The sequence below is a fragment of the Stenella coeruleoalba genome, assembly GCF_951394435.1.
Source record: "Stenella coeruleoalba genome assembly, chromosome: 9".
NCBI lineage: Eukaryota > Metazoa > Chordata > Mammalia > Artiodactyla > Delphinidae > Stenella > Stenella coeruleoalba.
In genome coordinates this window covers 20,028,153-20,316,510 of record NC_137155.1, presented here as the reverse complement: position 1 = coordinate 20,316,510, position 288,358 = coordinate 20,028,153, and the positions used below count along the sequence as shown (strand labels likewise).

Below are 288,358 nucleotides of genomic sequence, written 5' to 3'. Positions count from 1 at the left end.
ATAATGAGAAAGCTTCAAAGAAATCCAAATTGGAGGATATTCTATAAAAACAAATGGACTGTATTTTTCTTTTGTTGTTGTTGTTGAAGTATAGTTGATTTACAAAGCTGTGCCAATCTCTGCTGTACAGCAAAGTGACTCAGTTATACACATAGAGACCTTCTTTTATTTAACATTCTTTTCCATTATGGTTTATTCCAGGAGGTTGGATATAGTTCCCTGTGCTATACATTAGGACTCTGTTGTTTATCCATTTTAAATGTAATAGTTTGCATCTGCCAACCCCAAACTCCCAGTCCATCCCTCTCCCTCTTTTGGCAACCACAAGTCTGTTCTCTATGTCTATGAGTCTATTTCTGTTTTGTAGATAGGTTCATTTGTGCCATATTTTAGATTCCACATATAAGTGATATCATATTTAATGGACTGTATTCTTAAAAAAATTTCAGTGTCATGAAAAATAGAGGAAGGCTGGGAAACTTTCCAGATTAAAGGAGATTAAAAGATACACAACTAAGTGCAATGAGTAACCCTGGATTAGATTCTGGATTAGGGGGAAATTTGCCATAAAGATCATTATTAGTGCAGTTTGAATATGGACAGTATATTAGATATAATATTTCATTAATGTTAAAATTCCTGATATGTAAAAGAATATCTATAAATGTAAATACATACATAGAGACACAGATAGGCAGAGAGAGACAGAGACAGCAAGTACTAAAGCAAATGTGACAAACTTAAATATTGGTGAATCTGGTTGAAAAATGTCAGTAATTCTGTGTCCTATTCTTGCATTTCTTTTGTAAGTTTAAAATTATTTAATAATAAAAAGTTCAGGGCTTCACTGGTGGTGCAGTGGTTGAGAGTCCTCCTGCCGATGCAGGGAACACGGGTTCGTGCCCCGGCCCGGGAGGATCCCACATGCTGCGGAGCGGCTGGGCCCGTGAGCCATGGCCGCTGAGCCTGCGCGTCCGGAGCCTGTGCTCCGCAACAGGAGAGGCCACAACAGTGAGAGACCCGTGTACCGCAAAAAAAAAACAACAAAAACAAACAAACAAACAAAAAAATAATAATAAAAAGTTCAAAAATAGTTTATCTTTTATAGAAAGTAATTGATTTCTTGATGCAGCTAGTTGACTTTTTAAAAAGAACTTCTTTAGAAAAGGCTTACAAGCCCAAATCACAGGCGTAAGTCTGCCCTTAGCAACCTATTAAGATTAATTTATCATAATTGATGCATTATTCCCATGAAAGTGCTTAAAAGAAGTAATGAGGGTGATGAATTCTCTCTCATCCTTTTAATGGGTGGTTCCTCCAGGCAAGTATAATGTCATAGAGAGATCTGCATGTAAAAGGTTGCATTATTAATATGAATTGAATTGATGATTAAGTAGGAAGCGACAGTTACAATGAACAATTTTGAACTTCCCTAGGCAAAAGTTGGACCCAGCCAAAAAAAAAAAAAAAGAATTAAACCTCTTTTGGGAAAAATAAATCTCAATTTAGCACATCGATCTTCAGAGAAAACTATTAATATATACATTTCAAAAATCATTTTTAATATTTTAGCTTTGTTTTCTTTGAGATTTTAAGAAGACGTCTCTCATATAACTTTCTCTTGAAATCTGGAAGCAGATTAAATCTTACATTTTGGGATTTGGTATTTCAGAAGATAAAAGGGAGTCTTGGATGTTTCATCATTTCCCTCTTTATTAGAAATGTGAAATTCTTTGTATGTAACAATCAAAATATGCCGTTTTCAAACAACATAAAAATGGTACTGTTATTTGGCTTAGAATCATTTCTATATTCTCAACTTGTGTGCATGCATTCACTTTAGGCTGTAATTTTGGATTCTATGTTTCTTTAAAAAAACAGATTTCCTTTATAAAACTAGCAAAAAGCAAGTGCTAATTTATTTTGTGTATTCTCCAATTGAGAGTGGCCACAGGATCCAAGAGGCCATGTGTCATGAGGTCAGTGGTGCGGGAGCAAAGAGCTTTTGTAAGGCCCTGGGTGGTCTGGCCAGATTTCCGGGTTGAGTTAGAATAGTCTTTTATATCATGGGATGCCTTGCCCAGGTTGTGCAATGTAACCTTTAAAACTAAGCAAACCTGTTGCTCAGCTACTTCAGTCCTGTTTCTTCTGTATCCAAATCAGGTTATTTCCATACAGACATGGTTCAGCAGGACATTTACCACCTGACAAGAAGGATTGTAAAAATTTCTGTAGACTTACTGGATTTTCTTAAAAAATTGGTTTGAAAATATGCTATGAGCCAACTGGGGCCCAGAAAGCAGTCTGAAAAAAAGGCTTTATTGTCTGGGTAAGATTCAGGTTCAACCAAGAACAGGTGACATCAGATGTAATTGTTCTTTATGGGTGGCTCTCCCCTTGCTCCTTTCTATCCACCTGGGCTGCCCAGAAACTCCTTTATTTCTCATCCTAGGACTATGCCACAGGTGTGGCATTGCCACTGGCATAATGCTGGAAGAGTTGCTTCTGCTTCCCACCAAGGCCCAAGACCAGGTCATTGGAGTAGGAATGGATGGACTGTTGTTGCTCTGGGGCAGAAGGTGGGAGAGAAAGTGAGAGGATGAATCGTCCTGACAGGAGAGCATACTTAATAGTTTCAATCATTACAAATTTCTTTAGTTTTTACAGTGACCTTAAGAGTCAGTCATCTATTCTCTTTGAAGTAGATGATTCATTTCTTATGCTTTGTGTCTGCCTTCCAAATTTATTTTGAGAAAAATGTGCATCAACTAAGTTTGATCTGAGTTTTTACTGGTACTTAATTTGTTAACTCCTCAAGTATCAGTCCCTCAAAGAAAAATAAAACAATTATGATCCTAAAAAATGGGTTTGCAAATTTTATTTTTAAAAAGAAGAAAAGAAATTGCTGACATTTCTCTGGATAGTTCTATGCTGTAACTTTCCACTGACAACATCTGAAACTTCCAGGGTTTCTGTTACAAAAACTGCTCTTGCATATAAGGTTTTTCTTCTTTGCTTTATTCTATAATATTTCAAGCCTGCAATTACTTTGCTGCATTCTGAGGACATTTCAAGGTCTACCCCATGTAAAAATACATAGATTATTAATTTTATCTGTGTGCTAAACAAATGATTACTGAAGGCCTACTATGTGCCAATCACTGTCATGTGCCAAAGACACAAAAATGAAGCTCCCAGTCTAATTGGGGAAATATATACATATCTGAATAATTATAAAGTAGTCACAGAGATGTTAGAAGAGATACCTACAAAGTACAACTAGGACCAGACGATGAAACAACTAATTTTTCCAGAGAGAGTCAAGGAATGTAGTAATATTTGATCAAGGTCTTAAAGGATGACTAGCAATTCGCCCAGTGAGTCCACCCAGTGGGAGTAGGCATTCCAATCACAGGGAACATTGTTTGCAAAAGCACAGAAGCCTGAAATGCAAGATAAATCCTGAAAGTGGCCTGGAATCACTGGAATTTAGGGTACAAAGATTAAGCATAACTTCCTTTCACCAGTTGGCTGGCTCTCTAGCAGCTGCCTGTCACATTCTCCTCTTAGTTTCACTCCAGCTTCTGCTCCCAATACAACAGAGCTCTTTTTCTCACTCAGCATCTCTGGTCATTGAGGGTAATTTCTGAGCTAGTTTATGAGCATCAGACTCCTTTCATGAAAGGGCGACACACCTTGTGCCTCTGTGTATATTACTCTCTTTAACAGAACCAGTCCTACCCAGTCTCATTACTCCCCCTATTTATTGGGGTTTATTCCCAAAGACTTTTGACTGTTTTCAAGTCAAGTCTACCCTTGAAGAGTAAAGATTTGTCATCACTTGGGCTTATTAAGGAATACATTGCAAATCCTGAAAATAATCCTGAGAAGTATTCCAAAATACTTCTAAAAAGTATTTAGAAATGCTAGCATTTAGCATCATTAGAGCCTTTTAAGATGATTCTTTGAAGAAAGTAATCCTGTGGATGTGCAAATTCCTATGCATTTAAAAATAGCCAGGTATTGTTAACTTTTAGGTATCAATGGTATTGTGTTTTTGTGTGTTTTAAAAAGTCATTTTGGGGAGATATGCCCTGAAATAATATGGTAAAACAGTGTGGAATTTGCTTTAAAATAATCCAGTGGTGGGAGGGGAGGGTAGTATGGGGAGTATAGATGAAATAATATTAGTGGATAGACATTTGAGGTCCATTGTAATAATCCATTTTTACATATGTTTGAAACTTTCAACAATAAAAAGTAAAAGAAAGTCACCTTACATTGTAGTCACACTTTGTCTTGTATTTATAGGCTGGAAAGGAATAAACATTTTCACAAACATCAAGGTATGTGGTACACTTTGTCACCAGTTCCTTACCACCTCCCACCTAAGTGTAGAGAACCTGAGTTCTCTATAAGTACCTCTGATACCTTTTACTATAAAGATTTTTAATATATATTCATATAAAAATAATCTTTTATTAATTCCAAAGACAGCTAAGTAGGCAACTAAACGTATACTGCAAATCAAACAAATTAATGTACACTAAAAATTTGACCTTTTACCCCAAAGAGTGTATTACTTCTTATTTTAGCTTGTCATTGTTTTTTTAATTTTACAGCACAACTGCACTGTGAACACTAATGAATAAATATTATCAAATGCAAAAGTAGAGATATTTTCCCCTCTCTTATAATGTATCAAGTTATATTGATTTATTTGCCCTCTTTATAGTGTCCTCCTCCACCTATTTTATTATTTATTTTATTTTATTTTTTTGCGGTGCGCGAGCCTCTCACTGTTGTGGCCTCTCCCGTTGCGGAGCACAGGCTCCGGACGCGCAGGCTCAGCGGCCATGGCTCACAGGACCAGCCGCTCTGCGGCATGTGGGATCTTCCCGGACCGGGGCACGAACCTGTGTCGCCTGCATCGGCAGGCAGACTCTCAACCACTGCGCCACCAGGGAAGCCCGCACCACCTATTTTAATAAAATTATTTAAGAACTCCAGGACGGGGCTCCAGTGCACATTAATGACCGACAGGTCACTGCTGGAGGAAGTTTTCATTTGGCTGTGGAATGGCAGGACCGAGAACAGTAAACCACCTCTCTGCTCCTGCCCACCTCCTTCTTTAGAAGTGTATTTCCTCAAGTTATACAATGCACTGTTGATTAAACAACAGCTTCTTATGCAAAAGAAACCCTACATTTTGGGTAAAATTTTAGAAATAACTGCAAAAATATCCCTCAGTTCTAGAAACGGTGACATTACACATATATTTACCACTTGTCAAGTCACTTAATAGTGAGCTCTTTTAAAATACATGTTTAAGTGATTAATCACTCTCAACTTAAAAAATTTTTTCAAATTGTGAATATTTTATGCCAATAAGGAGATACTACTTAGGCAAGTTGTGCTGTTTGGGGGTAGCAGTCTTCAAACTGTACCTATACCTATACTATGGTACAGGTACTTTACAAGAGATACGAAGGCCAAAAACAGTTTTAAGGGAATTAGGATTCTGGATATTTAGTTTCTCTTTGCACTCCTTAAAAGTGATCTGAAAAAATAATTCCTGGAGAGAGGACCAAAATGGCAACCTGAGAGGCTCCTGAGCTACCCTTCTCCCATGGACGCACAGAAAGTACAGCTGCATATGGAGCAATTCCCACTGAAAGAGATCCAGAAACTAGCCAAGCAACTCCTACACATTTGACAAATAAGAAAATTCCCACATCAAAACAGGCAGGAGAGACTGAGACATTCTCTCACCATAAACCTCGCCCCTGGCACAGAGCCATACAATAAGGACTAATCCACTGATTGCCAGCTTTTCCCTGAGGAGTGAAAGGTTTGGACCCCACATTCAGCACCCCAGCTTTTACCACTTCCATTTGACTAGCTCCCAAAACACCTAGCTCTGAAAGCCAATGGGGCTTGCATCCACAGGACCCAGAAGACCATAGCAAACAAAGATAATATTAATAAATGGTGTTGGAAAACTGGACCTTTATCTTACATCATACACAAAAATCAACTCAAAGTGGATTAAAGACTTAAATATAAGACCTGATTCTTCAAAATTTCTAGAGGAAATCATAAGGGGGTAAGCTCTTTCACATTGGTCTTGACAGTGATTTTTTGGAATTAACCCCAAAAGTAAAGGCAACAAAAGCGAAAATAAAGAAATGAGACTACATCAAACTAAAAAGCTGCACAGCAAAGGAAACCATCAATAAGATGAAAAGGCAATCTATGGAGTGGGTTATTTCACTTAGCATAATGCCCTCCAGCTTCACCCAAGTTGTTGCAAATGATGGGATTTCCTTCCTTCTTAAGGCTGAATAATATTCCATTATATATATACTACCACATTTTCTGTATCCCTTCACTTGAGGACAGGAATAGGAGAAAATATTTGCAAACCACATATTTATAAGGGGTTAATATGCACAATATACACGGAACACATCCAACCCAATAGCAAAAAAGGAAATAACTCAATTAAAAAATAGGCAAAGGATCTGAATAGACATTTTTCCAAGGAAGACATACAAATGGCCAACAGGTGCATGAAAAAGTGATCAGCAGGTAAATGCAAATCAAAACCATTATAAGAGGGGCTTCCCTGTTGGCACAGTGGTTAAGAATCCACCTGCCAATGCAGGGGACACGGGTTCGAGCCCTGGTTTGGGAAGATCCCACATGCCACGGAGCAACTAAGCCTGTGCACCACAACTACTGAGCCTGCATGCCACAACTACTGAAGCCTGCCCACCTAGAGCCCATGCTCTGCAACAAGAGAAGCTACCGCAACGAAGAGTAGCCCCCGCTCGCCGCAACTAGAGAAAGCCTGCGTGCAGCCACGAAGACCCAACGCAGCCAAAACAAAAAAGAACAACATGATATCACTTCACATCTTTTAGAATGGCTGTCCTCTAAAAGACCAGAGATAGGAAGTATTGTCAAGGGTGTGGAGAAAAGGGAACCCTTGTGCACTGCTGGTGGAAATGTAAATTAGTGCAGCCACTATGGAAAACAGTATGGAGTTTCCTCAGAAAATGAAAAATAAAACTATCATATGATCCAATAATCCCACTTTTGGGTGCATATCTGGAGGAAACTAAATGACTATCTTGAAGAGACATCTGTACTCCCATGTTCATAGCAGCATTATTCACAATAGCCAAGGTGTAGAAACAACCTAAGTGCCTGTCCTCAGGTGAAGGGATAAAGAAAATGTGGTAGTATATATATAAAATGGAATATTATTCAGGCTTAAGAAGGAAGGAAATCCCATCATTTGCAACAACTTGGGTGAAGCTGGAGGGTATTATGCTAAGTGAAATAACCCAGACAGAGAAAGACAGATGCTGCATGGTATCACGATATGTGGAATCTGGAAAAAAAAAAAAAAAAGTCAAACTCACAGAAACACAGAGTAGGAAAGTAGTTTCCTTGTGTGGGGTGGGGTGCAGTGAGGGAAATAGGGAGAGATTGGTAACAGGGTACAAAAACAGATGAATAAAGTCTGAGGTTCTAATGTATAGCATGATTGTTGTTGATAACGCTGTATTGTATAACTGAAATTTGCTAAGAGAGTAGAACTTAAATGTTCTCACCAAAAAAAAAAAAAGAAGGTAAATATGTGCAGTGCTTGATATGTTAATTAACTCAACGGGACAAATCCTTTTATGGTGTATGCATATATCAAATCATCACATTATACACTTTAGATACCTTACGATTTTATTTGTCAATTATACATCAGTAAAGCTGAAAAATATTTTTTTAGCTGATCTGCCTGAGGATACAACATTTCCACCTCTTCTTTCACACACCCCTTCCCCACTATCTCATATTTTAAAGAAGAAAGGTCTTCTCTCACCCTAATCTTTCCATCGTGTATTACCCTACAGTAGAAAAACCTCTGTAACCCACTGGTGTAATACAGTATAGGTATTGGTATTGGTGTTGAGAAGGGGAGTCCCACTAAAGAATGAATAATAAATCCTTTTGCAATTATATGGCTTCCTAGTTTGCTTTTAGTAAAATCACAGGAAGATCTACAATCAAGTTGTCAATTGATAGATCATTAAAAACAAATTTTTGGTGCTAGGTTTCCCCTGAGTTTTGGCATATGTTTCTGACAGAGTGCAAAGAATTGAGGGCATTGCTGTAACAAAATTCCCTCTATTCCTACCTATTTATTTACATGAACAAATTTTTCTCAACATCTGCATTAATAATAAAACACAAAAAGTTGTGGAGATAATACTGGGGTTGAACCCTATCTCAATTTAGTCATAAGTAATAAGTAATTATGGCTAAATCGATACCTGACCTAATTTTAGCAAAAATTAGATACTTGACCTAACTTTAGCAAAGCTGGCCAGTCCTCATCCAGCTCATTAAAAGATAGATTTAAAATAAAATTTTGATTTTTCTGTTTAATAATTACTTATCAAAATTTATAATATATTTATATGGTTTTTATCAGTACTATACTAATATTAATAAACTGATAACTCAATCTAGAATAATTTTTAAACACAGCTTCATGGTCACTGATATAAAAAATATAATTTCAACATTTATGCCTTTCGTTGTGATAATTAGACAATTGACAAAAGACAATAATAAAAATATGTCATATTAGGATGAAATGTTTTGATAGAAGCAGAATGGAAATAAATTCAAGTTCAAGGAGAAAAAGGAAAGATGCCAAATTTCATTATTAAAGAACAGCTTGTTCATGTATTTTTTTAAAAATAGACGATGTGGTATTTAGATACTATTGGATATATTTTTTAAAGTACTGTAATTTTTTTTTTAGAGACAATATTTACAATACACTGGAAGTTACATCCTTTGCAACTGATTTAGCTTGGGATGAAAAGTTTTAGATGTCAACTTCATAATGTGCAAGAGGATACAAAGCTTTACAAGATTTTTTTGGAAATGTTTGCAAGTAAAAAGTTTGAAGACCACTATTTTAGGAAACTCAGTCAGAGATCAGTGTGTAGAATGGATAGAAGGGGGAAAAATTGGGCAGGACACTAGTTAGGGGACAATTGATTTTTTCCAGACGTAAGGAATTTGAACTGTATTAAGTTTATAGTCATGGAAATGATGACAAACAGACTGAAACCAAAGCTACTAAAAAATAAGAATTATTAGTGTCAATCCCTGCTTCATTTCATCTTAAGTTTTAAATACGGTCGAAACTGAATTTCCCAGTGTTTTCCACCTTTAGCTTCTATCCGACTTGGTCCTGAGCTCCTTCCTGTCTTCCATCCCTCCCTCCCTCCCTCCCTTCCTTCTCTCCTCCCTTCCTTTCTTCCTTCCCCCACTATTCATCAGACACTCTGCAAAGTGCTGGGACTTCTGAAACAGTTAAAATCAGGTCCCTTCCCTATAGTAGGGAAGCTTACAGCTGAGCATGGCGGTGAGAGAGATATCATATATGGCTCACACAGCTCCATCTCCCTCCCATTTGTAACACGATAGAGGAGAGGGAGCTGAAGCCTCCATTTCCCAAACTTCCTCAGATTCCATGTGTGGCCCAGCCTCTGCCCAAGCAAACATATGAATGTCATATTTGGGAGACGGAAGTGAGACAGAGGTGTCACACCTGCTGCTTCCACTAGCAAGCAGGGACGTTGAGGATCTGGTTTTTCTATGGCAGTGTAGCAGAGGCCCCAGCGTCTGATACCTACTTTTGTGTGTGCCGGGGACATCCGCTTTGATGGCATGGATCTGGACTGAGGCAGTGTGCCTGGAACCAGCAGTTGAGACTCCCATTTCCTTATTCCCCAGCTTTCTGATCATTCCCCAGTTTTCTGACCATGACACAGGCAATAGCTACCTTGGTTGGCATGTCTGACAGTCATTCCTGGAAGCTCAGACTGGAGCTTGTTTCCCCAGACTTTCTAACAATTTTGTAAGCACCTGATTTGTTATATTAAGTCCCTTTAAGTTTAAATGAGCTAGAATGGCTTCTTTTATTAGCAGCCAAATTCTGGCTGACACAAATGAAGCCCATCGTTACTCCCAGCCTCCTACCAGCCTCTTGTATTGTTCCCTAGGTCTCTTTGTGGTCAAACAGAGCTGTTATCCTACAGGTCAATGATAACTCTGGAATGGGTACATTGTTACGTGAGTTGCCACTGTTCCTCTCCTGTGTATTTTAATCCTCAGAACTAGTCTCTGACAGGACTTGTTGTTGATGCTCTTTGTGGTGAACTAGAGTCTCTCCTGCCCTATCCCGGTGAAGGGTATTCATGAACAGATCTAAAAGGCGACTTCAGAAGTATTGAACTCTTACAGACTGTTTACTCTATTTCTCTGCCTCTATGTTCCATCCACCTGCTTGGGACTCCTTTACGTCCTCTTGTGCCCTTTGGACAGGATGCCTTACTCACCTAGCTGCTCCTCCACAGTGTGTCTTTCTGTAATTGGGTCATTTCTTTTAGAGCACTGATTCTGTTTAGTTGACCTAAGAAGTTCCCTGGAGAGCTAATTTAAAATGCAGATTCCCCAACCCAACCCTGATTCAGTAGGTCTGAGGTGTGTCTGGTAGTCCGCATTTTTTTAAAAAAAAACAGGAACTTTTTTCTTTTTTAAAAAATGTATTTATTTATTTATTTTATTTTGTTTATTTATTTTTGGCTGCGTTGGGTCTTCATTGCTATGTGTGGACTTTCTCTAGTTGCGGCGAGTGGGGGCTACTCTTCATTGTGGTGCACAGGCTTCTCATTGTGGTGGCTTCTCTTGTTGTGGAGCACGGGCTCTAGGGTGGACGGGCTTCAGTAATTGTGGCTTACGGGCTTAGTTGCTCTGCGACATGTGGGATCTTCCCAGACCAGGGCTCGAACCCGTGTCTCCTGCATTGGCAGGCGGATTCTTAACCACTGCACCACCAGGGAAGCCCCGCAGGGGCTACTCTTCGTTGTGGTGTGTGGGCTTCTCATTGCGGTACTTCTCTTGTTGCAGTTGCAGAGCACGGGCTCCAGTAGTTGTGGCACGTGGGTTCAGAAGTTGTGGCTCGTGGGCTCTAGAGTGCAGGCTCAGTAGTTGTGGCGCATGGGCTTAGTTGTTCCGCGGCATGTGGGATCTTCCTGGATCAGGGCTCGAACCCGTGTCCCCTGCATTGGCAAGCTGATTCTTAACCACTGTGTTACCAGGGAAGCCCATAGCAGTCCACATTTTAAACAAATGCAACAGGGCTCTCTGACCCACCCTGGCCTTGTATTACACCTTGACAACTCTCTGATGGGATTAGGACAGAGAGTAGGTCCTAGCGCCTTCCCTCTTCCCTGTACTGTGGAGGGGAGGAAAGAGAGAGGTTAAAGGTAGCCCCTAGGTTGTAAATTTAGATGAGTAGGATTATGATTGGAGCACTGGTTCAAACAGCGAAATTAGGAAGGGAAGCCAGTTTGTGGAGGAACTAATGAGTTCCATTTGAGACATGTTGGTTTTGACGTCCAAGTGAAGATGATGTATTGTTGGCAGCTTGTCGTGGATTGATGACTCAGGTCTTGAGGTTAATTAGTGAGATGGATTCTCTGATGAATGGACTTCAGAGAATTGCTGCTGTAGCTAAATTATTTCTTTAATGTGGTGCAACCATGATTGTCCTGAAGATGACATACATCTATTGGTGTCATTCCCAATATGACATGGAGTCAGATATATTTTGTGTTTTCTATTGGGTTGTATAATAGGAAAAGTGAGAAGATTCATGGTGGGATAATCAGTGTTCTATGTAGCTTAGGAGATGCATAAGGCCCACCTCTTTCCCTTAGAGCTCTCCTCCTCTCCCTCAATTCTTTCTCCCCAGGCGACTGACAAACATACCTCTATTATGTAAACTGGGGAAGGAAAAATTATGTAGGATAATTGTAAGAGAAGGGAATAAAACCTCAAACTACAAGTATTATTGTAAATGTTTCAATTGGCCACAAAGTAGGTAGGATGAAATAATACTTTTCCTACAGATGTCTCACAGGTCTTTGTCTAGGCTTCATCCAACCTATTGTAGAAATTCTGTTTCGTCTCTAGGACTGAAACCCATTGTTTAAAAGTGGCTTTCAAGCTCTCTTTTCAAGTGAAATCTTACGCAGAAATAGTATTTCAGAAGTGTAACTGTACTTGATCGAGTTCAAATATATACCATTTATTCATTCTAAAGTTGTTGCCTAGGTTTCATGAGAATGGTGAGGTTATTTTGATGGAGATAAAATTTTTAAACTAGGATATATGGATGATGGTTGTATGTGAGCAAACAAATTTCTTTCCAACTGTATATTGATAAAATCCTGATTCATTCAGAAAAGTAGTTGCAAATGGAACTTAAAAAAACCCAGCATGTTTTGCAATTGTAGGATACTATAGATAAACAGATATGGTACTAGAATCCTAATTCTGAACTCTACCCTAAAATGATATGACTTTGACAGTGAGTCAGTCGTAAATATTCATTGAACACTTTGTATGTTCTAGATACTGAGACTGCATTAGAAAAAACAGACACATGGAATTTATAACCTAACCAGGAGGATAGACACTAAACAAATAATTGTAAGTAATTATAAGTGTATAAATTGCAAGGTGAAAGAAATTCTAAGTATACTGGGAATGTATGACAGGAGACCTAACCTTGTATAAAAGTGGGCAGAGACGTTCTTCCTAAGGAAATCATGTTTAAATTGAGACATGAGGGCTTCCCTGGTGGCGCAGTGGTTGAGGGTCCGCCTGCCGATGCAGGGGATGCGGGTTCGTGCCCCGGTCCGGGAAGATCCCACATGCTGCGGAGCAGCTGGGCCCGTGAGCCATGGCCGCTGGGCCTGCGCGTCCAGAGCCTGTGCTTCGCAACGGGAGAGGCCACAACAGTGAGAGGCCCGCGTACCACAAAAAAAAAAAAAAAAAAAAAAACCGAAACATGAAAGGTGAATAGGCAAAGGGAAGAGCAATAAAAGTATTCCAGGTAGATGGGCCACTATGTGCAAAGGCCCAAAGGTGGGAGAATCATGGTTTACTTGAGAAACTAAAAGTCAGCATGGCTCTTCCCCAACAAAGCTAGAGAGACTAGTGAGCTGTTCATAGAGGCTGAAGAGTACAAGACTTTCTAGCCAATGCAATGCAATGGGGTAATTTATAAATAATTAATGTGTTTTTAATGTCAGTACTGTATTAACCTTCAACCCTCCACCACTTGGGCTGTAGGCAAAGAGGTATTCCCCCAAGATGTGAAGAGAGTACCACAAAGAAAACCAATAACAGAAACTTCAAATTTTTGACTTTTAGGTCTAAACCAAAAAAAAAAGAGTCCAGGAATTAGAAAATTTGGGGCACTGTAGTTGCTGGGTAAGGATAGAGTACAGGGCCTGCATAAGGTGCCACAGAGAAGGGCCTGGCACAGCCTCACAGATAAACATGATCCCTAGTGGGCCGGTGGGAACAGCCAGATGCTTTCCCACATGGCCAGAAATTGACACATAAGAACAGACTGACCGTGAGGTTGCTGGCGAGGCAATGCAAGCACTGAGGGAGCAAGTGTCTAGAGGAGGAAAGACAAGGGATCAGTATATTGGGGTGGGGTTGGAGTCCATCAGTTAATATCTCTTATATCATCCTGACATGTCTCTGTTAAGTATTTGGGCATTATTTGAACGACAACGGAAAGCCACTGAAGGATTTTAAATAAAAACCTGACTTGATGATACCCCTCTCTAACTGGGTAAAGAAAGTGGTTTGAAGGAGGTGAGACTCTTCTAGAAGGATGTTGCAGTAGCCTAGGCAAGAGATGTTGGTAGTCTGTACAAGGATGTTAGCAGTGGGGATAAAAGGAAAGACATCTGTTTTAGTTGGCTCAGGCTACCATAATAAAATATATAATAAATACTGGGTGGCTTAAACAATAGAAACTTATTTTCTCACAGTTGTGGAGGCTGGAAGTCCCAGATCAAGGTCCACCAGGTTGGTTTCTGGTGAGAGCGCTCTTCCTGGCTTTCAGATGGCCACCTTCTCACTGTGTCCTCACATGGAAGAGAGAGATCTCTATTCTCTCTCTCTCTCTCTCTCTCTGTCTCTTCCTCCTCTTATAAAACCACAGTCTTAGGTAGAAGAGAGTGGGAGGAGTCAAAGATGACACTTGGGTTTCTTGAGTAGAAGTGATAGTGCTGTTTATGGAGATTGGGATCACTGGAGGTAGAGAATATTTGGGGAAGAAATATCTGAACCGAATGTTAAACCTGTTTATTTTGAAGTATCTATGAGATATCAGAAAGCAAATGCCAAGTGAGTTGTTGGTTTGGAATTCAGAAAAGACATCTGGGGTACAGGTGTCGTTTTAGGTCTCATCCCTCTACACATGGTCAGTAAGCAATGGGAGTGGGTGAGAGCCCATATGGCAGTGGTTCTCGATCTTAAATGTGCATCAGAATCGCTTGGATAGCTTGTTGAGACACAGATCGCTTTGCCCCACCCCCAGGTTTCTGGTACCACTGTGCTTGCAGAGGCATATGAACATTTTAAGGCTTTTGAAATTTTGACTTTCAAGAGAGCGCCTAGCAATTTATATTTTTATCAGCTGAGTATGAGAAAGCCCATCCCACTGTACCCTTTATTGCATTCAATATTGTAATTTTTAATATTAGAGGCAAAAAATGTGAACTAATTGCAATTTTATTTTACACATCTTGGGTTTTGTGGGGTTTTTTTACTTTTTTAAAAAAAAATTCTGTCAGTTTTACCCCCAAAAAAACAAGTTCTTGCTAACTCCATCAGCTGGGATTGTAGGATGCCTCTGTGATAGTGAACATTGTTTTCCCCACATTTTAAAATGCTGTTTGCACGTCCTTCAGTTTTTGGTAAAAACCTTTCTGTTTTAACGTATTTATCTTTTACCACGTTTATTCTTTGGCCCCTTCAGTACATTTTGCGATCGGCATATTTGGGAGACAACTCACATTGATAAAATGTACCCTAATGTGTGTGAATTGTCACAATTAGGAAGGTCTTTAATATTCACCTCTGTGAATACGATGAAAACACTCTGCTACCGATAATAGCAGAGTATTTTCCAAGTTGTATAATGTAAAAATGTGACCTAGGTAGTGCTAGAGACAGTTTCCACGTAGGGTAAGTAAAACCACGACATTGTGATTCTGATTGACCCTAGGTTGTCCTATGGCTTATTAAGGGGAAAGGGCCCAGAAATTCTTCCTCTTCTTCTAAATGTAGATCACACTTGACTGGCTCTGGCAAACTGGCCATGACCTTATGTTCCGTCTTACACGATCCCACTGCCTGTGAAAGCCAGCCCACATGCTTAGCTAGACAGCAGCGAAGCTACTAATGGCAAAACCAGATCCTGCTGAGAACTCAGCTGTCTTGTCTCTGTGGCTCTTTCAGTCAAAACTGGGTTACTTTTCTGACAACCTCTTTCAGTCAACGATGTTAGATAACTTGAAATTATACTTCAACATATGCTTCAAACACTTTATTACTCTTTCCTGGCCTGCATCCTCCCTTGTTAATTTGTCATAACATCTGCCTGGGCCCCCTGTCATCACTTCTCTTGGCACCTGACAATCTCAGTTCAATGAAGCTGGGATTAGGTCTGGCTTGATGGCTGTGAAGCAGATGTTCCCACAGTCATCATCAAATTGCATTTCTTAAAGCCCCACCCTAGAGTTAGTTAATCATAGAGATACTTTCTGGCTCTTTGAAGTGAAGGGTAGCCAGCAGATTTTGCAGATAAAGTGAGCAGAGACATAATATGGCATCATAGCAAGGCCAACTCTCTCCATATCCAAAGGACATTGGATTTTACAATATACTTTTATTCGGAATGGAGATTTGGGGATCCTCTACCTCTTGTTAGATTAGGGAAAGAGCAGAGAATGGTGGAATGGACTTTAATTTTGAGTTTAGACAGACCAGTGTTTGGGCTGTATGATCTTGAGCAACTTTGCTCATTTTTCGGAACTTGTCCCTTCATTTGTGAAGTGGGGTAATACATTTCTTACAGGGCCATTGTGAAAATGTGGAAACATGTAAAACACATTGCAGGTGCTCAGATGTCACTTCCCTTCCCTTATTGACTAGGAGTAGCCATTACTTTGTGAAAGGGGTTGTCAGTACATGACTAGGACTCAGAAGGTTAGTTCTTCAGTGAATAGCCTGATTCTTTGATACTAATGTCTCAGCTTCAAGGGCTTGAGTAATCGTTTTATTGCCTTGAACTTCCTTTGGCACAGGGTCCCACCCACCCCATATGAAAATGAAAACCACTGAGCAGCCAAGTGTTCCTCAATTGTAAGCACTCTCAGCACAAATGTGTGAAAAGGAATTTAATGGCCAGAAAGCAAGTAACTCCAACTGAATATTGCATATGAATACCAAGGTTCCCAATAAATCCAAGGACTCTTATATGTCATGTCATTAACATGACTATCTCCCCTTCTCTTTTTACAGTCCGTGGTGATAGCGGGAGACAAGGAGTTAGATTGAGAATGTTCCTGTTTTGGGCTCCGTTGAAAGCCTCTGATGCAGTTTCCTGCCAGACCTCCACTTTCTCTTTGCTGGAGATTTTTCACAATTACAGTAACACCATAATTAGAACTTCTGAAAATCACAAACTAGATAGAAGCTGGATGTGCTTTAGAGCCCTTCTATGTAGAGAGAGATGGAACAACTCAGCTTAGACTTGTGATATGCTGATTACCTATCATCCATACCAGTTATTAAATCAGAATCTCTAATCTTTATGAGCAAGACATGGTCAGCTCATAGTCTCATTACTGTGTTTACTCCAAAGAACAAATTCTTCTAAATTTTAAAAAATTTCACTCTTTTGAATAATTCAGGCTGTATCTCCACACAATCTCTAATCTCTTCTAGTCCAAATTCAACAGGTGTGATTGTTTGAATGTATTTTCCTTTAAGCATACTGAATAGAGAGATGAAAATCAGGATTTCATAAAATATAATGTAATTTAGAGGCGGGTTATTAACTTTATGAAAAAGAGTTCCTTTTCTAGTTGAAACTTCTTTGGCCAAACTAAGGTGGTGATAAGTTCATGGAAAAGACAGGCAGGGATGCTTGAGAAGAGCTCTGGTCTAGATTCTGGGGCCATTACCGACTAGTTTTCTCTTGTTAGTTATATCAGATAATTCTTTGGCCCTCAGTTTCTTCATATTAGAGCGCTGAGCAAGATAATCTCCATGGTTTCTTCTATAAATTCAAGTTACAGGAACTAATCTATTGTTTAAAACAAGGCCCAAATTTCTGTCTTGGACATTGAGTCACTTATGGAATTGTTAGTGAAGTCAGGAATTTCCCAAACTCTATTTCCCTTTATTCCTGAGTTCTACCATTAAGCACCACTGGTAATAGAATTCTAAATATTTTATTATAACGACAGCAATTTAACATTAAATTTAAGGGCATATGGAGAAAAAAATGGTTCAAGTTAAAAGCATGCTAATATGTTTCATGTGATAATGAGCTTGCAAATGAGCTTGTATTCAATAGGCTTGCAAAGTTTCTAACTAATGCAATATTTTGTTTTACAACTTATATCTGTATCTATTAGTTTCTAACTAATGCAGTATTATGTTTTACAGTTGGTATCTATAAAGTCCATTGAGCAGTGCCTTTCCCAGTTGATTGAAATGTGTGCAGGTTGACATTAGCAAGAACACTTTCCTTCAGATCACACCTGTCATAATACGTGATTTGAGTCCTAAATTTAAATTCATATTGTATGGCAATTCCCTTGCGTTTCTCTGGTACATTTAAGAAGGTTGATGATATTACTTAACCAAAGTTTTAAACATTAGGATAAATCATTATTTAAAACAAATTTGAGAACTGAAACTCCACCAATCATTAGAATGACTTTAAAAGTGACTCACCGAGTTTGGTGGTCAGCCTATTTTTTAAAAACTTGGTTTGAATGGAAAATTGAAAAACCAAAGGACTATTAATAATGGCAGGAGGTGGGTGTATAAACAAGTTTAGTAGACTGTGGTGACAGAGATGTGAAATTGCTGCATTTCTAAAGAACCACATCCCCATTTTTTTTTTTTGTCACCTTCTCAACAAATAGTGGTTTTATGATTCGGAAAAATATGTACTGAATGTTGAGACTAGACCATCAAAATCATTTTTATTCAAGAGGGTGAAAAGATTTCAATAAAGAATTTTAGGACTCAAAAGTAAGAATGAGTATTATTTGTTTTAATCTGAACTTCACACCATGAAGGAGATCAAACATTTTCACAAGTGTTTATAATGACCATGACCAGAAAGTCCTTCATTTCTCACATCCAGGAAGTTATCAGGTCTTACTGACTCTATGTCCTAAACATCTTCAGTTGCATCCTCTTTTCTCTGTCTTCACTGTCACCACCTAGGCTTACGCCATTATCATTTCTTACCTGGATGACTGCACCAGCTCCCACCTGTTCTATTTCCAATATCGATTCTCCATTCTGCCAACAAACTGACCTAAAATAAAAGTCTGATTGTGGCTCTCTTCTGTTAAAGACTTCAATGAATTCCCATTGCCTTGGAAATAAAATTCAAACCTTCAGCATGACATAAAAGATTCTTTATGACCTGACCTCCATCCTTCTGTTCAACCTTATCTGCCAGCCCCCTCTTCCACACTCCAAATTAACTTCTTGGTTATGCTGAACCAGATTTTAGCTCCCTAAATGCACCTTGCTTTCTCGCCATATTTCTCTGCATGTACTGCTCCTCTTGCTTGGAATGACTTTCCTCACTTTTTCATCTGGGAAACTGTTACTCATCCTTTAAGAGTCAGCCACCATCTCCTTTTTTCACCTCTAACCACTCTTCCAGTTTGCTGTTCTGCTGGTACGTTCCCATGCGTGTCCTATTGCATGCTTCATCCTACTCTGAATTGCACCTCATCGCTGCACTGCAGTGCAATTGTCCACTTTCTCTACACTGAGAGCTCTTAGAGGGAGAGGACTGTATCTTGTTCATCCTTCTCTCAGCACCTTGCATAATGCCTGGCACAGAGTAGGCATTCTGTAAATGTATGTTATGATAACCAATGTATAAATAACCCAAGAAAGAAAAGTTCAACATGGAGCAGCTTTAAAATGGGATTAATTATAAGAGTTGTTGATTCAAATTGTTTTTAACACTATTGAAACTGCTACAACCTACAATAGAAAGGCTCAAAAAATACAAAAAACTCACAGTAAACATTATTTTTACTTGACTAGAAAGAACCACATTAAAACAACCTTTCTTTCTTTTTTTTTTTTTTTGCGGTACGCGGGCCTCTCACTGCTGTGGCCTCTCCCGTTACAGAGCACCGGCTCCGGACGCGCAGGCTCAGCGGCCATGGCTCACGGGCCCAGCCGCTCCGCGGCATGTGGGATCTTCCCGGACCGGGGCACGAACCCGTGTCCCCTGCATCGGCAGGCGGACTCTCAACCACTGCGCCACCAGGGAAGCCCACAACAACCTTTCTTGATACTCTTTTATTTTACTTGGAAAGAAAAGGAAGCTTTTTTTCCCCTCCATAATCTTATAAATTCATAATTTCCCTTCTCTCAAACTGCAGTTGTCACTGGCATCTTAAATCTGTGAAACCTTATCAAACCTAGTTAAAGCAGAAGACGTAACTACTGTTTACACTTCTTCAACCACTCTCTAAAGTTATTAGACATTTTACTTACATGTTCACAATGTAATTCTCAGAAAAATGCAAATCCCGAAACAGTATGCTTTCATAGGGAGAAACAACAGGCACAACAAGGATGAATCTTCATAAACTTGGGCATCCAGGAGATATTATCTTATTTTTTTATAGGGTGGTCATTCTATGAACTTAATTTCAATATAAGCCCTAGTTGGAAGGCAACTAGAATGAGAGGTGACAGAAACTTAATCTTAGAATGAGAGGTGACAGAAACTTAATCTAAGTCAATTTGGACTTCTCTTTCCTTCTTGAAGTCTAGGGGCTGATGTAGTTCCTGGGTGTCAGAGGTGGGGGGGGGAAGGCGTGTTTAGCCCTTACTCTAATCACCTAACTAGCTATCTCAAGTATTTTTGTAATACGCACATGGACACGGTACAGCTACAGGCCACACACAGTTGACGATGATCTCAAACTGGCTATTACAGACATCTAAGATACTGAAAGCGAAAGTGACAGCATACAGCTTTCTACTAGAACCAAGTGATGGATATTATGATCTAAGCTCCAAAGTACGTAATATGCCCTCTGGGGAGCTCAAACCAATTTCAAATAAGTTTAAAATGTCATACAAGGTTAATGCATGTAATGAGTTCTACGGAAATTAAAATATTATATAAGGTTCAAAGTATGTAATATTGTATTGAACAATAAAGGTTTTTTTTATGTCAAAAACAAATTATTTGGGCATCCCTGGTGGCGCAGTGGTTGAGAGTCCGCCTGCCGATGCAGGGGACGCGGGTTCGTGCCCCGGTCCGGGAAGATCCCACGTGCCGCGGAGCGGCTGGGCCCGTGAGCCATGGCCGCTGAGCCTGCGCGTCCGGAGCCTGTGCTCCGCAACAGAAGAGGCCACAACAGTGAGAGGCCCGCGTACCGCAAAAAACAAACAAACAAACAAAAACCAAATTATATTTAAGTTGTCAACACTGTATCTGCCAAACCAAGGATGTCTGCAGGCCACATGTAGCTCCCAGGCAGTACATTTGCACTTCTGCTCAGACCTGTTGATTCATACTTTGATAAATTAGTTTACAATGCTTCCCAACACATTTGACACCAGGGCACACATAAAATTATGATAATATTTGTACAGCACACTGAAAAAAGCTTCTTGTTGCCTAGAGGTATCTGAACTGTGGCCTCCTAATGCCTAGGTCTCAACCCTCCCCCCTGAATTATTGAGGGCCTGAAGAGCTATGATGGGCAACCCTGTAACCCATCTACTTGCAGTCCCCCCTGTGGCATGACCCAGTCTGCATTAGAAAGCACTGAACAGTGTCTGGAGGAAATGAGATAATATAGCTTTTGGTGGTAGTAGAATAGTGAAGGGAGGGGGTGGGGAGAAATCGGAGGATGTGGAGAAGTATTTGCTGGGAAGCAGGGAGGGTGGCTGGCTAGAGCACTTCAGTGAAGACCCTGAGTCCTGAGCAGCTGGTATAATTTCCTTGAAGACAAGGAGTGTAAAGGTCTTTGTACCCTGGGGCCTGGCACAGAGGCTGACATTGCAAGTGCCTTCAAAATGTTTGTTGAATAAATGAAATGCAATACCAGGGTGCTGATTACAGAAGAGACCTTATCTCAAGGCTCTACCTTTGTGGGGTGGGGGGTAGGAGTAGTCCCTTGTCTGCCCCCGCCATGGGCACCTACCACTCCTTCCTCCTCCTCCCCACCCAACCCCCTTCCCTGAAGAATTTTCCTGATCCCTAGGGATCAGACTCTTCTTTTTCTACAACCCTCAAAAAATATTCTCAGGTTTATATTTTCTTTCCTACCTCTTTTTTATTTCCCCCCACGATGGGGTAAGATGAAAGAAAGGAAATGCTAGTTGGTTTAAAACAACTAAGGCTGCATAATAGCTTCTAAGGGGCAAGATAGATTTACAGGATGGATTCAGCTTCTGGATTTCAACTTCCTTCATTCTCCTTAAAACTGATCTGCTTGAGGACACCCTTTCACTGTGCTGCTTCCTCCTTTCTCATGTCCCCTTGCATAATCCCATCCCCTCCAGCTCCCACATTAAGAAAGAAAGGCCTCCGTTCCTCTGAGATGTTACAGCACATCGTCCTGTGGGTGCAAGAACCTCTGAAGTGCCAGAGAATTCAAATTATTGGTGTCGACAGTGAGCAGGAGGAATAATTATAATAATGTTTTTGAAACTCAGGAGGTTTTCACTTCTTTACTTTCCACAAAATTAAAGGAGGGATGAATTTAATAATCGCCAGTTGGTGACTCATTAAAAATACTTTTAATTATCCATTACTATGTGATTTTAGTTCTATAACTCTTAAGAGGTTCAAATAATTGTAGGCTATTGCTATAATAAAACTCCTTTCAGTTCCATCTTCTCATTTATGTGAATAAGTTTTTTTCAGAGCTTACATTAAAACAAAACAAAACAAAACAAAATGTATATCTAAATTCTGGCAGTAAGTAATATTAACCTATAGATACATAAACTAATTGAAAAAAGGCCCCTTCAGAGTGTGTGAGGGGTGGCAAAATAGGTGAAGAAGTTTAAGAGGTACAAACCTCCAGTTATAAAACCAATAAGCCACAGGGATGTAATATACAGAATAAGGTATATTGTCAATAATATTGTAATAGCTTTGTATGGAGATAGATAATTACTAGGTTTATCATGGTGATCATTTCATGACATACACAAATGTCAAATCGCTATGTAGTACACCTGAAGCTAACATAATATTGTACATCAACTATATTTCAATTTATTTCTTTTCTGGTGTTAATTTATTTATAATCATGAAGCCTTGAAGAATCTTCAAAAAAAAAAAAATCAAAACCATTCCTGTACAAAACCATTCCTGTACAAGAAGGGCTATAGTTCCTCACCCCTCCCCCTTTGCAATATAGTGATGATGCAATACCAAGAAACAGAATGAACACAGTGTATAGCTCAACCTACCCAAAGAACAGAGATAATGAACTATATTTCAGTTTCAAAAAGTGAAACCTCATCTGCTTTAGGGGAGTGTCAATAAATAATGACTAAAACTTTTCAAAATCAAGAAATTGCAATATAAGTATGTTATTTGGATATATGGAGTTAAAAATAGAAGTCGTTGCCTGTTGGAAATGGGAAATAGGGGGAAGCGTATGATACTTTTTTTTGTTATATGTCTTCTAGGACAGTTTGATTCTTTAAACCATATGGATGCATAACTTTAATATTAGAGAAGCTAATAAAGTAACACATATTTATAATACCATTATTGAATTGAATTCACACACAAAAAAGGCCCCATTATCTTATTAAAGATATATTTACAATAAAATTTTAACTTTCCATATTTAACATTTATTTAAATATGTCATTTATGTTCTTTGATCATCTTTATCTATTTAATAACTGTAATGGTAACTAAATACAGAAGAAAAAAATAACACAGCATTATAGAACCAAAGAATATTTCAATTTGTATGCATATTTTTATTGCAAAAAATTATGATAGCGTGATCAATCAAAGATTTTCAAGCATCAAAACATGGCATATTAAGTTAAAATTTTGTGGGGAAAACGGAATGAAAGTATGAGTTCAAGGAGAAAAAGAAATGAAGTTTCTGACAATTAGAAAAGTTTGTTCATATATATTTTTGAAATGTAAAAGATGGTGGGAATGAAATCTCTATGGTATTTACATTCCTTGATTGTTTTTAAGAGTGATGTAATAGTTTAATTTTAAACATGTCAGTAGTTACAAGACACCCGAAATCACATATTTTGCCATTATTTAAATTTGATGAAAAAATTCAGATGCAAATTTTAAAATATGTGAGGGAATATAAAGTTTTTTAAAGTTATTTTAGGGAGATTGCAAGCAGAGTCTAAGCACTGCTGGTTTAGGAGCCAGGCCCCAGATCTTGGGACCAAATAAAATCCTGTGTACTTTATAGACTCCATCTTTAGCATTGTAATAAATGGTCTTATCTTATACTTTGGCAGTGGAGCAGATACTAAAGAATGCTGCAAGAAAATCTCAGTATAAGCTGTTAGTAATAGGAGAAAACATCTAGAGTTAGCTTTAAATAACTTATAAATGCAGATGATTCAAACTTATAATTCCAGCCCAGACCTCTTTTCTGAGAACTAGATTTACATTTCCAGTTACCTGTGACAGGTTCACATCATATCTTCTTACAGGCAGTTTGCCAATATCATGTCCACTGTCCAGTTCTGGTACCGTGATTACCCTCCCTGAAACCCCAAACTGGCTTCTCTTCTCAATAAAGATCCTCTCCCTCAGAGTTTTAGGCATTGTGGCCCCTTGCTTCTGCCACAGTGGCAGCTGTGGAAACCCCTAGATTGCCTGGAGGCTGAAACAGAAAAAAAAAAAAGAAATGGGAAAAAAAAGATTTAAAAAACTAGGTAATTTCTTCTGCTTTCTTTGAGCATTAGGGTTCCTCTTTCTGTTTCTTGGGCCAGAACTAGAGCCTTCTCCTGGAGCTCTCTCTGTCCAGGACCGGTTCCCACTTCTGGTTTCAGGCTGCCCTGAGTCCAGGCTAGGAAATACTGGAGGGAAAAGAAAATAGGAAACTCACTGCTGATTTAGCAGGACTTGACATTCTCATCTTCTTTTCCAACCTGACTACTGCTGTTTCATTTTAGAGCAGTCATGCATTCTGTCCATTTTATATCTCCATTCAGTGGGAAAGACAGGAGGGAGTCAGCTTACCCTGAACTGGAACCTCTGTATTCTGCATCTTCAACAAGCATTTTCCATTTTTGTTAAATAGTTAATAGACACCTACCACACTCTCGATTGGACATTTAGGTTGCTTTCCGTTTTTCCTTATTGTAACCTGTGATGAGTGTATACTTAGGAGAACTCAGGAAAATCACTCTTTTTGTGGTACCTAGGCCTTCCAAGCAGATTTCTATTATTAATATAATAAGACTCCTTCTCCTTTTCACCATCAGGCTATCTCTTAAATTAGCTCAATCTAGTAGGTGTTAAGTTATAAGCAAGATCAAGCAACTCTGTTATAGTACAATAGTTTGCATTTAGGGGCAAATGTTGTACTTGACCTTTAAGACCATAACTGTGACAGCAATGTAATTCGAGGGTGCAGGAGTGGTCCAGTCCATGCATGTCTGGCCATTGTTGACAAGACCCTCAAATGTATCTGGATAGTCCCATAAAAATCAGACCCCTGGGCTCGCTCTCTCTCCAGGACAGCCTTGCACAATAGGATGCAGGTCAGTATGATGTGTTACAACTTCTGAAACCTAGAGAAAGCACCGCTTTCCTCTCCTGTGGATCTGAGGCAGACCCTGTGATCTTGGGAGACCCACAGACATCCAGATGCTCCCAATTCTCTCCACTGTCAGTATGCTCTGCCTCTGTTCCTGGAGTGGTGAGAGTTATAACCCTTACTCTGTCTTGGGGTAGGGACCCTCATCTTTCCATCCCACTGAGTCAGCAGAGGGCTGGAGGTGGCATGAAGCTTGCTTTTCATTTTATCATGTATCGTGAGTTTGTATTCTCCATGTAAGGGCTCACTTGATTAGAGGAAAAAGAACCAGATTTTAGTTCCAACTTGAGTAGTAGGAAATTACTCCGATTTTCTTCTGTCAGGATTAATCTCTCTATATGGTTAGATTTCTTTCCAGAAAGATGGTACCAATTTATATCTCCACTAATCATATATGAAAATGCCTGTCTCCCTACACCCTTATGAATAATTCTCATTTTTAATATTCATTAATTTCACAGATGAAAGGTGGCAGTTTCTTATTTTAAATGTGTATTTCTTTAATTGCCTGTGAAATGGAACATATTTCCATGTTCACTGCCAGTTGAATTTCTTTTGTGAATTTTCTATTCTTGTTCATTGCCCATCTATTTCCCTACATGTTTTTTTAATTTATTTATTTATTTATTTATTTTTGGCTGTGTTGGGTCTTTGCTACTGCACGCGGGCTTTCTCTAGTTGCGGTAAGCAGGGGCTACTCTTTCTTGCAGTGTGCGGGCTTCTCATTGCGGTGGCTTCTCTTCTTGTGGAGCACGGGCTCTAGGCACACGGGCTTCAGTAATTGTGGCTCACGGGCTCTAGAGTGCAGGCTCAGTAGTTGTAGCTCACAGGTTTAGTTGCTCTGCAGCATGTGGGATCTTCCCGGACCAGGGCTCGAACCCGTGTCCCCTGCATTGACAGGCAGATTCTCAACCACTGGGCCACCAGGGAAGTCCCTCCCTACATGTTTTTAAGTGTTATATATATTTTTAAAGATTATATTTTATTTATTTATTTGGTTGCTCTGGGTCTTTGTTGTGGTAGGAGGGCTCCTTAGTTGCTTCTCACTGACTCCTTAGTTGTGGCTCGCAGCCTTCTTAGTTATGGCACGCGAACTCTTAGTTTTGGCACGCACGTGGGATCTAGTTCCCTTACCAGAGATCGAACCTGGGCCCCCCGCATTGGGAGCGTGGAGTCTTAACCAGTGTGCCACCAGGAAGGTCCCAAGTGTTATATTTTTAAAGATTCAACATTTTATATTGATCATTTAGAAAAATCAGAGTGGAAGTATAGAGCGGTATAATGAAACTCTAGTCTCCAGTTCTGATCATTTTGCTACATTATTTATTCTGTGGTGGCAAAGTTTTCATTCATAACTGAAATCTAGAAAGACTGCAAAAGCTTAAATTAAGGTAGTGATCTAAGTTTTCTTCTTCCAACGTTTTGATCAAACAGGTCACCAATGCTCTTCTTCCTGCCCTGCCTGCCCTCTGGTGGAGGTGCCAAAGAGCAGGCCAGGAGAGCAAGCCAGACATAAAGCCCGGGGCTGGGGGTGGGGGTGGGGGTGGGGGTGGGGGGTTGGAGAGGGCGCGGGAACAGGGGGTGGGGAGGGGAGGACCAAGGTAGCCTAAATGGCAAACCAACCCCTGAATAATTAAAGAGCCAGTGTTTGACTTAACAAACCTCTGTTCCTTGGTTTCTCTGACCTTAAATAGGGATGACAGAATTTACTACAAGGCAATTATTCCCAAGCTGGCCCTTCTCAATAGGTACTGCTTACCACCTTTGGGTTTGCTGACCTGATAATTCCTGCACAGGAAAAACGTTTTTTCCCACAATTCTATATCTGGCAAAAAACACAAGTTGGTAAAGTATAAAGACCTAGGAAGTAAGGGTTCCGTTCCTGGCTCTAGCACTTGCTAATTAGTTGGGTGCCATTGGATAGTCTGGGTTTCTTTATCTGTAAATTAAGAACAATGATGCTAATGGGTCTATTGTGAGGCTCAAATGAGATAATGGTAGTGAAAGTGATTTGTAAATAATAACCACTCTACAGATCTAGGGTAATATTAATAGTGTTGACAGCTCTTCTCTCTCTGAATCAATGTTTAACTTGACTTAGTTGCCTTTGTATGTTAAAATAAGAAATAATCAGTTTATCCTTTTAATCTTAGCAAATTGATGGAGCCTTTGGTCTTAGATCCATAGAAGAGGCAAATTACATGTCCTGATGTGACCCAGGTCTCTGTGGGTACTCTCTAGATCTTGCTTTCATTTTGCTTTTAATTACAGCATTAAGGAGTGGAATGTTTAAAATGACATTTTTCAGAACTAGTCATTATTTAGTGACTCTATATTTCAAAAATATTGCGCATGTCTTTAAAATAAATTATCAGTTTCTTTTATTGTTACCTTGGCCTAAATATATTGACAGGGTGATGATAATGGTTTTTAGTTTTGTTTTTTTAAAACATTTCCTTGAATCTGTAATAATTTAGAAGATTTAATTATTTAAACATATTAAATGTTTAAATGTTTAAATTAAGTTGCATATACATTTTGTTCTGTGTGACTGAAGATAAATGTGAAAATATATAAAATTATGTAACTAGAAGATTTGAGAGTTCTACACTCCTTTCTCTGCTATGTACACAATCTTTCTGCCCTCCTGCATCCCACTGTAGTGCGATATACTAGAAGGAAAAAAAAGGTAGCTATTTGAAAAGAGAGAAAACTGTCAAAGGTACCTGGTCTGAGTCACCATTATTCTTGCCTTGGTATTCACAGTAGCCACCTATCTGGTTTTCCTATATTGGTCTGTTCTTAGAATAGCAGCCCCAATGATTCTGTTAAAATCCAAGTCACGGGCTTCCCTGGTGGCGCAGTGGTTGAGAGTCCGCCTGCCGATGCAGGAGACGCGGGTTCGTGCCCCTGTCTGGGAGGATCCCACATGCCGCGGAGCGGCTGGGCCCGTGAGCCATGGCCGCTGGGCCTGCGCGTCTGGAGCCTGTGCTCCGCAACGGGAGAGGCCACGACAGTGAGAGGCCCGCCTACCGCAAAAAAAAAAAAAAAAAAAAAAAAAAAAAAAAAAATCCACGTTAGATAATGTCACTTACATGCTCAAAAACCTTCGATGGCCTTTACTCCTCAGTCTTCTTTTCCTGCCCACTCCTACACTCCCTCAGTTCAGCCACACTGGCCTTCTTGACCCTCAGGTCCACTTCAGCCTTGCCCTGGAAAGTGCTTCCCTCAGGTATCTGCAAGAGTGGCTTCCTTACCTCCTTCAGGTCTATTCGTCTTCTCAGTGGTGACTTCCCTGTCACCTCTTTTAAAATTGCAACTGTCACCCCACCCCTATATTCCTTCCTTCTATAACACTTATTACCATCTAACATACAATCTGTTTACTTATTTCTTTTGTTTATTATCTATAATACCTTCTTCTTTCCCCTCTAGAATGTAAGCCCCAGGAGTGCAAATGGTTATGTCTGTTTTGTTAACTGCTATATCCTCAAAACCCAGAAGAATGCCTGGTTCATAGTAAGTGTTCAATAAATGTTTGCTGAATGAATGGATGAATAAAACAAAGATAAGTCATGGTCTTATTTAATTTGCAACCCTGTGAAAATTACAAAATTTTCATCAAAAACTTTTTAAAAAGTCACAGAAACTTTGGATATCTTCTGAGGATGAGACCTATTACTATAACATCCAAAGCATCAGTGTTCTCTTATATTTTGGGCATTCTGTGTCTCAAGAATTAAGATCTTCTTTAATACATCACTGTCAAGTTTAATGTAAATATAACTGTGTAAACCACTCCTAATTTGTTATGAAAGGAGGGAAGAATTGAATAATAATGAAACATCTGTCCTTTGCTTTCTTTGACACTGTAATCTGCTGACCTTAGTTTTGGCCATCCATTTTCTGACTTCCTTTTCTCTCCTGTTTCCAAAATATAGGTATTGACAAAGGATCTTGCTTGGATTTCTTCTCTTGCTTTGCATGCTCTTATCCAGTTTTATGCCGTCTATTTCCTCCGTTTTTAGATTGTTCTCAAATGTGCAAGCCCAATCTTGACGTTTCTTATTGGCTCCCAATTCTACATGTACCAGGCTGGTTATATCTACCTGGCCATCTTTCAAGTTCTCAAACCTCACACATCTAAAACTACATGTATCTTTTTCCTTTAAAACTGGTTCCTGTTCCAGTGACCCATTTGTGTTAATGACTCTGCCTTCTTCCAAGTTTGGAAATACTTCCAAGGTCTGTAATTGTTCATGACTTTTTTCACACTGTCACTTGTCAAGCCTTGCTGGTTATACTCGTAGAATATCTCTTGAATCATCTTCTCCTTTGCTTTCAGTAGATCAGGGATGGAGTCTGAAATTCTGCATTTCTAATATGCTTCTGAATCAAGCTGATAGTGCTGGTCTAGGCTTTGATAAGCAAGGACCTGCTCTAGGCTGACAGTGGCTACCTGACCTAGTTGCCTACTTCCCAGTCCATGGCTAAATCTAAGAAAGACTCAATTCTCCTTCAAAAATAGAGATTGGATATTACCTAGTCTTGTTTGAAAAGAGAAAAGGTCTTTTCTATGTCATAGAAGATTTGGAAAGTTACAGAGACAGAAGATAAAAAATTCAAATCGGCCACATTGGTCAATTAAAAATTAATCATGAACACTTTGAGATAGATATATATATATATATATATATATATATATATATATCTCCTTTTAGTTGTTTCTTTCTAAACAAGTAAATATATGTTCAGGTTATATCTGTATTTTTCAAACATCAAAGGGATCATTTATATCTTTCTTTTGTTGCCCAATGTGTAAATTGAATCCCCTGACTTACAAAGTAGAATCTGCCTTTTCTATATGATAAAAACACTCAATGCTCCTTTGCTCAATCTCCCTTATATCTGGGAACTGGGGACTTGGTACAACCAAGCAGATGCATCCTCTCTAGGCTCTGATTCAGGACCTGGTGACTCAAAGCCGCAGGGATGACGCAGAATCCATTCTGACCACGGCCCAGCAGTGATGGCAGCTGCATCCGGTCTCCAGTGGCAGCAGAGACAGCTGTTCTGGGGCAGTGTGCAGTGTCCAACATCTGAGGACTTGGCAGTGCAAGCCATGGAGTCAGTCAGTGCTTGGCAGCTGTGGTGATGACCTCACAGGACCAGCTCTGCAGAGTGCTTTGGGTGTGGTTCTTGCCCTGTGGTTTGTCTTCCCACCTTTACTTCTTAAATTAGCTTAAAAGTTGAATTAATTGACTGGCAACAAGTGCTAATGATGTTAACAATAACTAACTCTTAGATAGGTATTAACAGTAACTAACTTTAGATAGTACTTATTATGTGCCAAGCAAATTTCAAGTGCTTTATGTATATTAATTCATTTAATTTTTACAACAACCCTATGACGTATATACTGGTATTATTCCCATTTTACAGATGATGAAACTGAGTTGCAGAGAGGATAGGTTACGTGTTCAATGTCACACGACTGTAAATGGCGGCTCTGAAACTCAAACCCAGTGAGTCTGACCTCGTTCTTAAGAGCTCTGATACATGTACTGTTCTATAACCTAATTTTTTTTGTATAACAGAAATTTTGTAGGCATTTCCATGTTATTAAATATTCCTCTAAATATTTAAAGTAGCTGCATAGTGTTCAGTTATAAGGGTGATTCATGATTTATTTAACCAACTTGCTATTGTTAGACATTCAGTATATTCTGGTAGCTAAACTTGTTTCTTTTTTTTTTTTTTTTTTTTTTCGGTTAATATCCATGGCCGTTTCCCTAGGATACAGTTCTAGGAATGAAACGCTTGGTCAAAGGGTATTTTGCTTGCCTTCCAGAAATATTATTCCAGTTTACACATGCAGCAGTGTATGGGAGCATCCTGTTTCCCTTGGTCCTTATTAGCATATATAGTTTTCTTTTCTTTTTTTTTTTTTTTTGCGGTACGCGGGCCTCTCACTGTTGTGGCCTCTCCCGTTGAAGAGCACAGGCTCTGGACGCACAGACTCAGCAGCCATGGCTCACAGGCCCAGCCGCTCCACGGCATGTGGGATCTTCCCGGACCGGGGCACGAACCTGTGTCCCCTGCATTGGCAGGCGGACTCTCAACCACTGCGCCACCAGGGAAGCCCCACAGTTTTCTTTTAAACCCAAAATTCTTTAAACATTTAAAAACACATTTATTGGTATTTGTTTAAAGTTCCTTTTGTGAATTGACTGCCTTCATCACCTATGGGATAAAGTTGAAACTTAGAAGGCAATTCAAGGCCTTTTGTACTCTGACCCTAACTACTTTTCTAACTAATTCTCCGAAACATTCACCCAACACACCAGTGGAGATTATTTTGTATTAGTTGGAGCCATATGAATATGCTATTTTTGTAGGCCAAAAAGTGGTTGACTATTGACAGTTTTATATGGTTAAACCTTATAAATTTCCAAAACATTTACCCTCCCACTAGAGTGTTTTCACAAATGGCCTTTGCCTTTCTCTGCTTGGTGAAATCCTTCAGGTTCTTTATGAGGCTGAGTTCACTGGTCACGTTCCCTATTCCTTTGCCGTCCATATCCTGTTCTTTCACTCTGGCTGAGGTTACTGTAAATCACCCCTCTTCATTATTTCCACTCTGCTCCTTTACTATCAAAGCTGTAGAATGGTCCCAGGGTATTGCAGCTGGATAATATGTTTGCATCTGCCTGGCAGAGGCCAAGGCCTCTGCTGCTTTTTGCCAGCAGAGACTCTGTCTTATTTATTTTGGCAGCCACAAAGCTACCAAAGTTTCAGGCTCATAGCGGATGCACAACAAATATCTGTCGACTTGAAGAACCAGTAACTTTAGGGCCCAGGAATTGCCTTACTAGCCACATATTAATTGCAATTTCCTTCTGTGCTAAGTAAGGAAGAGCGTGTGTAACACCCTCTAACATCTTCTAATATGGTTGGTTGGTATTGTGTATGGAATTGGTCCTCCTTAGTTTGAATCCTCCATCCTTATAATTTTTTCCTATATTTTCAGATGTGGTCATTATATCGCAAATCAATGCAATTAATTTATTCCACGGCACAATTCTCAAGGATGAAAGAACACATACTAGCTAAACAAGTAATCAGTGTGCTTCCAAGGAATAAATTTTATTTTTTCTTTTTTAACCATATTCACCTTTTTTCTTGGGTGAACTTTTAGGAACTTTTAGTGACTTCCAGGAAATACTAATGCTAATGCTTAAGTTATAATATTATGACAAGATTCAGGAATCATTAAAAGTAAAAATGTTTTTAAATAAACATTAAACATCTTTAAACTGAATCTTATCAAGACAAAGTCTTCTTTTTATAAAAGAGATACATAGCACAGTCAATTTAAATTGCACTTACAGGGAGAAAATCACGGAATCATAGAACTTTAAAGGTAGAGAAGATCCCCAAGGTTCTCAGTATGTACTCTTTGGTGGAAAAATACCAAGTGAGAGTGGAGGAGAGAAGGTAGGGTTCAGCTTTGACTCCATATTCCCCCACCCAGTTAACTTTCAAATGATGTTTCAACCTTTGCTCATCTTCTCACATCTACGTGTCCTGCCCTCACCATGGCTTGAATAAGTTCAAGTAGAAACAGTGTCGGGATTTCCCTGGTGATCCAGTGGGTAAGACTCCGTGCTTCCAATGCAGGGCGCCAGGGGTCGATCCCTGGTCGGGGAACTAGATCCCGCATGCATGTTGTAACTAAGAAGTCCACGTGCCACAACTAAGAAGTCCACATGCTGCAACTAAAAAAGATCCTGCATGCCACAACAAAGATCCTGCGTGCCGCAAGAAAGACCCAGTACAGCCAAATTAAATAAATAAATATTTAAAAAAAAAAGAAGAAGAAGAAGCAGTGTCAATGTCAGGCCTCCTTTGTGTTTATAGTCAGAAGGGACTGGGTGCCCTGGCTCTGACCTTTTCTTCCCCGCTTGGTCATTAGGCATGTGTGTACTCAGTTTTGCCTTTTGTAAGTGGGTTCCTCTAACCAGGGAGCTGGTTCAATTACCAGGCCCAAAGATCCAGAAGATGTTTGAGATTTTAAACCAGGGTGTAGAATGTTATAATAAAAAAGACAGATAATAACTATTGGCAAGAGTATGGAGAAATTGGAACCCTCCTACACTGCTGGTGGGAATAGAAAATGGTACAGCTGCTTTGGAAAATAGTCTGGCAGTTCTTCAAATAGTTAAACATAGAGTTACCATATGATTTAACAATTCCACTTCTAGGTATAGAGAAGAGAAATGAAAATATATGTCCACACTAGAGCTTGTGCTTATACATGAGTGTTCTTTGCAGTATTATTCAGAATAGCCAAAGAGTGGAAAAAACCTAAATGCCCATTAGCTGATGAATGGATAAATAAAATGTGGAATGCTATTCAGCAATTAATAGGAATGAAGTAACTGATACATGCTACAGCACGGGTGAACCTTGAAAACATGCTAAGTGAAAGAAACCAGTCATAAAGGACCATATATTGTACGATTCTATGTGAAATTTCCAGATAGGCAAATCTATACAGACAGGAAGTAGATTAGTGGTTGCCCAGAGTGCTGGCTAAGCGGGTGGGGTTTCTTTTTGGGGTAATGAAAATGTTCTAAAATTGATTGTGGTGTTAGATGTACAAGTCTGTAAATATATTAAAAGCGATTAAATTATATACTTTAAATGGGTGGATTGTATAGTATGTGAATTATATGTTAATAAAATTGTAAGAAAGAAAAAAAGGGGTGTGTGTTCTTTTCATTTAATTTTGTCTCCTAACACTTCTCTGACTAGCTGGATATTCTCAGCCTAATTTCACCTTTGCTTCGTCCTTTAATTCTGCTTAAAGTCCAGCCAATCGCTAATGTAACAGGGTAGAAGTTTAATTCACACTACAACTCAGACACAAAGAGAAAATGTAAGTTCTTTCTTTAGTCTATAATGAGTCTAGCTTTCCTCCTGAAGCCCAACTGATGGATAGTGGGAAAAATGAATGGCATGTTTCATCCTCAGTCTCTGGGAGGCCACTATGGTGGAAGGAATGGCTGGGAATGATCTACCTGCAGCTAACGCATACTATTCTTGCTGCAACTAGATCCACTCAAATGACCAATGAATCAATGGACAGTGTGGTGCTACATATGTATGATTCTGAATTGTTGTCTTGATTCTTGAATCTGTGCCTTACTTTGGCCTCAGTTTTTTTATGTGATTCAAGACTTGCTTTGAACTCTGGATGTGTGTGCTCCATAACTCACAGTGGCTCTTCTGACTTCTAACTACTGGCTCTGTTTCGAGCACTGGCTCCCAAGCAATGCCTAATGATCTGGGTTTGCTGTATTCCTGTACTTGGTCAAAAGGTTCATTGTTTCATTCTCCTAGTCATGGCTTCTTATGCCATTTCTATGATCAGTAGCTAGCTAGGGTGATAAAATGATCATTTTGTGGTTTCCTGAAGCATTAGAGTTTAATAGAATACACACACATATTCCCTTCTTCTGAAACTATATTTAAAAGCACTCTAAAGTGTTTTCAATAAATTTGCCGTGTTTTTATAATTTTGTATTAATGATGCTATGAGTACTTATTTTACTAAGCTCTATTTTTTTTTCTTTTTTTTGGAGGGCAAGAGGGCTATTGGTGCTTTGAATGGAGGGAGGTACAGAATAGTATTGTATAATATTAGCTGAATATAGAATAGTACTGTATAATATTAGCTGTATAATATTAGTTTATCTCCAGGAGGGAGATAAAGTGCAATGTATGTGTGTGCTTTTAAAATTGTTTTATCTTGGCTAAACGAAGTCAGTGATGTGACGGTTTGGAAAGGAATTTGGAGTACTATATTAATTGAAAAATAATCTGTGTATAAGTAGACCTAAGCAGTTCAAACCTGTGTTGTTCCAAGGTTAACTGTATTTACTGGCTATTTTGAGCAATTTTTGCTCTGAAAATTATATTCTATAAACCAAAAATATTTCAAAATTGATATTCATTCAGGACTGAATAGTGTCCTACATTCTGAGAGCCAATGCCTGGGCAGTCTTTTTCTTCTTAACATAATACATTATTTTGGAAAGCACAACCCAAATTTTAAAATATTTAACACTATATGAATGCATGTTGAGTTTACAAAGAGACAACCTTGATTAAAGTATTTGACTACTAAATGAATAGGGATTTGAGAATGTATTTTTTTTTGAGAACGTATTTTATAGGATCTTTTATTCACTAGAAGCTATCTTTGTGTTTATTATATACATACATGTAAATTTGAAATTCGGGGATATATATGTAAATATGTAAAAATAAATATGCATATATAAGTAAATAATAAATACATGTATACATTCTTAGGTATGTTTCCCCAAGATTCAACTAGATGTAATTTTCACATTATCACCTTAATCAAAATCATACCTGTTAATTCATAAATTATACCTGTTACTTCACAAAGAAGTGAAAGGTTGGTAATGACAATTTAAAACAAGTGTACTCTTTTGAGTATTTATTTACTTATTCAGATATTCAAAAGTATTAAGAGGTATAAAAAATGCCTGAGCCATTGCTAACAACTCTAAAGCAGCTAGAAGAAATACTAATAAAACATGTGGTGAAATTGCATAGATCACTAGACCTGAAAAAATGTGATAATGGTAGACAAAAAACATCCAAGAAAGAAAAGAAAAATTGGAAATGAGAAGAAGAGTGAAACACTGAAGGACTTATCTAACCAAAGCCTTGGACGGATCATTGGCCAGTCAGTGTGGAAGGGTGTAACATAGGAAAAATGTGTTTATACAACTTAATCACTCACTGCAAGGACTTTATGTATTATTCTCACACGACTCATAACTCTCATTTCATTTGTATCAATTGGGATGCAGATTAGACAGACTGCTGTATCAAATGGGCCCAACATATAATGACAGGTAAAATCCAGGTCTGTCAGGTGGCTTGACAGTGTCTGGGACTGAAGCTCCTTCTGTTTTGTGGCTTTGCCATTCTTGAAGATGTTGCCTTTATCATTCACACCCCTGAAGTTGGCTCACTACCATACCAACTGGGTCCACATTCCAGCCAGTGGGAAAAGGAAAAGGGGACGCAGAAGGCCATATGAAACCTGGCATGGTTATTAGAAAGGGAAATGAAAGAGAAAGGAACCTGACAGTGTGTCCAATATAGTTTAAGAATAGTTAGATTTGGGAATTTAAACAGTCCCTTAGGCAATGCTATGTCTTTCTAGGAAAAAACAGTCAAACTCTGAGCTATCCCCATCCTGTTTCTCTCCTTAAACCAATGGGGACACATGTGGTTTATGTGTCCCCATTGATGTGGGATGAATTGAGGAGATTTGACTGTTTACCAGGTTTCAGCAGGGGTCAGTCATTGAAATGGTCTCTTTCCAGGGCTCTACATAAAAATCAAGGACAAACTCCCCTGCCCTTGGTTTGACTTTCACTTTTTCAACACAGTAGTCCCCAGACCAGCAGCCTTAGCATCACCTGGGAACTTATGAGAAATGCAAATTCTCGAGTCCTACCCTAGACCTACTGAATCAGAAACTCTGGGGGTGGAGCCCAGCAACTGTGCTTTAACAGGTACTCTAGGTGATTTGAGACACATTAAAGTTTGAGAACCATGGATTTAACGCAATTCCTTGAAAGGAGAACTCAGAATGCATGCTCAACTGACTGACTCTCTTTTTCTCTTGGTCTCTCTCTTCTTTTTACAATTCCCTGGGACTAAAAAAAGTAAGCTTTCTGTTTACTTCCCCTGATGTAATATCCTGCTACCAGCATTTCAGAGCAACATCCCATAATAAACAAGCAAACAAACAAACAAAACTTGTGAGAATGGGCTCTTTGAGTTTGGTTGGAATAAGGTACTTGGAAGATAACCTGGATTGCTGCATGATTCTATTTTGAATGCCAGAAGCTATTACTTTTGCTTTTGCATTCCTTCTTTAAGATATGCTAATTTCCCACCCCCTCCCCTGTTGGATACCAGGAGCTGACCATGCCAATGGTCCTGTTCTCAGAGCAGTAAGAGAAGCGCATATTATTTTTTATTATTATTTTAAAAATTTGTGGTAAGTTTTTATTTTTTTAAAAAATTTATTTATTATTTTATTTATTTTTGGCTGCTTTGGTTCTTTGTTGCTGTGCACGGCTTTCTCTAGTTGCGGCAAGCGGGGGCTACTCTTAGTTGCAGTGCACGGGCTTCTCATTGTCGTGGCCTCTCCTGTTGTGGAGCACGGGCTCTAGGGTGCATGGGCTCAGTAGCTGTGGGATGCAGGCTCAGTAGTTGTGGCTCACGGGCTCTAGAGCACAGGCCCAGTAGTTGTGGCGCACGGGCCTAGTTACTCCGTGGCATGTGGGATCTTCCCGGACCAGGGCTCGAACCTGTGCCCCCGGCATTGGCAGGCAGATTCTTAACCACTGCGCCATCAGGGAAGCCCCGAGAAGAGCATATTATTTTTCCAAGTATTAACCAGTTACATATACTCACTTTTGCCCGAAGTCTACACTTAAATTTGATGAGAATGATGAAGAGGACTGGCTACCTGCTCCTATATGCTCCACAGAAAGAAATAGTATAGGGCAACAAAAACAGAGAAATGGCCAAGACAGAGAATGTCTAATTCTGGCTCTGTTTCTGTCCCAGCATCCTCAGTGAAGTGCATAGTTTCCCCAGATTATGAAATAGAGATAACATTCTGAACATTACATAAAAAGGCAATTATTTTTACTCCTTCTTCTGCATAGAAATAGTCATTTGTCTTCCTTCTCAGTGTGAGTGAGAATTTATACTGCCTGAACAGAAAATATTTCAGTTTCCTTGGGAGAGAATCGCCTAGTAAACAAAAAATGTGTGGGATGTTGAACTCATAATTATTTAAAAGGAATAACTAAATATGCTACATTAATATGGGTGTAAATTGGATGTTGTCATTTTCTGTGACTAGAAGATTGAGAAAGAGGTATGATTCTTGTCTGCACCTAATCTATTCTCTATGTCTAACCTTTTGAATAATCATTTTAAAAATGTAAATTGCATACTCCCCTATTTTGGGGCTTCCCATTGCATTCAGAGTCCCCTTCAATCTCCAAGGCTCCACAGGTTCTGCCCTTGTGTTCTTCCACAGTGTCATATCAAGGCTTCTCTCCCCAGCTCCCCACCCCCGGCCCTTGCTTATATTGGCTTTCTTTCCATTTCTTGGAAGAACCAAATTCTTTCCCACCCCAGAGCTTTGGGATATGCCCTTTGCCAGGAATGTCCTTTCCCTAACCCTTCACAAGGTTAGTTCTCACTTACTCTTAATTTCTCAGAGAAATGTCTCTTCCTCATCTCCTACTGACCATTTGCTTTCATATGGATTGTCACAATCTGTAGTTATGTATTAATTTGGTGCTTTTTTTGGTCTATATTAGATTATAAACCCTGTAACATCAGAGGTCATGTCCATTTTGCTTCCCTCCCTATAACCAGCATAGTGCCTTGCATATAGGAGGTGTTAAGTAAATATTTGATGATTGGATTACCAAATAACATAGAGCAAAATGGACACTGTAGTTTGAAATATAAGTGATAAATTATCCTGAAATTTTAACAACATTACAATGTATTGAACTTGATTATTCAACAAATGGGTTGAATTCCAAAATTTGCAAACTGGTTATTTGACACTCAGATTACGTTTCTCTAACAGAAAAACTCACTGTCGGTTCAGGCTTGCGTCCACTGAAAATAATAGTTACAGATCTTCTGCAAGATCAAGACCTTGGTTTCCAATCAGGATTCCTAGTTTTCGGCCTGCTCATAATTTTTAAGTCCTTTATTTTTGTGAAATTAAGATAGAAATGATGGATTCAAAAGGTGATTTTTAATTTTCTTCTCTCTCGATGTCTCTTTCATGATTTGAATGTTTGCATGAGGAGAAACATTGCTGTCAAGCTGTGCTCAGGATAAGGGATAGCCTTAAGAAGCTGGGAAAAAGGATAGCTTCCAAAAGTAGTTTGGAAGGAGATCTGTCAGCACACCACTGTAGCTCCTGTTGTAGAAATATGTTTGTGTGTAATTGGACTGGGGGTAGGGGGTTGGGGAAGAAGAGGACGACTGCTCCAAGGAAAGGGAGTGACCCTGGAATTGGTCCCTTGTACGCTGCAGTAGTCAACTGTTTAGTCACAGTGGCAGCTGCACAGCCCTAACTGCCACTGGAATGCTGGCTCTCAAAGACCTCATCAGTGGCATGAAGTGGCCACCCACAAGTGCAGATGTATTACTTAAAGGGCCTAATATTGTTGCTCTCTCCCCTAGAGGTCAGTTCAAATCAAACTCAGTTTTGCTTTCAAGTCTGTCCCAGAACTATAGAAGCACATTAGGCTCGCAAAGGCCTAAGTGGCTTAAAAATTTCCTGACCAAAACAGGAATTTCCACTACAACACCCCTGACAGGTGTTCCTCCAGCCTTTGTTTGAATACTCACCTCTTAACAGTCAGTCCACTTCATATTTGGACAGCTCTCATTGTTACATCTTTCACTTCCTTATGCAGTAATGAAATCTGGCTCCCTGGACTTTCACCCCATTTGTCTTTGTTCTGCCCTTTGGAGGTATGCAGAATATGTCTAATCCATCTTCAACATGATAGTTCTTTAGACATTTGAAGACAGCTCTCAGATCCTCTCCCCTAAATTCTCTCTTTCCCAGGTAAAATAGCTTCAGATCTTTCTGTTGTACCTTTTATAAATAGTGTTATTAATGTGGAAAGTATATGAGCAACAGCCCTAGGCAGACCTGAGTTCTGTTAATTTGTTTATTCAATTATTTTTTCTCTTTGCATTTATTCCCACTAATAAGTAGAATAAGTATGATAAATCCTATAAAGGAGAGGCACACTAGGTAGGAGTTTGACTAAGGTAAGGGAATTCAGCTAAGACTCTCTTAGGAGGTCAAGATTGAACTGACCTGATGGATTGGTAGTCATTAACAAGGTGAAGAGGAGAGGAAGTGCTTTCCAGGTAGAAGGAGCGGTACGTGAAAAGGCCCTGTGGCGGGCATGGCATGTGATGGAGGCATCACTTATCCTCTTGATTTAAGTTGATTTAAGTTCTGTATATAGGCAAAGATGGATTATAATAACTTCTTCCCTATGGAAGAATTTGTTCCTATGATATTATTCATAATAAGATAATCCATTAACCCAGTCAGGCTTTTCCTTCACTGTTTCACCAACAGACATTGCCACTTCTGTCCTTTTGCTTCTGCTTTTCCCTTTCTAGAAAGGTCTCTCCTTTTCTGTTTATCTAATCCTTGCAATCTTTACTGTCTATCTCCAGTTCTAACTCCTCTGGGAAGCTTCCCTTCGCACTCAGCCTCAGGTCCTTTCTGTGGTATAATGGTTAAACGCAGGATTTTGTAGTCCTGGGACTTGAGTCCAGGCTTGATTATTGACTACATGGTGGCCTTAGGCAAATTACTTAATTTCTCTGATATTCAATTTCCTTATCTGGACAAAAGAGGTAATAACAGTAACTACTTCATTAAAGTGGTAGTGAGGATTAAGTGAGATTATATATAGAGATATATAATAAGCCCTTCATAGTGGTTCTTGCTTCCTTGTTCTGTACCTCCTCTGTGGCCCACACCAAACTGGCTCAGTAATTTTTTCTAAGACTGACTGTAAGGATAGAGGAGCAGTGAGGAAGCCATTTACTTTGGTCCCAGGTATTTGAAATCTCCAGCTCCCTAGCTATCTATCGCTACTGCATACCCAGTGGAAGTGCTCTTGCAGTAAGGCTTGGTGCGCCTGCACACGGAGCCTCTGAGCTACTCACTGACCGATCCAGTTACCTTACAGCTCCCCAGGTTGTGTCACCATGTACAACCAAACAAGCCCAGGAAGTTGTAGAAGGCAAGTTATATTCATGCTTTAAATGGCAAGTAAAATTATTTTTCAGAATGTCACATCCAAGACTTTTTTGAATTAATGATTCTTTTGCAGAATCCTATTTCATGAATATAGCTTGATTATTTTTAATAACAGAAAAACAAATTATTTAATTAATAAACAAACAGGTTTTAAAAGAACTTACATTCAAATGAGATTAACTGTGAAATTCTAGTATTATCTTTAAAAAGATTGCAACCTATATGTCAAGACTGCTGTCAAGGTTGTAGTGGAAGGATATTGAATTTCTATCTCAAAAAAAGGAATGGAAATGTGCTAAATCAAGTCCATTGATATAAGATTTTTTATGTTTACAGACTGCAGACAATTGTGGTTCAATATTGCAAGTGATTTTCTTCTTTGTAGAATTAAAAGAATCTGCAAAATAGAAACTAAATCAATGCTGCACTTGCAATTTAAAATACAACCCCTTACCAGTACCACTTTGCATTTATTTCATACTTCAGATACTTCTCATACCCTGCTGAAGTCAGGGACTATAAAAGACATTTTAATGCATGTCTAGTTCTGCAATCAATAAAGCTAATTTAAACTATCCTCTAACAAGTGAGGTAAAGATTAGTATTTAGGTCTGGGATTAACAAGTGGAAATAGGTCATTCTGTGATATCCTGAGGGACACAGCACAGTTCAGTGTTTAAGGCTCAAAGAAAATCTATTTTGAGTCAAAAACTCCATCGTGGACAGGCTTGTATCCCATTAATGATGATATCTTTATCTTCTGTTCCTGAAGTATCATCTCTCTATTGTGATATAACACATCTTTCCCCCACCAGCCTCAATACTATTAACTGAACTTTTCTGCCCTTTCCTTTATTTTTGAAACAGAGCCTCCAGTCACATTTACTTTGATTACTGTTTTGACAGATACTAAAACCAAGATCAGTGTGCCTGTTTTTCTGTTGCAACCATTTTGACTATAAGTATTCAAATAGTACATAAAATCTTACTGAAGCACTTAATTCAGAATTTGAAAATTTGTGTACAAAAACACCACTACCGTGACTCCGTAGAGTTCAAAACGGGCCATTTTGCTCCTTTATAAAATTGGTCAAAATGAAAATGTACATTTTGTTCTATTCATTCACTTTTCCCTGTTCTCTTTAACTTAGTTTCATTCCCTCTGTTCTTTGTAATCCGCCTGTCCCCACACTGGTTTTCTTTCTACAAATCCCTTAAATAATGGTTACTGACATCAGTGTCCATAGTTTTAACACCTTTATTAAATATAATAACTTTCATAAAGGGCCTCACACACCTTAGGGAATCATGGGCTTATTAAAGATTAACTAACCTCATTTTATGACCAAATCTCTCTTTTCCTGTTGCTCTAATATTTATTTTATCAATTGTTATTATCTTTTTTTTAACAGCTTTATTGGAGTATAATTGCTTGACAATGGTGTGTTAGTTTCTGCTTTATAACAAAGTGAATCAGCTGTACATAAACATATATCCCCACATCTCCTCCCTCTTGCATCTCACTCCCACACTCCCTATCCCACCACTCTAGATGGTCACAAAGCACCGAGCTGATCTCCCTGTGCTATGCGGCTGATTCCCACTAGCTATCTATTTTACATTTGGTAGTGTATATATGTCCATGCCACTCTCTCACTTCGTCCCAGCTTACCCTTCCCCCTCCCCATATCCTCAAGTCCATTTTCTACGTCTGCGTCTTTATTCCTGTCCTGCCCCTAGGTTCTTCAGAACCATTTTTTTTAGATTCCATATATGTGTTAGCATATGGTATTTGTTTTTCTCTTTCTGACTGACTTCACTCTGTATGACAATCTCTAGGTCCGTCCACCTCACTACAAATAACTCAATTTTGTTCCTTTTTATGGCAGAGTAATATTCCATTGTATATGTGCGCCACATCTTCTTTATCCATTCATCTGTCGATGGACATTTCGGTTGCTTCCATGTCCTGGCTATTGTAAATAGGGCAGCAATGAACATTGTGATACATGACTCTTTTTGAATTATGGTTTTCTCAGGGTATATGCCCAGTAGTGGGATTGCTGGGTCACGTGGTAGTTCTATTTTTAGTTTTTTAAGGAACCTCCATACTGTTCTCCATAATGGCTGTATCAATTTACATTCCCACCAACAGTGCAAGAGGGTTCCCTTTTCTCCACACCCTCTCCAGCATTTACTGTTTGTAGATTTTTTGATGATGGCCATTCTGACTGGTATCAGGTGATACCTCATTGTAGTTTTTTTTTTTTTTTCGGTACGCAGGCCTCTCACTGCTGTGGCCTCTCTTGTTGCGGAGCAGAGGCTCCAGACGCACAGGCTCAGCGGCCCTGGCTCACTGGCCCAACCGCTCCGCGGCATGTGGGATCCTCCTGGACCAGGGCACGAACCCAGATCCCCTTCATTGGCAGGCAGACTCCCAACCACTGCGCTACCAGGGAAGCCCCCTCATTGTAGTTTTGATTTGCATTTCTCTAATGATTAGTGATGTTGAGCATCCTTTCATGTGTTTGTCGGCAGTCTGTATATCTTCTTTGGAGAAATGTCTATTTAGGTCTTCTGCCCATTTTTGGATTGGATTGCTTGTTTTTTCGATATTGAGCTGCATGCGCTGCTTGTAAATTTTGGAGATTAACCTTTTGTCAGTTGCTTCATTTGCAAATATTTTCTCCCATTCTGAGGGTTGTCTTTTCGTCTTGTTTATGCTTTCCTTTGCTGTGCAAAAGCTTTTAAGTTTCATTAGGTCCCATGTGTTTATTTTTGGTTTTATTTCCATTTCTGTAGGAGGTGGGTCAAAAAGGATCTTGCTGTGATTTGTGTCATGGAGTGTTCTGCCTATGTTTTCCTCTAAGAGTTTTGTAGTGTCTGGCCTTACATTTAGGTCTTTAATCCAGTTTGAATTTATTTTTGTGTATGGTGTTAGGAAGTGTTCTAATTTCATTCTTTTACATGTACCTGTCCAGTTTTCCCAGCACCACTTACTGTAGAGGCTGTCTTTTCTCCATTGTATATTCTTGCCTCCTTTATCAAAGATAAGGTGACCATATGTGTGTGGGTTTATATCTGGGCTTTCTATCCTGTTCCATTGATCTATATTTCTGTTTTTGTGCCAGTCCCATACTGTCTTGATTACAGTAGCTTTGTAGTATAGTCTGAAGTCTGGGAGCCTGATTCCTCCAGCTCCATTTTTCTTTCTCAAGATTGCTTTGGCTATTCGGGGTCTTTTGTGTTTCCATACAAATTGTGAAATTTTTTGTTCTAGTTCTGTGAAAAATGCCATTGGTAGTTTGATAGGGATTGCATTGAATCTGTAGATTGCTTGGGGTAGTATAGTCATTTTCACAGTGTTGAATCTTCCAATCCAAGAACATGGTATATCTCTCCACCTGTTGGTATCATCTTGAATTTCTTTCGTCAGTGTCTTACAGTTTTCTGCATACAGGTCTTTTGTCTCCTTAGGTAGGTTTATTTCTACGTATTTTATTCTTTTTGTTGCAATGGTAAATGGGAGTGTTTCCTTAATTTCTCTTTCAGATTTTTCATCATAGTGTATAGGAATGCAAGAGATTTCTGTGCATTGACATTGTATCCTGCTACTTTACCATATTCATTGATTACCTCTAGCTAGTAGTGTTCTGGTGGCATCTTTAGGATTCTCTATGTATAGTATCACGTCATCTGCAAACAGTGACAACTTTACTTCTTCTTTTCCAATTTGGATTCCTTTTTATTTCTTCTTCTTCTCTGATTCCTGTGGCTAAAACTTCCAAAACTATGTTGAATAATAGTGGTAAGAGTGGGCAACCTTGTTTTTTCCTGATGTTAGTGTAAATGGTTTCAGTTTTTCACCATTGAGAATGATGTTGGCTGTGGGTTTGTCATATATGGCCTTTATATGTTGAGGTACATTCCCTCTTTGCCTACTTTCTGGAGGGTTTTTGTCATAAGTGGGTGTTGAATTTTGTTGAAAGCTTTTTCAGCATCTATTGAGATGATCATATGGTTTTTCTCCTTCAATTTGTTAATTTGGTGTATCACATTGATTGATTTGCATATATTGAAGAATCCTTGCATTCCTGGGAGAAACCCCACTTGATCATGGTGTATGATCCTTTTAATGTGCTGTTGGATTCTGTTTGCTAGTATCTTGTTGAGGATGGTTGCATGTATGTTCATCAGTGATACTGGTCTGTAGTTTTCTTTTTTTGTGACATCTTTGGTGTCAGCGTGATGGTGGCCTCGTAGAATGAGTTTGGGAGTGTTCCTCCCTCTGCTATATTTTGGAAGAGTTAGATGATGATACGTGTTAGCTCTCCTCTAAATGTTTGATAGAATTTGCCTGTGAAGCCATCTGGTCCTGGGCTTTTGTTTGTTGGAAAATTTTCAATCACAGTCTCAATTTCAGTGCTTGTGATTAGTCTGTTTATATTTTCTATTTCTTCCTGGTTCAGTCTCGGAAGGTTGTGCTTTTCTAAGAATTTGTCCATTTCTTTAGGTTGTCCATTTTATTAGCCTATCGTTGCTTGTAGTAATCTCTCATGATCCTTTGTATTTCTGCAGTGTCAGTTGTTACTTCTCCTTTTTCATTTCCAGTTCTATTGATTTGAGTCTTTTCCCTTTTTTTCTTGATGAGTCTGGCTAATGGTTTATCAATTTTTTTTATCTTCACAAAGAACCAGCTTTTAGTTTTATTGATTTTTACTATCGTTTCCTTCATTTCTTTTTCATTGATTTCTGATCTGATCTTTATTATTTCTTTCCTTCTGCTAACTTTGGGGTTTTTTTGTTCTTCTTTCTCTAATTGCTTTAGGTGTAAGGTTAGGTTGTTTATTTGAGATGTTTCTTGTTTCTTGAGGTAAGATTGTATTGCTATAAACTTCCCTTATAACTGCTTTGGCTACATCCCATAGGTTTTGGGTCGTCGTGTTTTCATTGTCATTGGTTTCTAGGTCTTTTTTTATTTCTTCTTTGATTTCTTCAGTCCATTGGTGAAAGTGGGTTGTTAAAGTCCCCTACTATGATTGTGTTACTGTCGATTTCCCCTTTTATGGCTGTTAGCATTTGCCTTATGTACTGCGGTGCTCCTATGTTGGGTACATAAATATTTACAATTGTTATATCTTCTTCTTGGATTGATCCCTTGATCATTATGTACTGTCCGTCTTTATCTCTTGTAATAGCCTTTATTTTAAAGTCTATTTTGTCTGATATGAGAATTGCTACTCCAGCTTTTTTTTTTTTAATGATGAACGTAAAGTGTTTTTTTTTTATTTTTTTAATTAGTCATCCATTTTATACCCATCAATGTATACATGTCAATTCCAATCTCCCAGTTCATCACCCCACCCCCCCACCCCCCACCGCATTCCCCCCTTGGTGTCCATACGTTTGTTCTCTATATCTGTGTCTCAATTTCTGCCCTGCAAACCAGTTCATCTGTACCATTTTTCTAGGTTCCACATATATGTGTTAATATACGATATTTGTTTGTCTCTTTCTGACTTACTTCAGTCTGTATGACAGTCTCTAGATTACTCCAGCTTTCTTTTGTTTTTGTTTTTGTTTTTTTGCGATACGCGGGCCTCTCGCTGTTGTGGCCTCTCCCGCTGCGGAGCACAGGCTCCAGACGTGCAGGCTCAGCGGCCATGGCTCATGAGCCCAGCCGCTCCATGGCATGTGGGACCTTCCTGGACCGGGGCACAAACCCGTGTGCCCTGCATCAGCAGGCAGACTCTCAACCACTGCGCCACCAGGCAAGCCCTCCAGCTTTCTTTTGATTTCCATGTGCATGGAGTATCTTTTTCCATCCCCTCACTCTCAGTCTGTATGTGTCCCTAGATCTGAAGTGGGTCTCTTGTAGACAGCATATATATGGGTCTTGTTTTTGTATCCATTCAGCCAGTCTATGTCTTTTGGTGGGAGCATTTAATCCACTTACATTTAATGTAGTTATCAATATGTATGTTCCTATCACCATTTTCTTAATTGTTTGGGGTTTATTATTGTAGGTCTTTTCCTTCTCTTCTGTTTCCTGCCTAGAGAAGTTCCTTTAGCATTTGTTGTAAAGCTGGTTTGGTGGTGCTGAATTCTCTTAGCTTTTGCTTGTCTGTAAAGGTTTTAATTCCTCTGTTGAATCTGAATGAGATCTTTGCTGGGTAGAGTAATCTTGGTTGTAGGTTTTTCCCTTTCATTACTTTAAATATGTCCTGCCACTCCCTTCTGGCTTGCAGAGTTTCTGCTGAAAGATCAGCTATTAACCTTATGGGGATTCCCTTTTATGTTATTTGTTGCTTTTCCCTCGCTGCTTTTATTTATATTTTTTCTTTGTATTTAATTTTTGATAGCTTGATTAATATGTGTCTTTGTGTGTTTCTCCTTGGATTTATCCTGTATGGGACTCTCTGTGCTTCCTGGACTTGATTAACTATTTCCTTTCCCATATTAGGGAAGTTTTCACCTATAATCTCTTCAAATATTTTCTCAGTCCCTTTCTTTTTCTCTTCTTCTTCTGGGACCCCTATAATTCGGATGCCGGTGTGTTTATTGTTGTCCCAGAGGTCTCTGAGACTGCCCTCAATTCTTTTTATTCTTTTTTCTTTATTCTACTCTGCAGTAGTTATTTCAACTCTTTTATCTTCCAGGGCACTTATCCGTTCTTCTGCCTCAGTTATTCTGCTATTGATTCCTTCAGGAGAATACTTAATTTCATTTACTGTGTTGTTCATCATTGTTTGTTTGCTCTTTAGTTCTTCTAGGTCGTGGTTAAACGTTTCTTGTATTTTCTCCATTCTATTTCCAAGATTTTGGATCAACTTTTTTTTTTTTTAATTATTTATTTAATTTTATTTTTGCTGCATTGGGTCTTCTTTGGTGTGCACAGGCTTTCTCTAGTTGAGGTGAGCGGGGGCTACTCTTCGTTGGGGTGCACAAGCTTCTCATTACGGTCGCTTCTCTTGTTGCAGAGCATGGGCTCTAGGGTGTGCAGGCTTCAGTAGTTGTGGCACACAGGCTTCGTTGCTCTGCGGCATGTGGGATCTTCCTGGACCAGGGCCTGAACCCGTGTCTCCTGCATTGGCAGGCAGATTCTTAACCACTGTGCCACTAGGGAAGCCCTGGATCATCTTTTCTATCATTACTCTGAATTCTTTTTCAGGTAGACTGCCAATTTCCTCTTCATTTGTTTGGTCTGGTGGGTTTTTACCTTGCTCCTTTATCTGTTGTGTATTTCTCTGTCTTCTCATTTTCCTTAACTTACTGTATCTGGGGTCTTCTTTTCGCAGGCTGTAGGTTCGTTGTTCCCATTGTTTTTGGTGTCTGTCCCCAGTGGCTAAGGTTGGTTCAGTGGGTTGTGTAGGCTTCCTGGTGGAGGGAGACTGGTGCCTGTGTTCTGGTTGGTGAGGCTGGATCTTGTCTTTCTGGTGGGCAGAACCATGTCTGGTAGTGTGTTTTGGGGTGTCTGTGACCTTACTGTGATTTTAGGCAGCCTCTCTACTAATGGGTGGGGTTGTGTTCCTGTCTTGCTAGTTGTTTGGCATCGGGCGTCCAGCACTGTAGCTTGCTGGTCGTTGAGTTGAGCTGGGTCTTAGTGTTGTGATGGAGATCTGTGGGAGAGCTTTCGCTGTTTGATATTACGTGGAGCCGGGAGGTCTCTGGTGGGCCAATGTCCTGAACTTGGCTCTCCCACCTCAGAGGCACAGACCTGACACCCGGCCGGAACACCAAGACCCTGTCAGCAACACAGCTTAGAAGAAAATGGAGGAGGGAAGGAAGGAAGGAAGGAAGGAAGGAAGGAAGAAAGGAAGGAGAGAGAAAGAAAGAAGTAAAATAAAATAAAGTTATTAAAATAAAAAAAATTTTAAGTTATTAAAAATAAAAAAGTAATAAGAAAAAGGAAAGAAAGAAGAGAGCAACCAAACCAAAAAACAAAACCACCAATGATAACAAGCAGTAAAAGCTGTACAAAAAAAAACAAAAACAGAAAAAATGGACAGACAGAACCCTAGGACAAATGGTAAAAGCAAAGCTATACAGACAAAATAACACAAAGAAGCATACACACCCACAAAAAGAGAAAAAGGAAAAAAAAGAATGTATATAATATAAAAAAAAAAAATGAGGCTTCCCTGGTGGCGCAATGGTTGAGAGTCCGCCTGCCGATGCAGGGGACACTGGTTCGTGCCCCGGTCCGGGAAGATCCCACATGCCGCGGAGCGGCTGGGCCCGTGAGCAATGGCCTCTGAGCCTGCGCGTCTGGAGCCTGTGCTCCGCAACGGGAGAGGCCAAAACAGTGAGAGGCCCGTGTACGGCAAAAAAAAAAAAAAAAAAAAAATTGAAGAGAGCAACCAAATCAATAAACAAATCTACCAACGATAATAAGCTCTAAATACTAAACTATGATAAATGTAAAACCAGAAACAAGTTAGATGCAGAAAGCAAACCCTAAGTCTACAGTTGCTCCCACAGTCCACTGCCTCAATTTTGGGATGATTTGTTGTCTATGCAGGTATTCCACAGATGCAGGGTACATCAAGTCGACTGTAGAGATTTAATCCACTGCTCCTGAGGCTACTGAGGCTACTGGGAGAAATTTCCCTTTCTCTTCTTTGTTCGCACAGCTCCTGGGGTTCAGTTTTGGATTTGGCCACGCATCTGCATGTAGGTCACCTGAGGGCATCTCTTCCCCACCCAGACAGGACAGGGTTAAAGTAGCAGCTGATTAGGGGGCTGTGGCTCACTCAGGCCGTGGGGAGGGAGGGGTACGGAATGCGGGGCAAGCGTGTGGCGGCAGAGGCCAGTGTGACGTTACACAGCCTGAGGCGTGCTGTGTGTTCTCCTGGGGAAGTTGTCCCTGGATCACGGGACCCTGGCAGTGGCCAGCTGCACAGGCTCCCGGGAGGGGATGTGCGGGTAGTGACCTGTGCTTGCACACAGGCTTCTTGGTGGGTGGAGCAGCAGCCTTAGTGTCTCATGCCCGTCTCTGGGGTCCGCGCTGATAGCCGCGGCTCGCACCTGTCTCTGGAGCTCGTTTAGGCAGTATTCTGAATCCCCTGTCCTCGTGCACCCTGAAACAATGTTCTCTTGCCTCAGGCAGTTACAGGCTTTTTCCTGGACTCCCTCTTGGCTAGCTGTGGCGCACTAGCCCCTTTCAGGCTGTGTTCACGCAGCCAACCCCAGTCCTCTCCCTGGGCTGTGACCTCTGAAGCCCGAGCCTCAGCTCCCAGCCCCTACCCACCCCGGCTGGTAAGCAGACAAGCCTCTCGGGCTAGTGAGTGCTGGTCGGCACTGATCCTCTGTGTGGGAATCTCTCCGCTTTGCCCTCCGCACCCCTGTTGCTGCGCTCTCCTCCGTGGCTCTGAAGCTTCCCCCCTCCGCCACCCGCAGTCTCCGGCCGCGAAGGGGCTTCCTAGTGTGTGGAAACTTTTCCTCCTCCTTCACAGCTCCCTCCTCGGGGTACAGGTCCCGTCCCTATTCTTTTTTTTTTTTTTTTTTTTTGCGGTACGCGGGCTTGTCACTGTTGTGGCCTCTCCCGTTGCAGAGCACAGGCTCTGGACGCGCAGGCTCAGCGGCTATGGCTCATGAGCCTAGACACTCCACGGCATGTAGGATCTTCCCAGACCAGGGCACGAACCCGTGTGCCCTGCATCGGCAGGGGGACTCTCAACCACTGTGCCAGCAGGGAAACCCCCCGTTCCTATTCTTTTGTCTCTGTTTTTTCTTTTTTATTTTACCCTACCCAGGTATGTGGGGAGTTTCTTGCGTTTTGAGAAGTCCGAGGTCTTCTGCCAGCGTTCAGTAGGTGTTCTGTAGGAGTTGTTCCACATGTAGATGTATTTCTGATGCATTTGTGGGGAGGAAGGTGATCTCCACGTCTTACTCCTCCGCTATCTTGAAGGTTCCCCCTGAGGCTTCCATTTTTAAAGCAATTTAAGTTTTCTCAATGCTGTTCTTGGCATAGCTGCCTTCTGGGAACTGACTGTTGATAGATATAAGGCAGGATGTCCTCTTTTACCTAGCTATATATGGGTGCTGGACCATACTGGTTGTACACACGCCCTGGGCTTCCCTGAGTCCAGGACAGTGAGTTGGAGTCCTCACACTGGCTTAGCTGCATTTTCCAGCCCCACTGGTTCTGGGATGGAGCCGCAACCCTGGGCAAGAGGCAGTGCCCTTGAAGCTCAGCGGGAAGGCTGGCCACTGGGTCAGGGAGAGCGGGTGCCTGACAGGGAGCAGGGACCCAGGCGGGCACGCTGGACCGCTCTGAACCCTGTTATTATCTTTTGATCAAGCATCCTGATAAGAAATAGAATTGGAGTCTTCTTTTTTTCTTTCACCACCCAACATTTTATTTTGATAAATTTCAAACATACAGAAAGGTTGAAATAATTATATAGTGACTATCCATATACCCATTCATACATATTCTACTACGAACATTTTATTATATATGCTTTATTACGTAACTGTGTATTTATCCATTTCTTCATCCGTCCATCAATCCACCTTAATTTTTTGATGCAGTACGTTGCAGGTATCAGTATACTTCATCTGTAAAGGCTTCAGCATGCATATCATTAAATGGAGTTTTATATTAGTTTACAGTTTTTTTTTTCTTTCAAGTAATATGTACATATAATGACCTATACACATCTTAACCTTATCATTTGCTGTATTTTGACAAATATATCACTTGTGTAACCTAAACCCCTATCAAGACAGAGAATATTACTATCACTACAGAAAGTTTCCTTGTGCCTCTTTTCAGCCAAGCCTCACCCACTCTCCTCCCACCCCAGGCAACCAGTGTTCTAATATTTTTTTCCACCACAGATTAGTTTTGCCTGTTCTAGAACTTCATGCAGATGGATTCAAAGAATAGGCTCTATGGGCAAGGTTTCTTTCATTCAACATAATATTAAGATTCATCCATGTGTGCACCAACAGTTAGTTCCTTTTTCCTTCTGAGTGGTATTCTGTTATATGACTATACCACAGTTGGTCTATCCATTCTCCTATTCATGAAGAGCTGAGTGGTTTCCAGATTTGGGCCATGTTGACGAAAGCTGCTATGAGCATTTGCGTATGAGTGTTTTTGTGAACATGTGTTTTCCTTTCTCTTGTGTAAGTACTTAGAAATGTAATTGGTGGGTCATAGGGTAGGTGTATACCTAGTATTATAAGAAACTACCACCAGTTTTGTTTCTAAAATAGCTGTGCCATTTTACACTTCTATCAGCAATGTGTGATTTTGGTTGTTCCACATTCTTGCCAACATTGTGTTGTCAGTCTTTTGAATTTTAGCCATTTTGGTGGGTATATAATGATATCTCATATAGGTGCTCACTGGCATTTCCTAATAACTGATGATGTTCAGTACTTTTCATATGCTTCTTGGCCATTCGTAGGCCTTTATTTGTGAAATTTCTGTTTAAATCTTTGTCCACTTATTTTTATTAGGTGGTTTATGTTTTTGTTATGGAGTTGTAGTTCTTTATGTATCCTGGATACCAGTCCTTTGTCAGATATATGTCTGTGAACCATGTCTTCATTGATTTCATCCATCTTGGCCTCCATTCTGTAGTGTAATTGAACCAGTGTCAAATATTGTCTGCATATCTTGTTCAAAGACACTTATAGGTTTGTAAAATAAATACCTGCTAGGTGGTATCTTTCTTTAATGCTGTAGGAAGGCAATCGCGTAGTTCCAGAAAACTGTTGAATGTCAAGGACTGTTCTTCCTATTTGTCCTTCTATAATATCAGGGGTTATTTTCAGAATGGAAATTAACGTTTTTAGTTTTCTTTCAAAAAAATAGTTTCATCTAGGTTTTTTTTTCTATTTATAAAGTAATACAAAGTAAAAGAAATCTAAGAGTAATTGTAAAAAAAAAAAAGAAAACCAAACAATATTTTAATGTTACTTTATTCATAGTTATCTAGGGGGAAAAGTAGCTAGTGCTATCTGTGATTTCATGGTAATAAAGTTGATAATGACATTGCAAGTTTGTGAAGACATCATTTTTTTTTTCCCAAAGTACTTTTCACATTTTTTAAATCTTTGAAATCAGGAAATAAACTTTAGAGTTGGCTTCAACTCTAAGAGAGGAATTGATACCACAGCCAGTGTAACTATTGTGACAAAGTTAATGTAGTCAGGATTTGTTCTTAAAACCAAGATCCAAGTGACAATCTGGAAGCGTTAAAGGCCTTTTGCACCATGCGTTACTACACTGATTGTAATACAAAAGATTAAAAACATTTCAAGCATCCCCCTAGAGGAGACCAATTCAAATAAACTGTTTCAGTCATGCAATGGAACACTTCCCTTCTCTGTCTCCTCCTACTGAATGTATCACTTACGTTGTTTTATTTTTTTCTTCATGATTTCATAATCATAGAATTTTACAGATGGAAAGAACTTTGGGGTCATCTGGTTCTATCCTCTCATTTTACAGAGGAAGAAAAAAACACACAGATACTAAAAAATATGCCCCAAACAATAGAACTCACAATTTGGGGAGTTGGGACTAGACATAGACCTCCTGATTGAATAATCTTTTGATTTCATATTTTTCCTCTGTTGTCATATTTACTCTTTTCTTTCTACTGCATTTGCCAATATGGTCTCTAATTGTATCTAAACTGAACTGTCACTCAGACTGATCTTTTCCCCTTAGGTCCGTCTTGTACTTTTGTCTCAGTGAGTTTCCTAATATAGGCCTTTCATCAGGCATCCTTTTACTTCAGAAACTTTAGTAGTTGCGGTTGAATCACGTCCTAAATTCTCAGGGACCTCCATACTCTAATCCCATCCTGCCTCTGCATCCTTGTTTCCCACTCTCCCCAAACCCCCACCTGCCCGTCAGGATGGTCTCACTGTGACCTTGCTGTATGTGAACTCCTTTTGTGGTTCCTCTGTTGGTTCCTTACTCTGGTAAACCTCCCACCCTTCTCTCCATTTAGCCACTTACGTACAGCTCATAGTTCAAAATACAGCTCAAGCTCCACCTTCTCCAATTTTCTAAATTATCTCCACTGCAGTGATTTCTCACCCCTAAATATACACTACAACATCCCACTTAGCAATTGATGTGTGTACTAGCTTTATAACAGCTAAACCCCCAAATCTCAGTGGCTTAACCTCATAGATGTACACTTGTTGTTCAGTGAAGATAGTGTAAGTGTTCTTGTATTGCTGATGGTGGGGGTGGGGCTGCTGTGCTTTTTGCAGCTCTTGAGGGGTTCAGGGTGATGGAGGCTCTGCCATCTTTAACACAAAACTCCCAGAGTTGCCCAGGCATTGGAAGTTGGAGAAAGAGTGGAGAAGGCATACCTGCTTCTTAGGCACCTCAGTCAAATAGGGACATGTCATTACTTTTGCTGGTGAAAACTAATCACAGGGCTGCACCTTTGCTGGCAAATGTACCCTCTGACTGGGTGACTGCACCCCTGGAACTGCTCTACTCTTACTCTAGTCTTTGGAGGGAAGCATAAATCTTGGGGTGGGCGTGGTGGTGGTGACTGTCTAGCTTTGTTACAGCGTTGTCCTGTACTGATTTTAATTGCTTGGTGTCTTTGTATCCCCAGCTGGATTTTACACTGTGACTAAAATTCCACAAATGTATACAACAGAAGGAGAGTCTGGCACTTAGCTATGCTCAGTGAATGCCTGTTAAATAACAGAACAATTTATGTAGTGGTTTTTTTGGTTGTTGTTTTGTTTTTGTTCTTAATTCCTAAATTAAACCAGAAAGAGAAACAAAAAATAACAAATCACTAGGGGTTTTGTCTTTGTCTTTTTAAAGGGCACATTTGCAGTGTATTCTTCACACACAGAGTGGAATTTAGCTGGATTATCTTCACTTTAAGAATAATGAGATTCTTTCTAGCTTCAAAAACTATTTTCAACTGGTGCATCATGTTTCCCTTTCTTTTCCTAAACCTTTTCTTTTATAGAAAAATTGACACATATACAAAATAGAGTGAATATTATAACTAAACCCCATGTACACATCACCTGGCTTAGTGATGATTGACTCATGACTAGTGTCATTTCATCTGCATACCTCACTCCCATCCCACACTACATTTATTATTATTTTTTTTTGCGGTATGCGGGCCTCTCACTGTTGTGGCCTCTCCTGTTGCCGAGCACAGGCTCCGGACGCGCAGGCTCAGCGGCCATGGCTCACGGGCCCAGCCGCTCCGCGGCATGTGGGATCTTCCCGGACCAGGGCACGAACCCCTATCCCCTGCATCGGCAGGCGGACTCTCGACCACTGCGCCACCAGGGAAGCCTCCACACTACATTTTTGAAACTAAACATAAATAGCATATTGTTTCATGTGTAAATATTTCCACTTGTATTGCTAGTAGATAAGGCCTAAAAGAAAACCCCACAATATACTATATCTCATTTCAATAATAATAATTCCTTTTTATCACCAAATAATCCAGTTAGTAATCAAATTTCCCCCATTTAAAAAAAAATTGGTTTGTTCAAATCAAAATCCAAACGCTACAGTTTAGACATACCTCTTAAATATTTTTTAAAAATATAGTTCTCTCTCTTGCCCACTTTTTTCTTGGAATTTACTTATTGAAGAAACAAGTCATTTGTCCTCTAATGGTTCTCACATTCTGGATATGGCTGAATGCATCCTTACGGTTTCTTTCACAGTTTAGTGTACCTCTGTCCCCAGCATTTCCTGTAGGCTAGAGTTAGGTCTAGAATCTTGATCAGATTCTGGTTTGATTTTTCATCATAAATGGGGTTATGTATATCCATCACAAAGCACAGAATGTCTCATTATGTCTCTTTTTTGCTGGTAACATTTATCAGTGGATTTAAGAGTTGTCACCCTGATCCATCCATTATAAAGTTCTCCCTCAGTTTTCACCTGTGGTCTTGGCTGCCACTGACGATCATTACCTAGATCCGTTATTTCATCATGCACATTGTCTTTTTACAATAAGATCTTCCAGAATTCTGAAGTATTTTATTATTCCTTTTCATCTTGTATTATTAAATCTATTTTAGACATTTAAACTTTCCCCCCAGTCATAAAAATGGTAATTAACACCTGTTTGACACAAAGTATTTTTACACACACTGTTGCGCAAATACAGTCTGATCCTCTCAAAACACCTTACAGTTAAGCTGGCTCTGTGACCTTGGGCAAAGGGCCTCATCTTAGAGATGAGGAAAATAATAATAACCACCTCTAGGATTGTTATGAAAATTAAACAAGTTAAATACTGCTTAGAACAATGCTCACCATATTATAGTAAGAGAGAAATAAACATTTGCTACTGTTGTTATTATATTGTTATGTTGCTATCATCCAAATTTTTTTTCAATTTTAGTCTACTATGTTGCAACTTTAACTAATGTTTCTGTGATTTTTTTAAATTTTAGTTTTTATGGAGATTAATAGGAACAATTTAATTATATTTCCATATAATTTCATAGTCTCTGACCCCCCCCGTCATAACCTTGATTAGCTTACATGTGATATGAACTTAGCTTTTACTGTTGCTTACTGTTAAATATTATTTAAATACTCTGTTTTCTTTATTTATAGAAGACCAACGAAAAATCATTTTCTACCCCCTAACCCCACCCCTACCCCCCCCAAAAAAAAACAATTAAAAGAAGATAATATTTAACTTGCACTGTTTAGGCTATCTATACCATATTCTCCTTTATGATATGAAAAAAACAACATGCTTTCACATATTTTATATGATAAGCTTTTAATATATTTTAGAATAAGCCTTAATAGAATCATAGAGTCCTAGAGCTTAGAGGACTGTGGAGAGCAGTATCAGCACTTCATTTGCAGGTGAAGAAACTGAGGACTAACTAGGTTAAAGGACTCATCCAAGTTGTCCAACTTCACATGACCAACCAGTGGCAGAGCCAGGACTAATACCCAGATCTTAAGTCAAAAGCAGCCCAGGTCTCCAAACTCTTTCCATTATACTGCATAATGCTAAACTATTTTCACTGTGCCTCCATCAGTGCTCACAACACCACGCTACAAGCAACAATATCACTATTTGGAGCTAAAAGTGAGAAACATGAGCTGCAGGTTTGACGACACACAAATGTCAGTGGAACTTAGCAACGTGGAACCCAGGAACCCATCCCTGTTTCATGACACTTTAATGACAACAGACAATGTATGTAAGTAAATGTATGTAAGACTAAATGAGTATAATGTGTATGTACATTAATACCTAGACGTAAAGAGAAAGGACAGCTCCTTTCCACTGACACCGTGGAAAGGTGACACACTTGTGACACACAGTCATATATGAGGGTAGAATTGCAAGGCAGATTTTAGGTAATTTTTGACTTTTTTGTTTGTTTTTACTTTTAATTGTGGAGAATTTTAAATATGCACAAAAATAGACATAATAGTATAATGAATTCTTATGTTCCCATCACTTAGCCCCAATCTCCATTAACCTAAGGCCAATCTTATCCCATTCCTCCCCTCATCCACTCCCTGCTTTTGTATTATTTTGAAGCATATTTCTCTAGAAGACAAAAAGTTTTGAAATAATTACAAACATGACCAATTTTCATGCCTAAAATTTATTAATATAATCAAACAGGCAGTTAGTATTCAATTTTCCCATTGTTTTATAAACATCAACTTTCTTAGTTTCTTTTTTTGAATCAGGATCTAACCTCTCACGTTGTGACTATTTCTCTTTAATCTATGTTGCTTCTCTCTTTACTCCTTGCAATTTACTTGTTGAAGAAAACAGAATATTTGACCTGTAGCTTTCCCCAGAGTCTGGATTTTACTTGCTTACATGCCTGCACTGTAGTTACAAGGCAGCTTTAAACATTAAAGAAAATGTTTGTGCATATTATTAACAGGTTTCACCAATTTGGTGGTATTATTTGGGGCACTGATGATAACAGCTAGAGGTCTGGGTGGTGATCCCAGCTAGCTGTGAGTGCTCTGTGATGGAGTTACGTGTGCTTGTCCATGTGAGCAGCTGCTATCAGTCTGAGAAAACTTGTCTAGCGCCCCAGTCCCTTCCTGCTCTCTAATCTAAATTAGGCCTCTTGTTATATAGTGTCAGAGCACCCTTTACTTTTTCTTCACAGCAGTTGGCACAATTTGTAATTATAGAGGTCTTGGAAGATTTATAGTCAGAAAAGTCAGGAGTACATGAATGTAACAGTGTATAACTAAATTCTTTATAACACACAAACCATGGTTTCCAGCTGGGAATGGGAAAACATAAACTTGACAATCCAGGATAATCATTTCCACTTTGGAACTTTTTCTCTTGTGATTAAGAACCAAGTCAAATTCCATTCTTCCTTCCTCTTCTCTTCTCCCTGGGGACAACTACATTCCTGGTCAGGTCATCTTGTGTACATGCTGTTCTTTACTTGGTTCTTACCTTTAACTGAGTTTGAGGCTATTTCTTCAGCCTTCGTTTGTCCCAATTTCATAGGTTTGTTGTAAAAATTCTATGGTCAGGGAGTCTTCCAGACAAGAAGAGGAGATTCAGAGGAGGTAATAGTATAGATGCTAATTGGTGCTGAGAAGGGTGCTGGCAACCTGTCCCCTACCAGGGCAAAACCGAGGGAGGTAATTGCAATACCCAGATTTACTTAGGTGAATCTCAAGTTTGGAATAGCACCCAACCAATAGACACCTGGCCAGCAAGGGCTGAGTGAGTCCTGGCAGGTGGACTGAGGGCAGCTTTATAGAACCTGCATATGCCTGGGTGGAGGGAGGAAATTGCTGAGAGGTTTTAAGCCTCTGAAGGATTTGAGGGTGGTGGCAAAATGCCAAGAGGCTCGGGGAACCAGGAGACACTGAGTATGTAGACCTTGAGGCTGGAAGCAATGGCAGGGACCGTGGCCACCAGCAGTGGTTGCCAAATACCACTTGTGGTAAACTGTACCTCAGCTGGTGCATGTCTGTGACCCCCCCCCCCAAGGATCATGTAGACAGTGACACTACAGATGTCCCCAGTGGTGGAAGTTAGTTAAGATTTCTTGGGGAAGTTGGCTCATCCTCAAGAAAAAGGGAAACAGAAGAAGGAGGAAGAAAACTTTGAATCATAATGAATATTTAGTAGTTTTAAACAGAAAGGGACTGAACTATCTTCAAGTGGCAAGGTTGAGTTAATTTTCCTTCCATCAGCAGAAAGGGGACTCAAGAGCTAAGTTTGAATTCCATGAGAAAAAGATAAAGGCAAATTCCAACACATGTGGGTGACTATAAATTTTAAACCCACTATACAACTCACATTTATGTGTTTATTTTTAAATGTCTATCTTCACTACAATGTAAGTTTCATGAGGGCACAAACCATCCCTTTTTTTCTTCTGTATTCTTAGCACCTAACCCAGTGTTCAGCACTTGACAGACACTGAAGAAGAATTTACTGTATGAATATTAGACCCACACATCAGAGCTCCTTCAGAAGTACTTGATACAGAGCAAGTGCACAATAAATGATCTTTTCTCTTCCTTCCTGGAAGAATATATATTTCTTTGGGCACAGTCCATCTTGCTGTTGAAAGCCAATTCTGCCTTGGGTGGCTCTGAAGGTAAATCTGCTTTGGTATTTTTTATGGGAGCTACTTAAGAAACTGAAGACATAGTGTTTGTCTTCTCTAACCTTTTTCTGTATCCAAAGGGTGTACTGGTTGCAGCAGGAGCCATAGCTGCAGGTACCAAGGGTCTATTCTGTGGAAGATGCTGAATACTCAGTAGTGATTGCCCCATCACCAACATCGTCCTGGCCCCTTAATTCCAAAACTTTCTCTCCTTTTCCCTCTCAGTCTGGGATCCAATCTGTTCTCATTCTCCTCTTCTTTTTCTGTGCCACTGCTCTTGTCTGCCCTTCCCCATTGACACCCCTAACCTTCACCCCCTTTCAGAGTAGAACTCCCAGCCAGACAAGTTGTCCTGGATGATTCTCATTTCAGGTAGAGGTATCTTCTTCTTTGGAAAAACCAACAAGGGATTTTATAAAGTATGTCAATATGCAATTTAATACCTAAATTTTAAACCATTAATTCATATTCCACCTCATTTATAAAAGTATTTAAGGCAAGTATATCTTAGTAAAACATTTGTTGTAAATAAATTCACTAACCAGTAAAAAAAAAAAAATCTATGAGCTCTGATTTAGACTTGGAAAATATGGACCCCATTGTACAGTATTTCCTGAACTTGCCTGCAAAGAATTACCTGTGCTCCTTGTTAAATACACAGATTTCCTCAGCAGTTCCCCTGGAGATCAAGTGGGTGGGCCTGAAACCTTTTTTTTTTCTTTCTGTAGGTAATTCTTTGCATCTGATAAGTTTAAGAAAAATTGCCAATGTACATAACAAGGACTAGGAAGGTGAAGACACATGAGGAGTAGGGACATAAGTGGTGGAGAGCGGTGACAAAGAAATTTCTGAGTGAAAAGGAATTTGATCCAGCACTTTTCTTCTCTTTTACCAGTACTAACATACCTGTGTGAATGCTGATTTAAAAAAAAAAAAAACCACCTAGACTTCCCTGATGGCGCAGTGGTTAAGAATCCACCTGCCAATGCCTGGACACAGGTTCAAGCCCTGGTCCGGGAAGATCCCACATGTCGTGGAGCAACTAAGCCCGTGCGCCACAACTACTGAGCCTGTGCTCTAGAGCCCGAGAGCCACAACTACTGAGCCCACATGCCACAACTCCTGAAGCCCGTGCACCTAGAGCCCATGCTCTGCAACAAGAGAAGCCACTGCAATGAGAAGCCCACGCACCGCAATGAGGAGTAAGTAGCCCGTGCTCACTGCAGCTAGAGAAAGCCTGCGTGCAGCAACGAAGACCCAACAGCCAAAAAAAAAAAAAAACCTCATGGCATTGTGGAAAACTGATAATATTGATTGTGGTAAAAGATACTGAACTATCAAAGTAAAAAAAAAAATGAAAATGTTAGTCAAGCTATATCAAAAAATACTCATTACAGTCATTTCAGTGACCTCCTTCCTGTCGTATCTTATTGCCATGCAGCACAAACAATGAAGTGTAACGTCAAATGTGCGTGATTAACTAAGCTGTAAGCTTTATTTGATTAGAACAGTAAACTGTCTCCCTCTGAATACCTGTTTGTATCTTTATATAGTCAGTCTTTATAGGTAGTTGTACATGAGCATGTTACCTTCTCAATTGTAAAATATTAAAAGGAACACGGCATAGATAAGGCCATCGTTTATTCTCATTTTTGGAAATTTAAGGCAAACACCTGTTACAATGGCAGATTACTCATGTTATAATCTCTGCCTTTTCTGAAAATTTTGTTTCTTTTTGCCCCATCCCACCTTGAATAGGAGAATTTCACACTTCAGACTTACTCCACTTGGTAAAGAACAGTACTTACAGAAAGGAAAACCCTGGAGCTTTATACCTGAGACCTCCACCCACTGAGAGCATAGCCAGTCGCCTTTCATTCTCTGCAGTCTCAGGTTCACTGGGGAGGAGAGCTTTCAGGAGACGGGTAGGGAGACCTGGAGAACTGGAATGGGCTGTTGCTGCTGGAAGACCTCAGCGCTGGGGGTGTGCGTGGCCTTGCGGAAGCTGGAGCCTTCCAGGCCTTCTGGTTCGTGATCCTGCCATTGTGTCCACTGCTTAAAAGGTTAGTGTATTAAGACTAATAATTCCTAAAGGACACGGTTTTGTAGTATGAATCTCTTCTTAACAAAATACGGCACAACATGAAAGAGGGTTCATAGTGCAGGCTTTCAGGCTGCTGTATTCTCCTCTCCCCAGTGTCTGTGGCTCTGCTGTTTCATATCAGGAATCTGGCTTCTGGCCAGAGACAGCATATTTTCCAAGCCTGTTGCTCTGAAAACTATTGTCATTCAGAAAAATCCCCAGTTGCTACTCAAATTAGTACTTACCAAATGCTGGATACTTTTAGAGATTTGCAGCCTTGTAATCATGTCTGTTAGTTTTATATTACCTCCTCTTTGTGTGGCTCTATGCAAATAAAAGCATGGTGCTGGCTGATCAGGTACTGATGGAATTCAGCATTGAAGGACCTTGATCATATTACCCAGGAAAATTAAACTTTGGTTTCCATAGTCTTGTACTTGTGCTCATCATTTCCTGTTTTTGGATGTCCCTACAGAGTTGGGGACATCACTGAAGGATGAAAAAACAGTGCCTTCGGAGTTTCCTACAACACATTTTCGTGAATCAAAGGAAAATGGCATTGATAGGAGAGGCAGATCGCATTTGAATTATTTGGGTCCTTAACTGAATCTCCTTCCTGGCTGATTCAGTCCCTTCCTTTGTGTCTGCCGATCCATCTATGAGGAGGGAATAATTACACCTGTTCCTCGGAGGGATGTTACAGAGATTCGTTTGAAAAGTCTATAAAGCTTTTTGAGCATGGAGAAATATAATTACAAGAAAATATATTGTTGTTGCAGTGGTCCTGGCAAATCTTAATTCCAGTTATCAATGTATTGATGAATATGCATTATTCATTTTCATTACATAGAGGTTAGCTCTTCATGCTCTGTTTTTCCCGATGTGTGTATGTCTAAGAGGAGGTGGCTGGGAGCCACAAACGTGGGTTTTAAATGATCCATTTTCTTTGCCTGAACTCCCTCGTGTTCAGGCTTTGAGGTAAAGGAGATGAGTTAAAGAAATGGCATGAAGGAAGCAGCAATGCTGAATGCCACTGTGCAGACTCTAATATTTTTCTGGCTTATGATCAAAAGTGATCACTTGAGTCAGAAAAGATTTCTTCAGGTCAGAAATGCTTGTTTCTGAAAAAAAAAAATTTCCTGTGTAAATCTTGGCAAATCACCTGAAACTTTTTAATTGCTAAGTTTCCCTAAAGATCTGAAAGAAAATCAAAGTCAATGGACATAATGCCTATAATGTCAATTGTCAATTATGTCAGAGGCCAGGCTATCACAGATATATAGGAAACACTAGTTTCTTCCAAAACATCATTTAACCCATTATTAAATTTCCATTGTCTTTCAAGGAGGAAAGCAACTGCTGTTTCCCAAAAATTGTTAAAATTGCAGTAACCATGCTAAAATTGTGTCAACAACGTGGGAAACTGAGGAAAAGTACAAACAAATCCATATTAACTCAGAAATCCAGAATGAAATGACTACTGTTTTCTTCTATTCCACAGTACTCATCCCTCACCTCTCATTATGAAAATACACAACAGATGTCTGTTAAATGCCTGCTATGTGCTGGGATGGTGGTTCCCAAGGGTGGCTCCCCCGTCCACCAGCATCTCCCAGAGCTTGTTAGAAATGCGAATCAGAAGCTCTGGATGTGGAGCCCAGCAATCCTTATTTTAACAAGCCCTGCAGGAGATTCCCATTCGTATTAGATGTGCCTCTGAGAACTGGGATTTCACAGGGTAATAGCGAGGTGGCGACTGGGCTGGGCATCCTATGGGCGGTGTAGGTAGTGGTTGATCGCCAAGAGCAGAGCTCATCCCTCTGACTCCTTATAGGCTGATCCTCTGAGCCAGCTCAGAACTTATATTTTGGGAGGGGAATTATTCCGCTCTGGGATTCCGGTCTCATTCCAGGTAAAATGCTCAAATGGGAGCTCTTCCAACTTGTGGTTAATACCGTATGCCATGAAAACAAAGCATTTCTCTATTGCTCTCGTGATGTTCGCTTACAGAGATGGAGGAGGGGCCCACAATGGAGAAGAAAGGAACACGAAGGCCTGAAAAGGATTTGATCCTTACCATTCCCATCTCTTGTCTCTACTACCCTCTCCCACAACTCTTTTCCCCCTTTTCCTCTTGACCTCCCTGTGTCCAGCCTACTGTCCAGTGAACATTGGGAGAGGTGAAAAAGTGAGGGTGAGAAATGTGCTAGAGATGGCTCAGAGAGGGAGATGCCCAGGCCAGTCGCCCACCTCACCCGTTCACCCGCAAGGGTCTCATTCCAAGGGGCCAGGTGCACGTTAGCTAACCATAGCTATCTAGTATCCAACCCCGCTTCCTTCTCCCTCTCCTCAGACAAAAAGCAATTTCTGGAAATAGAACTTGTCTTTCACTTAAACAGGATGTAACTCTGATGTATGTTCCAAGTTCAGCTCTTGGTGACCCAGCTCCCAATAGGAAGCCCCATCCCCACCCCAGGCTGTGGTGGAGAGTGCCTGGCAGTGTGGCCAACTTCCTGAGGCCCACAGAGCGCTTCAGTCTCACACAGTCTTAGCAGTCAGATTCCGGGGACCAATCATACTTGGCATCAGTATTCCTTTCAAGAAACCTTCCTTAGGAAGCCTTTCATCTTTGCAACATCAAAGAGAGACTGGGAGAGAGCAGGCTTTAATTTTCACCTATGGCTTAAAATTAATATGGAAATATATGAAAGAGAAAGAGGAAACTGAGTGGACTCAGCCATCTGAGGCATCTGTGTTTTTATTTACTCCAATATATATTTTTTAATGAGATGATTATTCACAGAATACACTGCAGACTTCTGACTGAAGGACAGGACAGCAGGGTTGGATTCCACATCATCAGTCCACAGGGAGTTAAGATTTTTCTAAAACAGAAAGGAACCTTGACAAAGACTTTCTTTTTTCTTTATTCTTTTTTTTTTTCTTTTAGACAAAAGCATTTTAAAGCAAAAATTAGCAACAGTGCTTGCATCTTAGAAGGGATTAACTACCCCCAAAGAACTCTCAGGCACTTATCCGATAGTCTGTGGGTAAACCTACAGTTTGCCTTTTCAGGGGGAATTGGGGGTGGAAGTGAACTGTTTTTTAAAACTCTCTATATTCATTAGTCCTCAATTCCGTTTTCCTGACTGGCTTTGTAGGATGTGTCTTATCTGACTATACAGGGTATATTTCACTGTTAAAATTTTCGTGTTTCCTTGGTTACTAGAGTTGCACTATTTCTCCTAACCCTCTCTCCACGTATGTACTTGGTGACAGAGGTTGGTGTGTGGATATCTGTTTTAGATTATCTTATTGCTACTACGGTTAATAATCATAGAACTGTTTATAAAAAGGGACATTGGGAATCATCGTCCAACTTCTTTTATTTTACAAATAAGAGAACCAAGTCCAGGAAATTTGAGTGACTTGCCCAAGGTCACAGAGCCACCTGATGCTAGGGCTGTAACAAGAATTTAGGCTTCTTAACTCTCAGTCGAGTACTGAGTAGGTCACCCTTTTGCTTTGCTTTTTTTTTTTTTTGAATACCTGAAATTCTTCACCCTCTTGAGACTCAGCTGTGCGTTTGGCCAACCTGGTGTAGTTATCAAGCTTTTTCTTAAGCTGCGAGGTTTTGATACTATCAGAGAACGCCCTGACTGGGAACTGTACTATCTGCTCCCAGGGGTGGACACAGATTAGATGGACGTTTGGAAAGTTGGACACAGATTAGGAGGCCCTAAGGGGAAAGGTGGCACATTACAGGCTTCAGGCTGCCATTAGTACCAAGCATTCTGATGGTGTTCTGATTCCACACAGGACAGAGAGATACCTCTTTCCCATTGGCATATATTTGTCTCTAGTCTCTCTTCCAGTCAAGGCCTAGAGACCAGCCTTGACTATAACAACATAGATACAGATCATCTTTTTAAAGAAAAATTCTGCATCAGAGGAGGTAAGCTCAAAATTTGGAAAAAGTTTGGATTTTTGAGAATGAAGAGGGTCTAAATTAAATATTTCAAAAAATTAAGTGAACATAAGGGGGAACGTTCATGGAACCCTCAATAAACATCTTTGAAAAATTACCTACAAATCTTACTACTTCCACCTATTAAATTATTTTCAGTAAATAACACGGATTTTTTTTTTTTTTTTTTTTTTGAGATACGCGGGCCTCTCACTGTTGTGGCCTCTCCCGTTGCAGAGCACAGGCTCTGGACGAGCACGCTCAGCGGCCATGGCTCACGGGCCCAGCCGCTCCGCGCCATGTGGGGTCTTCCCGGACCGGGGCATGAACCCGTGTCCTCTGCATCAGCAGGCCGACTCTCAACCACTGCGCCACCAGGGAAGCCCAACAGGGATCTTTAAGAGGACTGAGGCATAGTCATTTTGGTGATTAACTGCTTGGATCCTCTTGAAAGTGCTGGGCTTGTTTCTATTTCTCTGGAGTAGTCTGTATTATTGGCATCTATGCAGAGAATGGTTCAGAGGCTTCCTTTTTTTCTTCTTTTTTTTTTTGGTACAGTAAAATCTTTTTCAGAAAGATTTTCTATGATATGGATTTTTTTCTATGCCTCAAGTCATGTTTCCTTTGTCTATTGCGATTCATGGTAAGATAAATAAAAAATAAACCATCACCAAAATTTAAAAAGAAGCTACTTAGGGACTTCCCTGGTGGCGCAGTGGTTAAGAATCCGCCTGCCAATGTAGGGGACGTGGGTTTGATCCCTGGTCCAGGAAGATCCCACGTGTCACAGAGCAACTAAGCCTGTGTGCCACAACTACTGAGCCTGCGCTCTAGAGCCCTCTTGCCGCAGCTACTGAAGCCCACGCTCTAGGGCCCGCATGCCACAGCTACTGAGCCCGCGTGCTGCAACTACTGAAGCCCGCGCACCTACATCCGGTGCTCTGTAATAAGGGAAGTCACTGCAATTAGAAGCCCACTCACCGCAACAAAGAGTAGCCCCTGCTCACCGCAACTAGAGAAAGCCCTCATCGGCAATGAAGACCCAACACAGCCAAGAAAGTAAAAAAAAAAAGAAGCTACTTAAATGAAGAAGATCTTCAAGTAGTTAATGGGTCAGTGTGTATTCATAAAACTTTGATCAATGCTTGCAGGGACTATTTTGTTCTGAGAACAAAGACACCAAAGAGATAGGCCACTGGGAGGAAACTGGAGGGAGGGAAAAGGCTACTGTGGAACACTGGAATCAGGAAATCCCCAGCCCTAATTACCAAAGCCCAGTGGAGGGGAGAGTAACTAAAAAAAAAAAAAAAACAACCAGAACCACAAACAGGTGAAAAAGGCAGAAAATGCGAAGTTCTCGGCAACGAGAAATTCTTTCATTTTAGATCACCTACAACATATTTTCACTGTAAAATCTTGTCCAAGAAAAGAGGTTCGTCTGATTCAACAGCTGAGGGACAGCCTGTCATTTCCCTTCCCCATACAACTGACACTGGAGAGACATCAGAATCCACTGAATTGGAGCATCACATTGTACAGCAAAAATATTTCATTTTAATCAAATTTATTTTCCCAGGAACATTCTAAAGAGCACACTAATCCACCGCTTTCGAGACGGCAATTCATTTACATAGTTTTGTTTATTCAAGACTCTAGATTGGCTGAAGTGGTTTCTCTAGGAATTGCCCCTCCGAAGGCAGTGACAATAGTCTTCTGTGGAGGGAATTTCAGCTTCGGTAAAGGCAGCTTTCAGTGAAGCAGAAGCTGCGGGTGCGGCTGCCAAGATTTTAATGAATTGCTTCAGATATTCTCTCTCATGGTTTCCACTGTTTTCAAAAATCTGAAAGGAAAACAAAAACCTATGTATAGAACACATGGCAGTGGGACATTAAAAATCTGCTGCACACACAGATATCTGTTATACATTTCTTTTTAAATGGATAAGTGCTGTTCATTAAATTCAATGTGTGCATTTTTTAATGAAAATGTATCTGTAGTATATATTATTTACTCCTTTTATGTATTTATTTATGACATCAATTTCCCTATGAAATAGTCATCTGATTGCTCTGAAAAAAAATGTTTTATTTTGGCAATTTTTTTTTTTTCCTAAGAGCAGTTAATGGAAGATTCCTATAAAGGAAAAAAGATAGTCATGTAAGAGGTGAAAATATAATTTTCCATCATACTTCTCCTATTATTTGACTATGGTTTCTTTTTAGCCGGTTTTGGAGAATTCACTTCACAGAGCACAAGACTACTTAGTAATTTTCTTTGCATTTCTGTAAATGCAATCTAATTAAAAACCTGTGCATCTTCTGATAATTCACTGTTTTAAATCAAATCTACTCATGTCACTATTTAAATTTCGCTCCTAAGACAACAGGAGATGGTATTTCCTTCTATGGAAAAAACATTAAGAAGACTTTAGAAAAACCAATCATTCTGATAACATTTATGCTTTTAAAAATATTTTTCATCTTGAAACAATCACAAACTTACAGAAAAGTTGGGAGTTTCACCAAAATAATTATTTTTCTGAACCATTTGAGAGTAATTGCTGATATGATGTCCCATTATTTCCAAATACTTTAGTATGTATTTTCTACAAACAAGAACATTCTCCTACATAACTATCGTACAACAATCAAAATTAGGAAATTAACCTTGAAATGTCACTACTGCCTAATTCTCAGACCTGTTCAAGTTTATTCTGTTGACCCAATAATGAACTTTATTATTATTATTTTTTTATTGAAGTATAGTTGATTTACAATGTTGTGTTAGTTGCAGGTGTACAGCAAAGTGAGTCAGTTATACTTACATGTATTTATATCTATAGTTTTTCAGATTCTTTTCCATCATAGCTTGTTACAAAATATTGATTATACTTCCCTATGCTATTCAGTAGGTCCTTGCTGTTTATCTATTGTATATATAGTAGTGTGTATCTGTTAATCCCAAACTCCTAATTTATCCCTCCCCCTACTTCCCCTTTGGTAACCATAAGTTTGTTTTCTGTGAGTCTATTTCTGTTTTGTAGATAAGTTCATTTGTATCACTTTATTTATTTATTTATTTTAAAAGATTTATTTAATATTTATTTGTTTATTTTTGGCTGCACTGAGTCTTAGTTGCAGCACGCAGGATCTTCTTTGTAGCATGTGGACTTCTTAGTTGTGGCATGCATGCGGGATCTAGTTCCCTGACCAGGGATCGAACTGGGCCTCCTGAATTGGGAGTGGGGAGTCTTAACTGCTGGACCACCAGGGTAGTCTCTGTATCACTTTTTTTAGATTCTACATATAAGTGATATCATATGGTATTTGTCTTTCTATGTCTGACTTACTTATTATGAAAATCTCTAGGTCCATGAATGTTGCTGCAAATGGCATTATTTCATTTCTTTTTTATGGCTGAGTGATATTCCATTGTATATATGTACCACATCTTCTTTAATCCATTCATATGTCCATGAACTCTTAGGTTACTTTCATGTCTTGGCCATTGTAAATAGTGCTGCTATGAACGTTGGGGTACATGTATCTTTTCAAATTAAAGTTTTCATCTTTTCCAAATATATGCCCAGGAGTGGGATTGCTGGATCATATAATAACTCTATATTTAGTTTTTTGAAGAACCTCCAGACTTTTCCGTAGTGGCTGCACCAATTTACATTCCCACCAACAGTGTAGGAGGGTTCCCTTTTCTCCACACCCTCTCCAGCATTTAGACCCAATAATAAATTTTATAGCAAAGTATCCAGGTCATGATCATATGCAGCATTTAGCTGTCATGGTTCGTCAGCCTCCTTCTGTCTGGAACAGTTTCTCAGTCTTCCAGTGTTTTTCATGACCTTGACACTTTCAAAGATAACAGTCCAGTTATTTTGTAGACCGTTCTTCAATTGGGTTTGTCTAATGTTTCCTCATGATTAGATTAAGGTTGTCATTTTGTTTAACTTTTTGTTTTATATTGGAGTAGAGCTGATTAACAATGTTGTGATAGTTTCAGGTGCACAGCATAGGGACTCAGCCATCTATATACACGTATCAATTCTTCCCCAAACTCCCCTCCCATTCAGGCTGCCACATAACATTGAGCAGAATTTTCTGTGCTATACAGTAAGTCCTTGTTGGTTATCCATTTTAAATATAGCGGTGGTTACATGTTGATCCCAAACTCTGCAACTATCCATTCCCCCTACCCTTCCCCCCGGTAACCATAAGTTCGTTCTCTAAGTCTATGAGGTTATCATTTTTGGGTAGTGATTTTATCCTATAATTTCTGTTTGTGTCATTACTGATGTTGTTTAGTTTGATCCCTTGATTTAAGTGATATATTTGAGGCTTAATCTGTATTTTGTGGGGTGGTACTTGGAAACTAGCTAGACATCCTGTTCTGCATCAAACTTTCTATATGTATATTATATGTGTGTGTATTCCCATGGTTTTCTGTTTTATTTAATAGATTTGTTATATTAATTAAACAGAGAGGCCATTAGACTGAGACGGATCTAATGCTGTGGCAGCCTATGTAAGCAAACCAGAATCTAAGCCCGTAAATGCCTCAAGATTATGAAATCAAAACCTAAGAACAACCAATCACAAATAGCCAACGAGGTTCGAAGCTAGAGCCAATCAATAATTTCCTTATGTTACTTCTGCTTCTTCTCTATAAACTTTTTTCCCTAGTGGAGTGCCCTTAACCACTTTTAGTTTGGCGTTGCCCAATTTCAAATGGATTTTTGTTCAGATAAACTCTTAAAATTTTAATGTGCCTTTTATCTTTTAACAATCTTTTATCTTTTCACAATCCTTTATTACAATTGCTCATTTTGACGCTCAAATTGTCCCAGACGTGGCCAGTGGGGACCCCCTTCACACTGGCAGCTATGACCTGACATGTCGCCATTATTCTTGAAGCACATTCTGGCTTTCCGGCACTAGGAGATGTTTCAGCCTCATCTTGTTCTTTCTCATGCCAGGCAGTTTAACTGATATCGGGGGTATTGCTGCTCCCAGGCTTTCAATGGACAGAACTTGTGTATATGCATATACACATACATCCATTTACGTTACATCTACATTTCTATCTATCATCATCTCTCTATCTAATGAAAACTATAAGTTTACACCAATACTTCCAAGGCCAATCCAACACTATAGAGTTCACTTTAGCCTTTTTCTCTTTTCTTGTGATACCCTAGCCTGCCAGTGAGAAACATGACTCACATTATTCTTAATATATTTACTTAACTGATCAGCCCACATGTAAATAGGCAATTTCCCATCTCTGTTCCCACCTCTGTGCAGATGCCCTCCCCAAGCCACTTGCAATCTGATACCCCATACTGAACAACCACCCTGCCTACCTGCCCAGCTCTCCTTGATTGGATTCCGACACCTCATGCTAGGTGACCCCCCCACCCCCCACCCCTGCTGAACACCTTCTTCACCCTGCTTGGGCTCTGAAGTACAAATTTTGGCCAACATCCTGCCCTCAACCCTAGCTGTACAGATGTTGTGCCCCACCTGATGGTTTCAGGATGGAATTGTTTGGGAACAGAAAGGGAAAGGGCAGTGAAGGAGGAAGGGAAGAGAATAAGGGGAGAAAAGGAGGAAGAAGAAGAAAGGGGAAAACAACATCTATGTTTAAGTAAATCACAAGTAAGCCGATTGTTTCTGTTAAGATGATAGTTGACATAAGAACAGAAAACTCTAAGAAGCCACTTCAAAATGGAGTGCTTTCTGACTGAGATAGAATATAACAACATTGTTCGTTTCTGGTCATTACAAGTAATACCAAAATCCAGGTATTAGAGATGGCCACCCAACTTTCACATGATTATAAACTTTTTCGATGATCTTTTCATATTTTTTTTATAAATGTATGTATGTATGTATTTATTTTTGGCTGTGTTGGGTCTTCGTTGCTGTGTGCGGGCTTCTCACTAGAGTGGCTTCTCTTTGTTGCGGAGCATAGGCTCTAGGCACACAGGCTTCAGTAGTTGTGGCTCTCGGGCTCTAGAGCCCAGGCTCAGTAGTTGTGGCGCACAGGCTTAGTTGCTCCGCGGCATGTGGGATCTTCCCAGACCAGGGATCGAGCACATGTCCCCTGCATTGGCAGGTGGATTCTTAACCACTGAGCCACCAGGGAAGTCCCTCTTTTCATGTTTTGTACATCCCATTATTCTTCCTATTTGAGATAGAGTAATTCAACACAGTTAATATTTACTCATCTGCTAAACTTTAAAAGGAACTTGGGGAAGCATTCTTGGTGTCAGAAATGTTTAGCACCTTTCTGAACGTTTCACCCCAATTCTTCCCTATGCCCTGATTAAATCAGGTATAATTCCTTTAGAATGGATTCAAAATGTTGTCTAGCCCGTCTTGTTAAATGTCAGCCCTTTATCTCCCTTCTAATCATAGGGCTATTATTCTCTAGAACATTTCCTTAAAAGATCTATGTCAGTCTTTTCAACAAACTGCAGGGAGAGCGCTCTCACACTAACATTGTAAATGATAAGAAAGCATATTTATACAGTTATGCTATCAATCACTACTGCTAAATGGTGTCAGCTCTCCAAGGAAACATGTAAAAACAATATACGACGTCCCTAAGCATAAAGCCAACTACAACTACACAGGACAAAAATCGCCACAAATTGTCATCAAGATGTTCCTTAAAGCTTGAACAATAATTTTATTACCAAAATCAGAGTGAAGATAAAAAATTTCTAAAAATTTAAGCTAGTTTTTAAAATTAAAAAAATTAATATGTGGGGCTTCCCTGGTGGCGCAGAGAGTTGAGAGTCCGCCTGCCGAGGCAGGGGACATGGGTTCGTGCCCCGGTCTGGGAAGATCCCACGTGCCGTGGAGTGGCTGGGCCCGTGAGCCATGGCCACTGAGCCTGCGCGTCCGGAGCCTGTGCTCTGCGGCGGGATAGGCCACAACAGTGAGAAGCCTGCGTACTGCAAAAAATAAATAAATAAAAAATTAATGTGTGGCTAAGGTTTTAAAACAAAAACTTCATCTAGTTGCATTTCCCAGAGATAACTATTGTTAACAGTTGAGACAGTCTTTAGAATTCCATTTGTAACTGGTAAGAAATAGGACTATATCTTTTGTCTATTTTTAAACATATCTAAATAAGATTCCTTTCTTAGATGAAGAAAGTGTGTTGGATGTCAATGTGCTTCACTTTCATTTTTAGGACAGAATTTCAAAATGACTGCAAAAACATCCTATCATAACAGAACTTGGAAATGATGATTTAGGGACATATGAATTATCCGCCTTGAACATCTTGTGTATTTTTTAAAATTCTCCAGAAAGGCCACATCTTTTTTCATTTCCTATTGTGTGTATCTCTAATATTATTGCTGAAGCCGCCTTAAGTAAAACAGTGAAAAGTTTGAACACAGATAAAGAAGGAAACCCCTGTATTTTTAGGGTCACTGTGTTGTGATGTGCACAGAGTAGGTGTATTTTGGAAGACTCTTGTACTCTCCCGTTGTCTCCTGCATCTTGGAGTGAAATCTCTACTCTACACCAAATCAACACAGGCTTGGGACTCAATAACTCAGTCACAAAGAAAGAAAGAAAACAACTCTTATTTAAAGCATATGGTAGCTAGCACATTGCTTCTCAAACTTTAACATGCACATGGATCACTCAGGGGTCTTGTTAAAATGCAGATTATGATTCACTGTCTTGCTTTACTTCTCTTCTTGCCTGTGTTTGCATTCCTCTTTATAAAGTGTGAGCACTTTAATCTTTGTCCAGGCTCTGCTTTCTAGAAGTCCTGGGCTAAGATCCTTTTCATTTTCCTAAAATCTCCTCCCTTCAGTTTCTGATTTTCTGTGGTCTGCTACTAGAACTTGTGGCCCATGGTCTTGTTCTAACTTATGGACTCAGTACTCACCCCCATTTTAGACTTCTCTCTGGACCTAGACCTTCAGTTCTGGGGTATCTCCACAGCTAACCCATCCAAGCCTACCCCACCTGGCCCTCTCTGTGGTGAAAGTAAGGTAGCAATATACAGGTGGAAAGATCCTTGCATGAGGTAGCAGAACTTTGCTATTCAAAGTGACAGCTGTGGACCACCAGCATTGGCATCACCTGGGAGCCTGTTAAAATGTATACCCCAGCCTGCTGAATCAGAATCTTCAGTTTAACAAGATCTTCAGGTGATCTGTGTGCTCATTAAAGTTTGAGAATCCCCAACTTGGGGTGCTTTTAGCAGAAATAACTGAGAATCCAATCCAAACTGGCTTACATAATAAAGGAAATTTGTTGGCTCATGTAATTAAAAAGTCTGCTGATAGAATGAGTTTCAAGTGTGATCTGATCCAAAGGTTAAGTTATCAGAGATCTGGAATTAACTTTTTGCTCATCTGGGTTTTTTCCCCCAAGCCTACTCCTTTAACATTATTTCATTTTATGTTAATAACAACAATACAAAAATATAGGGCAATGTGCCCTAATGTGTTCAAAACCTATTATGATCGGAGCACTCTGGTGGAAGTTACCAAAATTCTGAAATGATAGGCCTTTAAAATTGAGAGCCTTGGCCTCAAGTAAAATAAAAGTCTGACTCAATTTTGTTTAAACAGCAGGGAAGTTTTTTATCGCTAATATCAAAAAGGCCAGAGGTAGGGCTGGCTTCAAGAATGACAGGCCACAGCCCTCTTTCTCTGCAGTTCTCTGGGCTCTGCCCACTTCCATCTGTTGACTCCCTCTTCAGACTGGTAGCAGGTTTGGTGAAGTTCCAGGAATCATATCCAGGCCTTGAAATATATAAAGGCTGAAAAGGACCTTCTTTTCCCATGTCTCCTTTTTTTAGGAATAGAGAAATCTTTCCCAGAAATACCGTAGTAGAGGTTTCCTTACAACCCATTGTCCAGAATTGGACTTCATGCCATGATAGAGGCCTCTAGCATCGGTTCTCCCCACTTTTTTTAGTAATATTATCCCGATTTTTATCTGGGCATATGACTAGTCATTTAAAAGACTCCTTGTAAATTTAAGTAAAAATGTTATGTAGAGCCTGTGGGAAGTATTCTTAAAAGGAAGGCAGCATCCTCTTTTATCTCCCTTCTTCCATTTTGACTTTTGTAATGCAGACAAGATGGCTGAAGCTTTCACAGTCACCTTAGACCATGAGGACAAGGATACACCCAAAGAGCTGATAGAAGAAAAATCTGGAAGAAGCCTGGATGCCTGATTTCAGAGACGTGCCCTCACAAGCACTGGACTACCTACCTCCAGATAGGTGAGAAAATAAGACCTGTGTGTTCAATTCATTGTTAATTTGGGTTTTCAATAACTTCTGGTGCGCCTAATCCTGACTGATGCACATGCCCATTCCCAGTCAGTCACTGGCAAGACGAAATGTTAACACCTGACTGGGGGCAAATGGATGGGGGGGGTGTCATAATGATCACCACCTTAGATATTTACTTAAAAACATATTAAATATATCTGCTAGAAATAGATTACTGTAGGGAAGCAGCATTCTTAATACCTACATAAGACGTCACCTCATTGTAAGTGCTTTAGCATCTTAGTTACAAAACTTCAATTATTATTTCCTAGAAAGTTCAGAGGAACCTTACTCATGCATTATTTAGAGTCTAATGGGTTTTCTGGTAACCTCTATTAATTTTAAGGAAAACATTCTCAGCTGTGCTTTCAAAGGATTAGCCTCCAAAATGCAAGGTTTGGTTTTTAGTTGATTCACTTCTACTTAATTTCAACCACATGAGTTTATTAACAAAAATGTTCTTTTAGCATATTTATTGCTCCACTGAATGCCAATTTCAAACCTAGTATTGATTTCGTTAGTCCTTTCCTTAGATTCCTTGTAGTTTTAGAATTTTGGACTAGATTTGTTAAATAGGCCATTTTCTAACTCCTTCAGAATCCACTTGTATTGTTTCTCTCTTCCAGACGTTCTTTCTGGTTAGGAGAACAGAGTGGAACTCTTCATTTTAACGTCTCTATTAGATTAACTATTTTCATTTACAAATGATTCATTCAACCCACATTTCCAATTCCTTTAGTTTCCTTCAACTCTAAAACTCAAGATGAAATTACAAAGAACTTAGACTATTTTGAGGAAACCATGTGATTCAAGTTCTGTGATTTCTCACTGCGGTCACAGAATTCTACTCGAGTCGGGGTGTGGTATTTGGATAACTCGGAATCCTCAGGCTGTAAGGTAATTTGAGTCTTCTAAGTCAGTTCACTGGACATAATCAACACAAACACCAATAGCAGGAGACCTGTGTTCTGATCCCAACATCGTGGTTTACTAGCTTTGCTACTTTAGACCAGACATTCATTTCACCATTTTGAGCCTGTGCCCTCATCTCTAAAATAAAGGTCTTGATTATAAAATCTTTAGGTCTCCAACTCTATGCTATGCTATGATTTTAAGGAAGATGATGGTTAATTCTTAAAATCCCCAAGAAATAGAAATATTCCTATTCTATTCAAAAGCCAGTTCCAGGCTTCCCTGGTGGCGCAGTGGTTGAGAGTCCGCCTGCCGATGCAGGGTACACGGGTTCGTGCCCCAGTCCGGGAAGATCCCACATGCCGTGGAGCGGCTGGGCCTGTGAGCCATGGCCGCTGAGCCTGCGTGTCCAGAGCCTGTGCTCTGCAACGGGATAGGCCACAACAGTGAGAGGCCCGCGTACCGGAAGAAAAAAAAAAAAAAAAAAAGCCAGTTCCAGTGCTTAATGATTCTGAGGCAGCTTTCTTTTCTTTTCCCTTTTTTTAGGCAAATATTTAAAGTGTATAATGTGATGATTTGATATAAATATACATGGTGAAATGATTACCACAATCAAGTTAACACATCCATCAATGAAGCAGCTTTTTAACTAAGGAAGATAGGACAGTTTCCAGTTCTGCCTTCTTTAGAGTTCAAGGATAATCCATCAGCATTCTTTTTCTGTTAATCTTTCACAAATTGTAAACCAGTAAGTCACCATTCACTAGTCTTTTCCTTAGCGAATTATCTCCAAAGCTCAGCCATTCATATACTACCTTCATGGCTTTGGCCATGTCTCCCTGGTATCTTAGTTATTATTTCTCACCTTCTCTATGTTCTTTTTTACTTAAATTTATTTGGAAGGGAATTTTTATATAATCACTGCTTGATGAAGACTATAAAATCAGTTTTACTTGATAAAAATAGAGGTTAACTGAGAAAAAAATCGACAGAAACTTAATTTTTAAAATAGGAAAGTGAAGACGTTTCTATATGACAAAGGCAACCAGCTCCATTTGGTATGCAACATTCGTTGTCGTATTTCCCCATTATTTCAGTGGTCACCCTTCTTTGCACTAGCAATATCAGCAGCCTCAGTAAGCATTTCTGTTAAAGCTTCATGCACTTTACAGGTAGGATGACTTTCCTACGAATGTGGTGGTGAGTAGTGGAGAGCTACCTGAAATCATCCACCACCGCAGCCGGAGAAACGTGTCAGTAGGGCGAAATCAAGAGTTTCTTTTACCTTTATTTAGAGAAATTTTCAAATCTTAGCGAGCCTAAGAATCACCTGAGGCTCTGACTGAAATGCACATTTCTGTGCCTTGCCCAGGTCTAGACTAGAGCCTAGGAGTCTGCACTGTGAAACAGAGGGTAGTTTTCAGACCCTCACTTTGTGAGACATGTGACAAAGCACCCCTTAGTCCATTACTGACTCACTCTTCAGTAACAGTGGAGCACCTTCTGGCTGCTCTGTTAGCCGCTGCAGAGGGGTGTGCAAGACTCAAGATTCAATTCACGGCTCCATGCAGCATTTGATTGTCAAATGAGGTGTACTAGCAACATCTGTCTAGAAGTTCAGGGTTAGGAAGGTCGCTAGGGGCTGAAGCTGTGAGAAAGCTTTGTGCATCCAGATTGTAAGGGTCTGGTGATTTTTTTCGGAGGCAAGTGGGTGGAATCAGAGGGTTCTGGAATCAGGCCAACCTGGAGCTGAAAGTAAGTCTAGGTGAAAAGGCTGGAAGGGTCAGGTAAAGTATAGGCACTTTATCCTGCAGTCAGCTGTTACTCAAAGTCTTCTGCACGGGGCCATGAGGACAGCTTTGTTTTAGGGACAGTAATAACTTGGCATTGATGTTCAGGATGGATTGGATCTGCAGTGCCAAAGGTGCAGCAAGCAATACTGATGGTACACTCTCTAATGAAAAGAAACCTGAGTGGCAAGATTAAGAAAACACTGGACTTATTTATAGGTATGGGGATGAGACGGTGCCCCACACCACAGGTGCCCCTGGAAGGAGAGCACTTTTAAAAGAGTAAGTGCAGAGGAAATCTTCAACAATTCAGCTTCGTTGCAGCCAGTGTAGGGAGCCCCGTAAATAGGCAGAAGACCTGTTTGTGTTGAGCTGATTGACCCCTTCCAGTGTCTCCGAACCTCTGTTAAAATAGAATCATCTCACATACACCTCGCTGCTACTTTCTACTTAAGTACTACTAATAAAATACCACCACCCTGAAATTGGGCTGAATAGGCCCAAGCCACTGCCTGCTTCTGCCCCGGTGATGACCTTGAACCTTCTCAGGTGACCCAGCTAGTAATACCTCTCTCTAGCCAACTGGTTTCTAAAGTTTACTGCACAGTGGACTCACCTGGGGATTAACAAACAAACAAACAAACAAAAGAAACCCCAAACGCCTAGCACGCACATGTCATATGCAGCATAGTTTGGAAACCATTGGTCCAGCAACATCTCCACGCCTCTTTAAAAAACAAATCCTCCCTCCCTCTCTGTCTTCCGCCGCGAGGGTGCAAGTCGAGGGCTCGCGGCCCGGCTGGGTCTGGTCCCCGCGCCCTCGTCGCTCCCCCTCCCCCCATCCCCCCGCCGGCCCAACGTGCGCAGCTCGAGGCTCACGTGCGCGGCGCGGGCCGGGCCGGGAGGAGGCGGTGCTGGGGCTTCTCCCGCTCGGCCGCGGCGGAACCGAAAGCGGCGGGCGGGGGAGAGGAAGGAAGGGCGGGCGCGGGGTGCGGTGGCGCGCGGAGGGCCGGGAATGCCCGCGGCGCAGGGCTCCAGAGCTGCCCGGTGGCCGCGTCCGGGCAATGGCCCTCCGTCTGGTCTCCGACTTCGATCTCGGGAAGGACGTGCTCCCGTGGCTGCGGGCACAGCGGGCGGCGTTAGTGGCCGCTGGGGCCGGAGGCGGAGGCCCAGGTGCTGTAGGCGTGCGTCGGGGAGGGGTGGGGCGTGGATGTGGGGGGGGGGTTAGGCAGGGGCAGTGGAGGCGGGGGAGTTGGAGTCCTTCATACCTAGGTGTTCCCGGGCTGGGCCGGGGTGGTTGGTGGGCACCGCCAGACGCGCAGCCTGTGCCCCCTGCTAGCCTGTGAAGGTTGGTGCTGAAGGGGTGACCTTCCCCTCTTCGGAGTCTGGGCTTTGCCACCCTCAACCGGGGCCACTGGCTGAAGGGCGGAGGGACAGCCCCCGGGGCAAGGTGGGCAAGGTCTCGGTGGCGGAGTTGTACTGCTTTTTTTTTAAACATCTTTATTGGAGTATAATTGCCGTACAATGGTGTGTTAGTTTCTGCTGTATAACAAAGTGAATCAGCTCTACGTGTACATATATACCAATATCCCCTCGCACCCTCCCTATCCCACCCCTCTAGGTGGTCACTGCTTCTTCTAGCTAGTTCCAGCTAGAACTCCTCCAGCTTCTGGCTTAAGGGTTGCGCACAGTAAGTCACCTTCAGTAGAAAGGCTGGGTACCTTGGCATCATCTCATCAGAGCAGGGCGTGGAGGAGCAGCTGCCCAGACTCTGCAACTCCTCCGGCACAAGGCTGCAGGGGGTGGGGGAGGGTCGTTCTCTATGCTTTATTCATATCTCACCTGCCTAAAAAGATTCATCACCTGGGTAGGGGTTCCACCAAGACTGGAGGCTACTGGAAGTTCTCGCGTTATGAGAAAGAAAAGATGAATCATGGCCGCCAGGAAAACCACCGTATAAATACTTAACAGCTGCACGGTTTGTCCCCACGTTTGTGAGACGTGTTTCTGGGTGAACAGTATCCGTGATTTAGGGGACATGCCACTTCGGATGTGAAGTGCGAGAGGGTAGGGGTCTGCTTTCAGGTTGTGAGCAATGAACTGAGAGCCCACTGTTTTCCAAAGCATCAAGCCCGTCACCACCAACCCAGAGACCACCTGTGCCGGCCAGCAAGAGGCGTGAGACCAAGTGATCCTCGGGTGTCCTGCCCAACTTCCTCAGGGTGAATTGGAATACATTCTGGGCAGTTGAGCCTTTGATTTTCATCTGTCTCAAAAATCCTTTGTTTTGATTTTGATAAGAGAGTGGAAAGTCACTTTCGAGCCTTCCCAGCATTGATCAACCAAAACTTTAAAGAAGGGGAACTCTGTGATTTCCCAGGTTGTTTTTCAAGAAGAAACGTTTGCTGGAAATAATGTTGCATCTTCAGGGCTTAGGTTCAGGTTCAAAGAAACGATACCCTGGATCCCAGTTGTGCACAGGAGCTAGCCACTTCAGTGTGTTTACCTCTTTTTTTCCCCATCTGGTTTTCCTTAAACACTTAGACTTGCTGGAGGGCATTTTTTGGAGAGGTCCATCAAATTACCCATATCTACAACTCCTTTCCCCTTATCGCTGGAGAAAATTTTCTGTCCTATGGCTTTAGCAGAATATTTGTAGGGTTCCTTGTCTTGGCATGTTAGTTGTTGGTTCCAAACAGGGAGTCATGTTTGTGTAGCTCAAGGCTCCAGTTTGACTAGTGAGTTTGACAAACGACTAGTGTCATTATTAGTAAAGCTTCACTTTGGGGGATTTTTTAAAAGTCTCCTGAATGTCTAAAGAGCTTTTGAAGATTTATGGTTTCTACCACAAAGTGGTCCTTCCTCTGGACCTCCACCTTATAGAGCTAAGTGGCAAGTGTCTGAAAATGAGAAGTTAGATGAAGTGTGAAATGCCACAGTCTTATGTTTCAGTAATGTGTGTTGTGATTGAAAAGCTGTGTGTGAGCCAGTTAGATTTTGGCTTCCTTGTGTCTTTCACACATCTGTGAAGACATAGAAACTTGTGTGTTGACATTTCACCAAACAGCAGATACCCCTGGGTCCTCAGAAACTAAACTTACTAGAAATACCAGATTTTTCTGATATTGGTAGTATTTTGCTCCTGCAGAGCACCTTGGCAAGATATTAGCCCTATTATACTAAAAGAAATTGTTATTTCTGAAACTCACCAGTGGGTGGTAGCTCAAAAAAACCACAAGTTAATTATTCTGCTGCTGTAATTTGTAGCACTGGCAGGGGAATGTGGGATTCTATTTTATTCCTAGCACAGCTATTACTCCACACATTTGTGCAAATTATTTTCCTTTCAAAGTCTCGGCTTTTCAAATGTAAATTATGAATAATTATACCATTGTAAAGTCTCCTCTCTGCACACTTGCTCTCTAAATTTGAAGCCTTAATATTTTTACATCAACAAATACAACTGAAGATTTCTTAGGGGTGTTAAGTAGTACTCCTGATGTATGACATATTTCTGGCAAAATAGCCACAGAGCTGGGCTAAGTCAGCCAGGACAGAAATTCAGTGCATATATGATAGCATTTTAGTCAAAAAGGGGTTAAGAAGTAAGGAGACCAGATTTGGTTACTGCATGTGTTTCTTGTTCTAGGTTGAACTTTGGGAAAATTATTTCTCCTGAAATAAAGGAAGAAAATATTTGTTCTTTAAAAATTAAAATTTATACAAAAGAATATTTTTAACACATCTAAGCTATAAAAATAAAAAAAAGCAAAACTGTGTACCCACCTTAAAAATAGAATAATATCAAGACTTTTGTAGGCTCTTTGTCTCCCTATTTGATCCTGTTGCTCTCCGTATCCCTCATCTGTAAGTTGTTACCTACAACCACTTAAACTTTTATATTTTAACATTTCTTTGATTCTATTTGTAGTTTTAACCCATATGTATATCTCCCTAAGCAAAATATCATTTCATTTTGCTTGTTTGTGAACTTTAAGTAAATGAAAGAACACTATATGTATTCTTTTCATTTTTTTTCTTCTCAGTAGTGTAAGATTTATCCATGTTGACTGCTGTAGGTCGTTAATTTTCACTGCTGTATAGTATTCCATTTGTGTGACTATACAACACTATGGTGGACATGGAGATGCAGTGCTTAGATCTTCCTATCAAGAAAGGGCTTGTCCCAGGTGCTGTACGTGTGGGCAGCAGATAGCCCTCAGCTGTCAGCGCCTTCAGGGATGGCCTCGGCAGAGGGTTGTGTCACCCAACTTTATGCCCCTTTAGTTTAGGTATGGCCTCCTTTAATGAGAGGGTGAGGTGGGGTATAAAGGCCTGGGCATTTTGACTCACATGGGACAACTCTGACAATTCATTTCAGTTCTAGAGCTTCCCCAGTGGAGGACCCCAAGGTCACCTGAGGCCACTGGGCCTTCATTGTAACTTGACTTCTTCCCCAGCCTGGTCCTGCTTCCTTCTCCTTCCTGCTACAGGTGTTAATCCCACTTTAGTAAGCACTCCCTAGTAAATACCCTGCATACGAAACTATCTCAGGATGTTTCCTAGGAAACCCAACTTACTTATCTTCATCCCAACAGTGACATTTGGGAGGTTTCTGGGGTTTGCTGTTACAGTCTATGCTTTTACTAACCTGGTGCGTACTTTACATGTTTCTCTAGGATGGATGTCTGACTTTAGAGTTGCTGAGTCACAGGCTATGCACGTCTTCACTTTTCCTGGGTAGTGCCAAATTGTTTTCTAAAGTACTTGTACTTATTAACTACCCCATTTGTGGTATAGAAATGTTTTTGGTACTCTGTATCTTCACAAGCTCTTAATTTTTCCAGATTTTAAATTTCTTGTCAAACTGGTGGGTCTAAACGTTACTTCATTGTGGTTTGAGGTTGAACATCTCTATATATTTACTGGCTATTTGAGTTTCCCCTTCTATGGGATGTTGGTTCATCCTTTTGTCTATTTGTCTGTTGTGGCTTTTTTTAATATTGATTTTAAGGCATTCTTCATTGTGGATTCTAGTCCCTTGTTCATCATATATGTTGCAGATATCTTCCCTCAATCTCTTGGTTTTTTCAGTTTGTGATTACCTTTGATAAACAAGAGTTCTTGATTATAATGTAGTCTAATTTATGAGTCTTTTCCTTTACGGTTTGTGGGTTTTGGATATTTTAAAGAAATTTAGAAGTCATGAAGACATTTTTATGTTAACTTCTAAAAGCTTTAAAGCTTTTTTCTTTGAATTTTGTTATCTTTTTATCCATCTGGAATTTATTTTTGTAATATGATGTAGGAATCAAATAAGGGGACACCAGAACCTTCAAAAGTAGCCCTGATATTTGCTATTTTTAAGCTGGGTGGTGGTTATATGATTTTGTTTTGTTATTTATAGCTTACAGGTGTTAATATATTCTTTTGTAAATTGCATTGTTTTTCTGTGTTAATAGCTAGTAGTTCTAGTGTCACTAACCAAGTAGCCCTACCTTTTCTCACTGACAGCAAAACCACTTCCTTCACACATCAAGTTTCCATATGTGTGTGAGTCTTCTTTTCTGGGCTTTTAATTTTGTTCCATTGGCCAATGTTAGACGAAGACATCTTAGTAACTATCTTTCTGTTAAGTCTTGATAACTGGTAGAGTAAGTCTTCTCACATCAGTCATCTTCAGGATCATCTCTGGCTATTCTATGCTCCTTGTTCTTACATATATATTTTGGAATCAGCCAGTTAGATTTCACCAAAATCTGTTGGATTTTTGATTTGAGTTGCATTGAATCTGTGGATCAGCTTGGGGAGAATTGGCATCTTTACAATATTAAATCTTCCCAACTATGAATAAAGTATAGCTTGTTGTTTATTTAGAGCTCCTTTATGATTCTTAAGAAGTCTTAGAATTTTCTCCATGAAGGTTTTTGCCAGATTTATTCCTGGGTTGTTATTATTTTTTGTTGCTCTCATAAATAGCACATTTAAAAACATTATAAGTTCTAACTATTACTGGTATGTAGCAATATAATAGATTTTATATATTAATTTTTCTGTCTAATGCTTAATCCCCTCTTGGAATGTATCATATCTTCAGAAAATTAAGAAAAAGTCTCCAGTATGTAAATTTTCTAAGGTTTAAATGTCACGTATATTTAAGACCAGAAATAATGTAGGTTTTCTTGCCTATATCTCCTTGCCTGCTTCAATTAGTATTAGATTGATGAATTTATTAGAATTTATTAATGTTCCAGATTGATTAATCTTTCAAATACTGTAGTTATTCATTTTTTCCAGGGAAGTGATATATTTTACCAGTTATCTGACTCAAGAGTAATGCTTTTATTGTTGCCTCCTAGATACCCCCAGACAGATTTGGGGGCCAGAGGATTGGCTTAGTCACATTGTTTTTGTTTATTGTTTTACTCTTCTCTCACCACTGTCCTTCCTTTTCACTTTTCCTTCCCCTACCTTCCTAGTCTCCTTTTCTAATTCTTTTCTGTCTTTATTGCTTAACTAATCACCCCATCCTTGATTTTTCTCATTTTATTCAGAATATGAAATATAAATCATATAATAATGTTTACTTCATACGTTTAGAAATTATAATATCTGGTCCTGTTGAGCAGGAGGTTTTATGTGAATTATTTACAGAATAGAAATGTCATAGGATAATTATATCTTAGCACTCTTTGATCTCTGTTTTAGGAACTAGTTCAAATTTTTGTATAGGGCTGTGAGACTCCCTCCACCCCCATAGTCATTGGAAAGAAAAGAAATACTTTTATTTGATTTTTGTCTCATAGCAGTTGGAAACCAAATTTACATATTTGACAGACATATTCTTTTAAAGTGAAATCACTCGTGTTTGGCAAAGAATACATTGAAGTGGACGAGACTTATCTGGCAAACCAGCCTTTTTTTTTTTTTTTTTACAAATTTACCCTAAAGTTTATTTGAAAAGATAAAAGGATGAGAATAGCCATGAAAGGAGAGTGATCACAGAGGACTTGACCACCAAATATTAAAAAGCATTATAAAGCTGTAATCAAAGCAATGTGGCATTGACTTAATAATATGTAGACGGGTCAATGGAACAAGAATAAATAGTTCAGAAATATACATAGGGGTTTACTACATTATAAGTGTGGCATTTCAGAAAAAACATAATTCAATAAATGGCATTTGAACAACTGGGTAACCATTTGTAAACAAAGTATAATGACAATTGTTATCTCATACTGTATACGTATGAGTATAAATACATAAATAAATTTTAGTTGGATCAAATATATAATTAAAAAATAAAAACACAAAAATTGTAGAAAAAAATATACCAAGCATTTATATAATCTCAGGGTAGGAAAGACAATTCTGTGTATAACATCAAAGATAGAAACTATAAATGAAAATATAGGGTTTTTTTGAATTTTATTATTTTTTTTAATACAGCAGGTTCTTATTATCTGTTTTATACATATTAGTGTATACATGTCAATCCCCATCTCCCAGTTCATCCCACCACCAGCTCCCCACCCCCACTGCTGCTTTCCCCCCTTGGTGTCCATAGGTTTTTTTCTCTACATCTGTGTCTCTATTTCTGCCTTGTGAACTGGTTCATCTGTACCATTTTTCTAGATTCCACATATATGCGTTAATATATATTTGGTTTTTTCTTTCTGACTTACTTCACTCTCTATGACAGCCTCTAGGTCCATCCATATCTCTACGAATGACCCAATTCTGTTCCTTTTTATGGCTGAGTAATAGTCCATTGTATATATGTACCACATCTTCTTTTTTTTTTAAATAAATTTATTTATTTTATTTATTTTATGGCTGTGTTGGGTCTTCGTTGCTGTGCGTGGGCTTCTCATTGTCGTGGCTTCTCTTGTTGTGGAGCACGGGCTTTAGGCGCCCAGGCTTCAGTAGTTGTGGCACTTGGGCTCAGTAGTTGTGGCTCGTGGGCTCTAGAGCGCAGGCTCAGTAGTTGTGGCACACAGGCTTAGTTGCTCCGCGGCATGTGGGATCTTCCCGGACCAGGGCTCGAACCCGTGTCCCCTGCATTGGCAGGCAGACTCCCAACTACTGCGCCACCAGGGAAGCCCTGTACCACATCTTCTTTATCCATTCATCTGTCGATGGGCATTTAGGTTGCTTCCATGACCTGGCTCTTGTAAATAGGGCTTCAGTGGACACTGGGGTGGCAAACCAGCTTTAATTTTACATGAGCTGTGACTCACCAACACCTTTAATATCTAGATACTCTCCGTTTTTTTAGTAGGTTTACTTATGCAAGTATTTATCAGAATGCTACATTTTTCCTTCATGAACTCTGATTTCACTGAACTGGAAAATTAAACCACATTTCCTCATTTGAAATTGCTAAACTTCCTCTTCTGGACTTTCCAGAGTTGAACTAGTGGGAGAAGAGTCAGAATGAATAAGCAAAGAGGTTATTGAATAAGTCTTTTAAAAGGGTGTGTCTAAAACATGAGCAACTAATCCGGGGAGGAAGGGCCAATGGGTTTATAGTGTGTGGTGAGACCCTGGTCTCTGGCTTAACAACATTGCTAAATTTATCGAATGCAAATATCCTTCAGATGAGAACCATGTACTTAACTGCAGGATTATTTAAGACTGCAATTCTTACTCCCTAACAGACCCATGAAGGCATTATTTTTATTATGTCTTTCTACTCTGGTTACATTATAAGCAGGTCCTAGTTATGCTATCTAATGAATATTGTTTAATGTATATTATTTATAAATATGTAGTTCACTGGTTCTCAGCCCTGGCTGCACATTAGAATGACAAGGGAAACTTAAAAATACAGACACCAGGGAGTAGGGCCCTCACCAGCTCAAAAAAATTAGGATATTTGGGACAGGGCTTGGACATCCATGTTCTTTTAAAATCTCCCCTGATGATTCTAACACGACACAAGCATTGAGAACCATTGATTTAATGGAATAAGCATATATCATGTGTTGCAATCTGCACTTGTTGGAGAATTTTTTTCTCTTAGTATTTTCGTGATTTGGAAATAGATGTGCTTTTGCAAGGAAATTGGATTTTCTTAGCAAGATTCTTGTAAAGAAGTTTCTTATCTTAGTTGAAACCTTTTAAGTGTACTTTTGAGACGGTCTCTTCCAGCATCCTTATAATCTTGAAAGAAAAAAAAAAATGCTTCTCAAAATATTGACACATTGCATTCCAGGAGTTTTGAGTCATGTGCAGGATGAAAAGAAACTCACTGAAATCCTCTTTAGGTGTCTGCAAAATCCACCTTAAAGGATTTTTCAGTAATTATCCGTGTTCCCATTGTGAGTATGATACTGTGATGATACTTAACTAAGGAAACTTAGTTCATTCTGTTTACCTTTTCCTAGGCTTGAAATTAGTCTGTGCCACTTTTTCAATATATGGTATTGGCCAAATATCTTAACTTCATTGAAACTCAGTTGTTTTACCCATACAATGGGCCTGTAGTACCTTATACAGTATGATTGAGATAGCAATGAGAACTCTGTAAATTATGAAGTGCTGTTCAGCAGTAAGCTAATTGAATCATACTGTTATCCTAAGAGACCAAGTGATTATTCTTATTTTTTTTAATATTGAGAATAATGTGTCTGATACCTCAATATACATTGAAAAGTGTATATACCCATATATAAGCAACACTTACCCCCTTCTTTGCCCTGCCCCCTGAAGAGCCAGGCAGCTTCTTCTTGTGAGGAGTTGGCAAGAGAGATCTCAGGATGATTCCTAAGTTCTCACTGAACCATCTCTAAAGGTTTTCCACTCCCAGCTCCAGTGCAGGGGTTGAGCTCACCAATTATCCTGATTTTGTGTCTTGATTTTTCCTTTTTAATCAGGAATACAAACTGAAATTTGCTCTGATTTATAGGATATTTTGCATATGTTTTGTCTGAATATTGGAATTTGTCATAATCAACATAATATTTTAACATCTAATAACACTATTCTTGTGTGGGGAAAATGAGTCAAGTTGAAGCAATTTAATTTTGAGGAAATTGGGGATATATACTTTTCTTCCCCATTAATGATGATAATTATCAATGCTGTTTCTAACCAGTGTTTAAATCCTTTAACTGTAGAAATCGGAGGAATATCCAAAAATTTTAGAAGAAAAATGATGGTCCATTAACTTACAAGTTAAATGTTTTGTGTAAAAAATCTTTATATCCTTTGTCAAATATGGCCTTCATACAGAAAAGTACACAAATCACAAGTGCCACTCAGTTAATTTTCACAAAGTGAGGCACACCCATGGAACTGGCACTCAGAGCCGGAAGGAGAAAATTAATAGAACCCCAAAGGTCCCCTTCATACTCCTTTCCAGCAATCACTCATCTAGCGCAATAGATTCTTTTTGCCAGATTTTGAAACTTGTGTGTAAATTAAATCATACAGTTTGTACCTTTTTTGGGAGGGGTGAGTATGTGGGCTTCTTGTACTCATTTATGGTGTATGTTATAGCAAGTTAATTCATTTTTATTGTTGTATAATACTCCATTGTTTGAATATACCACAATTTATTCATTCTTTGCTTGATGGATATTTTGGGTTTCCAGTTTTGACTATTATGAACCATAGTGCTATATTTATTTACTTATTTATTTTTGGCTGCTTTGGGTCTTTGTTGCCATGTGCAGGCTTTCTGTAGTTGCAGCGAGCGGGGGCTACTCTTCGTTGCGGTGCGTGGGCTTCTCATTGCGGTGGCTTCTGTTGTTGCGGAGCACAGGCTTTAGGCACGTGGGCTTCAGTAGTTGTGGATCGTGGGCTCTAGAGCTCAGGCTTAGTAGCTGTGGCTCACGGAGTTAGTTGCTCCGCGGTATGTGGGATCTTCCCGGACCAGGGCTTGAACCCGTGTCCCCTACATTGGCAGGCGGATTCTTAACCATTGCGCCACCAGGGAAGTCTCTGAACCATAGTGCTATAGATGTCATATGTGTTATTTGCCACAATATGTGTATACTTCTTATGAGATATATGTACAAGGGCAATTTTTGAGCCATATATATTCAGCTTCAGTAGATTCTGCTGGTTTTTTCCAATGTGTACACTTCCATTAGCAAGGCTCCCTTGAGGTACTTCCTAATCACTGCTCCTTTCCTCTTCCCTAAAGGTCATTACTAGTCTGATCTCTAATAAAATAGATTAGCTTTGCTTGTTTTTAAACTCTATGTAATGGTATGATCAGTATTCTTTTGTATTTGGCTTTTCACTAATATTGTATTTGTTAGATATGTTTGTAAACATCTACTAAGTATTAACTTGCTATTATTGTTTCAGGTGTTTTAGAAAACAATTATGAGAGCTTACGTGTACTAAATGTTGAAAGAAATGGAAATATTATTTACACCTATAAGGTATGCCTATATTCTTTTTTTAAATTGTGGTAAAATATACATAACATAAAATTTACCATTTTAACCATTTCTTTTTTTACAGAGTTTTATGCTGTATCTTACTGAGGGGTAGTGAATAAGACCTGTTGGTATTTAATCTTTAACATATGACATTTTTTATTTTGTGAGATTGAGTAGGGTAATTGAAATTCAGTCTTATGAAATATTTTCTCTTTTTTAAATAAAAAACTACACAGTGTCTGACACAGTGCTCAAATGTTTTGAATAGGTAAACAGTTTCATTTTCTACAGGAAAAATGCCAAGTAAGAGATGTTTAAACCTAATTAATGTTAAATTTTTATCTTTGAGAAAATATTAAATATTATTACTATACATCATCTTTTCAAACTTATATATGCTCAGACTTTTGAGGTATTAATATTTGACAGTGTGTTTTCAATATTAATTGTTCTAAGGAAAGAAAATTTAACTTTACAGATAACTTTACCGTAGTAGTGAAAAGTGGAAGAATGATAACAGTGGTCAGTTTGCTTTGCACAGTTGTATTACTGTACTTTTTTTTTTTTGCTTAAAAAAAGTTATTTTAAGTTGTATCTATGAGGATGCTGCGTTAAAGGAGTTGTACGATTCAAAAAGTTTTACTTATAAGAATATCAGGGACTTGTTCTGGCCACTTTCAGTGACCGTCATTTATATTCTCTTACAGAAATAAATGGAAGTACAAAAAGATTCGCTCCTTCACCATGCTCAGTCCTAGGAGACAGGGTCCCCCAGACTCACTGAGCTGTACATTCTTATTGCCTTTCACTCTTTGATCCATATGACCAGCAGAAACAGGTTCAGTCCCTCTCTGACATGCACAGCAGGCTACCTTTAGAGTGCTTGTTGCTAATACTGGTTGAATTATTGCAGGTTTCTTTTAAAACTAGTAACTTCCTAAACAATGACATTTAATAAACATCTAGTTAATTTTTTCTTTTCAGGATGATAAGGGAAATGTCTTCTTTGGATTGTATGATTACCAGACCAAACAAAATGAGGTAAAAATCACCATAGATTATAGTTACTTATTGGTTACTTTCCTGCTATTCAAGTTTTCCCTTCTTTCTAGATACAACTTCTTATTTCATTTTATTTTCTAAAAATTTAGTTTATATTTCTTTGCTTCCTTCTCTTCTCCCTTTACCATTATCTTAAAAAAAAAAAAATGTGTAAGGAGTCCTGGAACAAAATGTCACCTGGTCTCTTAGTCCTTTGAGATTTAAGCCAAGTTGGCGCAAACCAATTATCCAATGTTCTGTAGGAATGTAGGAAGTCCAACGCCTTCCCCGGATTTGTGTGCTCCCAGAAGCTTAGGATCTCATAATGACCTCTGGCTCTGACTTCTGATTCTGCGTAATCTTCACTGTTCTTGCTTTTCATTACTTCTCAAAGCTCCAGGTTTAGAACCAGCCTCCTTTTCTTAATCTTTCCTCAAACTACTCACGTAAGACATTGATTAACGTGACAGGCTTGTCTAATTCTTGGGGCAAATGGGAGGGAGTCACTTTGTGCCTACATAAAAACAATTTACCAGTATTGAGGGACTCAGAAGTCTATAAATGTACACTGGCACAGAAGGCGCTCCAAAACACATTATTACATGAAAAAAGCAAGTTGCCAGAATAATACATTCCGTTTATGTTTAAAAAACTTGCAAGACAAATATGTACGTGCATAAATATATATTAAAAACTCATTTTGAATGATCTGGAAGGCTACGGAGCAAATTACAAACATGTTTCCTTTTCAGAGGAAATTGGAATTGGGTGAATGTAATGGAGAACATAGACTTTTTATTTGGTAGTGTTCGCATGTCTTAAATGCTGAGACTCTCCTTGTGTGTTATTTATTAATTAAAAGGATAAAACACTGAAAACTTAAGTGTATACATTCATGACTCTTCTTACTTATAAATAAGAATCCCTCAGTTAGAGCAAGAGTCAAAGGAAACCAAAATTTCTCACATGAATTCAGAGCCTTCTTATTAACTCAAAGTTCCCTTTTCCTGACTTTTCAACATTTTCTATCAACTTCTGGCCACTGGATTCTAGTATGTTCTCAGTGGTTCTTTAGTCTGCAGGTACTAATTACCTTCGTAATAGTTCTGCAGTCACTGTTTCTCTTAGCCTGCTCTCTCCTGAAGTCTAAGGCTCTATCTTTCCTTATCCTCTAAGTGTATTTTAAGAGACTTTACTTAATATGACTGTGATTGGCTCCAGTTCCTCAATCTGCACCTCACATCCTCCTTCTGCATGAACATTTTAGTTTTCTTTACTATTCCAGGAAATGGAATCTTGCAACAATCAAACAGCAAGAAAATAAAAATAAAGATTAAATAAAAAAGAAGACTGCTTTGCCAGTATTCTAAATACAGAGTCCTTTAGGGGATGCACTTGTGACAGTCTGTTAGACATAGTTAATGATGTCATAGTCATGTAAATTGATTAGTTACTTGCCTCAATAATCATAATAGCTAACACTTGAGTACTTATAATGTGTGGCAGACATTGTAGTAAGTACTTTCACATGGATTATCTAACTCACCACTTCTAACGATCTCCTGAGATAGGTTGTATTATGATTTCAGTTTTACTGATGGGAGGATAGAGAGGTTGAATAACTCATCTAAAGTCACACAGCTAGCAAGTGGCAGAGTTAGGATTTGAACCTGGGTCTAGCTTGGCTCCAAGTTCTATGCTCTTAACCACTATACTATATTGTCTCATGGTTAAGTTTCAGTGCCAAGATGGCCTACAATAGCAAACTTTTTTCTTAAAAAATAATCTGAAACTTCTCAGTATGGATGAACTGGTTCACTGGTGGTTCTTTAATAAAATGCTTTACCACAGTGATACTTGCTAGAGAGCTGAATGGGAATTGCATTCATGAAATTGTTGTTTAACATGAAACTCCACATTAAAAAATACTTCTGTTTTAATAGCATCTCTATACATTTGAGAAAGACTTGCAAGTTGTCAGTTGCTCAGTCAACAGGGAGAGAACTTTGCTGGGTAAGTTGAACTCTTTCATTGCTACAATTCAAGAACTAAACTACATTTTTTTAGTTTCAAAGTATTGAATTTTTGCAATATTTGATCATTCTATAACAATGGTTTTCTGGGAGAAGATGCACTTGGGAGATTAGATTTGAAATAAAGAATCTGTAGAGTGTATCTACAAAAAAGAATACTTTGTATTTCACCTTAATCATCCACTGACAGCTTTGAGCCCTCACTTATTTTGGGTATAAAATGGTAAACTGTTAAAGCCGCTGTATGGATCATTTGCTACTGGATTATTTTTTTCTTTTTCCATTAGCTGCAAGTTTAGTTCAAGCTGCTAAAGAGGGAAGAAGGAATGAGCTTCAACCAGGTAATGAAATTACAGTTTTTAGTACTTATTGAGAGATGAAGATTTATTGAACTACTGTCAAATTGCAAGCATTTTTATAAATAGCTTTATCTCAGAATAAAAAGGCAAAGGTCATGTCAAGCATGAAAAAGAGGTTTCTTTACATTTTTTCCAAGTAAACAAGAAAGTACAGAAAATAATATAACAGTGAATAACAGAAATATTAAAAAGGCAATTAGCATCTGCAGACTGAACATGGAGAACACACTAGAAACCCTACAGGCAGAAGCTGGTACAAAAGGTTGGGAAGACGTTAGTATTGCTTGGAGAATGCCATTTTATCCTGATATCTGGTGAACTTCTAACCAGCACATATTGCATTATGAATAGTCCACGAATTCTAAATAAAAATCAGTTCTACTCATTTGCCGAGGCCCACTGCACAGTTGATTACTTATATGATTCCCACCCTCACTTCCTTTTAACATTTTTTATCATCCATCTGTTCAGAACTCAACAAATATGGAGTGTCTGCAGTGGGTCAGGCTCAATGCACAGCGCTGGGGATACAATGGATGCAAGAGAGGAGTGGCGATTGCCCACACGGCGAGCTATAGGGTCTAGTGGTAGGCGGGGTGCCCCATGAGATATGTGTCCCGTCTCAGAAGTTAGGCAATAAGCCTAGTGGGACCAGCTTTTCAATTTATCAAGAGAAGTATGGACTATTATGTAAAATTTTAATTTTTAAATGTTGGCCCAGATATATATTTTTTAAGTAAATAAACTTATTTATTTATTTATTTTTGGCTGCGTTAGGTCTTTGTTGCTATGCATGGGCTTTCTGTAGTTGCGGCGAGCGGGGGCTACTCTTTGTTGCGGTGCATGGGCTTCTCACTGAGGTGGCTTCTCTTGTTGCGGAGCACGGGCTCTAGCCTTGTGGGCGCCAGAGCGCAGGCTCAGTAGTTGTGGCACACGGGCTTAGTTGCTCCGTGGCATGTGGAATCTTCCCGGACCAGGGCTCGAACGCGTGTCCCTTGCATTGACAGGTGGATTGTTAACCACTGTGCCACCAGGGAAGTACCAGCCCAGATATTTAAAAAAAAGTTCTCTTCAGGCAATGATAACCGCCTGTGGCTGGATCCAGCCTGTGGACTACCATTTTTCAACCTCTGGTCAGGTAGATCGCATGTCAGTCTCTTTCTATTCCTATCCTGCAGTGGTTTCCGTCTCTTCTGTTTGTTTGGCACTTAAGCTCCTTCTTTTGTTAGCAGACTTCCCACTCGGATGTATTTTCCTGCAGTGATGTGTGATGGAAAACCCTTTATAAATACTTTCCAGTGAGGCTTATGAGGCAGTCCTGGGCTCCCACAGAGCCAGCTTAGAGTGTCAAGGGAACCAGAGCTGAGTCTGGATGGGACCTTCTCAGGGACCTCAGCAGAACAGTTTATGAGAGACGTTGGTGGGCAGAAGGCTTTCCCTGAAGTCTCATCATTGTTTTACTCATCCTAACCTTCCCTCCTGCCATGTTATACTGAGAACCTCCGCAGTCCTCTTCCCTCTTCTGTGTCATGTCTTCCTCTGTTTTTTTTTTTTTTTTTTGGCTGTGTTGGGTCTTCGTTGTTGCATGCGGGCTTTCTCTAGTTGTGGCGAGCAGGGGCTACTGTTCATTGCAGTGACTTGTCTTTCTTGCGGAGCCCGGGCTCTAGGCTCACAGGCTTCAGTAGTTGTGGCTCTCGGGCTCTAGAGCGCAGGCTCAGTAGCTGTGGCGCACGGGCTTAGTTGCTCCGTGGCACGTGGGATCTTCCCAGACCAGGGCTCAGACCCGTGTCCCTTGCATTGGCAGGCGGATTCTTAACCACTGTGTCACCAGAGAAGTACTTCATGTCCTCCTTTTAGCATCCTCTGCTCCTCTTAGAATTAGGTGCAATGCTTAATTCAGAGATGATGGAAATGGACTAGCTGAAGCAAGATAGGTTCTAAAACATTGGTGTTCTGACTCCTAAAACAAGGGAATAGATGTGAGCCTGATCTCCTGGGCTAATAGCTGCTTGTGTTCATCCCAGTTATGAGGCTAGGCATCTGTACAGAACCTTGGATTAGGTCCCTGTGCCTCCCAGTTCTTTTTGAAACCTTATTCGTTTGAGCCTTAGAAGTTCCTTACTATGTTGGTAAACCCAGTAGAAACTATAATCTTTACATGATATTTACCATCTATGCGTAATCGTCATGCAGAAGAGTGGCGATTATGTATATCATAGAATGTACTTTCAGGCCAACTTTATTGTAAGTTTGATTTAGTTACAACATTAAATCCTATTCAGGTAATGTTACTAAGCTTTGAAAATTTGATGTACCTCTTGTGAAATTATCTGATCACATCTTTTAAAATAGTAGAATGAATAGTGTTAATTTTTGTATTGGAAACCCCATACTTTATCTTAGCTCACCTTTTATACCAGCCACCACACTGAGAACCAGCTCTGCCCAAATGTAATTTGACAGGCAGTGCCTCACCTCAGCTGCTCTACCTACTTCTCGCTTTTTGCCCAGAGCCCTTGGGAAAATCTGCTTACCAGCTGCATGTGTACCACCTGGAAGTATGTTTAGAAAGGATTTCCAATAGGATAAGCCATGACCAAACGGGGGACAAGGAGCTGAAGGATGAATACTCCCCCTTTCCAGCCCTCAAGTGGGTGATTCTGAGGTGCACTCCATGCAAGGTGGTCAGTCAATTGACAGTGCCCGTACACTGCATACCCTTCTTCCCTATTTCACTCTCCCCACTCCCTCGTGCCAGCACCTCGTGGCTAAAGTGATCCTGTGCCCTGAGATGACTTCTTGTTTTAGTTTGGGTTTCCCCCGTAAGTAGAGTCTGAGGCAAGTATTTGAGCCCAGTTAGTTTATTTGAGGGATAATCCTAGGAAACACTATTAAAGGAGAGTTTAAACAGAGATCTGAAAGGAGGGAGCAAGCGTGCGCCACGGGGAAGCACATTTCTGGCAGAACGGAACAGCCAGCGCAAAGGCCCTGAGACCAGAGTACTTGGTAAACTCACTGTTCAAGGATAGTGAGGTCAATGAGGCTGGAGTGGCATGAACAGCGGCAGAGTGGTGGGAACTGAGGCCAGCGGGAAATGAGGGTAAGGTGCAGACAGATCATGGAGACACTTACGAGGCCTTTTGTTCAGTTAAGATTTCAGAAATTATGTGACCAGAAAGACCTATAGGATCTATTGTAATGATTTGTCCTTTGAACAAATATTTTGCCTTTTGCAAAGACTTATTTTATCTGTCCCTGAATAACCTGATAAGCCATTTGATTATAAAATGTAGTTTGCCTCAAGGTATTAACACTCTGTTGCTTATAATGAGATTTTTCCATTGCAAATGAGACAAACTGTAACATCTCTCATATGAGCAAGATAGGGTTCCTTGGTCTACATACTTTACAGTAAGGTTTTTGTCAACAGTGCTTCTCTTATTGGCTGAGGCCGTGGCAGACTTAATGTTTTATTTAGAAAATGGGCTTCCACAGGGGCCAGGCTTAGGTGCCCCTTTCACTCTCCCCGGTGGAGTTATGTTTGCCCCAAGGTACAGCAGGTGCTTTGATTTCAGAGCTCTAATAACCAGAGCTTCTTCACAGCCAGATTCTACTGGACTCTTCCAACTTTGTCACCGTTTCACAACATGTACCTTCACCTGCTTCAGACCAGGTTCTTTCTGTTGCTCACTCTTCATCCTCCCAATGCCATGCCTATTCCTGTGCTTTAAAAATTTTTTTTTTAAATTCACTTTAAACAAAACAAAACAAAAATGTTCATCCATTTCTCCCCACCCCTCCTCTACCCCCACCTCCCGCAACCACCAGTCCGTTCTCTGTCTCTATAAGCTTGGTTTTGGTTTTGGTTTTGGTTTGGTTTGGTTTTTTTGATTCCACATATAAGAGAGATCATACGGTATTTGTCTTTTATTAAAGTAAAGTTGACTTACAATGTTGTGTTAGTTTCTGGTGTACAGCAAAGTGATTCAGTTATACATAATATGTATTTTTTCAGATTCTTTCCCTTTATACAAGGTTATTACAAGGTATTGAATATAGTTCCCTGTGCTGTACACTAAGACCTTGTTGTTTATCTATTTTATATGTAGTAGTATGTATCTGTTAATCCCAAATTCCTAATTTATCCCTCCCCAACTCCTTCCCTTCTGGTAACCGTAAGTTTGTTTTCTGTCTGTGAGTCTGTTTCTTTTCTGTAAATAAGTTCATTTGTATCATTTTTTTAGATTTCACATATAAGTGATATCATATGTTTGTCTTTCTCTGTCTGACTTACTTCACTTAATACAATAATCTCTGGGTCCAACCATGTTGCTGCAAATGGCGTGATTTCGTTCTTCGTTTGACTTACTTAGCATAGTACCCTTGAGGTCCATCCATGTTGTCCCTTTTTTTTTTTTTTTTTTTGCGGTATGCGGGCCTCTCACTGTTGTGGCCTCTTCCGTTGTGGAGCACAGGCTCCGGACGCGCAGGCTCAGCGGCCATGGCTCACGGGCCCAGCCGCTCCATGGCATGTGGGATCTTCCCACACCGGGGCACGAACCCGTGTCCCCTGCATCGGCAGGCGGACTCTCAACCACTGTGCCACCAGGGAAGCCCCATGTTGTCCCTTTTGATCCTGCCGCTCTCCTTCCCATGCCTGGACCTATCTGGCCCTTCAGTGATGCCCTCCCAGTTTCCATTGATAACTGGATTCTCTGAATTCTTGAGACAACTTTAAGCACTTCATGGAATCAGCACATTTTATGGATGAAAATGATTGTAGAAATGATCTGATTCTGTAGTTTTCCACTTTATTTTGTAAAAAAGCACTGGGAATTCCCTGACGGTCCAGTGGTTAGGACTTGGTGCTTTCACTGCCAGGGCCTGGGTTCGATCCCTGGGCAGGGAACTGAGATCCCGCAGGCCACACATTGGTGCGGCCAAAAACAACAACAACAAAAGCCCCCAAAGCACTAAGGCCTAGGAAAGCTTCATGATGTGCTGAAAAGTATATATTAGGTTAGTGGCAGATTTTAAACTAGAACCGATGTCTCTAGAATCCTAATCCAGAGTGCTTGCTGTTACACTATGGAATCACATGGTATGTTATTGAGAGACATTCCTGTTTGCACAATTACTCTTATCGTTAAACTACTTTTATTAGTTAAGTATCTGGGCTGCCCCAAAGAAGGAAAAAATTAGTGTAGGAAGATGGTTTTTGACCTTGATAATCCTCCCATTTTAAAGGCAAGTGCATTTAGCTGATAGCTGGTTATCTCATCTGGGAACAGATTCACTGACAAAAAGGCCAAGTAGAAAGTGATTCCTTATTTATCCAATGAGACGATTCCCTTGACTGCCCCCCAGAAATCTTTTTCCCCCAAAAGCTTTTAGGGCAAGAGATGAAACAGTCAAATATCAGCTTCTACTATTTACTATGTTAAACTAGTTATATACACTTAAAACAACATAATAAGGAAAATTACTTTTTTTCTCATTCTCACAGAACATTTTTATTCTATTTTTTTCCACAAGTATCTTTGACACCAATCTCTCTCTTATTCTTAGAGCCATTTTTTGAGTCATCAAGCAGATTCCCAAAGTACCTCACCTTTACCTTGTCCCAGTTATTAGAAATATAGCCCCTTTGAATTGTGAATGATCCTGTCACTGGATTTTTATTCTAAGCTACAAGTACCCGTCAGCCAAGCAATATGTGTTTTTCATTTGTTCTGTCGTTGTGTATTTGTGATCCCACATAATAACTCACTCACTGCTTTGCTTTTTTAGTAATCTCTAAAAAGGTGTGTTTACAGAGATATCCAGTCCTCAAAATTGTGAGGCAATATCCCAGAAATTGTTTTATATTCTTTGCCTTTTTTTTTCCTTTTTCTTAACATAAAGCAGTGCTGTTAGGTTACTTTCTTAAATAGTGAAAATAGTGAAAACTGGTACTGATTCAATTCCAGGCTGCTGCACCATCCCCAAATTGTAAATTATTATTCAAAATAAAGTCACCAAGTCAGAAAGAGAAAAACAAATATCTCATACTAACGCATATATGTGGAATGTAGAAAAGTGGTACAGGTGAACCAGTTTGCAAGGCAGAAATAGAGACGCAGATGTAGAGAACAAACGTATGGGCACCAAGCGGGGGTGGGGTGGTGGGATGAACCGGGAGAGTGCCATTGACATATATACACTAATATGTATAAAATAGATAACTAATAAGAACCTGTTGTATAAAAATAAATAAAATAAAATTCAAATAAAAAATAAATGACAATGTGTTGGCTTTCACAAGACTTAAAAATAGTTTTATGCATATGAAAAAAAAATAAATAAAGTCACCGAGAAAGCACCTGAGAATATTAGTCATTATAAGGACTCAAATATAAGGCAACTCCTTTTCTGAGAAGGGGAACGTTTGGCCTAAATTTGGATATCCCCATTCTAGCCTGTGTCCAACACTTCCTCCTAATTGCTTTCTTTTATGACATTAGCTCAGATGTGGCACTGAGGAAATAAGTGAGTCTTTATGCATGCAGCTCTGCAACCCTTCCCGAGGGAGGCCAAGCCCCTGTCCTAATTGCTGTCAACCGTAACACATTCATGCATCAGAAATATCTTTATATTTTCCTACGCGAACAATATTTGCCACTGTGCTGCAGAATTGCAGTGACACTGAACTGAGTTGTATTTGTTTAGACTTAGAAGCTGAGAGGGCCAGTGAAGTGATGGTAAAATGGCTGAGGAATGGGTAGGAACTTGTTCCTCATTCCGTGTACATTGACTTCTCCTTTGTGATATATATATTTTTTAAATTAATTTAATTTAATTTTTATTTTTAGATGCGTTGGGTCTTCGTTGCTGTGCATGGGCTTTCTCTAGTTGCAGCAAACAAGCTTCTCAGTGCGGTGGCTTCTCTTGTGGAGCACGGGCTCTAGGCGTGCGGGCTTCAGTAGTTGTGGCATGCGGGCTCAGTAGTTGTGGCTTGCGGGCTCTAGAGCACAGGCTCAGTAGTTGTGGTGCACGGGCTTAGTTGCTCCGCGGCATGTGGGATCTTCCCAGACCAGGGCTCAAACCCGTGTCCCCTGCATTGGCAGGCGGATTCTTAACCACTGCGCCACCAGGGAAGTCCAATGATGTTTTCTTTAAGTTTTAAGAAGTCTCAAAGTTTGGGTTTTAAGAAGTCTCAAAGTCAATTTTAAGACAAATACTTTTGTTTGTGGAGTAGCTAATATAGTAAGTAATACATTTTACATTTCCAAAGTTCAGACCTATGTGGAGGAGATAATTTGCGATATTCTGGACTTTGCTACTAAAAGCGACCTTTACATTATAGGTTCAAGGTGCTTAACTTTGTTGGTCGAGATCCACCCCATTAACAATGTGAAGGTTCTAAAAGCAGTGGATAGCTATATTTGGGTACAGGTAAGTGAGCATATCTTTATCATTTATCTCATTAATCAAAAAGCATGAAACCTATAGGCAGTGGTGTTACAAAGTGCTTTCACACACATTATCACATTTTCCTCAAAGCAATCCAGTGAATGAGTATGGCTGGAATTAACAGCTTTTCCTTTGCAAACATGAAAATCAAAACTCAAACCTAGCTCTCTGTCTCTATTATATCATGGTTTGTCTAATAGTACTATAATGTTTTTACATGATAAAATATAGAATATCAAAACACATTTAAAGGAAGTTTAAAAATGGTTTATCTAATGTGTTCATAGAGTTGACAGATTAAATACCTATGATTAAATGATATAATTAATCCCTGAATTTATCAACTCTATGAATCGATGCAGAAGCACTGTGTGTATAACACAAGTAGACTAGATATAGTCAATTCTCATTACTTGCACATAGAATTTGCAAATTCTACTACCCACTAAAATTTATTTGTTACCCCAAAATCAATACTCATGGTGCTTTCACAGTCATTTGCAGACAGGGGCAAAGCAGTGAAAAAATTTTCACCTGATGCACATGTTCCCAGATGAGGTAGAACAAGGTGACACTGCCTTCTTGATTCAGTTCTCAGACTGCAAACAAAGGTTGTTTTCACAGTCAACTTAGTGCCATGTTTTTCACACTCTTTGGCTTTTCTTGGTGATTTCGCTGTTTAAAATGTCCCCCAAGTGCCTTGTTGAGGTGCTGTCTCATGCTCCTAAGTGCAAGAAGGCTGCGCTATTCTTTTCAGAGAACACGTGTGTTAATTAGATAAACTTCATTTAGACATTAGCTTATAGTACTGTTGACTGAGTTCAGTGCTAGCGAATCAACAGCATATATGAAATAAAGTGTCTTTTAAACAGGAACACACATTAGACCAAGTTTTGTTTTAATTTGTTGTCAAAAATGTTGTAACTAGAGGCTCACACGTTCCTATCCCTGTATTTCCCTTGGGAGCAATGGTTCAGTTTTCAGTGTTTTTGGTGACTTTATGGAACATAACTGCCGCAGAGAACGAGAATCAACTACCCATATTCATGCAGGGTTGAGGCACAATTGCCTTGTGTAGCCTCTCCCTCCCCCCACCCACTCCCAGCCTCTGGCTGTGGGTCTCCCTCTTGCAGTGTGTGTTGGGAGAGGGGATTGTCTCTCATGTGCCCAGTCGTCCACTGTCAGCCAGTCCTTACAGTGGTGCGTTTCGCCACCACTCCTGGCGTCTCTGTGGGCCACTGCTCCCTGCCAGACAGGGCCTGGTGTGGAGCTCCTAAGCTGCGTTCCCTCCCCCAGGAAGCCACCCTGTTTGTTGTCATCAGTGCAGGGCTGACTGTGGGACACTTCCCTTTCCTGGCCTGTTACTTTGGTTTCCTTAGCATTTTTATCCAGGGCTGTGTAGGCAGTGGAGATATTATTGAAGGATGAGGACAACTAAAAGCTAATTAGAGTATAGGAAGGAAAAAGTTTTTATAAGTATATGGTTGCACTACATTGTGAATATATTAAAAATTACTGAATTGTATACTTAATAGTGAAAATTGTGAATAGTGAATGTTGTGTTATGTGCATTTTATCTTAATTCAAAAAAATTGAAAGTACAGGATGCATGATGTCATCTGTAGGCCAAAAGCAAAGTCCCCACCCACATGAAGTAGACCCACACTAATCTTGTGGGCCCGTCTCAGTTCCTAGCCCTGCTCCCTGCTCCTCAGGCTTAGGCCTCTGGAGAGAGAAACTCCTCCAAACCTCCATCCATGGCAAATCCCCACCTTCTTCCTCTCTCCCTTCTGCTCTCCTTTAGAGAAACGCTGTTCACTGTCCACGGAGTTTGGCCCTGCCCTGCGATCTCTCTCCTTTTTCTTACCAGAACGTCCGTGATGATTTCCAGTAGTACATTTCCCTAAGTCTACATGTGCAGCTTTGACCCCCTTCATGGAGGAACTTCAGCAAGACAGTAGTGAGTGGGGTCTGGATCCCAATCTGGGATCCTTGGAGAGTTCCCCACCAGCATGATTGCATCTTCCAGATAGTTCCATTGGGTAACTACCCATTCATCTACATGCCTGTAGTACATACCTTCCATCGACGAATATTAATAATCAGAGTCTAGCTCGATATTTACAAGATAAATATTTTTCTAATATGATATAATCTAATCTATATAGATTCCTACTCACAATGCAGACAAAACAAAACAAAACCCCAAAAAATGTTGCACACTTTTGTAGAGCTCTGTCTGAACCCTGTCTGTGTATATTCTCACTTCTAGGCCTTGCTTCAGGGTTGCCTCAAATTAGAAAGAAAAACAACCACCACCTGAATGGAACTTTTAAAATTACATTTTCACTGATTGCCTCACAGAGACCAGGCAAAGGTTTAGAACTGGTCAGCACCTTAGTCCAGGTCACAGTGCTAAGGCAGCAGGGCCTGGCCACCTCTGTAGACCCAGGGGAGGCCAAATCTGTAGTTTCTCCTTATTTTGAGGCACTGAGTGTTTGCTCTTCCATTATCTATGTGGTGTCACTCATCATTGCTTCTCCTCAACCCCAGTACACAAAGTATACTTTTTTTTTTAAGATTTTTTTTTTTGATGTGGACCATTTTTAAAGTCTTTATTGAATTTGTTACAATATTGCTTCTGTTTTATGTTTTGGTTTTTTGGCCAAGAGGCATGTGGGATCTTAGCTCCCCGGCCAGGGATTGAACCCACACCCCCTGCATTGAAAGGCAAAGTCTTAACCACTGGACTGCCAGAGAAGTCCCCAAAGTATCCTTTTTGATGTGCACAATTTCACAAATCAGCAGGTAATAAGGTCTATATTATTCTCGTAGCTGAATTCTGCATTCCTGTCTATTTTACAGTTTTGAGCTTTTTGCTGTGAAGAATGGTATATAGTTAAAGTTTTGTTTTTCTGAAAGGGAAACTTGACTGTAAGCAATTGTAAAAGTTGACCAATTCTAGGGACTTCCCTGGTGGTCCAGTGGTTAAGGCTCCACCCTTCCACTGCAGGGGGCAGAGGTTCGATCCGTGGTCCGGGAACTAAGATCCCGCATGGTGCAGCCAAAAAATAAAAATAAATTAATTAATTTTTAAAAAAGTTGACAAGTTCTATTTCTAATTTGTCATTATGAAAAGTTAGGACACCAGGTAATATATTTTGTCAAAATTTTTCCTAGTCTTTAGAGAGGCTGCAGGCTTTAAAACAGGGACATGAAAAGTTATGTTCTTTCAGTATGCTTTAAAGTTTGGAGGGAAAACCCAAAATTCGCCAGTGGATCTTATCTAGTAAGCTGTCTTTCATGTTGCAAAATGAAAGTGCTGATTTATAGTTACCCTTTTGATGATGAAAGAATTAAGTCACTGGAGTTATCCCATGGCCAGTTTTCCCTCATTATCACAGCTGACAGTGTCAGGCCTTGTGTTTCTGGCTGCCTGCTTTGTCCTGTGGGCTGACAAATAAGGGTGGGCGCAGAGGAGGAGGCATCGGGGGGATCAAGCCTTTTCTTCCCAGTGGCAGTCGTTCTGTGCTTTGAGGTAAATCTTCCACCAGTTGCCACACTGTGATTCACTATCCTTTCCTGGAAAGTCCCTGGTTCTGTTTTGCTCTTTCTCTTGGATGTGGGACTTTGGAAGTTGTCACGGAGAGTACATTTACTTGGCTCTCAAATTAAATACTAGGGTTAGCTGCACAACAAATTATATCAGTCACTCTGTTTTGGTGCGTGTGAAACAGAACTTTCTGTACAAATGTTATTTACATTGTTTCTGATTGGCTTCAGAATCCCATATGCCAAATAGGAAGCACCATCCCTAGAAACGGCTTACACTTTAGCCTGTCTAAATGAATTGTGTTGGACCTGTGATCAATCCCCCGCTGGAAAACGGAGCTCCTGAAAGCGTTCCCTTTTCTTCCTTGCTTCCATCTGTAATGTGTGTGTGTGACTGTGATTCGCCTAAACGATTCTGTGGTTCCCAGTCCCTTCTATGGTCTGTAGTAGTACAGTGATCAAACACAACTTTTGAAATAATTGTGTAAGCAAGGTAGTTGCTTATGATTTTGATCAATTTCCTTTTTACAGTTCCTCTACCCACATGTTGAAAGTCACCCGCTACCAGAGAATCATCTGCTACTGATTTCAGAAGAGAAATGTAAGTATATCCTGAGGACTTCATGAACGGTGCATCTCCCAGTGAAGCGTAGGAAGGGCGTGATGAATCTTCTAGCTGTCCACTCGCCAGTGCTGAGGGTCCACTGACCTTTGATGTCCATTGGAGACCTAGGACTCCTGTGGAAGGGCTTTCCTTCTGTTTCTACTTGTTGTTCTCTTAGGCTCTGCCTCAGTATATGATGGGCTCCTGCATATATGGATTTCCAGTTTGGGCACATGGTAGAATATTTGTAGAACAGTTGTGCAGGTCATTTTTGCCTTCTTTAGTCCATCCTTCTTTAAGATGTCTGTCACAGTGGATAACCATGATTTAAGGAGAGAGGCTTGGATGGACAGAGGGAAAGGCATTAGAAGCTAGAAGAATTCCATGGCAGAACTCGAGGACACTTACTAACTTGGTCAAATTCAGATAGAGGCAGATAAGATTGGGACATCCTTTAATGATGATTTCAAGTCGGGGGAAGGGTGGAGAAAGGACAAAATTCACTGGTGTATCTTATCTAGTAAGCTGTCTTTCATGTTATAAGGTGAAAGTGCTGATTTATAATTAGAAGGACAAGTCTGAGGGGTTAGGATTGTGTTCACTTCCTATACTCTTGCCCAATAATCTGTCTCACATTTCTGTAACTAGAACCAGCAGAAGGTACATATGGCTGAATCTAAATCGCTTACTGAGAAAAATAGACCATCTGCACATCAATAAAGTGTTCAGAGTTCTGTTAATGACCCCTATAAAAATACCTCCCCCTAATATCTGGCATAATGAGTTTTCTATCTGATGTTTTCATGTAAAGAGGTATTGGGTATTTGGAAATTGAAGATAAACCCTGTCAAATGAGCCCTTATTAGCCCTATGTAAGACTGATGGTATAGGGGAGGGAAATACTTGTTAAGGGAACCCAGGGGAGCAGAAGAGTTAAATGCTTCATGTATTGTTGATACTGAGGAGCAGAGTAAATGCTGGACTTGAAACAGACTTAAAGGGAGGGTGGAGAAAGGTGGGTTTTGTTTTGAGCCTTGTGAGATTGCCATCTGTGATAACACTGTTTTTCAGCCAGTTGTTTAATCTGCTTTGCTTTTATAAAAAAATGTTCACAACTGTTAGGTGAAAAAAAGTACTCATATTTTTCATGAAGGTTAAACTATTGTTTCTTTTTTAAAAGATATTGAACAACTTCATATCCAAGTTACCCAAGAAGATGGAAATAGAGTGGTAAATATTTGAAATTCCTTTCGCTTTAGAGTTTTTTCCCATAAAGAGTGGCATTTCTAGAGTATTAAAGATGGATTGTTATAGAAACATACTACTTTATTTGGTGTCTTTCCAATTATAGACTTGCTGTTGTAACATGTGAAATAATACAAGAAACATGAAGGAGTTGATTATCTCCTTTCTATCTACCTCACCCCCCAATCTCAGTCTCCTGACATAACTAATGACAGCCTTGTGTGACCTTTTCCATGCCTTGTACCTTGCTCAAGGTTAGGTGTACAGATACTGGGATTCAGTTGCTTTTACCAAGATAGAATCATAATATAAATATTAATTTGCTGCTTTTGTTTTTGCTTTTTACTTAATATATCAGGGGTATCCGTATAGGTTTCTAAATAGAGAGATAACTTTTTTCTCTAATTTTTATACATGTATACACATACATACACATAATAAATGAGATCATAGCATATATGCTAAGGTTCTATATAGTAGTTTTCTTTTCTTTTTTGCTTGTTTTCTACTTCTCCCTTGCCTTTTCACTTCTAACTTTTGTTCACAACTTGGTGTGTATCCTTTCACAGTTTTCTCCATACCTATATGTCTCCCATCTCCACCCCTGACACACCCAGGGGTTTGTTTATTATTCACTCCTTCCTCATTCAACTCTGTGGAATTACCTACAAGCACCCTAGGGCAGCTCAGTTCATTGTCTTTAGAAGTACAAATAGTCCCTGGCATGGATGTGCACAGTTTTGTCACCGTTCTCCCATGGATGGATATTCACTTGATTGCCTTTGTTCCCCCTTTTATTTGTTTGCATTACAAATTGTCTCAAATGTTTTTAGCTTTACATGTTTGGTACACGTGTTTCTTTGGGTTAAATCCTCAGGGAAGGATAAGTGGGTTGACTTAAATATGCATTTAATAAACTTCAACAGATTTTGCCAGATTGCTTTCCAAAAAACTTGTAACACTTCAGTTTTGCAAGCAAAGTATGAAAGTACCCTTTCCCTCTATCCATACCAGTTATCGATGTATTTGCCTTTTAAAAAATCCAGTTTGATGCGTTTAAGTTGATATCATTATTATTTGAGGTTGTGTTTCCCTTAATATTGATGAGGTTGAGCATCTTCTTTGCTTATTGGCTATGTGAATTTGTTTTTCTGGGAATTGCTTAGTTATATCCTTGTCTATTTTTTCCTGGGTTGTCTTTTTCTTGACAGTTTGTGTGAGATCTTAATATATTATTGATATTAAAATGATTTCCTTCAATATTTAAATAGTCTGCATCTAAATAGTCTTTCTCTGATTTTAATTTTAAATTATGTGAACAAAATTGAAATGGGAGATGGCATTTTTAAATTATGTATCTATGATTGAAAGCATCAAATCAAGAGGCCTGGCTGGAAAATGACCAGAAAGTATGTGGCTGGAGCTCTGGGCCACTAGTGGCTGAGTGGATGACAGGGCAAAGACAAGGCCAGTCGTCAGAAAAGGGTCAGGCCAGAGAGGAAAGGCCAAGGTGCAGAATCCCAAAGCCAGCAATGAGAATTTAGAGGAGAGAGTTAAATAAACAAGTTGGGGTCAGGAAGTGGAAATGGACACAGACAGAGGACAGGCTGGTTAGAAGAGGGGTTGGGAGCCATGAGAGACACTGCAGAGAGAGTGAGGCCAGGAGACACCTGTCAGAAGCCCAGGAAGGATTCTCCTGGCCAAGCAATACAGTCTCAGCACTCCCTCATCCACATGTGCCCTTCTGTGAGGCACTTCTGCCCTCATTCTTTTTTTTTTTTTTTTTTTTTTTTGCGGTACGCGGGCCTCTAACTGTTGTGGCCTCTCCCATTGCGGCCTCTCCCATTGCGGAGCGCAGCTCCGGACGCGCAGGCTCAGCGGCCATGGCTCACGGGCCCAGCCGCTCCGTGGCATGTGGGATCCTCTCGGACCGGGGCACGAACCCGTGTCCCCTGCATCGGCAGGCGGACTCTCAACCACTGTGCCACCAGGGAAGCCCCCTGCCCTCATTCTTAAAGGCTTAGATGATCTATAGCTTCATAAAGCCATGTGCAGGTCTGCATAATCATCACAACATCCCTACACATTAGAGGTGGTATTATAATTATCCCCATGTTTACAGGGAACACGACAACCTAGACTCACAGAGGTGAGGAAACTCTAGAGAGGGACAGAACTGCTATGTGAACCTGGTTGCCATGTTCCAATGATCATGTTCTTGCTAGTATAGGTCTTTATCTGAGAGTTCCCAAATCTACCCTAACCTAAACAATTTCAGAAAAATGGAAACAAGATGGGTTCCCCAAAGTTAAGAGTCAGATAGGTACTGTACTCTTGGATCTTTTTCCAGCAAATTTGATGGAACTAGGCAAACAAGAAATAGAGGTGTATGATTCTGCATGCCCTGTCCTCCCTTGAGTTCCAAGTTAGCCTCATTGGAGAAATCCCATTTAGGATTAGAGAGGTTGAAGTATGACTATGGACCATTCTGATGTTCTCTTTTTTCCTTATTTCTTCTACATCAACTTGTCTTCATTATTTACTCATCTGTCCCAATACAGATCACCTTTGCTTGATGAGCAGTTTTGAGGAAAGTGAGTTCTTAATTCCTTGTATTACACTTATCATTTCCTTGGCAATTTACCCTTGCGTATCCTATTTCATTTTCCTTCTTTTGAGAAGTATTCCTTGAGTACTTCTACATGCTAGAAACAATCAAGCCATTGAGAATGTAAAGGTGTTGTAGAAGAGTGCATACTCATTGGGGTAGACTTATAACATTAATTAAAATGTAACTGTAATAGAAGCATGCCAAAGCACCATAGGAATACAGAGATGGGGAGCTTTGCCTTCATCTTGGGAGGGGAGGGAAGGATTTCTACAGGAGGCAGTGCCTAAGTTGGGTCTTGAAGGATGAATAGTTAAGTATTGCTGAGAGATGGGCAGTATCATCATGCACATTGTGGAAGACATAAAGGTAAGAAGCATGACCAAAGACACATGAAGAGTTTATGGCAGATCTAGGATCATTGCCCAGAACCCTCCTCTCCCAGGCCTGAGTTTTCCCTTGGCCTAACAGTCTCTACCTTTGGTGGTAAAGCCCTCCAGACTGCAGATACCTGAGTGGGTTATGTCCAGAACAGGAAGCTCTGAATCTTGTGTTAGCACAGCTGTTGGTTTGTGGTAGGTGTGGCCTTGCCTTCAGCAGCCCCAGCCTGTCTGCCAAACTAAGAATAAAAATAAGATAGTTTATTGCAGAGTGTTTGTGAGGAGCAAGTAATGAAATGATGCCTTAAATCTTTTTTGGAAAGACTTTCCATGTGTATGTATTGGCGGTAGGGGCTACTAAAAATAAACTGTGGAAGTATTTACATGTATTATAAAGATAGAATAAGCAAAATAATTATGAAACCCAGATATGTTCTCCTTTAAAATAGTTATTTATTTCTAAAATCTCTTTGCCTCCTTAGGTAATTAAAAATTCTGGCCATCTCCCAAGACAGAGAGTAGCCGAAGATTTTGTTTGGGCTCAGTGGGATATGTCAGAGCAGAGATTATACTACATTGATCTGAAGGTAAAAACTAGACCACTGGCCCTCCTTTTTGTGGGAGTAGTTTAATTTTGACATTATCGTTATTGTAATTTATTAATTACTTCGTTTTCATTGATGGGGCAGTCGACAAAAGTTGATGAAAAATAATGGAGAGGTTTTCCTGACTGTTTGATTTTTGGCTGCTTCCTTTTCTCTCTCTCTTTTTTTTTTTTTTTTTTTTTGTGGGAGTACGCGGGCCTCTCACTGTTGTGGCCTCTCCCGTCACGGAGCACAGGCTCCGGACGCGCAGGCTCAGCAGCCATGGCTCACGGGCCCGGCCGCTCCGCGGCATGTGTGATCCTCCCAGACCGGGGCACGAACCCGTGTCCCCTGCATCGGCAGGCGGACTCTCAGCCACTGCGCCACCAGGGAAGCCCTCTCTCTCTTTAAACTATTGTTTTTGTTGATTTTTTGTTAATTTGTCACTTACTCTGTTTTCTTTTTTAGAAATCAAGGAGTGTCTTAAAATGCATCCAGTTTTATGCTGATGAGCACTTTAGCTTAATGGTAAGTCCAGAAAATGATTGGGCTAAGGAAATTTTACAACCTGTTGCCCCTTTTAAAGAGAGCTATTATCATAAACAGCATTTTAACATTCTCGGTCTTGTTTTTTAGTCACTTCTTTGAGCAAGTAAAATAGTTCTTGCCATCTCAAGACTTCAATTCTGTAACAAATGCAATTAATATAGATTATTAGAAGAGCACACACAGTAAATTTCTGCTAACTGAATGCCTCATATTAAAGAAAAATGGGTAAGAGTATCAGTGGGAGGTAGTAGGTGTGATTAATAGTAGATAGCTTTATGTGATTATGCATCATTTGATCCAAAAGAACATGTGATGGTGGATTGAGTATAAGGTAGAAGGTCAATGAGAGGGTAGAGTTCAATCAGTACAAATCTAGAACCACTCCTGGAAAAGCTGTTTGGAGTGCCAGCCTTGTAGTGAGGAGTCACAAACATCTTTATCTGTGATGGACAGAACATTATTATTCTTCTTGACCAGGGTTAATATTGGTGTCTAATACAGATTGATATCATAGCATTACCAGAATTTCATTTACTCCTTCTACCCCCTTTTTTGGACTCACTCATTCTCTTTCTAAAGACACCCAGTCCTTCCCTCCTTACGTGATCATCTGTGTCTTGTAAAAGTCTACTCCTTCCAATTGGCTTATTATAAAACCCATTTATGGTAGTCAGATCTGAAGCAAAGTTTGCCTTTTGAGAAATAAATACACATCAAGCTTGTGATGTATGTAAACTCCAGAATGTTCCCAGTGGACTTTCTGTCTGTGGACTTGGGGGATATCCTCTGAAGATAATGCTGGTTAAAGGAGCTCTTCATCATTAGGCAAGCACAGTGTTGTCAGGTTTGCACTGGTTTCCAGAACTATCATCACTTAACTAATGTCATTTTTCACTTTGTTTTCTCCTGATTTTTTGACAGTTTGAAGCACCCTTGGACGTATCATTAAGTGATTCAGGATTCAAGTAAGTTACTCATAGATTACTATTAATTTTTATAGACACTTGTGGGCAGAATGATTATATAATATTTATACCTAATCTATGATATGCAGATAAAAGGATAGTTTGATATTCTGTGTGTGGGTGTGGGTGTGGGTGTGGGTGTGTGGGTGTGTGGGTGGGTGTCATCTTTTCTGTTTCTGTTCTCTATAGGGAATATAAACAATGTTATCAAGCATGAACGCAGGGTTTTTGCATGGAAAGGCAATCATATTGATTTTTCTTAGTCATCTATTTCTGTAGGGCGTCTCCATTTATTTTGATCTATGGAAGTGCTATTCTCCCTGTGATTCAATAAAAGCATTCGATGAGTCAGAGAGAGAGCTACGCTTAGAATCAAACATCAAAACCCTTTTCTTGTTGCCATCAAAGAGGATATTGCAGGTCAATCCACTTATAGCTCAGCTGAGTCTATTGCTTTACTTTTTTTTCCTGTTTTCCTTTTTACACAAAAGGCGAGGTTTTTTTTCCCCCAGATTATTTTACATGTAGTAAAAACATGAGACAGTGTTGAAAAAATAGACACAAGGCCATAACTGCACAGAAGAAATGAAAGTCTTCTTGAATTAATGGTAATCTCAAACTGTTACATATTTCACTACCTTTATTTCATCATATATGAATGTTCATTTCTGTCCATTGTGAAACATAATGTCGGCATTACTCTAAAATCAAAAAATTTATAAAAATGTAAGTTGAAAGGAATATATATATTTTTCTCTATTGCCAGGCCATGCCATTTATGTAACATGTATTTTTAAAAATTACTCTTTCATAGTTTGTTTTTTTTTAACCAAAAGATATATTATCTACTGGAATTTCTTGAGGACATGTCTCTACTTCTGTGGGTAAATTATAGTGGTTATGTCCTTTATGAGGGAACTTATTTGTAAATGCATTTATGTTCTTAGACTTGTCAACTTTGGATATGATGATCTTCAAGACCAAGAGAAATTATCCAAACACCCAACCTTGTGTGTTTTTACCAACCATACAGGTAGAACCGGGTTGTATTTATCAATTTACTTAATTATACTTGAGTTCCATACATTTAGCCATTGTTTAGCTATATTGATCTTGAAAATAAAATATAATAGGGCCACACTCTTACATAAGTGATTATATGGATATTTACATACGAAATTACATTCTCCACTGTAATTTTATACATTTTCTGTCTGTATAAAAGAAGCCACAGTCAGATTCTTGTTCTAATAGTTAGTTTTTGTATTATTGTTCTAATAGAGGGGATAGATTCATATTTAATCAAGCTACATTTTCTCACCTGCTCCATTTTTAACAAATGGCATACGATGATTGGGATGCTTTTTGTGTCAGGCTTACTGATGTTTGGGTTCTAAACCTATGTGCTTAGCTGCTTTAAGAGCCATGCTATAACCTGAGCTGACAATCAGAGCTTCACATAAAGTTGTTAGTGTACAATATTCCATCTCTTAACACCTGTTTATTGTAGATAGAGAAAACAGAGAGGGAAGAAAAATGCCTGAAAATGAGTGGAGAGGAGTATGATTACAGTCAATGAATCTGGTGGAAAAACTGCTCATTAACCGTAATAATCATCTAAATAATCAACTCTAATAACTAAATCTCATAGCCATCTTTAACATCCCAACTTGAGTGGACAGTTACCAGTTAAGTAACGCTTAGACTAAAATTGTTTTCCTTTAAAGCCAAATTATGTGGTATTCATTGAGCTGACAGTTATGGAGCACTTACTGTGAGCTGGGTATTGGGGATACAATGGTGAGCAAAACTGACCTAAACCTTTTTTAGTAGAGCGTTACTATTCAGTATGGATGTTAGACGTTAAATAAGTGCACACGTAGTATTTGAATACATTTTATGAATGAGAACTACAGGAAGCCATGAGAACATATAACAGATGTTTAATGGAAGCTACTAATATCTTCAGATATGTTCTAGTCCAGCCAGTACATTTCATTTTACAGAATGAAAACTGAAAATTGCTTCCTTTACCACCTCACTCCTTCAAAATCCATCCTATAGTTTTTCTGTCCATCCAGGGTCTCCCTCAGCCTTGTAAGTCCCTCTATAAACAAGTCTTGGGGAGTTTAGGGCAGGACATGATATTTCCTTTGAGACTTGAAGGAGGTATATGAACTAAGAACAGGGTGACTGAAGTAGAGTGAGCAAGAGGGAGAGTATTGCGAGAGCGTTGAAGAGGTGGGCAGGGGCCAGGTTGCATAGGGCCTTGCAGACTCTGGAAGGGCTTTAGCTTTTATCTTAAGGGTCATAAGGTCACGAAAGTTTTTTCTTTTTTTCCTTATGACGACCTTTTATTTTGAGAATGCTCAATTGTACAGAAAAGTTCAAGAATATAATGAACATCCATGTACCTTTTACTTAAATAATCATATCATTCACAATGCTTTATCATTTGCTTTATCATTCTCCTCTTAAATAGGTAGCATTTTTTTCTTTTTGACTAAATCTTTAAAGTAAGTTGCAGCCACCATGATACTTTACCACTAAATAATTCAGCATGTATCTCCTTAGGTTAAGGATACTCTTACATAATCTCATTTCCATTATCACTGAAAGAAATTAGCTACGTTAATTAGTAAACTATTTCATATTCAAATTTCCATAATTGTGTTTTAAAAAGTCCTTTTCACGTGTATGTATCTATGTGTATGCGTATACATGAATAGATACGTGTACGCATATAACTTTTAAAAGATTCATGCGTTTCATTTGGTTGTTTTGTCTTTGCAGTATTGTAATGTAGACCGATTCCCACCTCCTATCTTCTGTCCCTTTTTTTCTCTTTTCACAACATTGACATTTTGAAGAGTCCAGGCTATTTGCCTTGTGGAATATCTCACATTCTGGATTTGTCTAATTGTTTCTTTGTGGAAAGATTTAACTTCTTTCTCTTTCCTTTACATTTTCTGTAAGTTGGAAGTTAGGCCTAAAGGCGTTGTTAGACATAGGTTAAACATTTTTGGTAAGAATATTTCATAGGTGATGTTGTGAACTTTATTTGCACCAGATCAGGAAACGTATAATGTAAGGATGTCCTACTGTTAGTGACACTAAGTTTGGTCATTTGGTTAAGTGGTAACCACTGCCTGTCTCCCTTGTAAAGGTACATTTCAACCTTTGCGTTAGTAATCTGTGAGGTGATACTTTGGCATTAAATTACTATCCTATTCCCCAACAACTTTTCATCTGGTGGTTTTAGGGTCCATTGACGGTCCTTCACTGAAGTGTTCTAACTGGGTAGTGACATGATTAGATGTGTATTTTGAAAAGATCACTGTGGCTGCTGTGTGAAGAATAGTTCAGAGGGCACAAGAGAAAAAGTGGGGAGATGAGCAGTTAGGATAAGGTGTAGTCATATATTTAAGATGAGGCTTGATCTGGGATGGGCAGTAGAGGTAGAGAGAACTAGGAGGGTTTGTGATGAATTTTGGAGATGGAACTGAGGAGACTCGCTATGAACTAGATGAAGAGGAATGGTTCTCAGGTTTCTGGCACAAGCAGATGGGTCAACAGCAGTGCTGTTTACTGAGGTACAGTGGTTTTGGTGGGGCTTAGGAAGGGAGATCGTGAGTTTTGTTTTGGACACGTTAACTAAGAGACCTGGAGCTTAGAAGGGGAGTCGGGACTGGAGATGAATAAGTGTGGAAGTTGTTAGACCATAGCTGGCATTTGAAGCTGTGGGAAGGGTAAAGGGTCAAAAGGGAAGAGGTTTAGGAATTAGATCTGGGAGCAAAAAATATATAAAAGTTAGGTGGAACATTCAAAGAAAAAGGAAAAAGTATGGGGAGAGAAGAGGAAAACCAAGTGAGGTGTTATAACAGCCAAGGGCAAAGCGAGTTTCATAAAAGAAAGTGACTGTTAGTAGGTGGTGAGAGGTGGAGTCCATTGGGTATAGCTGCATGAAGGTTACTGTGAGTAGTTCGTGCTGGGTGACTGAGGTGAAATCTTGATTGTGATGGGTTAAGTGTCATGTGGGAGTTGAAAAATTTTAGCAGCATGTGCAGGCATGAGAGAGGCAGCAGCTGAAAGGCAAAGTGGGATTTAGGGAATATCATTTTTTGAGACAGTAGGGACTCTAGTGTGTTTGAATGCTTACGGGATATTTAGTGGAAAAGAAAAGATGACAATACACAGCAGAGAGGAATGACCAGTAGAACAAATTTGCTTAGAAGGTGGGATGTAATGGGATCCAGAGCTCGTGTGGTGGGACCAGGCTAGTACTTAACTACCTTGTACTTGACTTTAAATCTGTTGGATATAAATAATCATTTTAGGCTTTTATTCTATGAAGCTTTTATTCCTTCTTAGTTTATTCCCATAGGAATTTCTCATGAACAGTAGCAGCTTATAAATAAGCTATCTATGACATATCTTAAGAAATAAAATGTTAGGTTAATCCGGCACGAGATGTGAAAGAGTGTTTTTTCCTTTCTCAGCAACATCTAGGAGAATAGCAAATGAGCCTTGCTTTTCGCAGTCAGCTTTGAAATAGAAAAAATAAACCTGTTTCAAATGGGATGCTTCCAGATTTACAATGAAATAAACCAGAGAAGCACCCTTTTGCTTTTCAACTAAGAAGTTGTCAGTTCATGTATTTCCCAAATTACTTTTCAGAAATAACTTTTTAACCTTTGTTGTTAAAACAAACCTACTTCAGCAAAGTAGGAATGGAGAAGAGAGCAAATAGTCTAATCCCTATATGGCTCCCTCTATAATGGGGAGCTTAATTTTCCACTGGTGTGAAGAACAGAAAACATGGTTCATGAAAAAAATATAGGTAGACTCAGAGCTTTTTACAAACTCAACTTATTTCAACTATTTACATTAATGCTGATGCTGTAATAACATTGGATGTTCAGTTGTCACATATTGGTCATTGGGAGCTACTTTGTCCTTTCAGCATTACTTTTTACGTTCTTGAAAGCATCTTTGTCCTGAATTTTCCTGCCCTAAGAAATGATATCTGCTACCTTCCAGGGAGTCAGAGGTTAAAATCTGGAGGCTGCTCATGAGAGTTGGTGATAGGCAAAAGTGCTCTGCCAATGTCAGGACACTTACGTATTAACATTATGAGTTTGTATAGATTTTTCTAATAAATTTTTTACAAATCAGGGACCTCCTAAAGAATTGAAGGAAAGAAAATACACTCCCTATCCAATAGTCAACCCTGAAGCTGTACTTCGAGTTCTCCTGTGTGTTCTAACTCCGTGGTGGCTGTAATTCTTTCTTGTGCACCACCTACTGGGAGGTAGTGAGGGGTGAAAAGTGTAACTTCTCCTTCCTGTACATATAATTGCAAGAGTTGCCCTTCACAAGTTCCCAGAATTAGGCCTGTGTTTTAGCATTTTATAGAGCCTTTTACAATGAGATAATTTCCCTTGGAAAACTTTGTCCATAATAGCTTTCATTGTCCAAATGGTTTCCCCCAGGCTAGCCAGCTTTGAGATGTTATCTTCATCATTGATGAATATTCATTACACATCTCTGGATACGCCATTAAGAGCTTGCTTTGTTTTTTCAAACTCTGACTTCCCCCAACTTGTAAATAGCGGCAAAATTATTCTGAAATAATAATAATAAAGCAGCTAACCTTTATGACCAGCTATAACTTCTTTGCCAGAGCTTTATACATATTACCTCATTTAACACTCACATTAGAACCATACGAAGGAGGTTCTATGTTTTCCTTATTTACAACTGAGGAAACTGAGGCTTAGAGAATTTAATTAATATGACTCAGGCAAATTTAAAAAATACTGATGCCTGAATCTCATCCCAGAGATTCTGATTTAGTTGATCTCAGGTGGAGCCTAGGCATCTGTGGGCCCAGGTAATTTTAATGTACTTTCAGAGTTGAGAACCAGTGCTCCAGAGCTATGCTGTCCAAGAGGGTAGCCACTAGCCACATGTGGCTATTTAAATTTAAGTTATTAAAATTAAATAAAATGTAAAAGAAGTTCCTCAGTCACATTAGCCATCCTTTAAGTGCTCAGTAGCCACATGTGGCTAGTGGCTACCATATTGGACAGCACAGATATTGAACATTTCCATTATCAAAGAAAATTCTAGAGATGGGACAGCTTTGCAGAGCCTGTGCACAGCCCATTTCCCCTTGTTGTGTCTTTTTTTCCCCCTTTGGGATTGGGAGAGGGGACTAAGCCACAACATAACTATTTGGAGATATTTGCTTATGAGATCTGAATATGGCTCTTGGTGTATGTAATTAGGTTAGTTCATTCTACATCTCACTTTAACTTTCTTCAAAACAAGAAAAATGATAACCTCAATTCTCTAAAGGATGGTGTGCAGAGGATTTTGCTAGAATGGAGGTTATGATCTTCCTTATATTTTTGACATTTCACGTTCATTCCTCAGGGTAGTTTCCTAAAAGAAGAATTACTGGGTCAACAGGTGTGAATATATTTAATCCTCAGCAAAACAGTTTTTCGGAGAGGTTGTACTAGTTCACTCTTTCATTACTATTATTTGAGAATGTTCTTCCTACTGCTCCATTGACAGAATTGATTATCATTTTTAAAACTTCACTAATTTGAAAGGAAAAATGTGGTGGCTTGTTTTAATTCTTGTTTCTTTATTACTAGAGAGGATGAAGTTTTAACTCCGTTTGCTAAAAATGCCTGTGATCATAGAACGTAAAAGAACAGGATAAACCAGTAGGGTTTTTGCTGGTAGTATGTTTACTGTATAAAAGTAGTCAAAGTGGTACCGAGGACTTTTGTATCTGTTATAATTACTATTTTTGTATCTGCTTTAGTATAGCATTATTTTATTCTTAAAGAGTCTGCTGTAATTTTAAAGAAAAGATATTATCATTGTGTGGTCATTAAGCATAACAGTAATTTTAAATCTAACAGAATTGTTACTTTTTTGTCTGATAAAGTTATTCTTTTTTGTTGTTTTCTGTTGAAAATATCGCAATGAAATGAATTTCTAACAATATATGGCAGTCTTAAAAGTCATTAAAAGAGTCACAAAGGATAAATATTATAACGAAATGCTTAAACATGTCCTTAAATAGTCTTCTTAGGGAAAATGGGCCTTGTTTTTCCTACCATGATTTTTGATAAAGGAACTCTAATGGAGTATGGTAGAGGAAATATTGCAATTCACTGAGTAGAATAATGATTGAATTCACACAGCTAGTTAATATTCCCTCTGGGACTAGAACCCAGGTTTCCAGGCTCCTTGTCAAGTTCCTTTCCACCCTGGAAATCTCCTATTTCAGGTGATCACATAAATGCTAGCATTAGAATAGAAGTATCAGTTTAAGCATAATGCCCTCATTTGTAGGTCATTGATGGACTTACCTAGTCTGTCCAGGTGGCGACAGCTGCTAGAGGTGATGGACAGTTTTACACATTGAAGCAGGTGGAAAGGCTGAGGTCGTTCTGGAGTGGTGGGCTGAGTGAGTGTGGTCAGGGCTCATCTGGAAAGGCCACTCTATGCCAGGAGCTCTCCTCAGTGACCCAAATATGGATGGGGACAGGCACACACACCACACTTGCTCTTGTTGCCCCAGTTTGCTTTCCATTCTAGATAAAGAAGAACTCTGGAAACTTTCTGTAAATAGGAGACACATTTTTGATAACCTGAGGTCCATAGCTATTAGCAATGGCTGGAAAGCAAGCTACAAAAGGGCACAGGGGAGTATATGTATGTAAGGAGAATCTCATGAAGCTTTGTAAACTTCTCTAGGTTCCTGTGATTTCATATACAGAAATCTCTCTCTCTCCATTTTCCTAGCCTTCAGTAACCTACCACAGTAAATTGCTTATAGTGTGTGCTGAGTAATTGTTGAATTGAAATTTCTTAGCAACTTGTTAATGGTCCATTTCTAGAATTTGGGAATAATCTATGAGGTAAATTGAGGCAGAACATCTAAAGGAATGGCAGCAAGGTTAAGTGGCTTAGGAAACTTTCTATTTGTCTACGATTCTTTTAAGTTTTACTAAATACCTTCTTCCTTCTAGGAAGTTTGTGTGTATGTTACTGCCCGAACTTTGACTCTTGGGAGCAAATCACGTATTCAGTGCTTTACTTTCATAAAGGTACTTTTCATTTATTTTTTTACTTTTACATAGTCATTTTTTCCAAATAGCAGCAAAGTAGATAGACTTTAAAGTCTTATTACCTTGTAACAAATTCAATCAGTACATTGTATATCTGTATACCTATATAATACATATTTCCTGAAGAAATTCATGAATGATGAATATTAAGTGAGCTCATTATTTTTAAATTACATTTAAAATAATATTTTGTAATACATTTTTTTCTTGACCTGTGTCTTTTTTCTAAGCCTGTAGACCAATGCTAAGGGATGTATTTGCCCAAAGTGTGTGTGTTTGATTTTTTATTATTACTAACTGAAAGGTACCAATAGATTTAACTTACAAAGGTACATAGGGTTTTAGTTTAAAAGCTTCCATGGTCTCGGTCCTTAACAGGTCTTAGACCTAAGATACATTTATTTCATTTCATACATCTGTGGCCCAAGAAATTGATATGTCAACAGTCAGCCTTGGGGACAGGAGTAAAGTGCCCAAACTCTTCTAGCTCTGTAGTTGGTCACAGAGTGCCCTTTAATAGTTTTAGCCTGAACCATACTAAAGAGTATTTATTTCGCTTGTTTAGTTCCTTAAAATTAGTATTTATATAGTACATACTGTGGGTAGAGTTAAAATTGCTTAAAATTAGAATTTTCAAAATAAAAAAAAAATTTATGCCAGGTCACACCAGAGTTTATTCTTCAGGAGTGCCTAATAGTACCTTCAGAAGTTAGAGATTAAAGTAAAAGAGTTGAATAACTTAATAACGAAGAAAGTAAAAGTAAATTCAGAAGACCTATATCAATGCTTTAATAGTAAAAGTCTGATATTTGTGGAACGTTTTCATACATTTTTCTAATGATTAATCTAATGATTAAAGCCAGAAAATAAAACTTTTCTGAAAGTTTTATTAAGAGCTAATAACCATGATTAAGAGTTAGGAGAGTGGAGAGTGAAGCCCTTAGTAGATAGTCTAACACACTTTCTGAGTCACAGTGAGATTCCTAAGTGATTCAGAGAAGTCTCTGAGGGCCTTAATGACTGCAAGAGTGTGGCAGTGAACCTTGAGGCACGAGGGCCAATGAGCCACCTGGTCTCCACCTCTTGGATCCTTAAGTAGATTTCTTCAGGTCCTTCTATCCCAGCACAACCCACCTTTTAAGGTCTAAGTTTATACATAAGCCCAGAACAACTACTGGCTTGTGACTGCACTCAGGTGATCCGCCTTCAATGCTGATTTTTGGAGAATGATAGGGAACCATGAGCTCTAGGGCTCCAAAGACACTTGCTTTGTCAGTTTCACAGTTACTAAATGCGGAGAGTATGACATGGAGTCACTGCCTTGGGTGGAATTCCAGCTCTTTGTTTCTTAACATCCTTTCTCTGGCTTCACGTTCTCTCTCCACAGGGCACGGCAAGACCTTCACTGCTACTCTTGGGCGTGTTGACTCACGTGTGACAAAGGGCATTACTTTTCTCAGCCTTGGTGAGTGAGAGGCATAGGCGTCTCTCTGCTCTGTCTCTTCCTTCCGGTAACTGTTATGCCTCATTTTCCTCATGCCTCTTTGGGACTCAGGTTGTGATGACTATGACTGACCTTTTTGAAGCCAGATAAGGGAAGGTTTCCTCTGGAACGCACCCCCCCCCAAAAAAATCAGCCTTTTGGCAGGGGGGCGAGGCAATGCATCTCCTTTCTTAGGGAACCTGGGCTGTGGGCTTTCTTATGTTTTTAGTAGGAATCCTAAAATGCCATTTGTTAGTATAAAGATGATGACGGTGAGCGAGAGGTTTCCTAAAAGCCTATGAGAAATAATACGTGATGTTGTCCCTTGATTCTAGAGAGACAAAGGCCCTTGAGAAATTGTCTGTTCCCTGTTGGTAATTGCTAGAAGCTTCTGAGTCCCATAAGTTACTTATGGATCAGCTTGACTGAGTTGTTTTTCATTGAGTAAGTATGGTAAAGGGAACTTCAGTATTTGGCTTAAACATAGTGAGTCCGTAATGAAGACAATAAAGAAGGGGTTTATTGTACCTCCCTACTGAAAGCTGCTGTTCCATGCCAGCTGGGGTGAGGGGCACACACCGGTTAGCATAAGACTAAACAGAACTGCTGTTCGCCTGCATATGGGATATGACCCAATATTTTAAAAAGAAAAGCTTTAGCTTTCAGGTTTAGAGCAGATGGATTCTTGAATATTTTCTTCTTTCCCTGTTTCCCAGCCCATCTACTATCATGACAAAGGTTTAGGAAGGTGTTATGTGAAGGAACTGGGCAAAGTGAGAACCAAAGTGATAAAGACCATAAAAATATTTTTTTGGTGTCTTTTTTAATCGAAGTATAATTGATGTCCAATATTATATTAATTTTAGGTTTACAAATAGTGAGTCAATATTTTTATAGATTATACTCCATTTAAAGTTATTACAAGACAATGGCTATATTTCCCTGTGCTGTACATTCTTATACATAGTAGCTTGTACCTCTTAATCTCCTACCCCTATCTTGCCCGCCCATTCCCTCTCTTCACTGGTAACCACTCGTTTGTTCTCTGTATCTGTAAGTCTGCTTTTGTTTTGTTATACATATTTATTTTATTTTTTAGATTCTACACGTAAGTGATAACATAGCGTATTTGTCTTTCTCTGTCTGACTTATTTCACTGAGCATAATACTCTCTAGGTCCATCCACACTGTTGCAAAAAAAAAATTTTTATTTTGAATTATACTATTGATGAGGAGAGATATCTTATGCTAAGTGGGCCAGTATGTGCCAGTTTTTAATATGAGCTCTGAACCTGTGGGAAGTTGCTTTAGAGAGGCCTGCTTCTACTGCTTCCTGTGGTAAGAAGGATAAATATAAGGTTTCCTGGGTCTGAGACTTGATTCTTATCAGAAATCCTTTATCAGCATCCCATCTCGAGAGTGATGTGGGAAACTCTCCACTAAAAAAACTTAGCCTTTTGTGAGGTCAAAGGTATCCTTCCTCTTCTTACCCCTGGGATTGACTCTTGAAAAGGGCAGGCATGATTTAATCTCTGGTCTTCAGAGCGTGGAGAGGGCAAAAATACTAGAGCTTTGTAAAAATAGGCTATCTCACATTAAGCCATCTTTCCTTCTTTAAACAGATTTTAATATATAGGCACAAAATTGTACCCAAGATTAGAACTATTCTAGAGGTAATTTTTATGACAACAGTATTGCTTTTTGAGTGATGTCTTTTTTGCGATTTATTGCATGGAATTTCCCTGAATTGTCACCCTCTTAAAAGGGGCTTATATTGATTGAAATATTAAAGAATAGAGTTTTGGAGGAAGTTTTCCATGAACCCCAAACACCTGTATATAAGAAAGATATGTTTATATATTAAAAAACTATCATTTTAAAAATTAATACTATATTCTAAGTGTTTTACTTGTTATCTTGATCCTTACAACAATTCTTCTTGGTGACGTTATCCCCATTTTACAGATAATGAAACTGAGTCTCAGAAAGTCTGTGATGTGTGCCCAAGCTTCTTCTAGTGTCTCTTATCAGGGGCACTATATTAGTTTATTGCTGCAATAAGAAATCACCACACATTTAGCCCCTAGATAAATAACACATTGTCTTATGGTTCTGGAGGTGAGAATTCTGCAAGGAGTGAGTCCTGAGGTGTCAAGGTGGGGGCAGAAATGGTTCCTTCTGGAGATTGCAGGGAATAATTCATTCTTTGCCTCCTCCAGCACATAGAGGCTAGCATTTTTTGGCTTGTGACCACATCACTCCAGTCTCTCACATCATCATGTGGTCTTCTCTTCTGTAGTCATGCTCCCTGTTCCTCCCTCTTATAAAACCATTTGTGATTACATTGGGTCCACCTGGATAATCCAGGATTCCACCCCCCCCACCTCAAGATCCTTAATCACATCTACAAGGTCCCTTTTATTACTTAAGGTGACATATTCATAGGCTCTGGGGATTACCATGTGGACACCTTTGGGAGCCATCATTCAGCCTACCACAGGTACTATTGACATTTTTGGTGAGAAAGGAACTTTTGGGTGGGAGGGTCCTGCACATTGAGGGATTTAACCTCCTTGGAGCCCACTTGCTCATCAAATGGCAGTAGGAATCTCCCTTCTACCTGAATAATTGTGACAACTCAGAACACCCTCATGTATTTCCAAATGCCCCCTCTCCCAGGGACATAGTACCACCCTAATTAACTGGCTGAGCTGTAGGGCTAGGAGTTAACCTAGGTCATTTGATGCCTTTCCACTGTGCCCTACTCTATCGTTATTTGTGTTTTTCTACTTATGCATTACCATAATGGTAACATTATTGCAACCACTTGCAATCACTGAATCCACAGTGACTGAAAGGACACTTATAAGTCAGCTGGTTAGAGTTTTACATCCTCTTTCCTTTCCCTTCCACAGAATGCCTTCTGTGTACATTATTAGCATGTATTTCTTTGCTTCTTAGGGGAAAAAGAGTCTAGCTGGCTCACTTATAATCTAAATGTTTCATCTATATGAAATTCACTACTGTTGTATGAGTTTCTTTGTTTTTCTAAGATCCTAGAAAAATTATTGGCAAGGGCTACTTCTACCTTGCCCCCTTCTCCAGAAACCTATTTTTTATACCTTGCCTCAATCTGTATACAAATGTTCTTTGTACAGAAATATCTGGTGCAGGGACTGTGAAGATGTGCATTCTAGGCAGCTTGCTATGCATGGAAACAAATTAGTACTTCACAAAGTGTCAGAATGCCTGCAGAGACTGTTTTGATGAGTATCAATTTAAAGCTTCTTTCGAGAAGATGACAACGATGATGAGCAGTGGGCAGACATAGGAAACTAAATTGTAGAGCTTCCCCCACGTGGCAGAAATTATGCAGGAAATTCCCATGATAAGCTATTTCCAGCCTGTCAGATTAAGGAATAATTCATGTTGCTGGATATTTTTTATTCTAACTTGCTCTCAGAGCTCCTTTAGATTCCTATAAAGCCACAGTTCTCTTAGAAACAAAACTACAGATATAAATTAAGATAACCATGGCTAAATGTCTGAAGAAAATGAGATATTGCTAGGAAGATGGACCGTACTGACATCAGACAGCTTCTTATTACATTGGTCAAAACCTTTGTGTTTTAAGAGGTTCAAAGAAAAATAGGGATACCGTAACGTTGTTGGCTTTATCTGTACCTATACAGCTCTTGCCATGTGGAACTGACTTAAATCTTTCTCTCCCACAGACTATTATGTAGCTGTTTACTTGCCTGGTCATTTCTTTCATCTACTTAACATTCAACATCCAGACCTGATCTGCCACAGTCTGTTTCTGACAGGTATGGCTGTAGTTTTCCCCCTCGTGAACAGGGTGCATTTGGGTTCGTTTTAAAGTTAATATTTATGTTTGGGGCAGAGGGGCTTCTTTTATTTGCTGATCTACTTTTTTTTTTGGCCAGGAAACAGTGAAGTGATTGATATGCTACCTCATAGTCCTTTACAGTCACTGTCAGGATCCCTGGTCCTGGATTGGGGTTCTGGAAAGCTCTATAGGGCACTCCTCAACCAGTCATATTTATTGGAGTTCCTGTGGAACACCCGGCTGGACTGCGAGAAGCTGGCCTTGTTGCACTGTGTGCTCTCATGTGGCCGAGACCCACGGCGACTGGAAGCCAAGGTGGGAATATAGCTTAAATTTAAAAAGTGGCAAATGGACAACACGTGTACATTTAGTAGCTGAAATGAACAGAAGTTATTTTTATTTGGTAACAGTTGAGGTTTACGGTCTCCGTCGTGACTTGAACATATTCTTCGTTTGTGCTCCTTTTTTATGGACACAGACCTCAGACTGGGAGGGCGTGTCTGTTCTTTTCACTCTTCTCTTTTCCATATTGTGAGTAAATGTTAGGAAGTGCTAACAAGGAAGTGCTCAGTAAATAGTTTCTCAAATACCTACTTTTTCTCCTGGTTTGTATTTGGTGTATATCATGAAAAGGACTAAAATCTGGTGGTAAATAAAATCTATTTATGACATTTTAAGTAGAGATACCTCACATTTATATTTCACATTATAGTTTATGAAGCACTTTCATACATCTTATTTAATATTACAGCTATTCTGTGAAGTTGAAGAAACCCCCCATTAGACTTGATTGGGACCAATGGGTGGTTGGTCGATTGAAAAAAGATGGCCTAAATATTTTCTTTTAACCTAAAATATATAAATGTACATTTATTCCTGTATCTTTTGATGTAGATTACGGCCCTTTCTTTGTGTATCAGCTAATTGGAGTTCAAAATCGTTTTTCTTTCATAAAACCACTAAGTAATGTCTTGACTTTCTTTATCTGTACCTGTATGGCTCTTCCAGTTACTTTCTTTTTCTTTTCATTTTATTCCCTAAGGAGGTCAATAGTTTAAAAATCCTCCTTTAAATAGTTTGTGTATATCAGGCAATTTTTTCTTTTATAGTTGTCTCACACCTAGTTTTTTAATAAGTGTTTTAGAGACATGCCTTGGAGTCTTTCCCAAGTTTTCACCTTTTATTGAGCCGCCAGCATTCTTTTTGTATCCATATTTCACTTGTCTATGGTAATACTTTATTAACTTAACTAATTGTGAAAATAAGTACAACTAGCTTGATGAGTAGGTTTGGAAAGGAGAACAATTATTGGCAGGATCAGAAATGCAAGAGTGCCCTATGGCTAGGCAAGCCTCATACCATCAATTCTAAGGTCGGGAACAAGGGGGGGGGGGGGTTTCGTTCCTGCAGCAGGTGAGGATGGTTATAGAGGTTGATTGAGAGAACTGTTGATATAACAGGGATTATACCTTCCTTGATAGCATAGCCATGCTCACAATGATTAAATGGTGTAATTGAGCTGAAATTCAAACACAGGTCTGCTGCCTCCAAGCTCAGTGGTTGAGTTTGGTTTTCTCCTGTATCCATAGCTCTTCACACTGCGACTTTGCTGTAATATGTCCTACTCTAGCAAAAACGAACATTGGATTCAAGAAGGCTTATTTGGATCCCAGTCAAGGGCATTTATTAAAATGATGCATGAAAAGGACCTCATTTATATTTTACCCACACAACCTTACGTTATGTATCTCAGAGATTGTGTAGAAGTGAGTGTGTTCTTAGGCAATTCTAAAAGAGATATAACATTTTAAACTATTCATATATATTTTGTACTTCTTTGGTGGTGGGGGCAGGGTGCAGATTTAAATACCAATAGATTTGTCTTCTTACTTTTTAAAGATTATTCAGTGGATTTCTGAGAACATCTCTGCCTGCCATTCATTTGACCTCATTCAGGAATTTATAATTGGTAGGTGTTGCTGATGGTGCATATTAAGTTGAACCCTTGACCCTTTTGCTTAAGGGAAAGCAGTAAATTGATAATGCCTCAATCTGTCAAAATGCTGTTTAGGAGTGTTTTTTTCATTTTTTTTAAACTCTGTTGTAGTCAGCACCTAATTAAATTTCATTCTCTTGTGGTTTTGTAAGAAGCTGTGGCTGTTCAGAGACTGATGACATATAAGATATGATCTTGATTCTATAACCTTATTAGTGATTTATTTTAAGCGTTGTGTTGGCTGGTTCTGTGCGAAGTGGTTATAACGTCATTTGGATAGATGTAAGTGCCAAATAATTTTTTAAAAATTATTCTCAGTGTAAAAAGTAGAACCTGAACATTTTAATCAGCGGATAGAACCATGATTAGCCTTTTGCAGGTGAAGGATAAGGCAATGAAAACTTTTGTGGGTTGGCTTGTTTGGGTGCATTACAACGTCTACTGCCTTATTCTTCATATTAAAACGTCTTTTTTCCCCACCAAAACTTACTCAGCTTCTTCATATTGGAGCATCTATCCAGAGACAAGTAACATGGATAAACTCTTGCCATACTCCTCACTGCTCACTTGGGATACAGTAAGTTAACACTTTATATTCTTTCTGTAATTAAAACTGATTCACTGCTGTGGGTCAGTTGTAGGACGTTCCCGTCACAGTAACCAAGGTTGTGATTTCATTTCTGTTTTGATGCATAAGGATCTGAATTGGAGTTTTCTGGCAGAAAAATAATAGTGAGTCCTTGCTGTTGGCCAGTTTTATTTACATAAAACAGTAGAACTGAAGGAGAAGGCACAGCATACGTGTTACTCTTCCTACTCCCAAGCAGCATGAAGCCTCTATCATCTTCAGATGGTTTTAGTTTTTAATTTTTTTCAAGCAGCTAGAATAGACGAAAATATTTCTTAGGGTTTTATAAATGAGCAACGGCTGGACCACTGCTGTTATTCTGAGCTGTTCTATTTACTTAGTAGATTAGCACCTTCATGAGCTTTTTTCCCAGCCTTAGAAAGAAAATCTGTGATAACTTTAGAGTGTCAAGATCAGTAAAAGTCAGTAATCTTAAGCAAATCCATGCCATTCAACCTTTTCTTCCTGTTGGTCCAGACTCCCTTCCTTTTAGCTGGGAAGAAGTGTTTCAGGAGAAAACATTGTTCATTTTCTCTTGAATGTGGTTCAGTGAACTGAGCTTTGTTGGATCAGAAGTGAAAACCATGTACAGGCTCCCCCTGAAAAAGGTTCTGCCTCTCCTCCTTTCATATTTAGATGTTAGAACTACTGTGTGCTTAGTCTTGAGGCAGAGGTTTGTATCCAAAAAGCATTTAGAAAAGTGAATTTAATTCAGGTAGCACAGACACAGGAAAATAAGTACTAGGATCAATGGTAACACTTCCCATTTTGTTTTTAGACTATCTAAATATAGTCCTTTAAAAAGGCATATCAGATGTGTTTGATTAATTTTTTTCCTTTTTTTTTGTTTTCTGTGGCTGCGCCACGCGGCACCCAGGATCCTAGTTCCCCGACCAGGGATCTAACCCATGCCCCCTGCAGTGGAAGCGCAGAGTCCTAACCACTAGACTGCCAGGGAAGTCCCATGTTAGAAGAATTTCTAAATTTTTGGTATACGCAATGGTAGTGTTTTCCCAAAGGCCCTTTCTTCTTTGTCTCTCACTGTTAGAGTTCGTAAACTTTCATGCCTCTCTGTAAAACTATAAGGAAAGATCTGAGCTTGTTTCTTCTCCAGGCCCTCATTGTTTGAAGAACCCTTGTCAATATACATGCAGACTCTGTGGTAATGTGGCAGGAAGTTCGCAGGTTAATCCCTACCCCTCCCCCAGAAGCAGGAAATGCACATTTCATCTTCCTCCCCTCACCACCCAATGCTGGCTGTCGCTGTCTTGTGTTCAGTGTCTGGGAGGCCGGGTCTGGACCTCTGGTTCCCAGGGTTGTGTTTAAACATGGTACATGTGTTAGTTGGTTGTTGTGTGAGTGTCATCCTGACAGGTAGTTCTTCACATTTGCATTTCTCCTCCTTTGTGGAGCAGAGGAAATGTGTGGACATACAGAGTGACATCAGGAAGTCCTACAAGAAGTACAGTATGAAAAAACCCAAAGTTTTAACCACTGTGTACAGAGCTTATTTTGGGGTTTATCATGTTGCTTTAGACTTCTTGCGGTTGGAGTAGGTTACCTTAAAGGTCTCTCCTAATCCTGAAATTCTATGAGCCTATGATTTTCTTTAGCAATGATGTAAATCATTTTCTTTTCTCTAATCTGCATATGCTCTTAATGCTATACCCTTAATAAATAAATTTCATACTTCTGTATGGAGACAGATTATTTCTGTAAATAACTGAATTGGGTTTTTTAAGATACTAGAAAATATTGTGTCTTACAGATAGATAATCCTGAATTATGCTTTGCAGACAGTGAGCCTTGTTATACTTATTTGAAGATGCTATTTATAACCTAGAGCTGTAGTGAAATTTCTGTTGCTGAGTAGTGATAAGTGAAGCATACATAGATTTTTATTACAGGCTTTCTCCTGGCCAGTGGAGGACTCAGTTGTTTGAATGTTCTGGAAGTTTATTTCTCCATCCCTGTGATGCCCTTTTTCTCAGAAATATTGTATGTCAATAAAATCCAGGACATTTAAGTTCTAAACAAATACCAGGTTTCATTTGTATTTTCTTATATATCATCTACTTAGTTTTTAGGAAATGAAAGAGGAATTGACTAGTTGACAGGTTAATATACATAATTAACATGGAAACACACTTTTTAAAATAAATAAGTGGCAATTTTGTCAGTTTATCTTTTTATTTAAATTTCTGTTTTAATGCTCACTAGTTAGCAGAATGTTATAATTTGGACTTCCTGATATGAATTGCGTCTTGCACATTTGCCGTGGTGATCTTGCTAGGTAAACACTTTATGGGGATCTCTTATTTCCGAAATCACGGTAGAGGATGAGGTGCAGAACAGTTTTCCACTGAGGTCAAAAAAGAATCCCATTAGTGAGGCAGGGACCAACTATAATACATTTAAGTGAAAGAGAAGAAGAGGGAGGAAGGAGTAAAAGGAAAGTGTCCACCTTATTATTATACTTGATGGTGCAAATATAATTTGCCTCCTTTTTTCTTAAATAGAAATGTGTAAATAATACATTATTTACTCTGTATTTCTTCATAATAGTTTATCCTTTCCTTTAGTGACACTGTCAACTATTATAATCATAACTTTACAGAATATTTCCCTTCCCGAGGCAAGAGATAGGCTGTGTTCACTGGTATTTATAAACCCCAAGTTTTATTTAAAGTAGAGGTTACCAAACTGGGAGCTGCCCTCAGCTTCTGTCTGCACGGAAGACACTTCCTGAAGGCTCGGGCTGGGGGTAGTTGATACGTTTAGCAGTTGTGTGTATGTTTTTCCCCCACCACAGGAAATTCCTGGAATAACCCTTGTGACAGAAGAGATTCCGTTGCCTCTTATGAAGGTAAGTGCTTACAGTGAGAGACAAAAAGCCCAGACCTGCGTGGCTTCCTTGCTGGCCTCACGGTCGCCTGCCCCGAGTGTCACGGTGGTTCCAAAAGGGATTGTAAACTGTCAGGGGAGGATGCTGCAAGGGGTAAGGCTAGTTGTCTAGGCAGTCCTTCCTAAATGGTAGTCACCAGCGACGATACCAGGGCAATGCTTAGGAATGCTCTTTGAAGAGGGAGGTTTTCTGAAGACAGAGAACTACAGGGCTCGATGTGAAGTGTATGGAAGTCATACTTCCCACTGTGCCTCAAACCAATCCATGCTGGAGGAGTTCTTGCACATTTTCTTGAGCAGACCTGGGAGCTGTTTTTTACTTCACTTGCATTGTCACCCCCTCACACACACACACACACATACGCACAGACACACAGAATCTTAAAACCATTAAGTAACCTGGGCTGGGATTAACTCATTTCCTTCTCGTTCTGAGAACAGTGTTTCTGTTTCTCAAGAGTGACCTGCTCGGGCTGTCCCTGTGGTCTCAGCACACACCTTCCTCCTGCCCACCACGCAGCAGCGTTAGTGTCCCTCTACAGTCTGGTGGTTTCAGAGGAGTTTCTGGTACAATAGGGAGGGTGGGGTGGGTGAGCAGAGAAGAATGTGTATGTAGTTAAAACCGAGGAGTATTTTAACATAGTTTTCTTGAAGCTCCTTTGTTGTTTTTGGCATTGCCTCCTGTTAATTATAGCTTGGTGTGTGCTGGGAAATCTCAACTTTTGGCAGCAGGCAGCCTAGTATGCTGCTGCCTTTTACTATTTACATTTGATTCTTTTGGACCCACAAAGGGCAGGGCAGGCTCAGGCAGCTGAGGGAAAGCCTTGGACGTTTGAGGTCACGGTGATGCCCTGGGGGTGAAAGAGGGCTGACTGGGGCAGGTTTAGTGGTTCTGGGTTTTGGTCCTAAGAATGGTCCTTTAAGGGGAGATGGACAAGAGATGTATCTAGGCAGCAGAGTGAGACAACTGTGAAGGTTTATAAAAGCAGGAAGACGAGGGAAAAGAAAGGTTTGATTAATAGCTTAAAAGATTCTTATTAAGAGCCTCCATCCTTTCATTTTATTGTTTCTGCTTTTACCACTAGTCCAGAAAATCCATACTGTGTTTAATGGACACACAATAAACCAGTGAAGGAAATTTTAAAAAGAAAGCAATGTCACTCTACAGTGACATTCTACAGTTCCTAACATATTGTCTCTTTGCCCCGTTTCCTCTTGGTCTTTGTCATAGGTTTGCATGTTTTACCTAGTAGTAATGGCCATCTAGTGATATTTAATAAAGATTATGTATTATAATATATCATACACATTTTCATGTTGGTACATAAACTTCATAATTTTCATAATTATGGTTTCTAATGACTCCATAGGTTTCCACTGTGTTGCTGTGTCTTAGTTTACTTAATCATTCTTCTGTTTTGAGACATTTAATTTGTCTCTAGCCCCCATTAAAAAAATTTTTTTTTGCTATTAAAAATAATGTGGCAGGGCTTCCCTGGTGGCGCAGTGGTTGGGAATCCGCCTGCCAATGCAGGGGACATGGGTTCGTGCCCCGATCTGGGAAGATCCCACATGCCGCGGAGCGGCTAGGCCCCTGAGCCATGGCGGCTGAGCCTGCGCGTCTGGAGCCTAGGCCCGCGTACCACAAAAAAAAAAAAAAAAAAAAAAAAATAATGTGGCAGTGAATACTTTTATGTAGTTTTTTTGTGTGTATGTGATTTATTCCCTTAAGGTTAAATGCCCAGTAGTATTATTGGGTGAAAGGCTATGACAATTTTTATAGCTTTTGATTCTTATTGCCAAGTTGATATTCAAAAAATGTTGTGATCATTTACACTGTTACAGGGGATTTATGAGTTTATTGGTTTTACTATAACCTTACATTATTGTGTATTTTCCTTTAAAAAATTAAGTAAGTATAAAAGAGTGATGGGAAGGTTCTCAAACTTTTTACCAATTGCCTTATTCTAAGAATACAATTTGCCTCTGCTTGGGAACAAAATAGCTTATTTTTGCACTCTCTGATTTTTTCTTTTTTTTTTTCTATTTGTGTGTGTGTGTGTGTGTGTAAAATTATGTTTTTATGCAGTTCATTCTTCTTCCTTCTTGATATTCACATTGCCTTCTCCTCACTTTTTTCTCCTCTCCCCTAATTACCCTTAGCATTTGGCTCTGCAGAGGGTTGTTTCCCATTAACTGTTCCCAAACATGCTTGGAAGCTCTTCCGAGACTCCACATACGTTCATGTGTTAGTAAGAAGTGTTAACGTAGGACAAGTGTGAGCTGTAGATCTCTTCACTGTCCTCTCCACGCAGACACAGTCCATCAGGGAAGGCAGAGGAATGCTGCCGGGATTTGCCTTGGGCTCAGGAGAAGATGTCACTGGGTTTGGTGGCCAGCTCCACCCGAATCCCCCACTGCCATCACTAATCATCCCTTCCAGTTCACAGGACACCTGGTCCTGAGAGCTCTCATTTGTTTCCCCATCTCTGCTTGCATAATACCTCTCAGAATAAGCAGCTGCCTTTGACCTAGTTCTGCAATTCCCAGCCTAATTATATTGCAGTGGATCTGGTTGCAGTGGCATATCCCACCTACTTTTCCTCCCTCCCCAGCCCGTTATGTGACTGTTCTTGCAGCTTCCCCATAGGAGTTGGCTTTGAGCACCCTTGACCTGAAACACAAGTTACCTTTCGAAGGCATGCTTGCTGCAGGACTTTCCACGAGGCCCAAGGGACCCCAGACTACTCTGACCACACTTGCTTCCATCCTGCTTGGAAGATGACTGCCCTGATAAGGAGTCTGAAGAGGGAAGAGCAAAATGAAACTAGATGAGCACTTCCCTTCTGCTCTCTCTGCCAATAAGTTTAGTGTGAAGTGAAGCACTTGACAAATGTTTAACATATGAACATCGAATTTCATTGGTTTATACCAGTGTATCACCTGAAAGACAAAAGCCTTCCTTTATAGAATGGTTTCCAAAAGAATTTTAAAAAAATGAAACGAAATGTATGTTAAAACAAGGCCCTCACCTTAAAAAGGAATGTCATCAAGAATGGCCTTCCTAAGAATGAATTTATCTCTTCCACGGGAAGTCATGTAAGGATTAAAAAAAAAAGAAACCATAGCTTACTTGAATATCAAGAATGGAGAAATGGAGTATTTTTATTAAAGTATTGTTAAGCCAGACATCTTTAGTTTCATTTTATAAAGTAAGGAAGCCTTTAATTTAATCATTTGTGTAGCGACTATTAACTATCTGACCTAGAGACTGGGAAGGAGAAAGACTTCAAGCCCCGTCCCAGTTATGGCCACTCCAAGTGAGGGCATTGCTGCAGTGTCCATCAGGGGTCTAGATGCCCCTGAGCAATTGCGGAAAGAGTGGTTGGCACCTGTGCTGTTCTCCATTCAGAGACTGGTTCACTTAATTATGCTTCTCTGAAACACTTAAAAAGTGTTTAAAAAATACTTTTTTGGGCAGAGCATGACTATAATTAAGCATCTAATGAAACACAAAAGACACTCTTTTCCTTGACCCTCTCAGTACAGACAGCCACCATCACTTAAAGAAAATGTTTCTTAGAGATCCAACGTATCAACAATCGCAGTGTAGAAACTTACAGTTTTTAAAAATGAGAATGAAAAAAAAAAAATGAGAATGGTTGCTTTGACAACAATGTAGCATTAACAGAAATGTCAATTGGTTATGTGGGAAATATTGACTTTCCAAAGTTTAGTTTGTACATATGTGATCTTGTGATATAACTAGAAATATATATTTGGTCTTCTTCCATGGTTCCCTGCACAGAGCTCCTAAAATCCTTGTAATTTCCTAAGTGATAAAAGCTATAAGTGCACCTTTTGTTATAATGTTTACTGTTTGTTCCAGTTCCTGAAGTAGCTCCAGAGTACAAAGGTGAAAAGAATGTCTTTTATTATTCCTAACAAGCCCCTTCCAGCCACACCTGAGTTTGTTAATGAGGTGGAAAGCACCTAAGGATGGAGCTGGTTGCCAGGAAAACTAACCATGTGATTAGAAGGTTGGCACTTTGAGCCCTCTACCACCACTACCTTCCAAGGCCAGAGTGGCTGGAGATGGAGTCCAGTCACCAACGTCCAGTGATTTAACCCATCATGCCTATGTAATGGAGCCTCCATAAAGAACCCTAACTGAAGACCTTCTGGGTTGGATGAATATACGGAGGTGCAGGGCTGGGGGTCCTGTGCCTGGAGAGGGCACGGAACCTCAGAGCCCATTCCCACACGGCCTGCCCCACGCATCTCTCTTCAATCTGGCTCTTAACTGAGTTGTATACTTTTATAATCAACTGGTATATAGTAAGTAAACTGTATTCCTGAGTTCCATGAGCCTCTGTAACAAATTCTAGAGCCCATGAAGGGGGTGCTGGGAACCTCGGATTGATAGGCAGGCAGTCAGAATCACAGGTAACAGCACGGGCCTGTGATTAGCATCTGAAATGGGGGGCAGTCTTGTGGGACTGAGCCCTCAACCTGTGGGATCTGACAGTATCTCCAGGTAATGTAGGACACCCTGCTGGCATTGGAGAATTGATGGATGTGGAGAAAAAAACCCCACGTTTGGTGCCCAGAAGTGAAATATGCTGTGAATAGACTGTTGTAGAGAAAAAACAAGAGTTATTCCTATACAACATATTTTTGGGGACAGAGTGTTATGGCACGTTCAAGTAATATTGTAAAAACATAATTTTAATGATTTTACAAAGAAACACAACTTACTAGAGATAGAGCAGCAGGCTGGTAACTTCATTCCTGTCATATCTGTAGAGATGAGGGTACCTTCAGTTTACTTCTCAGATGATGAAATTGAGGAACAGACCCAGGATCAAGAATTCTCGTTTTTGTCTCTCTCCTACAGCCACTAGGCTGTGCTGCTTTTATTCATAGTTTAGTTGAAGACATAATGTTTAATTCTTAAGGTTGAGAGGAGGGAACTGTCTTAGCATTGGCTTTCTCAGGATATATGCTGATTGCGAGATGGAATAGTTTAGAGCCATATTTAGGGAGTTACATGAAAAATTACATCTCATTAAAAATGGCTAAGAGTACTACCCAGCTGTGCAAAGACGAGAGATATTTTTTCTAAATGTTGGAAAGAAGGAGGAAGTCCACTTATAAATAGGAGAACTTGGCCTTACAACATGCAGTCCCCTTGGCAGGAAGCCTCAGGAGTTCCGGTCGCTGGTCCTCTGTGTGGATGGCCTGCTTACAGCATCTTGGCCTAGTATGGTACCTTACTAGCCTTATGGACACAAAGACATTTCTATTTGATTCTGTCTGTGCTGGAGGTAGTAGGTCCCTGTGTTTCTCTGGGCTGCAAGTAAAAGCTGATACTGAGATGGTATCCACTGAAGAGCCAAGTTGGATTGATGCTTTACCTCTGCTAGTTGAGCCCTGATAGGAAGGGTAAAGTTTCTCTCTGAGTTGGCTTCCTCTTCTGTAAAAGAAGATGCTGGTTCATCAGCAGATGTAGGATCAAAGCCAGAGGGCCTTTAAGAAATGAAAGGCAGGGCTTCCCTGGTGGCGCAGTGGTTGAGAGTCCGCCTGCCGATACAGGGGATATGGGTTCGTGCCCCGGTCCGGGAAGATCCCACATGACGGTCCGGGAAGATCCCACATGCCGCTGAGTGGCTAGGCCCGTGAGCCATGGCCGCTGAGCCTGCGCGTCCGGAGCCTGTGCTCTGCAACGGGAGAGGCCACAACAGTGAGAGAGGCCCGCGTACTGAAAAAGAAAAAAAAAAAAAAAGAAATGCAGATTTTTTTTTTCTGGCAGTAATTTGCAGCTGAGCCCGTAAGTACCACAGGGCTTTTTTTCTTCCTTTTTTTTTTTTTTTTTTTTTTTAGCGGTATGCGGGCTTCTCACTGTTGTGGCCTCTCCCGTTGCGGAGCACAGGCTCCGGACGCGCAGGCTCAGCGGCCACGGCTCACGGGCCCAGCCGCTCCGCGGCATGTGGGATCTTCCCGGACTGGGGCACGAACCCACGTCCCCTGCATCGGCAGGCGGAGTCTCAACCACTGCGCCACCAGGGAAGCCCTTTCTTCCTTTTTAAAGAAAAAAAATCAAAATTATTTCCCACATAAATGGGAAACAGTCCCTTAATGAAACCTGTTGGTCTGTTTGTTCAATTAATAGTTGTGATGGGCTACATTTGGTAATTATTTCATGTCATCCTAAGAGACAAAATAAGATTATTTCTCAAGAAGAGACTTGGAATAATTTTCCTTCCTTTAAAATCAAAATTTAAAACTCCCCCTGTGCAGGGAAGTGCTTCTGGGTCATTCCTTGAGGATCTGATGGCTTCTAACACCAGAGTCTCCCAGAAGTAGCTAAATTTACGGGTATTTTTCTTAGAAAGCATTTTTGTGTATTTGAAAGCTTTATAAGCTCTTTTCAGGAAGCTGGCGATGTGCTTCAGACTCTTGTGGCTTTCACTTTGCTGTTGTCCCTGATGAATAGTGCTTAGTATTCAACTAGTTCTGTAAGTGCTGGTTGACGGAAAGGAGTGGCTTTCTGTGCTCCCAGGTTGGCTGCTAGGGTGTGACTGTGTAGCTCCCATGCCCTCTTCCCCCCGTACCATGCTATAACAGCTAACCTTTTACCTTGGAGCCTCTTTTACTCTCTGCATCAATGAGCATGCTGGTGTTACTTTGGCTTTTGAGATCCTTTGAAGATTGGTCCTAACCTCCTCTCTGACCCTGTCTCCTATTATGTCACAACACAATTGCAAGTCTTCAGACAGCTGGTTCTTCATCAGCCTTTAAGCCAGAGATGTAGATGAGAACCTTTGAGGGTGGGAGGGAGACTGGGATTACCTGTATATGCTCAAGCGTGTTCTCAGCCCAGGCTGAATAGTCGGCTTGCCTGGGGACGGTCGAAAACTCATGAGGCTCAGGTTACACCCCATACCAGTTAGGATTCTAGGGGATGGGACCCAGGTGGTTGCTGAGGTCGGTCGTTACACCCTAGAGGCAGATATCTTCACCACAGAGAGTGAAGGGGGCTGTGGGTTGTGTTCTCTGCTTTCTCTAAAGCTCTGTCTCTGATCTAAACCCAGAATCCACATTCCGCTCTCTCAGTCTTTGCTCATTTCCTCAGAGCCCCACCTAGAATATCCTCTCTTCACCCTTCATTTACATATCCATTTTCATCCTCTGGGTCTTAGCTATTTCCCATACTTCCAAACAGACCTCCCAATTTGTAATGGTGTCTGAATTTTCATTACTTAAGAAATTGCATCACTTACGTACTAGCTACCAAGTAATGACCTATGCCACTGTTTTCTCTGTACTCCCTCAATATCTGTATCATAACATCCAGCCCAGTGACCTCCTTGAAAGACCTACACATTTATATTACAATATTTCTGGGGCTTTTGGCTAATAGTGTTCCTTACTTAAATGTAAGTTGTTTTTGTTTTAAAACTTAGATAATTTTTCCTTCTAACTCAGTAGTTTTGAACTATTTTAGGCCATGGATTCCTTTGACAGTCTGATATAAACTGTAGACCTTCTCCCCCGAAAAGTGCTCATACAAACACATACTCCATTTTACATATAATCAGTGGGCTCAGAAGCCCCTCTGAAGCATGTCCTTGGACTTGTTTTGTCTGCTTATTCTCAACTCAAGACAAGGGTCTGAGGAAAGGGATTTCTTAATGGGGGTATGAGAAGAAGATAGTTTGGGAGAGAACCTTTCTTGGGAGCCACAGTGTGAGTATGAGAGTGGGGTCTTCTGAGAGGAGGATGACTTTGGCCTGAGGGGAAGAGGGCCTTGCACAGGTAGAAGGACACCAGCGTCCCTCCCCTTGCTCTGTGCTAGACAAGATTGGGTGGACGACGCACTGGGACTCCAGTGGCCAAGCAGGCAGAGCTAATAGTGGAAATGACCACTAGATGTCACCACAACACCACTTAGTTTGCTGGCTTTTGGCACTAGTTGCGTGAACTCAGATGTAGAATAGCAAGAAAGCTGTAGTGATTTCCTGTTAGGGACTGAATTCTGCCAAATGTCGGCAGGATTTGCTTTCATTATTGTTTTTTCAATATAAGGAGGACCAAAGGGTGGATAAAGGTATATTCATTATAAATATATGGAAAGGGAAAGAAAAGATGAATGAGATAGGTCAAGTGGAGAGTGGGACCTGACGCCTTGGTTCTGATTTCCTCTAGAAACGACAATTTCTTGGAAATAGCCTTTCCTGTCTCTGTGAGAATGGATGTCAGCTGAACGGGCTTTTCAGCTAACTAATTTCCTTTTTTTTTTTTCTAACATCTTTATTGGAGTATAATTGCTTTACAATGGTATGTTAGTTTCTGCTTTATAACAAAGTGAATCAGCTATACATATACATACATCCCCATGTCTCCTCCCTCTTGCGTCTCCCTCCCACCCTCCCTATCCCACCCCTCTAGGTGGTCACAAAGCACTGAGCTGATCTCCCTGTGCTATGTGGCTACTTCCCACTAGCTATCTATTCTACATTTCCTAGTGTGTATATGTCCATGCCACTCTCTCACTTCGTCCCAGCTTATCCTTCCCCCTCCCCGTGTCCTCAAGTCCATTCTCTATGTCTGCGTCTTTATTCCTGTCCTGCCCCTAGGTTCTTCAGGAGCCTTTTTTTTTTTTTTTTTTAGTTTCCATATACATGTGTTAGCATACGGTATTTGTTTTCTCTTTCTGACTTACTTCACTCTGTTTCACAGACTCTAGGTCCATCCACCTCACTACAAATAACTCAGTTTCATTTATTTTTATGGCTGAGCAATAGTCCATTGTATATATGTGCCACATCTTCTTTATCCATTCATCTGTTGATGGACACTTAGGTTGCTTCCATGTCCTGGCTATTGTAAATAGAGCTGCAGTGAACATTATGGTACATGACTCTTTTTGAATTATGGTTTTCTCAGGGTATATGCCCAGTAGTGGGATTCCTGGGTCATATGGTAGTTCCATTTTTAGTTTTTTAAGGAACGTTCATCCTGTTCTCCATAGTGGCTGTATCAATTTACATTCCCACCAACAGTGCAAGAGGGTTCCCTTTTCTCCACACCCTCTCCAGCATTTATTGTTTGTAGATGTTTTGATGATGGCCATTTGACAGGTGATACCTCATTGTAGTTTTGATTTGCATTTTTCTAATGATCAGTGATGTTGAGTGTTCTTTCGTGTGTTTGTTGGCAATCTGTATATCTTCTTTGGAGAAATGTCTATTTATGTCTTTTGCCCATTTTTGGATTGGGTTGTTTTGTTTATTGATATTGAGCTGCATGAGCTGCATGAGCTGCTTGTAAATTTTGGAGAATAATCCTTTGTCAGTTGCTTCATTTGCAAATATTTTCTCCCATTCTGAGGGCTGTCTTTTGGTCTTGTTTATGGTTTCCTTTGCTTTGCAAAAGCTTTTAAATTTCACTAGGTCCCATTTGTTTATTTTTGTTTTTATTTCCATTTCTCTAGGAGGTGGGTCAAAAAGGATCTTGCTGTGATTTATGTCATAGAGTGTTCCACCTGTGTTTTCCTCTAAGAGTTTTATAGTGTCTGGCCTTACATTTCGGTCTTTAATCCAGTTTGAGTTTATTTTTGTGTATGGTGTTAGGGAGTGTTCAAATTTCATTCTTTTACATGTAGCTGTCCATTTTTCCCAGCACCACTTATTGAAGAGGCTGTCTTTTCTCCGTTGTATATTCTTGCCTCCTTTATTAAAGATAAGGTGACCACATGTGCGTGGGTTTATCTATGGGCTTTCTATCCTGTTCCATCGAACTATATTTCTGTTTTTGTGTCAGTACCATACTGTTTTGATTACTGTAGCTTTATGGTATACTCTGAAGTCAGGGAGTCTGATTCGTCCAGCTCCGTTTTTCTTTCTCAAGATTGCTTTGCTATTCGGGGTCTTTTGTGTTTCCATACAGATTGTGAAATTTTTTGTTCTAGTTCTGTGAAAAATGCCAGTGGTAGTTTGATAGGGATTGCACTGAATCTGTAGATTGCTTTGGATAATATAGTCATTTTCACCATGTTGATTCTTCCAATCCAAGAACATGGTATATCTCTCCATCTGTTTGTTATCAGCTTTAATTTCTTTTGTCATTGTCTTATAGTTTTCTGAATATAGGTCTTTTGTCTCCTTAGGTAGGTTTATTCCTAGGTATTTTATTCTTTTTGATGTGATGGTAAATGGGAGTGTTTCCTTAATTTCTCTTTCAGGTTTTTCATCATTAATGTATAGGAATGCAAGAGATTTCTGTGCACTAATTTTGTAACCTGCTACTTTACCAAATTCATAGATTAGCTCTAGTAGTTTTCTGGTAGCAACTTTAGGATTCTCTATGTATAGTATCATGTCATCTGCAAACTGTGACAGTTTTACTTTTTCTTTTCCAATTTTGATTCCTTTTATTTCTTTTTCTTCTCTGATTGCCATGGCTAAGACTTCCAAAACTGTGTTGAGTAATAGTGGTGAGAGTGGACAACCTTGTCCTGTTCCTGATCTTAGAGGAAATGGTTTCAGTTTTTCACCATTGAGAATGATGTTGGCTCTGGGTTTGTCATATATGGCCTTTATTATGTTGAAGTAAGTTTCCTCTATGCCTACTTTCTTTTTATCATAAATCAGTGTTGAATTTTGTCAAAAGCTTTTTCTACATCTATTGAGATGATCATATGGTTTCTCTCCTTCAATTTGTTAATATGGTGTATTACATTGATTGATTTGGTATACTGAAGAATCCTTGCATTCCTGGGATAAACCCCACTTGATTATGGTGTATGATCCTTTCAATGTGCTGCTGGATTCTGTTTGGTAGTATTTTGTTGAGGATTTTTGCATCTGTGTTCATCAATGATATTGGCCTGTAGTTTTCTTTCTTTGTGACATCTTGGTCTGGTTTTGATATCAGGGTGATGGTGGCCTCGTAGAATGAGCTTGGGAGTGTTCCTCCCTCTGCTATATTTTCGAGAAGTTTGAGAAGGATAAGTGTTAGCTCTTCTCAAAATGCTTGATAGAATTCACCTGTGAAGCCATCTGGTCCTGGGCTTTTGTTTGTTGGAAGGTTTCTTTCGTTTTGTTTTGTTTTTTTTTTTGCGGTACGCGGGCCTCTCACTGTTGTGGCCTCTCCCGTTGCAGAGCACAGGCTCGGGACGCACAGGCTCAGCGGCCATGGCTCACGGGCCCAGCCGCTCCGTGGCATGCGGGATCTTCCCGGACTGGGGCATGAACCCGTGTCCCCTGCATCAGCAGGCGGACGCTCAACCACTGCGCCACCAGGGAAGCCTGTTTGTTGGAAGATTGTTGGTCACAGTCTCAATTTCAGTGCTTGTGATTGGACTGTTTATATTTTCTGTTTCTTCCTGGTTCAGTCTCAGAAGGTTGTGCTTTTCTAAGAATTTGTCCATTTCTTCTATGTTGTCCATTTTATTGGCATATAGTTGCTTGTAGTAATCTCTCATGATCCTTTGTATTTCTGCAGTGTCAGTTGTTACTTCTCCGTTTTCATTTCTATTTCCGTTGATTTGAGTCCTCTCCCTTTTTTCTTGATGAGTCTGGCTAATGGTTTCTCAATTTTGTTTATCTTCTCAAAGAATCAGCTTTTAGTTCTATTGATCTTTGCTATTGTTTCCTTGATTTGTTTTTCTTTTATTTCTGACCTGATCTTTATGATTTCTTTCCTTCTGCTAACTTTGGGGGTTTTTGGTTCTTCTTTCTCTAATTGCTTTAGGTGTAAGATTAGCTTGTTCATTTGAAATGTTTCTTGTTTCTTGAGGTAGGATTGTATTGCTATAAACTTCCCTTATAACTGCTTTGGCTGCATCCCATAGGTTTTGGGTCGTCGTGTTTTCATTGTCATTGGTTTCTAGGTATTTTTTAATTTCTTCTTTGATTTCTTCAGTGATCTTTGGTTATTTAGTAGTGTATTGTTTAGCCTCCATATGTTTGTGTGTTTTACAGATTTTTTCCTGTAATTGATATCTAGTCTCATAGCATTGTGCTCGGATAAGATACTTGATACAATTTCAGTTTTCTTAAATTTACCAAGGCTTGATTTGTGACCCAAGATATGATCTATCCTGGAGAATGTTCCATGAGCACGTGAGAAGAAAGTATATTCTGTTGTTTTTGGATGGGATGTCCTATAAATATCAGTTGAGTCCATCTCATTTAATGTATCATTTAAAGCTTCTGTTTCCTTATTTATTTTCATTTTGGATGATCTGTCCATTGGTAAGAGTGGGTTGTTAAAGTCCCCTACTCTGATTGTGTTACTGTCGATTTCCCCTTTTATGGCTGTTAGCATTTGCCTTATGTATTGAGGTGCTCCTATGTTGGGTGCATAAATATTTACAGTTGTTATATCTTCTTAGATTTACCCCTTGATCATTATGTAATGTCATTCTTTGTCTCTTGTAATAGTCTTTGTTTTAATGTCTTTTGTCTGATATGAGAATTGTTACTCCAGCTTTCTTTTGATTTCCATTTGCATGGAATATTTTTTTCCATCCCCTCACTTTCAGTCTGTATGTATCCCTAGGTTTGAAGTGGGTCTCTTGTAGACAGCATATATATGGGTCTTGTCTTTGTATCCATTCAGCCAGCCTATGTCTTTTGGTTGGAGCGTTTAATCCATTTACGTTTAAGGTAGTTATTGATATGTATGTTCCTATTACCATTTTCTTAATTGTTTTGGGTTTATTATCGTAGGTCTTTTCCTTCTCTTGTGTTTCCTGCCTAGAGAAGTTCCTTTAGCATTGTTGTAATGCTGGTTTGCTTGTGCTGAATTCTCTTAGCTTTTGCTTGTCTGTAAAGCTTTTAATTTCTCCATCGAATCTGAATGAGATCCTTGCTGGCTAGGTTGTTGGTTGTAGGTTTTTCCCTTTCATCACTATATTTCCTGCCAGTCCCTTCTGGCTTGCAGAGTTTCTGCTGAAAGGTCAGCTGTTAACCTTATGGGGATTCCCTTGTATGTTATTTGTTGTTTTTCCCTTGTTGCTTTTAATATTTTTCTTTGTATTTAATTTTTGATAGCTGATTAATATGTGTCTTGGCCTGTTTCTCCTTGGATTTATCCTGTATGGGACTCTGTGCTTCCTGGACTTAATTAACTATTTCCTTTCCCATATTAGGGAAGTTTTCAACTATAATCTCTTCAAATATTTTCTCAGTCCCTTTCTTTTTCTCTTCTTCTGGGACCCCTATAATTCGAATGTTGGTGCATTTAATGTTGTCCCAGAGGTGTCGGAGACTGTCCTCAATTCTTTTCATTCTTTTTTCTTTATTCTGCACCGAGGTGGTTATTTCCACTATTTTGTCTTCCAGGGCACTTATCCGTTTTGCTGCCTCAGTTATTCTGCTATTGATTCCTTTTAGAGAATTTTTAATTTGATTTAGTTTGTGGTTCATCATTGCTTGTTTGCTGTTTAGTTCTTCCAGGTCTTTGTTAAACGTTTCTTGTATTTTCTCCATTCTATTTCCAAGATTTTGGATCATCTTTACTATCATTATTCTGAATTCTTTTTCAGGTAGACTGCCTATTTCCTCTTCATTTGTTTGGTCTGGTGGGTTTTTGCCTTGCTCCTTCATCTGCTGTGTTTCTCTCTCTTCTCATTTTGCTTAACTTACTGTATTTGGGGTCTCCTTTTCACAGGCTGCAGGTTAATTGTTCCATTTTTTTTTGGTGTCTGCCCCGAGTGGGTAAGGTTGGTTCAGTGGGTTGTGTAGGCTTCCTGGTGGAGGGGACTGGTTCCTGTGTTCTGGTGGATGAGGCTGGATCTTGTCTCTCTGGTGGGCAGGACTGCGTCTGGTGGTGTGTTTTGGGGTGTCTGTGACCTATGATTTTAGGCAGCCTCTCTACTAATGGTTGTGGTTGTGTTCCTGTCTTGCTAGTTGTTTGGCATAGGGTGTCCAGCACTGTAGCTTGCTGGTCGTTGAGTAGGTCTGGGTCTTAGTGTTGAGATGGTGACCTCTGGGAGAGCTTTTGCTGTTTGATGTTACGTGGAGTCAGGAGGTCTTTGCTGGGTCAATGTCCTGAACTTGGCTCTCCCACGTCAGAGGCACAGGGTTGACACCTGGCTGGAGCACTAAGACCCTGTCAACCACATGGCTCAGAAGAAAAGAGAGAAAAAAAGAAGAAAAAAAATAATAAAATAAAGTTATTAAAATTAAAAAAAAAAAAAGAAGTTGGGGCTTCTCTGGTGGCACAGTGGTTGAGAGTCCGCCTGCTGATGCAGGGGATGCGGGTTAATGCCCCAGTCTGGGAAGATCCCGCATGCTGCGGAGTGGCTGGGCCCGTGAGCCATGGCCACTGAGCCTGCGCGTCTGGAGCCTTTGCTCCACAACAGGAGAAGCACAACAGTGAGAGGCCTGCGTGCTGCAAAAAAAAAAAAAAAAAAAAAAAAGTTAGAGTTATTTAAAAAAAGAAAAAGAAAGAAAGAAAGAAGAGAACAACCAAACCAAAAAACAACTCCACTAATGATAACAGATGCTAAAAAGTATATACTAAAGAAGAAAAAAAAGAAAAAAACGGACAGACAGAACCCTAGGACAAATGGTAAAAGCAAAGCTATACACACAAAATCACACAAAGAAGCATACACATACAGAAAAAGAGAAGAAGGAAAAACATATATATCTATATATAAAAAAAAGAAGAGAGCAATCAAATCAATAAACAAATCTACCAATGATAATAAGCTCTAAATACTAAACTAATGTAAACATAAAACCAGAAACAAATTAGATGCAGAAAGCAAACCCCAAGTCTACAGTTGCTCCCTAGGTCCACCGCCTCAATATTGGGATGATTTGTTGTCTATTCAGGTATTCCACAGATGCAGAGTACATCAAGTTCATTGTGGAGATTTAATCTGCTGCTCCTGAGGCTGCTGGGAGAAATTTCCCTTTCTATTGTTTGTTCGCACAGCTCCTGGGTTTCAGCTTTGGATTTGGCCCCGGCTCTGCATGTATGTCACATGCAGAGGGAGTCTGTTCTTCGCTCAGACTGAGGGGGTTAAAGGAGCAGCTGATTAGGGGGCTCTGGCTCACTCAGACTGGAGGGAGGGAGGGGTATGGTATGTGGGGCAAGCCTGCGGCGGCAGAGGCCAACATGACATTGCAACAGCCTGAGGAGCGCCGTGTGTTCTCCCGGGCAAGTTGTCCCTGGATCACGGGACCCTGGCAGTGGCGGGCTTCACAGGCTCCTGGGAGAGGAGGTGTAGATAGTGACCTGTGCTTGCACACAGACTTCTTGGTGGCTGCAGCAGCAGCCTTAGCGTTTCATGACCGTCTCTAGTGTCCGCACTGATAGCCATGGCTCACGCCTGACTCTGGAACTTGGTTAGGCGGTGCTCTGAATCCCCTCTCCTCACGCACCCCAAAACAGTGGTCTCTTGCCTCTTAGGCAGTTCCAGACTTTTACCCGGATTCCCTCCCCAGCCAACTAATTTCTGAAACAGCAAGTTAGTTTTATTACGTAACTCACTTTACTGATATTTCAGCATCCATTTTGAGCCCGTTGTGACTATCCTTTCAATAAGAATTTGGGTGATGTGCTATTACTTAACAAAAGGGCATTTTTCTTGACTGAGGCATCTTTTTTAAGTTCTCTTTTCTCCCTTGTAATACAGCCAAGTCTGTTTGCACAGTAGACATTAACTCACTTTGTTTTATGGCCACACATTGCACCCTCGACCCCAGTCAAATCTTTTATAACTGCATATGTTTTGGCAAGAAAGTGTGTATCATAAATCTATCTTCATTAATTTGCAAAAACAATTTTCTGTCAGGATATCCCTCAACATTAAAAAATGTATTACTCTTGCATTTTGTTTAAAAATGAACATAATGGGTATTTTTTGCTTCAGGGTAGTACAATGATATCAATACATCAAAAACCTAGATGGGATGGTCGCCAACTAATTCTGTCTTGGAGTATTTGACAACTGACTGTGAAAGGAGTTCATTTCACCTTTCTGATTCCTGAGTTTTGAAAAAGATCCTTTGGAAGTAAATGAACTTAGTGGGAAAGTAACCCTATTCTTCCACGTGTTCCAAATCTTGTGCACATTCTCTCACCAAACATGGCATTGTTGACACAATCTGAGTCAGGAAAATGGGTCTCTGGGGAGGAAATGATTTGATGTGTTCAGTGTAGGCTTCCCCACTTAGCCCTCACCCAGGGGAGTCCTATTGGCTTAGGGAGGTGAGCAGCTCTCTCTGTGTGTAAAAGGGACTCGAAAAGGAAAGGAGGAAGGCAAGCCTCTTCTGGTCTATTTTAGAATTCCTATCGGGGCAAGAAAGCCATGCTTTGTGGGAAGTGTCCACTCAGAAATGCTGCCTCATGAGAGCTAAGGAAGTGAAGTGAGCCCAGCTTTGCAGCAAGGCTTGCGTGACCCTTGCCGAGTACTTTGGGCCACAGGACCTGTTTCTCAAGCTCACCAATGATTTTATCTCCTACAGGTGCATAGCTTTAAGGGCTACTGGGAAAAACTGAACTCCAACCTGGAATATGTTAAGTACTCCAAGCCACACTTACACTATAACAACAGCGTGGTCAGGAGAGAGTGGCACAGCCTGATCTCGGAAGAGGTATGTGTGGGTTCCTGAGCGCAGAGCAAGAAGCAGAAGCCCAGCCGATTAGGTTCGGTGATGCCCTTAGGCCATTAGGCTGGCCCGTGTTCCAGCACTCTCCCCACTTGCCAGGCACTGCTTATTAATACTGCTGATCCCCGGTAGGGAGACCAAGGTGCTTCTCTGACCTCTCTTCTCTTGAAGAGGAAATTCAAGTGCAAAGAAGTTAAAGGACACACATGGCATGTTCATAGTAGAAGTGGGATTAACATCCGGGTCTCAGATGTGTTTTTGTGCTCCTTGTGTAGTTAAAAATTGATTAAAAAAAAAAAACCTGGGTGTTCCCAAAGTAGTGGTTGCTAGGGGTTAGGGATGGTTGAAAGGAAAAGAGTGAATGTGACCCCTATCAAGGGATAGCACAAGGGAGATCTTCGGGGTGATGGAGCATTTCTGTATCTTGATTATGGTGGTACATTGTGGTATGTGAATCTACACATGTGATAAAATGACAGCACTATACGCTCACTGTACCAGTGCCAGTTTGCTGATTTGTGTATTGTACTGTAGTTATTTATAGAAGATGTAAACACTGAGGGAGACTGGGTAAAGAGTACATGAGCTGTCTGTAGCATTGTTGGATATAGTTGTAGTGTTGTTGTATATAATATGTAGTTGACTTGCAACTATATAAAATATGTAATAGTTTCGGAATAAAACTTTTTTAGAGCAATTGTTAAAGAATTTAGGTGTTCTGATTACCTGGAAAGTACCTCTCTTTTTTCTGAACTCTTAACTATATTGTATTATGACCTCAGTGTGAAAAATGTCACCCACAAAACCTTCACCTTCCACACTTTTGACGTGTTCTCACTCCTAGAAAAAAGGAAAAAGAAGGTCCACGGTGTATGTGAGAAATATTCTTGATAATGCAATAAAGTAAGTAAAATGAGGGATTATTGTAGCTGTAAGATGGTTATATTTTGCAATTACTTTCTTGGCTACCTTTCAGGGAAGTAGCTTACTTTTGTTGCATATCCTCAGCAAGATGATGCTATCAGCTTATTAACGCAGCCACCTGACCCCTATTCTGTAGTTTGGAGCTGGAGTTTCTAGTGGGAAAAATTTATATGTTAAACCTTTTAGATTTGCATCGTGGGGCTAGATGACTTACAAGGGATAAGTGGTAAAGAAAACTCTTATTAGTTGAGCACTTTAGAGGGGTACAAACATTAGGTTGATTTTAAACAAGTGTAAGTGGGCTGGTGAGCTTGCTCTTATTTTGAAAGCATATTTTCTGGGTAGATGAGTCATCTCGGAGTGCCATAAGCATAGGCCCCATTCCAACCCCTGTTCTATTTTCTGTTCCCCTTATTTCCAATAACTGAGAGCTGTAATTGTTCTAAATTATTGTCATTGTTTGCACTAAAGAGTTTTGAGATTTTATAAATTGCCTAATGTGGCTTTTGCCAAGTTGATTAAAGTTTTTGAGGTTTTCAGCAGCCTGAGAACAGTTTCTGCGGTGGTTTGATGGGTTTTTAAAGGAGGATATCTTTGTATGGTGGTGTGGCTTTCGTTGTTTTTTTTTTTGATTAATGCTTCCTGTGTGAATAACATTGGCTAATTTCTTTGTAGGGTGATTTCTAACCTAGAAGCAAGGAATTTGGGTAAGAAAATAAAATAAAGCGTTCTGGATTTCAGTCAGTGTTTTGTAATACCATTCTTCCTCCCACTGGGGGTTGGCAGGGAAATCCCTTCCACTAGTGCTGTGAAGGCAGCACCCTTTACTATTTTCCCATCAGAGTGGCCACCCAGCTCCTTCCATGTCTCTCTTGGCACCAGGTCCTTTGGGGACAGCTGCTCTTGCCGAGGAGTCCCTGACTGTTTTCCTTCTGTTTCCCCACAGAACTGATCGAATTAACATGCCCTCTGGCTGTCCTCCCAGGGTGTAGTTCCCCTGGGCTTAGAGCTGCTCTCTCTCCAGCTGTCTGATCATACAAGGATCTTTGACTTGTATGTTCCTTTCATTTCGGTTAGCACTTGGGCACTCCCTGGGCTAGGTCACAGGGGCACAAAGACGAGGGGCCTCTAGACAAGCAGTGTGGGTATGGGGGGAGAGTATGGACTTAGAGGCGGACAGAACTGGGCTTAAACTCCAGCTTGGCCACCATGTGCTTTTAGGCAAGCCATTTATCCATTTTGTGTGTTGTTCTCCTCAGGGCAAGCGTGAGGAGAAAATGAGAGTCAACAGGGTCGTGTTTACAGTGCCCAGTCCCTCGCTTGGTACATGGGATACCTGACATGGCTGCTTTATCTTTAGAGTGTGAGGAAGAAATGCTAGCACATAGCGTCTAAACCAGGGGACAGGCATGACGCAGCTGCAGGGTGCAGGGGGTGAGGGGCTAGGTCAGGAGTGGGGACGAAGGCTTCCCACGGCGGGGTGATGTCCGAGTTAAGTCTTGACAAAGAAGGGGAACTTAGCCAGGGGAAACTGGGAGGAGAGGATGCTAAGCGTATTCAATATAGGCTTTTTTGGTGATTTTGTCTGTGGAACTCTTTCAGACTTCCTAAAGGTCAGCCTCCATTAAAAAAGGAGCTGTTGTTTTTATGTCCCACTTCTGTTTTATGGGCTTGGATGTTTAGGTATATGTTGGGTGACCCTAACGGACATTATTTTATATGATGCGTTGCCGCACATCCTGCAGCTGTGCGCACAGCCCGCATGAGCTGTGAAGTCACTGAGTAGCCCCGGGAACCAGGCCATCTAGGCCTGAAGCCAGGGCTCTGCCACCAGCACCAGGCAGGAGGAGTCCGCCAGGGGTGTGAGTGAGCATGCAGGCTCCCCTCCTTGCGTTGCTAGGGGATTTGCACTGTGGGAAGTGCTGCCAGTCTGGCTGAGGTTCCTGTGTGTCCTCTGCTCCCACGACTGGGTAGAACTCCTGTTCTTGTACTTCAGGCCTGTTTGCGTCCCGTTACTAGTTGTTCTCACTTGATGACCTTCAGGGAACTTGCCCCTTCCTCTCATGTGCTTTGGTTGTGCTAGTTTCCTAGGAAAAATGTCACTGTCAGAGATGGAACATTCCTTGTGAAGTTCAAAACAGCCGTGAAAACTACTGGGCTCTAGTTTTGAATTGTTTACCATGAAAGCTGTGTAGGATCCAGTTAGGATTTATCTCAAGGGGTCAAGAGGCATCCATGCCCTCCCACACGGAGTCCTCAGCCCCCTGACCAGGGCAGTTCCGCCTGTTGACAGGCTCGTGACTCAGGTTCTGGGAGAGGAAGGTGGGGCACGAAGGTGCCGTTAGCGGAGCGTTAGGGCAGATCTTCCTAGAGACAGCGTTTTCCTGTCCCCCCAGTCTTGCTGGTGCGGTGCAAATCAAGGTGGAGAAAGTGCCGTTTGGTTTAACCTTACATGCCACTCTTCCATCTCAGTTAGCTACCTTTTCAGTCCCATAACTTGTGCCAATTATTCTTATTTACCCCAGTAACTGACTGGTCTCGCCTCAGTTACTCTATAAACTACAAGTTGGAGTCAGAAAGAAGGGCGTCATGCGCCCCTTCACTAAGTCCCCATCCCTGGGTTTGCCCCTCCCTTAGGGTTTAGAGAGGGCCCAAGTCGTTCATTCTCCTATGAAGCAGAGGATCTTAGTGGTGAGTCTTCACACTGAAGAGAAATCAAAGTCAGAGTATATTGGTGTTGGGAACGTGTTCCTTGTTTTCTTTCTTTCTTTCCCAGTTTCTGCCTCTCTGGTTCACAGCTCTCTCGCTCTCTCTGTCTCTCTGCATATCACTAAGCGGTAAGTTGCAGCATGTAGAACTAGGTCACACTGAATGAAAAATTTTCATCCCATCAGGGAATTGTTATGTTTTCCCAGTGACTCAGAGAAGGGAAACCCAGGCTGAGGCCTCCTCCTTCCAGCCCATTCCCGAAAACCACCCTGCTTGACTGTTGCTCTCTTTAATTTCAGAGCCAAGATTAACACCCCTCTTCCAGGAGGAAGACAACCACCAGCGGCTGCTTATGGGGCTGGTAAGTGGTCTGTGGGCTGTTCAGTGCTGGTGAACAGTGGGCTCCAAGGAAAGGAGGAAGGGCTAGATTGTACTTCTCATTCTGTTCTTGTTTTTCATTCACTCTTTCAACACAGGGTTGTTGCCAGTCACTCACTGTAGGCTCAGCGGTGAGGCACACATATATAATTTCTGCCCTCTTGGTACTTGTAGTCTTGTGAGAGAGACATGAATTAATCAGTGACCCCAATAAATGTATAATTATAAAACATCATAAGGAAATGTATAGCACTGAGAGTTTTTAAAATAGGAAACAGCAGCGTCTCTGTAGCATTTGTATTTGGGTTTAAAATACAACGGGATAAAGTATTTTTTCTCAAGAGGTCCTACCACTAGGAAGACCAAAGAGATGTAAATCAAAATAAATTAATTGAAGAACAGGATTGGCAAATAAATCCAAAATCTTAAAAAAAAACTATTAAACATCTGAGAAGTCTAATAAAATATTTTTAATACTGTGCAGGCTTAGGAATGGGATAATCTATTACCTTAAATATAGGTAGTTGAAAAATATGAGAAAAATATGTGTAAATACATATTCATACACTTAAAAATTCTAGTTAAACAAAGTTTCCTTGGCAACTAGAAATGACCAAACTTGAGCCAAGAAGAGATAGAAAGCCTGAAAGCATAATAACCATAAAATAATTTGGAAAAAATATGAAAGATTATCTCCAAAAAAGGCCCCAAGTTATTTAATAAGTTTGTGCTTTCAGACTTTTAAGGACCAGATCATTCTCATGTTATGTAAAGTATTTTTGAAAAAAAGATGGGAAGCTTCTTAATCACTTTAAAAAGCCAGCATAACCTTAAAACCAGAATCCGACAGTGACTACTTACGGTTATGAATATAGATACTACAGGCGTAATTAAAATACTTCCCAGTGCTCTATTTGAAAATACAGCATAGCCACATGGGCTTCTTTCTAGGAAGGCTTAATATTAGAAAATATATTAATGTAATTCATCACACGACTAAGTCAAAGAGGAAAAAAAAGATTCTATAGGTGCTAAAAGTTGATAAAAGTAAAATTCCACTCCTGGAATTTTAAACAAAGTATAGTCTAATACTAATAGCCAGCATCCTTCTTCATGTCACATTGGAGGCATTCCTATTAACGTCAGAAAGAAGTTAAGTATCCTTGCTATTTTCACTAAAATTTTATGTTGTTTTAGAAATTCTAGCCAATGCAATAAGAAATGAAAGCAAAAGAAGATGCTATGATTGTCTAATGCAACAAACAAAATAATCAACTGGGAAAATAATAAAATTAAAAAATAAACAAAATAATGCTGCAAATTAGTAAGCTGGTGATGCTATATTTATTTTCTTTTTGATTAGGATTAACCAGTTAAAAAAGATAACGAAAAACAGTGTATTATTTCCAAATCCTTAGCATCTAACTTTAGTAAAATTATAAACAAAAAGCCAGTGAAATTTCTCTGACAGTTGACTGACTCACTTGACAAAATAAAGAGGAATGGGACTGGCGTTACGAGATATCTAAATGTGTTGTTGGTCTACAATAATTGGAACAATATGGTGCTGATAACAAAGATAGACAGGAGGCTCTAGTTTAAATTTGGGTATTTGGTGTATGATAAAAATGAGGCATTTAAAAATCAATGTGGAAAGAAATAATTTTCAATCAATCAATCAATGCCTCACTCTTTGGAAAAGACAGTTAAGTTAGATTCTTCCCACCCCAAATACCGCCACTTTATATCATAAACCAACAGAAATGTCAGGTTAAGGAGTCATATAAAAATTTTAAACTGTGTGAAAGAATTTGAATAAAATAAGGGGACAGTTAAAAAATACTGAGAAAGCCTTTTAAGTGTATTATTGAACATAAACCTACAGGAGAAGATTGACTGAAAACTTAGAAGAGAACAACAGAAAGGCAATACATTTAGAAAAAAGTATTTGCCACATATGTGATAAAAGAATAACATTTGGCATGTAATGTTTATAAATCAGTAAGAGAACAACACACTGGAAGGGAAATGGACAAAAGCTGTGACCAGTGAATTTTCAAAAGTTAATTTAGGCCAAGAGATCTTGAGTTGGGGCAGGGTAAGAAAGAGAATGCTTAACATTACTATAATCAAATGACAAACAGAATAAATGTTTTTCTTTGTTTGTCTTTTTTTTTTTGTCTATCAAATTGACAAAAATTTAAAAATCATACTAGGAAAGTTCAGGGTACAGGGAATTTGACAGCCTCATGAGATGGAATTGGAAATTAATATAACCACAGTGGAAGCCATTTTAGCAATGTCTCTGTAACCTTAAGTAGGGACCCAATGAATTCCATTTCTAGGAATTTAGCCTGACAAAATAATCGAGCATATGGCAAGCAACTTTTGTGTAAGGATTTTTTGGTGGTATTTGTAACAATAGTAAAGGAAATATCGCATATGTGTAAGAAGGGAATAAATAATTCAATTATAGTATTTTCATAAAATTGGACACTGTGCAGCCATTACAACTAGTGTGATAAAGAATATTTAATGACATAAATTATTATGTGAGAAAAAGCAGATTGTAAAATATTAGAATGAGTGTGCAAACTGAAAAAAGGAAAATAAAAAACCCAAAGTGTTAATGTAGATGGTAGGATTATGAGCAATTTAAATTTTCATCTTTATGCTTATTATAGAAAAATTGAAATGCACAAAAATATGCATTATAACTTACACAGAAAAAAAATAATTTTTTTTAAAGCCTAATCAATTAGCACATGCCGGAGACTGAATTGAAATAATATACCACTCTGTCTTGGCCCAGGATGCCACGGGCTAAGGTTTACCCAGTGTGTCTGTCGTAAATGTAAATCTGCTAAAATAGAAGGTGTATATACGTGTGTTGTCAGTTGTACAATTCCCATGGTGTTTATTGATGCAAAGATTTCTCTAGCCAAGAGGGTTTGTAGCTGATCAGGCCATTTAGGCAAAAGCGAGAAAAAAAGGAAGAAAGGGAGAGAAAAGCAAAAAGTGGGAGGGCTGGGAATGCCACACTGATTGGGGAGCCCCAGGGATGGTTAGAAGAGTGTGGCTACAGAAACAAGCCCATCTGGAGGCACTAGGCTAAATATATCCATACCTTTACATGCCAGGGAGCTGCGTGGAATGTCTTAACCATTGTGCAGAGAGAGGTACCTGGTGCATTTCCTTTTACTCCATCCTCTGTCCTTGCAAACACCCAAATCCTGTCCCTTCCCGCCACCCCCATTAGCATAGTCATTCCACGTTTAGAGTTGTTCCCGTTTAGCTCTCCATAGCCAGGCGCAGTAGACTTCAATCCTTTGGTAGATCCCAAAGCCTTTGACTGCTAAGCTAGTGACTTCTACTGGCTTCTTTGGAGAATTCTCAACAGGGCTGGGAGCCTGGCTCTCAGCTGTTGACTGGACTTTGGGTGAATCATAAGTCATTCCTCTCGAGGAAAATGGTGGTGCCCCCTGATTTATGCCCATTAAGGAACATGGTGGGTTATGCATTTCTGCTAGTGGGATCTTCAGGTCCAATATCTTTCATATTGATAGGAAGTGTTAATAAATGAATAGAATTCAAACCAGTTGCAGGTGTGATCGGGTAGGTTGTGACTTATCTAATCTATATTCTGTTTTCAGATGGTGTCTGAGCTAAAAGACCATCTTTTGAGACATCTACAGGGTGTAGAAAAGAAGAAAATTGAACAGATGGTTCTGGACTACGTTTCAAAACTGGTTGGTTTTGCTTTATCTTCTCTACCCGACCCACCCCCGCTCAACCGCTTGGTCTCTGGGTGTATAGTTCCCAGTATGTGGTTCAGTAGGTTTTTCATATTAGGTTTTTTGGAGCTCTCCCATCCTCAAACCTGTATATGTGGTGCTGTAGATTGAAGAAAGGGGGAAAAGAACCAAAAAACGAAGAGAATGTGGCTCTGGCAGTGGCTTATTGCACTCCCTTGCGGTAGTGGTTATACGCTCATGGAAGCCTGGAACAGTGATGAATTCAGCAGTGGTTGCCAAACGTTCATGTCCTCTTGTCATCTTCCAGCTCCTTAGTAAACCATAGGTAGTGGTTTCTGTACGTGGAGGTTTCTGCAAACATGAGAGAGCTTGAACTTCAATTCTTACTTAGCTCCAACAGCCCAATTAGGTGAGATTCCAGGCCAGTTGTATAAATACGTACCACGTTCCAGAGTCTGCTGAGGAGATTGGCATCCCATTTACCTGGTAGCCACTCATTGAAATTGTGTGATCCATGTGTAAATAGAAGTGATGCAGCTGGATTGAAATTTGAGGCTGTCTTGAGTCTTTCAAAACACATATGGAGTTGAGGCCTCACCCTACTTAGAACCTGGAAATAATAAGATGGATAAAAATTTTAAAGTATTTAAATATACAGAAAGAGAAAGAACACTGCAACACTCCATTTCTCCAGGTTTGCATAGGACCAGTGTGTAAATGTGAACAAATATTTTTGCATTGAATTCTGGAAGATTAGTTAAATTTATTAGATACGGCCCTGATTTAATTTCATGTTTAACTTTGAAAGTTTTCTGCCTTACAGGGAACTATATTCAATAATGGAAAAGAATATTAAAAGAAGAGTGTCTGTATGTGTAGAACTGAGTCACTTTGCTGTACAGCAGAGATTGGCACAGCATAGTAAATCAACTATACTTCAATTAAAACAAATTTAAAAAAATAAAAACAAACAAACGAAAAAGAAATACAGAAAGAAATCTTCTATTTTGGAAAACTGGGTAGTGGCAGAATGGCTCTGTGAATGGAGCCTGAGCTCTTGGATGGCACTTGCTTAATGAGTGTTTGTTGAATTAAAACAACTCCCCAAAATGCTCCCAAGTGCCACCCATTGATTTATTTCTATAGTAAAGTGCATGCATGGAAGTAACTCACTCAAATCCTTTGTTGGTCATATGGCCATAGAGACGGTTCATAGTTAATTAGTCGGAATAAAGTTGCGGAATATTTTTTAAAAAAAGTTTTCTGCCTTTATTGCAGTCATTAGTATCTGGTTTTAAATCATATATTTGAATTTCTGTGGTAAGGTTTGACTTTCAGAGTTTTAGTATAGGAGGAGAGGTTGGTATTTGCATATATTAATGTTTACAAGCAGGGCACTGAAACTTTCTTAAATAATAATTCTTTGCAGTTGAATGATACCAAGGGGCTCACTTTATGAATATGTTACTGATCTTCCCCATGTTGATACTAACCTACTTTCTTTGTCCTTTCATAACACACAGTTATTTAACACATCACCAACCATCTTTCTTTCTGTTGACTTTAAATTTCATCTTCCAGAATGTTAAGGTTTTTCTTCAAGCATCATTCTTCCCTATAGTTAATCACATAAAAGAATCCCCATAACGCTAGTTTGTGCTAACAGCTCCTAGAACCAATAGGACCAGAAATGGTAGAGATGAGGTCTCAGAAAACTCGTTGCCCCTGTCTTTCCAACTCAGCAGTCACTGACTGATGCCAAAGCTGCTCCCCCTGCCCAGCAGCAAACGGCTGAGTCTCCCAGTCCCCTCCCAGGAGAGTGGCTGGACAGCCTTTAGAAAATAAATCCGAGGAGGTTGCTGCAAACCCTGATTATATTGCTTATTTATTATCTTACCTGATTTCAGTCAAAGAGAAACTGAGAATCTATATCATTGAGAATAAATAGTGTCTGTCTGTGCTCACATGGAAACTCTTCCTAATTTTGGCCCCTGTCCTTTGTCTACATGTGCAATGCATGGATTTGTGGTCCTGATAACAGCTCCGCAGAGATTGCCCTGTTGCTGGCAAATGAGTAAAACGTAGAACCTGGACTTGGAACTAGTTGTGCTCCACAGCACATGCTCAGGACCCCCATTCTCTTCAGAACCGCCTTTCCTCTGTCAGCTGTCGGCTATGTCACCCTTGCCACATAACAGGCCTACGGCGAACTCTGTTGCACTTGACCTTCACTGATGGATAAGGGCCTGTGATTGAGGGCCTGTGTTTGTGAGCGATGGGGCCAATTAGCGGTGGGGAAGCTCAGCTGGGGCACTGCCTGCAATGACAGAGGGTGCTCTGTTAGACGCGGCTGCACATTTTCAGTCTTTCCATTTTGGATTCCAGTGCGTGAGAATTGACCTCAGAAAGGCTGGTTCTGTGTCCGGGCACAGCCTGAATGCCAGCTGCCCGAACATGCCTGTCAGAGCTATGGAAGGATAGCTTGTAGGGGAAAGGGTATGAACAGAGGTTAACAGACTGTCTTTACCCTCTAGCTGGATCTCATTTGCCAAATACTGGAAGCCAGTTGGAGGAAACATAATCTTCATCCCTGGGTTCTCCACTTGTACGCAAGTATTTCTTGCTCTGTTTTATCATGGTGTACAAAGAGGTAAAACAACTCTGATTGCTGCCTGTTGTAGCAAAGCCTTTTTGAGACTTACCAGTTGAAAGTAACTCTCACCAGCCCCTTACACCATCCATCTTAGTTCTGAACTCAACATTTAGAGTTATGCCCCTGTTACTTCACCTGTCCTCTTTCCTTGGCATCTGGCTGATGAGGAGGGAGGGGCACATGAGCTCAGTACTGCCAAGAAGGGGAATTTAAGTTAATGCAGTTTATCATTTCTGTGCCTACTGTCTGGTTAGATTGTAGGCATTAGGCCGCTGGTCGTCATCACATCTATGAACCTTTCTCTGGGGCATAGCCTTTCACAATTAGCATGCATTCCACCAGGATGTGGCACTCAGAGCTACTGCTTACGTGCAAATGGGGTTTTGGAGATGAGCTGCTTGCCTGACATGCTGCTTTGTTCTTTGACCAGCAATAGGCGGGCGAGTGCTGCTGAATTTGCGGTCTTTCACATCATGACCAGGATTTTGGAAGCTACTAACAGTTTGTTTTTACCTCTGCCTCCTGGTAAGTCTTGGCTTTTTTGTTTTTTGTTGTAATAAACTTGTTCTTTCTTCTTCACGTAGTCTCTGGACTTTGGTGCATTATGAGTTTAAGAATAAGCCTCCCATGTCTGCGAAATTGTGTGTCTGGTGTCACTGGGACAGATGGGCCTGAGGTTGGCCTCTGCCGACCAGAACTCCTCTGATTATTAAACTATACGGTAGCTTGTCACCAATTTTAGGAGCCAAGGCTGGTCCCCGTGCAACTTTCTGGTTCAAAAACCGGTGGAGCTGATTCAGGGAGATCTTTCTCTGATGTCTCCAGGCCTAGTTTATCTGATCAAGAAAGTTAACCCTCAGAAGGAAGTAGGTCTGGCTGGGTGTCAGAAATTGAGTTGATTCTGATATGTTCCTTGGAAGCTAAAAATTTCCCTTAGGACTTTGAAAAAGGACCAAATCAGGCTTCAAAACACCTTTGGCGCATGTGTCTGCAGTCATTCATTTAATTGGTCATTTCTTCATTCAGTCAACAAACATTTGTTGAGCAGTTTCATGCCAGGTACTGGGCTAGAAATTAGAGCAATTCCACAAATTAACAAAAGTCTAGTTGGGAAAATGTGCATATAAATCAATATTCATTGTAAGAAACAAGCTCCTGTTTGCTATAAACGACCTGCCTTATGCTTATTATGTGTAAGTTCTGATGAGTTTTAAGCTTTATGATAGCTATCGCTATATAATATATACTAGCCAATTTTATTTAATTCATTCATATACATCTGTCCATCCATCCATTAATTTGTTCCTTTGTTCATTCATTTTAAGGCAACATGTATATGGTCCCCATTTTGTGCTAGGTACTATTTTAAGTACTTTACATAAATTAACACATTTAATTTTTATAATGATGCTAAGTGCTTAAATTGAACCATATTAAATTGTTAATATCCAACCAGTTTTTGACCAATAAAGACGGCACTTTCAAATGGTTCCACTTAATATTATTCCCACATTATAGATGGTGAAATTGAGGCACAGAAAAGTTAAGTAACTTGCCTACAGTCACATAGCTATTAGGCAACAGAGCCAGTGCTCAAATCCAGGGAGTCTGGCCCTAAAATCTATGCTTCTAGCTACTGTTCTGTGCTGCCTCTTGAATTTTATATTCCAGTTGAATTAGTTGATATTGAAACATTGGCTGTTTATGGGCCCGGAAAATCCCCACAGCACATCTCAACTTCTCCGCATTTGTGATATATCTGGCACAGTCTGGAATCTGTCACACTTTCTCTGTCCATATGCCTTATCTTATAAGATCTGCTTGTAGTGGAGGCACAAAAGGCGTTTCTTGTGACTTTGTAGGGATCTGAAAGTGACCACTCATGAGGAGAATGGGTGGCTTTAAATGGCATATGAATTGTGAGGTGCCCTCTAGAAAGAGTGGAGAGATTTCATGAAAATTATATATGGCTTTCTAGCTTAAATTCTTAATTGTTTGTCATTAACACAAAAGACCTGGTAGAGAAATGGGTCGACAGTTTCAGATTTGTTCACCATGGATCTCCAAGCTCCTTTTATAAGTAAATGACACTGACTGACTGGGGACAATATTATATCTGGGAGATCATAAAAATCCACTTTCTACAGAACATTGCATTTCTACACAGGGATGGATAAGGAGGGAAAACACAGAACAATTTTACCCATAGTGATTGAAAATTATTATGAGTAAGAGCTTAATGGCTGGTGTCCATGGGTCAAGTAAGAAAGAGCAGTTTCTCTTTTTCCTTTTCTCAGAAATGTTTGTATCCCTAATATGAAGTGACACTGGATCATGTTGGGGGGTGGGGCACGTGTGTGTAAACGCAGGTATTTTTGTGTGTATGTATGTAGATGTGCTCGCTTTCCAGGCCCCATGGACTAGTGAGAACTGTTTGAGTTCCAAGTGTCAGAAACTTGTAACCGGAATTACTTAAAGAAAAAAGGGAATGAGGACCACAGAAGGGAAGTCATAGTTGAGAGCTGGAGCATTTACCACTTAAAAGGGACCTGTGTTCTCTTTGCTGCCTGGAGAAGGCCAGGAGCCCTGGAGGGTGAGGACTAGAGCTGGCTGGAAAAGGTCTCTCTTTCGGTACCAATGCCTACTTCCAGCCAGTTTGCTCTGTTGCTTAGAGCTGACATGCTGAGAGGAGGCAAGGAATGGGCTGTTGAATTTGGGACTGTGCCCTGGGAATGGAGGATAAACGGTCATCAGGGATCTTTAGGACATGGACACAGAGCTAGAGAGGAATTTTTTTTTTTTTTTTTTGCGGTACGCGGGCCTCTCACTGTTGTGGCCTCTCCCATTGCGGAGCACAGGCTCCGGACGCGCAGGCTCAGTGGCCATGGCTCATGGGCCCAGCCGCTCTGCGTCATGTGGGATCTTCCCGGACCGGGGCACGAACCCATGTCCCCTGCATCGACAGGCGGACTCTCAACCACTGCGCCACCAGGGAAGCCCCTAGAGAGGAATTTTGAATGGAGAAAATCTGTAGGATCAATAACCTTCTATAAACTCTTCCTCAGAGATAATTTTATAACTTTTTTAATCTTGAGAAGACTGTCCAAATCCATTTGAAAAATCTCATGTTGTTAATTAGCTAGTAAAATCACTATTTTTTTTTGGAATCAGAGCAGTTAGTAGACTCATCCCATTGTCAGCCCATTAACATCTGCTTGAGGGCAGAGTCTGAACTTTATCTGACCCTCAATGTTGCCAGGACATGGGACTCAAGTCTCCCACTGCTCATGTTTCTTATGCTCAGAGAGAGAAAGCTCCACGACGTCTCTGAATCCAAGTCCCAGCTCTCTTTGGCCATCATGTCTCTGTCATGTAAGCCTCTAAGGTCAGGCAACGAGTCTTCGTCATTCCCCATCCACATCCAATCAGTTTCCAAGCCAGTACACGTCGCCATGATCCTATGATCCCTTCCTTCCCTCTCACTCTCAGTGCCCTCATTCCCTCTTGGACACGTTCACGCAGTCACTACCCAACAGATCTTTATTCCTCCGGTAGCAAGCTGTCACTCTGGTCCATTCTTTGCCTGTTGCCACATTAATATTCCACAAGTAAAACTCACATCCTCTAACAATCCTGCTCAAAAGCTTTCAGTGCCTCCCCAGAGTTGATTAAATAATCAATTCCTTGCTGTCATTCAGCATTCAACCCCGTGACACATGTATTAAGAGCACCCTATACTTTTCCTTCATAGAACTGGTCATATTAAAAACAATGAATATTTATTTTGTGATTACTTGATTGTCAGTCTCCCTATCAGACTGGAAGGTGGATGGGAGCAGCAGTCATGCTTGTTCTTCTCATCACTGCACACCCAGCTCCTTGCCTGGCATGCCGAAGGGGTTTTGTTGAATAAATTAACCTTTCCAGTCTCACCTTCCACCATTCCTCTTGCACGCCTGTTCCAACCCAGCTGGGTCATTTACTCTTTCCTAAATGTGCCCCGTGCTTTCTCACCTTTGGGCCTCTGTTCGGGTTGTTCCATTAACACCAGTTCTTGAGGCAGGATAACGTCGTGGTTAAAAGGCTAGGCTAAAATCGCACAGTCTGCGTTCAAATGTTAACTCAGCCACTTACTATTTCCCGGTTAGGTTTCTTAGCTCCTGTGAATCTTGGTTTCCCCATTTATAAAATGGGGATCAAGTAGTTCCCACCTCATGGTGTCATATGAGGATCAAGTGAGCCTGTGTGTAAATGAAAGGCCTCAGTACCTGTCTGGTGTTGGTCACGTTGTTCCACCACGTGCCAGGCTCTGCACAGACCTAGCTGTAGCTCTCAAAGCAGCGCTGCAGGAAAGGTACTGGTGATTCCACTTTAGGGATGAAGAAACAGAGGCTGGAAAGGCTTAATTACCTACGTCTAGTAAGCAGCACAGCATGATTCCGGCCTCTGTCTACTCAGGTCAAACCTGACTTCTGCTGCTTTTCCAGCCTGTATGTTCTCTCACGTCATTTCCACTCTCAGGAATGGCATTAACCCTTCAAAGTGCCTCTCACGTGCCATCTTTTCCAAGAGGGCTTTTCTGATTCTCTCCCGGTCTGATGTTGTTTGTTTGTGTCGGTTAGTGTGAATAGTGGACTTAGAGCTCTAGCTCTGTGAGAGTTTGGGTAGCCCTGCCTGTGAGACTTAGACTTAGCCCTGCCCAAGGGCTTGAGAGTGCCTTTCTACTGAATTCCTAGAGATTTGCTATCTGGCAATATCATTTTAGTTCTTCTTTTATATGATTTAGTCCAAGTAGACCCCAAAAGCCTTTCTCTAGGGCATACCCAGAGATTAGTCATCTAAACTAATCAGTCCCCTTCTGGTCCAAATATTTTCTCCTGCAGCAAAATGGTCCCTGTCCATCAGGCTTTAGCCTGGGCATGTGGAGTTTGAAGCTCTACTGTTAATTTTTCTATTTTGCGATTTTACCATAGAATTACAAACCTTTTAAACTGTAAAACCATCTTCATTCAGCAGACCTTGCACTGTTTTTCTCTTTTTGCCTAGGAAGGCATGCAAGGTGGAGGGAATACGTGCTTATTGGGAACTTACTATATACTCAGCACAATACCTAGTTGTGATAATACAGAAGGAAGGAACCTTGGACCTTGTGTTCAAGGAGCATTTATTTGACTCTAGCTGCCAAGTGGGGAGCTGAGTGCTTTATTGCCATCACCAGAGTCATTCCCTCTGGGAGGCCAGAGATGATAGCTGACCGTGTCTACCGTCCCGGGTCTCTCATCCTAGGTTTTCACACTCTGCACACGATCCTTGGTGTCCACTGTCTGCCTTTGCATAACCTGCTGCATTACATTGATAACGGAGTGTTGCTTCTCACAGAAACAGCTGTCACAAGGCTCATGAAAGGTAAGGGGCTCTGAGTTTGCCTTGTTCCAGCCCCAGCACCACCGGGCTGCCTTTGTGGGTGTGCGACCTGTGGTCACACGGGGCCCTGCTGCACTCAGAAGGGGCCCGTGCAGGGTTTAATGTTCTATATTCAATCTTGACATTCTTAATAGTTGAAGAGGGGCTCCTCGTTTTCGTTTTGCGTGGGTTCCACAATTACGCAGCTGGGCCTGCTGAGTACGGTTCATTTCCCGTAACCATCCTTTGGACCACCGTGCCTTTGCCCTTCAAGAGACCCCAAAGGGCTTCTCAATCCGTACACAACTATTAGACTCCTTTTCTGTACATGAGGGCACTTGAGAATAGGAGACTGAAGGCTTATTTCTCAAGAAAAATGTCATGCAATGGCTTACTTTCAGCTGATTAACTCCGTCCTCTCAAAGTTAGACTTGAAATGCAAGGAAAAGTAATGAGAGGTGTAGTGCCTGTGGGAATTTGAACTTGAAATAAGGTCTGTAGTGTAATGACTCTTGGTTAAATTATTCAACTGTGGTATTTTATAGATGAGTTTTGTTAATATATATTGAAGTATTTGCCATTCCTCAAGGTGCTGCATGTTTTAAGTCAGTCAGAAGAATTGCTCTGTGACTGGCAGCCTGTTACAGAACGCTGTTCCCTGATATAGAGCAGCAGCTTCATTAAGAAATCCCTTTTTAGTCATGTACCACAGTGTTCATTGCAGCTCTATTTACAATAGCCGGGGCATGGAAACAACAAAGGTGTCCATCAACAGATGAATGGACAAAGAAGATGTGGCACATATACACAATGGAATATTACTCGGTCATAAAAAGAAACGAAATTGAGTTATTTGTAGTGAGGTGGATGGACCTAGAGTCTGTCATACAGAGTGAAGTAAGTCAGAAAGAGAATAACAAATACCATATGCTAGTACATATATATGGAATCTAAAAAAAAGAAAAAATGGTTCTGAAGAACCTACGGGCAGGACGGGAATAAAGACACAGACCTACTAGAGAATGGACTTGAGGACACAGGGAGGGGGAAGGGTAAGCTGGGACGAAGTGAGAGAGTGGCATGAACATATACTCACTACCAAATGTCAAATACGTAGCTAGTGGGAAGCAGCCGCATAGCACAGGGAGATCAGCTCCGTGCTTTGTGACCACCTAGAGGGGTGGGATAGGGAGGGTGGGAGGGAGATGCAAGAGGGAGGGGATATGGGGATATATGTATACGTATAGCTGATTCACTTTGTTATAAAGCAGAAACTAACACACCATGGTAAAGCAATTATACTCCAATAAAGATGTTAAAAAAATCCCTTTTTTATTCAGAGAGACACAAACTAATATTTTCATAGTGTTGTTAGACTTAGCTTGAAAAACAAGGTTGGGACATGCATTACCAGGATGAAGCTCTGAAGTATTAGCTTGCTCAGGTATTAAAATAGAGATTACTGGGTTTTTTCTTTTTGTTTTGTTTTATTTTGTTTGCCAATTTCTGACTTTCTTGTAGATCTGGACAATACAGAGAAAAATGAAAAAGTAAAGTTCAGCATCATTGTGCGGCTTCCTCCGGTAATCCTGAAGTATATTCTATTTTCTAAGCCTTGGCATGTACCCCTCCTTCAGTTTCTTCTTGCAGGAAGAGCAGTTACTGGCTTTGGGCCGAAGTCAGTTGAATTGTCTCACCCTTCGGCCCTTTCCAAGAAATCCCGTCCATCCCTACCTGTCTGTCCGCTGCTCCCACTGGGCCTGCCGAGTGCTTGCTCCCCTGGCTGTGCATGTGCTGCTTCGGCACAGGCCCACCTAGAACGTTTAGCCGTTTTCTCCTCTGAGGAAACCACAGTAATATGTACGTCTGTGAGTCTGAGGGGAGGCAGAGGGGAAACATGTGCTTTTGGCATTTAAACTGATAAGAAATTGAAATACAGGTGAGGTCAGAAGGTTCTGGAGCTGCGTTTCCTCTTACTGTTGTTTGCACCACGGCAGGAAAACATTCCTGGTTGAAGGAAAAATGAGAAACATGAGGGAGAGGGTTATACAGGCACTCCTTGTTTTTGTGGGGTATTGTAGCTCTCTGAATCAGAAATGCTGTGAAATTCAGACATTCCACGGCAAGGTCTTCAGAGCCTCTGACTCTGCGGACTTCCCGGCCATGAGAGCCTTGGCCAGCTCTGTGCCATTTACATACGTTGAGCACTTACATCTCTGGCACGATCCTCCCACAAAGGGATGTCTGATGCCTTCCTGGACCTAATCGTCTTGCTTTATAACACCTTCTCGCCCTCACAGGCTTACTGAGGCCGAGGCAAGAATAGAAAACAAAGCATATTTTCCATGGCTAGATCTCTCTGGGGAATATCTCTGAACATTTAGTTTGGTCTCTAAATTTGATTTTTTTTTTTTTGCCTTATACCCTTAGGGAATTAAAATTTTCTGGGCGAGACACTGGCAGAGTACATGCCTGTAACCTTTAGCTTCATATCAAAATATCACGTAGGGTTGGCATGCAGATACTCAGTTTTGAAGAGTAACAGATGAACTCCATTTCAGAAAAAGAGTTTGGCAGCCTCACTACACAAAATGCTTTCCTCAGAGTTGCATTTAAGGGAGTATTTATTCAAAATTCAGAAGCATACCTCATAGGAAATGGCCTTTCTCCGAGGTCATTAACCATAAAGAGTCTGTCTTTTAGACTCAGTAGCTGGAATACATTTTAAAAAATTATGAATTGATATAAAATAAATTTACTTAATGCTGTGAGCTATATTCTCCTCTCTGTATTTTTCCATCTTTTTATTTTTATTATTGACTTAAATTTTTTAGTGTGGAAGGTACAGAGGTTTCCTATACACCCCCTTCCTCCACATACACACAGTCTCCCCTATTATCAGCATCCCCCAGCAGAATGGGTCCATCTGTTACAGTGGATGAACCTACACTGCACGTCACAATCACCAAGGTCCATAGTTAGCATTAGGGTTCACTCTCGGTGTCGTTCATTCTGTGAGTTTGGACAAATATATAAGGATATATATCTAACACTGTAGTATCATACAGAGTATTTTCACTGCCCTAAAAATCCTCCTCTACATATTTTTCAATTTGCAAAAATAGCTTACAGGTCAGAAGATCTGTCGACTTTGGGATCATCCTGTGAGTTCTAACATTATTTCCCGGAACCATGTAAAGCAACTGCTTCAGAACTATAACAAACAGGTGAGTCTGTGTGGAGCAGAGGCCCCGCTAAATGATTTTGGAACCTCTTTGCCCATTTTAACATATGCATATGGACAACAGTTGTAGTTCTCACCACTTTAAGTTTGTGCTTGTTGTGGAGAATCAGCTGATACCACAGCCGTTTCCCTTTTAGCCCCGGAGTCCTATGATGGACAAGTCATCATTCAGTGTAGAATTTCTGCCTCTGAACTACTTCATTGAAATACTGACAGATATTGAGTCCTCCAATCCAGGTAAGTCACTCCTCTGCTCTCAGGATTTTCCTGTTTTTCCCCTGACACATCAGTCAGTCTCTATGTGCTTCTGTGTACCTTTTTCTTGCCAAAATATCCCCTAATTATAAGTAGGATCTTCTTGCAATAGGTTTTAATTAGCAATACACAATTTACTACCTAAATTACCAAAGGAATAACCACCTTTCAGGTTTTAAAAGGAATTAAGAGGTTAAAAACCCATTTGGTTGGTGTGAATGGCCTTTCTTGGTGCTGAGGTTTAATAAATTTTAACAACACATTCTCAGAATAATGTGTTTTACTAAAATATAAAATAATTATGATTTCAGTGAAGTATGGGAACAATATTATAAATGTTCTATGGCTTCATAGTAACTCTTCTCTCTCTTTTTCCTTTCAGCTCTGTATGCTTTTGAAGGACGTGACAACGTGGACGCAAAATTCGTAGAGGAAGCAGCTCTGAAACACACCACGATGCTTTTAGGCTTATAAAAGGGAAAATGCAGTTATATCAGCTTCCAGTATTTTTCTCTTGCTCGTTAGCTCTACTTCTGTTGAGAATTCTTTAGCAATATTTTAAACTGGTAACCAAAATCAGAATACATTGTTGAGCCATCTGAATTTCAGTTTAGTACTTTGTTCAGACAGAACTAGACAGTCAAGTGTAGAGAAATGGCAGCCAGTCCAAGGGGGCATGAAGTGGCCTAAGTGATGCTCTTCCTAGTGGCTGATCTTCCTAGCGCTCTCATAGGCCAAAAGCTAGTTTCTATTATACTCTGAAATAAAATATACTTTAAAAATGTAGGAACAGTGCTTAGAAAATCAAAAATTGGCTGTGTCACTGAAAATAGCATATGACAAGCAGAAAAATTACAAGTTGTAGAAAAATTCTATTTTGGAAATTAGATACTTTTAAAAAAACTGAATTTGGACTAAGTCAAATCTGCTAATTCTAGTAGGGAATAATTTGCAAAATACAATAATTTATACATACATAGAGTAGGATTTGTCTTCGTGAACGTTCAGATGGAACTGTATTTAATATTATAAAGTTATTTTTATATTTATAAAAGTTTGATTTAGTAATATGTTGTCATTTAAAAAAAACACTGAAAGTTTTAGCCTAACTCCTTTGTTCTCTGAACATAGCCTTTTATTCCCACCAAGAATCATGACTCCATGAACATGTTCCCCCAAAGACCCACATGACACCTAACGAGTTCTCCCACTTTTCTTTTTTTTTCCCCTCTCTCTTCTACAGTGACGTTCTGACCATAAATACAGTTGACTCCTGGGGTAAGCCCAAAACCCTTTGCTTTCTTCTCTTCACACCGTTTCCCTCATTGAACTTGTGAAATTTTAAAGATTACAAATATCACTAGCCAGTATAATAATTCAGCTTTTCTAAAATCATCATTCTAAAAATTATCCTCTCCTCCAGAATTTCCCATTTAGGTCAAATATTTCATGGTCACTGAAGCTCAGAGTCTTGGAGCCATATCAGCAAGGCGGTGCTGGTTTTTCCTCTTGATAAGGTCATTATTTTTCATCACCCTACGCTTTCCTCTTCACACCCGGGTTGTTTCTGCTGCTTTCTGAAGTCTCATTCATCTGATGCATATTAGAGATAAACACTACTTTGATCCTGCCACCCCTCTGCTCATAATCCTTCAGTGGCTTGCCATTTATTACAGGATAAAATCCAAACTCTTTGACATTCAAGATCTCCCAAATTCTGGCCTTATACACTTCCCCAATACGAACGTCCTGTTCCAACCAGCCTCGCTCACTGGGCCTTGAACAGAACTTTTGTCTTCTTACTTCCAAGTCTTGCTCAGGCGATTTCCCCCTCCTGGAATCCCCTCCACTTACTAAAATCTTATTTATGCTTCAGGGCCAGATAAAAAGTTCCATCTGACTGTGATCCCTGGCCATTCCAGTGCACAGTGGCATGTCACCCTCTGGACCAGTAGCACACGTTGTAATATTTAAGCATCCAAACCTTTGTAATTTTTAAAAATTATTTTTCCTTCCTATCTATTTAAACTTCCTGTGTGTTTATTTTTTGAATCCCTAATTACTGATCCTACAACACAGCAACTGTGTGTAAGTTTGTAGTATTTCTTTGCATTAAGCACACAGCTTACACAGCATTACTTGTTATAGGCTCTCTCAAGGATTTGCTTTTTAATGACTTCACAAAGCAGTCAGGTTAGATTCAGGACTCCTAGACGGAGAATGAGATTCAATTTCCCTCCATTCTGTCTGGGTGGGGGCTTGGAACAGAATTTGTTTGATTTAGCAAAATAAATGAATGTGATATTTCTCACTCCCAGAGTCGTGAAATGAAATTCATAACTGATAACAATATGAAATAACAATAGTTTGAGCATGTTAATGAATGTAAAATCACTGGTTTCAAATCTACTTTTATATTTTTATGTGAGAAAGTAAACAGAATTAGCAAAATATACTTGGGTGAAATACAATAATATTAGAGTAATGAAATCAGTGGAACTGGCCTCATTTTCTCTTTCACATGCAAAATTATAAATATCTTCATTGAAATTTTGAAAAATCTGGTATCAGAACAAAGTAATCACAAGTGTATTTGCATATAACATGGTGGAAAATCTAGATTTATAAGAAAGATAAATTAGGGCATAATTGTTTTTGCCCAAAAGGATTCTTTATTTGTAAAAAGAATCACTATAACATCACTTTAAAAAAGACAAGCTTCCCTACTGCTTTTCACTCAGTTTAGATTTACTGACATCAACTTGCAATGCAACTATTTATTTAACAAAGTGAGTTACGCCCCTGCAGTACTTGGGCTATTTTCCTTTTCAACCATTCTTTCTTTTTCTTAAAAGTGGGTACATTGAACAGGATCTGCTTTTCTTTCTTTAATAAACAAAGACCACTCTGCCAATTTCTGTACTTCGCTGAAAAGGTATTTATTTTTATTGCATTTTTGTAGCACCCAGTCTACTATATATTTCTGAAATGTAATCAAGAGATAAAGTGAAAAAGAAAGAAATTGGTGAGTGTGATAGGAAGGAAGCATATGTTGTGGATACTCTGTAATTTAGAGCTGTTACGCTGACGTTTTCCAGCTGTGGATGTGAAGAAGCCTGGTTGAAGCGCCTCCTTGAGAAGCCTGGGTTGGTTCACATGTTCAGATTTCAATTGGCTTTATAACAGGTTTCTTTATGTGCCTCATATTGGCCCCAGGTTCACTGGGCTTAAAAGGAGCCAAAGCGCCGTACGGTTTTGGCAGAGGAAGAGTGGACTCTGCCTCTGGGATGTAGGCATTTGGACGCTGATCCGCAGTTGTGTAAACACCACTGGGCAGCTGGCGATTTTCTGCTTCCAAGAACTCCTGCAAAGAATGATTTATCCTTTTCAGTTTTTGAAAACTCAGGTAAAGTCGCTTCGTCCTCAGGGCCCATCAGACACAGCTGGGTCTGAGCAGCCTTCGGCTATGCTTGCTGGCCGATATTCCCCAAAGGGACAAGAGGGTGTGAGGGTGCGTCACCAAACACGCACACCTGCACACACATTTCGTCTCATTGGAATGACCCATGTTGCTCAAGCATCACTGTACTCCTGGGGTTTAGGGTTTACCATAAACTGGTTGGTGGGACCTAAATTTGCTACATTCCAAACAGTATCTTTCATTAAACACTAATTATTTCCATGTTTGTGACAAAGGCAGGATAATCTGTTTCCTTTGGTAGGTCACTGGTGAGCAAATGGTACAAAGGAGGAGATAAGGAGTAAAGTAGAACCAGTGGAGAGAAGTGGTCAGCGGCTTGCTTTGAGCCTCAAGATTCTGCCTGTGTTTCTGGAAAACAGAGGAATCTCTTATAGCATTAAAAAGAATTTGAAAAAATGGAGACAGGTAAATGACAGCTGGGACACCACAGGTAAAGTCTGAATGCCCTCAAGAATATAATCCCAGGTAGCATACGAATGACAGATCAGACCCTGTTTTCAGGAATTCATAGTATGTGTTTGGAATGCACCTTTTTCTTGGGTTAGGGAGGGAATGGTGATCTTCTGGGGATGTCTGCTCTGTAGTCTGAGAGTGAGTTATAGGCCCCCAGGATGTAGTCTCCTCAGAAAGAGATGCCTAATTCCACTCTAAGATTATTGAAAGGTCATGGGAGTAGGAATAAGAACTGAGCCCCCAGTGTGTAGGTGGTCAGTGATAGACTTAGGTCTTTGGTGGGAGAAGGGTGGTACTGAAGCCTAATCGTAGCTTCTGCACCAGGTGCAGAGTCTGCAGAAGCCTGTGACAACCATAATACGCTTGAGGCCTCACAATATGCTGTGGTGGCCACAGCAGATACATTGAAGAGTAAGGTATGGTCTGAGCCAGGGTGCAAAGACAGAGATTAGAGACCTAGGATAAAACCAGTGCCAGCCTGGCCATTGCCATGCCAATGGGAGGTCCTGGTCTTCACCATGCCAGCCCAGGATAGAACACTGTGGGGTGGGACTTGATGCCCACCCAGTGTTCTCCAGGGAATATTCTGACCCTTTGGACTGTTGTACTTTGCTTGCCTACGTAATATCTTAAAAAAGCAAAACTTGTTTCTAATGACTTGCTGGGCCTATGTGTGTGGTAGAGTAGAACATTTTCATATATTTTGGGAGGATTGACAACCCCTGTAGCAGCCCTTCCCGGCACATTTTACAAATGCACCGTAGAAGCCATAGCTTACCCGAGACTTTTCAGCCATGGCCAAGGCATACATTTCTTCATCTCGAAGTACTTTCAACCATTCTCTCTCAATCTCTTTATTGAGGGGCAGACCCTTTTCCATCCTGGAGGTGCAAGTGAGGATGAAGTCTTCTTTCTCCTTGACTTCCTTTTGGAGTTCAATGGTCATAGCTTGTTTCATGGACAGCTCAGCAACAAGAGCCATCATTTTTTCAGTAGCATCTTTGATCTTTTTCTGGTAGCCATTCATCTAGAATTAAAAAGCCCAAGGCTTAGCCTATGTATACATTCCATGAAGACTTGAAGAAAATGGCAGGCTTCTGGCTGTCTCTGAAGGTGGGCATTCTTGCCTGAAGGAAGGAAAGTTTAAGTGGGAATTCACAGAGAATAAGAACTGGAGGAGACCTCAGAGATTCAGCCCAACACCCTGGCTGTGAAATAGGACAAGGAGGAGGGAGAAGAAAGAGATCTGTTCATCTAGTTACTGGATTTCCAGGTGGGTAGTATTGAGGGGAATAGTTTAGTGTCTCTATTTTTAAGAGGTGATAAGGACAAAGGAAAGGGTATTCTTGATGTCTAAGTTCTGGCCTAATTTTGCCATGTTATTAGTTTGCCACTTAAGCAGGGGGGAAAATCTGGTAGAACAGAATTGTATTAGTTATTAATACACTTGCTTAAGTAAGGTAATCAGCATCCGTGATGATTTTTAATGGAAACTGTCACACTTCAGTGTGTGTGTATTATTGATCGTAATTCCCAGGATGCATCATTATGAGGTCATAAGCAAGCATGAGCTCAACTGGACAGTCTGGCCAGTAATTTGAAAAGAAATGTTCCTAGTTGTGTATGTGTGCTTACCTTTTCATATAAGCTATTTATTATCAAAGAATTAAAAGATAAGACTAGGTGGGAAAATTGATTTTAAAAGACAGAAAAGAAGTAAAATTGGAATTGGTGGTTCCTGTAAGCTTTCTGGCCCACAGCACGGCCTTTCAGTGTGGCCGAAGGCTGGTGAGGCAGTAAGAGGTGACTCCCGCCACCCGCCAACACTCAGTGTCACATTACCCTGTCTTATTACTTCTTCATATCCTTTCACTACTGACATTATAATATAAATGTATTTGGTTATTTGGTTATAGCCTATCATCCTACAAGAACGTACTCTTCATGGGGACAAGGACTGTTTGTTTTATTCATGAGGTTCCCACTGCTTAGAATATAGGAGACAAAATTAAAATTGAATGTTTGTCGAATGAAGGAATGAATCAATTCTTAGTCTCTTTTAATTGTTCATTCCTTTGAACCAAGGTAAATTGAGACACGAATATGAGCGTCCAAAAACTACACCCTACCTCAAAATACTGTCTTCTCTTAATAGAGTATATACTGGTCTGTGTGTACATTTGCTTACAGAAACGTTGCTGCTGGTGATCTACGTGCCTCTGAAAATATAATGACCAATTATTATGTGAAAACTTTGTCTCTTTAAGGGAATAGGGAATATAAATTTCTATAACTTCTATACTGCATTAGTTTTCAGGAAGCATAATTTGAATAAAAATGACAGGCATTCAAAACTTCAGTGATGAGTCATTATCTCTCTTTTAAATTTTATTAACTAGTCATTGCACACTTGAGTGTGTGTATAACTAACCAACCTCCCTTCTCCATAAATGAAAAAAAAAAAAAAGGATGGTATTATTCTGGGTTCTCTGAGTCTTTGCTGAGATTTCCCATTTTCTGTTCATTTGGGAAACTTGTAAGAGGAGCCATAAGCTCTCTAAGATAGATGAGAGATGAGGTGTGCAACCTTGTTGAACACCCGCAAGGGCCAGCCCACTTCTGCTCGACTATGTGATGCTTGCCACCACTTTAGCTGATATCACACCCATTTCACAGATCAGGAAACTGAGTTTTAAGACCATTTATGTATCTTTCTCAACGTCACTTGGTAGTGTTGGTAAGTCACAGATCTGGGATCTGAATGTCTTTCTGTCTTCCAGCTCTGCCTACTCTGAGGAGATTATTTTAAATGGAGGAGGAAGAAAGCCAGGTAGAGAGCATGGAATGTGGGGAACGGAAAGGGAGATGAATCATGAGGACAGGACTCAGTAATGCTGGAAACTTCTTGGTCATGTGGATTGTGTCGGCAGCTCCCATTTGTGTTTCTCTGGCTTAACAGTTGACTTCTGGAGGGACTCTGCCATCAGCTTTGACAAGCAGGCCTCAGCAAAAACCAGCTTCCCCCAAAGAAAGGCAAATTCATTTTGCAAAATAAAGGAAGGCAACATTTAAAGAAACTTCAGACATACTAATTCAGGCAACGTTCATGAGCCTAAAGAAGTCTTAACATTTCTTATTTTGTGAGGTAAATTGAGATTTGCACAAGTGCTGTTGGCCTCATCAGTCTATTAGTGGAAGTGTAAAGCCAAATAAAAATGGCCAAGAAGCCTTGAGATTTGCAGTAGTTTAGTGTGCCAGAACTGTTTCTAAAACGGGACTGTTAACTTATTCAACGAACGTTTTTCTAAAGTTTAGCACATGCGGGGCATTGGGGAAACTAAGAATAAGGAACAGTCACTGCCCCCAGGAGCCCACAGTGGGTGACACCATCATTCATGGCGTCTTCTGAACTGTCTCCCCACACTACATGGTGTGGACAATGTGTCCCTTTCCCTTTTGCACTCAGCAGCTCCAGTGACTGTTGCTGACTGACTAAAAACCCTGGACTGTCACAGAGGGATGCTGCAAGGGGCCGGGGGCGCCAAGCAGGCAGCAGACCGTCTGATGCCTGATGGTGCAAAGTCCTGCTGCGTCCGAATCACCAGCCTCCCTCCTGCTGGCTGCTCCTCCTGCTATAGCTTCTAGCAGTCCCTGCCTGACCCTGTAGCTTTGGATCAGAAGCCCTGGTATTTTAAGCTTATGGAATTAGGAAGCCCCACGTTACTGGCCTTTCCTCACTAGTGAGGCTTGGGTGGGGGCTCCACCCCAGGGAGTTGTGTGACTGCTGTTCTCTTTAATGGTCCCCTTCCATTGCTGCCTTCTGGCTACTTCTGGATTCAGGCAGCTCCCATGCAGACCGCTGGATAAATGAGGCCCTCCCTTCACAAGGAACTAGAAAGCACTTAACATGTCTCATGAAATAGGAAGATAATGACTGTCATATTTGAGTAGGTACCCTATTAAGTGAAACTTGTATACTGTCATTGAAAGGTTTAGGATTTCCCACTATAATGAGAATTCATTCAGGGCACAAGACTGAACCTTATCTTGGACAATTCTCCAAGAGTCATCTTTACATTTTAAATTTTAATTCTTTGTCTTTATCTATTCATAAAGGCTAATCTCTCTGGGGCTTCCCCCAATAAATGAAGCAGTCTGTGGAAAATGGAAGGTGATAGAGGAGGAAGGACAGAAGAGAGGAGGCGGGGACTTGGGCAGACCTTCTTGGCTAAGAGCAGTGTGTCCTGCTTGCAGGCCTGCGTTTTGCTGCAGAGCCTGTCCGTGAGCCGGGAGACCTGTTCATAGATGAAATCTTTCTCCAGCAACTTCTCCTCCTTCTTGGCCAGCCGTAGTTCCAGCTACGGTCGAAAAGAATTTCAATAGGAAAAAAAAGTCATGCAAGTCAAAATCTTTCCTAATTAGAGCACTATTTTCCCCCCTTAATGAAGGGAGACTTCACTAATGAACATTAATGACTCAATGAACTGGACAAAGTCAACACTTCCCCTCACCCCCTGACCCCCGCCCCCGAGAGCTGTGGCACTTCTTCCTCCCCATGGCAAAGAATGGCCCTCTCAGCTCCGTCTAGCTTCCACGTTGCCATTCCTCTGATATGCTCCCATCAGGAAGACAAATTAATCCATTCACGATGCCAGAATTGCTCCTATGGGCCGTGAGACAGAGATGGGCATTTTGAAAGCACTCAGGTTTTAACTTTTTTGGCAAGCATCTAAAGTCAAGCTTAGGTTTCGTTACTAGATTGCAATGAAAGGACTATATTAGTGACTAGAATAATGAGGGATGAATCCTCATAACATGAAACTGTACCACAGATATCTGTGACACTGATCAACAGGGGCTAATAGATGCTATTTTAAGAAAGGACATTTACCGCATCCATTTTTTTGATCATTTCTTCTTTGGTCATATCTTTCCCTGGAAGGAAGCGTGTTCTGTTCTCACCCTCAGGATTTATAAACTGTTTCTCCAGGTCTTTTATTCTGTCTGTACACTGTGAAAACTATTAAACAAGAAAGAAACAGTAACTCTGCTCAGTAAATCTTAAAGTCACGTAACCCAATGTCTTTAGGGTCTTTCCAGGCAAAGGTGGAAGGGAATTCTTAACACCCCATCAGCTGGGACTTGTGGTTAAGCAATGTTTCTACTCACGTGTGGTACAGGGAGGAAGATACCTGTTAACTGACTCTGCAAAGCAAGGCAGTGACTTCTGGGTCATCAAAAAATGCTGACTTTACAACCAGTCCTTTTATTGCTTCCCATTTTGTGTTATACTCCCGGGATGCTGTGTGGTTGCAGAGCTCCGACTATACAGACTTGACCTCTTTATTGCATGTTGTTACAGGGGCCAAGGCAGACAGCACAGCATAACAGCATACAGGGTACACAACATACTAGACTCCAGTTTAAAACCCTTTGCTGGCAATAGGCTTAATGGCTTCCCAAAGAAAAGTAAAATTCTTAATTACTAGGTCAACACAGTGTACAGTCTGTGAGGAATAGCCCGAACTATTTGTATCTTTTTTGGTAAACACCCAATGTAATGTGTTATATATTCAACTATATTTGTTGACGCAGTGAGACTTTGGAGGTGGATGAAGAAATACAGAAATTCTCAAGCAGGAGTGGCAGCCGCACTTAGCTGTTTTGTAGGGAGGGATGTGGAACACAGTGAAAACCAAGCCATCACCTTTAGCTTTTCTACTGAAAATCTGTATAATCGCAGGCAAATCATTTATCTTCTCTAAACCTTAGTTTCCTCAACTATCAAATGGGAAAATAAGTCCCAAACTCATGGGATTGATCCATTAAACGAGATAATATATTTAGAGTACTTTAAATTTTTAAACTTATTCTCCTCCTCCCGACAAAAAGAATTTCAAATGGTGACGTGAATATTGTTTTTATTCCTGTCTCTCCACACTTAATTGCCCTTAATAGGGAGTTAATAACGTATCCATGTATGTGTATTTGTTGTATTTGTTATTAACAACATTTAATGTCTCCTTTTGTTAATTAGGAAATTAGATAAGAAAAAATATATGGTGCTTGCTTATCAAAGTGGCACCTTGATTGATCTTATTTCCCCATGGGCCCTTGAGGAAAAACCGTATCCTTTTTCGATATAAAATAGTGCTCTTGTGTCCGAAAACAGTTCACAGGACTTCCAGGAGCCCTAAAAACAGGCTATTATTACAAGTAAAATATTGCAGGAAAATGTGACTTATGATAATCCTTGGACGATTAAAAACTTTCAAGCAACCAAAAAAAAAGCAAACCTTAAGAGAATTCTGAAAGTGATACAAAAAAGGGGAAGATTGAAAAAAAAAAAAACAAAACACTGTAGCTATAACAAATAACAGGATATGACGGAGATCTGGCACTAAACGGCAAGGTACAAAAACAGCTTGCTTGAAGCTTGAAATTTCACACGGTGTCCTTCAAAGGGCCCATGTGATTAGTGCTGAGTATACAATTAAATAATTAGGTGCAGTCTGAAGACTAATGCGAAACTTTCTATTCCACTGTTCTTAAGCTTAGAACTAACTCTGGTAGAACACGGAGCTGATGATAACACACAGTCCCTATGCTTCAATTCATATGCAGTCAGAATGATAAATGCTCACACCAGGCAGGGGGTACTATCATTGAATGCATAGTATTTTCCTCTTGGGTAAACTGAATTCATATTTTATACCGGATTACTGGTTTTATATAATAAATGCTAAGTATATATATATATTTTAAGAAGAACTAATTTTGTCTATTTTAATCTATTGAATAGAAGTATTAATTTGCAATTAACACAAGTAAAATGCTTCCATAGTACAGAGTGAATTTTTTCTGTTGTGGATCTTACTGGATTTAAAGTCCTTTTGTTCTGCTGGGCATGTTGATCATGTAGCATGGGCAAAGATGGCCTTGAAAGTGTGTTCTGGGAAAGACCTGGAGAGAGCCGAATTGTTCTGTAAAACGGAGTGAGACAAGTGTGGGGCGCCTGGGGCGCAACATGGACAGTAAGGCTGTGGAGGGGAGATGGGGGGTGAAAGATGGAAAGGCAAGCCAGTGAAATGGAACTAGGCTAGGGTGTTGCATGGGGTAGTACACCTGGGGGACTGTTCCCAGTGGTGGCGTGGGAAGGCATACTTGTCTGATACTTCATTTGAAGTTCTTTGCATTTCTTGAATGTACCCCCTCACACTGGTGCCCCAATTCTTCAATAAAGTCAGTTCACAGACACAGGCCTGGCATGAATGGTCTTGTGTAGGTGTAGGCGGAAGTTGGAACCAGTCCCGAGTCTGCACTGAAGTGGCACAGAAGTGGCCCAGGCACTGTGTGTCAGGATGATGAGCGGATCCCCCAAAGGAACCACTAATTGGAAGCAGGAGTCAGAGCTGCAGGAATCCTGGGGAGGCTTTGTGGGAGACCTGGGGGAGGCCTGGGGGATGTTCCAGCCAGTCCATCTAATTCAGGGCTACACTTGTTGAAGACGTGAATGGGAGAACATATGGCTAAAGAAACAAACACTGGAATCAAACCTTACCATATTTGTGCAAAATGAAAGATCCTATCGTCTGTATAGCATATTACACGTTGAAATGCCATAAAATATGAAAGTAGAACCATCATTCAGTTCCATAAAGTCCTGTGAATCCCATGACATGATTAAAGTAAAAAAAAAATGACCCCAAACTGTGTCTATAGCATGAGCTAATGAAAACCATTTACTTGTAAACCTAGAAAACGACCTAGAAATGGTCCAGATTTCTGATAATTTTAATAGTGATTATATGTTGGGGATAGAATTTTTTTCTTTAAATTTTTTGTATTTTTTTCAAAACTTCATTAACAGAGTATGTCTTAATTTTATAATCAGAAAAAAATCTGAAAGCAAACCTGACATTTTATTATTATTTTTAAATTTTTTGGCCACACCCCATGGCATGTGGGATCTTAGTTCCCGGACCAGGGAACCCACACCCCTGCATTGAAAGGTGGAGTCTTAACAGCTGGACCACCAGGGAAGTCCCTAAACCCGACATTTTAGAAAACATGTTATAGGTTAAAATGTATTCCAGCTACACTGAGTCAATGGATAAAAGTTTAGGCCACGAATTGTTTAGTTTAATTTTTTCTTCTGTTTTCATTAAGAAAAAAGTATAATTATTACATGTGAAGAAAATGGCTTTATATTTATGGTTTTATTTATTTACTTGCTGTTTTATGTTTAAATTTTATGACTTTATTCCACTTTTAAAAAGGCCATGTCAGAGGCCAAGTTATTAAATTACAGGGAAACTACAGGGGTTAATAAGGAGTCTAATTATATGCGATTACCCATTAATAAGAAACAACAATCTTGGTTCTAGAATTTCAAAGAGAATCAAAAATAAGAGAGCTAGGGCTACCCTGGTGGCGCAGTGGTTGAGAGTCCGCCTGCCGATGTAGGGGACACGGGTTCGTGCCCCGGTCCGGGAAGATCCCACGTGCCGCGGAGCGGCTGGGCCCGTGAGCCATGGCCGCTAAGGCTGCGCGTCTGGAGCCTGTGCTCCGCAACGGGAGAGGCCACAACAGTGAGAGGCCCGCGTACCGCAAAAACAAACAAACAAAAAAAGAGAGCTAGATGGTCTGCAGGATCTTTCCAGCAAGCATCAAAAACATAATTATGAATAAAAATAAAAACAAACCAAAAAAACCCCCAATTATGCTGGCCGTAGTGAAAGCCTGGCTTACTGAAGTTTTGAGCTCTGAAGCAGCTGAGTTAGAGCTGAGATTTGGGGAGGTCTAAATTCCAAGAAAGGCAGAAAGTGCTTCATGGGGGATAAAAAGATAATCTGTAGCTCAGATGCCTGAAGCACAGATTCTACCCTGGAGCAGTGTTCAAAGGCATTTTTAAACAGGACATTTAACTCAAGAGTTCTTGTAGGTACCAGGAGTAGCATGGCTTGATTTACATGTAAGAACTTATATGACCTACAAAGCAACAAAGGAGGAAAAAAAAAGAAGACAGCAGCAGCTGTTCCCAGGACGTGTGTCATCAACACTTTTCCCACCTGAATCTGGAGCACTGCTAGATCAGCATCCAGAGCCCTCTTGGCTGGCAGCAATTTCCGGGTCACGTGAATCTGTCTTTGCTTCTCCGCAATCTTCACTTTCAGGAATCGGATCTTCTCTTCCAGGACGTGTATTTCAATTTCTCCATGTAGCTTCATCTTCTCTTGGATATTTATTTTTTCATAAAAAATGCACACTTCCTCTTCCCGCTCTATCAGCTGAACACCACTATGGTCAGATTGAGAGGCAGAGGCTAAGAGGATGTTGAGGCCACCGTTTTACTAGTCACTGTGGTTCTCTCTGGATTTGGGTGCAAAATACACATCAACACTGCGTGATTCCAGGAGACAATAGATATTCACTGTTGGCTTTCTAGTTAAACTCCACATTTTGAATTTTTCTGGGCATGGGAGAGAGAGGGTTGTGTAGAATCTGGACTCTGAGCTGACCATGTCGTTGGCCGGCCACAGTATCTCTGCAAGTCCCAGTGGTCCTCCTGGGGTGGAAAAGAATGTCACTCCCCACGCATGAACGATGTGATCCCAGGGTCTGATTTTCTGCAGACCCTTTTCACGGGCCAGACCTGCCAGCCAAGGGCTGGCCAGAAGTACCCAGGCAGGGGGCCAGGGAATGCGTTTCTGGCAGCTATTCTGTTCTATCTAACTTGCCAGGACCATTAGGCTCTTTTAAAGTTAAATATTTCTGATGTACATTTCCCCATAAACAGGCAAATCCCCATGATTATAGCCCTTTGTAATCATGCCAGAGGAAAGACCCCTCCTTGTGAGGAGACTGTGGGGAAGAAACAAAGTAAGAATTTTCTAATTCCAGCCCCAGAACTGACCAGGGCCTGGGAGCACACTGTCTAAATGCTTTGGTTTGTGCCAGGAGCCAAATAAGAGGACTTTTTTTTATTTCCCCAGAGAGAACACCTGCCAGCCCTTTGAAAAAGTGGTGTTCGTCACACCCTGAAGTTCTTCCCCCACACCGTGTGTATCCATTATCCCCAAGTGCATCTTTAATTGCTTCTATCTCTTTCCCTGTCTCTCCTCCCTCAAAACATGTGTGCCCAGGGGTGTATGTGGCTAATCTTAGCTCTGTATTTTGTTTCATTTGCCATTCACTGGCTCATCTCATGAGCTGCTTTATTCTCTTGACAACAGAAGCCAGGTGTGATGCGTTACCACCTTTTAGAACTTTCAGGGCCCAGCACTTAACACAGAACACAGCCTTACACAGAACAGCACACAATCAAGGTTTGAGGAAAAAAAATCTAATACCTGATGTAATTACTACAGGGCTCTACAATCTCATGCACCAGATTTCTCAGAACACAAGCAACTTGGGAAAACTGTTAAGTAGTAATCAATTAATAATATTATTATAGCTGGGAGAAATAATGCTACTTTTGCTGAGAAAATGAACTGGGTGAATGGCTTAATGAATAAACCTGTCGCCCAAGTGAATACAAGATCCAAAGACTTATTTATGTCAATTATACTGAAATAATTTGATGGTATCCTGATCCTGAGTGGTAGCCTGGTAAAGGACTTTGATCCTTAAGCGAGCAACTTGCCAAACCCTACTCTTGGCTGTCTTTCTTACGAGGATAGAGTTTCTTATTTTCAGGGAAAGCACACAGCCCCCTCCCCGCCCTGCAAAGGCTGATGAAACCTGAGTGTCAAATGTCCCTCACTATCCCCTGTCAAGTCTAGAGAAAAATGTGCAACATTTCTAAATCGGATCTCTGGGTGCTTTGCTCTCCCATTAGGTTCCTGGTTTTTACCTTTCATTTCGACGCTGAACGGCTTTTTCGTATTTTTTGCGAAGCTGCGCCATCTCCTTTTCAATCACTGTGATCATGTTGTCAAGTCTGTCAGTGTTATTTAACTGGGCTTCCTTCTTCTCTTTCATTTCCTGAAGTTTTGCTACCATTTTGCACACATCGTTTTGCATGCTTTCTCTGATGGTAATGTTGTTGGCATGCTTCAGCATAGAATTTTGTAGCTTTCTTTAAAAATAATGGGAAAATGGGTACGAATATAATTTCCTTTAGTTTCTTTAAAAACAATAAAGACTTCTGAAACACAAGCAGTATCAAGGTAGCTCTTGATTTAGTGTGTCCCTTGAAATGACAATAGTAGTAACGATATTCATCACATGATACTCTTCAGGAACTTCTGTAATTTCCCAGGTCTCCGATTTGCCCTTATCTGGATTAGGACAGCTTTCCTTTGTGCCCCAAGTGTCTGCTGCCCCGATTTATCAAAGCAAGAGACTTAAGTGATTCATTTAGTGCTCTGTCATCCCCAGGAGACTCTGCTATCTTGAGGGTGGAGGCGGTTATATCTGACAATGTCCACTGGACCTAAGGTAGTGCCTGACTCAATATAGCATCACAATAAATGCTGAATGAATGCATGGCCTCTATAAATGATATTTTACTTTCATGTAGGATGAGAAACTGATTAGGATGTTAGATTTGCCTTTTCATACCAATCCCCTCACACCTCTACTCCCACCCAACCCCCCTCCACTACCCCACACACAAGAGCCCGTTTTGTAATATCTTTATAAAAGGAAACTGGGCAATAGTGGCCACCAGAAAAAGTTCAGGTTGTATAGACTCTGTGGATCAGGGACTAAATACAGGTGAAAGATTCTACCAGATCTTGGCACACGGTAAATAATAAAGTTTAAAAAAACAACCATTGGATTAATTCATTTAATAACAAAAAGTCCTATATAAAGGACTATTTCTATGGGTAAAAAAAGTGAGCCCAGAGAGCTAGCATAGCTTACCCAAGATCACACAGCTAATGAGTGGCAGGGCTGGGGTTTGGGTCTAGAAAGCCCCTTCTCTTAACCACCCCGCCATACTGCCTCACATAAGCTCATTAGATGCTTCACACCTACAATCATGGGATGCTGGTTTATGAACATTTGAGTGTCTTCTAACATTAAATGCAAACTGTCAAATTTGTGCTTTTATTTGTAGATGAGTAAATGAAAATGAAGTGAGCATAGTTACAGAGTATAGTTTTCCATCCACTTAAATATGGCTCCCAAACAGAAGCATAAGGAATCACATTCAGATGCTTGTCAGCTGTAAAGTGGGGTGTGTGAGCAAGGGCTTTTCTAAGTTTTGTAAAAGACTTATTTTCTATTTCATCATCCCCCAGGGTATTTTATCACTTAATGACTCCGAAGAGAAACCTTTGAAAGGACAGTAGTTATTAGAACACTTACCTGTCCTGAGTAACTGCACTATTTCTTAAAATTTCCAGTTCATTTAATGACATTTTATGCCTTTCTTTTATTTCATTGACTTTCTGGTGAGCTTTGTGAAGTAGGTTAATAAATTTGTTTCTTTCATTTCGAATAGTGTCATACAGTTTAGCAAACTCTCTGAGTCTGTGAAAATACAAGTGTTTTTGAAATTTGTGAAATAAATAGGTTTTTCTTCCCCCAGCCAACTAGATAAGTCCTCATGTAATTCTTTTACCTCCGATGAATTTCTCGTTTTTGCTTCCTGTGTATCCGGATTTCAAGATCCTTTGCTTTGATCTCCCTAGCAATGTTGGCATATTTTTGCTGAAATATAGAAATTAATAGTGAGATTTTAAAAATAGTCTACCACCAACAGCATATGGATACTCCCAGCCTCAACCCATCTCATTACTGTCCATTAAGGACAATTCTATCTTCATCAGCTGGGTCGTGCAGATCACGGGGAAGAGGAAAGGGGGAGGGGGATGAAAATTGCCTGGCCAGCTGAACTGAATCACATTGGCTAGGACAGAAGGTTAATTAAAGGAGAGAAAGATCGAGAGAGGAGGAAAAGAAAGGAGACTGCCCAGGTTGGTTTGAGGAAAAGTTCGGGAGACTTTTGAAGAGCGGAGGAATGATTGTGGACAGCACAGCCGGGGTGGGTGAGTGAGGAATTTGTGGAAGATGGATGAGAGAAGGGGACTTGGAGTCAGTTTTGATAAATGTTACGAGCTGAAGGCTCTGTGATATTTTGTGAGACTGAAGCCATGCTTTTAAAGTGCTTTTCCATTTGTTTGTACGGTGGGTGTGTTTTCCTGCACAATGAAGCGCCATGCTGAGCCTAACCCCATAGGGAGCTGAAAAACAGATTACACATGAATATTTTAAAAGACGGCAGTTATATCTCCAAAGTGCTCAACATATACCAAATGTTAAATGCGCTAGTTACGTTCTTCAAATACAAAGATGCTGGGCCCTTTATCTAGGGTGAGAAACGTATTCAAAGAAGTACAGTATTTTGCTAGTAGAAACCAGAGGAAATAGTTTCTGCTGGCCTTCTCTTAAGGACCGTGAGAGCAAAACCCATATGGTTATTCAAAAGAAACTAGGCATCAGAGCCAAGATTGACATGTAGCAATTTTATGTTGTTCTCAGTGAGAACGGGAGTCAGGAAGAAACTAATATTATTTAAGTAACTGCGTGTATGAAGAATTAAAGAGGTAAAAAATGTAGTGTCATCCCCTCCATCTTGGAGGTAGTAGTAACATTGACTTTTTTTCCCCTTTACCTTTTATCTTAGGGATATGGATGAGAGGTGAAAATAAATAAGATTGACTCTTGTCTTAAGGAAATTATAGTTTATGACAGCCGATCTTTAACAGACTAATTCCCAATGCTAAGAATACTTAAGGAAAACAATATTTTTCCTTTATTGATTTCCATATTTCAAGAGAAATTGATCTTCTTTGAGAGAAATTAGAGAATTGAATTAGCTCATTTAGTAATGAGATTTGGCTGACATAGATTAGTCACACATAGATAACACATGTATCAGTTTTTGAGGTTAATTAAAAAATGGTCTAGTTCATAAAACAGATCCATGTTCCTCGTAGTAAGTATCCCTCTGTCCTCTCCTCTCCTCCTTTTGCTCCTGTTCGTTCTCCCCTCAGGCAGCCTTCTTTCCCCCGTTCCTCCCTGTCCACTGCCTTTCCTTTCTTTACTGAAACGCAGCTACCCCATGAACTCTTCTGGGCTTTGCCTCAGCTTCTGGGACCAGGGTCCAAACTGCTCAATAGGGATTAAGTGACCTTCACCACCTGACCTTTCCTGCTCGCTGGTCTCACTGTTTGACACCCTTTTCCCCATTTTCCCATGCCCCACCCATGCTAAACTTCTTTTAGTTTCTCTCTGTCAAATGTTTTGGGTGGGTGGGTGGGAAATAAACAGTTAAAGGGCAATTTGAATAGTTTGCTGTGGGTTGTGTGATGTAGATCTTCACCCCAGTTTTCTCTCATCTGTATTTAACCTCATGGCTCACGAATGCTTTGATGTGTGAGTTCTTTCTGGAAAACAAGAAGAAATGCTACCCTGTGTGAATGCTTGCTCAGAATTAGACAAAGCTGCAGTCAGAAAGAGCCAACATCTGGGTCACATGGTAAATTCAGGTATTCTATTTTAGTAACATGTCATATCGTATTCATTTTTAACAGGGGACTTCTGGACACAATCCTTATGTGGAATAAATGATTCTAATATTAGAGTTTTAGCTAGCATGATAGGAGGGTTGTTTTTGCTATTGGTTTCCTTGTTGGTTTTGTTTGGGGATGTTGCACTGGGTCAGCTCTGGTACTTTGTCAGGAGCCCAGGAAAGTCATGGGGTGAAGCAGTTACTAAGGGTAATTGTCCTAGGATTGGTTTAAATGATGCTGGCTTGATGAACTTGGGAAGGAGAGTGGTCTAATGCTGTGGCTTCTGAGTTGTTCTGGGCAAATCACAATGGACTATGAGATGGTGGTGAATCACAGACACCTGTGCCTGTGCGCCTGTCAGCTGTGTTCCCTGAAGGCATCCACCTTATTCTTACTGAAATTGTCATCTGTTCAAATCCTCTGCTTGTTGTCATTGACCTAGTTCTTTTCCCCTCTAGATTGTTAGTTGTTGCCTGTTGAATCCTTGGAATATTTTTCAGTGCATGATTGGGTTTTGTTTAGGGAAGCTGTATAGTCACTGAACTTGAAGGAGACTTAAAATCATAGTTTTCTGATGAACATTGTATTAAAAGGCGGCTACCCTGGACTCCTGTGGTAATTAGTGGATGGTTACAAAAATGCAGTTACCTGAGCTTTCAGGAAATCCTTGGATTTTTGCTCTTTCTCGTCAATTTTGATTTGAGTCATACGGACAAGGTTGAATACCAGCTCTCGCATGTTTTCTTGCTCCTTTAAAAGCTTGTTTTCTTCAGCAAGTTGCTGTTCTAGTAACTTAGACTCAGCTTCTGATAGGATTTTCTTTTGAAAAAACACAAATATTATAATGCATTATTTGAAAGAATACACTAAGGCCAGTATCTCAGACTACTTTTTAAATTTTCTATGTAGAGATTATTTTGTTAAAACACAAAAAGTAACTCTGCTGCCTTAGCACCAAGTACTTTCTTTATCTCATTAAAAAAATGTGCAAACATGATAACATGTTTAACGCAGAACTTTTTCTTATTCAGACTGTATTTTCAAGTAATTTTTTGAAGAGAAATAAAAGCATGGGTTTTTTTGTTTATTTATTTTTTAAAAGCATGTTTTAAAACACTTTGACAGTGGCTTGAATAAGCAAAATTTGAAATTAGATGTGACTGAAATAAAACATTTATTGTTCATTTTTAACCAGTAGGCTTTTTACTTTAAAATCTCATGAATCTGTATAATTTTTGCTGGTTAAAACACATTCTTTTTTTTTTTTTTCTCCAAATTTTAATATGGGTTTGGCGTGGACTTTGAGATAAAGAAACAGACCCACATTAAGTAGGATCATATTCTCTTTGATGACTCTCCTATTAATGAGGTTTCATGGAACACAGTTAAAAACACAAGTTTGCTTTAATCATTCTTAGATAGAAGCTTACGTGAAAGTTGATACTAACCTGCTGGGTCAAATTCCTCTTAGCCACTTCAACTTCCTTATGGAGCTCTCGCCTTCTCTCAGTTAATGTAGAATCATCTTTAGGGATAGCTTCAATCTGGAAATCAGAGTTGAAAATAGGTATTTATACCTATTGAAAGAAATCTTCAGTGTCATGTAGTCAACCCTGTCATGACCTTTTGCAAATGGTAGGGAAGTTATGATTCTTACTCTTAAAGGAATTGCCTGTTATGCTGAATATTCTTTATAAAGTCACGGTAAACTAAAATATGAAGACTTGTCAAAAATCTATAATTCACCAGCTGCAAATATTCTATTTCTCATTCATTTGGAAATAAAAACTCTTATTAGTAACAGTTGCTAACATTTATAGAGTACGACTATGTGTTAGGCAAAGTTCTAAGTGCTTATATATATGGTCTTATTTAATCCTCACATAACCCCATGAGGTAGGTTATATTATCTCCAATTGTGCAGATGAGAATGAGGAACAAAGACATTTAAGCACCTTGCCTCAGTGACGTATGTGCGAACCCAGGCAGTTAGATCCCATGGTCCTAACACTGTATTTTACTGCCTCTCTAACTCATGACTCAGCTCTTTGGAAACATGCATATTCAAATGATATTTATTATACTTATAAAATCTGAATTCATTTATGAAACACTATAGATTTCAAATTAGGAACTATTAATAGGAACTATTAACAGAATAGTTGGAACTATTAATAACAGAATAGTTGGCTACTCTTATGTAGTAGTTTGAGTACCTGGAAAGTTCTTACACAAAAGAAAAACCTCTTAACTTTTTTGTTGATACTTGAAACTCCACCATTGTATTTCAGTTGTACTGGCTTGTGCTTTTGTCCTCTGTTGAAGTACTTTGAAGAGAGGGCAACATCTTATTCTATCAGTCTTTGCTGTCTTATTAGGAATGAGCTTATCAGATTCTTTATGATGGAGAAGAGAGCAGAGAGAAGAGGACACGCAGCAACTGATGGGGAAGGAGTACCATCCAGGGTTACAGGAAGGGTTATCTTGGGGTGCTGAGTGCATACTTGACTCAGAGCAGACTTAGAGTTGGATCTTCACACCAAAAGCAATCTGATGTGGTTCATTTCCTACTGTGACAGCACACACTTCTAGGCACCAGGATTGAATATTGACTAAAATTTGTCCCAGGAAGGGCAGATCATACTCTTTAGTGATTTGAGGGTCACTAAACAGGATCCCTCTGAAGTTTACGCTACTCTTTTGAAGTAGCTGAAGTGTGTTTTGGATGTCCCACAATCAGGAACCTGTGCATTGGCAGTAGCATCTTTTGTACCCACAGATGCCCAACGACATCCTGCCTTCCATGGCCTCTCCTAGCATGGAGAGCTAGCTGCTGAGAAGCATGCGCTGGACTTAGGAAGATGAGACATGGTCTTGTGAAATCCATGTAACAATATATAGAACTTGTGATTCTGATGAGCAGATGATTGCTACAGCAGGTCAGAAAATGGAGAGCTCAACGTAGAATTGAATAATCAGGAAAGATTTCATGGAAAAGTTAAGAAGCCAGCGAGGAAGACTTTGATTTCTCCTTCTGGAAAGTAGAGTTAATTCTTCCTGGACAGATTGGAGTCCAGCAAGCATCTTGGTGTCTGACTATTTCTCTGCCATTGGTGTCCAGGAGTGGGCTACTCCAAATGATTTTGCTCCCAAGTGTAGGCAAATCTATACATGTATACTAATGGGGACTAGAGGAGCATATAAGCTTTCTACAGAAGATATGATGAGAGCACACTCATCAACTACTCTGTCAACTAAAGGCTCCTGACAAATTTTCCTGGATTCAGGTCTCAGACATTCAGGTTTCTTCCAGTGTTTCAAATTACAAACAATACTGCAGTGAATGATACTAATTTTTGAACTCTGGCTAACTGCTTCTCTGACACATTTCTCAACTCTCCACAAACCCACCCCTCTAGTTTCAGGAAGGAATTAAGTATGCTTGGTTTGTGGAAGAGGTAACAAGGTAAGCCATTGGTAGCAGAGAGCCTGCTGGCTACCTAGCTAATATCTATGCTCCACACTGACCTTACTAACAGAACCCCAAGTTTGTTCAGAGCTGCAATGTATCAAAAAATCTTCAGACTCCTTTGCACTTGGGGGTGACGAGGTGAGCCAGGACAGGCCAATAAAATGTAAGTGGAAATCTCCTGGATAGGGCTCCTGGGAAAGTGACTGTTTTCCTGTTAAAAAGACAGAGTCCTCCAAGTCATCTGCCATATGCATCTTGCTCTCTGCCCTTCCCCACTTCTGTGTGATTTTATGCCCAAAGGCAGAATGGCCATTTTGTGACCTTGGAGAAAAAAAATATACATGTTAAAGATGACAGAAGAAAAAGCTAAGAGGATCCTGGACTTTTCATTATGTGAAACTACCTGGTGTGTGCCTATCTCTGGATTTTTTATTATGTGAATAAAACAACCCTCTATTTACTTCAGCTACTGTAATTGAGTTTGTTACTTCTTGCAGCCAAATTGTAAACCTAATTGATATACCTTTTGAAAGGAAATCTTTCTAAGGTAATCTGGAAAATGGGCTGGAGTTAGACTGAAGCTTCCGTTAATGGGAAAGGGAAAAAGCTGATCAAGTATAAAAGTTCTAATTATGTTCTAATATTGAGGTAAAATTTACCATTGTTTTTGAGCCCCAAACTGCATATATCAGGTTTTGTAAGCTTATTTATTTTAGTTCTTTGTTTTGATTTTTATAGAGTAGCATTTCATGTTTAAAAAAAAAATTAATGTGTGTTCATTGTAACCAAAAATAAATAAATAAAACAGTAAGTAAAGTAAGAAATTAAACATCTTCTGCTCCCCACCTCTACTTCAGATGTTACCAGGAGGCAGCATTAATAGATTGGTGTCTGTTCTTCCTGACATTTTTAATATATGAATAAACATCAGTAACTTTCATAAAGTTAAGAAATTAGACATATTCTGTAGTAAACATCCCAATTATTTTATATCAGTGAACCTTTCTTTAAGGATCTGATGTTTTTTTAAAATATTTGAAATTTTCATGAGGTTTGTGGCTCAGAATTCTGGGAGAGTCTCTACAGTCAAAGGCCTAAGAGAATCAAACAACTGTCCCTAGGGGGAAACAAATTTTGAAGAATAGGCTGAGCCCTTCATGCTTACCTTTTTTTATCTTTTTGTTTTCGGATTGCATGCAAGTTTGAAATGTTCATTCAGGCTGGGAGTGACTGGCCTGACCCACTGTTTTCAAGTACTGCCAGCCAGCGTAGGACTATGGCTGGGCTAATTATAATTTATAAGTTCAAAGAGGAAATTAGTCTGTCCCTGAAACTGAACTAGGACAAAAACATAGACTTTTCTTGAAAGCACTGAAGGAAAAGCATTTTAATATATTTTCATTTCTGTTAGTTCTACATTATGTGAGTGTTATTTTATGAGCTTAATAGCTAGAAGTATCCTAATATAAATAGCATTTCTTTATTAAAATATGAACAACTTGTGAGCATTCTACCACAGTTTCCTCTTTGGTGAAGAGCCATTCCTGATATATTTGTGTCCAGTCAGATCAGTCTATAGTGGCAAACCTCATCATCAGAAACAGCATCCAGTTAGCTTTACAGTATCCCACTCTTAAATATAAGCAGATAGATAAGGATTACCAGATATTTGAGAAAAGTTTCTAGTAAGAAAGAGAAAAGAACAAACAAGGACACCAAAACAAACAAAAAACCAGGAAGATGTAATCTGAAGAAAGTTGTAATTTGCAGAAAGAAGAAAAAGATAAAAAACTATCATTAACATTCTCAGTGAGATAAGAGAAGATATGAAGTAAGAATAAGGATACTATAAGAAATAAACAGGAGAAAAAGAGATCATGGAAATTTAAAATATGATAGCAGAATGTAATGACTGGAAGAAAAAGTTGAGGAAATCTCCCTTGTAACAAGTCCAAAAAACAAAAGAATGAAAAATAAGAGAAAAAAAATGACAAGAATGTTAAAAGACTCTTTTAGAAGGTCTAACATCTGGGTAATAGGGGTCCCAGAAAGAGAACAATAAAATAAAAGTGGACAAAATTGGAGAAATTATTTAAGATAAAGTCTCAGAATTGAAAGACATGAGTTTCCATATACAGAGAGCCCACTAAGTGTCCAGCACGATGGCTAAAAGTAGAAGCCCCACAAGTGGGAACTTCATTGTGAAATTTTAAAATTTTAGAGGCAAGTAAAAAATCCTACAAGTTTCCAGCATGGAAAAAAAAACAACTGGTTTCAAACAAAGGATCAAGTATCAGAATTGACACCAAGTTTCTTAGTAGTGACTTTAGACGATAAAAGACAGTTGATCAATGCCTTCATTATGAGGAAAAATAATTTCCAATTAAAATGTCATATCCACTTAAAGTATTAATTATCTATGAACTAGAGTGAGGATAAAATATGTTCTGACATGCACTTTCTGACACACAGGTCTTAACAAACTACTTTCCATTCACCTTTCTTAGGAAGCTACTGGAAGACATGCTCCTCCCACAAAAAGAGAATAAGCCAAAAGAGAAATAGAAGAGACACATGAAATAGGGGATCCAACATAGGAGAGAGGTAAAAGGAGTCACCAAGATGATGGAGTAAGGTTCCTAAGCTGGGGAGTGTACATGTAGAGAAGTGAGACCAGTTTGTTACAGATCAGAAGGCTGAGAAGGGAAAAGCAGCTTCTGAGATCTGGGAGTTGGCACTCACAGCTGGGCCTTGGTGTTCTCCTACTGAACACAAACAATTTCACAGAAAATCACCATCAGACAAGACGATTCTATGATCATAGAAAAAAACAAGACCACTCTGTATTTGTCTTTGGTCACAGACAAAAGCATGAACATTTTCCAAGCCACAAAATATCACGTATTCCCATCTCACAGTCTTCCTTACCAACTGCAGCTTTAGCTTTAATCTAGTCTTTTCTCTTTCTATCTTAAGATTTATTAAGATACTCAATCATAGAATTAACCTCACTTTCTGACAATATTCAAATCTAGGGCAGAGTCCCATTTTCTTAAACCATCCCCCAAAACATATAACACAAGCCCAAATCCTGTCAGGCCTTTCTAATACCCTGTACTGAGATACTCTACTGTTCCCCCTGGTGAGTGTTTTCCCTTGCTGCAATGAGTAATAAACTCAACTCATTCAACCACGGATATGTTCCTACTGGACTTTGGCTGGAGGTTACTGAAAAGTCTCAAGTGATTTCTTCAAGAAGGTTAAATGAATAGACTACCAAATATGTTTTAACATGCTGAGAGAAAATTTATACAATTAGAGGACAGTTTGGTGTCAAACTAATTATAAGTATACAGAAAACTACAAATAAAAAAAACAGAATGTTTATAAATTTGGGGGAACACAAAATTTTGTAAGTAATTATCTAATATGACTCAGGTGTGAATAAACTTTATTCATAATAATGTAAATACGAAATTTCAAAATTGTTAAAATTATGTCATGAGGCTATTTATCGTGTGGAGGGACAAGAAATGTGTGTGTTGAACAGGGGTATAAAGAAAGCTTAATCCTCACCTTTTATAGTGAGAAGTAAAAATAATCAGGTCTAAAACTGAAAAATCAAGGAGTAGCATTATTAGTATATTACTTAGACTATGAAGATATATCACAAGAATCAGCTAAAGGAATACGACTTGATTAAGACTAGGAAATATATGGTGTATGTGCTGTCATCTATCTTTCTATACCTGAGGCAGACATCACTAATCAACTGCAGAGCTGATAAGACTGCTGAGTCTCAGAATCCTTTGCAACATGGTCACTACAAGGAGCTACCACCAGCTGAACAGAACTGGCACTTGCCTTCCTTGGACCATATGATCTTTATGATTCCTCTCAGTTCTTTCATTCTATGATTATGTAAAATAAAGAACATTGAATGTCTCGGTCAGGTGACACATGAAAGTATCATTTAAAAATATTAATTTAGTAGCAAAATGGAGGATAGATTGGACATGAAAGGAACAGAACCTAGGGAGAACAGCTGATGGGCAGTGGAAGTCATTCAGATGATGCAGAGAGGATACTAAGAGGCATTTCTGAGCGTTGTCAACAGGGCCTGCAGGTGCCATCCTCTCCATTGGAATGAAATAGCCATATTCAAAGTCTTATCCTGATTATAAAATTTTCTTGAGCCTTTGGAAAAGTTTATATGTATACAGGAAGGAAAGCAACATTTATTTATTGGTATCATATTCTTAGTACCACACACCTTCACATGTGTAATCACTTTTATTCCTTGCAATAATCCCAGTTCAAAGGTTAGAAATGCCTAACATCAGAAGCTGTTCCATGGATCTAGGATTTAAACCTGACTCTGTCTGACTTGAAGCTGATGCTCTCCTCCATGTAGTTCTGTTGTCACAATTGTCTTTAACACTGGAAGGGAGTCATTAAGAGAGAGATGCAGAATCACTTCTAAATCAGAGAAGAGAAAAATGAAACTTCTAGAAAACTACAAATAAAGGAAAAGTGCTGTTGGGAAAGGCAGTCTCGTGCATGCAGTCTTTCCACCCCCACTTGGCCACATAAGAGTGGGCTTTGGGCCTAGAACACTTCTTTACAAAGCGATAGAGAGTCCACACAGCCTGTGCTGGGTTTATCACCTTGTGTGGGAGTATCTTTCCCTGTTTCAGGCACATTGAGAACTCCTTTGTTCTGCTTAAGCCTGTATGTCAATGGTCCTCAGGCACACCCCCAGTTTTCAGTATTTCAGACTCCACAAGGTGGGGGGTGGTGGTCAATGTTCCTTTCGCTGTGGTAAGACAGTTGTGAACATAGGCCAATCGCCCTGAGCTAGCTGTCAGGAGAGACTGCTGGCCAAGGGGGACCAATGTCCACTATTGAAGCTGATCTTCCTCTGTCTCTTCTTTATGTAGGTAAAGTGTTGTTCCGTCCAGTGTTTGACTATTGTGTTTTCCTTGGTGACTCCAATACCAAGATGCAACGGGCCTCCTCCCCAGGACTGGTAAGTGGTGCATGGCGTTCTGCTCCCTTGGGATTGATGACCTGCATGGTATACAGCTTGACATGTACGTACAGAAAGTGACATATTTACTTGGTTATAGGATTTTGTTGTTGTCGTCACAATCTTGGGCATGGTTTTGTGTTTAGAAAGAGAATAACCTTGCAGAGTCATACTATTCCAACCCTTAAAACATGACGGTGAATGTCAGAGCAAAACCTCTAGTCACTGAGGGGACTGTATTAAAGTGTAGATATAGGGTTTTATTTCTCTTCAGGGCCAAATGGAAGTCAACAGGAGCCACGATTAAATGCAGAGGTGTACTGTAATGTGTAGTATGATTTCCTGAGAGTGTGATGTCTTCGATTAAGGAATCCTCCATATTCCAATTTGTTATTGTTTTGCCTAACCCCAGCAAAGTCTCTCTCCCTATGGCAGGCCCATATTCTCTTTTTTTTTTTTTTTTTAAAGCCCAATAAAAATCATATATATTTCTTGGTACTGCAGGACCAACTGTACCTGAACATACAGAAACAAACAGAGCCCACTCTACATTAGTAATTAGATGGTAGAGCACTTAAGCCTTCTCTTGATTAAAAGCCAAGAATCTTATTTGCGTTTCTTTGAAGGAAAAAACCGTAATAAGGACAAACTATTGGCAAAGTGATGGACCAGAGAGGAAATTATAATTATAGACTTCAGAGTTCAGTTTAGGATGTATATGTGTGTTGCTTTTATTTTATTTTATTTTTTTTACACTTTTCACACATCTCATTTATTTATCTATTTTGGATATATTTCATTTTTTTATTGAAGTATAGTTGATTTACAATGTTGTGTTAATTTCTGCTGTACAGTAAAGTGGTTCAGTTATACATATATATACATTCTTTTTTTGAATATTCTTTTCCACTATGGTTTATCACAGGATATTGAATATAGTTCTCTGTGATATACAGTAGGACCTTGTTGTTTATCCATTCTATATATAATAGTTTGCATCTGCTAATCCCAAATTCCCAATTCCTCCCCGACTGCGCCACCAGGGAAGCCCCCATCTGTATGTATTCTTAACAGAAATGTCTATTTAGTTCTTCTGCCTATTTTTGGATTGGGTTGTTTGTTTTTGTTGTTGTTGAGTTGTATGAGCTGTTTGTATATTTTGGAAATTAATCCCTTGTTGGTCACATCATTTGCAAATATTTTCTCCCCTTTCATAGGTTGTCTTTTCGTTTTGTTTATGGTTTCCTTTGCTGTGCAAAACCTTGGAAGTTAGATTAGGTCCCATATTTTTTATTTTTGCTTTTATTTCTATTGCTTTGGTAGACTGTGTATGTTACCTCTTAAGTGAGAGTTTGAGGAGGAGGGATTATTTATCCATTTGGTGTGGGATATATAGGCCCCTGTTGTGTTCCCTGAACAGTTAGAGTTACCCCAAGTAGTTCAGACTCTTAAACATATGCACTCACCCTTGGTTCTTTATACTCCGTGAAAAATTGCCTCTTCTAGTCATTGGTCATTCTTTTCTCTTCATTCTGATTTTTCTTTTATCAGTTTTACCTGAATACACTTTCCAGTCTACATTCATTGACCAAAAAAATAATCTTGCAATGAACATTTTTTTTAGTCATTTAAACCATTATCTTCAACTCTCTTTTTCTTTTTTGAAGTAGGCACTAGGCCATTATTTAGTTTTATTTTATGAACACTCAAACTTTCCAAAATGTTGTACAAATCAGTTGCCTTGAGAGGAATGCCAGAACCCCAGCTATTCTGAACTGAGAAGCCAGCACAAGGAGAGAGACCCTAGAGCATTCATCAAAGCAAAGTAAGTGACCAGAGCAAGTGAGGCGGATTATTTCTTCCAAAATGACTTTGCTTTTCAGTTTGGTGTTTCAGTTTGGTGTTCCTGGGAGCAGCAGAGTCCTGGACTCAGGATATGGTCAGTCATTTCTACTTTGCATTAAATGCTTACTCCTGTGTGCTTTGTGTTGGGAGCAAATTAACAAGATTCTCCTCTCAATCCAGAATTGAGTTTAGACACTGAGCACTACTGCCTACTCCCCACAACCTCACGTTTCTTACCGTGGAGGTGGTCCTTTTACCAATGGATGGAGGCCCCTGGCCAGTGAGGTATCCTCTACTATGCCTGGAACTTACTGGGCAATGAGCGCCACTGAGGTGAGCCTTTGAGTGAAGGCAGAAAACAGGGTTCAGAAGGTCTCCTTGTTTCTAATTATAGCTTCTCAAATTGGCTGCATTTATTTCCACATCCCCAGTGGCTGTGTGTCACATGTAGTTAGCACTACTGTTGTTACTAAGAGGTAACATATCCACTTGCTGTCTGCCTGGGAAGGTATTAAAGGTTGTATATTCATTATCAAATTTTTTTTCAGTTTTAATATTTTTTAAATTGAAGTATAGTTGATTTACAATGTGTTAATTTCTGCTGTACGGCAAAGTGATTCAGTTATACATATATATATACACATTCCTTTTTAATATTCTTTTCCATTAAGGTTTATCATAGGATATTGAATATAGTTCTCTGTGCTATACAGTAGGACATTGTTGTTTCTAATTTTTTTATTTAAAAAAATTAGCTATAGTTGATTTACAATATCGTGTTAGTTTCAGGTGTACAGGTTCAGATTCTTTTCTATAATAGGTTATTACAAGATATTGAATATAGCTACCTGTGCTATACAGTAAATCCTTGTTGTTTACCTATTTTATATATGTGGGCATTTATCTGTTAATCCCATACTCCTAATTTATCCCTCCCCCTCCCCTTTCCACTTTGGTAACCATAATTTTTTTCCTATATCTGTGAGTCTATTTCTCTTTTGTAAATAAGTTCATTTGTATCATTTTTTTAGATTCCACATATAAGTGATATCATATGATATTTGTCTTTCTGTGTCTGATTTACTTCACTTAGTATGATAATCTCTAGGTCCATCCATGTTGCTGCAAATGGCATGATTTCATTTTTTTATGGCTAATATTCTGTGTGTGTATGTATGTGTGTGTATGTGTATATATATATATATATATATATATATATATATATATATATATATATATAACATCTTCTTTATCCATTCATCTGTTGATTGGATACTTAGGTTGCTTCCATGTCTTGGCTATTGCAAAAGTGCTGCTATGAACATTGGGGTGGATATATCTTTTCAAATTAGAGTTTTCATCTTTTCTGGATATATGCCCAGGAGTGGGATTGCTGGATCATATGGTAGCTCTATTTTTAGTCTTTTAAGGAACCTCCACACTGTTGTCCATAATGCTTGTACCAATTTACATTCCCACCAACAGTGTAGGAGGGTTCCCTTTTCTCCACACCTTCTCCAGCATTTATTATTTGTAGACTTTTTGATGATAGCCACTCTGACTGGTGTGAGGTGATACTTCATTATAGTTCTGATTTGCATTTCTCTAATAATTAGCAACGTTGAGCATCTTTTCATGTGCCTGAGGGCCACCTGTATGTCTTCTTTAGAGAAATGTCTGTTTTGGTCTCTGCCCATTTTTAATTGTGTTGTTTGTTTTCTTTTTTTTTTTATATTGAGCTGTGTGAGCTGCTTGTATATTTTGGAAATTAATCTCTATCGGTTGCATTATTTGCAAATATTTTCTCCCAGTCTATTGGTTGTCTTTTCGTTTTGTTTATGCTTTCCTTTGCTTTGCAAAAGCTTATATGGTTGATTAGATTCCCTTTGTTTATTTATGCTTTTATTTCTATTGCCTTGCAAGACTGACCCAGGAGAATTTATGTTAGAGAATGTTTTGCCTATGTTTTCTTCTTTTTTTTGTAATTTATGTATTTATTTTTGGCTGCATTGGGTCTTCGTTGCTGCATGTGGGCTTTCTCTAGTTGTGGTGAGCGGGGGCTACCCTTTGTTGCAATGCGCGGGCTTCTCACTGTGGTGGCTTCTCTTGTTGCAGAGCACAGGCTCTAGGCACGCGGGCTTCAGCAGTTGTGGCTTGCTGGCTCTGGAGCACAGGCTCAGTAGTTGTGGCGCACAGGCTCAGTTGCTCCGTGGCATGTGGGATCTTCCCGGACCAGGACTCGAACCCGTGTCCCCTGCATTGGCAGGCGGATTCTTAACCACTGCTCCACCAGGGAAGCCCCTGCCTATGTTTTCTTCTAGAATTTTTATGGTTTCATGTCTTATATTTAAGTCTTTAAGTCATTTTGAGTTTATTTTTGTGTATGGTGTTAGGCAGTGTTCTAATATCATTGATTTACATGAGGCTGTCCAGCTTTGCCAACACCACTTGCTGAAGAGACTGTTTTTTCTCCATTGTATATTATTGCCTCCTTTGCTGAAGATTAACTGACTGAAGATGTGTGGGTTTATTTCTGGGCTCTCTATTCTGTTCCATTGATCTATATGTCTGTTTTTGTGCCAGTGCCATGTTGTTTTGATTACCATAGCTTTGTAGTATTGTCTAAAGTCTGGCTGGGAGGGTTATGCCTCCAGCTTTGTTATTTCTTGGGAGGTCCATCTTCTACCTGCCCATGCCTAGACTTGGCAAATGCTTCAGGGAGGAAAAAGCCTACCTGTCTCTGTTCACCTATGAAGTGTATATGCTGTTTTAGAATTTACTTCCCACAACTCTCATATGTCTTTTTAAAGTATCTGATTTTTAGTTTATCCATTTTTTCTGGCTACTATGACAGGAACCATGGTCTACTGCAATATTTCATATCTTAACTGGAAGTATAAATGGCAGAATTACATTTTATATTATGTTTATGTACCCCTTCTATTTTATTTAATTGAGATTTTCTGGTAGAGACCAACTTAATTTTGTTTAGGGTGTGTCATATTTTAGAACCAATATTGTGACTTTTATCAGTGTGTAACTGCTTTTGAGATCACTAATAGGTATTTCTCTAAGGGACAAATTATCTTACTGCTTCTATTTATCTTTTACTTTTAAGGGTAATGTTTTGTTGAGTCAGCATTAGCAAATATTTAACAGAGTGACTTTATTTACTACTGGAATCACCACAATAGATTACTAAAGGCAATGATAATTTTTTTCCTATTATTGTTTAAAGAAATCTTACTTATGGTTATTTGGTCAATAAACAGGGATTGTATTATCAATAAAAACAATATTTGCTGCTCCTAAGAGCTTCGTACTCATCACATCTAGGATTCCACTAGGTCTTAGAAGAAATGTTTTAGCTGCTAATCACTGTAAATCTCACCGTGATTGAGGTGGAGTACCAGAAGGTCTATGTTTACCCAAAGTTCCAACTTAACATCCTAATGTGAAAGGCTTTGGGCTAAAATAGAATAGCTTGTAGTTAGCCAATACTTCAAGTAAGAATAACTTGAAAAGTTGGATTTAAAAAATATATGTGAACGTATGAGAGTTGCAAAGGTAAATAGAGTTAAAGTCTTCAAAGATTCTAGCATTATCCAGGAAGTAGTAAAAGAATTTTTACTGGACTCTAATTTAAGGATGAATGGTGTCATCTTTAGAATAACCACTCGGGATGGAAAGAGAATGCAAAACTAATGCATATCAAAAATGGGGAAAATAGAACAATAGGAAATTGAACAATTCATCTTTTTGATTAATCCGAAAGAAGAAAAGATAGGAGAGAAAATGAGACATACAATAGATGGGACAAAGAAAAAGCAATAGTAATACGGTAGACATAAGCCCAAGTGTATCCATAATTACTTTAAATGTTTTTGGACTAAATACAAGAACTGAAAGGCATAAGTTTTCAGACTAGATATTAAAAAGTATATCCTGCATATGAAAGACACACCTAGATGAGGACAAAGAGAGAATGAAAGTAAATGGTTGGATAAGGAAATAATCATGCAAAATCTAACAACAATAAAAAAAAAACTAGTGTAATGGTTGATTGTACTAATATCAGACAACGTAAACTTTTATGGAAAAAAGCATTTCTATAGTTTAAAATATTTCATTGTCATAAAAGAATCAATCTACATGCAGGAATTTTAATAAAACTATTAAAAGTAGATGAGAAACATAAATACTGTTGTTTTATTTAATAATAACAAATAACTGTTCTATTTGTTTTGCAAAATTGTGAAAAGCACATTTTGCCCCATTGAGATAGGAAAAAAGGTCCATGAGTGCCATCTGACAGCAAGACCAAGACCTAGTTATTTAGAATACTCATAACTCTAACCAGTTATTTTCACACTTTGCTAAATCTTGGTCTTTCAATCAGGATAGGCTAGGTTATGCTAAAGAAACAAGCCCAACTATCATCGCTCAAAAGCATGAAAGCTTATTTCTTGCTCTGACAAAGCCTGTGGCCAGTCAAGGTGATTCTCCACGACCACAGTTGGCTCAGCATTCCTGGATGCTTCCATTTACAGCACTTCCATGTCATCTTGTACTTCCACAATGGCCACGGGTTGGGGGAAAGAGCTAGAGGGTCTCACACTGCTCCAGGATGGAAGGAACATGTGTCATTTCTGCCCACAATCCCTTGGCCAGAACCAATCATATGACCCTGCTCAATGACAGAGCGTACAAGGAAGTATAAACCTTCCATATTCCCAGAAGGAGAAGAGCATTAGGCTTATAGGTTAGGATCAGAAGTGTCTAGTATAGCTGGAAACTCCTGTTTACATGTCTGAGGTCATGAACCTCCATAATGTCAGGGACCATGACAGTCCTGAAGAAAACAGGTATGATTTCTGTACCCCCAGCTGCTTCATCTCAGAGGTTGATCTCATTTTCACCAAAGGAAGCACTGACTAAGGCCTGGGCACAGGGATGCAGCCCTCTCAACAATCCACTGCCTTTTAGCACTGCTCGGTTGATTAGCACAGGGAGTGCCACGTGAGAGAGGAGGGAATCAGAGGCAACAGGACCAAAACCCCTCCATTTGGGAGTGCAGAGGTAGTAAGAAAGTAACAGCTATACTGAGCATTCTCCGGTTGTAGTACACCTCTGATACTGCACAAAATTATCCAGGTAGCCAGACATTGGGTTCTGCTGGCCCTTGACTAATTGGAGGTACAGGCTGACTGTCCATCTATATTTACATGATCTGATCTTGTTTCTGACTATTGTAGTCTACAGTGACACCATTCTGGATCTGACTCTTTCAACTACTTCAAACATAGTGGTCCACTTGGTCCTACCCTGTAATGAACCCGTTAGCTCTTCCAGAGCCGGATGACCAAACTGCCTCCCCTGGCCAGGCTGCTGCTTGATCCCAATAAGACATTTCTCGAATCTTGGGCTAACGAAAAGATTGAAACATACTATAAGACAGAGCCTCTATAACAGGTTTGATCCATTTTAAAGTTATCTTTTCTCTGTTCTTTTCCTTTCCCTCTTTCTTTATTGACAGCAAAAACAAATTCTTGAAATATTTTTGCTTAAAAAAGACAGTACTGAGGGAATTCCCTGGCGGTCCAGTGGTTAGGACTCTACGCTCTCACTGCCAAGGGCCTGAGTTCAGTCTCTGGCTGGGGAACTAAGATCTCACAAGCCGTACCAGCGCGGCCCAAAGGAAAAAAAAAAAAAAAACAACCAAACCAAAAAACCCAAAAAACAAAAAGACGTTGCAGAGCTTACAAACCCGATAGTGGTGTTTAGCACCCACCTCTAACAGAAGCCTTTGTTGCAGTGCTTGTGTTTGAGTGAGTGCATCCCAGGACACTTTCAAGAGTAGCTCCATTTTTTTTAAATTTCGAAAATCTCGCTCTTTCTCTCTCTGCTTACGGGAAAGTTCATCATGGTAGTTTTGCTTATCAGTGAGACAGTTTCGTAAATTGAGATCCAAGATCCCTCTGTTCCGGGTAAAAAGAGAATATGAAAGTGATTTGTCATCAACTGCCCTTCATGTTTTTCAAGACAGTGTGCTCAGCAGGTGCATAAGGAACTATTTTCATGCTAGAAGCAAATTGTAAGTAATGCCCAAAGCAATTCTGTTTGCACGTTCTTGTCAGAGTCACAGCCACTAAAAAAAACCCCAAATGGAAGAGCAAATTGGCAGAGGCAGAAGTTTCTAGTCTCCCTGAAATTTTGCTTAAAAATGGAAAATAACACTCTGCCAGAGACTCACACCACAAAATTGCTCCCATTAGGAAAAAATCATGATTACCTCAGAATACAATAATTTTCAGGGAAAAAAGTCCCTCCATTATAGCACACTCCAGTGATAGAATTTCCCTGAGGCATGTTTTAGAAACTGAAAAAAATGCGATAGATTGTGTCCTTAAGTTTTTGGGCACAGGAAATTGAGGGCAGTGAAGAATAAAGGATGGAGAAATACTTTGAAATGCTTTATTTAATAATATATTTTTATTAACGGTAAAAATGTAAACTTCTATAAAAATGTTTATTGAATCAATATAAGTGTTTGAGATTATGTTTTGAATCCTCAAATACAAATTGAAGAAAATTTAGATGACAGAAACACATTAATATAACTGACCTTTCAGTTAGTGAAGTTGCTTCATTCTCTCTGGTTAATTCCAGTAGCTTGACCAACTGGTTATACTCTTGTTCTTTAATTTCAAGCAAGGCTCGTTTGCCTTCAACTTCCTTTATTGTGTCCTCCTTTTCTTCCATTACAGCGTTAATTTTGGTTTCAACTTTCTTTAGGGAGTCATTTAGCTCTTTGAGTTCATATTCCACGACCAGTTTTTTCTTTTCCATTTCTCTGTGAGGGATACATACATACACATATACATTTGTGCCCAACACACACATGAGTTTGCCTTATTTTGAGCCCAGGCTGTCTACCTATTTTTACTTTCTGACCAGGCAACAGAAGGGCTAGTCACAAATTCAGTGATCTCAGAAGTGGGGTGAAGACCACAGATGAGTGGGACTGAGGGGATATCTCCATTGAGTGCCACTGAGGGCAGGAATTTGTCCAGCCTCCCCACTTTCTCCCTAGATCCCCACTGCTACCGTCTCCTGGGATTCTGCCCTCATCCTGACCAGCCTCCCTGAATTGAGGTAAATTTCTCAACTTTGGTGCTAGTGGGCTTGGCTTTTAGAAACGTTACTAGTGTCTGCTGCTTTTTTTCTCTCTTCTTTTAAGATCAGTCACCAGAGCAATCACAGTACTTCTCCAGATTTTTGTATCTTCACTTATCTTTACCCTTTTCGGTTCCTCTAAACCTTGAGAATTCCTCAGTGACTTCTGCCTCCAAATCTGCTCTGAATGCTTGCGGGTCTTACACACGTGAATAGCTGGCAAGTGAAGAGTTACTGTCACTTGGGCTTTAGGCATCTGGCTGGCCAACATATATCTAGACCATGAAACTCTACACAGTTCCAATCATTTATTCCATACACAGATCTGTTAAAGTCAGTTGGTGTTCTCCATAGAGATATGATATAAAATTGGAAAGAGAATATTGTCCCAAAATTAAGACATAAATGCTAGGAATGACAGTAATGTGCTGCACTACATTCTCCTGAAGAACTTGATATATACAACCTAGACAGGGCCAAATGCAGATATTTCTAAAATTATAACAGTAATTCGATGTGTTCAGTGGTTAATATTCTTGTTTTAGCATGCACACATAACTTGGGGGAGCGTGGGCTGGGAAGGATAAAAAATAAAAGTAAGCCATACACTTTTTTGCGTGTTGTTTTTTCTATCTCTTTTCCAATTTGTACAGGAATGGATTGATGGTGGACCTCTTCAGCCTAGTAAAGAAATGCAACCATGTTAAATTATGTAGTCTTGGACCAGAAGCAGTCAAGCAAATTAAACAGGAAAGAGAAAAGAACTACGAGGTGTAGAATTCTTACTGTCTGTCCTGTACTATGCAGTGTGCTTTAATTATGCCATTTAATATTCATAATGACCTTACAAGATGGTAATGGTTGTTACCATTTTAAAGAGGAGCTAACTGAGTGTAACACATCCTCTGGGCGCTCTGCGTAGATTCCCTTTATGGAGGTACACCCATCGCTCAGAGGTTGCAGAGGCTGCTGACAGCTCATGCTTGTTCTCTCCACAGGATTGCCATGGCTGGCAGAGCTGCCTTGTCGGGGGATGGGGGGTGGAAGGTGGAGGGGAGCAGGCTGTGACCCATGTGGAGATATAGCAGCCCATCCCTCTGCCTCAGGGTGGAGCAACCACTGCGGTGCAATTCATGGCATCAGGTTGCCAGGAGGGTTCTCCTGAAACCGAATTTTGGCCCGCTTCGAACCCCACCTCTAGCCTGTTTCCCTCGCTACCTTATGGGATTCTCCTTAGAGCTCCTGCTCAGTGAATACTTGTCTTAATCTCTGCTTCTAGGGAACCCTGCCTAAGACCGAGGCTAAGTGAAGGTACATAATTTTCCCAAACTCACACAGCTTGTAAATGGCAAGGCCAAGATCAGAAGCTCGTTTTGTCTCACGCCGCTTTGCACCGTGCTCTGTGGATTCGCAGAGGATTCACTTTTAGCCTCAAGGATCTTATGTACGTGGCAGGGGTTGTGGAAGAGCCCCTTCCTACCTGAGGATCACACTGGACTTTGGGGTCTGGCGTAACACAGATGCTTGGGGTTGAGGACATCCCTGCAGTGTGGTGCGTTTCTCCCTGGGATCTTGCTCAGTCTTGAGGCAGATCTAAATTTTGTGAGGCTGAAACTTGTACAATTTGGGGAGCTCTTTTTTTTTTTTAAAGTATTATATATTTATTTATTTATAAAGTTGTTTATTTATTTATGGCCGCTTGGGGTCTTCGTTGCTGCGCACAGGCTTGTCTAGTTGCGGCGAGCGGGGGCTACTCTTCATTGTGGTGCGCGGGCCTCTCATTGCGGTGGCTTGTCTTGTTGCAGAGCACGGGCTCTAGGCACGTGGGCTCAGTAGTTGTGGCTCGTGGGCTCTAGAGCGCAGGCTCAGTAGTTGTGGCACGCGGGCTTAGTTGCTCTGTGGCATGTGGGATCTTCCCGGACCAGGGCTCGAACACGTGTTCCCTGCCTTGGCAGGTGGATTCTTAACCACTGTGCCACCAGGGAAGTCCTGGGGAGCTCTTTTTAAGAAAAAGAATCAACAGTTATAAATGATACTTAGGTTCAGGACCTTGGTGGTGGTTCGTGCATGTGAAGCCTTAGTTTCATTGGGTTCCTTGTAAATTCACCCGTGCTCAGTGCCTGTGTTCTGGGTGGCATCTGGGTACATCTTGGCCGACTGCTCTGACTCTTAAGGAAAAGGAGGTCAAAGTGAATCATAACTGTCCTCTAAGCCAAGGTGTCTCAGATGTATTTTTTTTTTTTTTTTTTTTTTTTTTTTGCGGTACGCGGACCTCTCACCACAGTGGCCTCTCCCGTTGTAGAGCGCAGGCTCAGCGGCCATGGCTCAGGGGCCCAGCTGCTCCGCGGCATGTGGGATCTTCCCGGACCGGGGCACGAACCCGCGTCCCCCGCATCGGCAGGCGGACTCTCAACCCCTGCGCCACCAGGGAAGCCCTCAGATGTAGTTTTAAGACATAAGTCTAGGTTACTTCGATTGTTTCGAGACCTATTATACAAAGGTTTCAAAATAAAATGAAAGTTAATTATCTCCTAAAACATAAATACAGGCCCTGCATCACTTTCACGGTGAGAGGGAAGTGAAGTGGAATCAAACAAAGAAGGATGCAGTAATAACAGTATACAAAAGAGGTTAGAACATTTGCTTGCTCTTGAAGGAAGTGACTGTGTTTGTGACACTCATTTCCAATATTGAAGAATGCTTGCTGAGGTTTAGAGAGGCCTTTTCCCCAGGTCAGGACTCCAATTTAGAGTGATGCTACCAAACACTCCAGAGTCTTTTGTGAATTCCCAGAGCCCAGGTTTAGTTTGATAGGATCAGTCACAATGCAGAACATTTCAGTGTGTGTGTTTTGGTCTTTGTCAAACATTTGCAGTCAATCTTCATACCCATGCCCCTTTATGTCCTTGCAGGCACAATGTTTAAATATTTATGAGCTGTGAGTAACATACCTTTAAGGTGACCTGAGATTCGAACAATTCTTCTAGTTCCTTCTGCTCCTTTAGTAATTGCTTTTGCTTGGATGTCAAATCTTCCCGTAAATTTTTAATTTCTAATTTCTTCTGTGTTACTTCCTTACGTAATTCTTCAGTGCTTTCTCTCAATATTCTCATCTTCTCCATTTCCTTTAAAAGTCATGAAAATTATCAGATTATACAGAGTCTGAGCAAACATTTGTCTTCTTAAAAATCAAATTAAAAATAATTTTACTCACCATCTTGATTATATTTGTTTTGAGATTCATGAATGATTTCTTGCTCAGTTAAATGCAACTTATTATTTCCGACCTCTTCAATAAAGGCATGGCAATTATACTGCATGTGTTAAACATTTCACATTAGATTTGAACTCATTTTTAAATTAATGCTCTTTTTTATCTTCCTACATTTTAAGTGTTTCCTTTTTCTGAGTTCATATTTATTTCATACCAAAAAGCGTTAGTAAAAATTCCCAGCCTTTTTTCTAGTAGCTTTGTGATTTGGCAACACCAGATGCAAATAATCTTTGAATATCAGGTTTATGGTTTTCCTGAGTCACACATGAGAATTAAAGATTAGGAAGTTTATATTTGGAATATCGTATCCTTGGCACTCCTTAATCCCCTGCTCTCTTATTAAGACTACTTCTCTAACTCAGGCACATTATCCCCAAATGCCCTCTGCCCCAGACTCCTAACAGGTCTTTGTTTCCCATGACTGATTTTCTGGGGAGTGTTTGACTTGTGAGAGAGAAGCCTTCTTATACTCAGAAGGTCCACACATTACTAATGACTTAGTGGAAGGATCCATTTAGCCTGCTCTGGCCTTTCTGCATATCACCCTCGTCCTCCTCCACTGTGGCTTCGAGGGTAAAATTGGTGATCCTATGGTCAGGAACTAAAATCCACAATGCTTTTTCCCGCAGAATCTGTGTTGAAAATGATGGTTAGGAATACTTGTGTACTAGTATATAATATATACATAATTATATTAATATATAATATGATGTATCAATATATTCATACTCATATATATTATAGCATTTTACTCTATGCCTTGGAATTAGACCACCAACAACATACTTTTTAAATAGAACCATTTAGAAGGTGAAAGCAATGCAAAGTGTGATGATCTCTGTATTTACTTTCTATGATAGATTGCAAAAAAAGGGACATAAATTCCTCCTATTTTTGTTTGCATGCCTCTTTGCAATATGTCTTTGTCCTTATTCCCATTAAGAGGTAGGACCTATTTCTCTCCCCATTGATTCTAGATGTGACCATGCGACTTGCTTGGACCAATGTGATGTTACCAACAGTGATTTAAGCAGAGGCTTGAAAAGTGCGTGTGTTGGGGTTTGCCCTCTCTTGAGACTCTCTGTCTCTTTCCTGAGACTGGAAACCCTTCCACCGTCATGAGAGTAACCAGTGACATGTGACCTTAGACCAACTAGCGGCCCAACTGGCTGACGTATGAATGAAACCATCCTAGGCCTTCCAGCCCCAAATGAGCCAGCTCAGACCAGAAGAATTCAGAACTGAGGAAAATAAGAAACGGCTGTTGTTTTAAACCACTGTGTTTTGGGGCAGTTTGTTAGGCAGGAATGAATAAGTGATACACCTTTATAAAAAATTCTTGTAATAAGCTTGAGACAGTCAGGAAGCTATGAGAGTAATAGCTATAGCAAAAATAATGTTTTTAAGTGCCAACCATTTTTTCTTCTGAAAACAAAGCAGATATTGTCCAACTAAACATAACCTGAACTAGATGCCAAACAGCTAAATCCTGTAATAGGCACCACTTATGTTTACTGTAAAAGTTATGCAGATATTCCTTTCAGCACCATCCATTGTTAAGATTTCTGGGTCTTTCAAATGTTTCAGGGTATGGTTGTTGTGATAAACGTTAATATTTATCAAAAGGGATGTTTCAATCCAGCTGTATTTAACAAAGTCTAGATCATCTAAGACTTACTCCTGGCTTAGGTATCTTCTCGATTTCCTTTATTATGAGGCTTTTCTCTTCCATTAAGCTGCAAAACAAAAACAACTTTGACAAAGTACAAAAAAGTAAACTCTTTCCACAGTAATAACTTTCTATTTTCTCTTCTCAGAATGCACTCCCAGGTGTGTTTGCCAGACCTGGTGTCCATCCTTTGTGATGGCTTCACTGAGTCCCACAGGCCTATTTAGGTGCTCCCTCCCCAGTCCTGCCTCAACACTGTACACACACCCATCAAAGCAGTTCTCTCATCATATTGTACCTGCTTGGGAGCACGAACTGTCCCCCAGACTCAAGTTCCTTCAGGCGGGCTCTGGACTTTTTCTTTTATTTGCAGTAAACTAGTACCCGCCTGGATTACTGCTACAGCCTCTACTGCTTTCATCAAATTATCAGATCCCACTAGCCAGTAGGTCTAAAGATGCATGCATACCAGGTTTATTTTTATGAAATTGTATTTGCAATAAAGTAAATTAACATTTGTGTAATAAGTATGCACCACGTGGAATTTAATATAGGTTAGTTGTGTGGGGCACAGGCTGAAGTTGAAGTTTTTCAGAGTTTTGGACACTTACACCTTTCCTTTTAGAGCTTGCGTATAAATTGCTATTTTACTTCCAAGCTGTTGATCCTACGCCTCAGCCGTGTTGCCACCAGGGGGCGGTAGTGTGCTGCCATCTCTGGATTGTAAAGACCACCTGAGCGTCCCTGAGTTTCAAAATGGTGATGTGAAACTCTCCCACAAGATAAGGCTTACAGTCTTTTCTTTAAATATAAAATGATATTTTCTTAAACAAACATAAAATGGATAATTCTTTAGGACATTTTAAATTACATTTCTGTCATCCGTTTTCTCTCTCTCTCTCTCTCTCTCTCTCTCTCTTTTTAAAATCTTTATTGGAGTGTAATTGCTTCACAATACTGTGTTAGTTTCTGTTGTACAACCAAGTGAATCAGCCATATGCATACATATATCCCCATGTCCCCTCCCTCTTGAGCCTCCCTATCCCACCTCTCTAGGTCATCACAAAGCACGGAGCTGATCTCCCTGTGCTATGCAGCTGCTTCACACTAGCTAACTATTTTACATTCAGTAGTGTATATATGTCAATGCTACTCTCACTTTGCCCCAGCTTCCCCCTCCCCTGCCCCGGGTCCTCAAGTCCATTCTCTATGTCTACATATTTATTCCTGCCCTGCCAGTAGGTTCATCAGTGCATCAGTGCCATTATTATTTATTTTTTTTAGATTCCATATATATGTGCTAGCATATGGTATTTGTTTTTCTCTTTCTGACTTACTTCACTCTGTATGACAGACTCTAGGTCCATCCACCTCACTAGAAATAACTCAATTTCGTTTCTTTTTATGGCTGAGTAATATTCCATTGTATATATGTGCCACATCTTCTTTATTGATTTGTCTGTCGATGGACATTTAGGTTGGTTCCATGTCCTAGCTATTGTAAATAGTGCTGCAGTGAACATTGTGGTGGTACACGTCTCTCTTTGAATTATAATTTTCTTAGGGTATATGCCCAGGAGTGTGATTGCAGGATCATATGGTAGTTCTATTTTTAGTTTTTTAAGGAAGCTCCATACTGTTCTGCATAGTGGCTGTATCAATTTACATTCCCACCAACAGAGCAGGAGGGTTCACTTTTCACCACACCCTTTCCAGCATTTATTGTTTCTAGATTTTTTGATAATAGCCATTGTGACCTGTGTGAGGTGATACCTCATTGTAGTTTTGAGTTGCATTTCTCTAATAATTAGTGATGTTGAGCATCTTTTCATGTGCCTCTTGGCCATCTGTATGTCTTCTTTGGAGAAATGTCTATTTAGGTCTTCCACCCATTTTTTAATTGAATTGTTTGTTTCGTTGATATTGAGTTCCATGAGCTGTTTGTATATTTTGGAGATTAATCCTTTGTCTGTTGTTTCATTTGCAAATATTTTCTCCCATTCTGAGGGATGTCTTTTCGTCTTGTGTATGGTTTCCTTTGCTGGGCAAACGAAGAGTGTTTTTCCTGTGTTTTCCTCTAAGAGTTTCATAGTGTCTGGTCTTACATTTAGGTCTTAATCCATTTGGAGTTTATTTTTGTGTATGGTGTTAGGTAGTGTTCTAATTTCATTCTTTTACATGTAGCTGTCCAATTTTCCCAGCACCACTTATTGAAGAGGTTGTCTTTTCTCCATTGTATGTTCTTGCCTCCTTTGTTGTAAATTAGGTGACCATATGTGTGTAGGTTTATCTATATTTCTGTTTTTGTGTCAGGACCATACTGTCTTGATTACTATAGCTTTGTAGTATAGTTTGAAGTCAGAAAGCCTGATTCCTCCAGCTCCATTTTTCTTTCTCAAGATTGCTTTGGCCATTCAGGGTCTTTTGTGTTTCCATACAAATTGTAAATTTTTTTGTTCTAATTCTGTGAAGAATGCCACTGGTAGTTTGATAGGGATTGCATTGGATCTGTAGATTGCTTTGGGTAGTATAGTCATTTTCACACTATTGTTTCTTCCAATCCAAGAACGTAGTATATTTCTCCATCTCTATGTCATCTTTGATTCCTTTCATCAGTGTTTTATAGTTTTCTGAGTACAAGTCTTTCACCTCCTTAGGTAGGTTTATTCCTAGGTATTTTATTCTTTTTGTTGCCATAGTAAATGGGATTGTTTTCTTAATTTCTCTTTCTGATTTTTCATTGGTAGTGTATAGGAATGCCAGAGATTTCTGTGCATTAATTTTGTATCCTGCAACCTTACCAAATCCATTGATTATTTCTAGTAGTTTTCTGGTGGCATCTTTAGGATTCTCTATGTATAGTATCATGTCATCTGCAAACAGTGACAGTTTTAATTTTTCTTTTCCAATTTATATTCCTTTTATTTCTTTTTCTTCTCTGATTGCCGTGGCTAGGACTTCCAAAAGTATGTTGAATAAGAGTGACGAGAGTGGACATCCTTGTCTTGTTCCTGATCTTAGTGTAAATGCTTTCGGTTTTTAACCATTGAGTATGATGTTCGCTGTGGGTTTGTCATATATAGCCTTTATTATGTTGAGGTAGGTTCCCTCTATGCCCCTCTTCTGGAGAGTTTTTATCATAAATCAGTGTTGAATTTTGTCAAAAGCTTTGTCTGCATCTATTGAGATGATCATATGGTTTTTATTCTTCAAGTTGTTAATATGGTGTATCACATTGATTGATTTGCATATATTGAAGAATCCTTGCATCCCTGGGATAAATCCCACTTGATCATGATGTATGATCCTTTTAATATGTTTTTGGATTCTGTTTGCTAGTATTTTGTTCAGGATTTTTGCATCTGTGTTCATCAGTGATATTGGTCTATAGTTTTCTCTTTTTGTAATATCTTTTTCTGGTTTTGGTATCAGGGTGATGGTGGCTTCGTAAAATGAATTTGGGAGTGTTCCTCCCTCTGCAGTTTTTTGGAAGAGTTTGAGAAGGATTGATGTTAGCTCTTCTCTAAATGTTTGATAGAATTTGCCTGTGAAGCCATCTGATTTTTTCTTTTTTGTTAAGAAACATTGACATTTTTCCTTTAAAAGATGTATACTTTTATTTATAGAAATACATCATTCATAATCCCACACCTCTCATACCACAATTGATCATTTTTATTTTCCTTATATATTTTAATGAAATTATATTAAATATGTATATATTATTGAATCCATTTTTACCTAACGTGTAATTAAAATAGTTCCCCAAGTTGCAAAATGGACTTCATAATTAATAGTTTAATAGCTAGTTTCAAGGTTTTCTAGTGGGTGGATGTACCATAATAAAATAATCCTTAATATTGATACTATCTAATATATACTGAACCTACTATATGCCACGGTCTTCACAAACATCATTTCTAAACTGCAGATCCTTTCTCAGTGGCTATTGTTACCTTCAGTGTACAAATGAAGAAACTGAGGAGTTAGGCACCTCTTCCAAATTCACCGGTCAAGGCTGAAGTGACTATCAAACCTAGCTCTATCTGACTCCAGGGTGTTTTTCAGTATCAAGCTCCCTCTGGAATACATTGCTATTGAAATATTCCACTATTTTTTAGAAGTTAGATTGCTTTAGATTTTTTGCTTTTATAAATAATAATGTAAGAAACATCTTTATGCATTGTCTGTTTTCTCATTTTGGGTTCTCATTTTTGCGTGGCATTGCTGGGATGAAAAAATGTTATTGTACGTGTGCTTCTTGATATAAACTTTCAAACTGACATTAAAATCTACATCTGACATTTTCAGCTTTTCTGACTAAGGCGTGGTTCAGTGTCAGAGCTCCTCGGGATTCATTCCTTTTCTACAGCAAGAGTCCGAACTGAAACCATGTCATCAAAGGGTTCTGGTTTTAAGGACTTGTGGGTGAAGAGGGACTGCTGGAAGCCCTGTGTGCTGCCAAGCGGGGAGAGGCGTCATCCACATCAGGAGTAGAACCAGCCTGAATGGGTGGAAGTTGTAAGAAGGGAGATTTCTGAACCAATACAAGCGAAAGCCATCTAAGAGTCAGGCTGCCCGAAGCTGGGCTGGGCTGGGCTGGGCTGGGCTGCTGTGGGAGGCTGTGAGCCCCCATCGCTGGAGGTCCTGGAGCACAGACTGAGTGGCCACTGAGAGAAGCCTCAGGGGATTCTTAGAGTAGTCAGTGCTGAGGACCGCTCTGTGGACCCACAGTTCTCAATCTCTGACACGACTCAGAATCACACAGGAAGTCTGTAAGCAATTCAAACCTTGCCTTGAGTGGGGAGGCCCGGACAGAAAGTGGAATCGTTAGTTGTAGGGTTGGATCTGCCTTGTAAACGTGTATCTTGGGTGTTTCTCTCTCAGTTATGAGGACTATGCGCTGCAAAACCTGTTCTAAGCTCTCTCCGTTCTTGGTTGGCACAGGGGGAGCAGGAAAGGTTTGGTTTTTTTTTTTTAATGTTTAGAAGGTAAAATCTGCTCCAGCTGTGAGTTGTTCCTTACTACTAATCCGGATGCACTGTATGGCCCTCTGTCATATTCTAACTTTCTGGAATTCCAGAGACATCACTAAAATAATCCCTCTGTTCCTTTCTTACCGGATCTGTTTGTTTCTTGGTTCCAATTGTGCTGTTACTGTTGGACTAAGAATGGAAAATGACTGCTAAACCCCTGGGTGAGCACCAACAGGGAAGCAGCTGTGGCAGAGGAAATAGTTACCAAGGCCATGGTCACACTGTGATGGTCCTGCACACGTGCAGCACGTGTGTCCCCCTCTCCACGTCCACACCCATGACAGACAGCACTGACCGACCACGGCCCTGTTTCCCCAGCTGATGGAGACTTGTCAGAATATATCAGATTTAGCATGAGAGACACAATTGATTTGCCGTCCAAATCTCAGGACTTAACTAGTAAGCAGAGAAGCCCTCCAAAACGTAACAAAGTGAAGGCAAGGAAAACCTTGAAAAGAATACTAAAAAGTCTTTTCGGGGAAAGTTTTTGGAAAGATAATGAATTCTACTTTGTTTCTAAAATAAGTTCTCAACAGTATTTATTTAATCACTTCATTACTTATTTGTAATGTATTTACTTAATTTATTTAAGTAAGTTACATATTCTTTCCTGAACTGCATATTTATCAAGAGATCATCTATGAATATTAATTCCAAACCAGGAACTGTTGTAACAGATTTAATTATTAACCAGTCGTGTAATTATGCTCGCCATTAGCATTTAATAGGAGTTTATATTATGTGAAAACATAAGAAAATCAAATTATAGAGGAATATCTTTTCTCTAGCATATGTGAACAGTATCTTGTTCTTAGTAGCTGCCAGTGAGTCAGAAGTTCCTAAAGATGCTGGGGTGGGGGAGTGCTAGTTATTTGGGCTTCTGTTATTCAGGCTCTGAATAAAATGAGATTTTGTTGTGCTGATTTGAAAAATATCATCTGAATATTTGGATGAATAGTTTTTTTTCTTTTCTTTTCCCCCTCCCTGGCTTAGTTTCTTTATTTTTATGTGGGGATGGAAATATCTACTTTTTTCCTGGGGAGGAAGTGTTGAGTGAATTTGTTTCCATACCATGTAATGTTAAGCCAATGAAGTATACAGCCTATAATTCTTTCCTGGTATTTCTTTTGGTATCACCATTATTTTTATGAAAATAAGTTTGTTAATTCTTGGGCTGCTAGTATTTGAGAATGCAGGGGAGTTTGCGTAAGCTACAGTATAACATGTTAACAAATCCAACATGAATACACACTAAACATTTCTGCAAATGTTAATTTTGAATGTCCTTGTTTACTGTTGGTCACTATGTACAGTCCTCCACCTCCAGCTCCATCCCAAGCAGCTCAGTGAACAATTTGCCTGTCTATACCTAAAAGGCAAGAGTTCTGGTCTTTTTTTTTTTTTTTTTCTTCTCCCCTTGGCAGGAATACTTGGAAATTTTAAACAACTTAAATATCAACTGACTTATGGTCCTCTTACCCTTTCGTGGAAATGTCAAGCATTCATATTTTCAATACTAATGAACAGCCACCTATTGTTTTAATTTCATTATTTTCTCAACTGAAAGAGTGCTTACAGGGCACAGAAATAGTTAGGCTTTCTTTCTACAGATCTCACTGGTGAGCCTGAAACAAGTTTAGACTGAAAGACAAAGAAGGACTCAGATTTCTTTCCCCCTGAATATAATTCTCCTGATTAAGCTAGTCTTCTTCTTCCCCCAGTTGAAGTAATAGGCCCCAAAGAGAGGATTCAAAACCAGGGCGGGCAAAGTCCTCCAAAGGTCACCGAAGTCACTCGCTTATCTCTTGGCAGGACTGAGCTACATTCACTCTGAGGGAACTCTACCTACTCTTAAAAATAGCCAGAGAAAGTTCTGTCACCTTAAATGGTAACAAATCCTAGGAGAGGTGGTTTGGCTTTCTCTCCGGTACCCAGGCACAGCACAGAGCACAAAACCTGGATTTTGCAGTTGTTTTGAAATTCAATCTAAATAGTGTGATTTGCTGAACAAACTCTTTCACTGACTTGCTCTTCACAGGAGGAATGTTAGAAGAGATTTTAGAAATAACATTTATCCCTTCTAGCAATACATTTCTGCTGTAGTTCGCTGAATGACATCCTCCAGATTTGGATAAGTGAATGTGTCTTCCAAAAGGGTATCACTTTCTTCCTGGATCCTAAGGAATAGTCTGGTAATAGGAGAATAGGGTTGACTATGTGGTCCCCATTCCTATATTAGAAGAATCAAGTGAAACAGATGTGACCCTCCATTCACATACAGCTTGTTTGGCAAGTGCTTGTGGGGTACCGGCCATGCAGACATAGGATCTGATATCGCAAGAGGGTAAGGGGCCACCACCAGGGCTGGAAAGGCGGAGAGTGTGTGCCAGGTCCTGGTTCTATGGAGTGTGTTCTTTGGCTGCAGCTCCTGATGGGTATGGCTTTCCTGACACACGGAAACCACTACAGGGATCTCCTCTTCCTGAGAGCGTCTCCCTGTCACCTGAGCTTCTTACTGCAAGTTGTGTAACCTTCTTTTTCAGGGACTGCCTGTTCTAGGGAATCAAGGAAAGAGCTAGGCTTGTCGTCCTCTTAACACTGCTCTCTCATACTCTACCTAAAATTCCTTCTTCAGTTAGTCTAATTTTTCTCATTTCGTTTATGTGGAAACACCTCTGCTTGTATCTGTCTTCAGCGAGCTTGAGAGAATCATGTACTTACCTATTCAACCTGTACTGATTATGGAACTCTCTTTCCTCCACTGCACTGTATTCATTTTGATACTTGAGAAGTTCTTCTCTCATTTTGGAGACCTCGGTGGTGAATGCCTGTGGAAAATTATCAGCCTGCTTCAGGTGAAACTCCTGCTGTTGTATTTGCTCAGTGAAATGTTTGGCCTCCTGTAGCAGTTGGACCTCTGACTCTTGCATGCTGGGTCCCATAAAAACAGAGATTTGCATAATGAGAAGTGTACACCTTCGATACCTTTAGTAACTCCTGTGGGGAGGGTTCTAGCGAGGAGTGGAGGGAGTATGTCCACACTGCTGCCCCTGTTCCTTCCATTCCTAGGTTCAATTCAATTCAGTGGCATTTTTGTGCCAAGTCTTGCACTAGGTACTAGAGGCAAATGGAGCTCACAGTCTAGCAGAGGGGAGCAGACGTGAATAGGCAGAGGGAATACTAGCTGACAAGTGCTACCGCTAGTGTCTTGATCAGGAAGGTGGGAGATGACAGAGAAAGGCTTAGTTGGATGGGAATGTGATGTTTGCACTTGACATTAAAGAATGATCATGACCTTCCAAGGGTGGGAAGAATAATAATGAAAAGAGTGGGTCCTCCCTCCAGCTGCCCCAGCAACCCTGGCTTTCTCGAATTCTTGGACTCTCATGACCTGATTGAAGGAAAACCTTTTCTTCCTTAGTGATAAGAAAAGACAGTACGTTTTCTAATGACACTTTGCTAGGAAACTAGGAAGAAAAATTCTCCTGTAAAATTATGGACTTCAATTAATTTACAGATTTCTGATCATAACATCAGTGCCTGGCTACAGCTGGACGTGAATGTCAGAGCAGAGGGCGATTCCTACAACTCCAGTTATATTCTATGGCTTTGGCTTTATCTTGGGAAAAGGGTTAAGCATCTGGCTAGAGGCAGAACTGAATGAACATAGAAACTGGACTTAATGGAATCTCCAGTAACCTTCTAGAAATCATTCACCTATGCTGCATCATACACTAACATCAGCTCCAGCCTTACCGGCAGCCTTGATTTATCTTTCTCAGAAACCCAACTTCCTCACATTTGCCATCTCTCCTGTTCGGAAGCAAGACCCTGCCAGTTCCTGTTTTAAAGGCAGCTCTGTGTGTGTGTGTGTGTGTGTGTGTGTGTGTGTGTGTGTGTGTGTGTGTGTGTGTGTGTGTGTGCGCGCGCGCGCACGCGCGCTCCCCAACAACTTTCCTCACCGGGAGAAATCTTCAGGTTTCTGCTCATTTGCAGAGATGCCCAATCACTTAATCAAGCCTGTCTCAACTGAAGTTACCAGCCCCACCCATTTTCTCAGGCTTCAATATGTCACTTGCTCAACAGCAGAACATTTATTGGGACATCCTATGCTCCAGGCGCTATGTTAGGTACCAAATAGCAACAACAGCTCTAAAGATAATAGATGCAATTTCCGTTAATGAAAGCTGGAGTTATTTCTTACAGTTCAATTTCCTTGTATACACTTTGTAAATCTGAAGTTACCTGATGTCCTTAACATGAGTCTTCAACTATGGAATTGTAAGGTATTGGCATGGGCCATAGTGCCTGTTTTCCCTCAGAAAGTGGGTGAACAAGGTGGTTAGGGTTCCAGCCAGAAGACATGTGGTAACTTACATACATGGACTTGAAATATAGTGTCAGCAGAAGAGAATTTAACAACTCTTATAATGTGGTTTCTATGGAAGACTCATTCAATTTCAGTCCAGCATTTCTAGCCTATATCTGCCCTGCTACAGCCCCGGCAGCAAGAGTAAAGAGTCGATATCTTCATGCCTCTCCCACCCACCAGGCAGTGGGGTGGGAGAGAGTGGTGGGTGTTGGTTGTAATCACAAAAGAGGGAACTAAGGGGTCAGGAGGGGGTAAGATGTGGTAGCAGAAGGGAAGTAATGGTTTTGCAACACAGCCTGGAAGGAGAAAGAAGTAACGTCATAGCCTTGGTCCTGCATGTCTCTCTGACACTGGAGGTTGGTTAGGAACGGAGAGGGAGCTGAGTGCATATGGGGTGGAGTCAAAGTGAAGGGAACGTAGGGATGCAGTTCTGCTCTTCTCCTTCACTCCTCCCTCAGGCTCCCATCCTCAGAGTAGCCGAATGCATGAGCAAGAAAAGAAGTAGGAGTAATGGTTGGAGATCGGGGGAGAGGATGGCTGGGGAATCACAGGATGGAGTTTCCATTCACTGTGTCTCTGCTTGGATTTTAATGAAGATGTCATGCAAAGCTATGAGGCAGAAGGCGGGGAAAAGGAAGAAGGAGGCTTGGGAGTAGCAGTGGAACAGGGTTTCCCCTTCTTTCTCACTCTCCTTCCCCCTTGATTCCCAGTGGCTGATGGCAGATGCTTAGGAAACCTTGTTGAATTATTCTGTTGAAACCTCGTCTTCTGACCTCTGCTAATTAGGACTGGGCTAAGGCGAGTAGCCAGGGATAGGAGGAACAGGTGAGAAGTAAAGACAGGAATCTCAGCAGATATAGGCTGGGCTTGTCACAGAACCTACACCTCTGAGTGATGAAGAAAGGTGGGGAGGAGAGAACCTTACAGGAGTGTGCTGTAGCAGAGAATGTCAGGGCCTCACCGAAGTCCCCTTGGCACACTCTAGGGGTCACCTGTAGCTTCGATGGACAGTTATCATATATAGCAACAGCATCTCTTTGCCTCTGCCTGAGAGCTTTCTCTGGCCAATGGAACATCTTGACTTCTCACAGGGTAAGCTAGAAGTGCCAGGAGCTCGCCTACCCAGAAGCAATCTTTGATCAACGAAGGATGGAAATGAGTGAACAAATATGCCAGCGTCCTCACCCTTCAGTGGGAGAGCTCTGAGGTGTCTTCTACAGTCACTCAGAGAGTCTTCAGTGAGACTGAGCCCCAGTTGCCTGCAATGTTAACCTGAAGATTAACACACCCCCAGCCGGATAGCACCCTTCCCCATCTCACTTCCCCACTGTCTCACAATAATTTCTGGTATACTTCTTAAAACGCTTGAACTCAAATCTTTGTCTCAGAGTCTGCTTTTGGGAAAATGAAAAATAAGACAGGTCCCACTACAAGTAAGAAGTAGAGATGTGAGTAGAGGTGTCTTCACGCCGGTAAATAGCATACCTTTTCACGGTATCATGCAGTAAGGTGTACTTGGCTTTTAACTCTGCCATCCTGGTTCCAGGAAGTTTCCCCATAGCATGTAACTAGCAAAGAGAACACAGGAATACAGGACCACTATTAGCCATCACCTCCTTTATGCTTTAAGCAGAGATAAAATGGGTATTTGGATGTACCATAAAATCTTTCAGTTAAACATTAGGAAACATATGAGGCAATAAGGCTTATTAGAAAGATGGTAGGTGTTCAGAGAAAATGGTTCTAGTTCCGTTCTTCTCTGAGTTCTTGGGCGAGTTCTTTTACCTCTCTAGATGAAGGCTGTGATTTCTTCATCTGTAAATCGAGGGAAGGAATTGAGTGAAATTCTTTCAGTTCTAAAACAACCGTATTTCTAGGTTTAGCAAACAACCTACAGAGTATAGATGACTAGGATGGCTATTTGTAAGGTGAGAGAACTAATAATTATTGAGCATCTTTTATGAGCAACTGTTGTACATCAGTTATTTTATTCCTGAAAATGTTTTGTGAACAGGCATTATCTCCATTTCAAACTAAAGTTTAGAAAGGTTAAGTAATTTGTTTAAAGTTAGAGAGCTAGTTAAAGGCAGAGTCAGGATTTAAACCCAAGTGGTCCAGCTCCAAAAATCCATGATCATTCCTCTGTACCACGATGCCTCTGCCTCTGCTGTCAAAGAAACATGAAAATTTATCTGGTACACAAAGTGATTGTATTTATTCCTTTTTCATTTCTGGCAAAAGAACTTTTGATTTACTCTCTGAGTTAGGTGATAAGTAGCTAACAGACATCATAACACAACATCAAACATTAGTGTTACCATAATGCAATGAGCATTTGCATTAGGTTGGACTTAACTGGACTGCTGGTGACATGGCAACAAAAAATAGAACTAAAGATAAGATTTGGGTTTCTCAATGCCCTGTTGTTCTTAGCTCAGAATATTTCTTGAGTCCATCCACTTTCCTCTCCCTTCCCTATCCTGCCAGTCTCGGTCACACCATCTCTCAGCCGGACTACAGCGAAACTCCAACTGCCCCCTCCCCATCTCTGTTTCCACTCAGGGCCCCTATCCATCTACTTCCCATGGAGATCATTTTAAAAAATCAAACATGCTCTTGTTATGCTTGGTGCTCAAAACTTTTCAAGTGGAATAGAATTCAAGACCCTCGGTACAACCCCTGAGGTCCTGTCTGACGCTGCTTCCCTCCCATCAGCCCCTTTTCACAGCACCGTCTTCCAGCTCCTACTGCTGCAGCCACACCGGCCGCCTTCTGTTTCCATAAACGCATGAACCCCTTTCCTTCCTCAGGCCTCTGCATTGGCCATTCCTCATTCCCACCCTCCTTCACTCCAACTCTTTCTTCGTACCTCAGCTTCAATATCCATAAAATGGCCTTGAAAAGCTTAAAAGTCCATAAAAAGGCCTTCTCTGAAGTCTATATCTAAGACGGATACCCACATACACTGCACCCCCCAGACAACTCTGTACTTCATAACGTAACATATTACCGGCTGTAATAGTACATTTATTTATTATGATCAAAAGAATGTTATTCCTCAGCTGGTATAAAGCCCGGTGAGGAAAGGGCCTGGGTTACCCTGTTCTTCACTGTATCCTCAGCCAGTAGAACCCCAGGCGCAGTGTAGGTGTTTGGCATATATGTGCTGAGTGAGCAAATGAATGAATGGAACCGAGAACATGCAAGTGCCTGAGTCTACAGAGTGGGGTTTCATGGTTTCTCTACCAGAATCAGGGTAGGAAAACATTGTTAAATGCACTGTGCAACCATCTCTTTGTGAAAGTATCTGGGATCTTTCACGAGGACCCTACAAGCTGGTGCCAGGCCTGGGTTCCAGTCCCCACAACCCTCTTTTTTATGTATGAGTGAAATATAGGGAACAGGATATTTAAAACCTTTGAGGAGGTTCCACTTCTCACTATATAATTTATGTGTAACTTCTTGTTTTTAATTTAATTTAATTTGTTATTTTTTTGGGCTGTGTTGGGTCTTCATTGCTGCGTGTGGGCTTTCTCTAGTTGTGGCGAGCGGGGGCTACTCTTTGTTGTGGTGCATGGGCTTCTCATTGAAGTGGCTTCTCTTGTTGCGGAGCACGGGCTCTAGGTGCGTGGGCTTCAGTAGTTGTGGCTCACGGGCTCTAGAGCGCAGGCTCAGTAGTCGTGGCGCACATGCTTAGTTGTTCCACGGCATGTGGGATCTTCCTAGACCAGGGCTCGAACCTGTGAACCCTGCATTGGCAGGCGGATTCTTAATCACTGCACCACCAGGGAACCCCCCATGTGTAACTTCTTAAGTGTTGAGTTGCTGTTGGTGGGTTGACCTAATGTTAGATTTTATAGATATTTAATTAAACACATTTATTTTGGTTCTGCGGTTTTCTTTCTGGATTTTTGAGCCAATACATAATTTATTTTGTATCACAAACATTGTCATTGGCTCCTAAAAAGGGTGTAGGAATAGGCACTGTACCTTTAAAGTCTAACTGGTTAAAAAAAAAAATCTTTGCATATGGACACTCTTAAAGGAGAAAAGTAACTGGGAAAAGGTTGTGTGTGTGAGTGTGGGCTTATATGAGTATGTGTGTACTAGGAAGGCCGCATGGGAGCCAGCCTTGTAACTAGCCAACAAACTAGCCTAGTAAGATAGCCACTGGAGGTAAGCCATTGGGTAAGGTAATTATGGAATCACATGTTTAGAAACACATATAGTATTTTGTTTTAAGGCTGAAGAGACCATTACCTTCCACCAACTGCCCTGCACAATGGAAACAAGTGAACTGACATAGGGCCTCCCTACAGTAGCCCACAGTTCAAGGAGAGAGACACAAAAGAAATTACAGAATGCTTAAAACTACACTCAGTAGTTTTATTATTCATAAAAAAGCATATTTGGTATTTTGCCATTATTTTCTTTATATTGTAAGTTAAAGCAAATAAGTACAATTATAAATTATAGACCCTTTCCAGGGGGTGGAACTTCCAGAATGGTAGTGTGAAGAGCTCGATGAATCCTCTCTCTCAAAGAAACATTGATTAAACTGGTCAAAATTATCTAAGACAACCATTTACGGTGTCTGGAAGTTGACCTAAGGGTGTGCAAGAAATTGAGAGGCATTTATTTAACAAAAGCTACTGAAACTCACTAAGAAGCGTGGGAGACTGTGGCATTTGCACCATGAGCTGCATCCATCACCCTTAGCTCCCAGTTGTGTAAGAACTATTCCGGGCAGGGTTGGCGGCCAATGAAGAGCCCACTGCCCCCAGCTTCCTATTCCTGAAGATGCATTCAGGCGGGTGGGGCAGCCCCAGAAAACTGCTGCACTCCACCTCCCCTCCTGCCCAGCTCCGTTTGTGAAAGAACTTCACCGGGGGGCAGCTGCAGCCGTTCAGTAGTGCCCACTCTCCACTCCCCAAGCTCCTGCTTTCCAAGGAGTCTCTGGGCAGGCGTGGCAACCTAGGAAGATCAGAGTCCCCTAGCACCCCAGCTTCTGCTGATCAAGTCCTGCCTGAGAATGCTCACTTTACTTGGAACAGTGTAGACTATTCATGCCCCAGAGCATTGTCAAAAACAATAGCTATCACAGGAATGAACAGTAAGAGGAGGCTCATAGCTTGGTGATACCGGTGGAGGCAGATCAGCAGAAGTTTAACAGAGAAATCGTGGCCAGAGACAGTCAAAGAGGACCCTACTAATATCACAATCAGTACTGGTGGTCGAGAAGGCTGTGGAAAAGCTCAAGGCTGTGACCTCTCGGGCATGACCAGAGAGGGTACTTCCAAGCTATCAGTCGCTGAGCTAAAGGTGGGGCAGATGTGTAAATGCCCTGAACCTTGAAAGTGGTCCCCAAGCCACATACAGACTCAGTGGAAAAGGATGAAACCTTTACTGGCTCGGGAGGCTTAAATACAATCTCTGACTAATCAATGACTGACCAAGCTATGGAGCACGGCACCCAAGAAGCCAAACTTAATAAAAACAAGGAAAGATTACACAGAGACAGCAGAGGCTGCACACTACGGAGGATACACTTCAGAATTAGTTCAGCCAAGTCACTAAACAAATAAACGTTTGAACAGCAATAACAAAGACAAAACAGCAACAGGAAGAAGCCTGGGGAGGATCAGAATCCGAAGTTGCTCCAGCGTTATCCAAAATGTCCAATTTTCAACAAAAAGTCATGAGACGTGCAAGGAAAAAAGATTGGAAACTGCTTTGGATGTGTAGACGTTGGACTTAACAAAGACTCCAAAGCAGCTATTATAAATATGTTGGAAGAATGAAAGGAAACCACATTTAAAGAATTAGAAGTGATTATGATGACAATTCATCAAATAGAGACTATCAATAAAGTACTGATCTCGGATAAGAACTAAGATTTTTAAAATGATGTCCTTTGGGTAGTAAGAATGTATGGTTTTTATATTTTTATTTTTGCTTATCTGTATTTCCTAATTTTCTCCAATGTATATATAGTACTTTTAATAATACAAGGCTGTTAAAATATGCTTGAAAACTCTTGCTGTAAGCAATAGGAATTCAGAGCAGAATTTCAAACTGCAGAGTACTGTGATCAGATCCTAGTGGCAGATACAGCCAAATTCTAGCTCAGACTTTTTGAAAACTCAGCTGTATTTTCCCTAACTTGAGTCTCATCTGAAACAGCAGTAGTTCCAAGCTTGATGGCAGGTGGGCCAAGGATGCCTGTTGGCAGGTTTTATGACCACAGAAAAAGCAGGAAGGTGGAGAGATTTCCTTTCCTATTTGCTATTTCCATCACTCCACCAGCCAGATTGCCTTTGGTACCCCAGAATCTGGAAGAAAGCTGACAGGGCAAAACATCTGATATGCCTTTGTAGTTTTTACATAACTTGGAAAAGGTGAAGTCATAGATGTTCGGAAAGAGGACTGATAACCTATCTTTATTTGGTCTACTCTACTAAAAACAAATCTCTTAAAAAGAAAAAGATTCAATTCTGGTAGATGAAATGCTTTGCTCATAAACATAAACGTGGAAAAGATAGTTGCATTTTCACACTGCATGATACAACCGGGTACAGAAACCAAGTTTGTCACGTTTTATAAATGCAGAATCTAAGAAATAGCGCATAAAGCCCGAGCTTAAGTTGTCAAAGAGTATAGACAACAAAAGGTTAGATATAATGTCATAAGTTCATAAATATGATTTCACAATAGGTACTTGTATTACTGAATTGCCTTGTTCGTAATTGAGAATGGAAGGAAACATTTACTCTAGAGCTCAGTTTAACAAGAGTTCATGATTCATAGATGACATGTAATAATATGGAAAAAATTTTGAAAATTGAAATTTTAGGACATTCCAAGGAAAGTAATAGCTCAGTAAGAGCTTTTACCAAGTGAACTTATCTGGAAGGGGGTCAGCATGAGGAAACAATTAGGTGTTTGTGTGGGTGTTTGCAGGGCAACCGAGGTGGCCATCGTTATTAACCTACTCTATTCCTGTTGCCTCTTTGACATTACCTACTGGTGGTCTCATCCTGAGAAATAGCTGCCGTGCTGTGGGCGGTAGACAAATCCTTACCATCCTTATCTCCCTCTCACCCTCTCCCTTTCACTGCTAGAAATAAACAACACAGCCATTTGAGTCACTCAAACGCAATTGAACTCTCAACAATGATTCATCACTCTTTTTGTTTGACTTTTCCCCTTAGTCGTTATATCAAGTTTTAGCTTTTCTGTACACCTAACTCATTTACCAAACAAAATTAGGCCACCTAAACTCATCAACGAATCCATTTATCTTACACCTACACCCACTCTTAACTTCTTTCCCCAAATCTCAAAAATGAAATCTTCCTTTCCTCCTGTCAAGTCCAACCCATCCACCTGGGCTCTCAAACATATACTCTCCTACTTCTTCCCAGGCATCAGTTATACCTTCTCTCCTTTATAACCTCTACTTGTCCTACTTTGCTGGCTCAACACATAGAAGTCAAGTACATTACAAGTGGACTTTGGTTTGAATTCCAGCTCTGCTACTTTTTAACTCTGTAATTAGGAGTAATATTTAATCAATCTGTACCTCAGGTTTCTTCAGTTATAAAAGAGAGACAAAAATAGCCCCCATTACATAAGACTCTAGTGAAGACCAAATGAATCAATATATGTAAGGTATTGAGTATAGTATCTAGTACACAAATAAGGGCTTAATCAATGTTAGTTATTATTATTATCATTAGCATTATCCTCAACCTGTAAATTTGCTCAAGTCTATCTCATTAAAAACAAACAAACAAAACCAAACACCCCTTGGATGCTATGCTCCCATGTAATTACCCCTTTCTTTCTCTCCTTCTCTTTCGTTTCAGTTTTTCTCAAAAGAGTTGTCTCTGCCCTTTATCTCCACTCCCTTACTTCCAGTCACTCACCAATCCATAGTGACCAGGCTCCCACTCCATCACCAGACTGGTAAACGGACAAATGGCGTCCTCATTTCTCTGGCTGATTTTGATATTTTTCTCATGATCACCGTTTTTCAATAATTTGTTTAGGATATGTCCTGGTGCGGTTTTCTTTGGCTTGAGATTTGCTCAAAGTTTTCAATCTGTGGGTTTATAGTTTTCCTCAAATTTGGAAAAATTTCAAGTGTTATTTCTTCAAACATTTTTTTCCGTCCCCTTGTCTACTTCTTCTGTGACTCTAATTAATCATTTGTTTGGCCACTTGATGTCCACAGATCACTGATGTTCTGTTCGTTTTTATCTTCCAGTCTTTTTTCTTTGTTTCATTTTGGATAGTTTCTCTTGCTATATCTTAAAGCTCACTAATCTCTTTATCTTTAGCATCTAATCTGCTCTTAATCTCATGTGGTGAACTTTTCATCTCAAATGTTGTATTATTCATCTTTAGAAGTTTGATTTGGGTCTTTTTATAACTTCCACTTCTCTCATTATGCGCATGTTTTCCTCTACCTTTCCCCCTACATTCAAAATATATATAATAGCTGTTTTAATGTCCTTGTCTACTAGTTCTATTTTTGTGTCTACTCCATTGATTGATTCTTCTCACTATAGGTCAGATTTTCCTGCTTCTTTACATGCCTACTAATTTTTTTTTTTTTGGCGGTACGTGGGCCTCTCACTGTTGTGGCCTCTCCCGTTGCGGAGCACAGGCTCCGGACGTGCAAGCTCAGCGGCCATGGCTCACGGGCCCAGCCGCTCCGCGGCATGTGGGATCTTCCCGGACCGGGGCACGAACCCGTGTCCCCTGCATTGGCAGGCGGACTCTCAACCACTGGGCCACCAGGGAAGCCCGCCTACTAATTTTTGATTGGATGCCAGACACTGTGAGTTTTACACTATTGTGAAATGGATTTTTCTTTCTTTTTTGGGGAGGAGTATTCCTTTAAATACTTGGGGGCTTTGTGAGTCACAGTTAAGTTTCTTGGAAACGGTTTGATCCTTTCAAGCCTTGCTTTTAAACTTTGTTAAGGAAGTCCAGAATAATCCTTTTTCTGGGCTAATTTGGTCCCACTACTGAGTCAGTGCCCTTCTACTGTGTCAACAGGTCTTTTAAACCTCCTAATATGAACTCTTCTTGGCTCTGCATGAACTCCAAGTATTGTTCCATTCCCTCCTCTCTGGGAGTTCTTTCCCAGTCTCAGTGGTGTCCTCACACGCATGCACTGATCAGTTTCCCTCGGCAGATTTTTGGAGCTCTCTCTCTCTCTCTCTCTCTCTCTTTGAAACTCTTCCATTGCCTCACCTGTATATTTTAGTCAACTTGGCCTCCCTGAACCCTAAACTCTGTCTCCTCAAACAGCAAGACCACCTGGCTCTGTGTGGAATCCCCTCCCTATGCTATCATTTGGAAACACTCTCTAAGTAGTAAAACGGGGCAGTTGTAGTTCTCAACTCTTTTATTTGCCTATTCCTAGGGATCACTGTCCTGTGCTGTTGTCCAAAGTCTGAAAACCATTGTTTCACCTGATTTGGTCCATTTTTTAGTTGTTTCAGGTAGGAGAGTAAATCTAGTTTATGTTATTCCGTCTTGATTAGAAGTGGAGCCCCAGTGACCTCTTAATTATTAAATTCAAACATTTCTCTGTCCTTATCATACTTGATAATTTTATGACATTTATTACTATTGACATTACAGTTCATTGTTCCTTGAACTCTCTCCTCCTCTGGTTCCTGTGACATAGGGTCTCAGCGTTCTCTCCTTACTCTTCTGTTTTCTTCTCTGGTCCTCCTTTAAAAGTTGGTGTTGCCCATGATTTTGTCATTACCTTTTTTCTTTTTTAAAATTATTCGCTGTCCCTCATCTGAACTACCTCCTACTCACAGTCTGAACCTACCTACATGCTGATGACTCCTGAACAGAGGGGCCTGCAGGCTACTGTTATTGGACAAGCTAGGACTTTATTTGGGCAAGGGCCATTCAAGACTATGGGAATTAGGGTTAGAGAACAATAAACATCTTCATCTAACACCTGGAACACATGAAATGGTTTACATAAATGATACAATATCAATGTTCGTGTATTGTGACCATTTTTTTGGAGAGAAATTTGATATTGTGGGGCATTTCATCCATAGATTCTGTTGAACTAGATATTATCAGAGAGTTTCTTAGAATAAACAGAATCTATGTAGTGCTATACACAAGTCTTCATCACTTCTTATTGAGAAGGTGGCAAGAGATAACGAAGCACTTTCCTTACTTCAAGTTGTGTCCCCTTGAATCTGTCCTTCACGCTGCCAGCAGAGTGCTTTATCTAAAACACAATTTTCGCCTTGCTTAAAACCCTTCAGAGGATCCTGTCACCTTCAGGATTAAGTCTTGGTCCCTTTACATGGTTTACCAGGGCCTTCATGATCTGGCAGTTGCCACCCTCTCCAAACCTGTCTCCTCTCTTTCTAAACCTATTGTGGCCATTTCAGTTCTAGGCCACGTGCTGTGGTGGGCAGAATGATTCCCCCATCCCTAGATGTCCACATTTCTAATCCCTATCGTGTGTAGACTTGTTACTTTATATGGCAAAAGGGACTTTGCAGATATGGACTTTAAGATGAGATTATGGTGGACTATCTGGCTGGGTGCAGTCTAATCACGTGAGTCCTTTAAAGCAGAGAGTCTTTCTTAGCTGAGTCAGAGGTATGAAATGGAAGAAGAAGGCAAGATTGGAAGTGTGAGAAGGACTTGACCTGCCAGAGGAAGGGGATCTCAAGACAAGAAATAAGGGCAGCCTCTAGAAGCTGGAACAGGAAAAGAACCAGATGCTCCTCTAAACCCCCAGAAAAGAATGCAGTCCTGTCAACACCTTGATTTTAGCCCACTGAGACTCATATTGGACGTCTCACCTACAGAATTATAATATAATAAATTTGTGTTTAAGCCACCAAGTTTGCGGTAATTTGCTATGAGAGCAATAGAAAACTAACACAGTTCCATACCACGTCTTTGCACAGTATATTGCCCTAGCTTCAATTTCTCTCTCCTGTCCACTTGGAGAATTCTTATTCTTCCTTAAAACATCTCAGTGGTCAGCATCTGTGGCTGCCTGACATCTCCAGGCAGAATTAATTCTTTCTCTCTATTGCTTCTGTATTTTTAGATGCACCTGTTACTGTACACATTGTACACTATTACCTCTATTATCATATTACACTAATATGTCTCCTCCATTGGGCTGTGTAGTCCTTGGTGATAGGAATCCTACTGTATTCATCTCTGAGTCCCAGCCCGTAGCTTGGTATCTTATAAGTACTTGGCAGTGTTCCTTAAACTGTGTTGACTTAAGCTTATCTTAGAACCAGTAATGTAGCTGGAAGCACTCTTGTTCATTCACTCACCTCCATTCCAACTGACCCGTCAGAGAAGGCAGGTGTAAAAGGAGGAAAAGAGCAAGGTAACCTGGCCTGAACACAGGACTTGAAAGAGCAGAGAATGTGCCAGACAAAACTGACTGCCTCACCCCACAGCTCCCCTTCTCTCTTCTGTGTGGCTGGCAAGGCTCACAGGATGAGCAGGGAGATCTGGGACGGTTTCCCACAGCTGTCTTGTTCCTCCTTTGGTGGCCAACCACAGGAATGCGAGGGGCAAACAGGACCTCCCAGAGTTAAGGTCGCAAATGCAGTGGACATGGTGGGTGAGTAATGCAGGTGGCTTAACTCTATGTAGGACTTCAAAATTAAGTGACAATAATTTTAAGATAACATGTACAGCCAAATAAATAAAAAGCATGCCTGAGCACATACATGCTAATGAGTGGCATTCCTTTAAAACACTCACATTTGTCCCAGTGAAACGACGATTGCTTGGAATTTTAACGATCATTTATCCTTTGTTTAAATGATTTCCCCCTACTTCCAAAGATCTGGGAAAAGATGATGGCAGGTTGGAGTGGCTGTGAGCCCAGGAGGCGGGAGACGAGCCAGATTAAAACCCAGAGGCCTCTTTCTGAACTTCAAAGGGTGAGCTGATAGGTAAGAGTACAGAAGCTAACGGGGCCAGAGTCCTGAGGGGCATTTACACGAGGGCCAGAACATAGTGGGGGCAGGAAACAGAGCCAGGCTAAAACCACGAATGACTGAAGTCACAAAAACAGGAACCAGGAGAGTAGGGGTGCGGGCAGGAGGGGTGTGGGCCCCAGAAGGAACTGTGTTGCCTGCTGACTCTGACCAATCAGCTTTCAGTCCTTCACATGCAGCGTTCCCACCTCTAGGGCACCTCTACAGACCTTGAGTGGGTTTAGGCAGGGAGAGATCCAAAAGGGAGCCGGGACATTGGAGAACAGAGCGTCTCTCACACAAGTGTCACAAATGTATAAAGATGGTCTACTGTTCATCTCACTATGCAGATCACAGGCCACAGCCCCTGCCCTGCCCCTGTCTTAAGAAGCTGTCACTGTAAACGTGGTGAGCCCAGAGCGCAGCGGGCAGGGTCCGTGGGCCAGGGTGCTCTCTCTGCTGCTGCGCCCACCTTTCAGGCTCCTCTCTGTGCTGAGAGCACCGCCCCTTGCAGCTGGCTGTCAGCTGTCAGCCCCCAGCTCTGGGTTATGAGGTTACAGATAAAGGATATCGCCACTTCCCGCAACAAAGAAACTTGGGACCTCTGGTGCCCACATTCCTGTTTTGAAGATGCTTTTGCCCACAGTACTCTTCCCAGTATCCATAAATAACAGATCATTTACCGTAGAGGCATCTGGGAAGCCCAGGTGCCAGCAGTGTGGGTGCCACGGCAGTGCCACCCTCCACTCCCCCTTCTAGCAGGCAGATTGTGACGCACAGTGAAGCTTTTCACTGCTAATCGAAGAACTGTTCTTTGAAAAAGAACAAAAACCCAAAGTTGCAGCTTGCACTTCCCCATTGATACCATAAAATGGAAACTTGGGAGCAGAATATGAGGATGTTTGAGTTCAACTCTTGCTGATCCCCCGGTACGGGGGCTTTTCATCCTGGCAGCATATTTGGACAAGTCATTTAATTTTTGTTCAGTTTATTCTGAAGTATTTTATTCTTTTTGATTCTATTGTAAGTGGAATTGTTTTTGCGATTTCTTTTTTGGATTGTTTATTTCTAGTGTGCAGAAGCCATTCAGTTTTGTTCAGTAAAATTATTAAGCATGAAAACAGAGGTCAATCCTTAAAACCTGGTATAAGCTTTCCTATGTGTTCTACAAATGTTTCAGATAAGGCAGAGTATCTTTGACTCTTGTATTTACTTGAAATAGCCTGAGTACCTAGAAAACTGCTTGACACTAAGATGCTCAGAAATATTTAATGAATGAGGTCACTATATCTCACACATTCCTCAATTAGAGTGCTTATCTCGTTAAGCTGAAATCATGCTCACATATCTGTTCACCAGATGGGAAGCTCTCTGAAGACAAGAATCATTCTGGTGTCTCAAGAACCTAGCATAGTACATGGCAAACAGCAGGTGCTGACACATGTCTCAAGAATCCATCAGTATCTAGCAGACTGGGGGTGTGGCATGAAAGGTTGGGCATATCACAGAAGGATATCTCAATGTACGGTTTTCTCTCTCCACGTACACATGTGAATCGGGCCAAAAGGATCAATGATGTCACTGAAAGACTCTAAAAAAGTCAGTCTAGAAGGAACACCAACAGCTTGAAGGGTGTTTGTGTGTGTGTGTGTGTGTGTGTGTGTGTGTGCGCGCGCGCGCGCGCGCGCGCACGCGCGCGTGCGCGTATAAAAGATAACAGGATATAAACTTGGTATTGATTGTGGAAGATTTATGGATTGGTTGATTGTATGTGGAATACACACTCCCCATACAGGTTGGAATGGAATATTAAGAGCCTTTGAATAGAAAAACTGTCAAACATTTTCTCCTGACGCTTGTCATCCAGGGAAAGTCGTCAACTCAATGTGCTCTACCTCCAAGGATGCATAGCTCAGCCCATAGTTACTCTGTATTAATGACTTCAGTAGATTGGTAGGTCAAATTTAGGTATCAGAGATGTTCAAATCCGTCAATAAAGCATAAATTCCAACACCTGAATATTTGAATCCTAAAAAAACTCTTTAAAGGGCAAGATAATAGAGTTTTTATAACTAAATGGGTATTATGATATGTTACGCTTAAACCCAAAGTTAGATCCTCAGAATCTTTTGGTTTATGTTCTAATAGAAACCAATTAGTCACCTTATAAATTTCTTAAAAAACTGTAATTGAATGGTAACAGATGGATAGCAACTACCCAAGGCAATTAATTATATAACAAATTATCTTGGAATTTCCTCAGAATAGGGTGGAATATTCAGAAACTAACACAGTTTTCCAAGTAATCTGGTTTTTATGATGTTTGGAGAGTTTTTTAGCTTGTTTTAGTTTTGGGAAAAGGAGAGAAAAACCATATAATACAACCAAGTATAATTTTAACTTCTTTCAGTTGATACCAACTTTGATACCTAAGCAAAGTAAAATAAAAAGAAATGAAGAAAACGTTAAAAAAATAGATTCTAACAAACATTTCACCAAACACAGCTGTTTCTAGTTCACTAAGTCAACGATTACAAAATATTTTAATGTGCTTTCTGGCAAACAGGAATAGCCTCATTTCGTGGAAGTGCCACCTTTCCAGTTATTCTTGATAGGTTGTAACAATATAAGGATCAGTAATTATTTCTACATATTTCTTTATCAGGAAGAGAAGGTAAGATACTACCTATGTCTCTTAAAATATGTAAGATAGCCCTTAATCCATGTCACAGCGGTGTATTTCACTCCAAACTTTGCAAACTAGCAGTCAAAAGTATAAATCTGCAGATGTTTTTTAGTATGCACAATTTTTAAAGTTAGAAAAATTAGCCAGTAACGCTTAAAAATTTGTAGATTTTGCCATAAAAAACTGAATTTGCAGCTTTTCTTGAAGAATTATTAGATTTGATGACACCGGATTCATATTCTAACATTGTAATAATCAGCTGGCATTGAGCAGAGACTGGCTTTCAGAAGTGATAGAACAGGCTGCCCCTTTCACAAGAAGCACAGTCAGCCCCCTGCCCATTCACAGTGTGTGCAGTGCCCTGACAGCTAGGCTGTTCCACTCATTCACGTGCCCTTTACGGGCCTTGTAGGCATTTAACATTGGGGTCCTGCTTTGTGTCATGTTTTATAAACATATATATACGTGTGTGTGTGTGTGTATATATATATATATATATATATATATATGGACATAAGGGTGTGTGACTGCATTGTGTGAGGTTTAGAACTTAATGCTTTAAAATTTCTGAGATTTTCCTGCTATTTTTCCATTTTAGCTTCTGATACTTTTATGAAAAGATGAAATAAACATGTCTGATACTTTTTTGACTAATCGACATACTCTAAAAATATTTAAATTGAAATATTTTATTATTTGGATATTGAAATATATTTTATTCACTTTAGTAAAACTTTATGCACCATGGAACAAAAAATAAGCTAAAACGGTTGTGAAGACAATGTGAAAAAATGTGTCAGTCGGCTAAATTTGGCAGGCAGAGGGGGGTGCTGAAAAACAGGAAACATTCAGTTAACATAAAGAGCTTTTCCTTATCTACAAACATCATCCTTGCAGCTAATGACCCCTTTGGCTCTGTATTTTATGAGCTTTGATGAAAAAGCAAATTATAATTTGTAAGGAAGTTGCAGATAAAATTCTGAACAAATTACCCTAGCAGTTATCATTTTAGTAGAGGTTTGAGCCAAATAAGAAGTGAACATTCAGTAATCAAAAAGATTACTGAGTAGTCAAATGAGAAAATTATTTCCAGGCAAGTAAAGCACCAGAACACAAGGGTTTCTAAGAGGGGAGTTATTGGGACAAAAATAGTATATTCAAAAAGAGTGTAATTTATGACTTATGATAAGAAGAAAGACTGGAAATTCCATAAAGGTAGGGACCATGTCCACCTTTCCCATCACTCTGTGTCCAAGGGCTAGCCCACGTGGAACTCACAAATACTTGTTGAGTAAGTGAAAGAAAACACACATGCAAGTGCTTAGCAAATAGCAGTCATTCAATAAATATTTACTAAATAAATAATTCATCAAATGAATTTATTCAATAAATAGTTACCAAATGAAAATACACAAAAAGTACAAATTAATAATTCTTCTCTTATATCTTATTGAAAGTAATGCTTAATATTTATTTATTTATAAGAGATTGCTATGTACTATGTTAGGTGCTTTATGTATGTTATTTAGTCCTCACAATAACCCTGTGAAATAAATATTACAATCCAAAATCTAAAAGGTAAAAGAAAACTGAAGTTACTTGAGAAACTTGAACAAGGTCACAAAGCTTGTGAGAGGCTTTGTAGGAATTTGATCACAGTTCTATTCTGTCACTCATTTTTAAGTGAATTAGAGAAACTCAGAAAGGAGTAGAATAGTCTCTTGCTGATGGCATGGAGACAGTGTGAAACACATCTAGAGAACTTAAGGTAGTACAGGTGGGCAGACATAAAAGACCATAGGAGTGGGTAATATTTGTAGAAGGACAGACACTGTGTCAAACTGATGTTGTGAGGAAGGGTAGGGTGAAGAAATAATATTAGCTAACTTGAAGTCACTTGTAGTGTGAAACCAAAAGACAGTAGTCAAAAATAATTATAAAAAATGAGAAATGATATTATATAAAGATAACCATTATAACAAAAGCACAAACCTTCCTAAATTCAACAAGCTATACTATATTTACCTTATATAAATATAAAGGAAGGATAAACTTTAAAATAGAATTATACTATAAGAAGAAGGAGGAAATGGGGAAGGGGCTAGGGATAGAAGTAATATTTCTTTGAATATACTTCATTTTGTAGATATGACTTAGAACAGTATAGTACCTTAATTAGAAAATTAAATTTAAAATCAGTTGCTGAAAACTGAAAACAAAATAAATCAATTGAACATAACTATGTATCAAGTTGTTTCATAACTGCACAGTAATTTAAACAATTATATAGCACAATTAGGGAAGTATGAACTGACTGGATAGCTAATGACATTAAGGAATTTTTGTTAGCTGAGGGAATGATAATGGCATCGTGGTTACATTTTAAGGGAGTTTTTGTCTTTTAGAGATACATACTGAAATATTTATGAACAAAAATACTTTGATATTAGGGATTTGCTTCACAATAATCAGGAGTTTGGTGGTGTGGGAAATGAGTGGGGGATGAATCTAGATTGACCATAAATTGATGATTGCTGAAGCTAGGTTATGGGTACTTGGGGGTTCATTATATGATTTCCTTTACTTTTGTATAGGTTTGAAAATTTTTATTAAAAGGTTATATATATTTCTTGATAACCAAAAGTATCAGAATTTAGATATCCAAGAGAGTGTTGACCTAAAATACTTTAAAGGCTATTAATTTATTCCAATAATATTATATTGTTTCTATAAATATTATAATTGTATATTATAATAATCAATATTATAATATACTTAAGCATCCATATAGTCAATGTTAGTTTTTTAAAAAATCACTCTCAGTTGGCTTGTTTTCCTACCTTACTCACCAAACTTAGGTCTACAGAGAGCTAAAATGAATCTTTGACTTTCCTCAAAACCCATTCCATCCTCAGGGAGTGAATATTTGCCAGCCATAGAGATGATGAAAAGAATATACCACAGAATTAGAATAGACTGTATTGACTAGTTTAAAAAGAAAGCACAAAGGAACAAAATTTCCTAGAACGTCTTACAAAGACACTTTGAATATGTTCTGATATTCTTATGAAACTTAGAGACTACACACTCTATTCCACAGAAGAAAACAGATGCTTAGCATTGACTGGTATCCCATCAAAGTGGTTTTTCACTTCTATTTTTTTGTTTTTTACAGAGATGCTCCTTATTTTGAGCATTTTGAGAAAAATAGATGAATGTAATTAATAGAGATGAATAGAATGTTAGTTATACTTACAAAGAAATTTTTGGAAAAATCTGAACAATCTAAACTATAGTGTTTAGATTGTGCATAAAAACAGTATATGTCAGAACAATATACTAGGGGCCTGGAATATGTTATCTCATTTAATTCTCTAATAATCCTATGAAATAGGTATGTGCCAGAGAGGCTGTGCTCTAAGGAGAGAAGCAAGGGTTCAGATTCATGGTGACTTCAGAGTCCATCCTCTTTTCACTACTCCACTCTGCCTCCTGCCATTTTGGCTAGAATCGGACAACAGCAGTTACAGGCTTAGTACTAACTATTGAGAATTTATTATCCTTTAAGCACTAATTTCAAACAAATAGCTAGCGTCACATTTTAATTATGGAACTCTAGAGGAATTTCCACTAAAATAAGAAATAAGGGGGCTTCCCTGGTGGCGCAGTGGTTGAGAGTCCGCCTGCCGATGCAGGGGACACGGGTTCGTGCCCCAGTCCGGGAAGATCCCACATGCCGCGGAGCGGCTGGGCCCGTGAGCCATGGCCGCTGAGCCTGCGCGTCCGGAGCTTGTGCTCCGCAACGGGAGAGGCCACAACAGTGAGAGGCCCGCGTACCGCAAAAAAAAAAAAAAGAAAGAAGGTAGGGAAGAGTGACTGGTATGAGCATGATCATTGAATATAATTCAGAAAATATATACCAAGGGATTTAGACAGGAAAGTGTGTATATATGGGGAAGAGGGGCAAATGGTCATTATTTGCAGCTGATATAAATACCTACATGAAAAATACAAAATAATTTTATAATGCAGTAAGGTGTCCATCTATAAAATAAATTTATAAAAATATAGCTTTCCAAATTAATAAGAAGTTTGAAAACATATTGAAGAAAAGATCTGATTCATAATACCAATGGGAAAGATGAAAAATCTGGAGATAAGCTTAACAAGATATGTGAAAGATCCATATATAGAAAACTACAAAAGTGTATAGGGAAATGTAAAAGAAATTGTGAACAAATGTCCCAGGCTGATAAAAACATTTTAAAATAGGCCAATTATTCCCAAATTAATCACTAGAATTTTTGGAACTTATTGTAAAGTCCAGTTGGAATAATAAGTTATTTAAATTTATAAAAGGAAGACTTCTAAGTGTGCATTTTCCCTTTCAGATTTAAGATGCATTCTAGATCTATCATATTTAAACAGTAGGACAGTAGCACCAGGATAGAGAGCCATATCAATGTAACCAGAAAACATTTTGCTTATGGATAAGTTCATGTCAGTGCAGGGAAAAGGTGGAATTCATTAAAACATTGTATTGTAAGAACTTTTTAAACATTTGGGGGAAAAATATAGTTAGGTTCCTATGTCACACTTTAAAACAAATTCTAGAATATTAAAATTCAAGCATAAAAAATAAAACCATAAAAATAATAGAAAATTCACATGGCATTTATATGATTGTAGTATTGTAAAGGAATCATAAGGAAAAGATTAATATAAAAATGAAACATCTAAAGACTTCCATATATGTAAATACCACAATTGAAATTCAAATGTCAAAGTTGAAAAAAGTATGCAAATACTTGATATACAAAGAGCTAATAATACAAATTTATTAAAAAAGAACAAATAAAGTTGTAGAAATTAAAAGAAAAACATTATATTGGAAGAATGGAGATCATGAAAATAAAGTCACTTAAACCCAAATGACTAATAATTATATGAAAAATTACCTAATCTCACAAACCCTGTGGCAAAACAGTTCTGTTCCTTGATAAATGCCCACAGAGGTGCATGCACAAGTACACCAAGAGACACGCACAAGAACGTTCAAGTTGCATTATTAGTAATTTATGAAAATTGGAAACAACCTCAATATCCATTGGCAATATATTGGATAAATATAATATTGGTAAAACCAAACCATGAAAATATACATGCAAAAATATGAATGATTCATAAATATAACATAGAGTGAAAGAAACCAAACACAAAATAATACATTTTGTAGAATTCTGTTTCCATCAAATTTAAAAATAGGCAAAATTGGGACTTCCCTGGTGGCACAGTGGTTAAGAATCCTTCTGCCAATGCAGGGGACATGGGTTTGATCCCTGGTCTGGGAAGATCCCACATGCCATGGAGCAGCTAAGCCTGTGCTCCACAACTACTGACCCTGCGCTCTAGAGCTTGTGAGCCACAACTCCTGAGCCTGCATGCCACAACTACTGAAGCCCGTGTGCCTAGAGCCCGTGCTCCACAACACAAGAAGCCACCACAGTGAGAAGCACGCACACCACAATGAAGAGTAGCCCCACGCTCCACAACTAGAGAAAGCCCACACACACAACAAAGACCCAACGCAGCCAAAAATAAAATAAATTTTAAAAATAATAAAAATAGGCAACACAAAAACGTATGGTGTATGGGGATTCATGCTTAGGTGGTAAAACTATTAAGAACAACAAGAAAAGCATTATCATGAAAGTCAATACAGTGGCTACTACAGAGTGAATGACAGAGTAGGAGGGGAATTTCCTGAAGCTTTTTTGACTGGATGGTGGTTGAGTATTTGATTTCAATTGTATCTTTATATTTTGGACACTTTATATGTGTTAAATTCAGAATTTAAAAAGATTAAAACCTATGTAGAAGATGGTCTAATTTTTATAAAATTACATACAAACATATATATTTGGAAAGATGGTTTGAAATAGTCTAAAACGTTAATAAAAGTCATCATTATACTACACTCAACAACAACAACAAAACAATGCCAATTCAAAAATGGACAAAGGATCTAAATAGACATTTCTCCAAAGAAGAATACAAATGGTCAATAAGCACTCAACATCACTAATCATTCTAAAATACAAATCAAAATCACAATGAGATAGGACTTCACATCCAGTAGGATGGCCATTTTCAAAAGAACAGGAAATAACAACTGTTGGCAAGGATATGGAGGAACTGGAACCCCTGTGCATGGATGATGGGAATGTAAAATGGTGCAGCTGATGTGGAAAACACTATGGGCAGTTCCTCAAAAAATTAAATGTAGCATCACCATAGGATCCATCAATTCCACTTCTGAGTATACACATAAAAGAACTGAAAGAAGGAACTTGAACAGATACTTGTACAGTCATTTTCATAGCAGCATCATTCATTACAGCTAAAAGGTGAAAACAACCCAAATGTCCATCAACAGATGGGTAGATAAACAAAATGTGATGTGTAAATACAGTGGAATAGTACTCAGCCTTAAGAGGGAATGATATTCTGATACATGCTATAACATGAACAGACCTTAAAGATATTATACTAAGTGAGATAAGCCAGATATAAAAGGACAAATAATGTATGATTCCACTTATACGAGGTACCTAGAATAGTCATATCCATAGAGACAGAAAGTAGAACAGTTTTTACCAGGGGTGGGGCAGCAGAGAATGGGGATTTACTCTTTATTAAGTACAGAGTCAGTATGAGATGATGAAAAATTTCTGGAGATAGATGGTGGTAGTTGTTGGATAGTAATGTGAATGAATTTAATGTCACTGAACTGTACACTTAAAAATGGTTAAAATGATGAATTTTATGTTATGAATATTTTACTACAATAAAAAGTGGTAGGAAAAGATAAAAAAAGAAAAAAGTGGTAGGAATATAGTTGTCATATACATTTCTGTATTTTTTTTTTTTTGAGGTATAGGTGACTTACAATACTATGTTAGTTTCAGGTATACAACATAGTGATTCAAAATTTTTATAGATTATACTTCATTTAAAGTTATTATAAAATATTGGCTATATTCCCTGTGCCGTACAATATATCCTTATAGCTTATTTATTTTATACATAGTAGTTTGTACCTCTTAGTCCCCTACCCCTATCTTGCCCCTCCCCCCTTCCCTTTCCCCACTGATAACCAGTAGTTTGTTTTCTATCTGTGAGTCTGTTTCTGTTTTGTTGTATTCATTCATTTCATTTTTTTTAAGATTTCATTTTGAGGAAATGATTTCCACTTTTTACCACTGAATATGATGTTAGCTGTAGGATTATCATATTTGGCCCTTATTATGTTGAGGTATGTTCTCTCTATACCCATTTTGTGGAGAGTTTGTGTTTTTTTTTATCATAAATGGATGTTGAATTTTATCATAAGCTTTTTCTGCATCTATTGAGATGGTTGTATGACTTTATTCTTCAGTTTGTTAATATGGCATATCACATTGATTGATTTGCAGATATTGAACCATCCTTGCACCCCTGGGATAAGTCCCACTTGATCATGGTGTATGATCGCTTTAATGTATTGTTGAATTTGGTTTGCTAATATTTTGTTGAGAATTTTTGCATCTATGTTCATCATTGATACTGGCCTGTAATTTTCTTTTTTTGTGTGATATCTCTGTGTGATTTTTGCATCAGGGTGATGCTGGCATCATAGGGTGTGTTTGGAAGCATTCCTTCCTCTGTATAATTTTCTGGGGTAGTTTGAGAAAGATATGTGTTAACTCTTCTCTAAATGTTTGGTAGAATTCACCTGTGAAGCCATCGGGTCCTGGACTGTTGTTTGTTGGGAGTTTTTAAATTACTGATTTAATTTCATTGCTTGTAATTGGTCTCTTCATATTTTCTATTTCTTCCTGGTTCAGTCTTGGGAGATTGTACACTTCTAGGAATTTGCCTGTTTATTCTAGGTTGTCCATTTTATTGGTGTATAGTTGTTCATAGCAAACTCTTATGATCCTTTGTATATCTGTGATGTTGGTTTTAAGTTCTCCTTTTTCATTATTGATTTTATTGATTTGGGCCCTCTTTTTTTCTCGATGAGTCTGGCTGAAAGTTTATCAATTTTGTTTATCTTTTCAAAGAACTAACTCTTAGTTTCATTGATCTTTTCTATTTTTTTAAGTCTCTGTTTCACTTATTTCTGCTCTGATCTTGATGATTTCTTTCCTTCTATTAACTATGGGTTTTGTTTGTTCTTCTTTTTCTAGCTCCTTTAGGTGTAAGGTTAGGTTGTTTGTTTAAGATTTGTCTTGCTTCCTGAGAATTTCTGTATTTTCTAACCTTTTTTTTCCTAATATTTATTTATTTATTTGATTGCACCAGCTCTTAGTTGCAGCATGTGGGCTTCTTAGTTGCAGCTCGAGGGCTCCTTAGCCGTGGCATGGGAACTCTTAGTTGCGGCATGCACTTGGGATCTAGTTCCCTAACCAGGATCGAACCCTGGCCCCCTGCATTGGGAGTGCGGAGTCTTAACCACTGCGCCACCAGGGAAGTCTCTCTAATCTTTTTTATAATGAGCAAGTATTTCATTTATAATCAGAAATTATTCTTTTCAGAAAAGAGATTTAAAACTTTTTTTTCACTTGCCTTCTAGAATGCAGTTCTTGGCAGGGTGAGGCATAATAATAAAAAATTATTATTCTAAGAATTTATACTCCAAGCCAGACAACGCACACAAGCATAAACAGAAAGACAGGTTGAGAAAATTATAGTGACAGGTTAGAATATATTGGAGAAATTGTCTGAATCATTTTCACATATAGCAAGGTATGTGAATAGCTCATTTGGTAATGCCCAGTTGTTTTGAAGGACGTGAGGAAACTTTATTGCTTTCTAAAATCCCAGGGGCATTGTACCAGGAAAGTTTTAATATGGGTAGACTATATTTTTGTAGCATTTTTCTATAGTCTAGCTACAAATTAAGGGTACCTTAGAGATCAGTGTAAACTAGATGGCATGGAAATTGGGAGACATGAGCAGCCTTGGCCAGGCATGGACAGGTCATTTAGTTTTTCCTAGACCTGTTTACTCATCTGTAAAATGAAGGGGCTAGTCCTCATAACATGTAATGTCGTTTTCTGAAGTTTTACAGCACTGGAAAAGTTTGAAATAGCTGTTTAATATTAAAGTTCCTTTATTAAACTGTAAATGCTGTTTATTCTAGATATTTCATATTAATTACTGGAATATGTATCTAGTATATTCAGCTTCTACCTGACAATGTTATTATTCTATTTGATATAGTACTGGTGTTTTAAAATATGAAAAATTCAGGAAATCACAGTGAATTAAATTGTTATGAAGGCAAATAGTTCCACAGCAAAACTCCTTTAAACATTGGAAATTGGGTATATTGGCTAAAAATTCACACTGTTTATAAAGTAAAGCTGTTTGGAAGGTCTATGTCCTAAAAGTTTATTTAACTTCATTTATGGCAATGTAATAATATAATCTGAAGCAACTATTAACACAACTGGCCACTGCCAAAATGATGAAGAAAGCATTTATCTTTGATGCCATAATGCTCTGATTCCAGTCATGTCCTCTAACTTTGTTCTCTCAATTCCCATTCCGGAAAAGAAATCCTATAAAATTAGCTTTCCATATGGACTTAATATCTTCTTTAAACAAGACTCTGGTACAGACCCCACCATGATTCAATTTCTCTCCCTGTTTTTCCCTCGAGTCTCTTTTCTTTGTCATCTTTATCCCACCACCTTCATCTCTCTGGGCTCCACTACATTCCTCTGTACTATATTTCTGTCTTCTGTGTTTTGGGTGGGAGTTAGCAGGAAAATTAGAGAAGATGGGCCACATAATAAGCAGCAGATGTTAGCTAGTCGTGGAGCAGGGAGGAAGAGCCACTTAAACCTAGCCTAGATTCTCCCAGTCAGGCCAGGCTCCTCTTCTGGGGCTTGCCTTAGAAAAGAGAAGAGTAAAATCCCCCAATCCATATGCTTTTAGTTGCTAAAGAACAGCTTCTTCTTCCTCCGTACCCCTATGCCTCACAATGCAGAAGCAAAGATAAAACAAGAGGGAAAAAATAGGGAAAACAGCAAATGTAAAAGCAAAAGGTTTTAATATGTTTACCTCCTGTGCTCTTATATTTTCAGTGCTACAGCTGTATCTTTATTCTGTGCATTCTGCCTAATCTGTCCTTTATTGAATTAATAAACCCTATGATCATTAGATAACTTTTAGACCTAGGAAAGCTATACACGCCATTTGTACAGAATATGGTTTTCTTTTAAAAATCCCTTTCATTCCAAACACTCTGCTTTGTAAATGGGAGATTTTGGAGTGCTGGTAGTTATGGGGGTGGGTTAAGAGGCAAAGAAAGAAGCCTAATAAAGAAAACGGGAAGTTCTCTTCTCTGCCAGGAAGCATATATCCAACATAGCCATGATTATATACAGACACTGTACAACCTTTGTGGTCTAATTTGAAAAGAATGACTCTAAAGTTGGCTATTTTCAGAGTTAGCAAAGGGAGAGGCCAATGCCATGGCATAGTGGGAGGGAATTGAGAGGTGCAGAAAAGGCCTTGGTGTGCTTACCGACCCCCTTTCTAACACCAAACACATTGCCTTGGCCCAAGGCTGGCTCTGGCTTGAAATACTTTGCTCTGCAACTTAAAGCTCCATGAAGTGAGGACTGGGTCTGTTTTTTCACTTATGTCATCCCCAGGGTCGGTACAGAGCATGGTTCAATAAATGCAAAATGAGGACTCATTGAATGGAGGAATAACTAAAACGTAGAAGATCTTTATAATTTTCCATTGGAATTAATGATCTAATTAAAGGACCATCTATACTTATGACTTGCTTTGCTATTACATGACTTCTAATTAATAACATTTACAGTCATAAACTATTACACCTGAAAAGGACCTTAAGATCTCTAATCTGACCTCATATTATAGATGAGGAAACTAATGCCTAGTTAAGTGACAAGAAAGTGGGAGTTTCTTCACTAAGATCATGGGTTCCATAACTACCATTCTAAGGCTCTTTTCACCCTGTCATGTCATGCTATTTTTGAGATGAAAACGGTAGTGATTGGCGACTTACTTTAAGTCTACGTTTATACATGACTTGACCACAACTTGTGCATCTGTGTTGTCATCTTTCTGTGCAACAGCAGTTGTTGCAGCTGAACTTTATATTAAGTATCAAAATACATGCCATATCATTTGTACATGTAAACATGATTGAAATAATTGTGTGTTAAATACACAAGCAGAGGAAAGCTGTGGTAAATAATGGTGGACACTTTAAAATAAGGGCCAAGCAATTTTACATCTCTTGATAATGATCAAGAAGTAGTTTCTCATACTCTGAAAAATTTTCATTGCAAACAATAGGATATGACTCAAATCATAGATAATATCAAACTAGAAGCGGAGAAAGAAATAAACTTAATAAGATAATGCTATACCTCAGAATGCCATACTTTAAATCATGTTTACTATTAAAACTACAACATTTACTCCATTTCATAGATTTTCTTTAGTTACCAGCACAGTAGAAATCACCTTTAAATTAACATTTATTGAGAATTCATATGCTGACATATATATTTCATAAGATAAACTTGAGTCTTTAAAAAACAAGTTTCAAAGAGAGGAAAGAACAGGCTTTTAAAAGACATACATGCAGCATGAAATTATTCAGTTGGCATGGAATTAGTTTACTATTTTCATTTTTCCCTAAAAAGTTAATTGCATAACTTAATTACAAAAGTTAAGATGCATACTGTTTTTAAGAATGAACTGAAACAAATTCCTAAGCTAAATTTTATTATTCAGTTTAAATTTATATAATTATATAACATATATCATATTGTATGATATTATATAAAATTATATAACATAATAGATATATGTAATGTTATATATTCTATAAATTTATATATTATTTTTAAATGCCAAGTAAAGGCAAACAAAGCAAATAATACCCTAAGAAATGCAAGTGATAAAACAGATAAAACCAAATTAACACTTAGAATGAATATATAGACATTTCTAAGAATTTAAAGCCTTGGATTTTGTAACAGTATAAAATCAATCCTCATTATTCATGTATTGCATATTTGCAAATTCAGTTACTTATTAGAATTTATTTATAACTCCAGGATAATACTTGTGGGCTTTGGGGACCATTTGTAGACATGGCCAGCGTGGTGAAAAGTTCGAGCTGCCCAACACATGCATTCCCAGCTGAGCTCAGAGATCAACACTCTTGTTGTCTTATTTCAGCTCTCATACTGTAACCAAGTGCTCTTTTTGTGGTCTAAGTGCCATGTTTTTCCACATTTTTGTGTTTTTTGCTGATGTTTTCACTGTTTAAAATGGCCCCTGAGCATAGTTCTGAGGTGCTATCTAGTGTTCCTCAGTGCAAGAAGGCTGTGATGTACCTTAAGGAGGAAATACGTGTGTTAGATAAGCTTCCTTCAAGCATGATTATAGTTCTCTTGGTCATGTATTCTGTGTTAATGAATCAACAATATATACTAAATAAGATGTCTTTAAACAGAAACACATTGAAAACAAGGTTATATATTGATCAGTTGACAAAAATATTAGGACCAGAGGCTCGTAGAAGCCTAACCCTGCATTTCCCCTAGGAGCAATGGTTTGGTATTTGCTAATTCAGTGTTTGTGGTGACATTATAGAAAACATAACTACCATAAATTATGAGAAACAAAGGGAAGACAGGGAAAGCCACAATTTCATATTTTTGATTTCTTTATTATGATTTATTTTTGTTTTGTTTGAGGAATATAAAAGGAAACTCAAGATCAATCTCCAATACAAGAAATAAAAATAAACATATTTTGTTTCCTCAACATTGGTTATATGAAGTTTATTGAGTCTCTGGAAATTTAGAGAGATGACAGGAAAATTAGATGCCATGCCCCATGGATCTCTTAGCTCCTCCATGATCCCTGGCTTGGTGTGGGATACACAGTAAAAGATTTTGCTGATAAGATATTGACATTGATAAGATGGACATTCCAAGACTCCCATGAAATATTCCAGTTTCAAAGAATTCTAACCTGAGAAGCCCTGGATATCTCACTGAAGACCTAGACCATTAGTTCATCAGATGACTGCATGTTTTATAGTCTTATTAAGAGTGGACCTTTGGATATTTCTGCCCTATATTTCTCTTGATCCAGACCCTTAAGGATTCACATAGTGGATCTTTCATGGTAGGTCCATGCTGGAGGGTTTCCTAGTCTGGATCTCTTTATCTATGCTAGAGATGTACTTGCAAGGCATAACAAAGAAACTACCAACTATTATTCTAGTTTTAACCAAAATCAGGCAGTTCTCTATGGGCTGCTGAAATCAGGCTTTTGTTTAAAGTTCTTTCCATGAACTTTATAATGAACAAGGACTAAGACCTCTAAGGAATATTAAGATAAACATTATTTACTGTTGACATTACAAACCAAGTAGATTAAAAAGTGAATGTTTTAATTTTTTATCCCCAAACATGTACTCCCTAAAGAACCATCAAATTTAGTAAGTTAGAAACTACAACTATGTTAAATTAATAGGCATAATATCAAGAAAAGGATCTCAGTACTGTAAATAATAATTGTTATTAAATTTACTTACTTCCTTTGGTACAAATAGAGACATAAAGGGTTTCTTTATTTTAAGAAAACTGTGTTAAGGGAAATGAAAATTTGCTTTTGGGATCTGATCCAGATACAGTAAATGCAGATCCTTTCTTAAATATACTTTGCATAAGAAAAAAAAAAGAAGTTTGAATATATTGTGAATATAGACTGATGAAAGTAATTTTCATATGGGGCTTATAAAAATATATCTTGCTACTTTAAAATCCCAACATGTATTGGTGTTAAATAATTTGTTTAGATCTGAAAAACAAGTCTGTAAGTGGGCGTAATGCATCAGTTCCAGGTTGAGAGCAGATACGGGGTAGAAGTTTCCGACACTGCCATGAGGAATCAGTAGACGATTCTAGGAGTCAGGGCAGGCTGGGCATGAGAAAATCTGGAAAGGTTTTCCAGCAAGAAGGAGACGACAGAGAGTCAAGGTCGGAGGGTGGGAATTCTGTAGGAGTTGAGGACCAGAAATCAGCTCTTCAAGTTTTTGATTATCTGATGGCTGCCTCTTTGAAACCCTCTCTCCTGGTCTTTGTGACACAGCACTCTTCCAGTTCTCATGTTTTACCATCCTTTTGGTTCCTGTGGCTTCAAATTGACATCCATATCCATTCTGTGCTGTTTGTAATACTTAGATGTTCAACTGTATGTTAGATATTTCTACCTGGTGGCTTGTCACTCTATTCAAAACAGAAATAATACTACTACACTCTCCCCAGCTTACGGCTCCCTCTCTACTCTCATTGCCATGGCATTACTTAACTTCAGTTGGAGTCATATTTCATGGTGCTCTCTCAACTCTACCCTCTCCTTCCATTTTTCATCGCTTATCATATTCTATAGATTCTATTACTCTTTGACAAAAATAGTTGCTACCCCTTCACCACCCCTCCTGCCACCACACTAGTTCACCTCTTACCTAGTGCCCGCCACTACACTAGCACCTCTCACCTAGCACAGCATTTCCTACTGGTTTCTAGCAGAAGATTCATTCCTAAAAATGGTGCTAGAAAAGAAAAAAGGATTCCCATTATCAACCAAAATTTGAAAAATGCAGCATATGTTGTTTTCTTCTTGGCCAGCAATAATGCACATTTGCAAATTACTGATAATTTTCAGAGCCACCTGTCCTGGAACTCCGTTGTCACATAACATTTATCAACATCTAGGTACTCACGTTCCAGAAAACACACTTCGGGAAACAATGACCTGGACTATTTAAATGGCCTCTAAACTGCTCTTTTTGCCTAATCTTTCCCTTTCCGGTGCACCTACAATTTCAATGATAGATTAATTTCTCTCAAATGCTTAACTGATTATAGTATTCCTTTGCTCAAAACCTTCAGTGGCTCCCCACTGATCTAAGCAGTGATTTAAGCACCAGGCTCTCCACAACATGGTACCAATATTCCTTTCCAGTATTATCTCTCTGCCCCCCACATGGCAGGGTGGCACAGGAGAAGACGTGAACTTTGGAGTCAGACCCAGGTTCAAATTCCAAGTGTCCTTTAAAAAGTGCAAAACCATAGGCAAGTGATTTATTGCTTTGAACCCTTTCTTTGCTCATCTGCACATGCAGGAAGTAATTGCGTAGATGGGAGGATGTAGTGAGATAGTATTTGTGAAAGCTTCCTGCACAACACTCTCTGCCCCCGTGGGCTGTAAACTCATTAGGCAGACTGAGCCTCTTTCATGTGGTCCTCACTTAGTGTCTGCCTCTGGCAAGTGAACAATAATCTTTTAAAATTAAGAACCCAGAATTCCCACTTACTAGTGTCGATAAAAACTGATTAATAAAGCGATTTTTGGCCTTTATTTGGGGTATTTTCTATGGTCCCGAAGGGACAGGAGCCAGTTCCCATAGCACGTCCAAGCTTTTTAGATGGAACTATGCCACTGGCCCTTGGCTAAGTGGGGTGTGCAGGGCCCAATCAACATCAGTGCCTAGAAAGCAAATCCCTGATTCACAGAGATGAAACAAAAGCCCAATGCAAGAGTCAGAAAGCTATACCTTTGTTAGATTTACAAAAGCTTAAAAGTGCTTATGATTTCACTTGAAAGTCCAACATGAACAAAATACAAAGCCTTCAATACCCCTTCCTAAGAAGGAAAAGGGGATTTTTGTTTGATGTGTTCACTAGTGTAGCCTAAGTGCCTGGAACAATGTCTTGCACATAGAGGATGCTCAGTTAATATATGATGGATGGATGGATGGATGGATACATCTATATGCTCTAGCATAGTGCTGAGTATACAGATCTTTAATAAATTCCTGACTGGACTTGACAGGCTAAATATGTGGGTTTATAGCCTATCCAGTCGAAGGCATTTAATAATGTACCTTGCGCTAAACATCGTTCCTATATATTTCTGCTTTATAAGATATTATTATCTATATTATCATCATTCTCCTTCTTTTTTTTTTTTTTTTTTTTTTGCGGTACGCGGGCCTCTCACTGTTGTGGCCTCTCCCGTTGCGGAGCACAGGCTCCAGATGCGCAGGCTCAGCGGCCACGGCTCACGGGCCCAGCCGCTCCGCGGCATGTGGGATCTTCCCGGACCGGGGCACGAACCCGTGTCCCCTGCATCGGCAGGCGGACTCTCAACCACTGCGCCACCAGGGAAGCCCAAGAATGTTACATTTTATACACTGCATATTTTTCCTTCAGCACTGCACCACTCAAAATTTTTGTAACTATCATTCCTACATGAGGGGAGAATAGCCAAATTTCTCCTTCACAGTTCCAGGAACCAAGACTCAGCAAAGTTAATGATCTATAGATCCAATAAGAAGTAGATGCAGGGGTGGAATCTAGGCCTCCTGAGTATCCAGGAGTAAATACAGTTTGGAAGTGTAAAGTGAGCCTGACACATTTAGAGCACATGAATAGTTAGGCTGAACGGGAGCGTTTGGCTGGAACGAAGGAGTAGATAGAAAAATCATAGGAAATCAGGTTAAAGAAATAAATAAGAGATCGATTACAGAGCACTTTAAATAATACAATAAGAATTTAGATTTTTAGCCATAATTTTGAAATTATTTTTAAAACAATAAAATCCTTTTTTAATAAGAAACCTTACATGAGACGCCAATATGTAAAATAAATTAAAAGGAGGTGGTTCCTTCAATAGAAGCTGTTCCCCCTTCCTGTCCTCAGCCTCTCAGGAGAAGAGTTTGAAAACCATGAAAAAAGGTTTGAAAAGTATGAAAAGTCATGAATGCAGACATGTTTGGGGCAAAGCAGTGACATAGCAAGTGACAGAGAGACCAGGTGGAGGGCCCACTGCGGAGGCAGAAACACAGAGAGGGGACTGCTATGGCTGCCCGCAGGGAGGGAAGGCAAAGATGCCGGAGACAAAAGAAGAATCAGAACAAAGATGGGGCAGACTAGTTCAGAGATTCGTACTTGGCAGATGTGGAAGGACAGTACAGTCACAGAGTTGGTGAAGAGCAAAGGAAAAGGCTGCTGGTTTTGATGAAAGGCAAGGATGTATTTTAATGGTGTTTTTGTCAGTTAGACATTCCTCCTGTGCTATGCGGTGGTTGGAGAAATAGAAAGCAGCGCTTTTTTTTCTACCAGTTTTCTTCCCTTTTCAAACAGATGAAACAAAAGTCCACTGCATGAACCAGAAAGCTGAACTTCATTATATGTAAAATTTTAAGTGCTTGAGATTTCACCTGAAAGCACAACGTGAAGAAAATACAGAATTCTCAATGCCCCATTCCCAGAAGGAAAAAGAACCGTTTCCATTTTTGTAACATTTCTGTCCTTCACATAATCTGGATAACTAGCACATTCAATTTTATCTTTAAAAACTATTTACCCCACTGTGGAGCTAAGTATCATGAAATGATTTACTTCAAGTATAATTATTTTAAGATTCAAGATTTTTCTTGTGCTTTTTAAAAATAAAAGATGAAAGTGAAACTTGTTGAGTATGTGCATCTGACCAACTGCAGGAATTCCAAAGCGGGTGGTTTTGATTGAGAACGAATAACAGTTTGGGGCACACTGAGTTTGATGAGGACGATCTCCTCTTCCTCCGTGTTTCTGAGACTGGTGATGCAACGTGCTCCCGCCCTTTTCTGAGAACACGGAAAGCCTGACTCAGGAAGGCAGCTGCAGCTCTTAAAAAGAGCTCCAGCCCGGCCCCCTTCCCTGCTGGGGCGAGCGCCACCGCAAAGATGAAGCTGGCGAAGTGGTGCTGGCTGAGCTCCGCTGTCCTTGCTGCTTATGGTTTTTTGGTTGTGGCAGACAATGCAACAGAGGAAATTAAAGATGAAGCAGCCCAGGACGCCTGCCCGGTGAGACTAGAAAGCAGAGCGAAATGCGAGGAGGGAGGAGACTGTCCCTACCAGGTGAACCTGCCCCCGCTGACTATTCAGCTCCCCAAGCAGTTTGGCAGGATCGAGGAGGTGTTCAAAGAAGTCCAGAACCTCAAGGAAATTGTAAAGAGCCTGAAGAAGTCTTGCCAAGACTGCAAACTGCAGGCTGATGACAACCGAGACCTGGGCAGAAGTGGACTGCTGTTACCCGGCACAGGAGCTCTGGGAGAAGCTGGTGACAACAGAGTTAGAGAGTTAGAGAGCGAGGTTAACAAGCTGTCCTCTGACCTTAAGGATGCCAAGGAGGAGATCGACGTGCTTCAGGGTCGCCTGGAGAAGCTGAATCTTGTAAATATGAACAACATAGAACATTATGTTGATAGCAAAGTGGCAAACCTAACATTTGTTGTCAATAGTTTGGATGGCAAATGTTCATCTAAGTGTCCCACTCAAGAACAAAAACAATCACGTCCAGGTATGTATAATGTTTTCTTATCATTTGTTCATGAATGTTATATAGCTGGACAGTATCTATAAACATTAACCTTATCATATAAGTTAAATAAAGGATGAATTATATAAGTTAGGCCTTTTATTCATCAAGGTGAAACAGAAAAAACTATTATCTTTGCACATGTGCCCACAGAAAGGAATAGGACCTAATTACAAAAAATCATGAGTTCTGTATGCGTCAGAAAGCACTTTCAAAGATCTTATTTGCTGACGCCAGAGCTACACACAAACAGAAGTGGAGGGAGAGAATTTCTTTTCTTTATTTTTTTTAAAAAACATCTTTATTGGAGTATAATTGTTTTACAATGGTGTGTTAGTTTCTGCTGTATAACAAAGTGAAGCAGCTATATGTACACATATATCCCCATACCTTCTCTTTCTTGAGTCTCCCTCCCACCCTCCCTATCCCACCCCTCTAGGTGGTCACAGAGCACCTAGCTGATCTCCCTGTGCTATGCGGCTGCTTCCCACTAGCTATCTATTTTACATCTGGTAGTGTATATATGTCCATGCCACTCTCTCACTTACTCCCAGCTTCTCCTTCCCCCTCCCCATGTCCTCAAGTCCGTTCTCTATGTCTGCATCTTTATTCCTGCCCTGCCCCTAGGTTCTACAGAACCATTTTCTTTTTTTTTGATTCCATATATATGTGTTAGCATATGGTATTTGTTTTTCTGACTTACTTCACTCAGTGTGACAGACTCTAGGTCCATCCACCTCACTACAAATAACTCAATTTCATTTCTTTTTATGGCAGAGTAATATTCTAAGAGAATTTCTTAATGTTTCAGTGAGTTTAACTTATTTATCTCTTCACTGAAGTGTTTGAAAATAGTAGAGTTAAGGCAGTGTTTGGGGTTGTACTCTGTTCTTTGGAAATCAGTTTATTTGTGTGGTCAGGTGACTGCTCCTTATATGGCAACAAGAGACCTCTGAAAGATTTTAGCAAGTAATCTGCAGTTCATAATCCCGAATGTCTAGTGGAAATGGGAGATTTTATAGATGGGATAAAAGCAGCTATATGGCTTCATATGTGTGCAAAACTTTTTGCTTTTAGACCTAGTGGCCCAAAAACATTTTAAGGGGCGTTTTGGCATACCAGTAAGGGAAGGAATACATTCTTATTTCTTCCTCTCTTTCACTAGAATTCAAGCATGTAACAATAGAACCCATCTTCCCCATCCAGATTATCTGCTGATAATCTGAATTAGCTTTAATAAGTATATGTTAAAGGCCATAAACCTAACTGCCTGTTCTGCCCACGAACCGCTAGCTGTGGCACTGGTTCCCCCAAACCCTGGTTTTTCCACATGAGTTTCTGGGACCATTGCTGATGGTGGTCTTATCACACTTTGGAAAGCCATCTCTGCATGAGTGTGAGGTTGAAGGGATATGGTGCCTGAAGCAGAGATCATGGCCCTTAGAAACAAGCACCTCATGCATCTTCCCTAGGTAGATTCCCCAGGGAATCTACCCAGTGAAGGTATTTGGGAGATTCCAGGACCACTGTTGCTAATAGTCCCAGCAGCCTGCATCTAAATGTGCCCTGCACATTGCAAGGCAGAGTTTCACATCTTAGGTGACATACGTGGGTGAACATTAGATGTGGTACTGCATGGCAATTTGTAATGACAAGAACAAGATTCTACTGTCTTTTTTTCTACTAAGTTTTGGGGAACTATCTGAATATTCTGAGCTCTAAGTACAGATGAATAGATTATTTGTGGCTCATAAGTGTCTTGTATTAAACTTGCCTGATCCAGTACCAATTTTTTTAAAAATTATTTTGGAGTAAATATCTGTGTTGGTTCCTACAGAACCACATTAACTGTTTATTACACTAATCCTGTGCATAATCACCTGTGGTTTCCTTCTAGAAACCAGACATGGGAAACACTAGCTAAATATTTTCCTGGATAATAAATTCAGAGTAAGAATATTGGTATATTATTGAAGTTTTTAAAAAGAACTTAAGCTTCTGTGTCTAATTGTCAAGCAGGTAAAATAAATGGAAATGTTGATCAATGCTGTATTTTAGAATTTTAATAAATCATTTAGAACGATCCTATAAAACTGCCTGAAAGTGGAGTCTATCAGCCTCTTTAGGTGAAAGGATATAGAAGCCTGTGCTTCCTCTGTATACATGGAATGCAGTTCTAGGAGCGTTGGAATCATCTGACTTTCAGGACCAAGGGATGCAGTGGTCACAAGGACAAGCTTTGCAGCCAGCCAGATCTGAGCTCTGTCCTGGCTCTGCCTTTTAAAGCTTCTGTGAAGTTGGACAAGCCACGGATCCTTTTTGAGCCTAATGTTCTTTCTCACCAGCAGGTTGTTAATAATATCTACATCATAAAGTTCATGTGCAGATTAAGTGTGAAAATGTTATCAAGAATCCCTAGAACACATGCGGAGCCCTCACTAAATATTACTGAGTTACTGAAACTATCACTTTTATGTCTTCTTGTTGTTGTTTGTTGGTGGTGTTGTCAGTATTATTACCAACCAAGACTGTGCTGGGGAGCTTTGTCTGCTTTATGACACCAGGTTCTTGTTCTGAGTCGTTAACAAGCATTTGCTAAACAGGTTCAAGTAAGTTTAGCTGAGCAAGGTTTCATTATCACCATTGATCAAATTATAAAACTGCTTTCGTGCATATAAAGAATTCTTTAGATGCCTAGTTTTTATCAACAAAATCCAATGCCTTTCTTTTTTTACCCCTGCAGTTCAACATCTTATATATAAAGATTGCTCTGAATACTACACGATAGGCAAAAGAAGCAGTGAGCTCTACAGAGTCACACCGGATCCCAAAAATAGTAGCTTCGAAGTTTTCTGTGACATGGAGACCATGGAGGGAGGCTGGACAGTGCTGCAGGCACGTGTTGATGGAAGCACCAACTTCACCAGAACATGGCAAGACTACAAAGTAGGCTTTGGAAACCCCAGAAGAGAATTTTGGCTGGGGAACGATAAAATCCATCTTCTGACTAAGAGTAAGGACATGATTCTAAGAATAGATCTTGAAGACTTTAACGGTGTCAAACTCTATGCCTTGTATGATCACTTTTATGTGGCCAACGAGTTTCTCAAATACCGTTTACACATTGGTAACTATAATGGCACAGCTGGAGATGCCTTACATTTCAGTAAACATTACAACCACGATCTGAAGTTTTTCACCACCCCGGATAGAGACAACGATCGATACCCCTCTGGGAACTGTGGGCTCTACTACAGTTCAGGCTGGTGGTTTGATGCATGTCTTTCTGCAAACTTAAATGGCAAATATTATCACCAGAAATACAGAGGTGTCCGAAATGGGATTTTCTGGGGGACCTGGCCTGGTATGAGTGAGGCACAACCTGGTGGCTACAAGTCCTCCTTCAAAGAAGTCAAAATGCTGATCAGACCCAAGCACTTTAAGCCATAAATCACTAATGCTCATTCTTTTGGGTATTCGTTACCTAATAGGGCAATTAATTCCTTCAGCACTTTGGAATATGTTTCATACTCTTTTTCCATGGCTTAAAATTTCTCTCTGAGCAATGGGTTCTTACGCTATACAGCATTTGAAATAAAGCTGAAAAATATGCCATTTAAAGAAGTCCTTTGTTGCTGTTACGCTGTTATCCGAATAAACACTTGCAAGCAATTGGGAATATTGAGAATCACACAGTAGAGTTATAATTCTCTTAATGTCTCTTATTTGAAAAATTTTTACTCATATTACTCACTCTAATTAAAAAAATACTTGTTTATTCAGTAGGCTAGATTTTACACAAGTAACCTGTATTTTGACTGTGACTTAAACGCATCTTTTCAGGCTATAAATAGTTATTGGGTATTTATTTGTCTCTAAATATTCCTCATTCTGAGATAAACTTACTCAATTTATGGCATTTACAGCATTTTAATTCCCAAGCAAAGGGAAACATACGTAATTAAACCTGTTCCTGCACTATTCGTGAAATGTAGAATTTTATCATTTAAAATATTTTAAAAGGTGATAGCGTAATGTCACTCCTAAGAGCACTCAGAAAATGAATTTAACCTTAAAGACCATGGTTTAAAGGTAATTCATTCATAGTTTATAACTCTTTAGATGTTTGATGGTAAAAACTGCTTTAACATGAAAAATATCTTCCTTTGCTCTAATGCACAACTGTTTTTAATTTAAGACTGCTCATTACTGCGCGAGACTACTGGTAGACTTTCTTTTGGAGAGGTAGGTGTGGGTGAGGAGTGAAGCACTTATATGTAGGCCAATTTTATATCCAAAGCGATAATATCATTAAGTGATTCACTTCATAGAAAGCTACGTTTTATAGGACAAATAGATAAATCTATTTATAAAAAATATGAATTTTGAAATATATAGAACCGTAGTTCAAATATTATATATTTCAACCCTAAATGGTATATTGCTTGTTTTGCTATCAGAAGATTCAAATACGGGTGTTTATTTTTTTTAACAAAACAAAAGTATCTGGAACTTTTATAATTCATCAATTAATTCCAGAATGCAAAAATGATATTCAAAAGATTATAAAAATAGTTTGTTAAATTTCACCATTGTAAAAAGGGACCATTTCAGAGAGAACAGCTGTATTCTAATGCACGTTTAAAAAAGTGCTCTAGGATAAAATTTAAAAAGGATACACCATACTGTATGTGAGTCATAGAAATACATTCAACGTTCAATTTCTGGTGTCTGTTTCTACTAAAGTAACCAAGTTTTCAAAAATAAATTCACAAAGATGCAGCTTTACCCATTATTTGAAAATGATTAAGGAGGATAGTAACTTTAGGTAAGAAGTTAATTTTTCAACTAATGTCTTTTATAGAAAATTCTAATCAAAAAGAAGCAAGATATTCTTTTAAAAATATATAACATACAAAGTGTTCAGGTAAACATGATGCAAACTATATTACTAATACTATTAAAATACTAAAGCAAGAGAAATGCAAATAGAATTAAGTGATGACAAAAATATAAAATATCGTAGATTTCAGAGGCTTCATATCTACTCAATAATACATCAAATGTAAATGTTGTAACTAATTCTTTATTTCTCTCTCTTTTCTGTTTTCTAAAAAAGACTATGAAGATTTTGATATTATACAATGTATTAATTTCAGATAAGGGCATTTTCACTTACTATATATAACTATTAATATATGTATAAGTTTAGGTAAATTTCTTTGATAAAAACGGACTCCTTAAAAAAATACAGTTCTAAAAAAAAAAAAAAAAAATACAGTTCTAAAGAAAAATAGCTCATATAGCAAGTGTCCACTGATTTAATAGGAACTAGGTAGCATTTCAGGAGAATTTGGCAAATAATTCATTAATCTATGTAAATACTTAAAAGCTTATCTTTCTATCTTTCCACCTTATATTAAGTAAAATTTTATTTCCCATTATACTTTTATGGTACCTTTCTAATAACAAACTCTGTAACATAGAAATTCCTTTCTGAAATCATTTCATGTCACTTATTATATTATAAAATATATTTTAGATTTTGGTAATCTTTAACATATTGATGGAAATAGATTATATCTGAGAGAGTCTTTTGCCTTAACATAACTGTTCACTAATATATGCTAATGTTCATAAATGTGGATTGACTACTAAGAAATACATTATTTTAGAGTCTTGTCTCGGTTTCATTTTACTGGCTAATATTTGTTATCTTAATTAACAAATTATTTCTGAGCTTTATCATACTTTGAAAATATTGACTAAAATTAGGCCTCTAGAAATTCCAAATGGAACTGGCTCACGTATCACAGAAAAAAAATCGGATTTTCTGATAAGTAGTAATGCTCTAAATGAAATGATGACACATTCATCCAGTAAATAAAGAGCTTAAATTTACGACGATAAAAGACATCCAGATAACAAAATTCACTGGTCCTTATTTCTGAATGGCTACCCAAGGAAAGGGCAGAAGGTTTAAAGGTAAAGAATGATGGGTAATGTCGTCATGATAAGCTCTTGCTTAGAATTCTTATTTTCCTTTATGTATAAATAGGTTTATGTTTTGTGTCTTTTAAAAGCCTTGTGAAATAAAAGATTTAATCTTCTCATCTATTTATTTCTTCAATGCAGAAACATTAAGTATTATTTGTAAAATAATTTTTATATATTTACTCTTGGCTGAAAACTTGCATAATGTTTACCTAACTAGACAGTATCTTTGCCTCTGTGAAGACTTTAATGAGTACTATTTCATTAACAGGAAGACAGAGACAAATACAGGGACACCATTATCTTATTTCCCTCTAGAATACTGTTGACACATTTGAAATACAGAAGTTTCAGTTTCATTTTGCAGCGTTCAACGCCTCTCCCCTTTTTTCCATCATTCTTGTTGCTGTTCTGGTTTAGCCCTCATCATCCTCTTAGGATAATGCAAGCCCTTCCTAATAGTGACCTGTGCCCCCAGTTTGAATCTATTCCAATCCATCCTCCATATCACTGCCACAGGGATTATTCAAAAATACAATTCTGATCATGTTATTTTCCTGCTTAAAACCTGTCAACAGCTCCTCATTTTGTATATGATAAAATCCAGCAAATAAGCCCCTTCGTGAACCGATTTCTGCCTACCCTTTCAGTGTCCTTTCTGCCACTACTCACACTCCTGCCAAACTGAATGCCTTGTTGTTCTAGTACAAACCATATTCTCTCATATTTTCATTACTTTGTGTTACTGTTCCCTTGGTCTAGATAGAATGGCATCCTTGACCCCCACTGAGTTTTGTCTTATTATCTGTAATTAAGAGCAGGGACTCAGCAGCCAGACCAACTAGGTATGAATTTCAGCTCCATTATTTGCAAGCTGTGTGAAAACAGGCAAAATCACTTAATCTCATTGTTCTTTGGTTCCTTCAATTATAAAACTGGGATAACAGTAGAATAGAGTTATTGAGACGATTAAATGAGATAGCATATGCAAAGCACCTAGAACATACATATCTATTATCATCATCATCATCATCCTAAATAATTATCTTTCCTGATGACATCAGGAGGGGTTTGGTGCCTTGTCTCTTTGGTCCTATACCATCCTATATATTCCTTATTATGTATTACATTATTCCATAATCGTCTAGGTTCTACCCTAAAATCAATCTGTTAGGCTAGGATGTAAAGGAAATTTGAGACAAGAGTGTTATTACTCAAAGTGGTTCATGAATATGTTACCATAGATGAAGAGCTATAGTCTAAAGAAGCCAGAGTTACAACTGGGGAAGGAGTAGGTACCACCAAGTCTGAGGATCTGGGAGATTGTGGATGCGGTTTAGAAGTGATTGACTTCAGGGGAGGAGATGGCAAGACAGGATCATATATACTATAGCATTGCATACATAAGAATGACAAACTTTTAGAAGGGGTTCTAGGAACATGCCTCTGGGTATATATCATGCAGAGGAGTATGGTTGTACTAGGCAAGACAGTGATTGTTCTACCTGGCTGAGTTCCTAAAGAAAAAAGTAGTTTTTCATACTTATACCATCTTGCAAATTTGAAATTAATTTTAATCATACCAAATGCATAAATGCTTTAATTTTTTTTTAATTATAGCTTAGACTAAAGACCCCTTTGCAAACCACCTTCAATTCCAATGCCTCCCTCTCCCCAGAGGTAACAAGGACAGTTGGCTGAATCCAAACTCGAATTTCATTCTGTGCATTGCCAATTTGCAGTGTTTACTGAAGCATAGCTCTGCCAGGTTTCTTTTGTTTATTGATTGGGAAGAGTTGGAAGTGAGAATAGGAGTGAGGGAAATTGGGGGTACTTGGAGAGCTCAGAGTCCCCTGAATTCCCAAATGCGTGACAGCCTGCGTGACTCCTTGGAGTGGTCCCTCCCCCACATTAGATAGAGGGCTTCTTGCTGAAGGCACTGTTGTCTTCTTTCCTGAGGGAGTAATCTTTCAAAAAAAATTTTAATACAGTTTTTAAAGGTGACTTTCCATTTACAGTCATTACAAACTATTGGCTATACTGCCCATGTTACACAGTACATCCTTGGGTCTATCTTATACCCAATAGTTTGTACCTCCTGCTTTCCCACCCCTATACTGCCCCTCCTCCCTCCCCACTGGTAATCACTAGTTTGTTCTCTATGTCTGTGAGTCTGCTTCTTTTTGTTATATTCACTATTTTGTTGTATTTTCTCGATTCCACATAAAAGTGATATCATTTAATATTTATCTTTCTCTGTCTGGCTTGTTTCACTTAGCATAATGCCCTCCAAGTCCATCTATGTTACTGCAAATGACAAAATTTCATTCTTTTTTATGGCTGAGTAGTATTCCATTGTATTTATATACCACGTCTTCTTTATCCATTCATCTGTTGATGGACACTTAGCTTGCTTCCATATCTTGGCAATTGTAAATAATGCCACCATGAACGTTGGGGTGCATGTATCTTGACAACTACATGCAAAAGAATGAAATTAGAACATTCTCTATCAAATGGATTAAAGACCTAAATGTAAGATTGGATACTATAAAACTTGTAGAGGAAAATATAGGCAGAACACTCTGACATAAATAGCAGCAATATTTTTTTGATTTTGTCTCCTAAAGTAGAGGAAATAAAAGCAAAAATAAACAAATGGGACCTAATTAAACTTAGGTTTTGCACAGCAAAGGAAACCATTGAGGGCTTCCCTGGTGGCGCAGTGGTTAAGAATCCACCTGCCAATGCAGGGGACACGGGTTCGAACCCCAGTCCGGGAAGATCCCACATGCCGCAGAGCAACTAGGCCCAGGCACCACAACTACTGAGCCTGCTCTCTAGAGCCCATGCTCCGCAACAAGAGAAGCCACCACAATGAGAAGCCCGTGCACTGCAATGAAGAGTAGACCCAGCTCGCCACAACTAGAGAAAGCCCATGTGCAGCAACGAAGACCCAACGCAGCCAAAAATAAATAAATAAAAATAAATACATTAAAAAAAAAAGAAACCATTGAAAAAAAAAAGACAACCTACTGAATGGGAGAAAATATTTGCAAATGATATGACCAGTAAAGGATTAATATCCAACATATATAAACAGCTCATACAACTCAACATCAACAGAACAAACTACCCAATCAAAAAATGGGGAGAAGGCTTGAATAGACATTTTTTCAAAGAGGAAATGCAAATGGCTGGCCAACAGGCACGTGAAAAGATGCTCAGCATCACTAATCATCTGGGAAATGCAAATCAAAACCAAATAAGATATCACCTCACACCTGTCAGAATGGCTATCATCCAAAAGAACAGAAACAACAAATGTTGGCGAGGGTGTGGAGAAAAGGGAACCCTTGTGCACTGTTGATGGGAATGTAAACTGGTGCAGCCACTGTGGAAAACAGTATGGAGATTTTTCAAAAAGCTAAAAATAGAACTATCATATGGCCCAGCAATTCCACTCCTGGGTATATATCTGAAAAAAACAAAAACACTCATTCTGAGGGAGTGATCTTAATTCTCCTTTACGCTCCTCCATCCCACTTCTCAGCATCCCCAGATCTGTAACCAGGGAAAGACGTGCCCTCTGGTCACTTATAAAGTCAAACTGGCAGAGAAGCCTTTATACAACTTTGCTAATTTATATCAGCAGAAAGCTGGGGGATATGCATAAAGACAGATTTTGAGGTTTTGCTTGACTAAAGAAGAAAAAACAGAATTTCATATGTGACCGAGTTCATTGATATAGGTATATTTACCAGAAATTCTGAATTCAATGGGCTAGTTTGGGCAGATGTGTTTGGTTCCAGTAGTTTGATTATTTAACACCTACCTAAAGCAGAAACTAACACACCATTGTAAAGAAATTATACTCCAATAAAGATGTTAAAAAAAAAAAAACAAACACCTACCTAGATTCAACAGCAGCTTGTATTAACTAAAGTTGAGAAACCAAAAATGTCTTGGAATTAAAAGATTTATGAAGACAGAAATGTTAGAGTGGAGTTTACTGTCATTCATTTAAAAGGTATTTATTGAGTGTATATGATGTGGTCTTCAAGGAAGACCAAAACAGACAAGACCCCTATACTCAGGGAGTTTACATTTAATCAGAAGAGATGAATAAATAAACAATATATGATAAATGCCATGAAAAATTAAGCAGGGTAAGGAGAGATAAGGAGTATCAGAGGAAAGGTGCTATTTTATACAGGTGGTCTGGGGAGACCTCTCTGTGGAGGTGACATTGGAACAGAGACTTGAAGATACAGGAGAACAAGCCAGGCAGATATCCGGGAGAAGTATGCTCCAGGCAAAGGGAGCATCAGGTGCAAAGGTGCTTGGCACGTTCTAGAGTCAGCAAGGAGGCTGGAAAAGCAGACAGTCGCGGGTGGGAGGGGTTTAGGAGATGAGGTCAGAGAGAGCTTGGGGAGTTGGGGTTACATAAGAAATGCAGGTGGGGCTGCCAGATCATCTAGACCTTGTGAGTCATGGTGAGGATTTTGCCTTTTACTCAGAGTAGGTAAGAGCCGTAAGAGTTTTGATTACAGAAGGTACATGATTTCATCCAGTTTTAAAAGCGGAGAATAGACTGTTGAGAGACAAGATTGAAGCATGAACACCAGTTTGATGGTATTTGCAAATAACCTTGGAGAGTGACGGTGGTTGCAGTGAACTGGATCTTTAAGATAAAGGGGTGGACAGTGGAAAGATTTAGAGTTATCGCAGAAAAGTACGGGATTTTAGCCTGAGCAACTTGAAGGACGGAGCCACTGTTGACTGAGATGGGGAAGAACTGCGCGGGGGAGCTGTCTGGAAAGTGTGTGGGCGGGCGGGTAAGGGGTGGGGACCCGCAGTTTGGAATCTTCTCAGTTCAAATATCTATAAGACATCCAAGTGGATGGCATTTGGATGTTAGTGTGATGTTCAGGGAAGACATCTAGGTCGCTAGAATATAGATGGTAATGAATCTGTGGGACTAGATGAAATAACCTAGTAAATAGGTGTACGTGGGGCAAACGCTTTCACAGAAGGGGTTGGAGATAGGGAGGAACCAGCACAGTCGTATCCCATCCACCCACCTTGTAAATGTGTCATTTGAGAAGTCCCAGGGTTGCTTCCTTATGAAGAGGGCAGAGATTTCTTCCTACTAGAACAGATACTTTCTCTGGATTATTTGAGATTTGGATGTGCTTTTCCTTGCTTCTGTCAGCCACACTATTTTGTTGGGTTACTAGATGTCTTAGAAGCCATTATGTTACTCTACTATGGATTTCTGCAAATCATTGCTTTTGACTTAAGCAGTCACTTCACAGTGAAGGGAGGAAGCGATGACATACTGAAGCCTCAGATAGTGCATCTTCTGGGAGACACCAGCTTGTGAGGGTGGAGGGTTGTCACGCAGGATACAGTGTGTGCATGTGCGTGTGTGTGTATGTGTGTACGTGTGCATATAGCAAAAGAAATATGAACTAGGCCATAGACCAAAAAAATTCTTTGTTAACAGTGTAATGCCCAAGTTTGAGGAATCATGTATGGACATTTTAAATCATTAGAGCACTAGTTTGCTATGATTATAAACCTTTAGTTACGCAGAGACTGGTTTTACTCCTTTTCTCTATTTTTAAGACATTAATGGTCTTAAAACTTGCTTCTTTCCAAACATTCTCCAATAGCTATCCAAATTAGAGGTAACCTAAGTCTTGTATTTCTAATAGCTTTCAAAGAGCTTACACTGGAATGGCTATCAATAAATATGACTCGGAATTTTCACTTATGTTGGGTCCAGCTGCAGGTAGAAATGAGAGTAGTTCTCTGCGTATGGGTAGGTTCCCCTTGTGGTGTGTTGATGCATGTACATGCACACACACACACACACACACACACACACACACGAATACCCCACATGTACATATATAATATACATTCATGCTTATATATGGTATTTGTAACACATCTGCTATAGCACACAAGGAAACCTGCCCATTGAAATAAAATAGACACGTAGCCCTTACATGTAGTCAAAAGTCAATACAACAAAAATCACACTTGGCCAATAGCTAACTTATTTTAAGCAATGTTGTATAAAATAGATTGTCATAAAATAGAACTTCAGGCGGTTTAATTCCCTATAACAAATTCTGTGCTGTTAGTGCACCTGTGGCCCAGGGGTAAACCAAAATTAAAACCATGATCTAGATAACTGGTGATCAGCGTCTTCCTAGGCTTCACACAGTAACTCAAAATGATCTTTATTATTTTTTTATTTTGATGTAATCCAACTTATCTATTTTCACTTTTGTGTCTTGTGGTTTTGGTGTCAAATCCTAGAAATCATTGCCAAACCCAACATCATGAAGCTTTTGTTTTTTGGGGTTTTTTTTGTGGCTGTGTGTGGGCTTTCTCTAGTTGAGGCGAGCGGGGGCTACTCTTCGTTGCGGTGCACAGGCTTCTCATCGCGGTGGCTTCTCTTGTTGCGGAGCACAGGCTCTAGGGCGCAGTCTTCAGTAGTTGTGGCTTGCGTGCTCTAGAGCGCAGGCTCACTCAGTAGTTGTGATGCACGGGCTTATTGCTCCTCAGCATGTGGAATCTTCCCGGACCAGGGCTCGAACTTGTGTCCGCTGCATTGGCAGGCGGATTCTTAACCACTGTACCACCAGGGAAGCCCGATCTTTATTATTTTATTAGCCATTTTCAGAATGAAATCTGCACTGTAATGCTTAGAATATATATTCTTCTTTTGAAAGCAAAAAATCACATTTTAAAATAGACAGATTTTTTTTTGTTTTAGCCCCTTAAAATAGCTATTACATTTATCTTTATTATCTTAATCCAATAAATATTTATCATTTGCCTACTATGTATATAGCATGGTGTGACATGCTTATTAAATTATTTTGAATAAGATCTTTTCCAAATAATAACTTTCTAAACTCTCAAAATATAAGTTTAATCTCTAGCATTCAAGATTTCCTCTGAGTGGGACTTCCCTGGTGGCGCAGTGGTTGGGAGTCTGCCTGCCAATGCAGCGGACACAAGTTCGAGCCCTGGTCCGGGAAGATCCCACATGCTGTGGAGCAACTAAGCCCGTGTGCCACAGCTGCTGAGCCTGTGCTCTAGAGCCCACGAGCTACAACTACTGAGCCCGCACATTGCAGCTACTGAAGCCCGCACGCCTAGAGCCTGTGCTCTGCAAAAGAGAAGCCACCGCAATGAGAAGCCTGTGCACCGCAACCAAGAGTAGCCCCTGCTCGCCTCAACTAGAGAAAGCCTGTGTGCAGCAACGAAGACCCAACGCAGCCAAAAATACATAAATAAATTAATTAATTTAAAAAAAGATTTTCTCTGAGTGATTAAGGATGACACTGTTTAAGATGAATTGCTTCTCTATTCCAAAAGCCCTCATACAAAAGTTCAGCATATTTGGAATCATATAGAATCTGAAAACTTGCTCACTTTCTATCTCTGGAAATTGGTTTTCTCATCTTCTACAAGAGGCAAGTAATTTGTGCTTATGTTGTGAAAGTTTATCAGAGAAGGGGCCACAAAACTATTTGCCTACATTTATTTCCCATTCAGTAATGAGTATCTAAGTTTTTTCAGTTAATCCAAGTAACCTGTTTTAATTTTTGTTCAGCGATTCTGCTTCTGAATACTCATAATGATAAGCAGCTGTCCCTTGCTGAGTGCCAACCATGTGCTGGACACTTTCCTAGGAGCATTTCCAATGATATCTCTGTTGCTGAGGATAGTGCCACAATAAGGAGGTAAAGACTTTACACCACTAAAGTCTTCCCTGAGGAAAACAAAGAAACAAACAATCTCTGTTATCTACAAACTCTGTATCATGTGTGGGCCATTATCCATTTTCAGCTTTCCTGGCTTTCTTGGTGTTTTTCTCATGAAATGGACTAATTTTCTCTGATAAATAACCTGTGGAAATTCCATGGTAAAGTACATACATTGTAAACCTCAGTATCACCCCTGCTCTGATTTTCTGTGTGAATCTACAAAGTGGAAGATGATTCCAATTAAATCTTAATTTAAGGTGAAACATCTCTTTTGTATCTTAACAAAAACAATTACATGATATTCTGTTGACGGAAGATTTTTTTTAAAAGAATTTATTTTCAAGGGTGTTAATGTCCCTACTTAACCTAGTGGTTAAAAATTATTTATTTTCTGTAGCTAAGTCAGAATTTATAACAATTCTGGCAGAAAAGGCAAGCAAGTTTCTGTTCTCTCCAAACACTGTTTTACTTCCATGGTTACATGGCAGGATTCACAAGGAAAACATTCCCCTTAACTACAAAGCATTTTGTAAGTTCTTTGGGAGCCAAAAGATTTCTCATGTAAACACCAAAGTTCTTATTTTCATTATATAAAATAATTCCTTAAAAATGCAAATATCATTTATAAATGAATGGTGCTGCCGATGGTGACTTTTAAAATTTCTATCCTATAACAAGTAAAATTTTTGTCTTTATCTGATCAAGCAAATGATTAAAAATCTAGAGCGGCTCATGGGTATATCATGGGTAGTTATGGAAGTTGAATGGTTACATAAGTTACGGTCTTTATGGTATGGTATTTATGGGGTTGGTGTTTAACAGGCTGAACCGCTATAGTAGAGGTTCTTGAACTGTGTCCCCAGCGACCCTAAGGTTCTGTAGACATATTTCATGAAGGTTAAAGGAAGTGGGATAGGGGGAGATGCCAGGAGAATGTATGCTGCATGAAGCATTGTTCACCTCAAATAGTTCTGCTTTTATATCTTGGATTTTGAGGCTTCATCTTCAATTTCACTTAAAAGATTTTGTTCTGTTTTCAAAAAATATTTGAAAATCACTGCCTCCCCATTGCATATCCCTTGCTCAGTCAGCAAAAATAAAACTGAAATAGATGTACAATGGCTCTAACTTGTTATGATATTTCTTTTTAGAATTTTATTTTATTTTATTAATTAAGTTATTTTTGGCCGCGTTGGGTCCTTGTTGGTGCGCGCAGGCTTTCTCTAGTTGCAGCGAGCGGGGGCTACTCTTCATTGCGGTGCGTGGGCTTCTCATTGCAGTGGCTCCTCTTGTTATGGAGAACGGGCTCTAGGCACGCGGGCTTTAGTAGTTGTGGCTTTAGTAGTTGCGGGCTTTAGTAGTTGTGGCAGTAGTTGTGGCTCATGGGCTCTAGAGCACAGGCTCAGTAGTTGTGGCACACGGGCTTAGTTGCTCCGTGGCATGTGGAATCTTCCTGGACCAGGGCTCAGACCCGTATTCCCTGCATTGGCAGGCGGATTCTTAACCACTGAGCCACCAGGGAAGTCCCAGATATTTCTAACTTTAAACATTTAAGTATCTGAGAATTTAGGTGGACTTGATGTGGAAAATGCATTCAGAAACTCAGAAGAAATTTCTCCTTTTTAAGTGTGTCTTATAAAGTAGTGATTCAGTAGTGTGATTCTTCTGGTGGAGGACGTTACTAATTACTATGTACATCTATTCCTTTGCAAGTGGCATGGCTACACATGTTACAGTGCACTAGATTTGGCAAGGAATATCAAGAAGAATAGCAAAGGCTTCGTGCTTTCAAAGTTCCTAAAGCTACTATAGATTAGCTTAAAAAACAGGGAAGAAATAATAAGTGGCATATGGTACAAGCACTATGCAGGGAAGTTACAGCAACAGAAGTGTTCCCATTTTGTCAAGGAAGTGGCATGCTTTAAGAAGGTGGGGTCTGAGCTGTCCTGGAAAAACTGCATAGAGTTCTGAAGCACTGAAGTGTGGAAAGCACTCCTAGGCTGTGTAGAGGATGAGCAAAAGCAGGTTGGAAAATCAGGAGCTAGTTAGGAAAACAATGATAGGTCTAATGTGGCTGGAGCATAAGGTATATATAGCAGAGAACAGTAAAAAAAAATTAAAGAGAAGAAAGAAATGGGTGATCAGATTGTAGAGGGATTTGACTATAAGTTCAAGCAAGTGATATTTAATCCTTATGTTAATGCAAGAAAAAAATCAAATCTAAGTGCCTACAATCTCCCCCTGCCACCTATTGATTGTTCAGTTCTGTGCCTGGACCTGAGGTGATGATGGGATACTGGGTGGGGAGGAAAACTGGAAGGAACTCTAAAGACTGTTTTATAAAATAATGAAATGGCCAAAGATATCAAGGAGAAGAGGGGTGTAGATAGAAAGGGGGAAAAACCTGCCTGGGGATGGGAAAAAATGTTTCCGGGGAAGTTTATAAAGAGGGGGTCAAGTTCGGTGTGTGTGGGAGAGGAATCTGCTTTGATGAGGAATTTTAGGAAGTTTTGCCGCATGATACGCTGTGGAACTCCCTCCTCTCTTCCTGAGGGAACCTTCAGTATAGTCACGTTGCTTTCCACAGCTTTCTGGAGGCAGATCTGTGTTTCCTTTGGCTGTGCTGAGAAGGGTTTTAGGGTGGAAGAGAGATGGCTCCCTTTTATGCAGTTCACAGACTATCTACACAGAGCATGGGGGTTTCCCCAGCGCCCCAGGGGGACTGGAGCTGTGGTGCTGGTGGTGACAGGAGATGTGAAGGGGAGAGAATGGGGAGCGACCTTCACCTCTGCATCCTTCACTTCTATATCCACCACATCCAACTCTGTTTTACATATTGTGCTGCTGTGTGTGATTTTTACTGGAAAAAAAGTGATAAAAGCAGTTTAAAAAGAGGATGAAAATCACGATGGTAGACAGTGAGGTACCCTTGAAGGTGAGAAATGTACTATTAGTGTAAAGTGAGGCTCAGAGAACTTACATGGCTTTCTGAAGTCTGTATGGCTAGTACATGCAGAGCAAGGACTACAACCCATTTTTACTGAACCACTCTTCCACTCCCCGCAACCTCCCACCAATCAGAGATTTTCTTTCCAAACCATTAGAGCCTGTCCATTCTTAGATGTAGTCTCTATAGACAGCAAAATTCCTGTCTTCTTAATCTGAGGTTGATGTCTGGTAATGCTTGTACCCCCTTAATTCATATCTCTGATGCCACCCAGGTATACTTGTTTGCCTACACCTAGGTATGCATGGGCTGGGAATATGTAAAGAACATTTGCCTCAGAAGATAATGGACTTGGCATGAGGTTCTAAGCTTCCCATCATCTCCTCTCCATTTCCCCTTATACCAACATACATGCCAGATAGAATAAAGGTTAAAATACGATGACTCAAACTATCAATGTACTAGGAGAAAACACAGGAAACAATTTATGTATCAGAGTGCCAAAGGTCTTCTTAAGTAGGACCTAAAATCGTGAAGTTGTAAAAGAAAAGATCAGTAAATTTAAGCACATAAAAAATAAACTGCCACATGGAGAAAAGCCACCTTAAGCAAACTCAAAAGAAATCCAAAATCCGAGAGAGAGTTTGCAATGCATATTATACACAAAGGCCTACTTTCTGTATGTATAAAGAGTTTCTATGAATCTCTAAGAAAAACTACACAATAAAAAAGAAAGGAAAAAAGGACGTGAACAAAATTTACGAAAAAAAGAAAGTACAAATAGGTCTCTACATTAACCATGCTTCCAGCTTCTGTAAGGTTGATGCTTTAGCATCTGCCCTACACGCCTATGCCAGATGCGCCTTGTTCAAAACCACCTGATAATATGCCTGAGTCACCTTGCCTCCTTCATTGTCCTCCTCGCCCACCTTGACAAGAGTCCTCCGCCTGGGAGGAGGACAACTTTCCAAACGGAAACCAACCAATCCAGAGTCCACACCCTTAGCCATCTCGTTTATTAGGTCCTCACACTCTGGTCAACTATACAACTGCCCTCATCATCCCAATGCCAGGTGCCAAACAACTAGGGACATCTCCAATGCCCCAGAGCCTGCTGAAATTACTCAAACTAGCCAATCCTAAGCTGCTTACTCTGCCTCATCCATTCCTTCCCAGGGAAACAACAATAAAGGCTCTTGCCCACTGTTCCGCCCTCTCCCTCTGCCTCCTGACCCACCTGGTGCTTCCCTCCATGACATGGCATGCCTCCTTCTTTTAGGAACTGTGAGTAATAGACTATCATTCCAGTGGCAATTGTCTCCTGACCTGTTGGCCTTCCTATACCTCACATTTTCTATTAATATACTATATTTTATTTATCTATCTATCTATTTATTTATTGACTGAACCCCGAGGCTTGCGGGATCTCAGTTCCCCGACCAGGGATTGAACCCGGGCCACAGCAGTGAAAGCACCAGATCCTAACCACTAGACCACCAGGGACTCCCAATACACTATATTTTAAAACAATCTTAAACATATGAAAAGATGCTCCACTCCACTCATTTTAACGTAAGTGTAAATAAAGACTATGATGAGATAACCTTCTCCCCCAACAGAGTGACAAAAGTTGAAAAGTCAGACAGAGCACAGTAAAGAGACATTTATTGTTGAGGGGAACATAAATTATTACAACCTTTATGGAGAGCACCTTAGCAGTAAAAATGTCTTTTTAAATACTCATGATCTGGCAATTCCACTTCAAAAGTATTGAAAGTAGGATCTCAAAGAGATACTTGTACACTATGTTCATAGCAGCATTATTTATAATAGCCAAGAGGTGGGAGCAACCCAAGTGTCCACTGACAGCTAAACGGATAAACAAAATGTGGTATGTACATACAATGGAATATTATTGTCTTAAAAAGGAGGGAAATCCTGTCACATGGTACAACATGGATGCATCTTGAAGACATTATGCTAAGTAAAATAAGCCAGTCACAAAAGACGATGTATTGTAAACTATGAGGTATCTAAGAGTAGTCAGATTCATAGAAACAAAGTAGAATGTGGTGGCCAGGAGCTGGGAGGAGGGGGAAATGAGAAGGTGTTTAATCGATAGAGAGTTTCAGTTTTGTGAGATGAAAAATTCTGGAAATTGGGTGCAGAACAAGGTGAATATACTTAGCACTACTGAACCGTACATTTAAAAATGGTCAAGGGGCTTCCCTGGTAGCGCAGTGGTTGAGAGTCCGCCTGCTGATGCAGGGGATGCGGGTTCGTGCCCCGGTCTGGGAGGATCACACATGCCGCGGAGCGGCTGGGCCCGTGAGCCATGGCCGCTGAGCCTGCGCGTCTGAAGCCTGTGCTCTGCAACGGGAGAGGCCACAGCAGTGAGAGGCCCGCATACGGCTAAAAAAAAAAAAAAAAGGTCAAGACGGTATATTCTATGTTATGTCTATTTTTCCACAATTAAAAAAAATTTTTTAAACAAACCCATTGATCCAGCAATCCCACTATTAGGAATTTGTCCTTTCTTTAAATTTTTAAAATTCTTTTAGTTCAGGGGCTGTCTTCTTTACTTTAATATTCCACATTGTACTGGTACAGTTCTTTTTTTGAGGGTTTTCAGTAAACATTTATTGGAGGTAAATTCTACTGACTTAAAATATGCTCATTTTTTAAAATAAGAAGGTGTACTAGTGTTAATATTTGGAACTGGGTAATTTTCTAAAATAATGCCAATATTTAAGATTTTTTATAGAAAATAGTTACACATTTGATTAAATCTAAGACATCATTGAATATATGACACACCATTATTTTATGTTCTATGGAGATAGGAAAAAAATGCTGTCAAATTATGACAAAATGCTTTTTTATCACTTGAATTTTTATTTTACACTCATTGAGTTTTTAAATTAATTTTTATTGGAGTATAGTTGCTTTACAATGTTGTGTTAGTTTCTCCTGTACAGCAAAGTGTATCAGCTATATGTTTACATATATCCCCTCTTTTTTGGGATAGGAATATGTCCTTTTAATATAATTATTTCACTGTGAAATGAGGCACGCCTAAGGTTACTGACTCTATCATTGTCTGTAAGAGCAGAAGATCAGAAATAATCCAAATATCTTATAATAGGGATTTGATTAAAGTATGCTCCACCGTGCATTGAAATACCATGGAAACATTAAAAAGAACATAACAGTTGCATGTATATGTGAAAAAAGCAAGTACGTATATTATACTACCACTTGCTTGTTTGTGCATAGACTTCTGCAAGGCTATATAGGAGACTGTTAATGATGGTTGCCTCTGGGGAAGGGGACAGTGGACTGGGGGATGGGGTGACAGGCTGACTTACTTTTCACTGTGTACAATTCTGCACCTTTGAATTTTGTACTCCTATTTTGTTCCTACATAGGAACCTTCACGTTGTGAACTTTCAAAGATGCGAACGTGCATTCACATGTCCAGTCACATAAGTTAGTTCACACGTCTGGTGTATATTGTCACAGGCATGCATCCTCTACAAGTGGTTGTGCTTTTGTGTACTTTACTGTACAGTACTGTATTGAGTACAGTAGTACAGTATCTTTATTTCAAGCCCAGGATGTCCAGAAGCAAGCGTAAAAGCAGCGGTATATAGCCAATTGTGTTAGTTGGGTACCTAGGCAAACTTTGTTGGACTTACAAACAAATTGGACTTACGAAGTCGCTCTTGGTACAGAACTCATTTGAATGTAGAGGACTTACTGTACTGCATATTTTATGTATTAGAAAATAGTTAAAAAGAAAAAAATACTAACCTCATGGCTGAAAAAACTTTAATCCCTGGCTCTCTGATATTCTATTCTTTAACTTCCTAGTCTGGCTTGTATCTTACTACTTGACCACTGAGACCCTGATCTTGTTTGCCTAGTGAAGACTGTAAGGACTGCTTTGTTTCAGCAGACTTTTCTGGTGTTCACTCCTGCTGACTCATTTACTGCTGTTACCTGTAGATGCAGTTGCTGAATAGCCAAATTCCCAACCCTACTCCCCTCTGCTTTATTTCCCCAAAATCTCCCCAACAGATAAGAGTACCATCTCCCCATCCACCTACATAACATAGATTTTAATCAAAAAAGCATTATTTATTTTAATCCTTAAGCTTCCATCTTCAGTGACTAATCTATTCAAATAGTTCTTGGGTTACTAAAGGTACTTTGTTTCTCAAGATGCACATTCTCTACTGAGAACCACAAGCTATCAAAAGCCGACTTACTTTCTCTCTCAAGAACTTTCTTTCTCAGAGGAAAAAACAGTACCATTAAGTATTTCTCCTAATCCTTATTTTAGAAAGCAACATCTGTTCACAGTGACTATGAAAAAAAACCAAACAGCATCCGAGTTTAGAGTATTATTTTAAATATTTATATCAACTTGTTACAATAGTAGCTAAAAAAAAACAGTGAAAAAAAAAGAGGTAATTAAAACTTTATTAAGTATATAATTAAAATAAACACACGAGCATGCACGCACACACAACCTAGGTTCTCATTATGTCAATAAAGGAATCAAAAAAAGGAAGGGGAAATCAAGAAGCATTAACCACACAGATGAAGGAACACATGCGGCCGAGGGTAGAGCTGCTCCCTGCTGCATTTGCCTCTGGTCCCAAGCCCGGAGTCTGACGTGTGGTGGATGCTCAGGAAGGATTTTCAGAACGAGTAGGAGATAAGCTCAGAGACAGGAGGCAGAAGAACCGCCAAGTCCTCTCTATCCCCAATTTTCAACACTCTCTGACTCCCATTTAACACTGGTCATGTGTTCAGATAGCAGAGTTTTTTGCGACAACACCCCCAGATTCCTGGCCAGAATCATCTTGCAGGTGCCAAGGGTGAGGATATCCTAACATGGGGCCTTCTTTTCTCTTATCCTGAGTTCTTGTACAGTGTACGATTTTTACTGATTGAATTTAGAGGTGCTAATCTACTTTGCAAAGTGGAATATGGCTTCTATGCCTGTAATCCTGATATAAATATATATCCTGATATAAATATATATCCTGAAAAAAATCTCCAATTTTTGTAAATAGATAAGAGCCATGTCAATACACCAAACGTTTAAGTGTATGCCAGGCATGACCCACGGTCTTCTTCCACATGGAAAGATTTTAAAATTTCCACCTTACTGTCAAAGTAAAAAAATAAAATAAGACCCTTTATGGGAAAAATGGAACCTATCTGTATTGTTTAATAAATTATCAGTCTGTTTAAAGTTTCTTGACAGCCAAACAAAATCTTGAAGAATTATTCTTGTGAGCCTGCCTCAGTGTCTGAAGGAAAACATGCCAACAATAACAAGACTTGTGGAAATATTTTAAAAAGAAATTTAGCAGTTTTTAAATGCCTATTCTCTAAGTACAGCTATTAGTGAGGTGTGATAACTAAGAAAGGATAGGGAAACTGAAGAGAAATATTTAAATAGAGAGTTAAAATATTTATCTTTATTTTTTCTTTTAATATACAGTTTACTTAAAAAGTCAATTTGTAAAACCCTAAAATAGCAGTGTTTAAATGTGTGAATGTCAAGTGAAGAATGTCAGGTGAAATGTGTGTCAGGCTAGGAGACAGGAGACTGGGTTCCAGGCCTGGCTCTGCATCTGCCTAGCTGTGCAAACCAGGGCAAGTCTCAATCTTTCAGAACCTTTAAGATGGAAATAATGATATCTCAAACTTCCTTATGAAATCATTATGAAAATTAAATTATATACTTGAAACTACCTTGACTCCTCGAGGATGGGAATCTTACACTTTCATCTTTGTAACCAGTTACTTGATTAATTAATTCATGTATGAAAGAAATAGAAAACATTTTCAATCTTTGAAAAACATTTTAAATTTCATTACAGATTATTTCAAGAAACTCATCAGTAACTCTATAGAAGATCCAATCTTGAAAATGAAGGAAGCTTTAGTAGCATCAGAAAATCACTAGGTTTTCAGAAATTAATTTAAAATTTTTATTAAAAATTCCAAAAATATATTTAATCTGTTACCAGCCTTAAGAGATCAAAATTAATAAAAAATAAGAAAGTGTCGTTTGAACATGTGAATATCCCCCCCCAAAAAAGAGATAATATTAAAGGTAGGGAATTAGGTAAACAATGGCAACATCTTTTCATAAATATGCAGTGGTAGACTATGCTGTTAAATACACATAAGAAGCAATTTGCATTCCTTTCAGAAAAGCAGTCTGAATACCAAGAACCTGCTATGTCTATATCTTCAGCCCAGGGACTTCCCTGGTAAGCCTGAGATTCACATATTGGACACTCCCCTCAGACCATTGCTTATTCTGAATTCTCTGTCACTTATAGTACCATAATCCAGCCACTTTCCTAAATCAGAAATCCAAACATCAGTTTAGACTTTTTCCTCTCCCTCACCCCGTCCCCATCCATTCAGACACTAAAGCCAGCATTTTATACTTCCTTACTATCTCTCCTATATGTATTCTATCCTTTCTTCCATGGCCATTGCTTGGTTCAGTCTCTCTTCACATCTTCTCTTGATCACTGAAATGGTATTCCAGTTGGTGATATGGTGGGAATGGAAAACAGAAGAATTTAATAGATATTTAAGAGAGAAAATAAACTGACAGCATACAGGAGGAGAATTAGGTTTGGGAGGAGAGTAATAAATTTAATTCTGAGCATGTTTAGTTGGAGGTAACTTGGGGGTCATCCAGGTGAAGACATTCCAAGTATATGCATGTATAGGTGTGGGCAAAGCTTAAGATAAGAAAAGTAGGTTCATAGTGGACCCCACAGATATGGACAAAATATCCCCTCTCATATCCTACTGCCTCTGAAAAGCTTTTTTCCAGATCATCTCAACCCACGGTGATTGTTCCTTCCATTCAGTTCTAATTACAATTTTGGCACCTCCAGGCTCTCAACGATCCATTGCCTTTTGTTGATATTTAACATGTCAAGTTTCTTATTTCCCAAATTAAGCTTCTAAAGAACAGTACCCTTTTATATGCTTTATGCCTGTGAATGTCCATGCGTCTAGCACTGTGCAGCACACAGGACGTGCTCAAAACAAAGGAGGAGCTGAAAGGATAAATTTGAGTAAATTTCAGTCACTTTAATAATAATGGTAATAAACATCTCCTAGCACAGAGCCTGGCACATAATGGGTGCTGAATTAGTATCTGTTAAACGGATTAAGACTTAATGTCTCCCACTGCTCTTCAAAAACTTCTTGCTATCTCAGTTCTTTTCCCATTGGACGTGAAACTAAAACTTGAACACAAATATATTGATTACACATTTTTAAGGAGTCCAGAAGTTGATAGTTTTATATAGAAGCTGTTTCAGTGAAAAGGTCACATGTCAACAAGCCTAATCCATCTTCATCTACACACCCACAATGCTTGCATACCCCACACTCTACTTTCAACAGAATTTCGTATTCTGTACAGAGTCACACTTTTACTTCCTTAGTGTTTCCCTCCAGTGTTCACACTGTCCCTTGTGCCTCCCAAATGTTCCTGTGCTACCTTTTCTCTACCCCTGGGTTAAGTCAGGTCAAAGACTTAACAATGACTGGCACAAAAATTATTTTCAGGAAATGAAGACAAGGGAGGAGCTGACGCATTCTGGTGAAAATTAAAAGAGCCAAAAGTCTTAGGCAAGATAATTTCATGTTTTGATTTTGGCTCTTGGCATTAAGACAAGGATGACTTTATGGCGTCCACGTTTTGGAAAAGTTCAACATCTGACACACTGACATTTGACAACCAAGGTCACCCTTAGAAATCAGAGCTACTTTACATAACCATGTACAGTTTAAAAGTAGAAATCCTGACTTAGGGAATACCATGAAAGCTATAACTTACATTAAGCCTGAATGTGCAACAGACATGAGCTTTGAACAAAGAGACATATGCTATTTGTTAAAAGAATGATTTTTAAATACTAAATATTTACTGCTTGTCTCTGTGCAAGGTCTTGAGCCAGGTGCTGTGTAGGATATACATAAAATCACACATGACCCTTGCCATGGTATTAGATGAAAACAGTTACATATTGCCCATCAGAGTGTATATCTTGGTATAATCTTTTTGGAAAGCCATTTGAAGGTATCAACTAAAGCTGAATATAAACCTAAACTATGACACAGGAACCCCACTCCTAGGTAAACACCCAAGATAAATGAATTCATAAGTATAAGGCATGCACAAGAATGATCATGGCACCTTATTCATAATCATCCAAACAGGAAACAACCCAAATCTCTAAATCAAATAGAATGGACAAGAAAATTATGATATATTTACACAAAAGAACACTATATAGCAATTTTTAAATATTGAACTAAGGCACACATGGTACTATGAATAAATTTCACAGATTCAGTGTTTACCAAAAGGAGCCAGACACAATGGAAAACATACTGTATGATTCCATTCATATGATTTTTGAAAAGAGGCAAAACTAATACATAGTGATAAGTCAGAATAGGTCTGACTTTGGTGGGAGAAATGACTGGGAAGAGTCTCAAGGGACACCACTGGGTTGCAGGAAATATATTTTCATCTGAGTGGGAATATGGCAGGAATGAAGAAGAGATAAATTCAAGAAATACTTAATGGAGATATTTTACCCTCAAACTGGTAAAGAGAATGCAGGAGGAGAATTAGGATTGGGAGAATGATGAATTTAGTTCTGAACACGTTGTTTACTGGCATATGTAAAAAAAAAACTGCTGGACCCTGAGTATTTGCGAGGTTTACTGTGTATATGTTATACCTTAGCAAAAAAAATTTTTAATAAAAGTTTTCAACGGGACAAGAAAAGTCTGTGGAGTGCCAGCCCTCATAATTAGGCAGCAATGGAAGAGTTGGGGAGCAGGTGTCCAGAATTAACCCACACAGTCCATTGATGTGACTTAGTTCCCAAGCCCCACTTTGAACATTAATCCCAAAGTGTGAATTTAACACAGTGTAGTTCATACCCTGTTAAGTCTTATTGTTTAATGTGATCATATCAGTGAGAAATTAAATTTTCTATGCAAAATATTATATGATGAGAAGATATTCAATAAATATCTGTTAATGATCTTGTATCGAGTGAAAGGTACAGCCTACAAATGCTGTAAGAGTAGACAGGTTGGAGAAAACACTGTGAACTGACTGCACAGGCACAGTTTTTTGAAGGAGGTGGGAACTGAGCCAGATTCTAAGAGGTTAGGAATAGATGCAGGGGTTTCAAAGTGTGGCCTATACAAGTGTTTGATCTGATTTTTTCAGTTGGAGTAGCACAGTCTTTCAAGAGGCAACGTAAGTAGGAAGATTGTGGACAGCCACAACCTTGTATCATGCTTTGTGAATGTGTGCCAGTTTCCTAGCCATCTGAATATGGGAGAGTCCATGCTAAGGGGTGTAACATAAGCAGAAGATCATGAAGACCTAAGTAAATTATTAGATTACAAAAATAGTTTGGGCCCAAATCGCAGAGTGCCATAAATACTGAACATGTTCTGTAGGCAATATTAGATGACAGCATGACATCCATGTTTTACAACTCAATAGTGCTGGACCAACTGTGTGACTACCATTAACAACAATAAATGCTATAAGCAGCATCTTGTTCTTTCAGTGTGATGCCAAGCACCTGGGCCTTTGGAAGTGGATTTCTGACAGCTTTCTTTCAGAACTCTTGCTATTCTGCAGATTCAGCTTCTGTTTAGGCAACTGAAGGAGGATAGCTTTTATATAGTACGTTAAAAAAATTCTAAGACTCGCGAATCTTAGAGGAATGTTAAAAGAGTTAGAATAAAAAGCTATAGATGCCAATAGGAACAATCTCAGGGGTGTTTATTATGGAAACAAAGTTGTTTGAAGCCAATAATTCATTCTGCAAGATTTTGCTGGCTAAAGGAAGAATTCTCTGGCAGTAAAATTACTGGTGTAATTACTACTCAAAATGGGAGGACCATTCTTTCACCGTATAATCTAAGTTATCTAGTTTATTAGGGGCTGGTCATATTCAATGATTAATAGCTATAATTTGTGCATACGTTGAGTATTGAGAGATTCTTGAAATATTTAATGAATTGTTACATTGACGATCAATATGCAAGAGAAGTTGTCCTAAGTTCTCCTTTGACTTTACAAGTCAAATCTTCCATGTTTCTTTATCTGTGGCTTAAAAAATTTGACTATAATTTTTATTGTTAGCATAACCTTTGGTAGAAATAAACTGTACCTTTATTTGATATAATTATTAAAGGTAGTGGTATAAAAGTAGAAATACTATTGCAAAGCTGGATATATGATGGATTTTAACAGAAATAGAGAATGCTGATCATTTGAAAATATTAATACTAGAGATATGAGCTCATCGTTCTAAATATATCAAGATACGTATAAAAATAGATATAAATTTGTGTGGATAAATATATTTATGCACCTATTTCCCAGCTCTGAGAGTGCTGAGAAGTAATGACAGACCAATAGCAATGAACACGGCCAGCACTGAGATCTTAGTTTTCAAATATCATTCTCCACTAAAATAGGAATCAAGGATCCTTTGAGAAATGGCTGATCCTAGAGTTGGAGCAAAGAAAATGCAAGATGAATCTGGAACATATTCTATGACAGAAAGTTAAAAGGTACACAAAGAATCATAGGAGCATGTCAAAAGTAAGCCTTCCTGAAAGGGTGTACACTGGCCAAATCTGGGACAACTGAAGCATCAGAATGAATAATGGCAATAATGGATTATAGCTCACTGAGTAGAATAAGAACTCATGAGTCCACCCTGATGGATGGATGGATGGATGGATAGACAGAAAGAAAAGAAGAGAAAGTTCTACCTTATAGTAGGAAGACAACTAATAAATGTAGAAAAAATGATGGAATGAGAAAATTGCCATTTGGCAACCATTGTAATCATAATTAATTTGGGCAAGAATCATCAAGAGATGTAAAACTAGTAGGTGAAAATTTTAGAAGGAATAGGATACTCAAATAGCCTCAGAGTATCTCCTCGTAGGTGCTTATCAATTTCAAGAAGAAAAGTAATAACTTTATAGGAGAGAAAGCTAGAAGTCACCACCTTAACCAAGTGATCAATGCTGAAAACATGAGTAATGGGACAAACTGACATCATGTGTCCCGGACATGAGGTTTATATGTATATATAAAACAAAAGCTCAGGCTTCCCTGGTGGCGCAGTGGTTGAGAGTCTGCCTGCCGGTGCAGGGGACACGGGTTCGTGCCCCAGTCTGGGAAGATCCCACATGCCGTAGAGCGGCTGGGCCCGTGAGCCATGGCCGCTGAGCCTGCGCATCCGGAGCCTGTGCTCCGCAACGGGAGAGGCCCGCGTACCGCAAAAAAAAAAAAAAAAAAAAAAAGCTCAACAATAGTTGTAGCAATTGTTTAAAATATTTACACCAAGAAAATATTTGGGCGAGGATTTAGTATTGCTTCTTGGTTTTAAGTAAAATCTGATTTTGCCCAAAGACTTTTTTAAGCTTATTTTTATTATGACTATCAAGTTTCTTAGATGTTTTATTCAGTTATATTCACATAAGGTTAAGAGTCCAGAATTCAAATGTCCCCTAAATCATTTTCTAAAGTACAGCTCTCAAGCGTGACAGATTGCATGTGTGGTCAGTTACTGTTAAAGAAAAACTCTCCTCATATATGGGTATTTCCTAAATGTTCCTCATTTTTTAAAAAGTCAGACAAAAATCTAACAAAAATCAGATTCCCCTTTTTGCTTCTCTGCTAATAGGAAACAGCATGTTTCTGTGCTGTACTGCAGTAACTACATTTGGTTAGGTAAATGTATATTCTCTCTATCATTATATGACAAGATATTTTATCTTCATTTTATGGATGTAAATGTAATGTATCCAGTAATGAAAGAAATCATTTACCAACATACAGAATATACTTAAGTGGCTGCATATATGCAAATATTTATTATGCCTTAAAAGTATCAGAACCTACACTGCTGCATTAGTCCAGGAGTATACCATAGGCTTTTGGAAGAGAATGTAGGGGCTGTTTTATTTTAAAGTGCTTCAAACAGTACATATTGCCTACAGGTTACAAATAATAAATTATTTTTATAATGATATTAACTTCATCTGAATTTTTAAGTGGATAGTGAGACAAGTCTTACTGTAGTAATATATAAATATATATGTACCTCATGCAGACAAATGAAAGCTGGAGTTGTAGATATATCAACGAATCGCTCATCTCGGATGTTAATCGTGGGTGCTACAGCATAAATGGGGTCTTCTTGATCCTTTTCACCTTTCTCCTCTTCCTCTTCTTGTTCTGTGTCTGTGGTACTGTCTTCCATTTTTCACAATTCTAAAATAAAATCATTCCATATTCAGCTATTTAGGGATGTCTTCAGTTATGGTAAAATTAATGGAAAATAATAAAAGCAAGCAAAGCAACTAGAGTAATCTATTCAATGAAATTATAGGTCAGAAAAGTTAGCTACAGTCACATTATTATAAAAGACTGCTTTTTTGTAAAGATACTCTCCAATGATGCATTCAAAGCAATAATTCTAATTTTAAAGAGACTATTACTGTATTAATTGGAAAAAATTATGTAACTAGAATATAAGCTCCATGAAGGCAGAAAAGAAACCTAATTTTGTTTATGGAGCATTGTAGTAGGCGCTCAATTACTATTCATGGATTGGGTTAATAAAAAGAAGCTTCATCCTTAAAATATAACGCAAAGTTAATTCAAATTAATTTGGGAAACATAAAAACCAACACCCTGTGGTGCCACATACTGCCTGAGGCATGCATCTGCACACTAGGCTGCCAGGCTAATTGCTCCATACCCACACTGCCTGCTACCCGCGCAGCTCATGCCTATAGGCTTGTGTGCATTGCCAACTGGCCTGTCTGTGCTGCTCATGTGTGTGCTCAGTTGTCCCATCAGACTTCACTTCCAAAGCATAAGCTCAAAAATAAAATTACTAAGGATTTCAAGATGGTGACACCAGAGCATTAAGCCAAGTGCAGGCCCTTCCGAGAGTGGATCCCTTTTTCTTTTTTTTTGGCAGCACCATGAGGCATGTGGGATCTTAGTTCCCTGACCAGGGATCGAACCCAGGCCCCTTATTGGGAGGACAGAGTCTTAACCACTGAACTGCCAGGGAAGTCCTGAGTGGGTCCTTTTTTGACTGCACAGGTCACACACCTTTGATGCCAGCCCTGTGTATTGGCCATCGGTTTGCTCATGTAGTCAAGTGGACCCAGAGTAGCTTCTAAAAGGACCCCTGTCTTGGCTGGCAAGGTCTCTACTGGCTCATTTTGGTGGCATTGGGATGGTTACCCTTCTAACAGAGAACTGGTAAGAGGTCTCCATTGCATAAGAGAATGCCAATGTAATCTCTTTTGATCTCTGATATATGTGAATCTGCACACAACAGAAGAGCGTACTTACTTTCTTCTCTTGCTGGAGAGGATAACTCCAACTGTCATAAATTTTTTTTTTGCTTAAAATTTTTTTTTAAATTTATTATACAATTTTTAAAGGTTACTTTCTATTTACAGTTATTACAAAACATTGGCTATATTCCCTGTGCTGTATAATACATCCTTGAGCCTATCTTACACCCAATAATTTGTACCTCCCCACTGGTAACCACTAGTTTGTTCTCTATATCTGTGAGTCTGCTTCTTTTATGTTTATTCACTAGTTTGTTATATTTTTTAGAGTCCACATATAAGTGATATCATACAGTATTTATCTTTCTCTGTTTGACTTATTCACTTAGCATAATGCCCTCCAAGTCCATCCATGTTGCCGCAAATAGCAAAATTTCTTTCTTTTTTATGGCTGAGTAGTATCCCATGTGTGTATACATACAACATCTTCTTTATCCATTCATCTGTTGGTGGACACTTAGGTTGTTTCCATATCTTGGCAATTGTAAATAGTGCTCCTATGAACAGTGGTGCACATGTATCTTTTTGAATTAGAGTTTTTGGCTTTTTGGGGATATATACACGTGGAATTGCCTGGTCATATGGTAGTTCTATTTTTAGTTTTTTGAGGAACCTCCATACTGTTGTCCACAATGGCTGCACCAATTTACACTCCCATCAAGAGTATATAAGGGTTCCCTTTTCTCAACATCCTTGCCAACATTTGTTACTTGTGGTCTTTTTGATGATAGCCATTCTGACAGATGAGGTGATAACTCATTGTGGTTTAGATTTGCATTTTCCTGATGATTAGTGATGTTGAGCATCTTTTTATGTGCCTGTTGGCTGGCCATCTGCATTTCCTCTTTGGAAAAATGTCTATTCATGTCTTCTGCCCATTTTTTTGATTGGGTTGTTTGTTTTTTGATGTTCAGTTGTATGAGCTGTTTATATTTGTTCGATCTCAATCCCTTATTGGTCATATAATTTGCAAATATTTTCTCACATTCAGTAGGTTGTCTTTTCATTTTGTTGATGGTTTCCTTTGCTGTGCAAAAGCTTTTAAGTTTAATTAGCTCCCATTTGTTTATTTTTGCTTTTATTTCCTTTACTTTTGGAGAGGGACCCAAAAATATACTGCTATTTATGTCCAAGAGTGTTCTGCCTATGTACTTTTAAGGCTTTGTTGAACACGTATCACCTCTCATATCTATTTTATCAGATTAGCTACTCTTTGATGATAGGGATCCCCATTCTTTTAATATGGAAAATATGTTCTGAGATATGAATCCAGAAGTGCTGGTAGGCTCTTATTCCTGAATTTATTAAAGTGGCCACAGGCACATCATTGATTCATTATGTTTCTTTTCTCCTCTCTAAAATGGGTGTAACTAATTTTTCTGTTTCATAAAAAATATATGCATATTAGATGTGATAATGCATCTGGACTTCTAGCTTCCACTCTGCTATCTCCAGTTTTCTGCCAAAGCCATAAATTACACTTGCACTTGTCTTCCTCCTCTGCTACAAAAACACTTCATAGGTGGCAGCGTGTACTCCTATCAGGAGGCACCGCATGTCAGATCGTCTTTCTTTATATGAGATTAATAGTCATTGATTTTGTTTGGACTTCCCCTCCTTTAACATACATGTTTTTAATGCCATAAAGCAGTCTTTTAATAGAACCTATTATTGTTAAGGCACCACAACACTTTACATTGGGCAAATAATCACAATTTCTTGTTTAAATCTTCAGGGAGTTGAAAATGGTTTGGTGATATATCTAGATTTATTTGTGTTAATAATCTAAAACGTGTGTCCAATCCATGGATGAAAGATGTTAAGGGCTTTTCCAGGAAAATAGTTTCTTCAGAACATTAGATCATATCTGTCATTTTCAGCTTTTTCTTTAAGAAATATTTCAAACGTAACCATAGAAACTTCGACAAATATCAATTCGTGAGTAATTTTGTTTTATCTAAACCCTTTCACTTCCCCTCTCCACTCTCCATATTATTTTGAAGCAAAACCTAGACATCTAGACTGAATAATATATCCTGAAGAATTTCATAATAATATATAGAGATAGTTCTCATTCCATTTCACAGCTCCATAGCACCCCATTGCATAGATGTGCCACAAACTGTTCAAATAATCCCCTGTTTATAAATATATGGAATGTTTCCAGTTTTCTGCTATTACAGTTTTGCAAAGTACAGTACATCTATTTATTTTAAAGTAGATAGATTGGGAGTTTGGGATTGACATGTACACACTGCTATATTTAAAATAAAAAAATGCCTTTCCACAGGAAAAAATATATATATTTTAAAGGCTCTTGGAATCTTTATAATCAAGATGGCATTAACTTGAAAGCTGAAGTTCAGGCAATCTTCTCAAAGCATGGCATCTTTAAATATGGTACAGTTTACCTAGGCAACAAAAGAAGGTGCTATGCTGAATTTGCACAAATTCCTCAGTCTGCTGAAGTTTTCGATCTCTGTTATCTGGAAAACATTCTAAATATTTTAAGGCAGGTAAAACATTTTGCATAGGGAAGCAACTAAAAGACACTATAACAGAATTCTGATAGACATTATCAGAAAAACTTTAACCCTTAGGAAAGAAGGAAGAGTAAGAAAGTAAGAAAACACAATAGAGGCAAATGCAAAAGTCTCATGCGAATTAAAATCTAAAACACTAATTAATCTAATTAAATACAGGGACAAAAGGACTTTAAGTAGATACCAAAGTTTAACAGACAAAAAAAATATTCAAGGGACTTCCCTGGTGGTGCAGTGGTTAAGAATCCGCCTGCCATTGCAGGGAACACGGGTTTGAGCCCTGCTCCGGGAGGATCCCACATGCCGCAGAGCAACCAAGCCCGTGCTCCACAACTACTGAGCCTGCACTCTAGAGCCCGCGAGCCACAACTAGTGAGCCTGCGTGCCACAACTAATGAAGCCCGCATGCCTAGAGCCCATGCCCCGCAACAAGAGAAGGCACGGCAATAAGAAGCCCGCGCGCCGCAACGAAGAGTAGCCCCCGCTCACCACAACTAGAGAAAGCCCGTGCGGAGCAATGAAGACCCAACACAGCCAAAAATAAATTAAAAAAAAAAAAACTCTTAAAAAAAATATTCAAGGATCAGTTAATATAGGATTGCAGAGCCCATTATACTAATATTATCATGTGGCAGGCAATATAATTGAAACCTGTAAATAAAACAACGGAATAAAATATATTTGCAGGGCACAGTGATATAAACGAGAATAATTATAAAACATCTAAATTCCTGGTGAAAGAAGAACTATATAGCTATCCAGTATAGTGATTCTGGAGACATATATCTCCATAATACTTAAATCAATTAAGCAAATATTTATTGAGTCGTTTTATGAAGACCAAGAGTCTACAAAGATGCAAGCAATTTACAAACTAAAGAGGAAGCAAGGCAGGGAAATAACTAGCTCTATGTCATACAAGGTAAGGTAAAATAAACCTAAATAAAAAGGAGTGTTTTTAGGAAAGTAGATAAGGCTCAAAAAGCAGCTTGTATCCTGGAATTTAGATTTTAATCTATATGTATGGGGAACCATTACATTTTCTGCAGAGAGGACTTATCTGAGTTTGTAAAGATGTTGGTAGCAGTGAGAAGAATGGTTTGCAAAAGGTGTGAATTTGGAGGCAAGGAGACGATTTAGAGGCTATGAGCCAGCCCCCGTGCTATGGGTAAGAGAGAGATGCCACGGTAAGCAAAACCAGACAAGGTCCCTCACCTCAGGGGGGCTCACAGACTGGTGAGCTAGCAATTAATCAAAGAATCACAGACATAAGGATAAAAATATGAATAACTGAAACAGGTGCTGTGAAAGCATGGATGCAGAAGCAGGTTTATACGGGCACTGCACATTCCCAGCGGGCGCCATTCACAGGGAAAGTTCTGCAGTGAAGCAGCCCTGATTGGAAGGTTAGATTCTGAGAGCCTGAACCAAGGCGGTACCACGCTACACAGTAGGAGTCCAAAGAAGAGAGGGCATGGTTGTATGAGGCTTTCTAGAACAAAAGGACATGTACTGAGCTTTGACACAGGAAAGCAAAAGGCCAGTGAAGGAGAAAGGAAGATAAATAAAAGCTTTAGTCCCATTACAGAAGAACACTGAACTCCTCTATTATTTACACTTCATCTCGGGGCTATAAGATAGAGCCAAAATGGAAGCTTCACAAAGGATAATTAAGCAATAAACATTGCAGGGTATGCCCTGTTTTGTAAGACACACCACCGCTTCCTCTTCCTAAAGCTAAAGAGGTGATCATCATTTTGTTTTAATTTTGAAGGAAATTTGTCTTGAATTACAAATTACAAGAAGCACATGCAAAAAACCAAATACCCCAAGCACCAGAGAATGAGCCAGGATACACAAATGAGGTGACTCTTGTAAAACGGCAATGCTTGCTTCAAGAAAGATGTAGCGGGTAACTACCACATTGTCTTTTTTTTTTTTTTTTTCCTGCGACATGCGGGCCTCTCACCGTTGTGGCCTCTCCCGTTGCGGAACACAGGCTCCAGACGCGCAGGCCCAGCGGCCATGGCTCACGGGCCCAGCCGCTCCGCGGCATGTGGGATCCTCCCAGACCGGGGCACGAACCTGCATCCCCTGCATCGGCAGGTGGACTCTCAACAACTGCGCCACCAGGGAAGCCCTACCAAATTGTCTTTTGATATTACTTGTCACTGAACAAGCACAAGTTTTGCTTATTTTAGAATAGTGGGAGTATAATGTAAAGTCAAAAATAGTATTTTTTCCTTAGTCCCACACAGAACATGAGCATTCTTTTTCATAATTTAGCTGTTCTAACTGCCCTGGAAACATAATCCTGTGCTCCTTTCCCCAGCACCCATTGCTATGAAAGGTTAGTTACACGACCGTTTCTACAGTAGTTCAGAGCTGGAGCCCTTGGAGGAAGGGGAAATTCTGGGACATCTAATTTTTTTGTTGTTTCAGTTTCCTATATTTATTAAAAAACATAGAAATAGCAAAATGGGGTTACAAAAATTGTGGTATATTTAAAGTTGTATGGCAAGTGCCTCTCAGTCCTGTCAGTGTGTCTCTGTGATTACATGCATATTCTCTTTTGAAGATAAGTTAAAAGCCTACATTGAAGGCTTTTCTTTCTGAGAAGCCTCTGGTCCACAGCATGACGGGCTCAGAATATTGGGCAGCCAACCCGACATGCAGCCTATCGTCACCTCAGATCCAATTAATTCAGCAATAACAACATCATCATCATCAGATACTATGACCTTGACAGTCCTAAATGCAACAGATACAATTATTGCACTTATTCATATCTAGATTCTTTATGTGCAATTCTATTATTATAGAATTATACAATATCCATTACTACCATACAAAGATTAGACTTGAAACATTTTTTTAAACATACAGATACAGATTTCAGTTCGTGTTTTTAAAAAGAGGGAGTAGAAAAGCTTTGTCATTGAGACCCAGTAAATCAAACCACAACTTCTTTCTGTTCCTCAAAAAAATGAGAAAGAAAAAAACCCTCTCAAAAAAGAATCCTGCGGCGGTGGGGTGGGGAAGAAACATTCTGGCACAGAAAAAAACCACTGCAGTCAATGTGTACAGATAAAATTTGTCTCATAATCAAAGTGTTAAAGTAGCAATGTGGCTTGGACCAAACCTTTAATTAAAAACATACATACACATAAAAGAAAACAAAACTCTTGAGGGGAAGCTCCAAGTGCATATCTAAACTTTAAAGTAAATGTTCACAATACTAAACAGTTAAGTCTTAAATTATTTGCATGTGTAATAAATGAGGAACCTGTTAATTGCCCATGATCATGGAAAACCCAAGACTGTTACAGCATGAGCTCCTTTCCTTGGGATGGAAGGATGCTGAGAGAGCTGGAGCCCTACTTCCAACTCATTTCACTGTCCTTTTGCCTCTGTGTGCATACTCCCACCCTACCCCAAACGCAGACGCAAGAAAAGTTACTCTTTCTTCAAAGATTCATATGTTTTCCCCCCTTTCTTCTCAGAAACATACTGCGCCAAAAGGAGATCTATATTACTCATTTCTGAGTGGGTATAACATATAGCGTCGTGATGGTAGCACCATCCATGTGGAGGAACTGTCATGGAAACAGACATGATTTTTGTCTCTAACACATCCTCCTGGTTGCCCTCATCTGTGTGCAGATACCCCTGCCCAGTGGCCACTTGCCTGTTCACCTAATAATAACATTTATATAGTCCTTCAAAATTTAAACAAAACTTTCCCTCATATTGTTTCACTTAATCCTTACAACAACCATGTTCCATAAGAATTATTATCTCCACTTTATAGATGAGGGTATTGAAGGTCAGAGAATATAAATGACGTGCCCAAGATCACACAGCAATAAATGGCAGTGGTTTTTCAAACCCATGTTCACTGGCCCCAAATTCCTGACCCTTTTCCATTGAACTCTACAGGACACTTGCCATGGCCTTAGCAAAGCCCTTTCCTCTAGGCCTCCAATAGTGGAAAGCAGGATCAAGAATACAGGCAGGCTGATTGAATGCGACTTCTGTCGCCCTGAAGGTGTAAGGCTAGGACCCCTTCAGGAAAGAGCAGCCCAGCAGCACAGTGTAAATCAGTTAAAACCAAATTAATTCTTGTAGAGCAGTAATTATTAGGCAGTCCATGAGGTCTTAAGACTGAGCTGTGCAAAACAATGGACTATAGAATTTGTTGTTCTAGTTACAAACCAAAGGAACGCCTTCACATACACAAAGTATGACAAGAAATGCTGGATCTTATATCTGCAATAACTTACAGTCATTCTGCAAGCCCAGTCAGGCTTCAGAAATTCAAAGTGTGCCTCAGAAGCCCTATTGGTCTCCCTAATAGTTTGCAAATAATTTATTAGTAAGCAGAGACTGAGTTCCAAAGCCTGTGGGAGGTGTGGAATGCCCAAGTAGCTCAGAAGCTGACAGTCTTCCAGCAGGTCTGTTAAACAGAGATTCTACATGTTTGCATGCAATCTAGAATCGTCACGTTGCAAGCCATTCCTCACTCTTGCTATGAAAATGCCCACGTTTTTCAAATTCCATTATCTTTGCTTGCTCAAAAAATATGAAGACACCTTCAAGATGGCAGAGGAGTAAGACATGGAGATCACCTTCCTCCCCACAAATACATCAGAAATACATCTATATGTGGAACAACCCCTGCAGAACGCCTACTGAACGCTGGCAGAAGACCTCAGACTTCCCAAAGGGCAAGGAACTCCCCACGTACCTGGGTAGGGCAGAAGAAAAAAGAAAAAACAGAGACAAAAGGATAGGGACAGGACCTGCACCACAGGGAGGGAGCTGTGAAGGAGGAAAAGTTTCCACACACTAGGAAGCCCCTTCACTGGCGGAGACGGGGGTGGCGGAGGGGGGAAGCTTCGGAACCACGGAGGAGAGCGCAGCAACAGGGGTGCAGAGGGCAAAGCGGAGAGATTCCCGCACAGAGGATCGGTGCTGACCAGCACTCACCAGCCGGAGAGGCTTGTCTGCTCACCGGCCGGGACGGGCGGGGGCTGGGAGCTGAGGCTCGGGCTTTGGAGGTCAGATCCCAGGGAGAGGACAGGGGTTGGCTGCGTGAACACAGCCTGAAGGGGGCTAGTGTGCCACAGCTAGCCAGGAGGGAGTCTGGGAAAAAGTCTGGACCTGCCTAAGAGGCAAGAGACCATTGTTTCGGAGTGCGCAAGGAGAGTGCGAGCCGTGGCTATGAGCACGGACCCCAGAGATGGGCATGAAACACTAAGGCTGCTGCTGCAGTGACCAAGAAGCCTGTGTGCAAGCACAGGTCACTATCCGCACCTCCCCTGCCAGGAGTCTGTGCAGCCCACCACTGCCAGGGTCCCATGATCCAGAGACAACTTCCCTGGGAGAACACATGGCGCGCCTCAGGCTGTTGCAATGTCATGCCAGCCTCTGCCACCACAGGCTCCCCCCACATTCTGTACCCCTCCCTCCCCCCAGCCTGAGTGAGCCAGGGCCCCCTAATCAGCTGCTCCTTTAACCCCCTCCTGTCTGAGCGAAGAACAGATGCCCTCAGGTGACCTACATGCAGAGCCGGGGCCAAATCCAAAGGTGAACCCCAGGAGCTGTGCGAACAAAGAAGAGAAAGGGAAATCTCTCCCAGCAGCCTCAGGAGCAGTGGATTAAATCTCCACAATCAACTTGATGTACGCTGCATCTCTGGAATACCTGAATAGACAACAAATCATCCCAAAATTGAGGAGGTGGACTTTGGGAGCAACAGTAGACTTGGGGTTTGCTTTCTGCATCTAATTTGTTTCTGGTTTTATGTTTATCGTAGTTTAGTATTTAGAGTTTATTATCATTGGTAGATTTGTTTATTGATTTGGTCTCTTCCTTTTTTTCTTTTCTATATATAGATTTTTTTTTCCTTTTTCTCCTTTTGTGAGTGTGTATGTGTATGCTTCTTTGTGTGACTTTGTCTGTATAGCTTTGCTTTTACCATTTGTCCTAGGGGTCTGTTGGTCCGTTTTTTCTGTTTGTTTTTTTTTTAGTATAGTTTTTAGCACTTGTTATCATTGGTGGATTTATTTTCAGGTTTGGTTGCTCTCTTCTTTCTTTCTTTCTTTTATTACTTTTTAATATTTTTCATTTTTAATTATTTATTTATTTCTCTCTTTCTTTCTCTATTTTCTTTCTTTCTTTCTCTCTTTTCTTTCTTTCTTTCCTTCCTTCCTTCCTTCTTTCCTTCCTTCCTTCTTTCTCCCTTTTCTTCTGAGCCGTGTGGCTGACAGGGTCTTGGTGCTCCAGCCGGGTGTCAGGCCTGTGCCTCTTAGGTGGGAGAGCCGAGTTCAGGCCATTGGTCCACCAGTGACCTCCCAGCTCCACATATCAAACAGAAAAAGCTCTCCCAGAGATCTCCATCTCAATGCTAAGACCCAACTCCACTCAACAAGCAGCAAGCTACAGTGCTGGACACCCCATGCCAAACAACTAGCAAGACAGGAGCACAACCCCACCCATTAGCAGAGAGGCTGCCTAAAATCATAATAAGGCCACAGACACCCCAAAACACACCACCAGACGTGGTCCTGCCCACCAGAAAGACAAGATCCAGCCTCATCCACCAGAACACAGGCACTAGTCCCCTCCACGAGGAAGCCTACACAACCCACTGAACCAAC

The 288,358-nt window shown here is 39.7% G+C and overlaps 3 protein-coding genes across 7 annotated transcripts; 2 read left to right on the top strand and 1 right to left on the bottom strand.

Moving 5' to 3' along the window:
- The first annotated feature begins 78,433 nt into the window (after nucleotides 1–78,433).
- On the top strand, nucleotides 78,434–167,994 carry GSAP (gamma-secretase activating protein). 5 transcript variants are annotated; one of them, XM_079931707.1, is made up of 31 exons: nucleotides 78,434–78,844; nucleotides 88,994–89,070; nucleotides 90,055–90,111; nucleotides 92,055–92,124; nucleotides 92,432–92,485; nucleotides 99,849–99,937; nucleotides 104,039–104,108; nucleotides 105,292–105,341; nucleotides 108,827–108,931; nucleotides 109,397–109,456; nucleotides 110,399–110,442; nucleotides 111,390–111,475; nucleotides 118,497–118,574; nucleotides 119,983–120,060; nucleotides 123,813–123,905; nucleotides 124,026–124,243; nucleotides 125,828–125,897; nucleotides 126,419–126,501; nucleotides 129,365–129,418; nucleotides 145,947–146,075; nucleotides 146,935–146,993; nucleotides 147,690–147,721; nucleotides 150,023–150,084; nucleotides 153,755–153,850; nucleotides 156,391–156,461; nucleotides 156,940–157,034; nucleotides 161,796–161,915; nucleotides 163,434–163,495; nucleotides 165,038–165,139; nucleotides 165,294–165,393; nucleotides 165,794–167,994. In XM_079931707.1, exons 1-31 carry the CDS (start codon nucleotides 78,736–78,738, stop codon nucleotides 165,883–165,885), a joined length of 2,565 nt encoding a protein of 854 aa, XP_079787833.1. In that variant the 5' UTR covers nucleotides 78,434–78,735; the 3' UTR covers nucleotides 165,886–167,994. The 5 variants fall into 5 exon arrangements, 4 of the variants coding, with proteins under 4 accessions (XP_079787833.1, XP_079787832.1, XP_079787831.1 ...); XM_079931706.1 differs by lacking the exon at nucleotides 165,794–167,994 and having other exon boundaries at nucleotides 165,294–165,748; XR_013829804.1 differs by lacking the exons at nucleotides 161,796–161,915; nucleotides 163,434–163,495; nucleotides 165,794–167,994.
- Nucleotides 167,995–168,193: 199 nt separating this feature from the next.
- CCDC146 (coiled-coil domain containing 146) lies at nucleotides 168,194–278,039 on the bottom strand (the record flags this gene model as incomplete). The annotated part of the gene is made up of 18 exons (XM_079931709.1): nucleotides 168,194–168,775; nucleotides 170,124–170,372; nucleotides 173,566–173,703; nucleotides 174,237–174,365; nucleotides 178,417–178,645; nucleotides 180,204–180,428; nucleotides 181,667–181,831; nucleotides 181,923–182,011; nucleotides 184,525–184,695; nucleotides 185,325–185,420; nucleotides 200,014–200,200; nucleotides 200,848–201,075; nucleotides 202,006–202,079; nucleotides 204,350–204,523; nucleotides 206,351–206,408; nucleotides 214,099–214,308; nucleotides 217,235–217,317; nucleotides 277,881–278,039. The coding sequence occupies 18 exons, from the start codon at nucleotides 278,037–278,039 to the stop codon at nucleotides 168,572–168,574; spliced, it is 2,868 nt and encodes a 955-aa protein (XP_079787835.1). The 3' UTR covers nucleotides 168,194–168,571.
- Nucleotides 248,236–255,038, top strand: FGL2 (fibrinogen like 2). Its single transcript, XM_079931720.1, has 2 exons — nucleotides 248,236–248,910; nucleotides 251,672–255,038. Exons 1-2 carry the CDS (start codon nucleotides 248,295–248,297, stop codon nucleotides 252,376–252,378), a joined length of 1,323 nt encoding a protein of 440 aa, XP_079787846.1. The 5' UTR covers nucleotides 248,236–248,294; the 3' UTR covers nucleotides 252,379–255,038.
- Nucleotides 278,040–288,358: the final 10,319 nt, after the last annotated feature.

What these genes read in the sequence shown, in the direction of transcription:
- GSAP (XM_079931705.1), top strand. Translation starts at nt 78,736, where the DNA reads ATGGCCCTCCGTCTGGTCTCCGACTTCGATCTCGGGAAGGACGTGCTC. An exon ending in TTCCGTTGCCTCTTATGAAG is followed by an intron (nt 129,419 to 145,946) that starts GTAAGTGCTTAC and finishes TATCTCCTACAG; the next exon opens with GTGCATAGCTTTAAGGGCTA. An exon ending in ATTCTTGATAATGCAATAAA is followed by an intron (nt 146,994 to 147,689) that starts GTAAGTAAAATG and finishes ATTTCTTTGTAG; the next exon opens with GGTGATTTCTAACCTAGAAG.
- FGL2 (XM_079931720.1), top strand. Translation starts at nt 248,295, where the DNA reads ATGAAGCTGGCGAAGTGGTGCTGGCTGAGCTCCGCTGTCCTTGCTGCT. An exon ending in ACAAAAACAATCACGTCCAG is followed by an intron (nt 248,911 to 251,671) that starts GTATGTATAATG and finishes TTACCCCTGCAG; the next exon opens with TTCAACATCTTATATATAAA.